The 223,737-nt window shown below is 44.2% G+C and overlaps 3 protein-coding genes across 9 annotated transcripts; 2 read left to right on the top strand and 1 right to left on the bottom strand.

Annotated features, from left to right (window-relative positions):
- Positions 1 to 17,557: 17,557 nt before the first annotated feature.
- On the top strand, positions 17,558 to 21,707 carry SRSF5 (serine and arginine rich splicing factor 5). 3 transcript variants are annotated; one of them, XM_068399436.1, is made up of 8 exons: positions 17,558 to 17,704; positions 18,284 to 18,429; positions 18,635 to 18,705; positions 18,901 to 18,996; positions 19,365 to 19,434; positions 20,731 to 20,804; positions 21,139 to 21,249; positions 21,410 to 21,707. In XM_068399436.1, the coding sequence occupies exons 2-8, from the start codon at positions 18,304 to 18,306 to the stop codon at positions 21,654 to 21,656; spliced, it is 795 nt and encodes a 264-aa protein (XP_068255537.1). In that variant the 5' UTR covers positions 17,558 to 17,704; positions 18,284 to 18,303; the 3' UTR covers positions 21,657 to 21,707. The 3 variants fall into 3 exon arrangements, with proteins under 3 accessions (XP_068255537.1, XP_068255536.1, XP_068255538.1); XM_068399435.1 differs by having other exon boundaries at positions 21,407 to 21,707; XM_068399437.1 differs by lacking the exons at positions 21,139 to 21,249; positions 21,410 to 21,707 and having other exon boundaries at positions 19,708 to 20,732.
- Positions 21,708 to 24,478: 2,771 nt separating this feature from the next.
- Positions 24,479 to 39,879, bottom strand: SLC10A1 (solute carrier family 10 member 1). Its single transcript, XM_068397362.1, is given in 6 exon segments — positions 24,479 to 24,669; positions 31,559 to 31,755; positions 32,265 to 32,443; positions 34,382 to 34,589; positions 35,319 to 35,642; positions 39,770 to 39,879. Coding segments are annotated over 6 exon segments (1,209 nt in total).
- Positions 39,880 to 73,370: 33,491 nt separating this feature from the next.
- On the top strand, positions 73,371 to 217,935 carry SMOC1 (SPARC related modular calcium binding 1). Of its 5 annotated transcripts, none has more exons than XM_068399282.1 (13): positions 73,371 to 73,560; positions 117,751 to 117,922; positions 125,536 to 125,648; positions 135,956 to 136,055; positions 138,263 to 138,310; positions 166,927 to 166,983; positions 171,831 to 171,911; positions 189,163 to 189,355; positions 190,267 to 190,349; positions 194,711 to 194,816; positions 204,541 to 204,788; positions 212,408 to 212,458; positions 214,434 to 217,935. In XM_068399282.1, the coding sequence occupies exons 1-13, from the start codon at positions 73,456 to 73,458 to the stop codon at positions 214,448 to 214,450; spliced, it is 1,374 nt and encodes a 457-aa protein (XP_068255383.1). In that variant the 5' UTR covers positions 73,371 to 73,455; the 3' UTR covers positions 214,451 to 217,935. The 5 variants fall into 5 exon arrangements, with proteins under 5 accessions (XP_068255383.1, XP_068255382.1, XP_068255381.1 ...); XM_068399281.1 differs by having other exon boundaries at positions 166,894 to 166,983; positions 214,437 to 217,935; XM_068399280.1 differs by having other exon boundaries at positions 166,894 to 166,983.
- Positions 217,936 to 223,737: the final 5,802 nt, after the last annotated feature.

Here is a 223,737-nt window from a genome sequence, read left to right as displayed (position 1 = left end):
CGGATAAAAGATAATCTGTGCAGTCAGAGTTGCTTAGGAGCAAGCAGCAGTGGTCAGTCAGCGATGGAGACAAAGGATGTGAGCTAGGAGGAGGCCACAGCAGTTGCTTGGCTCTGCCACAGCAGCAGCAGGAAACGTGCCCGCTGAATCTGTGCACCAGGAGAACAGGCAATAACGGTAAAGGAAGGGGGGCTGGCTGTGTCAGGAGACGTGGGCCAGATGAAAACCGGGGTGGGGGGGCCTCGAAGAGGGAATAAGGTTGGGTCTGGATTTGATGTAAGGAGAGAGAATGCATTTTGGGGAGCGCTTGAAGCAACTGCTGCTTGGTTTTCTTACAGTCCCTGCTTGCTGGGCTTGGAACCTGCATTGCTGTGTGGGAGTGTCGATCTGCTGGAGGGTAGGAAGGCCCTACAGAGGGATCTGGACAGGTTAGATAGATGGGCCGAGACCAACGGCATGAGGTTCAACAAGAACAAGTGCCGGGTCTTACACTTCGGCCACAACAACCCCATGCAGCACTACAGGCTGGGGGAAGAGTGGTTAGAAAGTGGCCCAGCAGAAAGAGACCTGGGGGTGCTGATCGACAGCCGGCTAAACATGAGCCAGCAGTGTGCCCAGGTGGCCAAGAGGGCCAATGGCATCCTGGCCTCTATTAGGAATAGTGTAGCCAGCCGGTCTAGGGAAGTGATCGTCCCTCTGTACTCGGCACTGGTGAGGCCGCACCTTGAATACTGTGTCCAGTTCTGGGCCCCTCACTTCAAGAAAGATGTTGAGGTGTTGGAGCGAGTCCAGAGGAGGGCGACCAAGCTGGTGAAGGGTCTGAAAGGTCTGACATATGAGGAATGGCTGAGGGAGCTGGGGTTGTTTAGCCTGGAGAAGAGGAGGCTCAGGGGTGACCTGATTGCAGTCCACAACTACCTGAAGGGAGGTTGTAGTAAAGTGAGAATCAGCCTCTTCTCCCGGGCAACTAGCGATAGGACAAGAGGACACAGCCTCAAGCTTCGCCAGGGGAGGTTCAGGTTGTACATTAGGAAGCATTTCTTCTCAGAAAGGGTCATTAGACATTGGAATGGGCTGCCCAGGGAGGTGGTGGATCACCATCTCTGGATGTGTTTAAGAAAAGACTGGACATGGCACTTAGTGCCATGGTCTAGTTGACATGGTGGTGTCAGGGCAATGGTTGGACTCGATGATCCCAGAGTTCTCTTCCAACCTGGTTGATTCTGTGATAACTATGGCACCGATAGCTGATGGCTGCTGCGGTGTCTCCATGGCTGGGGAAGGCTGGCCAGGGGGAGGCAGCCAGGGGAGGCTGGCCAGGTTGTTAACGATGGGAAAGGGGGCAGGGGAGAGAGTTTTAAAGAGATGATGTATAGCATGAGAGGACTTCAGAGAGGAAGGAGGAGTGAACATAATGGCTAATTAATCTCAGAGACTAGATAGAGAGAACAGTATATATAGGAAGAGGATGTTATTTTTAGAGGGAAGATAGCTCTGATTGCAAAATAGTAATCCAAAGCAGGTAGCAGGACAGCATAGGAGACATTGGAATGATCTTCCAAATAGGTGGGTGTAGACAGTGCAGGTCTGAGTGCAGACGTGAGGCTGGGTGCAGGCTCCGCTCTTCCCTCTTCCAGGTAGTCGTGCTGCACCGGGAGGATGGCAGGAGCAGAAAATGCAGAGGAATGGACACCGTTGTTCTGTTAGTGCTGTATACAGTCCTTTTTTATTATTATCGTTGTTTGCTTTGCTTTGAAGACCTAAGGTAACACTGTCCTTTGAGGCAACTGTACTAATGAGAATTCATTTCTTTTCACGAAACCTATTGGTAGTGTAACAGGAAGGGGAAAGAGAGGTAAATGGAAGGAGAGAGGAGATCATTTTGGCCAACTTGGTCAAAGTCAAGTCCTGAAAGATGTCATGAGATTTGTTCTATACTTGCATATATATATATATATATATATATATATATATATATATATATATATATAAAAAAAATTTTTCCCCCCCTATGTGGAGGAACAGGCAGGTTAAAGTGAAGGGAAGAGGTGACACCTGCCTTCCTCCCATTTCCATTTATTCCTTAAATTATTCCCGCACAGCAAGCTGATCTCACTGTAGTTTTGCCTCTGCAGAACTGGAGCTTGGTAGCCTGTGCCAGCCCTCCTGTAGCAGACAGTTGGCACGTGGGAGTCAGTGGCCTCCAGGAATTGCTTTTAAATCATTACTATTTTTCACTGGGCTCTGGTCTCCTGCCACAGCAGGCAGCCAGAAATGTGCCTTTCTTGTTCTTCTGCAGCTCTTATGTGTTAGATAATACGTCACCTCTGGTTTGTGCCTGCAATGAGAAAGGACTGTGGGAGCCAAGCCCGAGGGAAGCCAGCCTGAGGTGGGTGGCCTGGGAAATCCTCCGTAACAGCTGCCCTTCGGTTGAAGGGCGGAAAGGCCAGGGCACGCAGGAACACCTCCGCTTCCAGAAAAGCAGCCTCGCCACAAAGACATCGACCCCGCCACAAAGCTGCTTTGAGAAACTTGCTCAGGAAAGGGGATAGATGGGGTCCTGCCCTTACCAGGCGTCCTGCCAGCCGTCACGCTGTACTGCCCGGCACCCAAACAGGATGTTCTGTACGTGTGGGTTTTCCAGGAACACAAAGCCACAGACACACCAGCCCCATTACAACCACGGGTTTTAACTGTTTAACAGGACCAAGCGCATCTGGAGCCTTTCCTTGCCACCCCTGGCTGCTGCTGCCACACCACCACCATTGGAGAGCTTCGTGGTGGGATTGCGCTATCAAATCGTCCCTTGATTTGATGTGCTGTAGCTTTGGCCCTGCTGGAAACCTCCCCTGCGTTAACAGCTCCCTCAGCCTCTGACCTGTGTTTAGGGATGTCGCCAAATGTAGGCTTGCCCCTCCTGAAAGCAGACGGATTCCAGCAGGCTACGAGCCAACAAGCCCTGTGCTTCACAAAGCAAGAGTCTGCACACTCCTCCACCCACCAGGGCCATGTAGAGGGCCATGTACAAGTGCTGTCCCTGCAGAAGAGAGCAGGGTCTGGCCAGGACACCACCAGCCCCCATCCCTCATCGACTGCGGTACTTGGCAAAACTGCAATGGTCCCTCTCGGCACCAAGCTGGCATCCCGGGCTGTAGGGGGAGGGATGGACAAACACACACAATGGATTTTCTGATTCTCTCTGTTCCCTTTTGCAGGAGGAGGATGTTTACCAGCAAACCCCTCACCTTAACATTCAGTGGGACCTGGGCCGGGACACAGCAAAGCTAAGGAGCACTGAGGGTACCTCAGCGTAAGGTGGTTGTCCTTTGGCAGCTCTCTGTCATCTGGCCCACGCTGAGCTTGGGGTGGGTCTGTGGGACACAACTCAAGCTTTTCATGTTACATCCATGGAAAAAAAAACCCAACAGATTTTGGAGCAAGAGGGCACAGACTGGTGCCAACATGCTCGTGTTCAGGGCACAAACACCCTTGTCTTCTTGTCTGCTTTTCCAGATCCCCTTGTAGCTACTTTAGGGGGTGGTGTTTGAGACCACGCTGTGTTTAGCAGCTCTGCTTGGCAAGCGGGGTTTGTCTTCCAGGCCCATGGATCCCGAGTGAGGTCGGGCGACTCACTTCATGGGGCAGACACGCTCTCCCTGTCCCCACGTGTGCCAAACCACGGCGACCAGCAGCCCTGGTGCAGGCTCCAGCAGGGGCAGTCGGGTGCTGCCGGGCGCAGGGCTGATGCTCTGTCTGACAAGTTGTGCGTGTACTGAGACTTTGCTCCTGTGCCTGGGGCTGCCACCTCCCTGCAGTTCAGCGGCAGCTGGGGTGGGAGAAGGATGGGTTGGAGAGCTGGCCATGGCGGTGCACGACCCTCCTTATAGGTTAATGGCAGCTGGAGATGCTGTTCACAAGGCTGGGGCTGGGCTGGGCAGAGGTTCTGGCTGCAGCTGGCACACAGCTGGATTTGCTTCTGCACTGGCTGCGCCCATCAGGCAGGCCCTCCCTTAAGAAGGGCTAACGTGCTACCCATATTTAGAAAGCATATAATGTTCATCTTTAAACCCAAGTTTAAAGCCTCCTCATGTTGAGGAGACCAGGGGCCAGGTTTGGGAGTAGGAGTTTTCCTGGGGAGGAAAACCCAGGCAGCGAAGCCCTCTTGGACAAGCCTGATGGGAGCCAGAAGCGGAAGCCTGGCACCCAAGAGGTGGCAGCGCTGGGTTTCCCACCTCTGCTCCTGTCCCTGGGTGCTGCAGGGCAGCATGGGGCTCCCCGCGGGTGGGACAGGACAGCAGTCTTGCACAAATGACTTTCCTCCATCTCCATGAGCCGCCTGTGCAGGATGGCAGCAATGTCCCTGTAACCGCTGTTTCCAAGAGATTTATGATCCTGGGTTCAGCTCTGCAGACAAAGTTGTTACCATCCTACAGTCTGTGTCTCCCCTCATAAACGTAACCTGGCTCCAAATAATTTTTTCCTCTGGGAAGCTTTAGAATAGTTTATTTGTTACTAAAACTGTTCAGTGTTTCTCTTGTGCTTCTCTGGTGTGCTTTCAACAGCCTTACAAATAACTGGGAATTTATCTTCGCATCATTGTGGTGGCTGGGAAGGCCCATGCTATCCCTGTTGATAGGGAGGGGAAAATCAAAGCACAGAGAACTGAAGTAACCTTCTCCAGGTCATACCAGAGGCTGTGTTTTAGGTGGGGAAAAAAAAGCTCTTAATGACAACTTCAGCATGTCTTCTTCCAGGCCTCTGCTTTAGCTGTGAGCTCCTCTTTCTTCTGCAAGCAGTGATCCAGCCATCACCTGGAGGGATGAGGGACAGCCCCTTTACTTCGGCACAGGCTATGCCTGAAGGGAATGACTGAAATGGTAATTCAGAGATTGATTCTCCTCATCGTGGAAGCAAAATGCCAAGGGCAACACCTGCTACATAATCACTCTCCTCTTATTCTGCCTTGCGGCTAATGAGTTTGAGATGCACCAGTCAGGGCCGTGCCCTGGGGGATCAAACGGAGGCCCTGCTGTTCCCAGTGCAAGCCAGGTCAGTGGGGACTCTGGGAGAGTCATACAGGAAGCTGAGCTTTCTTCTTTGCTGCATTTTGGCAGCAAAATTAGGAATTTCAGAACAAGGTGGTAAAAATGCAACTGAATGGAGCATGGGAGGGGTCTGGATGCAGGGACACGTGGTGCTGGGATACCTCAGAGGCACTGGAATTAGGTTTTCTTGCTTACTGTTGCAGCAGGGAACAAAGTGTGTTGCTGTTTTGGTTGGTTGATCAGTTGTTGGGCTGGTTCTGGTCCCTGTGAGTGGAGGACTAGGGATTAATACCTTGTAGTTTCCCCCTGCAATTGCCAGAGACAATGATGAGACGTCTAGGGAGATTAAACGTTTCTTCCTTTGTTTCTTCCCTGTTGTGCATTTATACCAAGTCATCCTAGTCATTTTATACTGGGGATTTTTTTTTATCTGTTTTTGAGGATGCAAATTACTATTGCATCTTGACCTTTCCCACAGGAGGAAAAACCCACCACTGCAATATCTTATTGCTACTCAACCAAGCCACAGAGGCAAGGAAGGGATGTAAATGGGATGGAGGGCAAGCACTCTTTCCAGTCTCCCTCCAGCAGTGTTGGGAGTGAGACACTGCAACCCGAACAAGATCCTTTGGGATATGGGGGGCTGCCAGTTTACCTCAGTCTAACATCATGAGGATCTATTTCGTTTGAGTTCCTAATGCTGGTTTAAAACCTGTCCGGGATGGTGTCTGATTTTACCAGCACTGTCCCCTTCCTGGGTCAGATCTTGCTTGTGGCCACTTTTTACATGGCCTCATAGCTCTCCACCTTGCTAAGGTGCCACCACCAAAGAGCCTCATAGCTCAGGGGGTGGCACTGAGAGGCTCAATGTGGGTTTTCAAGGGTGGATGTCTGTTCCCACGCATTCACAAATTTTATGTATGTCCTCTGGCAACTAGATGCTGATTAGGAGTTAAAAATGAAAATGTGTTCCTCTATGCAAAGAAATTATTTTGGGAGGGAATAAAGAAAAGGTTATTTGTATTTAAGATCAAAATAACAGATGTTCTGGAAAAAAAAAAATCACAACGAATCTACTTTAACAACCAGAGTGCTGGCACGGGGATAAATCGGTGTAAACTAGCCATGACGGAAATTAGGCCAGAAATTAGGATCACCACCATGGGTTAGACACCAGGGAAGCCTTGTGGTAGCAGGGCTAGGGGAAGCTGTGAAACTGGCTGGTTTTAAGATGTCGTGTGATTACTTTATGAAATGCCAAACACTTGCCCCAGAACGGGGCCTTGCAAGTGTTATTCCGAAGCTGGACTGACTTATTAAAACAAGCCTCCATTAGCACTCCCAGATGGCTTCAATGGTGCCAGCAATAGCGATCAAGTTGAAAAGGAGCTGATAAACACAACTGCTGGGACACCTAGGCCAGAACAGACTCTCAAGATGACAACATTTGAAATAGCGGTGGCTTTGGTCTAGACCGGCCCGTGTGCCGCGGTGACTGTGAGTGGTGCTGCAGCAAGGCCACTGCCATGGGGGCACCCTGAGAAAACCATCGAACACGTGCGCTGAGAGGCTGCTCCTCTCCTCTCCATAGACTCTAACCTGGCGCTTGCACCTTCAGAGGGTCACAAGCCCATCCTAAACATGCCCACCTGGCTCTGGCCAGAAACTCCTTGGCAGAAGACCTGGTGGTAGGATGCACTATTTTGCTTTGTCAGGCAAAAAACCTGCTGATTTCTTCAGTGTGAGGGTGTCGAATTTGTTTGTGGGACCTAATGGCCATCGAGAAAACAAATCTCTTCAGCTGCTCGGGGTGATCATCTGCTCCCTGCAGATAGCTCTTTGCCAGAGCAATGTGAAGTCATCTTCTTATATGAGAGGAAACTACTTCTCCAAATACAATGCCCTTCTGGGTAATTGTTGCAGTTTCCTCTGAAGTTTTCAAAAACACAAAATATGATTTTTTTTTTTTAATTTCTAAAGCCCAAAATATTTTTCTTTTTTTTATTGGATTCTATAACCGAAAAAAGGTTATTTAAAACTTTTATGTGTCTCCTTTTTTAGTCTCATGAGGGAGCAGGGGATATTAATGCTTGAGTGGGATTCCCTCCCTCCCTGCTTCTCAAAGAAAGCTTGCCTTGTTTTGAGTGTTTTCCTTCTGCCTGTGTCCATAGGAAATACTAGGGCTATGGGGTCTGGTATTCATTATAAGCTCCCAACAGAGAAAGATCAATGAAACTTTAAATCAGCTGTGAGCCACTATGTCATTCAGCTGTTGAAGTTAAAAGCGTGTATAACAAAAACGGAGCTTAATGGCAAGGGCCTTTATTCCTTCTTTCAGAAGTATGCATGATGTTGTCTTGTTGCTGATGCTTCACAGCCACATAAGGTAGGTCTTGCCTGAATTTTTCATCTGTGTAGCTACCTGTTGACTAAAGCATGAAACCTAGATCATGAAGCACTCAGGTATTACGTAGCCATGGCTACTTTCACCTTTGCAATCAGGGGTACCTGGCAGTTTAACCACAAAGCTGCCCTTTTTTTCTTGAATGTGAAAATAATTAGGTAAAACATAAAAGCTTATTAAATTGTCTTTTCTTAAATAGGGAATGAAAGTTAAAAAGCCCTTCTTTTTTTTTTTTTTTTTTTTCTCCTTTTTTCCCCCCCGCTAGCCTGGGGAAAAAAGCAAACCCAAAATAGGACTGAATGAAACCCCAGTGCAGTTGTCAGGAATGCTCCAAGCTTCCCTGCACGCACCGTTTGGTCACTGTGTGATACACACCGAGTGCAGAGTCCAGCAGTATTTTCCCCGGGTCACTATTCTCCTCTGCCATGAAGCTGCCTGCCAGAGTCAGCGGCACAATGTCCATGTTTCCACCTCAGTCAGATGGCTGAGCTAGGATCACGGGGAGCTTTTTTCACCGGACAGGGAGTCCATTTTCCTTCCTCTCTCAGCAGCGCAGCCCAGAGCAGCAGAGGCTGACCAGGTCAGCCTTGTAACATGAAATCAGCCCTGACTGAAAAAAGCCCCCCGGGCTGCCTGGAGGTTCAGCTCTCACCAACAGATGGGAAGGAGGGGTGGGAGGCACCCAGGAGAGCAGAAACATATTCAAGCAGCGTGTTACTTATCATTTTAATCAGCAGTATTCCAGTTAAGTCTAAGATGCAGGAAAACAGAAGAAAGGTCACACGAGCAATGAAATGATCAGAGGCTGGAAGAATTTACAAGAAAAGATGAAAAGGGTTAAATAAGTGTGCATCTCAGCTGAGCAGGGATGGCTAAGGAAGGTTGGTATTACAATCCAAAGGGAACAGCCCTCAGGGAGGAAAAGGGAGTCTTTAGCCTAGTTCAAGGGCTTGTAACTCAATGTGACAGGAGGAATTTTGAAAGGCAAATACGGGTTAAAGAGAAAAAAACATTCCTTGTAATGTCATTTGTTAAACTGAAGTGATTTCCCACAGGGAGCAGCCTGTACGCTGGGGAGGGGACGTACTTTCCTGCGCTCTAGGAAAGGCAGGAGGTGGTGGCAAGGAGCTGGGGCAAGTCCTGGGTGATGGACTGGCCTGCCAGGCTCTTTGTCTTCCAGCGGCCTGTGCCTGTTGCTTATCCTACAGGCCATCTGACACTTGAATTTGACAATAGTAATAAAAGAAAACTCTTCTGCTGGTGTATATGCTGGGAATCAGGAACTGGGGATGTTGGAGTGTTGTGTAGAAGAATCAGACCGCTGTAAAAGCTGATGCAGCTTTATTTAATGCACTGTGCAGCTCAGGGGGCTGCATGAAAGATGCCTTGGCTGTTTCAGAGCTGCAGAAACGATGGCAAATGGAAAAGAGATCTGCATAATCATGTCTGTTGTTGCTGGCAGACACACAGTCAGGACACTGTGGTGGCTGAACACTTAATGCTAGAGCAATGGGCACCATATGTGCCTCTGAAGGGTCTGGGGGGAACTAAAAATAGAAAATGTGCCTATTCCTCAAAGCATTTAATCTTCCTAAAACAATTCAAAATGTGATTTAAACAGTAGGCTTTCTGGCCATTGTGTTTGTGAGCAAAGCCCAAAAAGTATCTGAACAAAGGATTTCTTTTCACCAAAAGGTACATCCTCAGCTCAGTGCTGAAAAAGTAGCAGAGTCACTGATCTGAATGCAGAGTTTGGGAAGGCGGCTGCACTGTCAACGTTTCCTTATGGGAGGTGACACCAATTCCTGTGCCAAGCGAGCAGGCGTTTTGGAGCAAGTACTGCAGAAAGAGCAAAGCTAATGCAAACAGATAATGATTCACTGGCAGGAGGCAGACACCAGCACCCCTGGCCTGTCCTCTGCAGATTCCCAACAACCCCGGGGTGCCTGACTGTGCATTTGTTTTGTAAGCTGAAGCAGGAAAGCCCTGCTCCTCTCTGGCTCTGCAAGGAGAAGCTGCACTCCAGCAGGCCCAGGGCAGTGCAGGTGCTGCTGGTGAAAGGTCTGGGAATTGAGCTGCCTTCCCCTCTGGAGCGGGCAAGTCAGGCAGAATAGCTTTGTGGTGGTCCTTGAGCTCAAACTCTGAGCCAGAGGAACTCTCCATCTCTGAGGCTGAAAGTTTAATTAAGTTCTGGCACCAGGTTAGCAGGATGGCGGATAACTAACCGAAAGCACCAGACCTGGACAGAGGTGGGTCTGGGAACCAGGCTGAGATACCAAGGCACTCCATGTGAACCTAGTGCGTGGCTAGAAACTAACTGTCAAATCTAACCATGTCAGTGAACTGCTGAGGGCGGCTGAGGCTGACAGCTCCGTGTGCTGTCTGTGCTCCCCTGGCCCCAGCTGGGTGACAACTGGCCCCTCAGAGGCCCACTGAGGTGAGTGAGAAGGGAAGGCAATGCTGGAGACATCTGTGACCTTGGGTTACGACTGCTTTGCAACCTGTCATGCACAACAGCTCGCTGCGCACTGATGTCAGGGCTCTGAGGTTGAACTTGGTACGAGCTGACCCTCAAACCCTAATATTGGCCTTTAAAGTTTACACAGAGAGTAGCACCATTCAGTCCAAGCGGGATGCTTAATGATGAAGACATGCATGTAAATCTTCTCCTGAGCCTTCCAGCCGTTGCACCGTGAGGGCTGTCTCACCTTGACCTCTATATTTGCTGGTGTAGATCACTTCTTAATGCCTGCAGATGAGAGCACTTTGTAGCACCAAACACTCGCTGTGCTGATGGAGTGCTTCTTGCAGAAAGAGCCCATGTCTGAGGACAATATAAGCCAAAATCTGCTGAATCTTATCTTTCATTTAGACAACCTTTCCAGGCTTTGTGGCTGAAAGTGAAATATTCAGAGAATGAATTGTCTTCTTGAAGGCTTGGGTGGCTACCACCATGGGCCAGGGGAAGGGTGAATTCCAGTGTTCTCCCTAATTGTACTAGCTCTGTGCTGTTACACCTGTCACATGGATCACAGGATGGTTTAAAGCTCAAGGGCCTGATGCCATGTGGTGGCATGGTGCCCAGCAGGGAAAGAGCACTTCAGAGGTAAATTCTGTGGTGTGGATATGGTAAGATGTGGATCTAGCTACTACTCCTCTGACAGCAGAGCCCTGTCGAGGGGGAAGAGTGAATGATAGTTTGGATTGAAAAAAAACCAAAATAATTGGTATTACAGTTGCTCTGAAAGCTGAGTCAGTAAAACTGAGGGAGAGAAAATAGCAAGTGGGAGAAGCTGGGAGCAGAAACCTCCAGAACCAAGAATGCCATTGAATTGACTGTAGCATCAAATCACATCTATAGAAAGACCATGTATTCCTGTATCTTTATGCAATATAAAGAGAAACTTCTGTATTGGTTTGAGTACTTTCAAAGAGTAATAATGCTTAAATATACCTTTTCAAAGTAACTATAGTGGCAAAAAAATTCCATGCATACTAGGCACAGTTGCTGTGTGGTTAAACAGTTGGTGAAAATGCAGTTTGTTTTCCAGCAAGATCTATCAGAATGTTGGAGGAACCAGGATGTCATATAGATGTCACATAGATACGTAAGCTTTGTCCTTTCTACTCTGTGTTTTTTTACCTGCATAACATGACAACTAGTTTAAACAGTCTCTTGTGTTTACAGCTTCATGACAGTTTTCCTGGATTATGCAATTATGCGGTATATTATTTTAACATTGTTTTTCTTAGTATAACAGTTGCCTAAAAATAAGAAATAAAACCACTAGTGATAGGACATGTACCATCCTCCCCAGACTGGAAAACCATGTGAAAGTTAGGCGATATAAATATGACAAGACACTTACAGCATTGATAACACTCCAGCCTTCTGCAAGGGTATGACCGCTACTTCTTAAAGATACCACAAAGCTGTTCATGAACTGTGACAGCCATACGCATGTTGGAGTAGTACTGTGCCATAAGAAAGCTGGGGTCATTGTTAAATCTTACTGACCTTTCTGTCATTAACTAGATCATTACTTGTCCCTTAAATACCATACCCTCTGTTGCCACATCCCAGAATAGGTTTTACCTGTTTCTGCAATGCCAGTGTATTCATTGAGTTATTTTCTAGATTGCGATCTACTTTAGCTCAAGCCTTTATAGATGTTACTGCTTCCTAAATGGGTATTTCTGATTTTGTACTGGTGGATTAGACTTCCAAAACATAGCGTGCCCTTGTTCTTGCAGAATTTCATCTTGTTGAATCATTCATTTGGTTTCTGAAACTCAATCTGAATTCTGTTCTTGTCTTCAGAGTGTTTGAAACTCTTCCCAGGCTGATTCATCTGCACGTTTTAACACTTCGTGCTCTAATCTGCTTAACAAATTATTAATGCAGGTGTTGAATGGTCCTGTACTAAGAAGAGATCCCCAATTCCACAAAGGAATTGTCCCCACGTTTGTCAAGGAGCTATTTTGAATGTGAAGATTGAAAAAATTGTGCTTCCAACTTCCAATGAATTTTACCTCAGCATTTACTTAAGAAAATGCACTAAAATCTTTATAACACTCAGGTTTAACACATCTCTATTTTTTTCCCTTGCCCACTAGCTTAGTTATTCCAATAAGGAATAAGCTTGTTCTTGACTGCCTGCCTTGTTGGCAGGAGCAGCTTACCAGTTTACTGAATGAAAGTGCTTATACACTGGTGATTTAATCTTTTGTTCCACTGCCTTTCTGACCTTTGAAGTTAAGCTTGCCAATCGAAAAATCACTTCACCACCAGGAAGTTAGGCGTTCGGGATGATGCTAGAGATTCCTCTGTGACGGTTCATTAGTTACTTCAGGGAGTTTCTTAAGGATTAAAAGTGCTGGCCACTTGAGAATAGGTGAACTTTCTTCATCCTGTTCTTCCCCTATTATGACTGATGTTCTTCACACCCTTTTTAAGATGAATACCAGGTCTCAATTAAGCAAAAGGTGAAGATGACATGACGTGCTCTGTGTTTGCAATCTGCCGTCTGCTGAAAACAAAAACTGTTGCCAATGTTAGTCACTGGGTCTGTGTAAACACAGAAGACGGTTTGTCAAAACAAAGACGTGGTATGATTTGAGCTGCTTGGAAATGTAATTGCAGACCATGGCCATGAGTGCAGGGGTTGCATTTGGTGGTACATCTAACATTGAGTTAAATCAGAAAGGGGCTCAGGTGACTTTCAGGAAAGGTCTGAAAGGGCCAGCCGAGAAAGGACACATGATCTTGCAGAAGCTCTCCTGTTACCCTCTTAAGGTTTATAAATAGCTTTGACCCAGCGAAGTGTTTTTGTAGCAGTCTACAGCTTGCTTTCACAGAGTTGTAAGATTTCCTCATGAGTTCACATTCAGCATCTACAACTAAACACACTGAGCTGGTGTAAAGTTGTTCTGTTGACTCAGATATTAACCCAAGGTGAAAAAAAAAATGTTTTCCACTTTGTACCTGTAAGCTTCAGGTTGGACCAGGTGCCACACATCCTTCTGCAGCTGGCATAAATTCAGCATAAAAACATAAACCTAAACTAAACTTTGTTGCATGTACTAGATAACGTAAAAAATGTGATGGTGTGTAATGCCTTGTCGGTATTAATTCTCTCTTGGGATGTGATCTGGTGTGATAATGCACTATTCTGCTGTCAGTCTGCCTTAACTGCCTCACACAGTGGCAAACTGCAGAGACATAGGCAGTGCCTGCTCAGTGTCCTGGAGAAGAGGAGGTGGTCAGTTCCTGCCTCTGCTGCTTTTTCCTGAGCCATGGCCATTAGCACAGCCCTGAATAACTCACCTGAACTAAGAGCTAAGGCCTGCAACTTCAGTGATGAGCTACAGATCCCCCGTTACCATAAGGTACCTCTGGGACTAGTTGAATACTGCTGCTGAGCTATAATTAATAGGATGTTAATTATTATGTTTGCCTAGGAAAGATGAGCGTGAGGAACTGTATCCAAGGGGTTCTAACAGGAGCCAGCTGAAACAAGGCCGGTTAGGCAGTGAGGATATGTTGGGATGGTGGAAGAGCAGCCCTCAGTCAGGCTCCCTAACTCTACTGACTGCTCAGTAACACAGCCCCGCAGCAGCACATTTCTCTCTGAATTACAGCCTAGTGAAAAAAAGGTGCTACAGTTAATATATTTCTGGGTGGTGAGAAAGGACTCTCAGCCTGATGCTAACACAGGAGAAATCTATATATTGGGATTTGAGCAATTTGAAAAGTTTAGTTTTCCTGAAAAGTGGAAAAATAGAAAAACCCAGTGACAAAGTTCTTTCTGAATGTCTGTTATTCTTTTGAGGTCAATTTCCATTTTCTTTCTCCAAATATTTTGAAGAAAAGCAACTGGTGCTCAAAGATTAAATTATTTAGTTTTTGCCATCTCCTTGAGACTTTTCCAAAGCAGCTCTTGAGCCCTTATTGCTGCTACCTTTGAGAGAGCTACACTTAGTCTAGCAGTAACAGAAATATGTTCATTCACAGAGCCTTGGAAAAAAGGACAGAGAATGCATAGTGTCCTGGTTTGGCCCAAACCAGGCCAATTAGTCTTAAAGAAACCAAGGTCACTGCTAAATTCCTCACTGCTTATGAGTGAAGAGCCGAAGGGGGCTCGCACCTGCAGGGAGGAGCAGACAGGGCAGGTGACCCAAGATTGACCAACGAGGTATTCCATCCCATACACGTCATTCTCACTTTCCTATTTATCACTAACCCACTGCCTCCTGGAGGTGGGGCCCAGGAGGGAGGGGCCCTCCTGTCTCCCACTGATTGGTACCAGCTTTGCCAATTCTCCAGTTAAAAGCCTGCAGGTGTGATGGCAGGGGGAGCTACTGCATTTTCCCCTCTGCCCGTGCTGGGGGGAGCAGCTCTGCCTGAGGAGAATTTCCAAGCTCTCGATCTTGGTTTTGTATATATTTGTATATATTTGATTATTTCTATTATTCTTATTATACTCTGTTTCATTACTATAGTTTATTAAAACTGTTTTAATTTTCCAACCCGTAAGTCTCTCTCCCTTTTCCCTTTCCCTTAGGGTGGGGGGGGAGAGGGTTAACAGAGAGCGTCTGCCACAGGTTTAATAGCTGGCCCAGCTTTAAACTGTGACACAGAGGTAAACAAGTGTACAGAAAAGGAGAAAGTAAAGAAAGTTAGAGGAGATTAACATGGAGAACCATAGTGAAAGTAGGAACAAATATATTCTCCAATAGCAGAAGAGGACGCTAGCTACATTTCTGCTTCCATTCACAGATCTGCTGCAGAACTGGGCAAGTGCTGAGTGTTTGGCTATGTGGCTTATACAGGCAGCTTCACTGTGGATCTGAGGGGCAGTAGTTTTTGCAGATGGTCTTCAGCAAGGGGAGGCAGAGTCTCTCAATAGGAGCCTCTCTTTTTTCCTCTCTCTTGCACTTCCTTTTTCCTGTTCCCTCCTCCTTCCTGGTTTAAAGCTGTCTGTAGGCTGAAACCATATAAACTTCCTGTATCCAGAGCATCCTCCAGCAAGTTATGCCAGAGGTCTACTGCCAGTTGGTGAAGAACCACCTCCTTTTGCATGTTTTGAGAACTTGGACTTCATTAGTTTCATTTGATGACATCTAATTTTTGTATTTGGAAGAGCCAGTGAAGAGTTAATACCTATTGACTGTTTTCCGCAAGCAGTACCAGATAGTAGTGGTGAGTGGCTGGGACTTCATTTCAGCTTTCATTTAGTCTTCTGCTGCCTCATGCCCTTTCTGCTTCCAAATAGTGACTGTATTTACCTAGTTACTTTGATGAATTAACTAGAGGGATTTCAGCCTGCTTGTGTGGCTTTCAGCAGCCCAGAGTTGCAAGGAAGGTAGGGGTGTGGACATTACTGGGCTAGCCAGCAGCAAGAATATTAACAAGCCCTAGTGGTCTTCAAACAGCCTCAAGCCAAAGGGAGAAATACTCCTTCCTGTGAACAAAAAACTCGGAGAAATTGGGTAGGAAACAGATGTGCCTGCTCACAACCCTCGTGTGGGAAGCCCATGTGAGTAGAAGAGTGCGTGACCTTTATGTCAGTAACACCCTTGGGTAACACAGGAACCTTTTAAAGAGTGATTGTTGTCTCCTCCATCCCCTCCTGACTTTTGCTTCTCTTCTCCCTTTGGTCTGAAAATGAGATGCAGAGAGGAGGTTATTGCCTTGCAGTAACAAAGACAATGCTTTTTAGGCTGCAGTTTCACCCTGCTAAAATGAACAGCTCTTCCTTAATGGGGTACTCCTGCCCATTCCCCTCCTCTCTGTCCAGTGCAAACCCTTGTTTCAATCCCACTGCAAGCTGGTTTTCAGAGAGTTAAGTCAGCAGAAATCTGCTTGCTGGCCTTTTCCAGGGCTAGTTTTTGCTGGTTTAGCTTTGTGAACCAGCTCACTCTGCAGTCAGAAGAGTCCTGGTGATGACAAAAACAGGACTGCCTGTTCCCACGGCACCTGTTAGAGCACCGTAACTCATTATGAAATTAGCGGTGTTAAATGTTAGATGGCACATCTGAATGTATCTTCCTTAGCAGGTAAAGGTTATGATCCCCAGGGATAATCACGTGTTGTCTTTCATTGCTCAAAGTCCTCCCTCTACTGCAGATTCTCCCACAACTGCATCACCCTTGCTTTTCTCATGGACTCTACGCTGTGCAGAATGGAAGTACTCGTCTTTGTAACCCAAGAGAAAAGCAGGCAACGCTGCCAGTTGCCCTTGCTAAACCTTTAGCTACACTGTAGCCTTTCTCATCATTACGTGCACATAGCAGAAATAACCTTCCCAGTCTGGGGTCTCTGCACACTGTTGCAGTTTGAGGAGTGCCTGTGAGGCAGTGGCATAAAGCTATGGTGTCAGTGGCATCATGTGCAGTATTGTTTCAGGGAAATTTACTCTATGTCAGTGACTAAGCATGAAAAGAGAAGTTCATCCCCATAGACCTGATTAATAACAGACCCTCGGTGTTACAAAGATGGCATTTCACAGCCCCCAAGGGGAATGGGTAGGTGGTAGGACTCAAGGCAGCGTGGGACTCCAGGTGACAAGTCAGGTAAATGATATCAAAAGGGTCATACTGCCCTCAGGTCAACCTGACATAGCTATAATTGCCGGCTAACTCTTTGTGTAAAGCCAACTGATCCAGCAGTGCACAGATCTGGCAATGACAGTCACAGAGCCGCAACCTCTGTCTGCATTAGAAAACTAGTGGGTGTATCTTCAACTTCCAGATGTCTTCTGCATTTTGAATGCCCCTTGGGATAATCTGCTGCCTTTAGTGCAGTCACCTAGAAGCCAAGCTGTGATAAATTCTGCAGTTATGTAAAACAGAAACGAAGGTCAGCTCTCTAAGTTGTCATTACACACTTGATTACAAATAAGGATGCAAACAGATCAGGTGCTCCTTACGTATTTTTTTCATCTCATTCTTTGCTCATCATGGCCAAAAGAAAAATGCCTGTTCCTGCATGACCTTGCTCGCTCCTGTGCCTGCCTGGCACACAAGCACAGGACAGTTTCTAGTCTGTTGTGTACTGTACAAATCTTGTGTTTAACCCATCACCTCAGCTTTAACGACAGCCCTATGCTACACAACTGTTAAAATCCAGGTTTGTTTGTGCTTTTACTGCCTTCTCAAGATGGCTCCCAGGTGAAGTAACACACTGTGCTTTCCATGCTCCGGACAGCATTAACGCCACTGCCGGTTTGCTTCCCGCACAGGGAGCTTTAGCCTCCCGCCACCAGTCACCGGAGGGCCTGGCAAGCGAAGGCGAGCACACCAGCGGCCATCCTCCCTCCTCCCTCCGCCCACCGAGGGGGAGTCCCGGGAAGGCCCGGTTACAGAGGGGCAGGCAGCGAGGCACGTCCGCCCCCACACTCCTCCACAGGCAGAGCTGGGCGCTGGGCCCCGGGAAGGCTGTGACCGGGACCAGCCCCGGTGCCGCCGGGCCGGGCCGGTGCCCGCGCTCCGAGGGCCAGGCCCCGCGCCCCCCTCCCCGCCCTGACCCACATTCCCTGGGGAAGGGGCGGGGCCGCCGCCCCCGCCAATCGCCGCAACGCGCCGGCGTCACGCGGGGCGGCGGTGACGCGCGGGGCCGCCTCCATTTTGCGGCGGGGCGGCGGGGTAGTCCGGAGCCGGCCGTCGCGGAGGGAGGAGTGAGCTGCCCGCCAGCCCAGCGCCTACTGCCCCGCGCGCCCGCCCAGCCTGGCCCGCACCGAGACACGCAGCCCAGGTTCGTGACCGGCCGGGGGCTCGGTGCGGCGGAGCGCGGGGGCCTCCCTGTGGAGCGCGGCGCCGCGGGCGGCGTTAGGGGAGCGGCGTCAGGGGAGCAGTGTCGGTGGCGCTGGGGGCTCCCGGCTGAGCAGCCGGCCAGCCTCTCACCGGCGGCCGGTTTTCTCGTCGCTCCGTTTTACACCAATGCCCTCCGCGGCGTGGGTGCTGTTGGCATCTCTGCGGGTGCGGCCCCGGCCGCCATTTTGTGGCGGTGTGATGGCGTTGGCTTTTCTGTTGCACGACGGGGGCGGCGCGCATGCGCTGAGGGGCGGGGCAGCGCATGGGTCGGCATGTTGTGGGCGGGGCTGCAGGCGGGAGGTCGGGTTCCCATTGGCGCAGGCGAAGGCGGGCTCCACCTGTCTCCTTCCCATTGGGTCGGAGCGGGGGCGAGACTGGGCCGCGGGCCTGCGGCGGACTGCGGCAGGGAGGGAGGGCGGGCGGGCGGCTGCGCGGGGCGGGGGGCGCTGAGTCACCGGGTGGGGCCGGGGGTGGGGGCGGTGGCGGTGACGGGCCGGGCCGGGCCCCGTGTCTCCCGCAGCGAGCTCCGCGCCCACAGCCATGAGCGGCTGCCGTGTCTTCATCGGGAGGCTGAACCCGGCCGCCAGGGAGAAGGACGTGGAGAGGTTCTTCAAGGGATACGGCCGCATCCGGGACATCGACCTGAAGAGGGGGTTTGGGTTTGTGGTGAGTGCGCCCCTCCGCAGGGGTCGGCGGGCCCGCGCCCCTGGGGGCCACTCCCATTCACGCGCGACTGATGTGCACGAAGCTCCTTGTAAAGACAATGCTATCAGCGTGCTCAGCTAAGCGTACTCTGTGGCAAATAAGCATATTTTAATTTCTTCGAGATGTAGGCTTTTACTTTTATGTTTTTGCTGTGGTGGTTCTGCAGGAATTTGAGGATCCGAGGGATGCAGATGATGCTGTCTATGAGTTGGATGGAAAAGAGCTTTGCAGTGAGAGGTGAGGTACCCTATTTTGTGAATATATAAACATGAATATCTAAAATAAGAAATAAGTCGATTTTAACTTGCATTGTGTTATCGGTACTGTTTAAACTATTTTATGGGGGTTTTTTTCCCCCTGTAACTGTGAAGGAATATGTAAGAAGAAATATGTAAAAAATATATAGTTTTCCGTTTTTTTTTTTTCCCCCAGGGTTACAATTGAGCATGCAAGAGCACGCTCTAGGGGTAGAGGCAGAGGGAGGTACTCTGACCGTTTTAGTAGCCGCCGTCCACGTAGTGACAGGAGGTATGTATAGCTTTGAACTGACATAGTTTAAAAAAGAATACTGTGGAGTCAGGAGTCATCTGATCCAAGAACTTGAGCTAGAATGCGATATCAGAAGGTATTATTTGCCTTTTTAGTCAATCGTTTGGTGTGGCAGTAGGACAGTAAGGATTACAAAACTTCTCAGATATGCTTGTCGTATTTATGTTCCGCCCCCCCCACACCCTAAAGTACTTAATGCTTGTCCTAGATTACTTAGGGTATTCCATAGTTAAGTTGTAGTAGTAATGGTGATATGCTGATAGTGGTTATTGGTGCAGCGTTTATTATTATTAACGTGGTTCTATTTTAATTACTAATAAAAGTCCCAATTATTCATTTCCAAACAGAAGTGCCCCACCTCTAAGAACAGAAAATCGCCTCATAGTAGAAAATTTGTCTTCCCGAGTCAGCTGGCAGGTTTGTTGAAACACGATTAACTATTTTGACTTCGTTTAATGGGTATGTAATGTAATTATTTTGTAAAATAATTAATTAAAAATTAAATATAAATTATTAAAAATGTTTATGTAATTAATGTAATTTAAAATAATGTAATTTAAATGTTTTGAATTAAAACTAGTTAATTTTGATTTATAATAATAATAAATGTGTATATTTGAGGATATATATTTATTTTTTTCTTGTTTTTTAAAACCATTTTAACCACATATTAAACCCTTTATTTGCCAGCCTATCTGTGTCGTTGGCCATATGACGAGGAGTGCCTGTGGGTTATCCTAATCGTTCTGTCTTGGTCACTCTTGGTTGGGCCTGGTTGACTTTCCAGTCAGCTCCTACAATGTCACTTGGCCACCTCTAGATCTGTGTTTGCCGGTCTAGACGTAATCGATGCACTCCTTAAAGTGACACATTGCAGCGATCCCAGAGCGTTAACGAGATCTGATTCCTAAGTTGAGAGCTGTTCTTCCTGTAACGCTTCCGAATAAAGAGGTCCTGGTCGAAAAGAGTTGAAAGATACGAAATTAGGTGGTCGTTGGAATCCTGATCGCAGTAAAGTGGTCCTTGGTAACATCAAGCATAGAGAATGTCTGGATCCATCAATAGTCTCCTAATAGGGAGGGCAGTGCGATTAATGGCTTCCATCGACTGGGTAGTGTTCATCAAGTGGGTGGCGAAGAGCCAGTCGGGCATATGTCATGACGGTATCTCCGGTCGCTTAATGCAGTTTGCTGCTTGGCTAGCCTAGGGAAATGTTAATAAAGGTAAAGTAAACTATATTTTTAATGGCATACGGGGCACAAAATAATTGGTGTTATGTAAATGTAATTCTGTATGCGTATTAGACTCGTAATGTAAATGGAGGCTGAAATAGTACAAAAATCTATGGGCAGTAATTCACACTCAGTCTGGTATATATACAAATGTACTTTTTTCTTGTTTTCTTTCTCTCTTTCTCTCTTATTCTCTTATTTAATCTATATAATCTTTGTAGACTAATATTTTCCTTAATGTTAAGATACTTTATTAGCATTTTGCTTAAAGCATTATGCTTTTTTCATTTATTTCGTGCCCTGGTATAGATAATTCAGTTTTGATAGAATACAAGTATGGCAATTGCCATGTTTGTAATTTATCCAACATCTTCTCTTTCAGTAGTCATAAGTTTCTTTTGTTTGTTTTTAACTTTTTATATAGATAAGTATTAAAGTATTAATTTCACTTCTTTGTGTAACGTAACTGGTCTTGTGTTAGGATCTCAAAGACTTCATGAGACAAGCTGGGGAAGTAACCTTTGCAGATGCACACAGACCTAAGTTAAATGAAGGGTAAGCCTCTAAAATCATCTCTTGAAAGGTGTAGAGTAGTATTTGTATGTGTAATATTTTGGGAGGGAGGCTGGCTACTCAGCAGCTGTTCATGGTTTGAATTAGCTACCCTTTGAAATGCAGTCTGGTGTGTGGGGAGGGGAATTCTTCAATTCATGCTTGAGTTATGACAAGGGATGACTACACTGAGCAGTGCGAGTCTTTTTTGAGTCGTTTTTCTTCTTTCTTTCTTTTTTTTTTTTTTCCCCAGAGTATGTTTTACTCTATCATCAAAAATACAACTTGTAATAGTGAGCTCTATGTTTTGATTTTTGTTTTATTTTTTTTTCTATAGGGTGGTTGAATTTGCCTCTTACAGTGATTTAAAGAATGCTATTGAAAAGCTTTCTGGTAAAGAAATTAATGGAAGGAAAATCAAACTAATTGAAGGCAGCAAAAGGCACAGGTATGGATTTCTAATCTCTTAAATAACGCTTAAATGTCTACTAAGAAAACTTTGAAGTCAGTGACGGGGCAACCAAACTGGAGATCAGTGAATTTCCTGGCTATTGTCATGGTCCATGACGTTTCATTGCTAACACTGATGCTCTCTGTTTCTTCAGTAGGTCCAGAAGCAGGTCACGGTCTCGTAGCAGAAGCTCATCCAGGTCTCGTAGTCGTTCCCGTTCCCGCAGCCGCAAGTCTTACAGCAGGTCAAGGAGTAGGAGCCGTAGCAAGTCTCGATCAGTTAGTAGATCTCCAGTGCCAGAGAAGAGCCAGAAACGTGGTTCTTCCAGTAGATCTAAATCCCCATCGTCTGTGGATCGGCAGAGGTCTAGATCGAGGTCCAGATCTGTTGATAGTGGCAACTGAACTATAAGTAACTTGCCCTGGGGGCCCTTTTATAAACCATACTTGCTAAAACTTGTGGTAAGTATGTGACTTTCTGTGGGGAAGGGTTTGGATGGGGAGGAGGGAGGGGTGGGGGAACTTTGTAGATGTGGACCATGGTGGGAAGGGTTATTGACTAATTGTATTAAATGTTTTTTGATAACCTTTTTCTTGCTCACATTTTTTTGTGAATGTCTGAAGTGTATAGTTTGTGTATATTGGCAGAGCTCTTTATAACTAAAGCAGACAAATTTTTTTGTACTCTAAAAAGAAAAATGTTATCTGAACACTGAACTCCCAGTACATTCAACTGTGAACAGCAACTCAGAACATTAGTTTAATATCTCAAATTAAACTAGTTGCTTTAGGCATCTAAGAGCTCTACATGTGCTGTACATAAAGCTTAATTTCAGAGGGTATTTTTTTGTGCTTTTGAACCATTGTTTCAGTTACAGGTCAGCAGATTAAGTGCTGGTCAGTACTGGTAATAAAACTTTATTTTAAAAGCTTTTCATTTAATACAACTTGCACTACACTAAGAAAATGCCCATTTCACTGCCCTGTGGTAATAATATTCTATAAACCACCCTAATTCTTGATACTTAAGAACTAAATAGCTCAAATAAAGTATAAAGAAACACGTCTCTGCTTCTGGTGTGTTTTTACTGATAGTGAAGTGTTTGTGACCATGCCTCATGTTGGACAGTGTTAAAATGTTTCTTAAAGATGGATTTACAGCAAAGCTATCGTTGAGTGTTTTGGGTGTGGGGGAGAACTTCCTTTTAAATACATCACGCTATGTCCTTAGATACCTTTATGTTCTGAAATAAGAACCTTGATAATAAGGAGAATCACGCTGTCATAGTTCATAGCAGAAAGTGGAATGGACAAGTCGTTTAGGTTTTAAGCACTGTTTGAGTAATAAGCATGGAATATAAAGAATGGGTGTAGTCGGCATACTTCATTAGTGTGTTTGTGCACATGTGTATGAGAGAACATTGAGAGGTGGATAAAGTGTTTTTATAGGCATTAGTCCTCATTCTGGAGGAAGAGGAGGGATTTTTGAGTTGGTGGGTCGGAGTACTGCAGCCTGCGTTTTAGTGTTCGTGCCTTACAGGGGCAGCAGCCCTCTGCAATCCCTGTGTTTCTCAAACCTTCATCCATGTTGCAAGAGAGAGATTTAGAATTTAATTTTAAAAATAACATGCTTTCTTACAAAGTGCTTTACAAAACTACTCCAGTAATCCACTGAAACCTTCAGAAAGACCTGTGGAGCCTAGGCTGGGCTTTGGATTTGGTCCTGGGAAATGCGAGGTGGTGCTGCCCAGAGCGAGGTCTGGCCTAGGGGGAGATTAGTTGTTTGGTGTCTCTGCAGGCCCTGCTCACTTCCTCTATACTGTTGCAGAGTTGTCCTAAATGTGTTCCAAGCTAAGGAATGAGAACAAGTGTGTGCGCCTTGTGCATCTGTCCATTAAGGTGGCACTGTACGGAACTGCCAGGCGCTCCTGGGAGCAGGCAGTGAGAGGCGGTCAGATTTATTACTCGTCAGCTTTGGGGAGTGGAAGGCTTCCTTCTCAGAGGTTAGTAGTTCAGATGCTGACTCACCTTAAGAGGTGTGGAAAAAGAGCGCTTTAACCTCCAGGAGTAAAGGCAGCACTGACACCTGGGTGTAAGGTTAGCTGTGTTACCTCAAGTCACTTGATCCTTCCTGCTTGCTTGAATGATGATGGGCATCTGTGTTCGAGTGGGACGTGGCTCCATCAGGAGCCGGGGTGGCTGAAGGCACCTGATGATTGGAAAGGGGTGGGATTTCAGACACTTCCCTCCCTCAGGCTAAGTATGAAGTACTACCTGCTCTGTAAAGAGCTGTTCCGAATCCTGTTTCTAAACCACGGCACTTGCCTTGCAAGCAGCGTGAATAGATCTCTGCATTTTACCTGCAGAGCTGGCTGTTGTGATGACGAACTTCTAGTTCAAAACAAACTCCCAGGCTTTGTGTTATGGAGGGTTACGTTGACTTCTGGCCAGAAATGATTCTCTGTTGATTAAGCGTAGGTTCTTGGTACGAGCCTGTTTATTCTTAGCTAAGATGGATTACTTCAGCTTACAATGCATACTTAGCATGTTGGAGATGTTAATGCCAGTATTCCCTCCTACTCGCGTTTGTGTGTCCTGAAGAGGTGGTGTATTTAGTTCAACGACTGCTACAAAGCAAGACACATCCAAGGCTCATGTATTTTCAGAGGTACAGCTGGCTGGACTCAAATGTGACATACTGAGGCAGTTTGCGTAGCCGTGTTCTGTTTTTGTGGCCTCTTCTATGTGGAGAGCAGCGGTACTGCACGTGGTACACCGCACATTGCTCGGGTGTTGGAAAACAGGAGCAACCAGCAGTCTATGGGCTGCTCAGCTGTACGCTGGGTCTTGGTGGCTCCTGCACTGAGAAGCGTTCACACTTTGTTTTGGGTCTTCGTTAGAGAAATTACATCAATCTTCAGCGATGTCTGAGAGCTGCTCCCAACGTGTGCCAGTGGGACAATTACAGGTAAGTGAAGTTAAAAAAGGGAACTGATGCAGGTAGTGATTTTCATATGGGCAAAACTGGGGGCAGTCACTTGGGACCACGGCCCTAAGCTGTCCCAAAGGTTGTCATGATGACTTGGAAGTCACTGGAAGTCTACCCCATGGGCTGGCAGGGAGAGGCTTAGTCTAGAGCAAGGTCTTTGGGAAATAACAGTGAGGGTGCAGATAGCTCTGTGGTGATCCCTTTGTCTGGCATAAAATAAGCATATAGATTAAGTGTCTTACACAGAACTGCTGGAGACCTGTAAGCCGGGTGCAGAAGGTGGAGCTCGGAGGGGCTGTGATGGCAGCTGCTGCAGGATCCATCTGTATTGTTTTCCTGGTTTCCCACTGTTTCTGCAGGGTCTTGACACTGGTTTCATTTCTTGAGCAGTAACTGTGTCCTCAGCTGCACAGATCATTTTTGCTGCATCTGAAGGAAAAAGAAAAATGTAGTGAGAATAGGCAGTTCTGAACCCAGGTTACGGAAAGATTGTGACATGGCTACAGTTGGAATTGCTGGGTGATATAAAGCAAAAAGAAGGAACTTGGAAGTCCTGTCAAAATATTTAAGCCATTTTGTTTCCAGGCATTTATGAACCAGAGCCTGGAAAGCCACCCTTTTTATAGGAGCCTTGCAAGCATCTGTATGGCCGTTTCCAGTATCAACTGCTTTGCACTGAAGGCACACCTGAGGATCCAAATTGAGTGGGTTTTTTTTCCCTCAATAACACTTCAGCTATAGCTCTAAGATGTCAAGTGTTCGCGAGAGGGCACGGAGCAAATGCATGCAGACCAATATGATCGTTAAGCAGATCTCGTCTATTTACGTATCTGAGGGTACATTTATACTATTCTATTGAGGGTACATTTATACTGTTCTATTTTTGTACACACTCTGTGTACGTGTCATTTCTATTATGATTGGTTAGTATGCTTTGTTCACACGCCTCTATATTAGTTCTGATCGGTTTATGCTAAAAAACTATATCTTGCAGGTGCAGCATTCTTTCTTATTTTTCAACTTCCCCATATCTTATTTTTCTCATAGCCAAGGCCCTTGTTTTGTATTATGATTGGCTAGTTCATTACCACCCCCTGGACATGCCTGGACATAGCTCGTTCAGTACGTGACCATTGTCCCGTGGGAACCCCACAAATCCCCCTTTTTGTTTTTGAACTAGCTATGTCCTATGTCGTCCTTTTTGTCTTTGTTTCTTACTTAAACCCGGTTCCCTGTGTCTCAGAGAATCCCAGCCTTGGTTACCCATAAATCCTGCTCTCTGTTGTTGTGCCAAAAAGGCTGTATTGACCATTCGTTGTACAGTTTTCTGCAAACATGCAAACAAACAGGGTAACACAAGTAGCATAATGCCTATTATAAACATTCCCATAAGCAGACTCTATCTACAAAACATGCAGTTTGCTTCAGAACATACTGTTATTCTCTGTTATTCTAGCTGAAAGGAAAATTACTGACAGGAAAGCTGATTCTGTGTAAAGGTAACACAGAGCAGGCCTTTTAGAGCCTACTCTTGCTAAACTGTTGCTACATCATCTGGTACCAATTTCCCCCTTTGGAAGTAGTTAGATTTATTATCTCACTACTTCCATATACTTTTCTCAATGATTGTCTTAACACAAGCCACGTACTCCTGTGCCTGTAGAGACAGAAGCATAACCTCGACCCATTAGTAATAGTTCCCCTGGTCCCAACCACTCGTTAGTACCTGGTTCCCTCTACCACACTTTGCCTTTGTTTTTCACATAGCTTGCTCCCTGTCAAACTGCCTCACAAAGTATTACAATTGGGGGTCGCTCCTTATCTCCTGCTAAAGTTAAATGGTTAAGTACATAAACAGCTTTTGCAAGTCTCTCAGAAGGTTCAGTTTCCTCTCCCCCTTTTTGTTTTTGCAGAAGCTGTTTCAATGTGCTATGAGCACGTTCCACAATCGCCTGACCCGTAGGCGAATGAGGAATCCCAGTGACATGTGTAATACCCCATAGCTGACAAAATTGACGAAAAATCTGTGAACAGTATGCTGGTCCATTATCAGTCTTAAGTTGTTGTGGAACCCCAAGACTTGCAAAGCAAGCAAGTAAATGTCGTTTGACATGACGACCTGTTTCCCCAGTTTGTGCTGTTGCCCATATTACATGTGAAAATGTGTCAACAGATACATGAACATATTTGAGCCTTCCAAATTCTGCAATGTGAGTAACATCCATTTGCCACAGTTGCAACCCCAATTCTCATGCCAATTTTCTGACAACTAGGACAAGCACTGACCAATTCGCGTGCTTGTGCCATGGTGAGGTGAAATTGTTTCGCTAGCATTTTCGCTGATTGATGAAAGAATTGATGGGATAGGCGTGCTTGTTCAAATAAATTTGGTGATATTTGCGTATAGGACACAAGTGTGTCTGCTTTATTTCCAATGCTCAAACCTTGATCAAATTGATGACTACGAAAGTGGGTGACAAAATAAGGTACCTCTCTGAGGTTTATTGCTTGATGCAACTGTAGCAAAATGGTGTAAAGTCGCATATTTCTTACTGGTCGTATAAAAGCTCTTTCAATTCGATTTACAATGCCTGCTGCATAAAGAGAGTCTGTTACAATATTTACAGGTAAGTCCTTCCATTTTACAAAAACCTGATATATCGCAAAAAGTTCAAGTGTCTGCAATGAGTCCTCGGTTTGTCCTGAGAATTTGCAATACTTCCATTGTCCATCCTCTTGCCAGGTAATAACTGCTGAGTGTGATCGCTTCCCTGCATCAGTAAAAACAGTTAGTCCAGTCACAGGTATCTCTGATCTGATAGGTTGTTCTTCCCAATCCTGTTTGTAAATAAACTGTAGCTGTTTATCTTTTCAACAATTGTCCAGTAAAGTCCTGTAAGGCCACTTGAAAAATAGTTGATTGATTTGTTAACCACTGTAGATATTCCTTTCTGATAGGTAAATAGATATAATCTGAGTCTGGTCCGGTAATGTCTGTAATTCTTTTACGCACTTTGACAAGCAATTGTGCTATTGCTTCCACTTTAGCCACAATATTCCGAGCATCACAGTGTGACAAATGAAATTGTCGTCGCAGTGCTCGATGTCCTTGATGAAAAAACTCATGTGACATACGTGCCTGCTGTTTAATGTCCGGCACCTGCACAGTCATTGCAGTAGAATTTGTGGTCAGAAACCAAAGAGTCCATTCGAGCATTGCCTTCTGCAATAAACCCAGGCAGATTAGTATGATTTCTTACATATAAAACATAAAACAATGCAGTTCGGATTTGAATTTCTTGCCACAGAGCTCGCAGCAATTCAAAAACACACTGATTACGTGTATCCTCTATAACAGATCTATCCAATTGCTTTACAATGCCAGCTACATATGCTGAATCAGTAACCAAATTAAAGGGAATGGGAAAATTCTGAAATACTTCAAATACAGCTCGTAATTCTACCACCTGAGGTGAACCCTTTTGTTGTACTACCCATAGATTCCCATTTGCCGTCAGAATACCAGACAAGGCCCGCCTTGCCTGTGTTCCCAGATCCATCCGTAAAAATGGTAATTCCATCCACAGGAGTGTCTGCGCACCACACTCCTGTGGCAATTGGAAGTTCCGCACTCAAATTTACAACGGGATGGGAGGGCAAGTGGTAACCAACCTGTCCCGAGAAATTCTCCATGGCTGTTTGCAAAGCAAAGCTATTAGCCATACACCACTCAAAATATTGAGCTGCAATAGGAACGGTTAGTGATGCAGGATCTCTGGCCACAAGCTCCCGACATCGCATCCGTCCTTTGATGATAATCTGTGCCAATAGCTCTGTAACAAATCTGATCATTCTGAATTCCATTGACCAATTATTACCTATGGAATTTGCCTATCAAACAAAGTGATAATTTGTATTTCTTGATTCAAATCAATACCATGTACAAATTTGGAATGTAGCCTGCTTTCTACTTCTGTAATCAGTTGCTGTACCTCTGCAGTAGTCTTTCGTGGTGCTGTTAAATTTGTGTCCCTTGCTAACAATTGGAATAGAGACTGCAATTGTGACGACGTAAGCCCCAAGTAGGGCCGCAGCCATAACTTGAGCCCTATGTTCCACACTTGCACTCGTTCCACAACGGCCGTTTGCCACAGGTCCAAGGCTTGGCAGCCACGCAGGTTAACCCTGCGTGGAAACACCAGTCCTGCGCTCCCTGCGGTTTGGGCTGCGAGTTGACTGCTTAGGCCTGGAACTGATTGGGAAGATTCATTTGTGTCAGCACACAGTTCCTCCCCGCGTTCTTTCTCCAGTTTCCCTGCACTCTGCAGCTGGTTGTTATCAGCTGACCTTGAGCATTATACTCAGACCTGCACAGCTTCACAAAATGCCCCAGCTTCCCACAGCAATGACACATCAAAACAGAGTTATCTCTCCCACTCAGCTTCGACTTCTTAAGGCAGTTTTTCTTAAAGTGACCTTCTTGCCCACATGTATAACAATGATGAACTACCTTAACTGCCGCCGCAAAACTTTTTGCTAAATGCTCCATCTGAAACGTGGTGGTTCCTACTTTCCCACAAGCATCCATTAGCTCGGTTAAGGTGGGGCCACGATTTGCCATCCCTGCAATAACTTTTCTGCAGTCCTCATCTGTGTTGTCCCTCGCTAACTGTAACAACTCTTCTTTTACAATTTTCCAATCTAATGGTTGCCAAATATTTCTTCCCTCAGGACCCGCACCCACAATCACCGGATACGCTTGTGGAATTATAACCCCTTCTAATAACGCATCCCGAATGATCTCTTTCCATTTCACTCCTCCCCCGTCTTCCCCTGTATACGCGGGCAGACGCTGACCCTCTCCCTCACCTCCCACATTACCAGATGGACGCAGACCTCCCCCCCCTGCCCTGATCTAAAGGTGGAGTAGGGAGTTGTAAAGGAGGTTGAGGTGGCCCTAATACTTGTCCTGAACACAGAGGGGGGTTTGGGGGAGACATAGTCACGTGTCTCGAGGCGTTGGCTGAACGGTGCTGCTGCAATTCCGTCTTTAATTCTTCCAGTCGTCTACCAAGCTCTGTCATGTCAAGTTCGTGTCCATTTCGTGATGGTAATGGTCCTTTTAATCCTTGTGACTCTGGTACTGCTGACTCCGTAAATGGCGACTTTAACGGAGGTCATTTAGCGCCGGAATGTAAACTTTGTTCCACAGACTCAGGAAACGGCGAATCCGGTAAAGGTGGATACGAAGCAGGTTTACCCTCCTTCTAGTCCTCCTGCTCAGTCTCATCCGTAGAGAGATCAATGAGAGGAGGGGGTTTTGGAGGGGGTTTCGGACAAGTCTCCTGTTCAGCGTCTGAATCAATTAGTCCAAATCGAGTTCGTGTTTTAGGGCGCACTACCGGTCCTGATGGATCTGTATCTATTTTACTCGCTCCCTGCTCCTCAACTTTTTTCGGAGCCGTCTGTACCCACGGCGATAAAGGAGCTGTCACTGGTACAGCCACCGGGGCCGTGGGAGGTTTTGGTCCTGCAAACAGTGAGGGTGTAGTAGGCGCTTGCGGTCCTAAAGCCATAAAAGCTGTATGTGTGACTTCTCTCTCCGCTTTTATTCCTTTTAACGCTTCGCTAACCAGACTTCATGTAGCAGACAATTTAAAGGCTTCCTTATCACTACTTGACACCGCATCCCAGAGAGAGTCACCAATCTTCTCCCATAAAGGCACTTCAAAGACATCATTAAAGGTTGTAAAATGTCCTTTATCTTTTGCCCAAGACAGTAACTGCTTTAACGCAGCTTCATCATATTTAATTCCTCTCACAGAGAGTATATGTTGGAGGAGTTTCACCACTGCCACTTCTGTCTTGGTCAGGGTAGACCCCATTCCTCCCCCAGCTGCCTGGGAAGCCCTACCCAGGTTTTCCTTTGCTAGCAAAACTCGGGCTTACCGCATCTGTTTCCCGGTGCAAATCGCATCCGTTTCTTTTTCTCAGTGCGAAAATCCAGTGCCGGGGCAGCCCTCTACAGCTGGCTTCCTCTCATCCCCCTTTCGGTCCGTTGTCCGCTGCTTCTCCGCAGTCTCCGGGCCGAAGAGTCCCTGTTCCGGGCGCCACTTGTCAGTGTTCGCAAGAGGGCACGGAGTAAATGCACGCAGACCAATATGATCGTTAAGCAGATCTCGTCTATTTACGTATCTGAGGGTACATTTATACTATTGTATTGAGAGTACATTTATACTATTCTATTTTTGTACACGCTCTGTGTACGTGTCATTTCTATTATGATTGGTTAGTATGCTTTGTTCACATGCCTCTATATTAGTTCTGATTGGTTTATGCTAAAAAGCTATAACTTGCAGGTGCAGCATTCTTTCTTATTTTTCAACTTCCCCATATCTTATTTTTCTCATAGCCAAGGCCCTTGTTTTGTATTATGATTGGCTAGTTCATTACCACCCCATTACCATCCCCTGGACATGCCTGGACATAGCTCGTTCAGTACGTGACCATTGTCCCATGGGAACCCCACACTAAGATACGGTGAAGTGCTCTTGTAACATCCCTGTAGCAGCTGCTCAGCTGCTTCTCTGTCCCAAGGGACTGAAGAAAGCTGGTCTGGAAGCACCAGCAGGATGATTGCTGGAGGATCTCATTTAGCAGTGCATTCTCCACCCATCTTCACAGGCACTCAGCTGGGCTTTGGCATTATGGACCTGTTGAAGTTGGAGAAGAGTCTACCTCGCATCTATACCAATACTGTATATATATGTTAATTAAGCTTGAATCTATTTATGTACTTTTCTAGCAAAAGATCCATGTTTCCTTCCTTCAGCGGCAGTACTTGACAGTTCTGTCCTTTTCCTTCTCCCCCCACTCCAAAAGTGACACCCTTCAGTGAATCTCAACAGTTCACAACGAAGCTGGAATTTGTTGCATTAAAGAAAATCTAATGCTCTCGTGTAGTTTTAGGGGGGATGTGTGTGACTGTTCTTTGCATGTGCTCAGTGCAAATCATAGCTTTCGCAGGATGCCCGTCCTAGTTTAAGCATAGGGCTCTGAAAACCTCTGAGCACTGATAATATAGATATTAATAGCTATATGAAACATTCTGCTGATGCAAGAAGTCATAATTTCTAATGTCTTCAGTTACCTATGAATTTTTGACTGTGATTTGTATTTAGTGCATTGGGTATGGTAACTGAGTTAAAGGGCAACCTGATTCTGCCCCTAGAAAGCAGCAATTCATTGATAATTTTAAGTAAGCATATGTGGTTTGGATTGGAAACTGTAAGAAACACAGGAGCAAAGCTGTACTTGCCATTTGGTTTCTTTATTCTGTCATGGATCCTGAAGACCAGGATCAGCAGAAGTCCCTTTCCAAGCTGGAACAGCAAGTAGAGCAGTGGGAAGAAGTACAGGGGGCCGATGATTTCTGGGGCGAAAGCGACCTTGAGGAGAGTCGAGCAAAGCTGTACATTCTGGCAGCCAGTTTCCATGCACACCGTCCACCTGCATCTGAGTTAAACACGTTACAGATTTATTCCACTTCTGAACAATTTAAAAAGAAGCCTGTCTACCTTGCTGTTGCAATGCTTTGAGCATTTGCCTGTGCTAAAAGCTGCTTTATCAGGAGCGATACTGGGATCCCTAGAAAGCTTTGCCCCGTGCTCCCTCTGCGATGCACAGAGACAGATCACGCTATAAACATAGACTTTGTGCTTGATGGTGTTTGAAAGCCTTGTGTCCTGCTTTGGGCTCTCCAGCTTCCTGCAGGGAAGGAATCTGCTTCTGAGGTGAAAAAAGGAGTCCAAGATGTGAAGGCAAAAAGTGAACAGAAATGTTGCAGCATGTCTGCTTGTACTCCTAGAGCCCATTTTGGGAGACTGCAGTCAGTGTTTATTTTACAAAAGTACAGCCATGTTGAAACCCATGTTCTCACCATTGGTCCATAGGCCAGAGCTGTCATACCTCTCTGTTGCCTCTGGTGGCAGAGAGTGAGGGAAGAGGGGAGTGGAGGAACATACCGGTCATTAAGCTTGAAGACTCCAGAGAGAACATAGCCCAGAAAGAATCCGATAAAAGGCATCAGGGCAGAAGATCCCAGGAGGGAAGGCGAGAAGACGACCATGATACCACTTCCCACATTGGCCACAGACAGAACAATTATTGCGGCAGATGATAGTAGAAGCACAACCATCCCTGCCTAAAATAAAAGTGGTCAAGACATGGACAAAAGAGAAATCCCCAGCAAAATTTGCCTCAGCTGTTTGAAGCAGCTGTGCTCAGTTCCCTGTCCATCACATATGTAAGTATATAGTGAGAGTGCATAAGTGTCTTTCATGGACATAAATGTTACAAGTAATCGACAAGACACCATCCTGAGGTATTACCTAGAGACACCTTAAATAACCAAGTACCTTTCTTGTCTATATGCAAAATAACTGGTGCTTGCTCCACCAGCTGTTTGTTTCTCAGGCATTGCTGTGTGTGTCTCTGTCCAGGTCCCTTTGTGGCTCTAGTCCACCCCAAGCAGGTGGGGCGGAAACCACTTTACTCACAGGTAGAGCCTGCCTACCGCTGGTGTGGAAGTTGGTGGCTGCATTTTCAGATCATCTCATTAATAGATGAAGGAGCTGGGGAATTTTGTGAGGCAGAGTACACAGCTCTCATGCCTGTCTCTCCAGTTCGGAGTCTAACTCGGATGGAGTTCCCCAGGTGTTTTTTAAAAGTAAGTCTCTACCCCTTTCCTCTTTTGTAGAGAAGATAATGGAAAGGTGGTGGTAGCAGAAAGGAACATGACCCAAGGGTCATCTGGGACGATGTAGGTCACCTTCTCATGCTAGGCTTTTAAAGCTTCTTTTGAAACAGTCCAGTCATCGCTGCCCTGTGCTGGGTAAAGGAACCTTCGAAGAGCTCTGGTCCTCCCGTCTCTGCTCTAGCCTGGCTCCCGGGTTCCCATGCTTATTAGAGGTTAGTGATTCCTAATGTCATTTTACGAGGTCTGTTATTGAGTCTTGGCACCCAGTTCTTGCTGTGCTTAGTCCCAGTTTCTCTGAGATGAAGCCTTAGTGAAAGAAAGTATGAAAAACAAGTTTACAAAGTTGTTTGCTAGAAGCTCTCCGGGTACTGCTAGTGGAGCTCTTGAGTTAGACAATGGTGTAGTTGGTTGTCCAGATTTCCCTTTTGCTGTTTAAATACCTGATGTACAAAGGAGACAGAGAGATGATTCCAGGCATAAGTGGGCACTTAGTGATCTAGTGGCTTCTGCTGAATAGGTATCTTATTGATATAAGCAGCAACTTTGTGATGTGACTTTTGCCCTGTGCTAGACCTCTGAGAACAGTGGGGGGTTTGTTTGTTTGTTTGTTTAAATCTGGGGTCTGCTTTGGTTACAGCAGTAGTTGGGGGCCATGTCTATGAGGCTCAGTGCTGTTTGTAGCAAAAGAAAATGAAGTTTGTCCTGGTTTCACTGGGGTTTGGTTTCAGTTTGTGGCCAGCCATGGTGATCAAGGCCCTTAGAAGTTAAATCCAGGGCAGCTGACCCAGGCTGGCCCACAGGTGTATTCTATAGCATTGACATCAAGCTCACTGTAAAAGAGAGGGTTTGCTGGGAAGAGGTGGGGCTTTTCATGGTTTCCTTGCCTCTACTCTCTGTTTGTTGTTGTGATTCCTGGAGCAACCTGCTAGTGATTTGTGGATGCGTATATTTTTGTCTGTTTTGTGTTGTCATTTATATTGATTTTCTGCATTTCATTAAATCTGGTTAACTTCATCCCATGAATCTCTCTCCTTTTCCCAATTTCCTTCCTCATTTGGGGAAGGGACACTGGGTGAGAGAAAAACTGCTATTGTTTAGCCCTGGGTGCGGGCTAAAAGAAGATGAGTTAAAACCAAAGCCAACAAAGGAGAGCAAGGTAGGAAGTTGCCTAAAATATGTTGTTTGTCTGGAAAAGGTGGAGGACTTCTCTTTGGGCAAATATTTTAATGATTGAAGTGGTGCAGTGGATGTCTTGAGTTCTATCCTCAACTCTTTCACTGATTTGTGGCATGCCTTAAAGAAGTTAGTATTTCTATGCCTCTATTTTTGAAAGCTTCTTTGAGGCCATTGGTTGAAAGCCAACTAGCACAGGATATTCCTTACCTTGATGATAAAGCCAGTGTACTGTGGTTTCTTCTCATTCAAGATGATGCCGATGGCATCCTAATGCATTAGGACCAGGGAGGTGATTATCCCTTTGTAAGGCACCTTGCCCTCCAAATCACCCTCATATAGTCCTCCTGAGTAAAGGTACAGAAGCAGAGGCATTAGTCCAATTGCCAGGACCGTTGAGCATGTGGTCATTACAATGCTGAGATGAAGAAAGGAGCCTTCAGTAGAAGAATGACACTTTTTTGTTTTTGTTTTTATGGAATATGCTCATTTTTCTTACTAACCTGGACACATGGTTTTAATATAAGATTTACCTCGTGCTTTCCCAACCTGTCCCTGAGGTTTCCCCATTACTATCAGGTTGTATAAGGGTGTGATACAAATAGAGAGTTGGGGAAGATGACTCAAGTTCTATACTAGCTCAGAAAGGACCCTTGTTATGGGTACAGCTCACACTTCAGAAAGTCGCAAGTGACACAGCAAGTGATGCTTGGTATTTTCCCCCTGGATCTTGTTTTATTGCTAGGGTTTGTTGGATTGTGGGATTCTGCTAGTTCCACGTTTCTCACTGATGCAGCCTCTTCAGACAGTGTGCTCAGTTTACACAACTATATGCTGCTATATGGATAGATGTAGCAGATATAAGCTATCTGTACTGCAATGTGGAGGCAAAAAAAGTGTTCCTGCACCCATCTCATTGAGAGCAGCAAGCCATAAGCTTCACAGAAAGGTATAAAATCCCTTTTTCTTGAAAAATGGGGACAAATTGGCTTGTTGAGCAATATGGGTGCTCTGAAAATATTCTAGACTTACTGCTTTAGTCTTTGTCCAGCTTCCTGGGGATTGCTAATGTTGATTAAAGTAGCTTCTGAACCAGTCATATGACTAGATTGGCCTGGGCAATGAACATGTACTCAGCTTTCCTTACCTGAGGTTCATGTCCCCTCTCAGTGCCAGACTAAAGATGTTGGAGAAGTTCCCCCCTGGGCAGCAGCCACAGATGAGGATGGCCAGGGATTCTGTAGCACCCAGCTGGAAGAGCTTGCCCAATACGAATGCTGTCAAGGGCATGATGCCGTACTGAGCCATTACAGCAACTGCCACGCCTTTGGGTTTCATGAGGTGAGTTGTGATCTTGGCTATCTCCATCGTACACCCCAGAGATACCATGATGACAAAGAGGACCACAATAAGGATCACTTTCAGGGCTTTGTCCGTGGCCTGGTGGGCAAATGCAAACGGTGGTGCTGCACTGGTCAAGGAGTTGCTCTGTGTGTGACCTGGGCTCCAAAGCTCTGGGCTCTCAAAGGCCCCCTTGGTCTTGTTCATCCTGCTGAAGAGTTTAGAGGTTGCTTCTGTAAATGGCTTGGAAGGTGAGGAAGGGATTGATTCAGAAATCCAAATAACATCCACTTAATGCAAGCAAAACATGAACTCTCAGGCCATCACTCATTATTTAGCAGCTGTTGAAACAGAAATCCACATTTTGAGCAACCAGCTGTGAACCCCGTTCCCTTCAGTAGTACATTGCGCAGTTTCTGTAGCTTCTGCTCTGGTCCCCCACCCCTTCCCGTGTCCGCTCTCACTGTGAGAACGAGGGCATAGCTGGTGAGAATGAGGGAGGCTTGTTTAAAACTGGTAAAGATTGGCACTTCATACAAGGGAAAATTAACCAAAAGAACTCTCGTTCACAAGATACTGCTGAGGCCAACGCTTAAAAACACGAGGCATCCAGAGTACTTTATTTTTAACAAGGGTTATAAAATGCTTATGCTTCTGGCCATAAATCAGTCTCTTGATAGGAGGGCTCGGAAGAAACTTCCGTCATGGACAAGTAGTTTCTCTAGCATTCATGTCTCTTTTCCTTCAAAATATTATTCACTCCTTAGCATTGAGGGAAGGTTCTGCATGGCAGGAGCCTCAACCGACCTCTGCAGTGCAAAACTGTGCTCACTGCAGCACAGCAGTGTTGCTTGCAGGACCTGAGGTGCCCTGCACCATGATCCAGTGAGGGGCGCAGGCACTGCCCAAGCTCTCCAAGCAAAGCCAAATAGGCAGCTTTTACCCATCCCAGACTGGTACCTGCCTGGTACTTTCAGTACAAGGCTGCACGGCCTGACATGCATGCAGAGCTCTGGTGTGAAGGGCTCTGTCCAGCAACGGGAGCTGGGCAGCCAGTGCTCAGGCAGGAAGAGGGACCAGAGAGGTGGCTGGCAAAGATTGTTCCTCCAGCTGCTGCAGAGGTGACCTCTGCTCATTGCCCCGCTGCTCCATGTCCTTGGCTGTACAGGTGATGTGCTTCCCTGCGTCTGCCACGCTGGGGCATGGGACATTGCCTGCCCCATCCCCAGGTGCCACAGTCCCTGATCCCTCTATGGGCTTTGCCTTTGCTAAAGGCATTTGTTGCCATCGACCCGAGTCAGCCTCTAGGTCTGGTGTGGGACTCTAGAAACATACAGAGCTGAACACATAAACTAGAGCGAAGCGAATGCTGTTACCTTATGTGCCTGTGGATTTGGCTGTAGGAGGCTTCTGTGTGGTTACCTGCTGCTCCATCCCTTCCTGGCTGAGCTTGGTGAGCGATAGCACTCTTCAGTCCTTCTGCTTCAAGAAAATCTTTCTCCCTTGGCAAAATCTTGTCCTCTGCTTGCAGAATATAAAGCCTACTTTAAAAGAACCTTTTAGAAAGGGAAGTTGTTATATGGTAGTTGTGTTATAGAACTGCAGTCTTTTTCTCTCTCTGGTACAGGACTGGGGAAAGGATTTTAACCAGGGAGGTTTGCTGCAATATGGCCAAGCTCTAATTCCTTTGCTGAAGGGCATTATAGCGCTGCAGCAATGTGTCCCTCGCTCCTATTCATCTGGGAGCTCAGCAGGCTCAGCCTGTCCAGCCCCATTGCCTGGAAACGCCGCTGGCAGCAGGCAGGAATGTCGGAGCTGTTCATCCCCACTCACTCTCGCTTTGGTTGGGAACTTTGTTTTCCAGGCTGGCAGCCAGGACGGAAAAGCACCGACAGCAGCTCTGGAGCCCAGCATGGGTATCCCCTATTGGGTGGGGAGCAGCAGTGCCTGCAGCAATGTGGGACAGAGCTCTGCCAGCAGCTCCCACTGGTGCTGCATGTCCATGGCTTCTCCTACACCTTTGTGAGCACCACACCGCCATGCCTGGGGACAAGGACCCTTCCCTGTAACTTGCAGGTGGTGCTTTGAGACCTCTCTGTCACCATGGTGGCAGAGTACTGCCCAGGTTCATCACTGGGGCCCTAGCTAAGCAAGCGGTAGGAGGTGGCCTGCAGTACTGTGCGTGTTTTGTTTTCCCTTGGGCATCTTCCAGGCACAAGTAAGGGCTGCCCAAGTAGCACGTGGGCAGGGCCCGTTGGAATTAGGAGAAAACGCAGGGGCAAAGCCCACAGCAATTCCTTCTCTCTTTCTCTTCGTCCCTTTGGGTTTTTCTCGCGCAGATCCCTAGCCTTCCTAAGACAATGCTTGTTTTCACTGTGTTTGCCTTTTAGCTGTATGCTGAATTTCGTCAGAAGATATGAGAAGGGTCAAGTCAAACAACTAAATGATTATAAAGTGTCACTGCCTCAGCAGCCCCCAGACCTTCCCCACAAGCTCAGCACAGATCAGGGTTTTAAAATGACGATGTTGCAACGCTCTCACCCTTTGTCTTTGCAGGGCTGTAGAAGAATGCTTCAGCTACCCCAATAATTAAAAAAATGCCTGCTAGTTGTTTGCTCTTAAAGCGTTCCTGCTGGTTCCCAGTAGTCAATGCAGGAAACGCCACGGGAGCCAATGGAGAGACTGGTCAAGAGAAGCAGAATAAATTAGGATCATTATTTCGCCCTGATTCATGCTGGGACATCCAGTTGTTTTACACGGGTGCTGGAGCAAGGGGTTTGCATTCAGACATGGTCGAAGAGCCACATTTCAGCTCTAAAGCCACTGCTTGCTGTGGTGGGACCCGGGAGCTGGGACCACCGAGGAGCGTGGCTGGAGGAAGGAGCAGGCTCCCGTGCCGGGAGGCAGCAGGGCCCAGGTGGTGCATGGCATGCTGCCGGTAGACCGCAATGGGCTGCTGCTGACCTGGTGGCCATGTCATCTACCTCAGCTCAGAGGAGGCTTTGGCCCCAGAGAAGCCACTTGCTAGGCAAGCAAGCCCCTAGTTTCAGCCCTGGGCAAAGCATGCCTTTTGCTTCCTTTGACCACTTTCCAGGCTCAGATCTTAAAAGGTAAATTTCTACATGTTCTTTAAATGGTCTCCTTTTTTTTCCCCTCACTGCCCAAATATCCTCCTCAAACAGCTTGCTCCCCCCGCAAAGGCCTGTGCCTGTGCCCTTGCTCGGTGTAAAGCCAAGGTTGTTTCTGAAAGGTCCTGCACAGCTCAAGCCACTTGAGGGCAGTGGTTGCATGGCCAGAGCCTGGCTCCTCTCTGAGGATAAAAGATCTCAGAAAACAACAAAGTCTCACTGTAGGTGCCATCGCTTAGATCATTTTTAAGTCTGATACTCCTCAATTCAGAGATATGGCCTAATACAAAAGGCATCACAGGATGCTTAAGAAATGTGACACATTAAAGGAGATATTTAAAAAAAAACCCACAAAACCATAAACAAGTTTGCAGAATTCCTGTTGGAGCTCGAAATGAGCTGTGTTGTGGACTTCTTTAAGAAAAAGACACCAAAGGAGTCAATGCTTCGTGCTTTCATAATGCAGCTTCATAAATTCACTGGACAAATATGAAATGGCTCATGTGCCCCTTTCACTGATGGGGAGCTGAGGGCCAGATTTCCAGTTTGCAGCTGGGATCGTCATTTCTTCTGTGTTTTTACAGAATTTAATGTAATTTTTGCTCAGCCAAGTTGTTACCCAAAGGCCACACTTCAGCAGATGCCCCTGATAAGAGCAGCAGTGACTTGATTTGTGCCGGATTTCACACTACGTTGGCCCACAATCAGAGACATGACCTTGGCATCTGGTGTCCCTGTTTTGCTCAGGTAAGGATTTCTCACTGTACGGTTTTGTGCTTGGCTAATCAATTTGCTCACTTCTGTGTGCTTTTGAGGCAATCTGCCCACCACAGACCTGCCCACATGGCAGGCAGTGTGCTAGAGTGGTTGTCAGGGGGTTGAAGAAGGAGGGCTTCTGCAGGGACAATCACTGCTTGTCGTGACTTGTTCCAGCTGTGGCTCCCTCAGGCCACAGTTTTTGTCCTATCCATGGTTTTTTTCACTTCTGTCATTATCTGAGGATGCAGCCCACTTAAATGGGATGCCCCCCAATTAAAATCTAGGTCTGGTCTGCCCTGTCATGGGGAAAGGTGCGTGTTTGGGGTGGCGGTTAGCTCTGCTTGTGTCTGAGCCCATCAGAAATGAGAACAAATTGAACGGGCTTGTCTTGAGATGCAAACTACTCACCACCTGGTGTGGAGCAGTCTGGGCACAAGCTGCCACATACCATTGGCCAGGGCAGTTGTAGCCTGACACCATGATGATGGCCACACTTCCCTCTCCTCAACTCCAAGCTGGGTACCATCCTGTTGCCATGCCAGCTCCATGTTAGGGACAGCTATCCGGTGTGTCACAGGGAAGGGGCACAACTGGAGCGGGACAGAGCGAGGAGGGGCTGGAGAGGCTCCTTCAGCTCTGCATGGTCCTGCTGGTTCCCCTCAGTGGGGCTGGAAGCCCTGCCATGGTGCTGGCAGCACATCCTGGAGGTCTCCTGCAGCTGCTGGGATGTGACGGAGATGGGTGGTGGGGTGATCCGTGGCTCCCTGCCCAGATGTGTCTGCTGTGGCATCCCAGCATGGATGGGGGCCCCATCCCAGCACCCTGCAGCAGGGCAGATGGGACCTCATGCCCCTGCCCCCCTGGTGGTGGCTGTGCCCTGTCCCCTACCGTCGGGTGTTTGCTGGGTCCTGCCCCAGCGGCGCTACTCTCTTAGCACTCCTGAGCGCAGACAGGAGTCAAAGTTGCTTTATTTATTCAAATCTCATTTAGCATCCCTCAGGCTTAAAAATCCCATGACTACCCTCTTATACAATTTTGTTTGATAGGAAAATAATTAATTTTGCAATTAAGCTGTGCCCAGAACAAATGATGTAAGAGCACTCCGTATGGGCTAAATTAGTGCCTGCTGAGACAGCGCCAGCATCTGTCTGGTTTAGCGACACTTATTTTAAACAGCCAGAGGAGGGGACAGTGCACCCTCCCGTGATTTTATTGACAGCTTCGTCTCAGCCGGAGACCTGGAGAGGACTTGGCAGTGTCAGCTACAGTCAATCAGCAGTGAAAAACAAGCTTATTCCAATGCCTCTTCTCTGTTTTAGGGAAGTCATTTTGAATTTGAGCTTGCTGGCCAGGTGGGCATTGCTTATGCCTCGAGCAGTGTGGGGAGCTCTGCAGAAAGGAAAGCCGCTCCCAAGAGCATGAGCGAGGTGCTTCAGCCCTTGAGGCCAACGTTTCGGTACGTGGCCTCTTCCTCCTAACTCCTAGAGCAAGGCTTTCCACCAGCATCATGAAGTGCCAAAGGGCCTCGGTGGCAGGGAAGGGTCCTGCCCCGTCCTTTCAGTGGTGTTACTGCCACTCCACTTCTAGAGAGGAGTGATTTTTACAGTTAGCAAGCACAGGTTGCTGTGGATGTCTGGCTGCTGTGATAGCTGCTCAGTTTCCTCTAAGGTGCCTGTACCAGCCAGTGCAACATGGTGATATGTGGAAGAGGCTCTGTTCTCCCTTGCTGGGAAGCAGTCTGCAGGTCTGGGGTAGAAACCCCCCTGCTGATGGGAGGGGGATCCTTGCATGGGTTGAGGGGAGCACTGGGGGCACCCCACACTCCTGGATACAGAGGGCTTTTGCTACCCCTGCCTGCAGGAAGGCTTTCAGTGTGGTGCCAGAGCAGGTTCATCTTGAGGGTGGATTTTTTTGGGGGGTACTCCACAGAAGGAAATCTGTTCATGTCTGTGATGCTTGTTTTCCCCCCTGGGACAAGAGATATTGTTTACTGCCTATTGTAGTCACTTGTTAATTATGTAATTAGTGGGTCTAGTTGATCTTGTCTCCTTCATTTCCTTAGGGACCAGATGTCAAAGACAGCTTCCTAAAAAATTGACAGTATAAGTTTCCTTGAAACTTTGGTAAAATGCTGTCGGCAGGCCAGCAGGACCTTCCTTACACCTGTATCCGATCCGTATAGCCTTGACTATTGTTCTTAGCTTCATGGGAGAAACAAGCCCTGTCTGCTATTCTTCTGACCTTCTTTGCAAGATGATGACTATTCAGAAAATGCTGTGTTTTCTCTGGGTCAGGTGAGAAGCCCCTTTGGCATGAGTTTGGGAGTTCTGATCTGGGCTGCAGAAGGTTCCCCAGTCCCTTGCCCAGCTTCCAGCTGTGGGTGCCGTACACCTGTGAAGGGCAATTGCACCTTGGGTTGAGGTAAGTGTGCTTCATTTGTATCAAAGCTTACATTTTTAAATAATTTCATTGGGTAGATTGCGCTCGAGTTCTAACTCCGTAGCTTTGAACTGTTCTCTTAATGACATGAACTAGCCCTCCTTCCTACGTGAGGAATATGAAGATTTAATAAAGGAGATGGCTAGGAAAGTGGGAAGTAAGAAAAACAGTGATCAGAAATAGCCAGGGATTACTGAAAGAGTCCAAGACCCTTACGCAAACCCCAGGTGAGAACCAGGAGGTCTATGAGAAGGCAGACTTATCACCCCGTGTTTCCCTTCCTGTTGCTTCCCAAGCTCCCATCTGAAGGGCAGCCAAATTGCCTTGATAACGGAGAGAAATTTCCATGTCACAGAGAAGGCATGGAAACTACTGCCAGGGTTTAATCTTAGAAATAAGCCCCCAGGTGGGTGTGTGGGAGACTTCTCCAGCAGGCACAGAGCAGCAGTGCAGCAGAGCCACTCAACTTGGTGCCTGCATGTGAGGGATCAGTGGGAGAGCTGGGGATTCCCTGACAGCATGCACACAGTGCCGGAGGAGAGCATCCCATGCTCCTCAGTGCCTTTGCAGGTGTTGGTGGGATGCCAGCAAAGCCTAGGTCCTGACACAACTCTGGAGACCATCCTTGAGCTCCTGAGACAATGCTCCAGCTAGCAACCAAGCAGCTTTAGTGGCCTGGAAACTTTAATCCTCACCTGCGAATCAATTTGAATAAACTATCTATCAACATGCTGACCCCCATATCTTCTTGTCCCTCAACTCTGTTGTGATGCCCTCAGCCACCATCATTCTCAGCATGAGGAGGAAAAAAATCTCTTTTTTTGGAAACCAAAAAGAAAAAATAATTTAAGTAAAGCAGTCCAAAACAGAGTTATGTTTAAGTGCATACCTGACCTTGTAGGACTAAGCTGACACTTTGGAGTCACAGGGCTAATAAGGAGGAAAACGGTGCTGCCACTGTGGAGCCCATGGCTTTGCCTAGTTCTTGTCTGCTCCTTCGGCATCCTTGCATCACTGACTGGTGCCTGGAAGTGACCTTGTCTCTCTTCCCTCTTACTCTTGTGGCTACTCATGGACTTTGCAGGGAAGCTGTGGGCTGTGCGTATTAGAAGGTCAGACTTCTCTCTCTCCCATAGGTGTGTTAAGAGCTTCAAGAAGAGGACATATTAGCTTACTTAGCAGCGAAGAGCTCCCTGGGAGGCAGAAATGGCTGCAGCAGCCACACTGCATTTGTTCATGAGGTTCAGGACCAAGAAAGTCATTGAGGGGATGGCTGGGGTCAGTCTAGATCTTGCTTTATCACCATCTCCTGTGTGGGAAAAGCAGCGGGGAAAGCTCCTGAAGTGATCTGAGCTTAATAAGAAATGAGCATAGCACATTCTTGCTACAGAAGAGTTTTCTTTTAAGCCTGTGTTGATTCTTAGCAGCCACAGAAAGGCTGGTGTGAAAGCACAGCTCCCGTAGCATGCTGGAGCACCCGGAGTGTGCCAGCCCGAGGGAGCTCCCCAAGCAGGCACGGGGACAGCAGGGCTTCACAAGGCAGCACTGCAGCTTGAAACCACATCCCAAGGGGTGTTTGAAGCACGGCCATCCCTGGGTCAGTCCTAGAGTTCTGACCATGTTCTCATGTGATCCACAATCAATTGGTGGAGTAATCCTAAATAAATATCTAGGTGTACAGCAGTACTTGGATATGGTCACCTGTTTGTGTACAGGGCAATCTCTGTGAGTGCTCAGTGATGTGGTTACACCACTGCTTTTTAGTTTGAATTGGAGGTGACTTTTGCTCTTTTTCCCCCACACTTATTTTGTTCCCTTTTTCTTCAACTTGCACCTGTTGTGATGGGACCCTGATTCAGCCTGAAGAAGCAGGACATGCAGCGGTTATGGGGCTTGCTTGCAGGGGAAGAGAGCTGGATGTATTTCCTTGCTTACCCCTGCTGCAGGACACAGGCAAGCAAATTTCTGCCCCCTTCCACCGCCCTGCTAAAGTCCAGTTGCCTCCTGCCTGAACTGAGCCGTTGGCCTTTCTGTGTGGTGCAGATGCGCCATGAGAAGTTCAAGAGGGCTGTTGAAAAACCTTTGCTTACTTGTTTACTTTACCCATCTGCCTTCACCTTTTGCAGCTCCTTAGGCCTGTGTGGGCTGAGCTCTGCCTAGAGCAGCACCTCCGGGTAGCTGGATCCCGGTCCAGGCACTGAACTTATTCCTTGTCCTCCTGGATGTTTTGGCAAGTTTCTGGGCTGGGGGAAACATCATGGCTTTGAGTTCCACTGATGCATTCATTAAGCACTGTTGTCCTCTGGTTATTGGCGTTCCTGTGGTCAGCCCCTGTGCTCACGCTTGTCCAAGCATCCAGGCAATGGTGAGCCAAACCCAGCAGTGCAATGCTTTTGTCTTGCTTTAATTAGAGTAGGACACAATTACTAGCAATATGTTTTTATTTCTATTTATTCATTCTGACAGCAACCAAAGGAAGCCATTATTTCTACAAGAGGATGTTTCAGCAAGTGTGGTGGTAAATAAAGCTAACAGGATCAGTGCAAAAGAGAATATCCCATTCTCTTAAAGGCAGCAATTGATAATCAGGCTGTTACATGGCAGATTCAAGAGGCATGATAATGAGTCTGCACTCAGATCAGCCTTTAACCTAGGAGGATCACCGAGCTCTTTTCAGGCTGATACATTTACCACAGTCTATCTGCCCCATAACACAGGTATCCCTGTAAAGACATATGGCAGTTCTTTCAGCATCTTTGGAGATGAAGAAAGTCAGTTGGATGGCATCCACCTGCCCCTTTTGGGCAATACTTTTCTCTATGGATCAGGCTAAAGATGGAAGGTCAGGTCTGGGTTTGACCCTGGATAATGTTTCCCAACCTTCCCTGCTCTGTGAACAGCAGCAACCCTGAGCACACAACATGGTCTTGGAAACTGTGTGCTCCTCTGGTCCCCTTATCCTGGGACAGCAGCCTCAGTTTTAACTTTTCTGCAGCCCTTGGCTGCAAGCAATATTGTTCTCGGAGGCAAAAAATGTCACTGAAGACCTGCTCTTCATGCTGGCAAATAAAGTACTTAAGCAATGTGAAGTTTATTAAAACAGCAAAATATCTTCTAAAAGTGTTTTTGTGCAACACTGGAGAAAAATGTTGAGACACTATACTGCAGGGTGTTCATTCTTGAGAGCTCCAGTATTTCCTATTCTCCTTATTTTAGCCTAAGTCTTTTGATCTTTGCTCTTTGCCCCAAAGCTGTGGGCATTAGATGAGCTTCTCAACTTTATTTTATAATAAAAATGTACAAGTTTGTAGCCCTCGGGGATTTGGAGAAAAGTTTGAAAACGGGATCATAAAGTTCAAGAAACCAGAGTGCAATTAGGAAAAGCTCAAACATTTATAATTTTCTTTAAAAATCAGAACAAAAACGCTTGTGATTTTTAAGCCATGATTCTCTGGATTATGTGGGGTTGGCAGCGCTGGAAAGGATGCTTTTCTCTGCTCAGATCATGTTTTTCTAGTGGGAATTTTATTTACCAGCTACTTTAACCGTTTTTGCCCCTCTTTCTTGGCTGGCCTCTCCTGCGGCTGAGGAGCCCTCTCCATCTCTGGGGGGTTGGGAAGGGCAGCCGGAGGCGGCTGCGGTGGCTGGGATTGCCCCAGCAGCAGACACCGGGCTGCCCTGCGTGGGTGCATCTGGCCACATGCTTCAGACCTGCTAGGCAGCAAAACCTCTCCGAGGCTTCGAAGCCTGCTGTCCTGCTGGGGAAGGACCCAGGGAGCTTACCAGGGGCAGCATCACCCCTTGTCCCCCACTGAGTTGCAGCCAGGGTGCGTGGCTCTTCCTCTGCAAACCAACAGCTTTGCTTGGAGGATTATTTCCAGCCTGCAAAACTTGCTGGAGGGGTGCAATCTCCCCTGGGGGCTCATGAAGGGAAGGGGCTCTTTCCTTCGGAGGGGCTTGTGTGCATGGTGTGGTGCCTCCTGCGAGCGGGGCCCCCAGCATGACCCTGCTCTCGGCGTGGGGCATGAAAAGGCACAGCGCCTTCCTGAAAATCCCGCCGGGATGCAGCGATAACGCTGATCTCTTCCCTCTGTTTCTCCTGCCCCGAGCCGCCCTCCCTCGGGCACTGCTCTTTTATATTTTTAGCAAGCACAGTTTATGTTTTTCAGTGCTAGCTTTGCACGTCAGCAGCCACTGCACAATGAACTCTCAGGGGCCCGTCTATTTTGCAAGCAACGGTTGTACCCTGTGACAGTGTTTTCTGCAACGTTGTCAGGAGCACCCTGGGCTCTAGCTGCTTCAAAATGGCAGCCTATTGTTCGCTGTCCCAAGCCCTGCTTGAAAGCAGGTCCCTCCTGGACCCATTTTAATAGTTCCTCTCTGTGATCTGTTTATCCCCCAGTGCTTTCAGGGGGAGGTGGGGAAGGACTTATTCCTATTTTAGAGACTGATGCAATAACATGCTGCAAGCAGCCCCTTTCTCTGCCTTCCTCACAGCTTTTTTTGGGGGTAGTCCTAGTTTAATTCAGCATGAGTCCCTTACAGAACTGGAGGGTTTGGGAGCTGGCCATGCTTGCTGCGCCAGGCTCTTTGCTGTGGGCATGCAGCTCAGCGCATCCTTTGCAGGACGATGCCTGCAATAGGGAAATTATGCTTTGGCCTGCTCAATCAAAGATCATTTTGAATTACAAAAAAATAAAACATCAGCCCTCTGCATAGAGGAGGGCAATGATGAGAAGGGCTTTGTTCTGCAGCTGTAGGATGACCATGAAGACTGGGGGAGCCATTTATCACTTTTTGTCAGAGAAGATAGTGAGACCAGTAGAAAAGTTCAGAGGCTACAGCCTGGCTGGGTAAGGCCAGGATCTCCTCCCTCGCTGGCTGGGCTCGGGGACTCTGATGACTCTCCTTAGAAATGACTTTGCTCCACCTCCTACTGGCCCCACTGTGCTCACCCATATTAACATTGTGTACCAATAATTTCCCACAAAAATAGTTTATTACAGGGAGCTTGTTTCTCCACCCCTCTATTGTAAGCACCTGTGAGTTGTGTGGCCACTATGGAACACCCTTGTCTAACCTGTACCACCTCCTGCTAAGTTTTCAGGGCTTTGAATGTTTTCACATTTTCCTAGCTGGGCTGAGCGCCCTTCCAAATCATCAGCCTGATGCCACCCATGATGATTTATGTTCCCTGAGAAATGCAATTGTAACTATTTCCATTAAGAGAGCCCTCAAAACCGTAAAAGGCTCCAAAGTTGTGAAGAATGCCCCAGCCTGGGACTGCAATGCCCCTGGCTCCCTAAAAATTGCCCATTATATTTTCCTGAATTTGGCTGCGTCCAATGCTTCAGCTAGAACGGTGTTTTTACTTCCAGCATGTGCACGTGTGCAAGGCACACTACGTGCTTACCCTGACGTGGTACCCACACTTTCAGATTCTACCAGGACTCCTTTCTCCTGCTAAGGCTTCTCTGTAGGTAAGTGCCTCTTTTGATTTGTCCTGTTCCTTCCTGTATTTGCTCACCCACTTTGAAAATAAGCTCTCCGGAGACCAGGATATTATTGGTGTTTATTTTGGTCTTGTTCAGGGTTTTGCTAGCAGAGAGGGCACAATTCTTGCGTGGTTCTTAGGACAATGGACTTTATTTCAGACACAAGCAAACCCTAGCTTGCACTTAGCATATGTGAGCTGCTGTGCAGTGCTGCATTCACCTACAGAGGTATATAAAGGGTAATGATAATGTTGCCCAGAAGGCTAACACATCAAAGGCCAAGGAGCAGTTAAAATGTATTACGAGCTGTTGGCAGTGATTGTGGGGGGTATTCATGTATTGCTGGTTTGGACAGCCTGAGTAAATGAAAACCCTCTGGATTAATTGGTACACCAAAGAGATTTGGAGGAAAATGAAGGCTGATGGAAAATGACAAACAAGGGAAAATACAGAAAGCTGGGTGTGCTGACCTGTAGTGGGGCACTGCTGACTAACTTGCAGCTCCCTTCTGTGCCCTGGGAAGCCGAGAAGAGCTGGGGGTGCCCCACCAGCAGCTCACCCGGTGCTTCGGTGGGAGCAGGCTGAGCCCCACGGGCAGCATCTGCAGCGCTGCTATTCAAGCACAGCCAAGTGGGTAGTTAGAGGTGAGACTTACCAGGTGTCTTGTGACACCTGGACACAATGGGACAAGAGTTTAATTATTTTTAATGATGTGGGGGCTGGGGGAGGGAGGGGAGGCGAGGCGAGGCCGTGTGGTGCCTGGTGTCACAGAACAGCTGAAGCTGGAAACTTCAAGATCGATTTGCACAGAGACCGCTGGCTGAATCGGGTGACGACCAACACAGGGAATATTGAATGATATGATCCCATCCTTTGTTAGGATACCCATATTCCAACTACTATTATGTGTTTTACTACTAATGCTTCAATTATACACAATTGTCATCTAACCTAAGCGCTACAGTGACAGCCATACAAACACATCATGCTGGCTCATTCACATGCTAATTGACCAGCTGGAACAGGACCACCACCTGTCAACACAGCATGGCCACACCAGGTAAGTCGTGCCCTCGCAGACCACCCGACTGGTGATTGGGGCAGGGTACCCGTGATGATAACGGTGGGCAACTTGTGCTGACCTAATCTAACCCGTCCGCGCTGGGGCTGCAAGTGCAGAGGGTCCTCATCTTCTCTCTGATCAGCAACTGGGTTCACCAATGGGTTTCCAAAATAATTTCCCCAAAGCCAGCCTGCCATGACTTGTATTTGTATTGGTGATCCCTCATATGGACATCTCATGGGTCATCCTGTCAGGTACTGCCTCAGTCCTCTTGCCACATCTCACCTAGTCATCGCTGTCTCTGGTAGATTGCTCTTTTCTACTGTTAGTCTTAACTAGACACCTCACAGTTTGGGTGGTTTCCTATGGGTAGTTTCCTATTCTGTTATGCCAGTTCCCCCGCAGCTCAACAGCTCACTTCATACCTGTACCCACCATCTTAACTCCATGCTTCCCATATTTGTCTCTTGCAGACTTGAGAAATCCTTGTCATAGGAAGAAAAGCAGATAAGGTGGTGTGCTTCTGGTCACCTGGTGATTTACAAGCTCTCTTTCTCCTCGCTTTATCTGTTCAGTGCATGGAAGAGGGGAAGGAAGAGGCTGCTCAAACTCCTGATGACCACGTGTCCTTTTCCTGGCAGCTGTGTGAGTGTGATGGGGATGGATGGTAGAACAACACAGGGAGGGGGCAAATTCCAGAGCAGCCTTTCTCTGTCCTTTCCTCAAATATACTTAGGAGAAAATGATGTGAGTAGAGTTGGCAGAAAGGTAGAGAAGAAAAGAAAGATGCTGTATGCAGCAGTGCCTGCACTGCACAAGTAGGATCACTCATGTCCTCAGAAGTTTGACTCCTGATGACCCAAGTCTGACAGGCTCCTGTCTTGTCTCCCAGCTCGTTGTCACAGATGATTTAAAGCATGACTCAGCTCTGTCTCTACCCATCCCACTGTCCTTCTGCTGGCAATCTCCCTCCTTCCATGGGTGTCACAGGAAAAGCCTTGTTTTCTGCTTGTGTGAGGCAGCATTGTAGCAGCAATCTTTTACACTTTTTTTCATGTAGTGAGGGCATCAGAATGAGCATCACCAACTTATTTCTGACATGTTCCTGAAAAATACAGCCATAAATCTGAGACTTATAGAAAGAATTTGTTTTCAGTCTTAAAGCTAAAGACAAGCATTAATTTTAAAACCTATTTTTAAAGCAAACTGCATTGTAATTTATAATATTAAACTGAAGTTTTTTAAGTGCTCTCATCCTTGATAAAAAGAGACCATTTCATTTTTGGTGACTAATGATGAAGTGTTTTCTAAAGGTGACTGAGCATAGCACAAGGAGTCCTAAATATATTTATTAGCTTATTAAACATAATGAATTGAATCTGGTTGCTAATATTAGTTATGCCTTTGCAAGTGAAAAGCACTTTTGGTTAGCTAGATAGTTTCTTATCAAAGAACAAAAACGCAACAATAAAACATTTGCAGCCTATGGAATAATCATGTGTTTTGTCAGACAACCAGAAGAACCATCACTGAAGTGCTTTCCAAGTGCCAAATTGGGTAATAAACATAATTAGGCCCCATTTGATTAGATATGTGCCCATGGTAACAGCCACACTCATGATCCACATATTATTACAGCCTTGAAATAATCTTCAAGGGGGATGATGGCAACAGAGCACATCTAAAGCCTCACTGGGGAGACTTTTGGAACTTAATCTACATGCTGATTTCCTCTGTTCCTGTGGTTATTCTTTATTTTATCTTATTATCTTTTATTTTTAAAACAATGTATGCCTTGGTTCTCAAAGGTGATATACTGCTTCCACGAAATGTCACTACACTTTATCTCTAAAAGGAAGATCTCTTAATCATCTGCATCACATTTTAAAGCTTAAAACCTTCCTATATATAGCGATGCATCCTGGCAATGGGTAAGGCTGCTGCAAGCTGTTCTTAGGAGGTGGGAACAATCATCACCTGGAAGCCAGCCCATCTTGGAACCACTCTCCTCTCGTAGCCCATGACAGCTCGGTGATGGATAAGGCCTTCTGGATGTTCTTTTAAGCTTTTGGAGGAGCCTCATGAAGAGACTGCAAGGTCTCAGCAACAAGACTGATTTTGCATCATATCCAAGCCTCTGAGAGAGCCTGCAAGTGCTGAGCTACTGCCAACCCACAGGGAATGAGTCCGGAGGGTACTGTTTGGGTAACGGTGGAACCCAAGAGAGTTTGTTTAGCCGTAGATGCAATATGAATTGTTCCTGCAGTTTATTTTTACATGCTTAGAGGGTGAATGAGTTTGGAAAAGATGGAGAGAATGAGAGAATTAGCAGGATGAATTATTAGGGGTTATTCATACAAAATGAGAGAAATATATCTCCTGGTGCAACAGTGTATGCCCAGGACTAATGAGAGTTACTGCTTTTGCAGTAATGCCTACTGGGAAATATTTAAAAGAAGATTTTCCCCCAATAAGGAAGAGACCAAGATATGGAAAAGTTCCTCCAGATGAAGGCACCATGGAAAGACTGGTCTGTAGCAGGGGAACCTAAGCAATGGGTGCTGAGAGTCTGGCAGAAGAGGAGTGGGGGAGTGGGGAGCCCCAGTCCTGGCCAGATTGGTACAGAGGGCTAAGGTAGACATGGCTAGTCTGGCCATGTCAACTATCTCACCTGTGCAAGAGAGCCATGGCATACTCACGTGCGGACACCTTACCCCTTGGCATTAAGGGACGCTGTCTGGAGTATATAGAATCATAGAATGGTTTGGGTTGGAAGGGACCTTAAAGATCATCTAGTTCCAACCCCCCTGCCATAAGCAGGGACACTTTTCCACTAGATGAGGTCGCTCCTGATGGAGAGGAAATTAACACTGAAAGACTGTTCAAAATAAATGCACAAAGATGATTTAGGATGTCTTTAGCTTTTGGAAGAAGAGGGCAATCTCAAGTGTATGGGAAACACAGAACAGCTAAAAAGCTTTGGCAGGGCTTAGGACAGGGGAAGACTTTACCCCCCCTGGTTTGGCTGTTACGTGGCAGAGAGGGGGGAGCACTTTCTCCAAGGGACTGGTGACACAGGCAGTCACGTTTGCATCCTTCAGCTGGATGGCAAGAACGCTGTAAGTCACATCCACACAAAGTCATCGAACTGTTCCTAGATGCAGTATTAGGATTATACCTACTGAGGTGAAAATAGACCTGTGGATCCACCTTGGGCATGCAGCGTTTAGGAGTGTGTCACCTTCCTCCATATTAGCGTGCTCTTAACCATGCTTGGGGGACAGGATCCATAATCCTCAGCAATATAAATTAAGATCTCTGGTCAAATTATACTAAAGTTGTGAAATTCCCACACCCCTCCCTCTTCTCTTTCAATAAGCGCTGTTTTTAGCATTGCTTCCCAAAGCAGGGGATTATTCAAACCAGTTCCTCACTATTCACATGGGCACCAAATTATGAGGTCTGAAATGGCTCAGACCAAACCCTGTGTCTGCCCTGGCTGAGAGCAGGAGGAATCTAAAGGGATCTGGGTTGTGTATGAACCCTGTGGTGATGGTAGTGATGGCTGTGCCAGCCCTAAACCACCCTTGTTTTAGGGTACCCTTGTGGGACAGCCACCACTTGTGTTTGACAGCGCACTTGTACTAGGTATGCCCAGACACTTGGGACCTCCTGCAGACAGAAGGGTGTCCTCCAGTCATGGGCTGGGAGGCCTGGCTGCTATATGGGAGGTGAAACCAGTCTGGAGAGAGGCCTGGGGGTGCCACTGAAAGGCACAGTGGTCGTACTGTGTGTGCGAGTGAGAGCACTCACACACACATGCATGTATAGGCGATATTGGTCCCTCCTGCGATAAATGGCTCTAAGTAGAGCTATGTGAAATTTTGAATTTCTGCTTCTGCTTTCCAGAACAGAACAAACTGGGGCAAAAAAATAGGAAAAAATTGTTTCCTGGAATTAAGAGAGTCATGTTCAGAAATGTCTCTGTGTTCTGTTTTGACATTTTTTGGATCAAAGTGAAGCATTTTGACATTTCTGAGGTAGGAATGTTTTGTTTCAATTTGTTGAACTGACATGAAACATTTTGTTTCAAGTCTGCTTAACATTATAGTAGGCAGCGCCTTTCCTTGGGTTTGGGTCCCATTCTCTCCTCTGGGCTGTGCTCCCCGGGAGCTCTGCCCAGCTCCCATAAAGCTTGGGCAAGGTCCACGTTGTTCTCAGTAAACGCAGCTCAGCCGCAAGCCCCACGCACAGGAAAGAAGAGAGGCCTTTTTGGGAAAGTTTGTTTCAATGCTGAACTTGACTAAAATGAAAAACTCTGGGGCAATTGAAGCAAAGCGCTCTGTTCTGGTTCACCTCCAACAAAACATAATTTCTTGTCAGCAGCATCCCTGTCTTCCCACAGGCACTTTTTGTTGCAGAAGCTTTTTTCTGATCAAAAAAGGGGGAGATCTCCCAGTGAGTGCCTGCATAGGTGTTGACAGGATCTACATCAATAAGCCCCCCAAGGGCTGCAGACTGGTCCCCTGGACTTAGCAGTGAAGCTGCCCTTTAGTGTTGGTCGAGCAGATTTCCCAACAAGCTAAAGACCCCCACTCACCTGCAGGGGGGCTGGCTGAAGCCAGGGCAGCCTCTGGCTTGGCTGTCCCCAAGGGGGGATGAGGGGGCTGCAACAGGAACAGGAGTTTCTCCTAGGATGTCGGTAGACTCTGCTCTTTTCTGGAAGTGGCTGTAGGGTCTTAGTGGGATTTCTGATGAATTTTACTTAAAAGTCAATCCAAAAGTTGCTTTGGTTCATTCTCAACAGCTCTCAATAGGACCAGGCAGATCCTACTACTTACTGTGGGGGATAATTGAACCCCCCTTCCTCCCCCTTTCCTGGGCAACAGCTTCAAAAGGTCTCCTATTTTGCTCACCAATCCAGCAATCTCATTTGCAAAACAACTGCAAGGGCCCTGCGAAAGGGACTATTTGTTAGATAGTCCCTTTTGGTAACACAAAGGAACCATAAAGGTGATGGAGCTGCAACGTGGACAGCTGCATTTCCTGGACTGTGCAGCCTGGCCTCTCCTCCCCTCGCCTTAATTTCAGACTCCAAGCCTAAGGATTATGCAGGGCTTGAGCCCAAGGAGAACAAGGTGCATTGCAACTATTCTAGCTCCAAAATTATTCCTGGCTTTGCTTTGAATCTGAACCAGGGTTAATTTCTCTCCCCTTCCCCCAGTCTGTTTCCTCTCCTCTTTCATGTACCTATTTGCATAGACTGTCATTGTAAGAATCTCCATTAAAATTGAAAGCCTCCTTCCTGCATGTCACCTCTCGCAGCCCCCTTCCGCTTGCCCTGTGTGACTTTTGGAGGGCTGGAGAGCAAAGGTCCCGCGCTAGCATCGCCTCCCTGAACCCTGCATTCCCCCTGCCTCGGTCCTGCTCCTCCGTTACTATAGGAATGTCTATCAACTTGGGAGTGCCAGAGAAAAAGAGCAGAGAATTATCTTAATTATTTAATGATTGATTAATATATGTTTATAGAGCACTTCAAAATGGTGCCTCCTTCTGTAAATTATTTATTAACTGGGCAAGCAGTATAATTTGCTGAACATCCTCCACTCTCATTGGTTTCAGTGGGAGGAAAGGGTGGAAGCAGCCTCCAGGATTTGCGGTAATTACAATATTAAGAGTACTAGTAGTTCTGCTTCAGGAAAATAATTTAAATGTGAGCCTTCCCTTCAAGTTTTTGTAGGCAGGGCTGTTCCCAACACCTGCCACTGAGGCTGCTCAAATACCTCCATTACAAAGACCTGTGTTCAGCTGGTTTTTGGCAGATTTTACCCACCTGGAAAGGAGGTCAGACTTACTTGAGGCTGGATAAGGCAATGAGGGCTGGGAGAGTGCTTGCAGCTGGTGGTGCTCTTGGAGGGGCTGCTTTCCCCAGGTACTGCTCCGTATGAAGCACAAAAGACCTATGATGCCACGGGATGGGTGTTGGTCAGGTATGTGATGTGCACAGCTCCCTAGTTTTTAAGTGGAAGCACAGAATGAATAAGGAGACTTGCAAAACAAAACAGATTTGCCTTGGATTCACATCAGTATTTGGAGCTAATAAAACCCTGCTGGTTTCAAGGATGCTCAGGCTTCTCAGTCCCTTTGAATCCCTCTGCTGTGGAGCAGTCATCCTGTAAAGATGCCTTCACATGTGGCAGCGTTGTTACTCTGTAGAGGTTCAGCACTAGAGGGGGATGTAGCATGTGCTTTCCAGCACATTTCATATGTGCATGCAACGATATTTTACAGCAGTATTTATGAGGAGCCTGTTTTCTTAATTGCTGACATGAAAATTTTTCTCTTGCAGGGGCAATTTCTTGCATAGGATAAAAATCAGAGGCTGCTATTTTCCAAGCCTTAAAAGACACTGCTTGTGGCCGATGAATTTTGTTACGTTTAATGTGTGTCTTGGATACTGGGGCCTCAGAACTTAAGGCAGTTCTCAGGTCTTTTTTTTTTTGTCTGACGTGAGCAAACAGCAAATAGAGGCTGCTCTTTAGTTTGGCCGTAGCTCTAGTCCAGGCTGCTGGCTGGAAGGGTCTGAGCTTTGCCCTTCTTGCTGTGAGGACACTTCGTGTGCTGTGCTGGAGGGCTGCAGCCCGATTGTGGTAGTAAGTCTTGAATTAAGGCATATAGTCAAATCCACCCGACTCAGAGAGCTGCACATTTCTGTTCTGAGCAAAAGTGGCTCTTTGACTTCACAGACATCCCAGTAATAAAAAACGGTTGTCCACTTCACGCCCAAGAAGAATTCTTTGCAAAAAAAATGCTGCTGCCTGGTGGAGGTTTTGCAAAAGCTGGTCAAATTCCTACCCTCTTCTCTTTTTTTTTCCTCCTCTCTGGTGAGCCCTTCTCATTCCATGTTTTACTCTACAGTGCAGGAGCATGTCAGTGTGGGGAGGTGACTTGCTAGCCTGTTAGCCCAGGGAATTTCTCCTGGTATATTTGGGTCTGGTATCCTGGGAGAAGAGCAGTTTGGCTGGTGGATGCCACATGTATGTGTAAACACAGCTGTGCAGGCAAAGCACTCCTGTGCTGTGGCAGAAGGTGGGAATGCCACTTGCTGAAGAAAACCTGTATTCAGGCCAGTGGGTATAGACTCTCACAGATCCAAATTTTGCCTTTTTGCTCTGTCCATGGGAGACCTTCGTGCGCAGCCCCGTGCCCTCCCCTCCTCCTCGTACCCTGGACATCACACGGGGCTGCGGTTCCCACCTCGCGCTGAGGGCAACATCGGCTAGCCAGAAAAGATGTCCCCATTCACATTTCCACATACAAACTTTTATTCCCCTACTTTTAGTGCCTGTAATTACCTCTTCACTCCAGTGCCAGCAATCTTCCATCAGGCATCGTTATTAATGGAGAGAAAAGAGAAGGGGAGGGAGGAAGGGAGGGAGAGAGAGAGCCACAAAACTTAATTTAATCGCAGCACCCCATGCTCAATTTAACAGACACAACAGCTCAGAATGGGGTCCCTGTGCAACAGGAGGGCAGGCAGTGGAGCGTCCCTGGAAAGAATTAATTGTGGATGACAATGTGTAAACAGTGCAGATGAATAGGGCACGCAGGTGTGAGGCACCGGGGCCATCCCGGGGCCTTTTTCACACGAATTTCAGCTCCTTCACTGCTGACCTGCTCCTGAAAACGTGATTAGTGTCGGCGTTGGGAAACCATTCAGGGTGTCAGAATTTGGCACATATTAACTAGCCCTGGGGGAGAAGGGAGGGAACACATGGGGGCTATGAAAGGAGGAAGTCTGGCGGACAAGGGGATTGTTAAAGGGCCAGAAAATCCCCATTGCTCTGAGGTGCCCTCGCTGCTTGGAGGAAGATGGAAGGGAGCCGAAGTAGAATAGAAGTCCGAGGCATCTTAGCCCTAACCCAGCTACGCGGAAAACGAGGCTTTGCATCATGGAATATTTTTCTCTGGGTGTCCACCATAAGTATTGATGGTGTTTATATTACTGTTTTTTTCTTGGCTGTGGCTTTCACGGTTCTAGACACCTCAGCTCGAGAGATAAACAGTCAAAACGAACAAGAAAATTAATGACACAGCAGCACTGAGAACAGGAAATATCTCCTGGGTAATATATGGATGTTATTCAGTGTGCAAATATCCCCCTTCATCAATATGTACTCTATATGTAAGGTATACATACAGACAGGGGGTTGTATAATGGACACAATTTACCAAGCTTGAGGCTAGACGCTCTAAAATTATGTTCCCCATGCCAGCCTGGCCCTCTGCATCTAAACATAGGATTTAATTGCAGAGAGCAGATGAGGTTACTGATCTTTTTTCCCACTCGGGAGAATGATGCGAGGGGAAAGACAGAACTTGCAGACTAATCATGGATATTAGTGCCTTTGCTGGACTCTGTTATGCTCTTTGTCCCTTGCTGGGAACCCTTTCCCTGCCTGTCTTGTGGCTTGGGCAGCATGGCGTGGGTGCTGTGCAGATGCCTGCTGAGATTCCCAGCTTTGCACTCCCTAGACCACTGCAGCCCAAAGGCTTGGGCCCCATGTAATAAAATAATAGAAGTTATTCTAACTGCAAACACACCTGTGGATGTGAAGAAGAGGCTGGATTCTTGCTTGTCTGGTGAATAAAAAGGGTATTGCCACCAGTACTAGTTTGGCAGCGCAGACAGCTGTGTGGGAAGCAGGGTGGACCAGCCCCTTGCTAGGCTGTCGGCTTGGGGAGATGAAGCAGGTGGTGAGGAGGGAGCATGAAATGTCAGCCCAGAAACCATGAACGCCAGTATACCCAGTAGAAATCTCATCTCAAATTCAGAACTGAACTTAGTTAATCGCTTTTGGAAAATCAGCTACTTATTTTGCTAAGTAACCTACACATAGGCGAGTCTAGTTAAGCATCCTTTTGTGAAAAGTCAGGTGGTGGCGGCTGTCACTGCCTTCAAGTGGTGTTGTAGGGCTGAGGTCACACAGGGAAATAACTGCGCTTGGGCAGTGGAAGTTTTGCCTTTGTTTCTGACTGTGAAAATTGTATATGATTTCTCTGGTAAATCACAGCAATGGCTATGTGGGAAAGGTACTCCATAAGTGCTAATATGACCTGGCAACACTTGTGTGTGAAGCTAAATTGCTGGCAGAAGAGTAAAGTTTGTTTGCTGTTAAGCCCAGTGATATCTAGATTTGTGAGAAGCAAGAAATAATGCCACAGGCTTTATCTATTGTACATCTGGGGTACTCCAATCCTGCAGCTCTTGAGATGGGACCTTCCTTGCCTAACAAATTTCCCAAAAGTTGGATACCCAGCTGAAGCCATTCATCTCGATTCAATCTGGGCCCAGGAGGACTCCAGAGGGTGCATCACCTCACTTATCTTACATGTCCTCAGCAAGGACAAATAGTAGTTGTTGCATTGCAACTTGTTTGACAGACTGCTCTTTCCAAAAATTATGATCAGTGCTATTATTATTTCTTGCCCTGGTCTGCCCTTCACCAATTGTTCCTGCCTCCCCCCACCAAGATATCTGCCCTCTTGGAGTACATCTACCCTTGGGAAAGCTGATGCCAAAAGGACTTTCTTCCTATGAACTGTGCACGGTGGTTCTTTTAAAAATCATCAGAAATAACGTAATTCTCTAATATCTGTTCTCGCCAAGGTGAATGTGATGTTTTACAGAAGAGTGAGTCAGCCTTGCTGCCCCAGACAAGATACTGGCTTTCTGCAGTATTCAGGAAAGGGTGTTGCATTTGCTGCAACAGTGCTGTTTCCCAGCATCTGAGTTCCATGCAGCAGTGCCTGTGCTTGGGCAATTGCTGCTCCTGCTTTTAAAGCACACCCGCCTCCCCATTGTTTTTTGTAATCTGCCCCCACTCCATTTGCATGGAGTCATTATTTCAACAGGAATTTGCTCATCTTTCCAATTTTGCTTTTCATTGAAGGAGAGTAACATGCTAGACATCTCAGTGGCTAGACAGCTGGTAATTGACCCACGGGAAGGGAGAGGACTGTAGGAGCAAAGGAGAGCAGCTCCTTCCACAGACACCTGACCAGACCTAGGGACTATTGCAAGCAATGAAGGACTGTCTCCAGGTGGGCTTTTTGTATCCTGCACTCTGAGCTAACTGGACTTTAACTGGTATACCAACAAAGACTGGTTTCTCAGAAAGGCTGTAACACTTCATCAGCTAGAGGACCCAGCAAATGTCCTTCATTTGTGCCTACAGCTGGATCACTGGATCTTCACTTACACTATATTTAAGGTTCTACCATCTGGTTCTACCATGGTTCTACCATGCCCCTGCTGCAACTCCCTGTGGGAAGTTTTCCTTGGGGCCACCCCATCATGACAGTGCTGAAGCCCTAAGGCACTCTGATTCAGAGCTGCCTGGATAGCAGGACTGTGCTGGTTTGTTCCTGGACTTTGGTCCTAGCTGAAGGACCTAGTGCTATGCCACCAGCATCAGCTCTGTTTGCCAGCTGAGGACTGAGCTAAAATGCTGATTTTTCACAACTTCCTAAATTTTTTTGTGCAAGGTCTTTCTTTACAGTCACTAGCTGCCATATCAGCAAGGAAGGCTATGTTGAGTTGCTTTAGTTCAAGAGTGGAGGAGGTGGGGCACTAGGAAGGTCAATAGTTTGCAGGCAGTGAAAATGGGACAGCTGAATAAAGTGAGTACGTGGTTCCCCAGTCAGTTGTGTTAAACTTAGGACCATAGGTTTACCTCAAATTTTTACAGAATACTCACACCACTCTAAACTGATATTGCATACGAAATATGCTCCTGCAGTGACAAATCCCCCTTTCTTGCAGGGTCTCCAAAAAGTGCAGACGTTCTCAGGCTTGCTGAGAAACAAATTGGAGTAACTTATTTTCCTTCTAGCAAGGCTGGAGGTAAAGCTGCCTTCAGCAGAGGTTACAGCAGAGGGCAATGAAGCAGGAGCTCTGGAGTGACAGAGAGCAGTCTGCCCTACGACAGAAAAGCTGAAACTCTGGGTGCTGAGGGCTACTGGCTTCCCTACATGAGGTCCAAGCTAGGACAAAGTCTGGACCTGCCAGGGGCAGGAGACGTGGGAACATGGAGGAAAGGCCATGAGGGGAAATACACTGCTCAGTATTCAGGCCAAGGAGAGATGTGTCACAGCTTAGTCTCCAGGGTGTCATTAATCACTGTAGCTTAGCTGGTCTGTTCGCAAGTTGTGGTGGTCTGTCTACAGCACAGAAATGTAGTGGTATGGCAAAAACCAATACAGAAAAATTATGAAAAGCAGTCTCTGCTGGTTTATAGGTGATCTGAGGGACGGTGAATGAAATGTCGAGCTTAAAGTCAAAAGGTATTTCTTTTAAGCTGGAGATGGGTTAACTAATTCCAGTAAAACATGACTGTATCAAACCTTCAGCCAAGGCTCAGATTAAGTAAATTCTGAGTAACTTGCTTTTCCTGACACGTTTTTGAAGTCTGCGTTTATAGCTTCTGCTGGGAGTGCTTGCAGAACTGCTAAGTATCACTTCAGAGGCAGGCTCGTCGCGTGTTTCATATTTCCCAATCAGTGTCTGCACTAAGGCAGAGGAGAGGCAATATTGATTTCTCAGTGCAAATTGTTCTCCTGGAAGACACTTTTCTTGGGTGTAGACCATGAGTTTGAAGGTAGACAAGGGACTTTCTTTAGTCCCAACTGAACTGAAAACCAAAAAACTATAAAACTCCTGAAGCGTATCTGTTACAAAGTGGTGGGCAGGTGCTAATGACGTCCGATCTGGAATAGGCAGCAACATGGTAATGCTGCGATGCTCAATCTGTCCATCCAGATGTTTACTTGCAAGCAAGTGAAAGCACCACCCTTGTACTGCTAGCCCCTGTCCTCTGCCTGGAGTGGAAGGAAACAGGTTTGACTCTTCTGGCATGTCCAGAACAAGGGGTTTGGTTTATTGTGTGGCTCCAGCTGCCATGATCAAGCATAGAGCTGCTTGAAAAGTACCTCCAGACACCCTCAGCCACATGAATTGCATATCTTATTATCCATCTCTGTGTTTCTTGACCCCTCTTTTTGCCACTCTTGCATCTCCCTTTCTTTGCTTCAATCTCAATCCAAAGAGACAACCTGCACCTAACTACTTTTTCCTCTAAAACTAAAACTAGTTTTGCTATATCCATGCCTGAATTTGGTACTGCTGATACAGCTAGCCAGGTTATCTCAGCCTTACGTGCTGTTACCAATATGCTTACCAGGCACGCTGGCCTGTCAAGGTCCTATTTCCCAGAATGTCCCCAGCGCTCCTCTCCAGCTGTCTGTGTGACTCGGCTGTTTCTCACACACGTTGCCCTTAACCACCTGAGGGATCCAGCCAGCTCTCACAGCACTGTCTGTAGCTTTTGCCAGCTTCTCACAATATTCCCTCTCACATCCAGCTTTCCACTTGTCACATCCACTCTCACGTCCATTAGCTTACACTCCCTTTCCAGGTAGCTCAACCTCAGGCCAGGGCCCAGCTGACACTGGTGACTGCAATGCTATCACCATCCCTTCAGGCTGCAGCATTATTATTTGCTTGTAAATGATCTATATGAAGACTACTGATACTTTTATTTGACAATGTAAATGTAAGTCTTCACTGAAAAGTCTTGCCTTTTTGAGGATATATGATAAGAAAGCCAAGGCAAATGTCACCTCTGAGCAGTTGCACGTTCAGCTTTCCAGCTAATGCCAAAACCCATGGCTGTTTAATAACAAAGCAGACTCAAAGAAGGTGGTCGTGAAATGTTTGTGGATGTCCTTGCATGTTCCTTGGCAAGTCTATGGTATCACCTCTAGTACCCTGAGGGCGGTGAAATGATTCAGCTTGGTTGTTTCTTTCACACCTTCGAGAACGTGTGAGGTGTCATTTTAGATCTGCTAAGCAATGCTGGATATCTGCCCAAACCAAAACACTGGACGTGGGAACAGCTGAATTCCTTATGAGAGAGACTTGGGAGAGAGGAGGTGAAAGCAGCCAATGGCAAAAGGTGAAAACATTCATGAGATGCTCCCTGTGTCTCTGCCCTTCCCCTGGCACTCCAATTTTGCTTCTCTGCTGAGCCCTCATGGAACCGGTTCGTCCTGGCCAGCCCCGGGCAGGGGGATGTCTTCTCCACTCAGGGGTGCCGGGTGGGATGAAGTCACCTGGAGACTTCAGGGATGAAGTCACCTGGAGCAAGTGCTGCTTGCTCCCAAGAGGACCACACTGCTGCTGGGGGATGGAGCTCTGCTGGGGGTACAGGCCTGCCCCAGGTGCTGCCGTGGTTCAGCTGCCGCTGCCACTCCGCTCTTGCCCTCCTGCCATCCACCTGCTCAGCTCCAGCTCCCGCCGGCAACAGCAGCCCTCTGCCTGATGCTGCTGAGCTCTTTGTGTCCTGGAGGCTGGCACACCCGGGAAAGGTCCTTTACCAGACTGGCCCTTGTGGATCTTGGGCATTAACACCACAAAAATATTGTAATAAGATGAAGAGCTTGTTGTGAAGCCACAGGTGTGACAAGTGAGTAGGTACCAACACCTGAGGGGAAGTGGTCTAGTCCAGGCTACTGTTTTCTACCATGAGAACTAAGTGAGACTATCCTAGCTGTGAGTGCCCACTGGATTTTCATCCAACCGTAGGCTACAAACGGATTGCAACAGTGTCACTGGTTAATCTTCATCTTGCAGACTAAACTTCTGCTGGTTTAGGCCTACAGAATATGGGCTCTCTGGGCACAAACTCTCTGTGTGTCCTCCGTTTGCATGGCAAGATCTTGGCCTGTGATTATTTCACCAATGTGTTGAGCTGCTGTGTATCCTAAGTAAGAATAATACACTTTATATCATCTACTTATATAAAGCCAGATAAATGGTTTTTCTTTTTTTTTCTGGAGAAGCAGATTATGCTTAGAGAAAGAGGGAGACATGGAAATATCTGAAAACAGCTACTAAGAAATACACAGAAACCTCTGTTTAACCACACCAAAGAACCCCATTCTCTCCATATTTTGGGCACCTTTTTTTTTTCTTTTGCATATATGAAAGGTGAAGTATTTGGCTAGTTCCCAACCGAGATTGCACACCCAGGATTTCACCCAGCTTCTCTGCTCCAGTAGTGCACACAGCTTTATCTGCTTTGACAACAAAGGCACTGGTGGGGTGTGCAGCCTTGGCTGGTACTAATGCTTGGCCTCAAAAATTTGAGTTGTTACTTGTTGGTGGCCACACTCTGGGATGTCTGCAGAAAGTTTGGCTGAAAATGTTTTCTGAAAAATGTGCAAGGATCAGTCCTCTGACAGTATATACATACATGCTATTCTCTTCTGCTATACCAACTAGCTTAGCTTACTGAAGAATCAACTTTTTCTTTGCTGCATGGTGCTTGACAATGTATCTCCATCTTTGGGTCATGTTCAGGAGACATTACTACTGCAGACAATTAAAGATGACATTTTACAGTGGGCCTGCTGGCTTACACAGGTATTCAAGGACCAGACCAAGAGACCAGTGCCAGCATCTGACTTGGCCGGTACTGCCAAGACTGAGATAGGCCCACAGGTACCCCTACCAGTGATGCCCTATCTGTATTTTGGAGGCCAGAAGGGAGTTCTGGGCTGATTCAGCCATCACAAGGTCACCTTACCATTGGTAAAAAGGGATGTGCTGCACATGTAAGCAGGGAATGGCTGTCTCTTGCTGCTCACAGTGGAGGGCAGCGAGGAACTGCTATCCTGGGGAGCTGGCGCGTGGACAAACTCTTTCTGTAGCTCAAAGGCGCAGAGAGGCCTGTGGCACTAATACGATGCCTGACCAAAAGCTCATTTAGCAAATGGAGAGCACTCAGAAAGCTTTGTTCCAGGCCTGGAGCAAAAAGTCTCATGCTTTGGGGAGGACCTGCCTGGCCCAGAGGCAATAGAGGCTCTTCACAGGAGCGGGGCAGGTCCTGTGCTGCCAGTCAGTCCCTGTATCCACATAGCTGGTGTCACCATCACCTACTTGCACTTTCTCCAACAACTGGCTAAGTGGAAGGGAGACGTCTTTGGCTCTCCTGGAGTAGCATGGGAGTGCATTCCTCCTGCAACCCAGGAGCATTTCTGCGCACCTTCACGGACCGTATGGGTCAGGAAGAGGCTGTGTAACAGGAGATCTGTAAGTCCTGAGGAGACCATAGATATACCCCCTGGACGTCTTCTCTTTAAGGCAAGTTGCACATGCTGTGTGGACTCTTGTTTTCTCAGCAAGGGTGGGAGCAGCCTTTGGCAGAGCTGTCATATGCACAGGGCTCTGGCATCCACCTTCAGTGCAGTTAAGGCAGGTCTGTGTATTTGGGAGGTGTTTCCACACACACACAGGAGGGGTGCTTGTACACAAATATATATATATATATATATATATATCTCTTTCTTATGTGGCTGTGTTTCTTTGAACTGATCCAGTATCCCACTGAAGTGAATGGGAGGTGGGTAAAGTACAAGCCTACTCATGGGAGTACCAATTTGCATGAGCACGTCCTTGTTTTTGAAGCAGACTACTGTTCTCAGCAGACTGCAGCCTTTTCCCTATCTCCTTTTGTATTTTTCAGTATGAAAATGCTGCATATGATTTGCCTCTCTGAAGCCTTCCCTTGTAATGCAAGAAACGCATCTCTGTCAGTGCTGTATACAGCCACAGCACCTGAGGAAGCAAATGACAAGCAGTGGGGACTGATGGTGCTCAGCACTCTGCTGGGAACCCTTCTGGATCAGCCCCACAAGCTGCAGTCTCTCTTCCTGCTCTCTGCTTCATCCCCAGTGTGTATTACACTTGCCCCAGCTTTGCAGAGATAATTTGCACTCTCCTAGTTCATTAGCTGCTACCCCCTCCTGTCTGTGGGCAAAAAAAAGCCCTTACTGTTCAAAAGAACACATGCAGCAATCATTAATGCTGACCCTAATTGTGCCAATTCAAACCACTCAATAGCTCTAATTAAAACCTCTCTTGTGCAGGGCACTGAACAGTAACAAAACTGTCACCCTGAACAATCAAATCATGGAGCTAAGAAATTTTTTTTTCCACTCTTGTGTTCAAATGTTGTTGCTGCTGTCGGAAGGGTCATCTGAAGTGATTAAGTATGGGGCTTTTGTAGGCTGCAAAGAGTGTGTGTGTGGGGGGATATCTAAACCTAACCAAGATCTTTTGGTCACAGTTTGAAATCAGAAGACCCCAACTCTTTTCCAGGTCTCCTTTCATCCCCTTCACCCACCCCCATGCAGCAAGCAACACCTGCAAAGTAGACAGGCTCTTGGTTATGAGACACATGGACACCACAAGTCAACTTAAACATCTGCAAAGGAGGGGGTGAGGGGGAAACCCAGGCGTTCCTATCCCTACAACCTTGTTTCTCAGGGTCCCTGACTACACTTTCCTGTGCGCCATAAATAACTCTGCAATTACATTAATTGGTTGCATATTTGTTGACACAGGGGTGGACAAGGGTAGGTTATGGTGGGAGGATTTTTGCTTTCAGTGCAATTTTATACTTCTTTCTTCAGATGTCCCTTAATCCCCAGTCTCCCCTCCCCCATTATTTAGAATTCGCATGTCTTCCAGAATAACTTTATAAACCTGTGGGTGGGAGGGGGGGGGGAGAAAGCGTGTTAAAATTAATTTGATGGCACTCATGCACACACATCTGTTCTGCTGTGTTTCCCTAGCAGAGCCTATCAATCATAAGAAAAAGGTTGATATGTATCACAGTGGGATATTTCAAAAAGCTGGTTGCAGGCACTTGTGTGCTGGGAGGTTTCTTTCTGCACCGAGTTTCTGACAGGGGTCAGAAGAAGGAAGCAGTATGAACGTACACCTATATTTTTTTTGTACATTTACCATTTTGCTATGAAGGTAGTGAAATTAACAGAGCAATAGCATTAACTACTGAAATTCCAGTCTCGGTATCTTTTGCTCTGTTTATTGTCGAACGTATTCTGAAGCCCAAATCTGGGATCAAATGTAAGAGCCTAAAAATGCTGCAAGCACTTTTGTATCTGTGGTTCTAGTTTAGATCATTACAGATGCTAGCTATGATATGTGGCTCTGGGTTCAAACTACCATCTCAGAGTATTTAGTATGGGGTACTTAAGTGAGTCTTTCCTTCCAGTGTCTCCTTAGCTTGCTTTCTTTTGCTAGCAGTAATCAGAGTTGCAGTAAGAAAGTTCATGGCGTGTTGTGCTTCATCTTTCCTCCTTTCATCTCTGCTGAGCTGCTGTCCCAGCTGAGGACTAGGGAGTAGGATGATACCCGTAGAGCCCTGGCAGTCTGCCTCTTCAAACACCCTGTGCGCTTTCTGTTAGAAACCACCTTCGTTGTTTCTTGTTCTGAGTGCTGGTCTGTGCCGTGTACCGTTACAGCATTGCCTTGTCTCAGCAGTGAAGCTGTTTCATTTAGCGATGGGTAAAGTAGCCCACATTTAGAGTACAGCTTGACTCAGCCTTTAAGTATTTAGCCTTGGTTAGCGACTAAGCACAAAATCTTGATGTATAAACATATAAACACACGTTCTTGATGTATAGAAGCAACGGGACAAAACTTAAGAATGTTTTTAAAACACTTTGAGGTGAACAGTCTCTTTTTGTGCAAAATCATAGCAAAGTCAGCCATCTGAGCAGATACGTTCAGGATAACATAGATTTTCACCCATTTTCCTTGGACCTCGCGAATCCCAGCCTAGGGGTCAGCAGAAGGGCCCCAGTCTTTTCTAAAAGTGGGGGTGCTGCACCATGATGTGTGACGGTGCTGACCTGCTTCTGCCTTCGTGTCACCACCAAGCAGTATCACAACACTCTAGTTTTCGGTGGTAACGTGCTCTTACAATGTGATGAAGAGGAACAGGCAACGCTACTATATGGCATTCAAACGAGTGCTTTTCAGAGCAAGGTCCCTTCAGCAGCAGCACTGGAGAGAAGAAACCAGAGCCTTTGAATGTTTTGCTGTCTGTCGGGGGCTGTGGGAGATAGCACAACATCCATGTGAGGCTCTTATACTTCTTGACACTTGCTCAAGAGGGGGAAATAAGGCACAGAGAGGTTTTTTGACTGGCTCCAGGTCCTTTTAGCAAGCCAACAGCCAAGCTGAGAACAAAGCCTGGGACCCCATATCATCTCTAGCCTCTGGAAAGCACCACCTCCTTTTCTGAGCTGCTTCTTGCCTGTCTTCATATGAGCAGCTCTGTGTCTCTGTTGATCTGTGAGCTGAGAGTAGGGGCTTTCTGTAAAATATGCTCTAGTGTAGATTCCCATCGCTTTCTGCATGGATCTCCCACAGTCTCCATCTGCTCTTCCATCCTCATTCCTTGCCCCCATTTTCTAGGCAGCAATGCTGGAGCCTATCCTCTTGACTAAGCTGTTGCACTTTAATTTTCAACAGGCCCCTATTGCTCTTGCACCTTGTGTGTGGTCTTTGAACGTTATGTGGCTCGGCAGCTGGGAATAGTGAGTGGGTGGGCAATTTAAAACAGAAAAGACTCTGTATCAGCACAGGGCTGAGGTTTGAACTCTGCTCAGCTTTGGATACGTGTAGCTGGTTCTCAGGGCTGTGATTTAAGTGCAGTTTTGCTGGTGTCAGTGTGAAGCCTCAATCAGTGCTAAGAAACTGATAGGGAAGAAAAGACAAACTTTGCCTGATAACAAGTGTTACTCTAGGCTCTGAAGAAAAATTGCAGGATCAAGGCATCTTAGAATTTGTATCCCGCTGTTTTGTCACCATTTTGCCTCCCTGACTCGGAAGACAAAGAGTGTCTAATATGATGCCAGGGCTTCTTTGCTGGAGTATGTTTCTGAGCTGCTTTCATGCCATTTAGGATACAATTCTGATTCTGAGTTTCCTGAGGATAAGGACTGCTGATGGAGGGAGGCAGATGAGAGGGATGCCAACCTGTGACACAAAATACTTTATTCCATTCATCTGAGCATCTCTCTGAGACAAGGTAAATGTGCTCAAGCAACAAAAAATAATCCCAATGCCATGACTTGTTGAGCTCACAGGGCCTGATCCTCAGCTGCTTCTTCCTCCTTTTTGCTGTTGTCTGTGCTGGTGAAGGGTCACATGGAGGGGAGGTCAGGCAAAAGACCCTGCCTTCCATGTGCCCTGGCATGATCCCCCCAACATGCACTCTGTATGGGCAGAGAGTGCTCATGTACGGGAGATTCAACACCTGCTCTCACTTGCATGTGCAGCCCAGAGTACCCAGTCCTCAAAATTTCAGCGCGGAGGTATTCCTTTCCCCATCCACTTTGCATCTATCCCACCCAGGTAGACAGGATGAACAGAAAGAATCCTTGCCTTGATAAGATTGATAAATGAGGTTGGAACAGAGCTCCTCTCTTCTGGAGTCCATATGGAGTCCAACCCGACTTCAATCTCATAGCTGACTCAAAAAAAAAATTGGCAAGTCCCTAAGTACTTTTAAAGATTCTAAAGGTTAAAGATATGGTCGATTGGCATTCTTTTTAGAGCCTGGAGTGATATTATATTTACTTCACAAAATTAAAAAAAGCACACAATGAACATTAGAAATCTGTTAGATAGATTTTTGGAAGAGTAATTTAATTTTCCAGTGCCACGTAAATGTCCATCATTCACCACCACTGCACTGGGCCTCATACCGATTCTCAACATTATACCCTAGAATCTACAAAACATAAGTAAGAGTAAAAAAAGGCAAAAAAGGAGAATATCCTTGCTTTCAAGGAGCTGGCAGGTTATGGACTAACGTCAGCCAGGTCATTGTAGAGGTTCCATCCTTAAATATAGGTATGTGCTTCAGCACCATGAAAAAACATATTGAAGCTCAAATGGGCTTTACTGTCTCTCTACTACATCTTGCACTTCACTGCATTCTTTTAAAGTTTTGTTTTCGTAATAACACTGGTGTATGGCCAACAGCCTCTTCCTATGGTGGAATAACATAAGGGCATGAAGGTATGTCTGGGTAGTAGGATCAGATGGATGGGCACTAGTGAGAGGTGAGGGTTTGGCAGTGATGGGGAACTAACCAGAACTACTAGCAACTCTTTGGAAACGAAAGAAGTGCAACCAGGACCCACACAATTTAATATACTTTCTAGAGAAAAGCTCTGCACAGAATTTCTATATGAAGTACAACTTCTATATGAAGTGGCAGACTCTAGATGGATTTAATGGAAAAAGACTTGCAATCCTGTCATATTTTTAACAAAGCTTTTTGTTCAAGTATAAATGAACATTCTGCAAAGAGCTTCCAGGATGAAAAGCCCAATAGGACATTTACTATTACTAACCGGGTTTCTGTTTCATTCAGGCATATATATAATTAGCTTTCATAAGAAGCTGAGACTCCTTTTTGTTGACATAATCCTGCAAGTACACCCCAAGACATGCTAATAGCTATGTGTCTCTACATCTTAACAAGTGTGAATACTTTGCCCACAGCAGCAACTGTGCTGACAGTGGGAGGACACTGTAAAATTGCTGTATGCTGTGATGTGAATCCTTTCAAACCCAATCACTTTTGATTTCCAGCCTCATAATCCCTATGAGTCAAATTTATTCCTCCCCACTACCGCTGTATTTAACCTGTGTCTTGGAAGCTGGGGATGTTGTATTCTACCTCGTTTTAGGGTGACTGCACAGACTCTCTCTTCCTGTGGCTGCTGTTCCAACCTGCATAGGGTCATGAGTGTGCTCAACTGTGGCTTTTCAGTCTTTATTCTGGGCTGCCTTGAACTCGCCTTTGGATGGAGATTTGGGGGTGTTAGCACAGTAGAAAAGGCTCTTCCACTGCTGCAGGTTCTCAGCAATTAAGGCCTGGCAGCAACGGATAATTCTCAGATTATAATTATCCAAATGATTCAATAGGCACAATGTCCAAAAAAAGAGCTCGAAATTCTGCATCGTTACAACCTACAACAACCAATCTCACAGCAAATCTCCCATATTCTTCTTTACTCCTTTTGGGACAAAAAGTGAACTAAATCTAGACTAGCTGCAGGAACAATTATAGCATCCACTGACTTAATAAAGAACCACTAACGTTAATTTGGTCCCTAAAAGCAATTAGCTCATATTTGGAGGCAGCAGATTATTCTTTATTGAAAGTGTGAGCAATCATTTCTGCTAAACATGTGCAAGAGGGGATACATTCCCTGATGGAAGCTGTGGCAGACAGATCCCATGATGGTTCTGTTGCGGGTGCCAATACTGTTCAAAAGAGGACAACAATCTTCTGAAACATGTCTGAGGACAAGACAAGTAGATGCAGAGGCAAATAATCAAAGCAGTCAAACAGTTCTCCCTGAACAGTTGTCAAGACCACCAATATATACGTCCTGTGCCATGGGTTTGCGGTGGTGCACATGATATGCATGCACCATAGCAACAAGATATTAATCATCAACACATACAGGCACATGTTGGGGTAAGTCTTCAGAGGTGCAAGTTGTAGGCTGTATCTGGTACACAACAAGCCCCAACGGTACCTGTTTCAGTGCTACCTCCAGCAGCATTGCATAGTTGAATTCATTACGGCTGGGCTTACATCTTCCTCGTAAGGATCCGAACGTTGGGCCTGGCGTATGAATGCCTGGACACGAAGAACAACAACTGTTCTAGTTCCGTGCCCCTCTCTCTTTGTAGTTTTCAGTTAAACACCCTGGGCAAGTTCTTTGCTGGTGAGACACCACTGACTGAAATGGCACTGTGCCAGTGCAGCGTTTGGCACTGCATCCTGAGAGTGATGGCAGAGTTTTGTGCAAGAGCTCAAGCGAGAAGCTTAGGTGCCTAATTCCTCTTACATTTGGACACTAGCCTTCTCTAAGCTCACCAGCATCTCTGCAATGCCACTGATGCCCAAGGCAGGCACTTCCCGCTTGCCAGCAACCTGGAGAGAATTAACAGACAATTTAGTGGCACAAAACTTTCTGTTTCAGCAGTTTGTTTTATTTACCTAGATTTTTCTTTGAAGATGACACACCCACAAAGTGCACCAATACCAGCCGGAGTACCAGGCCCAGTATGCCGAAGTTAGGCTCGCGTTTTCAATGGTGAAGGTGACTCACCACTGGAACAAAGACATGTATTCTCTCACTTGCTGGTGTCTTTAAACTGGGACTGGATGTCCTCTATCCACCTGGATGGTGCTTTGCTAAGTTTTTTGGGCTCAGAACAGCTCAGTGAAATTTAATGATTGTGATACATAGGCCACACTATGGAGTCTCTTCTGGTTTGGTTATTGCACTAAGGCAGTTACTATCTGCAAAGGAAATATATGTCCCTACAGAGAAACACCTGGCCATTGGAATATTGTCAAGGCTGGCAGTACATGCTGCGAGCTTTGACCTTAAAGGGGTCAAAGTGCTCAGTTACTGGGAATTTCTGACCCTCTCTGGAACTTTTACTTGGTGTTAAGATGCTGCTGGTGTCAGGGCCTCATAGGCATTGGAAGGTAGGCTTCCAGTGTAGCTGGTATTCTCTGTTAGGGAATAGGAAAACAATCATTTTTTCATGGTGGTGATGAGCATTTATATAGCAGATAGATCCTGGTATCCATGGATTTGTCTATGGAAAATACACCACAGACAGACACTCATTTTTAAAGTGCAAGTGATAAAGAACACATGAAGGCATCACAGAAAGTAGGTCAGATGCAAAAAAACTCCCTATGAAATTGGAGAGGGGAATGTAGGCAAGTGGGATATTGTTATCTAGACTGGAATTTAATCAAGACCTAACTATGAGGTGATGTGGTACTTCAGTGGTGGGATCACCGCCTCAACAAAACTGTACTAGATTCCGCCTGTCTTTTCACAGATGTCAGGTGTGCACTGGTATAACTTGTCCAGCCTCAACAGAACTGATCCTGATGTACACAAGGACACTTATATTCAGATTTCCCAGCTCTCCCCCTCCTCTTCCCCTCAAGGTCTCTCTGCTCATGTCATGTGGAATGGCAGAAGTTCAGGTGCAGATCAGAGAGACTTTGAAATGGAACATCAGAGGATACCGCAGGCCATATTGAAGAAGAGCTGGCAAAGCTTAGGACCAGGATAGCAGAGTGGTGAGGGTTAGGACTAAGATGCATTGGTAGGCTTGTATGGGGTGCTGGGTTTGGAGCTACATAGAGACCTGCAAGCCAAGAATAATGAATACTGGCAGAGCTCCGCATGAGTAACAAACGGCTTATCCTGCCGAGGCTAATGACAAAATGTTACATACTGGCATTTTTTAAATAAATACTTTTTTATTTTTTTAGGAAAAGAAAGATTAAAGCAACCGCTATAGCTAAACACCCTGCTTTGCTCTGATGAGATGCCAGAATTATATGACTTCTACTGTGTAACAAGGTTCTTTGTGTGGGCGTAGCAGCCCCTCCCCATACCTAGCGGACACACTCTAGGGAATTTTTACAAGTGTGAGTATTGCCTCTTGTAAGGTCACTGAGTAAAGAACGTTAAATGTATTGTATGAAGAAATTGCATATCTTGTTTCCATAAGAGCACCACAAAACATTCCCACGAAAAGGTTATCATCACCATTATATGCACAGCAATGCCCTCCCATGCATATTATTTTGCAAATTGTTAGGCCTCTGCCCTGCCATGCCCACAATCAAATTCATGCTTGTAATTTAAAAAGGAAGGACTTGATGTAAATGCAAGTCAGTCCAGCTTACAAGATACCTCTGTCACTCAGTCAGCAGGTAGAGGCTTGGCATTGCTCTCTGTCTCCATTGGTTGGGGTATATAGCTTACTGCCATGACGCCGCCACAGTACTGCTTTCTGTTTAGCTCCTAAGCTGACACACGCGCCTGCAGAGACTGGTAGATGCATCTGCATTTTTTCCTGTGCTCCTGCTCCTGCTCCACAGCTGCACCCACTTGCCTGTTATGTGACCCAACACTCATTTTCTACCCAAGTTTCCCATTATTGATTGCCTGGTTATGCTTGTACACACTGGGACTCACATGCAGCTTGTAAGTGCTTGTTTTCTCAAGAGATCTCAAACTTGATCTGGGGATAGTAGGGCTTGTTGGCTCAAGAGATATCAAACTCGACCTTGAGATGGCTTTCTGGGCGCAAGGTATGTACTACCAAAGCCCCCAAGCATATCGACTCCACCACAAGGTCCCTAGCCTTGCTCGGCAATGTAGAGCAATGGGCCACAGGGCTACCTTTGCAGTTGGGAAAGGAGGGGAAGACCTTCGGAGGGGGTACTCTCTGTGGCTGTGGGTCAGCCATGCTTTGAGCCCTGGCATGGAGGTGACAAGAGGATGTACATTCCCTGAGACATGAACCTGTTTCTGAAGCAGCCTTGGCCCAACAGTGCTGAACCAAAGGAAAATCCTATATGGACCGTGCGGTAATTTCCTACGCCAAATTTACTTGCTCGTTGGCCCGACCCGACTGCACGGCTCAGCTGTCACTGCCACCGCCAGGGTCAGCCGCCGCCGCGGGGCTGGGGCCGGGGACGCCCGGCAGGGTGGAGGGGGCGAGCGGTGCAGCCCGGCCGCCCCGCGGAGAGTGCCGGCCGCGCCGGCTGGTCGTCTCCCGCAGCCCCGCCGGGACTGCCTGGCACCCGCGCACCCCGGCAGCCGCTGGGGCGCGGCGGCCGCTCCAGGTGCCGCCGGCCCGGGCAAGGTGCCCGCCCCTCGACCCTCGCCGGGCCGCCGGCAGCACCGCGCCACCCGGGGCCAACCTGCACCGCCCGCCTCACGCCTGGCAGCGGCGGCGGGGCGGGGCGGAGGGCCCTGCCGCCTCGCCATTGGCTGCGGCTCGCGGCGGCCGCGCTGCGATAGGTGTGTGCCGCAGTCAGTGGCGCCCGGCCCCGCCCCGCCGCGGCTTTATAACGGGCATCCCCATGGCCGAGGCGGGTAACCTGCCGCGGCGGGAGGGGGCAGAGCAGGCCCGGGGCACCGCGCGTACCGCCCGCCGCCGGACACGCCGCCGCCGGGCTGAGGGGCGGCCACCCGGGAGAGCTGCCTCCGGTGGCCGCAGAGCCCCGCCGTCCCGCCGCTGCCCCGCAGCCGCCGGCCCCCCGAGGGACGATGGTGACGCGGGCCTGGCGCAGCGCGGGGGTTCGCCCGTTCCTGCTGGCGCTGCTGCTGGTGCATCTGCCTCAGGGTCGCGGCCACCGAGCCACGGGGCCCCGGGTAAGTGACTCGCCGCCCCGGCGGCGGGGCTGTCCCTCTCCCGCCCGCCCCGCCGCGGCAGGTTGCCCCGCCGCCCCCGCGCCCTGTCAGCGCCGCAGGTGAAGCCCCGGCGCTGGCTGCGGGAGCCCCGGCCGCCTCCGGGCCGCGGCGGGCGCGCAGGGGCTCCCGGCCCGGCTCCCCGCGGGCTCAGACCCTCGCAAGGGCCTCCCCGCTCGTTAAAAGCCGGGTACCGGCTGAATGCGCGAAGTGTGTACATCGGTATTCACTTTTTGGTATTTATTGCAGAAAAAAAAAGGGAGGGGGGCAGGTTGGCAGGCTGTATTTTTTATATTGCTCGTCTTGCATTTAATGTAGCCCCTGTTCCCAGCACACAGTTTTAGGACTTTTCTTTTTTTATGTTCCCAAGTAGGGATTAAATGAATCCCTGCAATAAAGCTAGATGCCTTCAGCCCAGGCTTCTCCCGGTAGGAGTCTAGCTCTGTTTTTTTAATCTGACAATGTTTGACTCTTACTGGGGCTGTTAATTTAATTTACCAAACTTACATGGCTCTGGGGGAGAACCCAACATCTTTTCTAAATATGGTCCTCCCAGTGAGCTAATGTTACCACTGCAGCACCACTATGGAGTAGCATGAGAGCTTTCCATTATAAAGCTGCAAAACAGTAGCTGTTCTTCAGCCAATGCTGCAATAGAAGCACAGCTCTGGGTAAGTGGAAAAACTTGATCTCTGCAGGCATATTGGATGCATTGACTGTGTGCATTCTTGACCCATCAGTCTGAAATGCTATGAAATGTAGTACATAATTAACTTACACCGTGGTCAGGCAAGACCAGGAGTCTTTGGAATCCCTACTCAGCCAAAGTATAACAATAAGGGACTTTAGTGCAATGTTCTATTTTTTTAATAGAAGTGCTCTTTGACCATGATGGCTATTAAATGCTTCTCAGAGCTGTGGAAAGTGTACTGGCTGCACTGGTGTCCTTGTGTTCAGCTGTGCTGTGTAGCCTCTTTTACGGCCAGATGTGTAACAGGAACTGTTAGAACATGGCAGATAGAACTAGTGTGTGCCATAAATTATTGGAGACCTGTTTTGAAGGATGGGGAAACATAGGGGTGCTTATGCATATATCTGTATTACTTCATATTGAGCATAAACATAATAATTGGAGTGGTGCCAAATAGAGAGGAGCTTTGAGGTGATAAGTAAGAGTCTGGCTGCATGACTAGAGCCCTTTGTTGGCACTGGTATCTAAATGTTTTAATGAAGAGCAATTGAAACAAAGAACAAAAAAGATCCCGATGGCAGTGCATAATTGCACAATGGGTCTTTCTATCAGTTTCCATATATGACATTTTTATATACTGTACTTTATGAGACAGTTTAATTGCTCCCTGTGCTGTGTCGTCTTTGGAGTGGGAGCTACTTCAGGAGCGTGGAAAACCAAATGCAAAGGACTACTGATTTACTTTTCCCTTGAAGGAAGGGAACTGACTTTGCTTTTCTCCCTTCATGACTGGGGGAGAATATCAGCTGTGAGCACCAATGTCTACAGTTCTGTAGAAAGATGTGCCTTAAAGTTTTAACTTATGAGCTCTTAAATGGAAGGCTATGAACTTTCAGGATGTTTGACTCAGGAAGCCTGTCTTCTCACCCCTCTAAGTGTCATGCTTAAGTGCATGTGAAGGTGGGGAGTTTGGTTTACTCATTTGTAACCATGTTGATTGATATGATAAGCCCCTGAGCTTCATCTCTTCTAGTGATTAGATGCTGCCACTAAAGTTGTCATTAGTATAAAGGTGCCATAGTTTAGATTCCAATGTACACAAGAAAATTCTTTATTATTTATTTTTTAATGATAATTACCAAGTTACACCAGTGTTTCTCATGCTGACTTGTGATCAAGAGCGTATTGACAGGAAGAGCGTATTCCTTTCAGGAACCCTCCCTGGGTGGGGGGGTCAGTGTTGCAGTTCTGAGTGTTCAATTGCTAGGCATGACACCCTTTCACACTTTTTTTTTTTGTATGGTAAGCACTAGAACCACAATGTTTGCAAGCTGAAGTGCTTTTAAAGGTGAACAGCAGTTTTCAGTCCTACTCAATGAGTTTAAATGAGCAGCAATAATGCTTTAAGTTCTTGATCTTTCTCCTTGCATTTCCCTCTTACTATACTGCAGTGTTGCTACTAAGCTAGGCAACCAGCACTGTCACTGAATACATAGGCAGAGGAGTATGGCTTGCTGCTGTTTGCAGAAAATGATGAAAAACTAAGGGTGTTGAAGAGAAATAGGTATATCTACATCTCTTGTGCCAATAAGGGATCAAACTTTTGGATGATGTGAGCTAGCTCAAGATAATTACTCGAATACCAAGGTAAACTGCAGGTGCAGCTAGTATCTACTGGCCTGCTGAGGTACTTCTGTCTCTCAAAAGATGTTGTACAAAGCCTGATGTTTCCCGGTGTAGTAAAACTATGAGCAGTGACATGAATCCGTTAGACTTGGGAACTGTCAATGACCTACAGGAAACATCTGGCTTTTGTACATATGCTGTAGCCCACTGACAGTTAATAACAACTGTCCCAGGTGAAGCCCGATAGTAAGTCTAGTATCTTGGGTGTCCTAGAAATAACTTGGAAGCCCAAGGCTGTTGTGTGACTTGTTTCCTCACTTGACAGACTCTAGAAAAGCTTCTGCTGTGTTACATGATTGCTTGATCATTTTGACTCTTGTAGGTCTAAAGAGCACTGTGGTAGCCATCAACTGACTGTACTTGGAAAATGTCTGTCTGAAGGATGTTGCCTTCTGGAAAAAGATGATTGGGCTTTACTTTCTATTCATATTCTCTTCCTGTGTGTCTCTTTCTCTCTGCTGGCATGAGATCTGGAGTTGTGTGACAAGCCAAGCCTTGCTGTATCCCTTCCTTGACCCCGAAGTGATAGATGGGGAGCTTGACTGGGCTGGCTCTTGGATCTCCCACAGTGTGGTACATTTGAGCAGTACTCTTTCATAGCAGATTAAATAGATTGTGCTACTAAGCTCTGTTTTCCCCCATCTGAACAATAAATTGTGACTTTTGTCTTTCTTATTCAAAAAGGTAGCTCTATGTAGGCCCTCTGCTTTTTGTGTATAATGCCTGACCATTATGAACTTGCTCCATTTATGGCAGAGAGCTGTTGGTGGCAGTAATGACAAATACTAGCACAGGAAGATGGTTAGTGCTTGTAGAAAGAGCAGAACATGACTGCAGCAGTCAAAAGCTGTCCTGGGAACAGGCCTGGATTTCTGGAAGACTGGGGATCTGTACCCCCCAGTGACTGCAGGGGGCTAATAAGTGGAGGGCAGGACAGTCACTATAACTTTCTTCCTAGTTTCGTGCATGGAAACATGCTATATCCCTCCTTGAAGGGCACGCTCGTTGGACATAGGGGAGGGCCTTCCAGTTCAGTGCTGTTGTAAAGGAAAGGTAGTAGATAGTAAAACTATGAAGATACCCACATGTTCCAGTGCGTAAACTCGAGTGCCACAGAGCAATGGGAATTCTCTGCTGCAGCTGGCTACTAGTGAGAACCCCAAATAAGAACCTTGACAAAAAGTGCTGAAAAGGCTCCTGCAGCTTTGCCATTCCCTCTGGAGGAGCAAGCAGCATCACAGCTTGTGCCAAGGAGCCTGTGTTCTGCTGTGCGTTTTCACTGCAGCCATGCTGGGAGGGTTCCACAAAGCAGGTATCTTTACACGTGCTCTACTAAAATTAGGGAGACTGTTGTCTTCATGGTGGGAAGAAATTAGAAAAGGACATATAATTAAAACATAAAGCAAAGGGCTCTATATGAAGATCTAGAACAGAAGAGTGAGACTTAGGGTAGGTTTTCAATGACTGAATTTTGTTTCTTGGTTTGAGCTTAATCATCAGCTTTCTGCATTGCAAAGGTCTACACTGATAAGTAACAACTGAAGCACTTTAATGTTTTGGATTTCCTTGCTGTTGGAGAGACTCATTTTAATGAAGGGATAAGTACCCAGAGGCCAGTCTTTAGAAAAGCATCCCCTGACAGGGCAGATTTGTTACTCTATGGCAAATAGCTTTTGGTTACAGATATTCTGTTTTGGTTGGGTGAGAGATGTTCTTGCCTAAGTGGAATCTCTGATTGTATATAGACCTATACTAATTATTTCTTCCTCTCCTTGTTCTTATTTAGACCTTTAATGTTAGACAGCTGAATTCCTTGATGTGTACAGAAGAAACTGATCTAACTTGCTTTTTATACATTGTGCAGCTGTGTTGAGGAACAGGATTAATTCTTGTGTGGAGAAGTGTTAAAACATTATGTTCCAATACATTAGTATTGGAGCAGCAGGTCCCGCTCTAAACAGGAAAACACTGTAGGATCTGACTTGCTCTGTGTAGTCTTAGAGTTTGTTTTAACTGCTTGAGCTTCTGAGTTGGCTATGAAACTACCTCACTCATGTTAATGACCTCTGCTGCTAATGAAAGATTTCTGGCCACCAAAAGATTTGATACGGAAAAAGAAACTGCTCATGTATTTCTGCTGGTGGTGGCAGCAAGCTCTGTAGCTGGTGGAACACCTACTATGATAACCTCTTGGACTAGTTTTTAAGTTTCTAGCACTAGTCATGTGCTAGGGTAATCTTCACTGCCATCAGTGCAAAGCAGATGCTGTCTTGGCTTCTTTCATTTCCAGATGGCCTGAAGCAATTGGTAAGATGACTGTAAACCTCATTTCAGTGGTATAGTAGCTCTGAAATATTAATACTGCTGTTTAAATATCTTAGATGTTCTTATCCTGCCATCTCAAACTAATTGCGACATTACTATGTCAAAAAAACCCCAAATAAACAAAAACCCATTTGTCTCCTACTTGGCTGCTGAATCTCCAGTTCTTCTGGGGCTGGCACATCTGACGGTGCAGTTAAGTGTTACACAATAAACTTTATGCTAAACATTAAAAGCTAAACATGGAGGCAATACAGGTGAAACTGAAGCTAATCCCTGAAGGCTGCTGTGCTGCCTTTTGCAGTTCGTCTCCTGTGTGATAGCATGATGGCTTTCTGTCAGAGCCCCCCAGCAGCTGTCACAAGGTCTCTGGTGCTGATGCAATGTCCAGGGATGTTGTGGCACAGCAGACCTTGAGCCAAGCTTGGTGTGCAGCGGTGGTAGTGTACTGCTTTGTCCTCAAGTGAAGTTCTGGCAAAGAAGCAAATGTTATAACTTGCGACTCGAACTATGAATCCTACTTTTTTTATTGTGTTACAAGCTTTTTTGTTGTGTTACTGTCATTGTATTGGTAGGACTGTAAGCTTCCTATGCTTGCTTGTGAGAAGCTCTTCCATTTGTGAAGTTCTTACCCCAACACTGAAGGCTGCCGTTGCTGTGGGTGAGGTCAGTGTGAGATGTTTGCTTACACAGAGAAACTACCAAGATGTGATGAGTGTGGTACATAACTGTCTGCTTCTTCTGACTGTCTCACATGAGCAGTTAAGGCTTGTGTTCAGCAGCTTACATGTGAGCCCTGTGAAGCCTTCTGTGTGTGGTGGCTTGACTGCCTGTAAGTACGAGGAGGGAGTATTCTGGCACCGAAATCCTTCTGGTGATGACTGAGAATGCAAGTCTGCCCTCTTTTTTTGGGAGGCTTTGTAGCTATAGGAGAGTAACGGCAGGAAAGTGTAGCTAGTCACACTGGAGTGTAATGCTTGCACTTGGGGCAGTGAAAACAACCACCTACCATACAAAGGAGCTCTTTGTATGTGACCTCACGTAAGCTATCAGCAGCTCTTCAGCCTGAGAGCAGTCAGCCCCCTCAGGATGAGCCTTTACCTTGAAATTAGGCTCATGGCACCTGTCCTGGATGCTTTTTCTCCTTATCACAGTAGCTTCCTGATGCAACTTGGACTCCTGTGGGATGCTGCAGTAACACTGTAGATAGTGTTAGCGGTATTCATGAGTATTAGAGAAGAATCATCTGCTTGTTTGGTGAGGAAAACATTGCCTTGTATAGCAGGCCTGCCCACTCGCAAATACTGTTCCTTATGAAATTGAAGAGGCAAATATGGCTGTTATGCTCCTCTACAAGAATTGCTCTGAGGGAAGCCTGTGCTGTCTGAGTAAAAGGCCTACATGCTGGAAGCACAGTCCTTACAGTGTGAGGAGCAGTGATGGAGCACAGAGGCTTTGGCTTATGAAGGGGTTTGTCCTAGTCTGCGTGACCCATCCACGGTAGCCTTAAAACTGGCCTGGACCTGACTGGATGATGCAAGGTACAAGTGGCAGCCAGGTATGACAGCGTTGGTGGAAGGCTGTCCTGTCAGATGTTTCTCATGCTGGCTTCTCTGGGGCAGTTGTGCTTCTGTCCTCAGAGCAGTGGCCTAGAAGTCCCCCCATAAGCCTCCAACTGCCTGCACTGTCAAACTCTTTCCCAGTGGTCTCCCAGCTGTAGCCTGCCTGGGAGGACATGCCTGCATGTTGGGTTTGTGCATTTTTGCCTCCCACTGGCTTGTGGCTGAGCCAGCTGCTTTTGAGGGCCCACTGACACGTGTTCTCATTTGGAGTGGCACATAGCTATGCAGTGGGGAAGTGAGTGGTAGGTGTGAAATGAGAGCAAACTTGGACCTTGAGGGGAAGCACCTGTGCCTAGGATGGGAATAATAATGCTAGTTACTATAGGAACAGAGGCTGCATCATAAAAGGCTGGCTCAGGGTTTTGTCAAACAGAGTCTGGCAGCAAAGCTTACACAAGCAACCCACCAGTGCTGCTGGCAGACTCTTCCATGCAGGTGGAGGAAGCCATACAGAAACTGGTGGGTGTAGGCAGATAACTTGCTTTGCCATGAGCACCCAGACTCCTCTCCTGGCCTGGAGCTGGAGTTCTTAAGGAGTAACTGCTTCCTCTGGATGAAGAACACTGGTAAGTGCCACAGAGTACCACACTGCTCAGTACTTGAGTGCAGACTGTTCTGTAAACTGGGTTGCCTTGCCCCAAACACCTTGACTTGGACTGGGTAAGGGGAAAGAAGCAGACTGTCTGCATGCAGCATTCTTTCTGTGCAGGACATAGACTGAATCTACTGAGTCTGGCTCAGTAGGCTACATGGCAGCCCTTGTCAGTCTGAAGTTAAATTTGATCCACTGTTGGAAGAGCATTGGCCTAATATAAGTCTTCCCTATTCTGAGTCCTATGGCAAAGTCAAAGAGTGTAATTTCACCCTTTTCAGAGTGGAAGCAGCCTGCTGTTCTGTGCCACTGAGACATTTGATTAAAGCTGGGGTTGAGGAGGTGGTAAAGGTGAGGGCTTTTTCATGTGAGCTTCTGATAGAAAGAATAATAGGAATTGGAAGGGAAGGTGTGTAGGAATAAGGAAGATAGGGAAGTAGGACAGATGAAATAACTTGCTTTTCTGAAGTTTTTCTTGGCCACTGGTCCAGTTAATGATAGTTGGAATCATATCCAGAGGGAAGTGCTGATCCTCAAATAGGGAGGAGAGGTTCCAAACACTTAGTGGGCAGATCCTGTTTCAGAGTTTCTTTTGGCTACCAGTCCTCTGTTACTGTTAGCTGGGTCACAGACTAGAAGGAATGTGGAAAATGTTGTCCATCCCTATTCTTTTCCCTATTCCATGACTGAGATCAGTCACTTAAATTGCATAGGGAAGCCATACTCTGTGTTCTGATAAGAAGTCCACAAGCTTAGCTGCTATACTTAAGCACTGTTCCATGCATCACAACAAGCCTGTTCTATGTTCTTGTGGAGTTCCAGAATACTGGATTAAGAACTTCTTCTTTGCTTATACAGAGCACCTGAAATATGAGATCATCTGATCTTTCAGTTGTAATTCTAATACTTTAGGGTTTGACACTCCAGCAAATTAAACCAATCCAATACAATACAGTCTTAATGTAAAGGTAATTATGTTCTACAGCCACCAAGAAACTGAGTGGACTCATGGCTGTTCCGTGGGCTGCAGAAACAGCAGTATGGCTGCCTCTGATATAGAGGGGGAGTGAACCAGGAATCCAATAGATAAGGAAGCATCCTCAGGTGAAAACACCTGGTAAAGGTAGTGGTATCCTTTAATGTACAAGAGATACATGACTAGGAAAGATGTCTAGATGTACACTATCTCTAGATCTTGCTTCTGTGTGTATCAGACACACTAGTCAGAAACAGGATGATAATCTTTTGTTGCAGCATAGAATCCCTTGAGTAGCATGAAGATTAAAGAGCCTGCTCTAGCTGGTACATCAAACCATTTCCCTTCCCATTTCTTTGAAGCGGATTTACATGCAGTCTACACTTAGGCTTAAACAAATGCTTGGTGCAAGTTAAGAAGTAAAAAGCCAGAAGCTCTTGGATGTAATTTCCAAGTGGAGGATATTAAGTGAGTTGGAGTTTGTGGATACTGGCCAGATAAAGGGATTTCTGTCTGAGCCAAGTAGCTCCTTCTGTTTTGGTCTAGTTACCATACAGAATGGTCGTAACTCTTGTAGGCTTCTGCCTGGAGTTTTGCATTTGGCTTATTCCTCTGCTCTTAAAAGTGAACAGGCAAGTGTTGCAAAAGTAGATAAGCTGTGTGCAAAAGTAGCTTTTAAAAATGTGTATGTATCTGAAACACTAGGGGATAATCTGCTCCAAACTTGTAAGGGAAAGGTGAGTTTTAATGTGTACATTTCTCAGTCTTAGTGGAAGCAAAATATTACTAAGGTAGAAGTCCATAACAGACCGATATGTACAAAATGAACAGGGCTGTTCATGCAATGAACACTGCTTTTTTGCTACACAATTCTAGAGATTAACTTCACTTGTTTCCCTTTCTGTGTCTTAATCTAAAAATCTGTAAATCTAGAAGAATTTGCCCCACCCTTTAACTTAAAAACAATACCAATAATACATCCAAGGCTTTGGACTTCTGTCAGGTGAGGGATCTGCTTTAAGGCAGCAATGCAGCACTGCTGCCATACCTTCCTGCTGTTGTAGTAAACTGTAGCCAATTGGATTCTCAGTGCTGCTGCTGTTGGTGTTGTATGCCATCGGTTAGGTGCAATGCATCTGAAATTTCCTGAAAATCATGCTAGATGCAGAAATCTGTCCTGGTAGAGCTTTAACTTATCCTGTCTCATGGCAACTGCTTTCAGAAGCTATCTTAAGTGCACTGCACATGTGTACAAGTCCACAGCTTTACTTCTTAACTGTAAGAGAATGGTACTTCTGGCTGCTGTACCTAAAGGCCTCAGGTTATTCTAGAGGTGTTGTTCTGCAGCTTTATAGGTAAAATCTGAAGTGGTGGCAAAGTGCCTACTGCTTATATGAATAGGTAATACCTAATGGTGGAAGAAGGTATTTCAGTGGTGGCTGTGCTACCTAACAAGTGGCTCACCCTTTCCATAAGGGGGTAAACATTGAAGGAATTTGCTATGAATTTTTAACAGGGTTGCTACCAGCGTTCCTCTGTCTTTGTCAGTGTCTATGGGCCATCTTTCCTTCTTTACTATTACACAGGTACAGACAGTATTTTTAGGAGCAGGAATCTTAACCTTAGGTGCAATTTTGAAAGTCAAAGGTGTCCTCTATAGACTTTAGCTTGTTAGGTGCTCTGTAGAGCCAGTGATGTTCTGCTGCATTGAGGCAGGATGTTCTCTCAGTGGCAGTAACTGGTCTTGCACTCACTTTACTCTTCCTAGTTTAAGCTTGAATTGTAGAAGGAATAGTAGCTTCAATTTTTACAGACATCTACAAAGTGGACATAAACATACTTTGCTGGTGATAGTGTATTAAAGATGGTTAAATCCATTGTCTGGAAGTATGGGGAAGTGTGTTAGCCCAAATTTATTTTTTTGGATGCTTATCTTCAGGTACTTCCAGGGATCTGAGCATTTTCTTCACAGTGAACTCAAAGTGCTTTAGGCTCCAACTTGACGGTGGTTTGCTTTTCAAATTAAGGACTCTTACATTGAGGCAGGCCAGTTGGCTACAAAGCAGTCTGGATGTTACTGGCTGTACCTATTGAAGACTTAAGTTTTCCAGGCTGCTCAGGCTGCTAGGTTTTGTCCTCTCCTCAGTTCCCCTGAAGTAGCAAGTGTGTGGTCAGGAAAAAAACTGTGTTCTGCTGGACTTGAGCTGTCACCTAAGCTGCTACCCTTCTTAAAACTTGCAGAGGTCCTAAAATCTGACTGCAGGAACTCTCCTGAACTTCACAGCTCATCTATCAGTTAGGCACACCGTGAAGATCAGGATTACATTTAAAGTGGCTGATGGAGCTTTAAATAACTAGTCAAGCTAAACTTTTGCCATGTTGTCACTAGTATAGGTGCCTCTTGAAGGTGAATAGGGTGGGAGTGGGAAGCAATCAGTGTGAAACTAGGGCTGCTCTTGCTTGTCTTTGTCCTCAGTTGTCAATGAGACTATCTAAATTTCAGGATTTTTATTGTGAAGGATAGATACCTAAAGGAGTGCCAGACTAGCTGGATTTGGAACAGAAAGAAGTTGAGCTTTTCTTTACCACAAAAGTGCTTCTTTACCTGAAGCACTTTGGCAGCAGTATTGAAACTGAAGCTAGCTGTTGCTTATCAACATACTGCAGTGTATGGTTTGTAGACTTCTGCTCTGGATGTAAAAGCACCCATCGGACAAAGCACCTTAACTAATATGCTCTACTTTGTAAAACGTGTTGGTGTATAAACAGCTATAATATGTAGCTATGTCAGCTCTTATCCTGGGAGAGTGAAGCTATCCTGGTTCATGTGTGTGGTTCTTGCATGAAAGTAATTAATAAAAAAAAATCAGTCCCAACTTCCAAACTGAGTTTTGCCTGTAGATTTAACTTCAGGAAAACTCAATGTTTTCTAGAACACTAGGGGTTTTTGGTGCTGAAATTCAAACTGAGTGGGAAGAAAAACTCTGCCACACTTGAATGAATTTGAGCATTCCTAAAACCTGTTCTTCATCTCTGGAATTGACCCAGTTGTATGACAAGTGCATTTTGAGCCCAAAGATTTGACTCTGAGCTAGCTTGAATAGCTGGTGAGTGTCAGAAGTAAACTAAGTTTTTTCAAAGTTTCCTGTTGGAACTCAGACTTTACCTAAAAGGCTCCAAGATTTGCTTCTAGTTCTGCTGGCATGAAGACAAACTAAAAACAAATCTTCACAGAATCACAGAATCACAGAATGTTAGGGATTGGAAGGGACCTCGAAAGATCATCTAGTCCAATCCCCCTGCCGGAGCAGGATTACCTAGACCATATCACACAGGAACGCGTCCAGGCGGGTTTTGAATGTCTCCAGAGAAGGAGACTCCACAACCTCTCTGGGCAGCCTGTTCCAGTGTTCGGTCACCCTCACAGTAAAGAAGTTTTTCCTCATATTTATATGGAACCTCCTGTGTTCCAGCTTGCACCCATTGCCCCTTGTCCTGTCAAGGGATGTCAGTGAGAAGAGCCTGGCTCCATCCTCATGACACTTGCCCTTTACATATTTATAAACATTAATGAGGTCACCCCTCAGTCTCCTCTTCTCCAAGCTAAAGAGACCCAGCTCCCTCAGCCTCTCCTCATAAGGGAGATGTTCCACTCCCTTAATCATCTTCGTGGCTCTGCGCTGGACTCTCTCTAGCAGTTCCCTGTCCTTCTTGAACTGAGGGGCCCAGAACTGGACACAATATTCCAGATGCGGCCTCACCAGGGCAGAGTAGAGGGGGAGGAGAACCTCTCTTGACCTGCTAACCACACCCCTTCTAATCCACCCCAGGATGCCATTGGCCTTCTTGGCCACAAGGGCACACTGCTGGCTCATGGTCATCCTGCTGTCCACTAGGACCCCCAGGTCCCTTTCCCCTACGCTGGTCTCCAACAGGTCTGTCCCCAACTTGTACTGGTACATGGGGTTGTTCTTGCCCAGATGCAGGACTCTACACTTGCCCTTGTTATATTTCATTAAATTTCTCCCCGCCCAACTCTCCAGCCTGTCCAGGTCTCTCTGAATGGCTGCGCAGCCTTCCGTTGTGTCAGCCACTCCTCCCAGTTTGGTGTCATCAGCGAACTTGCTGACAGTGCACTCTATTCCCTCATCCAAGTCATTAACGAATATATTGAATAGTACTGGTCCCAGTACCAACCCTTGAGGGACTCCGCTAGACACAGGCCTCCAACTGGACTCTGTCCCATTGACCACCACTCTCTGGCTTCTTTCCTTCAGCCAGTTCACAATCCACCTCACTACCCGATCATCCAGACCACACTTCCTCAGTTTAGCTGTGAGGATGCTGTGGGAGACCGTGTCAAACGCTTTACTGAAATCGATATAGACCGCATCCACAGCTTTACCATCATCTATCCACTGGGTTACGTCCTCATAAAAGGCTATCAAGTTGGTTAAGCATGACTTCCCCTTGGTGAAGCCATGCTGAGTGCCCCTAATGATCCCCCTATCCTTGATGTGCCTAGAGACAGCACCAAGGACAAGTTGTTCCATCACCTTTCCGGGGATGGAGGTGAGGCTGACCGGTCTATAGTTACCTGGGTCTTCCTTCTTGCCCTTTTTGAAGACTGGAGTGACATTCGCTTTCCTCCAGTCCTCAGGCACCTCTCCCGTTGCCCACGACTTAGCAAAGATGATGGAGAGTGGCCTAGCAGTGACTTCCACCAGCTCCCTCAGCACCTGCGGGTGCATCCCATCAGGGCCCATGGATTTATGGGTGTCCAGATTGCTTAATTGGTCCCTGACCCAGCCCTCATCTACCAAGACAGATTCCTTCTCTATCCTGACTTCTTCTGGGGCCTCAGGGTTCCGGGGCTCCTCAGGACAGCCTCCAGCAGTATAGACAGAGGCAAAGAAGGCATTCAGTAACTCCGCCTTCTTTTTATCCTCTGTCTCCAGGGCCCCCACCTCATTCATCAGTGGGCCTACATTGCCTCTAGTGTTGGCTTTACCTGCAATGTATTTGAAGAAGCCCTTTCTGTTGTCCTTGACCTCTCTTGCAAGGTTTAATTCCAAGGAGGCCTTAGCTTTCCTAGTTGCCTCCCTACATCCTCTGACAACAGACTTATATTCCTCCCAAGTGGCCAGCCCCTCCTTCCATGATCTGTACACCCTCTTCTTCCACTTGAGTTTGCCCAGCAGTTCCCTGTTTAACCATGCAGGTCTCCTGGTACCCTTCCTTGACTTCCTACCTGCTGGGATGCTCTGATCTTGAGCTTGGAAGAAGCAGTCCTTGAATGCTAACCAACTATCTTGGGCCCCCTTACCTTCTAGTACCCTGTCCCATGGGATTTCCCCTAGCAATTGCTTGAAAAGGCCAAAGTTGGCCCTCCTGAAGTCCAGGGTTGCAATTCTGCTAGCTATTCTGTCTAAATCTTCTACAATTGCTTCACATAAGCAAGGGACTTCTTCCCTAGGAGTCCCAGAATAGATGGGAAGAGTTTGGTAGGACAATCCCATGCAATTTGCGAAGAGAAAGATTTGATTTTTAGTTGAAACTTTAAAAACCACAAGCAACACTTGTGCTGTTGAGTGAATGACAGTCTCAAATAGAAAGTCTAACTTCAGCTGTCACAGGATTTTCTCTGTAGCAAAGAATATTGAGTTCCAAAGGCATATCTCTTTTTCCCTATGTTAAAAAGATAGGTATCTTATCACAGTAACTGTTCTTCCTGTTAAACTTGATACCTTCTCAGGTGTCCCATGCAACTCTTACCTCATTATTGCTTTTCTTAAGAAAATGTCCACATCTGACCTTAAGTGGGGAGCCTCCACTATAACTACTTCCAAGTTAACCTGCCCACTGATAGTGTCACCTTGAGAAGAGCTATAGATGAAAAGCTGCTGAGTAGCTTTTTCTTTTTGTCCAGACTCTTGTCAAACTCTGCTCCACACCCTCCAAGATGTGTACTCTCTGTGTGTGCCTCTGTTCAGACAGGGCAAGGAGAGTGGGAGAACAGTTATGAACTTGGGAGCTCTTGCTGAACCCTGCCTGAAGCCTTCTTCCTGGCAAAGGTGAGTCCAACTTCAGGAATTCATGCTTTTCTTTGGAAATCACTGGGCAAGTAAATCAAGTTAAACTGCACATGACATGCTTTCCTTTAGTTTGTTCAGCTTTAATAAAATCTTCTCAGGTGTAGATATGTAACCAGCCTTTCAGTGCAGTGATTAAGTGCAGCATGTCAGAGCAAAAGCTGAAGATGACTTCCACCTCTCTTTCTTTGTCTTCACTTTGCATGAAACCATGGAGAATACAAGCACTTATATTCAGGAAGTGCCAGAAGGCTGATGATAGACATGATGAGGTCACCTCAGATTAAGACGACAAAATAGGGTGTTATCTTTGGCTTAACTCTGGTTAGTATTTATTAGAAAGCAAACCTAGGGATTGCCACAAACAACCTAAGCCAAGCATGTCGACTCTTTGCTGTATGGGAGACTAATGTTCATGCATATCCATGCATTTCCTAAGGCAACCAATTAGGATCAAGTGAGAAGATATAATCTTGTTAAATCTCATGCCAGTGTTCAGATGGGTAGAACCACACATCTAAAATTGCCTTAGTGGGACTTGCTAGTGGCTTTTGTTTCACTAGCAGATGCTGATGTAAAAACAGAAGACTCTCTTGGCATCTGTTTTGTTGTGAAGTGATTGACACCAGTGCTAGGCATTGTTTACATAAAGCATCTGAATGAAGTCACTGTGGGATTCAACAAGATACTAACTGAAGACAGCATTTATAAATGCTGACACTGATAAAGCTTGCTTAGTTAATGCCCTGTACTAAATTGCAATCAGGATTTGATGGCTCTGAATAGAGAAAACATCTTAAAATAGGCAAGGGACAGGGTTTGAGGAAGAATTTCTTTCCTAAAGAATAGGGAGTACTTTCTTCTTCATTCCCCAGCTCTGTCCCTATTTTTGCTGATAAAGCAGTTGCTTGGCTGCAGTATCAACTCTTTAACTGAAACTCCTGTCAAGCTGCTCTCTGGCTTCTTATTCATCTTGAGCACTTGGCTTGGAGCTCCAGATCCCTTAAGTGAAGGGAAAGCACCAGGAAGTTTCCCCTTACTTTAGGGAGAGATGTGCCTCTGTCTTAGGTATTTTCTGGGAAGGAAGTTGATGGTACCCAGTGTTATCTTGTTCTCAGTTGATGATGGTTAGAATGTACAGCTGGCTCTTGAGAATCTTTCTAGATGTATCATAGGGCAACATCTATGTTAAATCTAGTGCTGTATGCAGAGGCTGCTCAGCTTGAACAATTTTAGTTGGATGTACTACTTTCAGACAGTGAGCTTGACTTTGTAGGAAGCTTCCCTTTAAGTGTGATTTCCCCTTTGGGGGAAGTCTTTGTGGAAATTGAGTAAGATTATGAAGTCATCCTACTTTAAAACTCAAGGGGCAGTGATTCAACAAACACTACAAGCTACTAAAGAGGCAACTGTGGAGGGCTGAATGAATAACTGGCAAATGTCTGTCTTAGTTGAAGCTTGGAATCCACTCCAGTAATTGCAATATAAACTCTTAGGCTAGAAAAGAAGAACAAAAGGCAGATGTTCTTTATCAGTCCGAAAGGTCAACAGTTCTCCTGGAAAGATGGGAGAGCTTAGAACCTCTGACTTGGTGTCAGTCAATGTGACAAGATTAAACAGAACTATAATTAATCACTTGCATTCATTTAATTTCCCATTACTTTCCTTGGTTGATTTGTTTGCTGGTTTATTCATTTATACCAAGGAAAGCTTCCTTTCTAGATTTCAAACTATCACTGTATTTCTTAGGTCTCACTTATGCTAAAGTCACCTCTAACAACAAGCAAGATGGCCCTAAGATATCCACGGGACCAAATGGCATGGGTGGTTCTTAGCTGAAGTGTGAGGATGGTGCCTAGAATTTGCACACTGGAAAGGTTTCTGCTTTTCTCCTTGCTGGTGTGCTTGGTTGACCTTGCCGAGCTGCCAGACCCCTCCTCACTTCCTCCAGCATGGATCTTTCCCATGGGCTGCAATCTTTCAGAAAAAAATTTGCTCCATCATGGGCTCCCTGTGGGCTGCAGCTTTCTTCAGGAAACGTCCGACTGCTCTGGCATGGCATCCTTTCCATGGGCTGCAGGGCAATACCTGCTTTGCCATGGTCTCTTCTATGGGCTGCAGAGGAATCTCTGCTTTGGCATCTAGGGCACCTCCTTCTCTGACCTCGTTTGTACTGTGGCTTCTCACACTTCCCCCCTCTGCCATGTGACATTTTGTCTTTTTAAGTATGTTTTCAGAGGCACCGCCAGCTTGGCTGATGGGCTCACCTTTGGTCTGCAGTGGGTATGTTGTGGAACCAGCTGTGTCCAGCACGGGGTGGCCCCTGACTTCTCACAGAGGCCACCTCTGCACCATGCTGCTATGAAAACCTTGCTGTGTAAACCCAACACAGCTGGTCAGACCAGGTTCTACACTGTTGGTGTACAGGCTGAAGAAGGAATGCTGCCTTAGCCTGGAAAGCCTCCAGCAGAGTCAGCAATGGATGTGCCTGTGCTTCTGGAATTACAACCAACATGGAGTTCCCATGTCAGTCAAACTGATTGTGCCCTGAAGTCAACTGCTTCAATCCTTCTCAAGGCAGTATGGATGTCTTACAGAGGTTGTATATGGTTTTGCTGTGAAAGGTGCCAGTACACCTAAACAAACTCAGAAGATGTAGTCTAACATATAGTCTACTCTCAGTGTGTTTCTTTCTTTAAGATGTAGCCTCAAACTGACTGAGTACTTTCAGGTTCTGTTTCCATATGAATGTAGATTTCAGTATTGATTGTGCTACTCTGTTTTTTCCATATGAGTGTCTCTGCTTCCAGAGTACTGCAGTTCTGTACTGATTGTGAACAGCTGCTTTGCAGGCATGTGTGTGACTTATGAGAAGTGAGTGACTTCATAGTAAGGGAGGGGAAAGCCTGATCACCTTACTTGAGTTCTTAGGGACTCTAGCTTCTACATGCTATTGATGTTTCAGATCATGGGGTACTGATGCAAGTTCTCTAGCAGTAAGTTTGTTGGGTGATGGGTGCTAAATCCTACAGGAATTCAAGCACCTAGATACTATTAATTTCTGTAAGCTCTGGCTCCTTGAAGAGCCTCTAAAAAATCTTGGCATGGCACTGCAGGGCTATCACAGCCAAATCTAAGGATTAGCTTTTCATCTTCCCCTTTTGGAAGGGTAAGGGAGCACACAGTTAATGATGAGAAGTGCTATTACTGGTCCTGGGAGTGAATAATTCTGAAAGAGTAGTGCCAGATATTGTAACTCCTGACAAACTTCAACCTGGGAAACTTATAGGAGTGTCTAACATCTGGATCTGGTGTTCTGCATCCTTGGGTGTGGACAAGCTCCCATGTTTTGATTCCCTGATGGAAGTATGTTTGGCCCTTATCAGCAAAAAGTCAAGCTAGAGTTACTTCAGTGCTATCCAGTGATGCATAGGCTCATGATAAACCTTTACATGAATTTTAATTTGTAAGTGATTTTCTTCTCTTAGAGTTCAAGTTGCAGGTGCTGAAACTTGACATGTAACAGTGCTAGTGCTTTATGCTTGGTAGTGGAAAGGAATATGAAATTCTTGAACAGAATGCAGCTTCAGAGAAAAGCTACTGCCCAAATACTTAGGCTGTCTACTTAAATATCCTGTATGTCAAAGACCAAAACTTTACTTTTCAAGTTGTTTTTTTTTTTACTGTTGCTTTGAGGCTAAAACCTTTCTCTGATAGTTGTCTTTAAATTCTGTCTTTTGCTGGACAGCAAGAAGTTAGTAATTGTGGTCACAGTCTTGAAACAGGATAGAAATAAATATTTTTAATTTTCCAGAATCTGCCAACTTCTCTAATATTTTAATCTGAGGGTTTAGGCCTTTACCAAATTGTTTCCCAAAGCCTCACGAAGGCTGTGCCACTCAGTAATTCACAAGCACTTATTGACCTTGCACTTTAAAGCAGTAATAAAACTGTACTTCCTTTCTTGCATTGCTTGCTGCCTTTTGGCAGGATTTTGTGGAAAGTACAAGCTTTAAGTAAAATAAAGCAATTTATGTAAAAAAAAAAAAAAAAAGGTCTATCCTGGCTGTAGAAGCACCACTGCTTGAGTTAAGATTGTTGGCAGTTAAGGGCAACAGACAACAAGTTTAGTTGGGTACTCCTGAGCTGTAACAGCTGGCTGTTCCCAGTCTGTTTTTCAACCCATAAACAATCATTTATGCTGCATCCACACTGTTGGTTTGTGTCTCCAAGCTAATGTCTTGAGTGTTTTCTGATCCCCTGCTATGTGTTGAACTTGTTGCTGGGGCCTACTGTGAGCTACAGCCAGACAACTCACTCCTGTGGCAGGACAGACACTTAAATTTTGCCTTCCAGCTGTATGGCTGGAGCTGGGTTTAGTCACTTGCCTTGGTGGTCAAGTTTGGATGAAGGACAGCTACTGAAGGCAGTCTAGACAGCTCTAGCCTCCTGGTTAATGCACTGACATATCTTGGAAGTTGAGCATCTTTTAGACTACAGGAGCTCTACTGATACTGCAGTTCCTGATAGCTAGCCTGTGTGGCTGTAGGGATGGGCCATGCTGAAAATGTGCTCTTTCTATTCCTACTGACTTAGCACTTCTGGTTATCAGGCAATTAAGACACTTGGAAGTGCTTCAGCTGTGTCTTTCATGCAACATACAAGTGAATTGAGCAAGGTTAACTTTTGAAATAGCTTCTAAAAGCACAGTAATTAAAAAAATCCATGGCTGCTTGCAACTTATCTTTTGGAGACTGCACACTCAACTTATATTGACAGTAGGTGCATCTCTCCTGTTTCAGAAGCCCAGCTTCTTACCTGCTCTCAAAGACTGGTTAATTAACTCTTCCCATCACCCACAGATGGACTGCTTGCACATCAATGGATTGGAGATGTTGGTTCAGTAATAGTACCTGGTATTTAGTCTTAAGCAAGAGGCAATAGAGTGACTTATGAACACTGGGTTAGGCACACATGGGCAGTAAATCCCAGAGTTGTACTTAAGAGCTCCAGGCAAAGTCTGGAACTGCTAGTTATGAACTTTAATGCTGTCCCATTATATAACCCCTGTGAAAAAAGGAGTTACAGCTCTGAGTCTCTGCTACAAGTTAAACTCTAAAGATGAAACACTGCTCTCCTTTCCTGTAGAGTACACCTGGGAGCTATGGTAACTTACAGTTATGCTTCCTACTCTGTTCAGAGTAAGAGTATCTTATATTTTTTTTTGGGTGCTGCTCATAATGAGAGTTCTTCATGCTGTGTCCTTAAAAGCAGAGCTTATGTGTACTCACCATGACTTGTGATAGCTGAGAATAGGAGCAAATGTTAACGTCTACTAAAAAAGTACAGTAAACCCCTGCTCCACCCAGATTTGTGCTAAGAGCTGCAGTGTTCTGGTATGATGTTTCAGCCAAGTGTAAGAGCAGTCTTGCTTGCATGAGGTGTAACTTTACTTCCAAGGAACTGTAAGATAAACTCTATTTCTTCAACTTTTTAAAGATACAGTAGACTAAGGCTCTGCATAAAGCTTGTTGAATAGGGAGGATTTATCTCCCCTGCCTTGAATAGGGTGTATGTCTCAAAGCAGTAGTGGATTATTTCTCTGCTAATGTGAAATAAGGCAGACTGGTTCTGAGGACTACCTTCAGCTGAAGGCAAATCATTGTTTTTAACATAGGAACACTTTGCTGGTGTCCTGTGCTGGCAGAGCTTTCTACCTGCACTACACCTAGTGTAGGTCTAACTGAACACCATAATTGTCCAGTATTGCTTTAAACATCCATATTGGCTATCTACAAGAACTTATCTGCTAAAAGAAAACTATACATCTCTCCAGCAGAGACCTGGGGTAACTTGTATGTCCCAACCTTAACATTATAGTTTTATCCTGCCACTTGTCTGGAAGCTTTCCCTGCATACCTGGTATAGTGGTGGTGCGTAGATCCAAATTGTTTACATGTACTTTTGAACTCTGCAGGGATGCCTGCCTTTGCCAGCAACTGTAGAAGACATGCCCATGAACTTGTAAGAGCATTGCCTGGACTTTGAGGAGCTGGATGGAAAATTTGGAGATGCTCTAAACTCGCGTACTTTATCATGATGTACTCCCACTTACTGAACTGCACAAGGGCAAGATGCAACCCCTGAAATAATGTGATTGTATCACACTGGTTATGACACTGCTGTGTGATGCCCTGGGCAAGCTGTTTTCAAACTGGATGTGGAGCAGCACTTGAGGGGATGATATGGCTACTGAGAACCTGGAGGAGTTATCTGCAGTGCACTAGAAACTGAATTTTTGAGAGGTTTCGGTGGATGGGTTTGGTCCTATGTATACCCTGAAAGGTCTTTATCTGAATAGGGGAAGGAAACTGAGCCCTCCCATATGGGTGCGATGTGCCCTAGCTAGGCTAAATCTAATTCACTATTAATTTGGGCTTTTAACATCTACATTCTCTTTGCTATTAAGTCTCATAGCCAAGCTGTGCAAGGTTCTTGACAGCTGCTTTTTATTCTCCATTGTCAAATATTTAAGTACTTGAAATAGAACAGAGAGGTGATTCAGCTGAGTGCAGCACTTCTCTGCTCATCTGTTGCTTGTTAAATCTGAATGCAGGATTGTCAGTTGCCTTCAGTTCTCCTTGTTTAGATTTGCAGCATGTGAAAGTGAAAATCTGTCATGGGTGTATGTAAACACAGTATGTTAAAGCATTAGTTCTGCAACTGTGGACAAGGCACTTGATGGGAATGAGGAAAGTAGGTCTGGAACATGTAGCAATGTTGAACTTAGCCTAGAAGGAAAGAAGACAGTATTGCTGTCTGCAGATGGGGCAGAGAATGCTCAGAAATCCTTTCTGCCTTCCAAATCACCAAAAGAATTGGAATGAGATGGCAAAAATTTGACCAGTGTACATAGTGGTGTGTCAGGGTGGGAAGATACAGGTTGATGTGATTTGTGGCTTGATGAGGTGAATTTGCTGATGTAAGCTAAAGGCTCAAATCTTTTATTAAGGCAGTCGTGATAACCACGGGATGTCTTTCATGTAGTTCTAGGCATGAGCATCCGAGTGGTGATGTGATCCCTGTGAGCAGAGGACCTTGAGAAAGACAGTATCAAAGTCACTGAGTTCCCTCTAAAGCATAGGGCAAGGCCCATTTCTCACACTGGATCCAATTTTCAGAGTAAATTTCAATGCCCTCTAGTGGCTCTAATTGCCCAAGGAATGGCTGGCTTGGGATCTAGAATGCCAGCCTCGAGTATTCTGCTGAGCAGGAAGAGGTACCTGGAGGTGTGCATTCTGGGAACACTGCTATGGTGTAACTGTATGAGGAGGAACAATGGAAAACACACAGGAAATACTTCCCAACATCAATTATTTAAATACTATGGAATGCCAGGCATTCCAGAAGGGAGATCTGGGGGTACTTTTGCCTTTTTTAGGCTGGGAATAAACCTTCTCTGAAGAGCTCACTGCAGGAGAGTTTCAGCATTCCCTTCTGTAAGAGCCTGGGTTTTAAGAAGCAGATCAGATACTCTGACACTAAAATGGGAAGCTAGCCAAGACAGACTTTCAGAATTGTACAGTGCAGAACTGCATCAGCAGTGGGAGGTAAAACCTGTTTTATCTACAGTGCAAGTGCCATGGAAGACTGCACGGGCTTGGGGACTCAGAACAGTTGGAGGTCTGTATGGGCAAATCAGCTACAGGTGTGAGCTCCTAATGGTTAGGTTAATCTACTAAAGTAACTGCTTAGGTTTGAATGCTGTTGCCTGTGTGCTCTGTAACACTGTTTCTTGTTCTTTTGAGGAGTAAAACCTGGGATGTTCAGTGTTTGTGGGGCTATAGAAGGTAAAAAGGTGTTTGGTGGTATAATTGGCCGTTTGCACTTGCTTACGACCAAGAAGGAAAACTGGAATATGCCTTAAGGAGTTTTCAAGATCAAAACTGCTTGCAAGACTCTTGCCTTTAAATCTGATCTTTAAATTTACTGTGGTTTCTAATAATGTAGTAGTTCAACTTTCATTCAGTATGTTGGTGAAAGTTAATTAGATGTTTTAATTCCACTTGAATAGTCTGCCTGACCAACAATGTAATTAATTGGCCATTTGTGCCATTTGGAGGTGTATGCATTGGTGTGCAGCATACTGATAAGGTGTCTCAAAGATGGCTTTCTTGCATGCTTAGTATAAAGTGCTTTGAACTGGAAATTGAGCAATTACCTCTGGAATCAACTAATAAAAGCAATGGAAATTGTAGTTAGTAGATTGTATTGAATGAACAAAGATTGGGTGATGCATCTGGCTTTTGCAGATTTAGTCTAATCTGAGTGTGCCTGTGGATTAGAGAATCTCTGTTCTGGTAATTTGCTCATGTTGTATTTTGAGTTAGAGAACTCCTAAATAGCTTCACCATGGTAAAAAAGTGAGCCTAAAATGCAGTAAGACTTGTCTTTTCTCTTTAGATTGTGTTCTTTGAAGTGGTGCTCCCCCAGTGTGTTAAGGCTTTGTCCCAAGAATTGTAGGATTTAATTTCACTAGGCTTAGGATCTTGAGGAACTCTTCAATGAAGTAAATCACAGGCTTGGTAATAACTTTGTTTTAAGGGTACCTTGTCCCATACTAATACAGTGGATGTATAGCTGCCAAAATACTTGCCTGATCCTTCTTTTTTCAATTCAGTTGTTTGTTTACTTCAGTAGGAAGAGAATAGAGCTTCTGAACAAACTCAGTGCGATATCTCTTTCCCCTATTGCCTACTGCAGCTTCGTATTTCCTAGTTCTAAAGTTACCTTGCCATGTAGTACTTCTGCACAGACATGGCTAGATGTCTGAGGGGTTAAGCAGATGCTGACTGCTGCTTCACTGGGTACAATATGGACTTGTTCAAATAAGAAATAGGTAAAGAGAGAAACTTGTCAGGCTTCTGCTCAAGTCTGGAAACAGAATCATTATTTAGCAGGTAAGGAAATCCTTTAAGGCTCTCAATCACTGTTTCAGCAGATCTGTACTCCAATGATTAAGCACTGAATTGGATTCTTCAGCTTCTGGTTTTATCATGGATACTACACTTGATTATAGTTGTATTGCTGAGTTTATCCAGTCAATTCTGTTTGATACTGAACTTGGTGGATGTTCCTGTACTGGATAGGAAGGAGCAATACTGAGATGGCAAAACAGTTGCTAAAGCTGGCATGCAACTTCTGTAGCCTCTTTGAGCAGCTGGCTTGGGTGCAGCTGCCAAAGCCTATAGCTGTTGATCTCCCACAAAGGCACATACCTTACATCTGATATTTTTAACTCTGAGCTTGTCAGAAGCTGAGTGGGTTTCTCTGTGAAAGGGAATGATGTTAACAGCAGTCCTACTTGATCTTCTCATCATATCATAAGTATACTAAGCTGGATTGTCAGCAGTATGTATATTCTGCCACAGACTTGCAGGGTGGGAACAATCCAAAGGAATTGCGCTGGAAGTTTTCAGGAAGAATCTACACAAGCTGTGAGTCATCATGAGAATTAAATGCCACATCGGACTGGCTACTTTTTCTGGCTCCTTTCTTGTCTGCCCCTTGTAAATTAAGAATTTGAAGGGTGTCTCTTCCTTTTTGCATGTGCTGCCCCATTGCATGTTTTGGGGTACCTTACCCTTTTCCTGTTCCTAGTTAGGTAGGTGAGTGACTATTTTACACAGAAGCTGCCATATGTTTCTAGATTTGCAGCTGAGAGGAAGTACCAGCACTGGAATAGAAGACAAACTCATCCTTCACTGCCTCTCCAATGCTTTCTATCCCACAGGCCAGTTAGATAATGGGAGGGGACAGTGCCTGGACCTCCTGTGCTGTGCTAACCTCTGAGGGTACAGGGTACTCCTTTGAGATCCTAAATGATACTTGGCTCTGCTGTAGTTGGGTTGGTGCCATGTTTACACTTAGCTTGCCCCAAAGGTGAGGAAAGGGAAGGGAGGAATGTCAAGTATCTCCAACTTGCCACAGGATGTGATTAGGTAACTTTAGAGGATTTTCAAGGCTTTCAAACAACAAGTAAACATGCCAAATGTGATGGAAAGCTCCAGAGTCTTATATGGACGATCTAAGACTCTCTGTCAAACTTGGAGCATCAGGTTAGTGTTGAATTTCTACTCCATTTTGACCCCTTTCCTTTGAGGGGGAAGGTACCAGCTGTTGTGGGAGGGGGAGCAGGCCTTTGCAAGCTAATGAAGGAATAACTTGCCCTTTTGCTATTGAGGGTTAGTATCTTATGGCTTTGGGTAAGTTACTAATAATGTTATAACTTAGTTTTATAAGATAAACTATGGCATGTTACTCTTAGAGCTGCAGGGGTCTGAGTCTCAAATTCCACTTAACTCTTGGACTTAAATTAGTATATACATAACTTCTCTGAAAGCTCAAAGCAGTCTATAAGTCCACAGTAAGCACGCCATGTCTTCACTCAGCTGCACTGGCTGTAGCTTTTGTACCACCTTTTGTGTATTTCTACCTAACCTTTCCCTTGCCAGGTGAAAAATCTCAGACAGTGCATAGTGGTATTCTGTCTTGTACCTCAAGTGTAATATTCATGCAGTGATATAAAAGAGCAGCAGTAGGTTCTTGCTTAACTCTTTTCTGTTGAAGGGTGTTCACTGCACTGGTTAGGTTAAAGCAGTAGCACCACTTCATTCACTCCTGTCCAATGTTATTCATGCATCTTCTGTGTTAGGTAGCCAAGCTGCATCAGCAAGTGCTTCCATGTAGTTCAAATGCTGCATGTAAGTGAAGCCTGTGCTTCCTTCACAGCTGTAATTGCTCAGAGGAAAGAGCTCTGAGGCAAAAGGAGCTAACTGCATACTGCATCTCACCACAGTGATGCATTATTGTACTTTTCTCTTGGATATGCTTTGAGTAACTATGAACATGATGGGAGGCTGGGGGAGAAGAGCTTTCCAGGCATTAAATGCCAGGAGCATGGTGGTAGCTTGTGCTCTCTTTTATCTTTTCTACTGGCTTGTTTTGTGAACTTGAGTGAGTTACCATCTCTAAAGCTTTTCGCCTAGAGTGGGATAATGCCTGCCTTACAGGTGTGTGGCGGAGCCTTTTTCCTAGTAAATATGCTGTAGTCCACAGATAAAAGAAGTCTTAGAAGTGCAAAACCTCTCAAGCTGCACAGCACGCTTATAATGTATCCCCATTAAACAGCTGTTTGGCAATATCTAATGCAATTTCCAGTTAACGAGGGATGTTTTCAGGCCTTGCCAAGAGAACAGGTGATGTTTTAAACCTATATTTTTAATAAATCTTCTTTATTTTGTAAGAGGCAGCCAAGTATGTATCCTGTTGCATTTTATGGGATCCTGGCCATTTTTAAACAGGACCCAAATTACTCTTGTTCACTCATTGCACAGCACCTAAGAGAATCCCTGCCTGAAAGCTCAAATGAGCGGAGAATGTCTAGGATGCTTTTGTGTCTGTATCTGTTCAGGAACAGCAGAGAAGAAACTATTCCAATATCATTCTTGCAATCCGGTAAAACCTGGAATAAGATACACTAGAGGGTCTGATATGTTCTTACTTAAATTTAAGAGCAGGAATGTGCTCAATAGGAAAAACTCTTCCACCAAACAGTTTTCTTTGCCACTCATGTGGCAACTGCTTATCTCATGCTTTCTAATAAATCTGGAAAAGGGGGAGGAGGGGTAGAGGGATTTCAGGCAAATTTCATTTAGGATAAAAGTAATTCAGGGAGCAAATATGGATTTTTGGACTGGGCAGGCTGGAAACAACATGGCAGGGGGTTGAAGGCCAGTGTCTGGGAGAGAACTGGGGGAGTAGTATCTAGTGAAGCCATTGGCAATTAGGAAATGGAGAAGGGCTCAAGGGTGAGCAGAATGAGGAGGGGAGCATAACTGGTGCTAAGGCATATTGATTATCTGCAGGCAGTCCCAGCCTGGTGCCCTGAGGCTGGTTTGCAGCCTCTGAAATAGCAATGCCCTGGGATGGAAGTGTGGATGTGTCCCTCCCATTTTCTTCTGGGGTACTGGAGCTGTTATTGGGAACACTGTTTCTGTTGCATCAGTATACAGCAATGCTCTTTCAGTCAGAGGTGCTTATTACTCGAGGGACAGACTAATAAGGTAGAACTTGCCCTTCCCCTCAACACTATGCTCCTGTACCCGAGAGCCCTAGTGCAGAGGGTAGTCGTGCTGAGTGGCAAGAGATTACTCGGCTGTCGTGGGGGCTGGATGCCATCTGTAGTCTACCAGCTGAAGAGTCCTGACAAGTTATCTAAGAATGCCTGAGATGGCAGTAGTCTCTCACTGTTTTCTGTAATCCTCAGTTATTTTGGGCTGCTTATTTATAGGCATTAAGTGTCTGAAACAGAGTATGTGCTAATTGCTGTATTGGTTTGCTGCAGAAGCATATGCTTGCCATGTGAGCATTCTTATTGAGGAGGAGGGAGGTAAGAGGTACAAGAGTGATACTATCTGTGAGCTGCCTTGGTGCTAGATGTGCTGTCCTCACTGCTTCTAAAACATCTCAGAAGGAAAAAGGCTTGTTCTTGGCATTGTTTCCTCTTTATTGTGAAGTGCAAGGATCTAAATCTTACAGAAGATCGTGGACAAGAGACTTGGGCTGAAAGATGTGAGCAGATAGAGATCATTCGTGATAAACCATATTTGGGTTGGCTAGAGATGAGAGCAATTAAAACAACCTTTGTGATGGGTACTGTTTTGAAAACCTCATACAGTCTTAGGAAAGATCTTCAGAGTTAAATATTCTGTGACTTTTGTACTGGGCTTTCATTTGACCCTGTCGTTTGCTGTTCTGCCTGCTGTCCTTTAAAGCTCTGTCAGTATCTTTCATGATGCTCAGTTTGTTTTTGCCGCAAGTTTTCTTTGCAGTTATGATGCTTTGTCCTAAAATGCTGAGTTAAAGCTCCTTGCTGATGCTTAGCCTCTGAGGCTAGAATACCAAGCTGGTGCTGTGTATTATCACCATGTAAAACACTTCCTAAGACAGTCAAAAGCTACAGGATTTCTCTGGTGTATTACCAATATCACTTCTTTAAGACTAAGTAACTTTCTCAGGCAACATTGCTGTGCTCTTCTTGACAAGGAGAACTTAAGCTTGGTAAACAGAAGAGGTCAGTGAACTTGAGAACCCCAGTTCCCTGTAGTTAGGACATAGATATTCTTCCAGCACTTGAACCTGGTGCAGACGGTTCAGCATGTGGGGAGGAGGTCTAGAGGCCAGTGAACAGTTCTGCTAATGACAACTGTAGGAGAAAGTCTTCCCACAAGCAAGCTGTTGGGAAAACCTCAAACTGATTCACTTAAGTTTTCTTGGTGCTGTGTAATTTCTTATAGGGATTACTTTCCATGCAACTGCCTACTATTTTCTGACTGCTCATTTAGTTTTTTAATATCTGACTCTACAAAAAGAGAAAGTAACTTCTGTATTTGGATAAACATTATCTTTGTGTACATGGACATTGTTTAAGGGTAATACAAATACAGGGCTCACTAGTTAGAAAATCTGTGAAGAAAGTTATTGTAGGACCTCATAATCAATTGCTTGTTAGGTGTCTTGAAACTGACATTTAGTGATACTTCTGCAATGCAAATATGGTATATATCTGTGTTGGGACAGATTGCTTGTGACTTTTGCATCCTGTGTTCCAATTAGTGAAACTAAACTGTATGAATGGGAAAAGCAGTGTGTTCAGGATTGGGGTACTACTGCTTCCGGTGGACTGGTTCTGATCAAAGAGGTGGGGGAATCTCTTATTCTTGGTGCTTATGGGGAGAAGGATGACTGGTATAGGCTGCCTGAAAGCAGCAAACTTTATCAGAAAATACAGTTATGTTGGGGGAATGATAATAAGTAGAAAATGGAGTGAGATGCTCAGGGACAGGGAGACAAATAAAAGTCAAGTGTCATTAGTGCATGGACCTGTGATTTGGGAAGACTAAGCTCTCCAACTTTTTCCTGCTCTTTAGCAATTCATTCAGTAACAGGTTTTTAAGGATGCATACTTACATTTTGGCACTTCTGAAGAAACTTCTTCCCATACTCAAGGATGTATGCAGGTCCTGCTTCAAGGCTTTCTTACGTAAGTTACCACATAGAAGTAGTCCATTTGTTGATTGCAGACCTGGGGTTCATCTGATTCAGAGGACTTTAGGTGACTCCATTTTAAGAACAGTACCCAGCTGAAGATCTCTGCTCAGAGGCAGTCCTCATACTCTGTAACAGAATCCACTTCTGGGTATGAACATGGAGAATGATGAAATAAGCAAGGGATATAAATCTGCATATTGGAGCCAAATACAGCTGTCAACCTCTTTGTGTGCAAACTTCAGAGCTCACCTCCCTTAAACCTTGCTCACAGGTGTTCAAAATCTGGCTCTGGTTTTACCTATTGAAACTTTACTTCCCTTTTACCTGGGGATTAACGATGACTGAATTACCCTGCAAACTTTTCTAAGAAGGTTGTATTGGGCTCTGCTTAGAAATGAGGAAATTCCAGTGGTGGGGGGGAGAGGGAAGAAGGAAGCTTCTTGGCAGAGACTTCACAGTGGGAATTGCAATGAATCCTAGTCTTGCGTGAGCCTTAACATACCTGTGCTCTTAGCAGGCTCTGGGTGCCCAGGGAGAAGGTGGCTGAATCCAGAGATGGATTCCCTGCAGGACAACTTAGTATTGTTTTCAGATGGTTTGTATTTTCTTAGGGATAATTTGAGTTTGCATTTTTTTCTTGCTCTTTTACACTCTGCTTTTATTTTAGGTAACACTAATGCTTTCTTGGCACTGTCTTAGTACCCAAGTGTAACAGTAATGTGGTGTTTCTAAGATCTTTGCAAGAAACTGAGCTACTGCTTCACTGCCCCATGGCCAACACCTATGTGATATCCAGGCGCTTGTTAGCAATAGGAAACTAGGCTACTCTTATCTTGTTCTGATACTGAAAAGTAACAGGAATGAAGTCTGCTTTCAAGATTTAAAATTTGTCATTTGGCTTGATGGAACAAAAACAGGGCAACATTGAACCAACTTATTTCTTTGTAGTCTGGAGTCAAAAGTCCTGTGAAAACAAAGGAATATGCTGGTACTTGAGGACTGGGGATTGAAATAGTATCCAATGATAGAGCTGGATTACTGAGTATGATTAGGGTTTTTGAGGGACTGGTTAATAACTTCCTCTTTCTACTTGAATTCTAAAGGAGAAGTTGGCTAATAAAATTATATGGGTTTGTAACTGGTACTGGGAAGAGAGAAAAGGTCTAGGAAGCTGCATGAGTTGAGAATGGCAGGGGAGGAGCTGGAACAGTGATGAGGGATGGGAATGAACCAGTAGCCTGGCATGTGAATAAACCTGGGAAGAAGATGCCTGGTGCATGAGCTGGTAACAATATTTGTATATGTAAGATGTTAATATAATTGCTAAAGGAAAAAAGTCTTTCAAAGTCAATTATAAGAGTGGTCTTTCTGTGTGCAAGAGCTGGCAAACTTCATCTGGGAGGAGCAGAGATGACTTGTCTTGGCTTTAATGTTTTCTCGAAGGTTTTAGTATTTTTCCAAGTAGGTACTGGAAGGGAGCTGATTAAATGTGTAGGACCTCTCTGAATCTTAAGAGGGTTGGAATTGAAAAGGAGTCAAAGACAAAGAGTGAGCAAGTAAGAGTGAGAAACTGTGAGTGTCTGGTTCCAAGGAGACTTGACTGGAGAAGCGTGTGGAGCAGACAGTTATGGCAAGAGTCAGACAAAATCAGGATTGACAAGGATAAGTAAGCTGATTCAGACAGAATTAGACTGGATTCTTTACTGGTGGCCACATCTCTAATTTTCAACAGTCTATGAAATCTTACAGCTAGACCAGGTACACAGCTATTTCTCATGCACCTTCAAAACCAGTTTTAATGTGACTGTCAGCCCAATTTCTCAAATCAAAACAGATATTTCCTCTTGGGTTGCAGTTGACCTAAACTGACTTAGTATCTGCCTGGAGTCCTATCAAACAACATAAATTTTTTTTTCTAACTTTTCCCTTCCTATTTGTAAGGCTGAATTTCCCTGGATTTCTTAAACTTCTGATTTCCCCCTCCAATTATCTCATGCCTCCTGGTGTGGACCAAAAAGCTTGATGATACGTGATTCAGTATGACAAGTTTGGATTTTTTTTTTTTAGGTGAAACTAGGACAACTTAATGTTTGCTAAGACAGCTAGTGCCTGGGATAACTTTTCAGCTTGAAGAGGTTGCTGAGCTCAGGGTGGGGAGAGGAGAAGGGTCTTTTACTCCAGAACTGGCTCTTTCTCAACTAGAAGCCCACTGAGAGCTAGTTGCCCTGGATGCTGCTGCCACTAGTCTTGCTAGTATTTAGATAGCACTGAGCTGCTTTTTGGGGGGTGGATGCCAACCACCACAGTCTAGGCCTTCATTGTATCTACCTATTTTTAAACAAACCTCAACTGGGGTCAGCAGCACTTCATAGCTGTAGAGACTAGAGCTCTCCTGAGGCTTACATTTGAGCAGGGTGAGGAGTGTAATTTGCTAGTGTCTTGTCTGGATGAGGAGAAATGCCTGCTGTAATTCCTACATGGGTGGCTGCAGGTGGATGAGAAGTGATTACTGATACTTCATCTCCCTTGTTCCCTGCCAATGCATTAGCTTGCCTGCCGTCCCGTCAAGTAGTGTAGTATCACATGAGCAGTAAGCAGCCTACCCTTCAGTTGTGCTGTTCAGTGATAAAGCACGTCCTGCTTCTTCTGATCCTTCCTACCGGTGCCACTTCTTCCTAGTCTCATCTTCTTGGCCTTAGTCCAGGCTGTGGGAAAGGTGGGCAGTATTCTCCAATGAGAAGAGGAACCTTGATCATTTGGGTCAGAAAAGCAAATTCCTTCAGATGAGATCAAGCCCAGCAGTCTCTTAGGCTATAGAAGGTATGAATAAAGAAAAACTGCTTAACCCTGTGCAGAAGCTCACTGTAGTCTTCCAGATGTGGTGATGGTGATGAGTACCACTTACTTGTCACAGTCTGAAGTAGTCACAAAAAACTGTATGTGGAAGCTGGTATCACAGCCTGCTTTAAGTCTGTCAACTAAAGATGTCAGTTTGGTCTTTGTCCACTGTGAGAAGTCTGACCAGTGAGCCTGAGTATGTGTTTGTACTGAGGCCAGGTCTTAGACCAGATGGAAAGAGATCCAGAAAATCTGAGGAATCCAGATAAAGCCACAGCTGTTTTGCCACAGCTTTCTTAATAACATGCCCTGAAAAGGAAGGTGAGACTGCAATAATCTTGCCAATTATCTGTGTCAAAGATTTATTGTGCAAAGGTCTCATATTTGCTTATATTAAGACTGATATCCTGCTCCCTTTAGGGAAGCAGACAGCAAAAATAGACCAATATGTATGCTAGATTTTTTTTTTAGCTTCCACTAGAGAGACACATACGAATTGAAGCACAAAGTTAGCCGAGCATTTCCAGAACCACAGTGAGTACAACTGGAGGAAAGTTAACCTGGGGAGTGCTGTATGAATTTGGGCTAGAGGTGGCTGCTTGTATGGAAAGCTGTCAGTCCTGGACCGAATGGCTCATGTATGAAGATACCCCACTGGCTTGGATGGCTTTTAATGACAAGGGTCTTGGTGACAATGAAAGTTAACTTCACTTGTGTTTAAGGTGAAATACTGTAGAACTAGAAATACTCTAAAACTTCCCCCAAAATTAAGGAAAGCATGTCTGCATGTAGCAACAAGGAATCAGCATGAGTATTCTGCAGCTCCTCACTGAAAGTGTGAAAAATAGTTCAGTGTAGCTGGAATCACCCTTTCTGCAAGTTGAAAGCAAACACGCTAAAATAAACAGTTCTGTAGTACAAAGTGTGAAAAAGCTGTCAACCTGAGAGAGTGAACAGCCTGTATGAAGATTAGTCACTAACATCTTTTTGCTTGGGTGTGGGGATTAAGTATATGTATAACATGGTGGGGTGCGGAGGAAGGGAAGCGCTTTGATGGGAAAGGAATTTTCTGTCTTGCTGGGGAAACTCATACTGACAACCTGGGGCAGCATCAAGATACCTGTAAATGTTTCTTCTTTTGAAGACACCCCGTCCTTGCTTCCTCTTCTGCATATTAAAAACTGCAGGCCTCATAGAGGCAACCCTGACAACTTAGTGATGTTCCCCCTCACTACAAGACAGACATTGAGGTGCTGGAGCGAGTCCAAAGAAGAGCAACAAAGCTGGTGAAGGGTCTAGAGCACAAGTCTTATGAGGAGTGGTTGAGGGAACTGGGGTTGTTTAGTCTGGAGAAAAGGAGACTGAGGGGAGACCTTATTGCTCTCTACAACTACCTGAAAGGAGGTTGTAGCGAGGGGGGTGTTGGTCTCTTTTCCCAAGTAACAAGCGATAGGATGAGAGGAAACGGCCTTAGGTTGCACCGGGGGAGGTTTAGATTGGATATTGGGAAAAATTTCTTCACTGAGAGGGTTGTCAAGCATTGGAACAGGCTGCCCAGGGAAGTGGTTGTTGCCACCATCACTGGAGGTATTTAAAAGAAATGTAGATGTGGCACTTAGGGATGGTGGTTTAGTGGTGGACTTGGCAGTGTTAGTTTTACAGTTGGACTCAATGATCTTAAAGGTCTTTTCCAAACTAAATGATCCTGATTCTGTTCTATAATTCCTTGTAGATCTCAGCAGGAGGGGTTCTGCTAGGAACATCATACAAACGACGTCTGTCACTTCAGTATGGAAAATACTCCTGACCTGTGTAAACAGATTTTCTTGCTAAAACAGATTTTTGTGCTAGTTCAATAGTAATATTGTTGGTAGTTCAGCAGTAGTGATAAAATGCAACATCTCACTCCCAAGCTATTGGAAGGCACGTGAACTCTGCTTGAATAGGCTAGAAAACCTTGCACACTAACAAATTGCTAGTTTGAAGTGGTGTTGCCTAGTTTGACTGAGCAATAAATGGCAGTGCTGTAGTGATGCTTGACCTGGGCTTTTGTGGGTTTTTTTTTCCTTTCAAGTTCAGCAATCAGCAGCTAGGTTACTGCTGCAGCTTTGAAGAAAGACACAAGTAACTACTGTAAAGGAATCCTATCTGCAGAAATTGGAAAATGTATTTACTCTTCAGTGTATACAGTAACACTTTTCTGAATGCTGCCTGTGGCTGGCAGCAGACGATGGCATTAAATGTAACTGTGGTGTAGCTAACAGGGATTCTTCATTCTTGCATTGCACGAGCATTTTATCTTAGAACTCTCTGTAGCTTTTCCAACTCCTGAAGCAACTAGTACATGCATCTTGTATGTTATGGAAAGGTTTTAATCATATATTTAGATGGTCAGATTAAGTGACATTTTTTGAGGTGGAAGCAGGGAGCAAAGAGTTAGTTTCATACCAGCAGAAGTGAAGTTCATATCCTGAGCCTTCTGTGCACAGCAAGTTCTTGCATTTGTGATCCAGAAAGACTTCAGTAATGAGGAAAGCTTCTTGCTGCTGCCTGTGCTGTCACAGAAAGCTTTGACTGCCTGACAGTCTGAGGAAGCATTGTCCAGCACTTAATTCATACAAAGGGTGAAACTCTGCGGGTGGTTACCCCTACAAAACTAAGGGAAGCATTTGGTTTAAATGTAAGTAGAAAGATGAGAATTATTGTAAACACTGTAAAATACAATGCAAACAGAACTGCAGAACAAAGTAATGAAACGATTACTCTTTTCCTTAGGGAGTTAGGAGGAAAAGTTTATTTTTTCTGACTTTTGATAGTTTCAGTTCTGTTTCGTACATCCTTTCCTGATTCTTTCCCTCTTGCTCTAAATTCCTGGCTGGCATATTTTTTTTCTTGGTTAGCAGGACTATTTTTTTTGGTTCTGAATTTAAACCTTGCCTTAGACTTAATGTGTCTGTTTGGGTCACTGTAGAATCCACCAAGGTGGGTTTGGCATTTGAAGTAGTGAGTGTTAGGAAGGCAAGCCTGGGATCCTTATGATGACAAAAACACCATACTGGAGGGCTGTTCTGAAGAGTCTCTGCCCTGCTAAAGCAAGAGTTAAGATTTCTAAATGGTGTCTTTCAATGTTATCATTTGGCTTGTATAAAGTTGAGTCTCTGAAACTACCTGTCTGCAGATCAGACATATACCATCTTAATGTCAAATACCTGCATGTATTGGTAGGTGAACTTCGCTACTGTAGTGTTTTATAGGGGGAGCGAAGCCTTCCTTATAGCTATTAACTGAACAGTGAATACTTCTGCTAATGAGAATGTGTCTTTGTTGCCACTTAATCCATAGGCTAAAAGTCCAGGGATAACGCAACCTCTATGATATCAGGAAAAACCCGTTTCTTTTTAAGAGCACTGGAAGAATGTTAGCCATAAATGTGAGAAAGCTGCTGCTTTCACAATATTGGCAACATGGGCTACTCTGTATTTAATATGGGGACATGGTATTATGTATGAACAAGGTGAAATTCCTGTCTCTCTTTCTTCAGTTTCACTGTCTTTGATACTTGAGAGGAGTAATAGAGTAAATAAGGGCAAGCTCTTTTATTACTCTGTATAGCTGATGGGGCCAGAACCCTATTCTGAACATCTCTCTGGAGATGGCAAGGTAAGCCTATAGAAGGAGACATGTCAAGATAGCTATGTCCCCAGACAGAAGTAGTAATAGTTCTTCAAAAGCTTTGACACTGAAGTGTTGATGATAGTACATGTAAAGTCAAATGAAATGGGGAGAAGCACCTGATGCAGCCATCTCTCCCTGAGAGTTATCTTTGGTAATCATTGTCTTTGGATCATGTAGGGGTAAGAATATAGTTAAGAAAAGCAAACCCTTTAGTGTTCACAGTACCTCCTTTCTTAATATTCCTCCTGTGCGATGGAATTTCAGTCTTGGCATTCAGTTAGTATACCTCTACTGATGGGCAGCCAGCCCTTGCTGGGTTTTGAACTAATGAGCTCAGCTATTTCTAATATCTGCTTCTTGGTTCTGCTGTTGGCAGCAGTAACAACCATAATGAAGGCTGGATGCCAGCTTCAGTTTGAATGCCTCTTTCAGCATTTCAGAAAAATTGATTTAAGAAGGATGAACTTGTAGAGCTGTGGAGTTTTAATGGGTGGCATTTTCCATCCTGGAAGATCTACAAGAACAAAACATTTGTGGTCTAAGCAGTGCCTTTGTACAGTTGTATTTCCATTGGAGCTCAACTCTGAAGATATGGCTGCCAAACTGTGTTTGTAAACTATATTTAATCATCATGTCTCCTCATGTGATGATCTCCTGGCAGAGTATAGCAGTTCCAGAGATGGTAGTCCTCTTCATACATCTGCCTTGTTTACAATAATAATGTCCATACATATGGCTGTGACTGGAGTGAGACACTGGTGTAAACTAGACATGGGGAAAGAGTATCTGGCTTGATGTAAGCTCAGTTGTATCTGTTTTGCTGTGTGTAAAGTGATGTGCCTTATGTGCATGCTAAAGGGAATTGATGGCACTCACCTAGGATGCTGTTTAGGGGGTTTCAGAGCCATCTTTGGCAAGACTTGATGTCCACTTTTTGCAGTGGTGAGTCTCTGGCATGTACAGAAGGTTTTCTCTTATTGGGGAGAGTGAGAGATGGGAGGAGAAAATGTGTTTATCTTCTTGCCAGTTTGGGATGTTTAGAAAGCTTATCCACTGACTTGGAGGCTCTACTTAAAGTAAGTGCCCTGCTCTTCAGTAATAACTCTGTGGAAGGAAAGGGCGAAGTACTTTGAGTTCTTGAGAGAAAGACAGCATGAGAAGGTGCTTAAGAGAAGAGGATCTGGATCAGGTGATGAAGCCAAATTTTAAGGGCTTTGGTTTTAAAGGGAAGCCCTTTATAGCTATTAGGCTACTGATGGAAACTCAATAGAGAATTTGTACTTCATCAAATAGATTATTCATTTAGGAATGCTTTAGCAAAACTTGGTTGTAACCAGCCATGCTTGCAGTTAATGTGTATCTCCACATTACATAGCAAAGACTTGTAAGAGAAGCTTATTTGATACCAAGACTCTTCTGCCCTTTGAAACAAGGAAGAAGTGTTAACGCTGTTCATTACAGTGCAGTGAAAGGTATTACTGTAATGTTAGCAAACTTGCATTAGTAGAAATCTTGAGACAAATTCAAGGGAAGGGTCTTGCACTGTTGTTCTTGAGCAGCGATAGGCCCCAGTGGAATTATTAGGAAGGAACTAAATATAGGTGGAGGGGAAGATTACTGTGGATCACACTGCTGGATCTAATTAGGTAAACTTCCATCTTCTAACACTTCAAGAGCTCAGAACTGATGGCCATTCTGTTTGCAGTTCTCCAAGCTCTTCTAAATGGGGAAGTAGCTTTCACAGGCTGGCTGCGTAGACAGTCCTACTAGATATAGTACAAGGGGGAAAATAGGCTCAGGAAAGTATTATTTCATAGCCACTTTCTGTATGTGGCTAAACTTGCCATGTGAGTGCACAGAACTCTACAAATCCTGGAACTGACTTTTAGTGGCTTATACAGTGGAGGGTAAGAAAGCATGTACTTCAGTCTCCTCAATGATTCAAGAGAATCGGGGCCAAGAGGGTTTGCTCCAGATAATGAAGAACGTATGCAATGGTTTAAAGCATTCAGCATGATGTTATTTATGTAAGGATAGGGTTCACTCTTCCCAGAAATCTTGCTTGAGATACTGTCTGTTTTTAAAGTATGCACTTGACATTGCTTCAACCCTTCTGCTTTCTTGAGAGCTTCTGAGGAAAACATACGCCATTACAATGGAATAGCAGACTTCTCACCTTCTAGTGACAGCACAAAGTTGTGATCCTGCTACATTTGCTAGGGGAGAAAAACAGCCTCAACTATCATTATGACAAACTAAAGTAGGGGGTATGGTTACTCAAAGGAGACTAGCTTGGCATAAGTTACACAGAAGGATGTTTTGAGTTTGTTTTTGAGTTATGCTGAATAAGCAGAGGAATCCCTAAACCAAAAAGACCGGCTCATGTTATTAAACAATACTATTTACTAAAGAGAAGATTCCACCTTTTATGTCAATGGAAGTTTTGCTGTCATTTTCTTTGGGATAAGAAGTTCATTGCCTGACTATGTAAACATCTGGATTTTCTATCTGGTTCAATATGTATAGTAGCAAAGCTAAAGAGAAGAAGTAGTCCAAGTTAAGCATGCCTTCTCTTGTCAATGTGTTTGACAAATTAAATTTAATCTCAAGTTTGTTCTAGGCTTGCATGTCATTTTGGCTGCAAGAATAATCTGAGTAGGAGAGTGAGCTTTGACAGAAGCTGAAGTAATGTTATTTCAAAGGAATTAAATCAGTCTCTACCTTAATATTGCCAAACTTACTAGAAGGTTTAGAAGTCATGTGTTAGAAATGTGAGACTTGAGCTAAAATTTCTATTTTGTGTTTTAGAGTTTTGGTTTCCTCCTTTTCAGATGATCGGTATACTGACCTGTGGTACAACTTTGGAGGTGCTTAAACTTGGTACTTATAAAATCGAAGTAACTTATTTATAATGGTGATACAGGCATGTGGATAAAAATTCTGTGGAAGAAAGGATTATTTTAAAATCTGAAATAAACTTATTGTCCTTGATGTCTCTGGTATTTTCCTTCCCACAGGTCAACTGTAGTTAAGCACTTGCATAAACTTGCACCTCAAAGGCAAAAAAGATACAATTTTAAAAGTTCACTCCTGACTGCAATGGCATTTTCTGTTAAAAACAAAACCACAACAACAAAAAAAGCCCGTAGAGCTTCTCTGGGATGAAGTTAGATTCTAAGGGTTTCTCCTGAACCGTTTGTCATAGATGGGCCTTTCAAATATGCAGTTAGGCAACTCCTTTGGATCTAGTACCTCATCTTCTAAAAGCAGAGCACAGCTGCTGCATCATGTTTGGGGATCAGTTTGTGAAGAAAACGAAAGTAGTATTTCTTAGCTAGAAGTCAGCCAGCAGATGAAGCACAATACTTAAACATTCTCCTTTATTGTAGTGGCTTACACAAAACAAAGATTGAGAGAGGATGGTGGGGAAATGACTAGAAAATGAGGTTTCTAGCCTGTAAGGGCAGAAAACTGTCTTGAATTCAACTCATACAAATGCATGTAGAGTTTGCCTGCTTTGTGGTGTGATCCCATATGTTTGCCCAGCCTTCACCATCTTCAAGCACAGGCTCTGTGCTTTGAACCCATTCTTGTTTGCACAGCTGGGGGCCTGGGGTTGAAACATAAGTGGTGCTTTAACTTAGGCTAGAATCTTCACTTTGCAGATGGGATGACTCGAGGAATAAAAGTATTACAATATCCTTCTCATAAGTCCCTCCTATCCGAGGAAAGTGCTGTGCCCTTCTAAAATTTGTTGGGAAAGCCTTAGGTCTCAGTATAAAATTGTAGGATGCTAGAAAACACCCTCACAAGGACTGGAACTTGTTAAGATGCAGGACCTTGAGAAACTTTGGTTTAAAAACATATTCTTAAACCAAAGTAACCCAGATGTGAGTGAAATACAAACTTGTGAGCATTTCCAAAAGGGGATATTAAAATGAATCAATCTCTTCCTACCCCTACCCCCAAACACATAACAGACTTCCCAGGAAGCTTGCTTGGAAGCCTTTTTTCACTAATAGGTTCTGAGGCTGCATGGGTGCTTTCAGGACAGAGGCTGGACACCTTGGTCAGCTGTTGGAGTTGTGGTGGTTCTGGCTGGTTGATATCTTTCTGCACATGGAAGACTGCAAGCCCTGACAGTCCCATCTCTGCTAGAGTTTCTAAGGCCTTCAGATTTTCACTTTGTATTTCTAGAAGCCAAGCATTTTGGGTCTCTGGCTTAGAGCAGGATCTTTGACACCTTTGAGGCCTGCTAGGCTTCTGGTTCCATGGCAGGAGACTTGGCTGAAGTCCTAAATCCATGTTTGAAGCTGAAGTCCTTGTCCCCTGTAGGCAACCTGCCATGGGGCTGAGAGTCTAGCCATGATTAAAACTGGGACTTGGCTCCAGCTCTGCCTCCAGTATGGCTAGTTGCACCACTTTGGAGCCTGAAACCAAGACACAAATCTGTGAGGTTAAAACTAGGAAATGTGAAATGATGCTTTCCAACAGCAACAAAAATGTCCAGAAGTTTATAGTCTCCTTTAAGGTACAAAAAGATATAATTTTCCTGGGGAATTCTCCCTGGGAAGGACTCACTCATTTTTACTTAAGACAGGCCAGTCCGAGTGCTTAGACGAATGGGTGAGTGATCTGTGCTGTATGAACATACCTAGATTGATGATCGATCACTTTTTCCAAAGATGTATTCTAAGGGTCTTCAAACTTGAAGTCTGCCAAAACAGGAGTAGTTGTTGCGTGTGCTGTTTTCTTGCTCTCTCTACTCCCCAGTTTTGTTAGGGAGCAGCCTGCAGTTCTAATTGGAGGCTAAGCTGCTGAACAGCGGGGGGGCATCTCTGTTTTGAACTGTAATGGACTCTTGTACATTTTTTTCTAATAGACTTCCACCTTCTCAGGCTCATGTCACTTGTGTCCTTGCTCCCTCTTTTCCCTGAAGGCCTTGCTAAGCACGTTACTCTGGTACTGCAATGCCTTGGCCATTTCTTGTTACCCCCATCACAAAGGGCTGTGCTGTTCTGTTTGTGCTTATAATGTACCCAGATGGTGAATAGAATGAGTGACCACCAAGCTCATTTTCACTTGTGGGGTCAGACCTTTCTCTGCTAAATAACACAAGTGTTCCCAGCTGCTGTGCAGCTGCAGGGAGTCTGCTTTCCTTCACAGGCATTAAAAAGCCTTTAATCAGTGTTTGTTGTTTGTCAGCAGTGGTGTTGAGGTGTGGAGAAAAAGAACAGATATGCTTTGTTGGCAAAGTTAACTTCATTCTGACCTCTTATCTTTCCTTTTTCTTTTCAAGTCTGAAGAAGCAGAAAGTAGTTTGGGAAGTGGTTTCTGCAAGCACCTGTGTAAATGTATTTGCTAAAGGAGGAGGTTTATGTCCTTATACAGATACAGCATTTGACATAAAAAGATGCTCTGAGAGCTGCATTGAATTGGAAGCTCTTTAGGGCAAGGACTCAAACTGACTGGTGTAGGAGCTGTGCAGGCTCCCTTAATTTAAGTGAATGCTATGAAAATACAAATACTGTTGTTTCGTACTAGTGTTACTTATCGTTATTTTAGTATTGAGTCTACATTTAAAGGATACCATTTGCAACCTGGTCCATTTTAACATTTCCCTGGAAAACAGATTATTCCTGCTAGTTTTTGTGTGATTTATATGGGGGTTTGTGGGTTTTTTTAGTTCTGCTTTTAACAGTTTTTCTCTCATGGAGGAAAACAGAGGAGAGAAAAGGACTGATAAGCCAGTGACACCATCCCCAGTCCCATTTGTTTTGGATGCTGAAGCAAATGGGAACACGGGTATCAAAAAGAAGCTTTGAGAAATCTCAGAGCTAAGATCATTATTTCCCTCTTCTTTCTAGATGGCTTGGAAACCTGCTGGTGCTGCACATGTTTTTGCAGGGTTACTTTTTCCCAGATCTGTTCATATTGTGTGTTTGTGGGTACAGCACCAAGCATAGCTCTGTGAGTGTTGATTCAGTTGTTTGCAAAGCCTCTTTGTGCAGGCATCCTGAGGCTTTGATTTGAGCTTCAGGGGTCATAATAGGACATTGGGTGTTAAAGGCAGAATATCTTGCTATGCTTCCTCTGGTTTGAAGGGGCAGAGAGTCAGGCTGCTGCCTCAGCTGTGTCTGGGCAGGGTGGGTAGCCAGGTGTCAGGGTGCCCTGTGCATGTTGCTCCAGCCCTCTGCCTGGTGCAGCAGTATTTCCTGCAGTGACCAAAGTGCTCTCTTGGAGCACGGCTGTGCTCCTTGGAAAAGCAGTGCCTGCTTGCTTGAAGTGGGAATAAAGAACTGGGAACGAGTAACTTATGAGTTGTAGTCCTAGCTGTTAAAATGACAGATTCAAGCGCTCTTCCCAGGGGCAGACACATATTTCAGCATTCATCTAGTGTTTTTCTTCAAGTGACTGAGGCTTCTTACAAACGAGGGCAGTTGTCATGCTCTCGGGCAAAATATTAGAAAGAAAACTCTCTGTGCCTGGGCAGGAGGGGATGGATGCTCAAAACAGTATGTTAGATGTCTCTGGATGGTCTGTGTTGATCACTTCTGTAGCACGAACACTTACCATCTAGAAACGGGACAAAGAAACACCATTTTACTATCTGAAAGCTGGCAGAGCTGCTGAGCAAAGACAAGGACTCTGAGCTACAGTGGAGCAGGTGCCCTACTCTAAGGCGGAGTTTTTGAAGACCTTCAGTAGTATCTCCAGGAGATCTAGCCTTTCTGGCAGTGCTGTCTGATCACATAAGAAGAACCCCAATCAGATAGGCATGATCCTGGATCCTTCTGGAAATTAAGGCAGACTTTTACAATTATAATCTAGCTGAACAAAACAAGCACCATCTTGTGCAACTACGTAAACCATAAACTTTTTTGGCAAGGCAGGTGTGGTATCTTCAGTGTCTGGAAAGCACCTAACATGCTGTGTGGGCTCCCTGCTGTAATCCAAATTACAAATGCTAAAAAGGCTTTGATTTTTTTTTTTTTTTTATAACATGGTTCTTGGCTTAATTTGGGTAGGGAAGAACTTCACAGACTGCATTGGAGTGCTCTGCATGTTTCCTCAGGCCCTCATAATTAATCAATGCTGAGCTGTTCCTCCCCATCACTCTGTGAGGAGGCACTGGAGGAAGGCTGCTCCGTAGCCTTAGATTTAGCTCATTTGTCAGCCCTGAGAAGGACTTTCTATTCTTCAGAGATGCCCTTTCTGGAAAGAGGGGCATTCCTGGCCTGCAAGGCCTGTCTTTACTAAGTATTTTGGTACAGGCTGCAGAAGGCTTAGGTGAGTTTTCATGATACAAGCTGAGTTTTCAATAAGTTTGTAACATGGTTGATGCTGGCAACCAGTATTCTAGCTTTTTTGGTGCACCTCTGGGTAACTCTGATCTGTGAAACTCAGCTTCTGACACAAAGAATTTGCAAAATGTTTCATGCCAGTAGCTCAAGTCCTCAAAGTTGTGATAAATGGCAGATGCATGTGTTTCTTCTAAACCAGAATGTCTTCTGTGTTTTACTGAATATTTAATTGCTGTATGTGCATCATACTGTGCTATCAGGCAGCTCTGCTTTTAAAGTCTGTTTACACAGACAGCTGAAAAGCGTTGTGAGTCTTTCAGGGTCTCTGACGTCATGCGCTGGGAGGAAGCTTCAGTACCTTCAGTCTGCTGCTTTTTGCTGTATGTTTACATTCGTTGGTGATCTTTGCACCTCTGGGGCTACAGAAAGACATTATTGTAGCCAGAGCAATTCCAAGATAACTTGTGATAGTCCAACCCCTGACAAGAACTGGGCAAAAATCTGGTCCAGCTTTACAGTGTTTTTATAGTCTAGTCCAGGTCTCTATAAACCATTTAAAATTGCCTTCAGGTTTAAATTTTCCAATTTCCCATTTGGAACAGGTGTTGCCAGGTTATAGAAAGTGTTGCAGAGAAGGAACAAACACATTTTAAAAACTCTTTGCTGTTACAAATTTTGGCAAGTCTCTGACAGATGAGATTTTTTTTAAAAAGTTTGCCCCACCCAAGTTAAAACAAGTGCAGACCTTGCTTACTTTTCCCAGCAGTCATGTTTAAATAGGGTTTTTAGTAATGCATGAGTCTTCAAAAGATCCAGCAGTACAGAGCTAATATGTTTTTATATGAAAATATGCAACTTCTCAATTGTTTTTCATCTCATTTGATCAGGGAGAGAAAGGGGGTGAAGAATTTTTTTTAAATGTCAAAAAACAAATTTCAGAGATGCATGTTCTTGGAGTGGGTAAAAACCAGCCCAAGCTAGGCTTCAGGCAATGTTTTTTCAACAGCTTTAACCTCAAAGCATAGAGCAGACAGCTTTGTAGGCAACTGTAACACCAAGGTGATTATGGCAATGACTCACACTTCCCTGTAAGGCTTCCAGCTATCAACACACTTGGAGAGCCGTGGCTTTGTGCATGCAGGCAGGGTGTCAGTCAGTGCTGAAACTCTTCCAATGGTTATGGAAAGAGGACTGGCAGTCGGGGTCCTTAGGAAGACAGTATGAACTTGTGAAAGAAACCTGGCTGTCCCTATAGGCAGCTCAGAGTACAGCTGAAGGTACAACAGTAAGCTACTGCCAGATGTTGGGATTTGCAGGGAGCAGGTGGACAGAAAATGGGAACCCATTCATGTGCATTGTGGGTTTCCCCATCTCCAAAAGATAAGGCAGAAGCCAAGCTGTCTTCAGAGAAGGGAAACAGCAATGATTGTGGTAAGGAGGAAGTCTTCTGGGCAAGGAATTGGGAGACTGGGGTTCTTTGCGTTGAGAGACTGACAAGAAAGGAGTGCCATGTTTATAGAAAACAGGCTGCATCCAAACTGAATGCTTGGGAAGAGAAGGTATTCAGAAAGATGACAAATTCAAACTTCTGAAAGGAAATAGCTTTTCACATAGTGTGCAATTAGATTGTGGGATGCATGGAATGCAATTGCCAGCTGGGCAGGATGTCGTTGGGAAGGAACAAAATGCGTCTTTGGGACTGTGCAGGTATGCTGTTGCAGGTGGTATCCACAGACGGCATAATTATGCTTTAAAAAACAACTAACTGGTGATATAAAGCTGGCCACATCCCTTGTTCAACTACCAAGGCCTATCTTGATAGGTTATTTGGATTCCTTCATCCTCAGCGATGTTTCTTGTACCTCTGACTAAAATGGTGTAGTACAAGATGCTGTTTGTGGCAGGGTGCTGGGCAAGCTGGGCTGTTGTGACTCAGTATTGCCCTTCCCGTGTGGGTTGTGTTTGGCTTTGCACATCTTGTGTTTTCAGAAGTGAGGCAGAGTGAGTAATGTTTCCGTTCTATTAAAGAAAATGGAATGGCAAAGACCCTTAATTTTTTTTAAAGATGTACGTGTTTCATTTATGTTCTCTTCAGGCAAAGTCAGCTTTGGTAGGCAGCTTAAACAGCATTATAGACCATATTGCGATTGTCATAAAAACAAAATACACCATGCTCTGTTTTGGGAAACCAAACAAAATCAGTATTTTTTTTTTCCCCTCCCTCCTTTTTTTCACTTCCTTCAGTTTTTAATAAGCGACCGTGACAGAGACCCTCAGTGTAACCTGCATTGCTCCAGGTCCCAGTCCAAACCCCTCTGTGCCTCTGATGGCAGAACGTACGAGTCCATGTGCGACTACCAGCGAGCCAAATGCCGGGAGTCAAGTCTCAGCGTGACACATCGTGGCCGGTGCAAAGGTAGGTGGATTTCAAATGCCTTTGAGGGGAGGAATGGGAGTCCTACCTCATAAGAAACAGGATTCTTAGACCCTTGAGTTTAGTACCGTGCTCCGTGAGTAATCTGATTGAAATTGTGCATTTGTGTGAGCATGGGTATCTGAGTCTGGGTTTAGGTGACAGGAGTAAGAACTGACCAAATTATCAATGAAAGAAGGCAAAGGAGCCAGAGACATCACTGAAAAATGCGTCTGCAGAGCAGAAGGAGCTGGCCCCATGGAAATGCAAAATCAGATCCTGGAAGAAGAGATCTTTCTTGCTACTTGCGCTGGTGAGGAATTCAGATACCTTTGAGTGATAGGGATGTGGAGTGCAGAAGAATGTGTGGTGCACATTGGGTGTCTAGTCCCTTTTCAGACATACACAGCCTTTCTGTGCTGAGCTAATTAAGAAGACAAATGCGTGCAAGGCTTTACATGGCCTCTTTTTTGCCTGTTTGCTGTTACACATCTACTTAAAAGTGAGAATATTGTTTCTCTCTCAATTCAGCTCTTCAGCATAGTCTACAGATGAAATTGCAACTTTTTTTATGGGATATTGATGTCTTGCCACACAAATGGTTTGCTTCTGCAGTGAAGTGAAAAATCAAGTTGAGTACATTTTCTGAGAGCACAATTGACTCAGAGGGCAGATGGCACAGATGTTTTTAGCAATTGGTTAAAGTGACAGGAGAAACTCATTAAAATCCCTGTGGAAGGATAAATAGGCATATTATGGCATGTTTAAGCCTGACTTTTGTTTATGAAGGCTTTTTTACTATTATAAAATGTATCTTTGTCAGAATTACTTGTTCTAAAATGGAAATACCTTTTCAATATATTGACAAGCTTTATGGTTCAGGTGAATTATGAGCATGACCTCAAATATTGCTCTCTTTTAAACAGTTTCTCATTGGAAAAAAGCTTACTTGTATGTTTGGGGTTTTTTTTTTTTAATATCTCACTGCTGCTGGGTTGCTTTATGGCAGCTTCTCTTCCGTAGCATAGAAAAAGGCCTCTGAATCATGCTGCGTTCTGAGTACTGGAAACCCAGAAGCTTTCTTCTCAAGGTCCAAGAAGTGGTTGGACTGTTCTTGCAAGCGATGTGTTTTTGAGTATCACAATGAGAAGAAATAGAGTGGGAGTCCTGCTTTTCCTTTCATCACATGAGCAGAGTGGCTTAGATAAGCAACTCCATGGCTGATATTGGCACATAAACTGGCACTGTTCAGTCACTTAAAACATGAGATCTGAAATGTGGTACATCCATATGCAGAAGTGTCTGTTTCTGGAAGTGGAGAAAATGTTGATTGCCAAACTACACAACCTACTGTATATTGTGATTGCAAAGAGTCCCAAAGAAGTAACTAAAGACTTTTTTGTCTTAAGCACAGGTAAAGTATACGTTCCTTTGTTCTCTCAGACACAACTGAAATGTTTAGCTGAAACTGCTCGTGTTCTCTTTTCCTTTTTCTCCTTACCGTGTGGTGCTATATGGTGCCTAATAACCTGGGAGTGTTTGATAACTGCAAGTCTTGCTTTTAACCCACTAACACTCCCATGAATCTCTGTGAAGTAGGAATATTCTTTTAACTATCGCATTCAAATTTAACCTTGCTGGTAATTTCTGTGTGTGCTGCTATTGAAAGGTATTTTGTTTTTCTAGTCGCGTTAGGAATATGACCTCTAGTTGTGCATAAAGATCACTGTTCTTGGCAAATACAGACAGTAGCAAGACAGGTGTGCCCAACTACAGGTGGTTGGCCAGGTCTGTATCTTGTACTCCCCCAAAGCAAGGTATCACCAGTAGTGTTCGAGCACCTTCTGCTGCTGCAGTAAGGCACCAGGTTTACCCTGAACAGCCTTCATGCAGAGATGCTCTACAGGGGAACTCCCATAGAACTGGAAGGTATCCCATGGGCCATTGAGCTCAGTCACGTGCAATTGTGATAAATACTGTATCCAAGAACTTATCCTTATGAAATGAGCAATTTTAACTTGTTCTTCCTTCTCTGAGGAGGGGGGGAACCCAGGTAACTAAAGTAAGGAAAAGAGGAAGTATATCGTGGACAGCAGAGCAAGGCATCATTCTGCACCCCAAATTACCATAGGTTTCCTATTTCATATGCTGATAACTTGAATTGTGCTTGTGCCAAGGCAAGCAGAATGGTTTCCATAGTGAAAACAGAACCTTTTTGATTCAGCTTGGCTCTCTGCTCTCTCTCAAGAAGCTAAGGACCTTTAAAGATGAAATCTTGCTAGCCCTTTGGGAACTATAACTCTTATTCAGCTCTTGCTCCTTGCTAGCTTCCTCACGTGCTTTTCAATGAAATTCCTTCAGTGCTAAATTATCTGAACTCCCTCCGAACCCTCACTCACATCACAAAGGGTTAAAAGTCAGGAGCAGCTTAAAATGATCAAACTACAACATCCATGACAAATGGAGCCTCGTTGAGATTCCAGAGAATAGTTCCAGATGGCATAGCTGTGCATAAAATACACAGCCAAGCACTCCTACCTGGATCTTTTGTCAGCGGGCATCTTAAGATCTGATGTCAAGTAAGAGTTCTGCCTCAAAACTTTGCAGGGATGAAGGACAAATACTTGTTAAACGAGTCTTGGCAAGCTGTCAAGACTGTGCAGTGATTGTTAGGGTATATTGGATATCTGTGGCTTAAAAACACATTTAAGTTCTATGTTAACGGATTGGTTTCTAGGAACTTGTTTGATCTATTTACTTAAAAAAAAAAAAAGAGGTGGGAGTGTTTTAAAAATTTCCCTTTAGATTGATAATGGTTGGTTTTGAAAGTCTGTTGTTACAGAGTTTGTTCTTAAATCACAAGTCACTATGTAGAATTAACCTATCTGTAAGTTACTGGTGGGAATTCTAAGAGGAGACTTCAGCCCATCTCCTGGGACACCTGGATGAACACAGCTTTAGGCTAATGTGCTGGAAAGGAAGGTCTCCTGACTAGTGATGGATTGTTTGAAGGTAATCTTTCTTCTCTACCTACAGTTCTTGTTGGCAGAAGATGGTATTTTGAAATCACTTTTTTCAGTCCACTTGCTGGATCCATGTGTTTTGTCTTTGAACTTTCTTATTCCTAGTTAGAGGGAGAATAAAGTGGGTCCCCCTTTGGCAGCAGTTAGTCAATAAGATCTGAAATGACACTTTCAATCACTTCACAAATTTAGGCATGTTTTTAGGTGTGCTCCAAATAAGTTAGGGAACTCTGGAGTGCAAGTGGTGTGTGGGTATCAAAGGAGAGGTAAAGCATGTCGGCATGAAAAGAAAGAAGTTGGAGATTCCAGATGTAGAACTTGTCAGAAACTGGAAAACAACAGGGAGAGTGGAGAATGATTGACAGCCTGTGGGACAGATGGGCATGTTTTTGTAGTTTGCTCAGGTTCTGGTTTTGCCTGTTTTACACAAAGACACAGATCGTTGGCTGTAGTAAATGAATATGAAGCTGCTGACTTCAGTGTAGCTGGACTGCTTCATGCCTGGTGGGGACCTGGCCTGTATGTGAGGCAGCTACCTAATGGAACTAGAAATAGTTCAAAAGCTGCTTGAATCAATTTTTGCCCTTTGAGCTTTTGACAAAAACAAAGTAGAATTAAAATTAAATAGCTAGATTTTTGTGGTTACATCGTATAGATTTGCTGCTAGTGTTACATGGATGCCTGGAGATGTTTTACTTTGTATTATTAGGATAGTTTGGGTCTTTATATCATGATGTTGTGTGGTGTCAAACTACCTCTGCCCGCTGAAGAGAGGATGCTGGAATTCTTGGGGCCTGTTCAGGAGTCCACTGTCTATATTACGAGGGACACGGTGGTCTCATTTGAATAAACTGTTCATGGATAAGATCAACCATGGTAGCTAGCCAACTTCATTGCAAAATCCAAAATTATGTGCACCTGCGTTCTGCAGATTAGGCCACAGATGTCAAAAACATCAGCTGTAGTTCACAATCTTCTAGTTCCCAGCTACCAACTTGAGAATTAATTTTCTTTAAAAGGCAGCTTTCTGAGCTGTAGTAAATCTGTCCTAAGTTTGAAGATATTTAAAGTCAAATTATTAAACAGCTCTGCTTTTAAAAAAAAGTCATCCTGTTTTGGTTTTTCACCTTATGTAAGGGAGAGGATAAAGTCCTATTTAGCCTGTCTGGACCATGAAACTGGAATGCGTTAATGCCATTCTGTTTTATAAGCTTGGTTTTTGATACTTCAGAGAACATTTTTAAGAAGAGGGAAGAAAAAGTGCTGAAACACTCAAGTAAACGATCAAAATGGGTATATGAATCTACATCATAACATCAGGCTTTAGTAAAATTTGTAACGCATCTTATTTGGGTAAGCTATTTGGCAGCTACTTTTTAACACTTGGCACTTATGTAATATTTTACATTTTCTAATTAACAAAGCAAAAATAGCAAGGTGAAGTCATCCCACTGAAATTACATGTTGATGCAAACATTATAAAAATACCAGCCTGTGGAGTGAGGAAGAGAAGGATTGACAGTCTTTTTAAAAACAAACTGGTAAATGTTGATGTTAAAGGCACTGTTTTTACTGGAACTGAAATGTGAAACGACAGACAAAAAAGATAGCGGTATGCACACACCTCTGCAGCCAGCATGGTACAGAGGTGGTTGGTTCAAGTCAAGGCTGTAAAAGGACTGGCATAACCATTGGAAATCAATGAGGGAGGAATGGAGAAGTAATCAGGGCTGAGTGTTCATGAACAGGATAAAAATTGTCTGTCTTCTCTGCACTTCAGCAGCAATTTGTGAAGAGACATCACTTGAGCCAAGGGTTGAATTGTGAAAGAGAATGCTGCAACATCAATGAGCTCTTAAATGCTGTGGTGTAGCAGTGGTGTGCTACAGTGTCGTCTACTGGGTGGTAGTAAAGAGTCTGATCTATAAAGGCTGGTTAAAATTGCCAGGAGGAGCATAGTCAACTTAGCAGTAACATGTTAATATTATCTTCTCCTTATAGTAAGAGCTTGATTGTGTGCATGTTTGTCTGCTCATTGGACAAAACATCTGAGTTAGTCTTCCTTCTGCATGGGCTCCTAATGTATTTGTACTACAGGGGATATCATGAAATGTTTGTTCCTACCAGCTATGTGGTGAAGTATCCAGTTTCAGTCATGTAGTTGTGAGTGCACCAGCACTGAAGTAGATGCTATGTGAAAATGCTTTACGCTTCTGTTTTGTGTTCAGGAGAGGAACCATATATGCTTGTCTGCAGTCCTGTATCCTCAGATGGAAGGACTTGAAAACCCACTTTCATTTGTGAATCTGTGCTTTGATTGTCACCTGAGAAATTCTTAACTCTCTTACTTTTTTCTTTCTTTATATGTGCAGATTTGCATAAATCTATGCTGATATTTTTGCTACTTAGTTGTCTCCTGTGAAGCAGAACTTAAAGATGTTTTTAGTCAGACAGCTAGCTATAAAACAGAAGGTGCAGCCACACCATCTGGTTTTGTAATAATGTCCTATGTCATGCCAAGCAAGGTTAGACTCTTAAGCTTGAACAGGAGATCTGCAGGTGATAGTTAGGTGTTCAGTTAACAGCATTGCCAGTGCTTCCTTTTCATCTGAAAGAACGAGCGTGTGTTGGAAGGGTCAGTACTGTTGGCAGGACCGTCCTGCAGTGGAGGTGTGCACACAAGGTCTGATCATCTGGTCACTTTGGCAAGTAGGAGGAAGAAAAGGACATTCCAGCTTAGAGGTTATATCATGGCTACTTAGAAAAAAAAAATACTGCTTCTCTAAATTCAGTGTAAATTTTATTCAAGAAAGTCTCTTCATTCTGTGATTAACAAGCTTGCTTTTTATACAAGCTCATACTAGGTGCACCTTAGATCAAAGCTCCGTGTGCTAAGGGTGTTGTGCAAACACCACACAAACAAATTGCAGTCTAAAGATGAGTGACATAGGATCAGAAGGGACACAAGGTTATAGGGAGGTGAGGTGACCGACTTGTAGTCACTCAGTGGGTCGATGGCAGAGCTGATACAGGCACTCTTGCTTTGTAACCCAGTGCCTAAGCTACAGGCATCTGTGCTGAATACTATTGCTATGAATAATGACTTTTTCCAAAGAGAAGGGTTTGATTTCCATAATTTCAGAATACTTCTGAAATCCTTCTTGGGGGGAGTAATGTGATATGTTTAAAATGAAACTGTGTTGGCAAACTGGAAACTTAGTCTCTTGAGTCATCAGTTGTGTAAATAAAGTAGTGTGCTTGAAAGCTTTGGTCTGTCTCTTTATCAACACTATTTACGGCATTGTCATTGGTTTCTGCATCTAGGCAGGCTTAGATGGAAATAGCCTCTATTGCCATGCAATGTGAATTCAGTTGATCTGAGAACCCAGACTGGCTTTCTAATTCAGTGCTGGTATTAGTGATTCTGTTGTTGAAGTTCATGTGATCTGTGAAGCAGAATATGGGATCTTCAGGGATCCAGTGAAATTTTTTTGTTAACCACTGTGATTTCTGTACCTGGTAGAATGGGGATTCAACCTTGATCACACTCTATGGTGCTGCTGAAAGATTCTGATCAGATTTTGCCGCTTCTGCACTGAAAAATCTTTGTCAGTGGATTCATGGGAAAAGAAAGAAGGTGCTGGTCCCTGTGTCAGAGTCACATGGGAACAGATGTTTGCTGTTTTTCTTCTCTTTCTAGACTGAACAGCAGTACTGTTAGACATCATGTTTTTAAATGTAAACACTGAGTCAATCTGTATCTCTGCAGGGCAAAACTCTCCTCTTTGACCCATCAGTCATCAACGTTAGGCTTATCTGGGTCTACACGCTGTAACACTGAGCTAGACCTGGAAGGGGTGAAGGTCATGCTACGTGCTGCCATCATCTGAAATAAGTGCAGAGCTGACATCTTAACCCCTTCAAGTTCTGCTTGCAGAGCAATGTTTTTTCTTGGCAGCAAAGTGAGTAACTCATATGAGAAAGTATAATGCACACCTGTCTGTAAGCACAGGGACTAGAGGTAGAAGCTGGGTTTCAGAAAAGCACAGGTAATAGCATATCTACCTTATCTGAACCACACAAAGGTGGAAGTTTGGATGGGTGGCTGGTTATTTTGGCATCTTACTGGGAGAGTTGCTCAGAGAAGCAGCTTTGCTGGGACCATCCCTTCTTCCACATTGCTCACTTCTGGGCCTGAATTACTTGGCTTGTGCTCAGCCATCCAGTTTCAGGCTGTTAATAATAACACAAACACAACTTCCTCTGGGAAGGCCTTTTACTGTATGGACATTGTACTCCAGCACTTGTTGGAAGAAGGTTCCAGAGCCCTTGGATGACCATAAAAACTATTGCCTAGGAAATTAGGCAGATCTTCATTAACTGGCTTGTAGTTTGATTGTCTAGGTTCGTATTTGTCTTTGGGATCATGAGTGCTAGCTCCATAGCTGCCTCGTTAACGTTCAGGTAATGGTCCTTGATGCCTTATATTTGTTTGGGTTTTTTTTCGCCCCGCAGCTGCGTGGTGCATCTGGTAGTTTTTGAAGAGGCCAATGGTGTTTGCGATATAAGTGGGTTTTGCTTTTCTTTTTGTAGATGCTGGCCAAAGCAAGTGTCGATTAGAGAGAGCTCAAGCACTGGAACAGGCAAAGAAGCCCCAGGAAGCAGTCTTCATCCCAGAATGCAATGAGGATGGATCATTCACGCAGGTAAAACTTCTACTGGCTTCCTACAGCCAGGCTCCCAGTGGCTGCAGGAGATTGACTGTTAAGGCATGAGCCAAGTGATGATAGCAGCATTGGGTGCACACTCTGACTCAGCTACTCAGGTGAAAGTGTTGAAAGCTGGGGACTTGTTTAACCAACTGGAAGCTTTGGCTCATTCACCATACCTTAAGAGACATGTACATATGTAATGGCATTTACCTCCAATGTAGCACAGAAACAAATGGCATCAACCTCCAGCACAGCACAGAAACAAAAACAAGTTGCAGGGGAGGTCAGTTTTTCCCTGAAGATGAGCTGCAGAGAGAGGGTGGACCAACCTGCTGCTGTTACCTGTGCTTCATCTATCCCAGCAAAAAAGAGTGTCTATTGAGCCTCTTCCCTCTGCGCTTGTTAGTGACAGACTCCTGTTTCCTCTTCTATGCCCTGTTGTGGTTTGGGGTCTGGCAGAAAGGTGATGAGATTGCTTTGTTTGGGTTTTTGATTCTTCACTGTTCACTTGCTGGAACTAAATGTTGTGCTGGGATTGCAGACTGTTTCATAATGCTGCTTCTCTCAGGCAGGGGTAGCAGAGGAGGCTTATAGTTTGTTGGCCTTTAATGTCTGTGAAAAATGAATAGTCAGTCCTGGTTCCTGAGTATCCTTCAGAAATATTTGGACTGGGAGAGGTCCTACAGACTTCCAGAGAAGTTGAAGTAGTTATGGCAAAAAGAAAGCCCTCATGAAGGAGATCTTGAGAGGAAGAGTAGTTTGCCGAGGCAGAGTAGAAATGAAGAGTGATACTTGGTTCTGTTACCACGAGTATATTGAGTAGTGTTCCAGTGCAAACTGAACTGGGTGTTAAAAACGGCTCATGTGCAGCTCCCTAACAGATAGGAGGGGTATGCTGTCTGCTCAGTTTGGCATGCATCTGAAAAGCCAAAATCCTGCAGGATCACCTCTACTTTATGAACTTAGGTAAATCGTGCAACCTTTTTTGCCTTAGCTTCCCTGTATCTAGCACTGCTCTAGAGATCTTGTGCCTCAGAGAAATTTTAGTATTCATTAGTTATTGTTTTCAGAGTCTTTCGAAGGTAAAAAAAATCCAAAATATAATCAATATTGGCTTCAAAAAGATGAGAAAGACAAAAAGCTTTGGGGTTGGTTCAAACACTTTGTGATGCCTGGGGGAAGAGGAGAGGAAAGATTTTTTTTTTTGTGATAACCCACCAAAAATTCCCCCCCTCCCCCCCCTCAGCCTTACCCTCCCATTATCTGGTGTGTGGGAGTGTTTTTATTTTGTTTTTGCTTTTTAATGGTGAAGTGGGAAAAGTTTTATCCATCCTGCCAACTTTGCATACTTCTTTGGAGCAGCATCGTATTTGTGTACAGTGTGGACCATCTTAGGAACGTGGGGGTAAGAGAGAAGGTGGCTGCAGTTACTTCCAGTCTAACTACACTCTCAGTTGTTGAAATTTGATTTTGTGTAGAGCTGCTCAGGTTGTGTTGGCACTGGAGGGGAATACTTATAAAACTCAGCACAGTGGGCCAACTAAAATGTTCCATGCTAAACTTTATAGTTCAAAAAAAGGAAGAAGAAAAGCTGACTTTCCAATGTCTCTGTCAGTTGTCCATCAGCCTCTTGGAGAGTAAAGTAGGGAGTGCAGGTGCAGGTGAAATTTTTATCCTAATAAGCTGGACTGAGCGTGCAGTTGATAAAGCTTTGTTTCAGACAGGTTTATTTGGAAGGCTGGTACCAGTGTCTGGATTGCAGAGCAGTTGCTGGGCCTCTTTTCTGCACATTCCCTGGCCAGTGTGTGTTGCCAGTGGAGGGGCAGCATGAACCTACGTACAAAAATTGTGTGTTTTCAGCTGGCAGCCAAGTGATATTTCACATTCTTTTGTTTTACCTGGCATGACGAAGGAAGTCTGTGATCCCTTTGTAGTTGGAATTAACCAAAATTCATGTAATTCCTTGCATAGTAAAAATACCCCACGTTCCACATACCTAAGGAACCAGCTTCCTCATTTATAGTGCAGCATTTAAGGTCATTGTCCCTGTGTAAGGTGTGAATGAAAAACAATGTCTGAGGAAGCTAGCTGGTTTCAGCCTGCATTTGAGACAAATATTTCCTCTAGTTTCTTGTCCAAATTAATTAAACTTTGATTTTAAAAGGATGTATAAAAATTATAATTTTGGTGAACAGTCTAAACAGTTTTTGCTTCCAGCAACTCATGAATAGATCTTATCTGGTGGAGGTGGTTTGGATACTGCATCTCTTATGCAGAGAATTGGCACCCCCAGGTCCTGCTCTGCAGGGAAGCTGTGTAGGCCAGTTCTTAAAGTCCTTGAGGCCTTGCTGAAGTCAGCTCTGAACTGTTATTAGTTCATTCTGGTTCAGTACCCAAAGAGTTGCTCCATCCAAACTCCAAAACCTCAGTTGCGAAGTCCAGAACAGAACAGCATCTCTCAATGAAGTTTCTAGGAGAAATACTCACCACGCTCTTCAACCTTGAATCCCCATCCCAACAAGAATCTAAGCAGATACATATGCTTGGGAGTATACCCTGTATGTAGAGTTGGCTAGGGAAATTTTTTCCACAACTTCCCCTTCTGTGTAACTGATATTGGAGGAATATTGTGGGTAGAAGAAAACTTCTGATCAGAGGGGAAACAAAGATGCATGCATATATTTAGAATATCAAACATCTTAATTGTTATAGCAGTCATTCAAGATGTGGATGACTTGCTTTCAGGTCTTGAGCTGAGCCTTTTTTTTGTGGATGCATACACAGTAGGTGTTTGGGCCCACATCATCATCCTTGCCATCTGACTTCAAAAGATCTGGGTTTTTGTGTAATTAATTGTTGGAAATTCTTGAAAAGTTTTGCAGGAATGGAAAACACGAACAGCGCAGGTTTGGGAGCTGCATTTGGTACTGGTAACTGTATGTTCACAGGACCTGCTTGGTCTTAACCATATTGAACTGTTGCTTTTGTGGTTTATCATCATCCTCTTGATTAGAAACTAAATTGCAGTCACTACAGGTGAACACTGAAAGCATCACTAAGTGAGGTTGTTCCTCTGAAAGCAGATCAAGTCTGCCCTTTCCAGCTCCTGGTATTGCATGCAGTACAAAACTGTGTGAATTTGGGGCCGTATCCACTGCAAATTGAAGGGACTGTAGGGTGCTGAAGAGAACGTAGCTACTCTGCTGTTCTGTGACCGGCAGCATGTGCTGCCTGGGGCAGCGGCTGCAAAGGGGAGACCATGCTTGCCTTATCTCCTCCTGCTTCCCTGTAGGGTAACTGGCTCTGAGACCCAACAGTTAGATGTGGTAACAAGGGTGAAAGGGAGGAGGGCCTGAAGGCAAAGACCTTGGTCTGGCTTGTGTTTAAACCTGTGTTAGAGAGATATCCTGTGTATCTTAAAACACTTGTATAATCTGTCTTTTTTCATTGTCTGTAAAATCTAGACCGAAAAGAAGTGTTGCCAGCGATTCTGTTGCTTGGATGGCTGGTTTTCTTAGGCATGGCTAGTTATAATGGGTTTTGTGTACTGCATGAAGAGGAGCAGGCACCTGTCAATTCACTGGTTTTCATAACTGCTTCTATGCACCATGTCTGCTGCTTCCCTTATTCTGGGAGTTTGTGTATTGCAAAGATCTTCTCAAATCCCTTTTTAGCACTGCTTACACGTCTAAAAATGTGACATGGATTTGCAGCATGGAAGAGGTGGTGGCATTGCAGGTGTGATGGGATGACTGTAAATGGAAGAAGACTGATGAATTGCTCTGGAATTGCTATTTCTTTATATTTCAGTCTGTGTGGGGAATATTACTTCCTATAACAAAAGCTCTCTGCACTTAGTCCACAGGAATATAAGCACACAGATAAAATTTGAGTTATTGACAACATAAGAATGTTTGTTTGATATGAGTAATTTGATTAACTGTATAACTGAGGTCATGTACTGTTGTGTAGAATTGGACATGACTAAAACCAGTTTCTGTTCCCAAGACTTGCTCTCCCCTTTTTGCTGTTATGCTGTATTTTGCATAAATGCCATTCCCTTTCCATGCTGCACTTAACCTGCTGTGATCTGTTCTTCATAAACAACAGGCTCTGTTGGGTAATCTGCACATTTTCTTTTGCTGCCTAGTGCCATTGGGCTTGTTGCCATGGACTGAGAGAGACTTGCATTCTTCATAGTTTTCCCCCAAGCAGTTTTTTTAGAAAAGATTGAGGTTTTAGACGGGATCAATTTCAGACAGATTAATATGAACATGAATAATATTAACCCTGCTTTGGGGGTGTAGTTTTGTGGGGCTTTTTGTGGTGTGTCTTGCTATTTGCTGCAACCTTCCACTGTCTAGCTGTGGTTTCTTTTCCTTGCAAGTCTGCATACAAGTGGCTGACAGCAAGTCTCCTTGGAGAGTTTATTTGACTTCAGGGCTCTCACAACTGCAGCTGCTGGTGCAGTTATGATGCAGCTCTGAGATTTCTCTTAAAGTGAGTGCATCAGTCAAACCTGTTGCCTTGCGATGGGACAAGTGACTGGGTTGACTTTATCAGAGCAGTTTTCTGTTATCAGATAGCTTCCAGAGCACTCCCACATCTGGTAATACAAGTCTGTTTGGAAAGAGTGATCTATATTATGGTCCATAGCAATAGTTTCATTCTGTGTTATGCTAATGCATGTGCAAAGTACTGCATTCTCCTAAGTCCCACAAACAGACCCCTTTCTGAAGAACTGGGGAGCCCTCTCTTTCAGCCTTCAGTGCAACCTCATGATCAGAGTCTGTTCCTCTGCATTGGCTAGTGTAGCATGATGCTGGGCAGAATTACAAACTCATTCTTTAATGCAGCATGGTGCTGCAGGACACTGTGTAGACATGTCCCACATTCCCTGGATGCTGTCTATTATTCCATTATTCTGCACTCATACTCTAGCAATACTAAGCTCTCAAGGACTTAACCTCTCCTTTCAGAAGGAAAGAACACAGTCTGTCTTGCTAGATTAATGAAACTCTTTCTTCATAAAGAATCTGGGCTTTAATTAGTAGATGGCTATGGCTTTTTTTATTAAAAGACATCCCTTCTATAAAAGACTGTAGCTAGAGCTCTCTGTGAATACTGCTCTGCAGATTTGTTTGCTACTTACGCACTTGCTTTCTTCCTGCAGCTCTCATTGTGTTTCTAATTTGTATATTGAGCTAAAGATAACCCATGGGTGGGTAAGGAGGTAGCAATTTTGGTTATATACGGCATTTCTGCAAAGAAGTACCAGTCAAGAAAGCAAAGGAATAGATTCTTAAAGCAGGAGTGGACATCCTTAAGGAAAGTGACAATATAAGGTCATTCTTAACTTTAAGGGGTTGTGTTCTGTGTCAGAAGCAAAGAGCCTCTCTTAGGGATCTCTCTCCTGAGCTATAAATGGTATCTGTGCCAGAGTGTGTATTGGGAATGACCTTCACCATGGCTAAGATTCTTTTGCCACAAATCACTTCTGTCCCTGGTTATATGAATAATGGAATTCCTGTGGAGCAAGCATTTCTTGAATGGTGCATAGACTTGAGGGAGATGGCTGCTGCATAAAGCCCTGGTGGGAATATTTGTCTGCACAACATCATTTGGGAAGAATTAAATGTGAGCAGGGAACAGAAAAAGTGACAAGAATGATTTAAGGGCTTGCAGTCCCAAAGAAGCTCAAACTTAAGATGCAGACTGGTTCATAGCTCTCTCAAATTGTCTGGAAAGGCAAGGCAGGCTTCTGACAATAGTCAGCTGACAATTTAGCACAAAGTATGACAAGATCCAGGGTCTAAGCAGTATAGGAAGACATTTAAACCAGAACAGACACATCACTGCTTAGAGTTAGGATAAATAGCCATCAGGCCAGTGTGCTGATTGTGTGCCACTAATCAGAGGGTTCAGAGGACTTTCTAGATGAGCCTCAATGTCTCAAACAAAGGAAAAGCTTGATTAAATAATTGCTGTGTGACACTGCGGCTTCTGCTCTCTGTGTCAGACCAAATGAACTACTGGCTTGGAACAACTTATTTACTGTTTTTGTAGTGTTTACAATTAGCACCTGGGTGCAGCCAGGGTTTGGAGCCTTGCCTTGTGCTGTGAGTGTGGGCAGTAGCTCTGCCGCCTGCCCTCACCCTCAGCAGTGCCATTCAAAAACTGGATGTGTTTTTTCTTCTCTCATAGAAGTATTGCTTTGAATGCAGAAGGGATGTTTTTCTTCCCTTCTCCTCTCTGCCCTCCATTGTGGAAGGAGCCAGGAAATGCTTGTCTGTTCTGCAATGGGATAGGAATCATTACCAAACTTTTCATCTGAACAGCAGTGAAAGGCTAGTCTGAGTGTTACTGTTCCTGTGCTCAGCCCAGTGCTTGTCTAAGGCGCTTTCCAGCCACTTACAGCAAATTTCTGCTTTCTATGACTCCGTAGAGACTGGTTTTAACCATCACAGAATTACTGCTTTGCCCCTGTTCTCTCCTTCATACATGTGCATGCAATTTCTCTACCGTTTCCAGTTTATCTTTGGAAGCAACTCTTTGATCCTCCTTTGTCAAGTGGCTGTAAAGGGATGCTGCTGCTTGCTTGTTGAGAAGCTTTGGACAGCTTGGGAATCTGATTCTGGCATTGCCAGTGAGATACTGAAGAAACCCAACCAGCAGCTTCTTATTCCCCTCAGGAAATTAAGAGGCAGACTCGTCTGCTAGTGACTGCACTTTTAATGTTTTCATATTGTAATGAACTTGATAAGGGCAGGTGTTTATTCATGTGGCCAATGGCTAGTGTGTTAGCTGCTCTTTGATTTCACACATTGTAGTGGCAGGGGGGAATAGAGGAGCTGCTGCTACGCTCTTAATTTGGGCAGTGGCGGCAGAGCAATTTTTGTTGGGTTTGTCCCTTATGCTTTTCATCCTTCAGCAGAGATGGCATCTCACTCACCCCTCCGCAAAATAGGAACAGTGTCCAGAACAATCGGGGATTCAGGTGCTTGCAGGGCTTTAAACTGCAGTTTGATTTTTGAAAGTGTAGCTGTTAATGGGGAATCTGTTGGAAGACCTCAAATGATTTGCAGCTTTTATTTCTCTGATTCCATGTTATATAACTTAAAATGTTCAGCTGTTGGACAGGTGTTTGTTGATTTGAGATGTCAAATTCTGTCATGTGTCTTTCCAGCAGTAATGAGTGTTAGGTAGCTGTGGCTTGGTTAGCAATCAAGTTTATTTTGTATATAAAATGATAATGTGTTTTCTCTGACACGATGATTAGCTTTAGAAGACTGAGAACCGAAAAAAGTCAAACACTTTTTCTAATATGTATTTTTTTAGAGCCCAAATTAACTCAATAACTGAAGAATAGATTTGTGCAGTAAACAGGTGTCAGTTTTACACTCTTATTCTTCTGATTATAACAGTATTTAAAAATCTTGCTACTGTGGGAGTAGGATTAGAATGATGTTGGATGTCAGGTAGGATATTTAAATGGGATTTAGAAACAAAAACTCAAGCGTAAGATAATTGGAACCTCATTGGAAAAATTTAAAGTAAACCCCCAAATTTTCAAGATTCCTTACTATAGGTGCTCTGGAATAGTTGACACTTTACAGAGTTTGTTTACACACAGTCTTTAGAAATGGTACTGGATCAGCTATTGCCTTTACATTTTTTTCAATGCCATATCAGTGCTATGTAACTGACAAAAAGTATACCAGGTTTTTTCCCCTGCCTTTAAGCTGCAAACTCTAGACTGTAGGCCACTGTTGTTATGACACCTAAATATGCTGAGATCTGGTCAGATATCAAGGTGAAAGGTAGCATTTCTCAACATGAAGACATTCAGGAAAGCCAACTGCCATATTTTTGAGGTTTCTGAAGTGTCTGTTCTTCATGGGTGGTTGTCTGGCCTTTAGGATGAGGGCTGAGACTTCATTGCTGCTACTATCTGTAGTAGGGTAATCCATTGGTGCTGCAGTAGAACGTGGTGGTTGTGAAAGTGCTGCCAATCTGAGATTTATTTCTTTTTCTTTTTTTTTTTTAATGGAGGCAAGGAGAAGAAAGGGTCATGCAATACCAGTCCAAGGAAGATCAGCATTATTAGTTTAGTTATTTATAAAATTACTTTGCTTTTATGAATGTAACGTGCTTGGCTTGCATAAATGAGTGTATGTGACTGTTAGCTCTCCATTGAGATGAGTTGCATAACATGCTCTTAGTTAATGAACCTATCCTAAATTTATATCAATACATTTTTTGGACTCCTCTGCCAGGTACTTTGTTATTGTCTGAAGGTTTGGCTAAAGGACTATCAAGTCACTCACACTTGAATTTTTTAAATGCTGGGTATGCTGGATTTTTTCTGTAGTGTAACATGGAATAGCCTTGCCATACAAATTCAAGACCCTGTCCTGGAATTTGTCATCTTCTCTGGGTAGGATTTTTACAATTAATGCTCAGATGTAAAGGCAACTTCTTATGCTGTTGGGAATGCAGTAATGTGTGGGTGGGCAGCAAAGATAAATGCTAAACAGAGAAACCCAAGCAGTTCCATCACACTTGTTTTGAATATGCAATTGATTAGACTGAGCAATGAGAAATATGTTGCAACTTGATTATTGCTAATTATATTCATAGTGCTTTTGAGTGATTTACAATCAATTTTACGATATATTGAGAGAATAAAAATGAAAGTGTGCAGATAGCAGTGACAGTGACTTTAGTAACATGAGTACGTGAGATTATTGTTGATTTTGACTGCTAAAAGTGAATTTGCTTGAGGCAAAATGATTGATTTGCACTTTAGTAAAACCCAAGATAAACACGTGGTACTGTGTTATAATTGCTCTTAGATCATGTTTTATGTGATACTCAAAGCCTTTTAAAAAAAAAACTGTTGTTAAGTCTCTGAACAAACTCTGCTACCTTAGGGAATTAGAGCCAGCTGTCAGCAAGGGGGAATGCATGGTTTAGCTCTGAAGGATCCCTAATGAAGGGAACAGCACAAAAACACCCCATCACTCATCTCTTCTGTGTGGAGAAGACTGGAATGTGAAATTGGCTTCAATGAACTTCTTTGGAAAAAGAAAGAATGGACAGAATTCAACTTACAAGTTAAATAAAATGGCAGTTTCTGAAGTGATCTCATTTCATGGCTTTTTTTTTTTCAGAAATGTATTGAGGGAGCCATCTCTAGCTTATAGTAATGTAGGCATTTCTATACAGTTTCAAGATGCTGGAAGTACTGATGTGCACACTCAGCTGCAACTGAAAGTGTGTTTGCTAGAAAGGATTTTGGAACCTGTTAGTATTTACACAGATGCCTATGATGATAATTTACTTTTGTCTCAAGGGAAGTCAAAGGCATCCTGAATTTCATCCAAATGCTGACCACTCTGTGAAAGCTGAGGCAAAGGCTGTAATGAGATTTTTTTTTTAAGTTGGATGAAACTATAGTGCTACTGAACTAATATCTGCATAGATGTTACTAAGACCAGTCTGCTAGATCGGGAATTACATATTCTCACTTTAGAGGTCTACATCTGAACTAGCCATTCTGGTGTCCTTCTGTAGTGAAGGAAGGAACTGGGCAACTCTAGATGCTCAGTTTGGAAGTAGAAGCTTTAAAGTTAAGCAAGATGAATCTTATGCTGTGTACCTTTTGGCTCATTAGAGCCTTCATCAAATGTTCTTAAGTCCTTGTCAATACATGAAGAGCAAGCATGTTGGATCTTGCTCCTACTGCCTAGGTTGACGTAGTAACACGAGAGAGCTTAAATCTATCTGGAGAAGGTTTGTTAACATAACAAGTCAGTGTTGCATTTTTTCCAGCCATGTTTACTGAACAAAATGCTCTTGAAACACCCACAGGTGCTGTTCTCAAGCAGCAGCTGTGGAATTGGGCCAGTGTGGCCTTTCCCCATCCCAGCTGGGATGCAGTGGGACAACTATTTAATGGTAAATATTAAATGGGATTTAGCAGAGGGTGGAATGTGCTGAGACACAACTGCTGCATCCCCAAACTGAAGCATTCTCAGCTGACTACTTGTAACTTTTTTTGCCTCCTGAATTGCAGGTAAAGGAGCTGCAGTAGGAGAAATAACCTTTCTTTGGGGAGGGAGGTGAGGGGCGAAAGAAAATGTAACGTTATCAGATATTCTTCTCTGTGACCTTCTCACTCTGAAGCATGTGTTTGTGTTGCAGCTGGGTTGGGACTTCCACTAAGATGCTGGATTATAATAAAAGTGGTGGGTGATAGAGTGAGAAATGAAATGCCTGCTCTTTGTTTTATTAAACAGGTGCAGTGCCATACCTACACTGGATACTGCTGGTGTGTGACACCTGATGGCAAGCCTATTAGCGGCTCTTCTGTACAGAACAAAACTCCTGTATGTTCAGGTACTGTGGGAGTGGCTTCAACAAATACTAATTTGATAACTGAAAGGGGCTGGGGAGAATGTGTCCTGTTGAGAGTGCTTAATCTTTTCAGGTGATTTGGCCAGTTTACCTGATTTAACCTGCAGTTGTGCTTGTAGCTCCCTGTGTGCTTGCTGGCATTTGGAAGCTGCAAGGAAGCTTGGACTGTGGCATGTCCACCCTGCAGTTAGGATGCAGGCACTCCTGCAAGGTTCACTGAGAAAAAACACTAAGGTAACAGCCTGTGGTAGCCAAGGCAAGAGTCACAGTGTTGCTGTGTACATCAAAACCAGAGATTCCTGTAACAGATGGGATAACTATTTTCCATGAGCTGTATTTTAAAGAAGTTGTTCTTGGGCTGTATTGGGTGGGCCATGGAGTCATTCTACCTGCAGAGTGACTTCAGTTAAAAGTTTGATAAGGTGGTTCTGTGAGAAACTGGTAGTTGTTGACTACTAGCCCCCAAATCTGGGGCCCTGCTGTTGTAAGGGATTTGAGTCTTCTGATCATGTTACTCAGTTCCAGGATCCTCATGTTTGTCATGGGGCTGGACAGCACCTAGGCTTGCACCACAGCTCACAAGAGGAAGGTCTAGAGCCAGGTGGTTACTCGGATTAAGTGACATGCTTCTGGGCTCTCAGCCTGACACTGCTCTGTCACCCTATGGTTTATTGGGCCCAAATCCATCATTTTCTGTACTTAAAACAGAGTGATGTTGTTTGTTTTCACTCCCCACCATTCAATATAGCAGCCCACAGCTCAAATGGAATGAGGTTGGGCTCTAGATTTTTGTATGGCCCTGCAGTGCTTGCCCTTCAGATGCGAGCATGACAGCAGTCGAACTTGGGTTTTTTTAATCCTTCTCACTTTATTTGGTGTCCTCTTGGCTGTAGGGGTGTTTTGTGCTAAAAAAGCAAATAGGGACTTGCATGAGGGTTTGAGTTGAGTGGGAGAACTGAGAACAGTGAGTCAATGTAGCTTGAGGGGCTGCTTGGTGTTTCACAGATACATGGAAGGAAAATAAGATTAATATCCTGGTTTTGTGAGGTGAAATGCTACAGTAATTTGGCTTAAACTTTAGAATACAACTTTCTTCCACCATTCCCAGTATATGGTTTTGGTAGGGCATGTTTTAGAGTTTTGCTGATCTGTTCATTTAGTCTTGAGCTGTTCATAAAATTGTCACCAGGAAAGTAAAGTCATGGTGTATTGTAGGACACACAGATGTTAGGCCTATGATGACTAATATTGGGTATGTGCTCCCTACTTGTAATTCAGCAGTAGATCTGTGATGAACTGATCTGCAAGTGCCTGGGCAATAGAGTTTACGTTTAGAGTTTGTCTTGACCAGACTCTTGGGCCTGTCAGAGCTGCCTCCTTTGGAGCTGGGTTTTGTTTCCTGAAGGACCAGTAGTCACTGGAACTGTTTAGTAATGGTGCATGGAAGAATCTGTTTCCTGGGAATAAAGCTATTCCAAAAAAAAAAAAAAGCTTGTAATAGATTTTTATACACTTTGGTAATGGATTTGTTCAAAAAGCTTTTAATATCAGTTCAAGTTTTAGTGGAAAACTGTGATGAAACACTAAAGCAAACTGCAGAAACAAGTGTAGAATCATATATATTACGTGAAGATCTAAGTTATATTAAATAACCCAAGATATGTTCTATTCAAGTACCTGCTGTATCTTATTCAGTGTCCCTTTTCAAACAGCTGGGGATGTTCAGGGGATGGTTGAAATCCATTTTCTGAAAATTGTTCCACTTCATCCGTTTCCTTTAGAATACTGCCCCTTGCATCCTCTGCACGCTCTTCCCATGTGTGTTTGATTTGTTCTTTCTGACGTTTGCAAATGAAAGAAGTGACTCTTTTTGATCTTTCCTTCTTGCCCTTGGATTTATTCCAGTTTTTTTACTATCACGCTCAGAGCTCTTCCAAATCACTGAATCCAGATACTAAAGATTTCTTGTTTACTCTCATCCTGATTGAACATCTTAATGCATAAAACCTCCTTATGCTATCCCAGTTGGTTGAAGCCACAGGCTCCCTGAATCCTAAACTGAGCTGTTGGCAAGTAAAACACTTTGTGAGTTGAGATATTGACTGTATTAATGTGACATTACATGTTCTGTGTGATCATTCAGCATCTAAATAAATATCTTTTTTTTCTTTCTTTTTCATCCCCTTTAGGTTCTGTAACTGATAAACCATCAAGCCAGGGCAATTCGGGAAGGAAAGGTGAGTGGAGTCCTGTGCTTCAGCAACTTGTTTTGTAATAGCAGCTGCCCAGCCAAGTCCCTTGAGACAGCTCAGAACATGGGTTTTTAGCGGGCTTGGTGTGTGGAAGGCTTATGTGCCTTTAGACCTCCCCCTTCAGTAGAAGGAATAAGATGACAGTCTGTTCGTGCACCACCCTGTGGAGTAGAAAATGGTGCGCTCTGCTCTGTGCTCGTCAGCTGAGATGTAGTACATGAAAGTAGAGCTTCCCAAAGGGGCAGCTGGCACGGAATAACCTTTGCTTGTTCACCTTGAAGTTAACTACTGAGCATTTCGTAGTAAAATCCCTAGAGATTAGGAAGACTATCAATATGACTAGTACACTGGGAGTCAGGAGTGCCAGTGTCATGGTTGTGGCTTTATATGCATTGAAAGGTGGGGTTTTTAACAGAGCATTAAACCCTCTGGCCAGCTGGAGCAGAGCTGGATTAAACCCTAGCTGTGCTTGGAAACCTCACTCTTCTATGCATTAGGTATTGGTCCTCCTTCTTTACACTCCTTTCTTCAGTCCTTGGCCTTCCTGAACAAGGCACTAGATGTGTCATTGTTCTGTGTGTGTTTGTAGCCCTTCTCTGTGTCCTGTGATTTGCATTCATTGAAATAGTCTTGGGAGGGTGACCACTGAAGTATACCTTGAGCAGTCAAGTTTGTTGTTAGGCCTTCTCCACACCCTGATTTTCAGCCCTTCTCCCTTCTACCCCCTATTCAGAGTCAACTTTTGAGTTTCTCTCCTTAGTACAGAAAAATGGTGCTGAATGCATCCTCACTGCTGCTGGTGAGGATGAAGGCTGTTTCCTGGGAGAAATTCCTGGTTTGATATCTGAAGCAGGATTTTTACTGCCAAGTCTCTAAACCAATTATTCCTGACCCTTCAAAACACAGGAAAATACCTACCTTGATGCCAATACTTTAATTTGAAGAACATCTTCCATGCTGGGACTGTCAATCCAGTCCTGAAAACACTTAACAGGAATTATAGATTGCTGTGTTCAGAGCAGTGATGCATTTTGAGCATATCTGTTCTCTAGTCTATTGGTTGTGTATAGTAGCTTAGGAAAATGTAGGGAGAAGAAAGGTGCAAGGAAAACTACTTAAGACTGAATGCTTAAGCCTGCTTCTTATTTTAGATAAGTACATGTCTCTGTAAACCTGTAATTACTTGTTAATGTATAATTGGCACCTGAACACATTGTTATCATTCTGTTAATGCAATCATTGCTAGTCTAGCCTGAAGTATAAGCAAATCAAGTAGCTCTTGAAATCTGCATTATTTTTGAGGGGGGCTTGTTTGTAGGCTTCCTGCCTGAGTATGCTTGATCTGTTCTTCTAGAATTTGAAGCAGCTGACATTGGATTTCATAAGAAACAGGAGCAAAAGGGGAAAACATCTGAACTTGTTTTTCCCACTTCACTCCCTTTATTAACTCAGAGGTTGGAACATGTGGAAAAAAACCCTGTAAATGGAATGAATTAATCTAAAATTTGTAATATAAATTGATTCTCTTTGGTGCTGCCTGTAGCACCCTGTTTCAAGAATGGTACACCTGGTTACGTGGCTACAGAAACATCTTATGCAGTAGCTGTCAAGAAAAGGAAAATGTTTCCCTTTGGGCCAGCATGCTTCAAGGAATCATGTAAACTTTCTCTCCTCTCCAATTCTGAATCTGTTCATATCTGTTGGAAGCCCCTGCACAAGCCACTCTAGCCTTTCTTCATCATGTTGGAAAAATGCTTGTGAGCAATTATTAAATAAGCCTTCTAAAGTCAAGGAGGCTTTTAGAAGCTGAAATAATTTGATTTAAAATTTGATGGACTTAGCATTACTTTTTCAGCTAGTAATGAATGCCTAATCTAAAAATGAATTTGGCTTACTTATCAGTGTTTTTGCTTGACTTAAGTTACCTTGATTCAAAATTCCAGTATCAGGTCCTGTTGTACAGAAGTTGAAACCAAGAACAGCCTGGCTTCCTTGAAGCAAGGTGGTCGCTGGAGGTTTGACTTCTCTGAAGACTGGTGGCTAGCCAGTGTGCATATAACCATCCATTCTATCTGAGTGTTTAGACTCTTTCTGCAAAGATTGCCCTTTGCAAGAAGACAAAAAGGGCAGGATGAGGAGGGGGTCCAGCAGGAACTGGGTCAGTGATCACCTTTCTGTTGTAGAGGCACATCTTGGAAACTTCTGACATCACTTTGGGTGACTGCCATCTGACTCGGGAGCTTTTGGACTTCTCCTGCTGCACAGCAGACTCCTCTTTCCATCCCTGGATGAGGGTCTCTGTGTCAAAGAGCATTATCTGGCACAGAGTGGGTGCTTTCAGGAGGAAAAGGAATAGCTAAGACTCTCAAAAGTGATTGCTTTTGTTCCATTTCTACAGGAATGTAAAATATGGAGCTAATAAACTTTGTGTGATGCTGGTGCCTTTCAAGTCTTCAGGGCAAAACAGTTTTTTGGATGGAGGCTGCTTTGCATTAGAAACATAGTGCAGATGGGTAAGCTTAAGCTGTTGGGTAATAAATGAAGACTTTACTAGCATATTAGCTCTCCTTTAGAGGAGACAAATTAATGTTGGAAGGAGAAAAAGGCTAGTTATCAATAATAATACTCTTTCTCTGAATGTTTTGGCCTCTTCTCCATCCTGTTTAGGCCTAATTTCTGAGAGTCAATAGGTATGGTGGGATCACCAGAAGATGTGAGGTAACATGAAGTTCCACTCGCAGGCTCTTTCACTACTGATCAAAAGAAAATGAAATGGCTTTATGGTCACGTAGCTTGGTATGTAGTTCCAGAAGTGGCTCTGTGGAGCTTTCTGCAAAGAACAGGCAAGAGTGCTGGCAAGAAATTCTTTTTATTTTTAAATACCATACTCTGGTTGCCCATGTTTACATTGCTGCTGTTGCTGTATGATGCAATGCCAGTTACTCATACAATTTGCCCTGTAAGGTAATTGAAATCAAATTAAATTGGCACCAAACTTAAAACTTTAAAATAGGACGTGTTGTGTCTGAGAAGCGCTCTGTTGCTGGAAGGCAGAGCAGACCTGGGGAGACGGAGGCATGTTCGTATGAGGTGGAATGGAAACCCAAGTTCTCCAGGACATGCTTGGTGTGTGGACTTTTCAGCTCAGACACTTACCACTGTTCTTTCTATGCTGAATTCATCCTGCAAGTTTCCAGGACCTTTGTCAGGGAATGCAGTTCTTCTTGGGTGGGATTAGGATATCCAGAACCTGTCGATTTCTGTTGCTGTCTGTTCCTTATTCTGGCTTGTTCCTTGTACAATCCTTTCTCTTAAGGAGCTTCTTGTACTAATTTACTCCAGTTGCTGCTTAGTTTGAAAGGCCTGAGAGACTTGGAAGATGCATGCTGTCCCCTAGAGGGCTGGATCTCCCCCCTCTCTTCCACTGGGAGGTTGTTAATGTTTTAAGAAGCAGTGAAAGGCATCCTTGGAGCCAACATGACTGGATTTCTTCCTGCCTAAAGAATGCAGAATGTTCCTTTCCAGCCAAAGGGAAATTGTGTCACACATTTGAAACAAAACAAGCAAACACAAAACAAAACAAAACTTTATTTTCTTTATGTGAGGAATGCTGGGGCTCTAGGATCTCAAAGCTACAGATTTGGCATATTGCAGCCATGAGTAGTGTCTTTCGCAGTCACCAAGCAGGTTTTAAAAACTAGGCTGATCAGGAGAGAGAGAGGGATGTAAAAAGAAACCATGTCATTGCTTATCTCCGTGAAGTCACTTAGTCTTCCTTCTTAAAACTGGAAACTGAGTAAATTAGAAGTGGAGAGATTGGAAATGAGTGAAGAGGGGAAAAAAAAAAAACTAAGTTGGGATACTGGTTCATTAGTGGTTGTTGACTGTTCTGAACACTGTGTAAGAGGTGTTGATACCACTTTTAAATCAACTGAATGAAGGAAATTGGAAAGGAAGCTTGGTTCTATAATTTAGGATTAAAAGATAGTGCAAGTATAGGGTAAATATGGGCTGGATAAACTGTCAGTGTTAGTCATGAAGTCTTGAGTGGTATGAACTCCCTTTTTCTTTCATGAAGTCTCTTGTAGTGCATAAAGTTTCAGGCCTGTTCTGACTTGCTTTGTTTCCCTATTGCAAAAGCTGGCAATAGCATCTGCAATTCCCTGAACCTGGGGCAGGCACAGTGATGTGGGTGAAATGTACGATCTCATGGCCCCACAGAAGGCAAAGCCTGGGTTGAGCTCGTTTTACACTTACTTGCATGTAAACGTGACTCTTGTATGGAGTTGTGAAAAGCTTTGCACAGTGAGTTTGCAACCTACAAGAAAGCACTGAACCAATTTGAAGAACCTAAGATGAACAACTTAAAATTCCTGTCAATTAAACATCTAGAATTGGGTTCCTTTTTGTGGGTTTAACTGTGAGAAATGGGCTTAAAGGAAGGCTTTGTTGCAGGGAAATTCTCTGCTGCAATTGTGGGCAAGTTGGCCCATCCTGTGGCTCTCTTCCTGCTGGTTTCCAAGAGTCTTACCTCTAGAAAATGTTAATGGCCTAGTTGTGCAGCCAGTAGACTGAGCAATTTGAATCAGTAATGAGCCATTAGTCTGAGTCAGTAATTAGACTGAGCAGTAAAGGGTGAACGCTCTCCTCAGGCAAACCCAAGTGGAGGATGGCTTGTGCTGATGTAAATAAATGGAACCATTTGTACATGGAGACCTGGAAGCTTTGTCTGCTTTGTCTGCTTTGTCTGCTGGTGGTAAGAAGTCAGGTGCAACTGGCACTAACTCAGCTGCTGTCTGCTCGCAGGGAAGGGAGCACGCTGCCTCCACAGTGGTTAGTACGTCTCAGAACAAACTCATGCAATTTGCCCTGTAAGGTAATTGAAATCAAATTAAATTGGCACCAAACTTAAAACTTTAAAATAGGACGTGTTGTGTCTGAGAAGCGCTCTGTTGCTGGAAGGCAGAACAGACCTGGGGAGATGGAGGCATGTTCGTATGAGGTGGAATGGAAACCCAAGTTCTCCAGGACATGCTTGGTGTGTGGACTTTTCAGCTTAGACATTTACCACTGTCAAGATTCTTGACAGAATCATCAAGTTGAAATGTGAACAAAACCTGAGACTGGGACTTTGGTCTTTACCTTCTCCAGTTCTTTCTGGATTCAACCAGGTACTGATCAAATCTGAAACAGAGCTGTGCTACTACACAAACCAAGCTTCAAGTGCCCAATTATTCCTGCCTCTTCAACCTTATAAATACTGGGAAAATGCTCTGTGATATCTTTAGCAGCTTGTGGAGGATACAGGAAAGATAGAGAAATATTGTATGGCCTTCATCAGTGTTAAAGAAAATTGGCAGAGTCCAGGTCTCTAGGTTTGCTGGTTTTATTAACAACTCAGAGTTGGACCACCACCGTAGTGAATGGTACCTGACTCAAATTCACTATCGGTTTATATAGAAACTAATAATCAATTACATCATAAACATTTCATAAGCTTCTGTTAATAATCCACTAACTATTTCAATTCCTCTTTCTTCCTTCATCAAGAGTCCACAAAAGTCCATTCTTTTCCATTGTTTAGCTGATCTTTATGTTCTGGTTCCGCTCCGACTCCGGTTGACACCCCGTCCTCGATGTCCTTGCTGTGATCGGCGTCCTTAATGTTCTTGCCGTGATCAGCGTCCCGTCCTGATCCAGGTTGATCAGAGTCCAGTTCCCACCGCCAGTGTCTCCTAAACATTCAACCTTAAAAACAACTGAAGTTATGTTTAAAACCTTATCTATACTAATTTTTATTTCTAAGTGTCCTATATTTCTTTTAAGGTAAAGAAAAGGTTAACCATACATCCCCTTTACTAAAATCATCAGAAGGTAATACTTCTAGGCCTACTCCTGCTTAGCTACTCATTAAGCTTTGATTGATGATTTGTTCAGTCCTAGGTCAGGATTACACAAGGAGCTTTGAGAACAATATTCATGGATTGTGAAAGCCCACCTGTGTTTATTCAGATAGGCTTATATTAATTATTCTATTCTTCATTCTATTTCACCCTTATTGATCCTTGTCTGCCTAACTCATAAGAACTATCTATAACAATTCCCTCCTTTTGTTTTTTATTGCATCCCTGCAATTATTTGTATCTCCATGATGATTCTATTTTTGAAGCAAAGGAAGAAAAACATCTCACACAGCACTGTCCCAACACTAGTACAATCACAAGGACAATAATTATAAGCGAGGCAATTACAATCAGCTTCTTTATCCATAAGGCCAAGTCTGGGAACCAAGATGTGAGCCAAGAGAGTGTTTCAGTAAATTCCCATGAGGTGTCGTCCCTTTCTACCTTTTGCATCACAGAACTCACTTCACAAATTTTGTGCACATCTGTGAGCAGTTCTCCAGATATGTCTGTGTACGTACAGCAACTGATACTTAAAACTGTACACACTCCTCCTCGTGAGGTTAATGTCACATCTAGAGTCATTCTGGTTTGAATTGTAATTTTTAGAGAGTTTTGTAATTTCTTTTTGCAATGTCAGAAATCCACGCATTGAGGCATTGGCTAATTTTTCTATCATCTCCCCAGTTATATTTGTTATCGTTTTTTCCAAATTGATAAATAATTCCTCTGGGCTCAATCTTTGGATAGCTAGATGTAAAAATGAGTTCCCCAGTCTTTGTCTTAATTGCTATAACAAAGCCTGCAGATCGCCAAGAACAATTATTATAAAGCACACTAGAGGCATTGGTATTGGAATCTTGGTAACGAATAGCAAATCTTACACAAGGTGAAACAGCAACATTTACAGATGGAAAAAAAAGAACAAACTAAAATATTTCATCTTTCCTCGGGTTCCTTGCAGACATGAGAATGACGGATCCAGGTTTCTTTCCCTGCAACTTTGACAGCATAAAAAAGAAGTTAAAAGTACAACATAGGGTCCTTCCCATTTTGGTTCAAATCTATTTTTCCTCTTAAAGTTTTTTATCAATACTTTGTTTCCTGGTTGAATATTATGTACTTGTATCTCAGGAGGTCCACCTCGATACCAATAGGCATGCTTTTGCATTTCAAAGAAAGAATTTTGTAAGTATAGTATATATTGTGTCACTCATTCATCTCCATCCAATAAACTTTTTTTTTTTTTCTGGCAAATAAGTGCCTGGAACAGCCAAAACTCGCCCAAACAATATTTCTGCTGGTGATAACCCAACACGTTGTCTGGGTGTGTTCCGAATGTCCCATAGAACCAAATTCAAAGCCTCAGGTCATTTCAATCCTATTGTTTTACACGCTTTAACAATCTTTTCCTTTATGGTCCTGTTCATTCTCTCTACCTGTCCAGAGGATTCAGGGTGATAGGGTGTATGTAAGTTCCCTGTGACTCCTAAAGCATTATAAACTTGGAACAGAATCGCTGCTGAAAAATGAGCTCCTCTATCCGAATCAATTACTTTAGGAACTCCATATCGGGGTATTAACTCTTTCAACAGCGCTTTCACTACAGTTTTTGAATCATTCTTTCTTGCTGGGAAGGCTTCTACCCCTCCTGATAATTGATCTACAATCACTAACAAGTATGAATACCCCATTGCCTTTGGCATTTCAGCATAATCACTTTGTAATCCTTGAAAAGGAAACACCGTGGGCGGTCTTTTACCTTGAGGTGGCTGAATCCTAGTGGTAGCATACTGTCGGCAAAGTTTACAGCTTTCAGTAATCCTTTTCACTGCGGAGTAGACTCCGGGTGCAGCCCACAGCCGTTGAATTCTTTGTGCAAGTCCCTCAGGTCCCCCATGGCATTCTTCATGAAACCACCGAACAACAGGTAGTAAATACCTTTTCGGGAGTAGGGGCTTGTTGCCAGTGTCCATTGTCCATCCCGTTGTTCCGCTCCAAGTCGTCTCCAAAATTTCATTTCTTCCTCTGGAAGAGCCTCATACATCTCCTCTGCACTTGGAAGTCTGTCAGGTTTTTCTGCTGCACACAGAACTGCCATAATAAGATGAATTTGTTTGGCTGCAGCTTTCGCAGCCTGATCAGCCAAGCGATTTCCTCGCGACAGTGCATCTTGGTGGTTTGTGTGAGCTTTTATATAACTGTATAGCTTCTAAAAGTTCACGTACCTCCTTCCCGGGTGCAATGGTTTTTCCAGCTGAAGTCAAAAATCCTCTTTCTTTCCACAGGGTACCCGTAGCATGACAAACTCCAAAAGCATATTTAGAGTCTGTGTAAATGTTAGCTTTTAACCCTCTTGTCAACCTTGCAGCCTCAGTAAGCGCTATGATTTCCGTGCCTTGTGCCCTCTCAGCACTAGGAAGAGGGTTAGCTTTTAACACAGTTTTTTCTGTTGTTACTGCAAAGCCAGTATACCTTTTTCCTTCTTCGTAAAAAGACGAGCCGTCTGTCAAAAGGTTGATGTCTGGGTCACTCAGGGGTTGGTCTTGAAGATCATTGTGTGGTTTACTGGATACTGCTAATACCTGGGTACAGTCAGGTTGATCTTTTTCCCCTTCAGTCGGCAAAGATATTGAAGTGGCTGGATTCAAAGTATTGCACCCCCGAAGTGTGATGTTGTCAGCCAAAAGCAAAACCAGTTCATATCTATGTGCCCGTTGCGGTGAAAGTGATTTTTCTGCATATTGTTTCAATAATATTTCAACTTCATGGGGTACGCATACAATTAGGGGATGTCCCAGCACTATTGATCTACATTTTTTTCTACCATTTCTGCTGCCGCAGCTACTGATTTTATACAAAATGGTGTTCCTTGTGTAACTGGATCTAATTGAGCAGAAAAATATGTTACTGGTCTTTCATGTGGTCCTAAAGTTTGGACTAAAATTCCTCTAGCATTTCCCTTTTGCTCATCACAATATAATTTGAAAGGTTTTCTATAATCTGGTAAACCTGAAGCTGGTGCTTGCATTAAGGCACCTTTCAGAGTTGTAAAAGCTTTTTGCCTCTCCGGACCCCATTTGATGGACTGCAATTTTGATGGAGATGCTCGGTGACCTTTTACAACCAATTTATTACACAAATACCGAGTGTCTGTAACACAATCCTTCCTTGAACGACATACTAACAATAATTCATCTACATATTGTATCAATTCAGACTTATATGGAAAAAACAGATCAGCCAAATTCCCTTTCAAAATTTGGGAGAATATAGTTGGTGAACTTGTAAATCCCTGGGGTAACTGAGTCCAGGTTAATTGTTTCCCTTGCCAAGTGAAGGCAAATATGTGCTGGCTTTCCTCAGCCACAGGTATGCTAAAGAAAGCTCCAGTCAAATCCAATACAGTGTAAAATTTTCCCCAAATAGGTATTTGAGTAACAATCAAATTTGGATCAGGTACTACTGGATGGGGAACAATGACAAATATAAATCTATATTCTGGATCCCCATCTTTGTAACTTTGACATTCTTTTAAAATCCCCTTTTCCAAAAATGATTTTATTTGTTTTCCAATACTTGGGATAGCTTCTGCCACAATTGGGTATTGCCTAATAGACGGGGGAGTCCCTCCTTTTGTTTTAATCACTACAGGTTCTGCAGATTTTAACAGTCCAATATCATCTCCGGAGAGACTCCATAATTTTTAAGGTACATTCTTTAACTCTTTTGGGATTTTAAGCTCACCTTCTTGAATTTCTATAGTTTGCATTCCCATTATGATCAGTCAAATTCCTTAGGGAGTTAAATATATGCATGTTTTCAATTCCTGTAATAAATCTCTCCCAAATAGTGAAATAGGAGAAGTTGGCGAAATAACAAATCAACCTCATATCAAACGATCATCAAAAACAATAGGAAGGGGAAGAGAAAGCGGCAACTTCTCTTCACCCAAAATTCCAGTAACCTTTACAAATTCATCAGATAACTGTGACACATGAAAATTTAACAATGATAAAGTTGCACCAGTATCTATTAAGAACTTAACAGGAATGTCATTTACCTTAGCTGTGATAAGTCCCTCGTTATCTACCTTAATCCCAGAATCCCAATCCATAAATTTCTCAGCGAGAATGTGGACGTCCCGGTCTTTCCGCTCCGTCTCTCCCACCGTTGTTGGATGATGGTATCAGAGGACAATACCGAACAGTATGCCCTAAATTATGATAGTAAAAGCATTCAAGATCATTAGTTCGAGAGGGAACGAATCTTTGTCTTCCTCGGTCCCCCTCCTCACGACCTCCACGGCCTCGTGAAAAACCTCTTCCCCTGCCGTGTTGGTAATTCTGAGTAGTTGCGGTGCCGAAAGGTTGATCTCTCTCTCTCTCTCTCTCTCTCTCTCTCTCTCCTTTCTCTCTTTTCTTTGATCTTGTTTCTTTTGCTCTTCACTTCTCCTATCATATACAAAGGTGGCAATACTAAGAATCTTTGTAAGGCTTTCGCCTTGACACCCTGGCATATGTTTCTTGAAATATTTATTAATATCAGGTGCAGATTGATCCACAAATACACTGATTGCAAGGGGTTCCTGAAAATTGTCCCTTGTCATTCCTCCATATTTCAGGAGGGTAGCTTTTAACCGAGTCCAGTAATCACTGGGATGTTCATCAGGTTTTTGTCTACATTCCATTACCTTTGTCCAATTAGTAATTTTTTTTTTTCGCCAGCTTGCCGAACAGCCTCCACCAGTTGCTGTAAGGCATCTCGTTGGAGTCTGGCACCATCCTCAGTGGCCAAATTCCTCATGAGGGTCTTTACATCATTCCAATTTGGAGAATAATCAGTAAAATTGCCAGATAGCATCTCAGCACATTTTTCAGCATCCTCTCTGATGCGTGGCATTTTGATTGCCAGTTTACTAAATCTCCTTATTTCCAAGGTTCATGTCTCACAACAGGTTGGACTGGTGGAACCTCTGGCGGAGCTCCAGGTCCAGCTCTAGGGTTTGGGATGTATTCCAACCTTATGGGATACATGCCAAATCCCTTGACAATTAAAGGATTCGATTTCTCCAGCACGGGCGCTGAAGGAATGGAAGGTTTCACTTGTTTAGGCTCTTTTTTTTTTTTTTGCCTTTCTTTGCATTTGCCCTATAGTACCAAATATACCAAAAATCAAGATCTTGACTCCCTTCATCCTCAAGGATTACCCTTAAAAATCTCAATTTATGCGCATCAAAGGTCCCTTTAAAGGGTCAGATGTCTCTAGGTCCTCCACCTCGGACCCTAGTTAAAAATGGCCATTCTTCTTGACACAGCAAATAAATCTCTTTTTCCCACATGTCCCGGTCAACGGGATTCTATTCCAATATTCCAACACCTCAGCAAGGGGCGTCCCCCTTTCAATGCTGGGTCCAATTCCCATTTTACCTTTTCCTTAATTTCCCGGGTTACCTTTGCTTCAAAAAATTCCTCAGCAATTTTAAACACACAGGCTCCTAGTGTCTGAGTATACCCGCTCCCAAGACCACCAGGTGAATTCACCCTTGTTGCCGGCAATTAGGCGTTGGAGACGGGAATGCTCAGAGAATCGGAGCAGTGTCCTAGAGTCCCATCTGGGGTGCCAAATTCTGTTAAAGAAAATTGGCAGAGTCCGGGTCTCTAGGTTTGCTGGTTTTATTAACAACTCAGAGTTGGACCACCACCGCAGTGAATGGTACCTGACTCAAATTCACTATCGGTTTATATAGAAACTAATAATCAATTACATCATAAACATTTCATAAGCTTCTGTTAATAATCCACTAACTATTTCAATTCCTCTTTCTTCCTTCATCAAGAGTCCACAAAAGTCCATTCTTTTCCATTGTTTAGCTGATCTTTATGTTCTGGTTCCGCTCCGACTCCGGTTGACACCCCGTCCTCGATGTCCTTGCTGTGATCGGCGTCCTTAATGTTCTTGCCGTGATCAGCGTCCCGTCCTGATCCAGGTTGATCAGAGTCCAGTTCCCACCGCCAGTGTCTCCTAAACATTCAACCTTAAAAACAACTGAAGTTATGTTTAAAACCTTATCTATACTAATTTTTATTTCTAAGTGTCCTATATTTCTTTTAAGGTAAAGAAAAGGTTAACCATACATCCCCTTTACTAAAATCATCAGAAGGTAATACTTCTAGGCCTACTCCTGCTTAGCTACTCATTAAGCTTTGATTGATGATTTGTTCAGTCCTAGGTCAGGATTACACAAGGAGCTTTGAGAACAATATTCATGGATTGTGAAAGCCCACCTGTGTTTATTCAGATAGGCTTATATTAATTATTCTATTCTTCATTCTATTTCACCCTTATTGATCCTTGTCTGCCTAACTCATAAGAACTATCTATAACAATCAGTAAGGTGAAAGAAATACAAGTTTACTGGGGCAGTATGAAGTCAAGTGATGGTTCTAGCTGGTGGACACCACCTTAGGATTAATTTCTTGCAGAACAGTAGCAGGTACTAAGTCTGCAGTGCTACCCAAACATTCTTCTGGATAGCTTATGTTATGTATTTATTTTTAAATAAATAATTTTCTAGTTTGTAAGTCTGGATGAAGGAGAATTTTCATGCAAAAATTGCTTTCTGAACTGTTTAACTTTGTCATGTAATATTCCTAGACCAGGACTGACATGTTTCTGTCAGATCTTTTCTGGGTAAAATATACATGCGTACACAAAGTGTGCACATACAATTTGATGCTTTTGGACAGAGCTGTGTGTGTAGTGTAGCTATGTGGAAAGTTAGACTGTGCTATGCATACATAGTAAGTCTGCTTCCTGAAAGCAGCAGATTTGCTGTGCATGTGCTACGTGAATGCTCCAAGTCCTCTGGATGTGCAAAAGCTTGATTTGTCCTGCCACGCACTGATGGTGACAGTTTCTCAGTCTACCCTGATAAAATTTAACAGGGGGCAGGCCATCATCTCTGGGAGAAACATGAAGGTGTGCTGCTTTTCATGAAACTGGGATAAAAACTCAGGTGACTGAGAAGTAACTGGGAGAGATTCGTGCAACAAAAACACTGTCCTGCAAAGGCCTGAGTGGGCTGTGAGTAAAAAAAATTCTGTAGACAGAATTTGTAGCACATAAGATTTTGGTTAGCTCATATTTATATTTCCAAGCAAACTTAGCAATGGAATTGAAGCTTGCTTCTCTATTATAAAAATAATACTTTAATCAGTAGGTTTAATCTGTCCGGTTCCTATGGCTATCCCTATACTGCACATAATGTACAAAATTGTTTATTAAATTCCAGTTAAATGTAATTGTAGAAAGTAAGTGAATTTCACAGGTATGACAGATTGTAGTTTGCCAATATTACAGATTTTATAGAATAGATAGACCCCAGCTTTTAACTGGGGATTTTGAACAATTTTTGTGAGAACAGAGGAATGTAACCTTACAATACTGTGTATACTGGATCACTTTTCTAGAGTACAGCAGTTTTCTAAGAAACACTTAGATATATCTCATAAATCAAACAGGTTTTTGAAATATTAAGGTCTAGAAGAAAAATTCAATCTCAAATTTGCTACGTAAACAGTAGAATTAAAAAATATCGTTTTGGGTCCCCACATCATTGACTTGTCTGAAATTGTTTAGTTTTCATCAAGACATGTTTTTGTGGGCCTCAGAACATATGTATCAAATTTGAGGCTGAAGAAAGTTTCATTGGCAAGTTTAAGCAGAAGGCAAATTCTGTTTTAAAGTATATTTTGTTTGATATAATGCAAGAATTCTGCTTTCATCTATAAAGCAACAGTTCTAATCGGTAGGTTAGTCTATATAATATGACTTAATAAAATTGTAGTTTACAAGTGTTATTATAGCAATCTACAGACTACTCATGTCTGTAATGTCTTAAGGACAGCTGTAAAGGTTTTTAAATGATTAAGTCATAGTATTGAGCAGCCTGGTGAGTATCTAATAAGCAGACTAACAATTGATTAAGCAACATCTGTTAAGGTATTATTAACTGTTTATGTGCTATACACAGATTTCTGGTGTCTGACCAATTACAGCTTGCAGAGAAATGGAATAGTTCTGAGGTATGTGGGTTGTTTTTGTCATTTAAATACTTTGTAGCTATGTGGCCTCAACACCTTTTCTTTTTAAAAGAGTTGTTAACAAAATTCTTCCCATGCTCTTTTAGTGTCTGGATCAGCATGCCAAGATGTTATACTATTACGCTATGTATTTTTCTAGATCCTTTAAACAGCATCATTATAACTTTGAAATTAATAGTCCCAGACTTCCTGTCTTCTGTAGCTGTTTCTTAAAAAGTAAACCTGAGGAAAAATTGGAGAAATTACTGGGTTTGCAGATAAGTGAAGCTAGAAGTTGTTTTCTTGTACCAGCCTAACATGACCCTATTTTGTTTTGAGTATTCTCATCCTGCAGAAGAATCTAGACATCTGAACGTTAGTCTTGTTTTCTTTCAACTCAATGTAATGCACCAGGAAATGTATTTTGTCGTGGGTGCAGGGGTTCAGTTGAGTGACTGGAAGTACTTTCCTTTCAACTCCTTTACCCCATGAACTCTGTCAAGGTTTCTTTATAAGAGAGATGAACTATGAAATTGTGATGGGAAAGCTTGAATGCATGCAGAGCGTATGTGCTTGTAAATAAGTTAGGGGGAAGCTGGAGAGGCAACCACTACGTTTGTTCAAGTTCCTGAGATGGCACCTATGGGAATTAAAGCTGCTTTAGACAGATCTAGCTGGAATAAGAGCTTCCCTCCATGCGCTCATTTGGGCTTTTGTTTTATGTTGACATCAAGGGAGATGTATTGCAAAATGCTTTGATAAAGGCTAGGGATGGGAGAATTCTTCCTGACAGACTGAATTTCTCTGGGCTGTGTCCATGTCTTTTATTACATGTCACTGTGCTCAGCTTGGTGCTCAGACTCTGGTGGGACCTTTAGGTGCTGCCGCAAAGCAATTCTCAAGTGTAAGGACTTGACAGGTTTCATCTTGACTGTTAAGCTGCTCATAAATATGCCTTTTAATGATAATGGTTCTTAAGATTAGTTGTCTTGGACTTGTTTTGAATAGTCAATCTGTAGATGTCTGTCAGTCCGTAACTTTGATGAATGACCCTCCTCTTAAAATAAAAATATTTTAATTTTGAGAATGTGGTATCACTTGTACCCTGTGTACATTTTTGAGACGTGCTTTGTCCTGTACATGCAGATTTCCTTCTGAAGCATGTTAGATCCTTTGGAGGTCCTTCCAGCATTACTGTTACCCTGCCTATCTGCCTCCCTCCATTCTTCTCCATTCCTTCCCTCATATAGAAAAACTGTTCCTTCAGTTTCATAATCAAATACAAAAACTCCTTTAGACTAAATTCAGATCTTGGGGTGAACTAGTTGGGGCAATATAGTTAGAGAGCAGAGTTGTGCTTACTCACTAAAGCTCTGAACCTCTACTCTTAATGATGCTGGGGGGGAAAAAACCTGCAGAAACAAACGGTGAAAAAAGTATACCTAGGTTTTTTCCCTTTTCTCTCATTTGCGCACACGCAATACAGACGTAGCAGCGAGGTATCCATTCTCTTTGCCTGCAAGGAAATGAAAAGGCGTATTGTAAGCCCAAGACTAGTCTGGTTGTCAGCCAGGAATTAGTCCTCTAAATGAGAAGGGGAGAGGGGCTGGTGAGAGAAGAGGCTGGGCAGGCAGAAGGGGGAGCTGAAGGGGAAAGTACACTTTGAGATAGGTTCAATGCACATGGCTAGAGATGGAAGGGGTCTTGTTCTTCCTCAGCACGCAGGTGTTGGGAGAAAGGAAGGGAGCTTGTGTTCTTATACACAGGCATGTGTCTAGGGGAGCAGGGTCAAAAATTTAGACTATTTACTTAATCCCTTGGAACGGCTTTTTTCTCTTCTGTTTTCTTTTTGTGTTCAACAGACTGCTTTACAGGGGACACGTGTGGTAATTAACACATGCAGCTGTAGGGCTTCAGCCATATGTCTGAATTTCAAATGGCCATTGATCTGGGAAACGTGCTGCCGTCTCCACCCCCCACTTATAGTCTGTATTCCTTGAAGATGTGGGGGAATTTATAGAGTCTTTACCTTGAAGAGACCAGAGCTGGAAGGAGAGTAGTGAAAGGGGAATGTGTGTGATATTGGGGAGAGAAGGAAGAGAGACTGTGAGCTTCCAATCACACCCTTCATGCCCCTTGCCCAAGGCCACCATATATTTCAGGTAGCTTCTGAAACATTCCCAAAGCTAGGGATCTGAGCATTACTCATATGAAGCCTGCATAACAATCATTAATTTTTTTCCTTGTTCAGCAAAGCAGTCTAAGATCAGAATCACGATGTCCTTGCAAGCTTTTCAGATGTGCTCTGCTTTCCATAGCTGCAGGTATCTGGCCTCTTACACAGCCTAAAAGTGGCAAGGTGGAGTTGATTGTGGACTGTGAGCAGCCTTTTGAGAGAGGTAGTCAAGGAAGTGTATGTGTTGAGGGGGCGGGGACAAGGACAGAGAATATTTCACATCGAAGCAGAGGCTTCTGAAAGAAGACATGATAATATCACAGAATCACAGAATGTTAGGGATTGGAAGGGACCTCAAAAGATCATCTAGTCCAATCCCCCTGCCGGAGCAGGATTGCCTAGACCATATCACACAGGAACGCGTCCAGGCGGGTTTTGAATGTCTCCAGAGAAGGAGACTCCACAACCTCTCTGGGCAGCCTGTTCCAGTGTCGGTTACCCTCACTGTAAAGAAGTTTTTCCTCATATTTATGTGGAACCTCCTGTGTTCCAGCTTGCACCCATTGCCCCTTGTCCTGTCAAGGGATGTCAGTGAGAAGAGCCTGGCTCCATCCTCATGACACTTGCCCTTTACATATTTATAAACATTAATGAGGTCACCCCTCAGTCTCCTCTTCTCTAAGCTAAAGAGACCCAGCTCCCTCAGCCTCTCCTCATAAGGGAGAAGTTCCACTCCCTTAATCATCTTTGTGGCTCTGCGCTGGACTCTCTCTAGCAGTTCCCTGTCCTTCTTGAACTGAGGGGCCCAGAACTGGACACAATATTCCAGATGCAGCCTCACCAGGGCAGAGTAGAGGGGGAGGAGAACCTCTCTCGACCTGCTAACCACGCCCCTTCTAATCCACCCCAGGATGCCATTGGCCTTCTTGGCCACAAGGGCACATTGCTGGCTCATGGTCATCCTGCTGTCCACTAGGACCCCCAGGTCCCTTTCCCCTACGCTGGTCTCCAACAGGTCTGTCCCCAACTTGTACTGGTACATGGGGTTGTTCTTGCCCAGATGCAGGACTCTACACTTGCCCTTGTTATATTTCATTAAATTTCTCCCCGCCCAACTCTCCAGCCTGTCCAGGTCGCTCTGAATGGCTGTGCAGCCTTCCGCTGTGTCAGCCACTCCTCCCAGTTTGGTGTCATCAGCGAACCTGCTGACAGTGCACTCTATTCCCTCATCGAAGTCATTAATGAATATATTGAATAGAACTGGTCCCAGTACCAAACCTTGAGGGACTCCGCTAGACACAGGCCTCCAACTGGCCTCTGTCCCATTGACCACCACTCTCTGGCTTCTTTCCTTCAGCCAGTTCACAATCCACCTCACTACCCAATCATCCAGACCACACTTCCTCAGTTTAGCTGCGAGGATGCTGTGGGAGACCGTGTCAAACGCTTTACTGAAATCAAGATAGACCACATCCACAGCTTTACCATCATCTATCCACTGGGTTATGTCCTCATAAAAGGCTATCAGGTTGGTTAAGCATGACTTAAGAATGACTTTTCCTGGAGGAAAGCGAATGTCACTCCAGTCTTCAAAAAGGGCAAGAAGGAGGACCTGGGTAACTATAGACCAGTCAGCCTCACCTCTATCCCTGGAAAGGTGATGGAACAACTTGTCCTTGGTGCTGTCTCTAGGCACATCAAGGATAGAGGGGGATCATTAGGGGCAGTCAACATGGTTTCACCAAGGGGAAGTCATGCTTAACCAACTTGATAGCCTTTATGAGGACATAATATTGTAGGTAGAAACAAAGCAGAGAGGCTAAACTAAACAATCCTTTGGTGGTTGTTGCTTTTGCCAGTTGTGATCAGGCAGCCGTTGACAGTGCTATAGAGCTTTCTGCAAACTTCTCTCCAAGTTTGTGGCAATGTCAAGTGCTAAAAATCTTACAATGAGATATAGTGTCTTAAGTGAAATATTTCTTTGTGTGGAAACTTTTTTGCTCCCTGTTTTATTTCAAACGTTACTCAAGGCAGTGAGCCAAATGGAAGATGGTTCAAAATTAAGATACTGTGGTTTAAAATCCTGCAGTATCTATCATACTTCTAGTGCTTCCAAGTAGGAAGCTATAAAAAAAAGTAAGCCTCTCTTCCTCTGCTTCCCCTCCTTCACTCTATTTTTAAACTTTCTCAATGCTGGCTATCGCTGATTCCTCGATCTCATCACTCACTCCACAGTGTAAGTAACACTGATATTTTGGAGGTGTTTCTGCCCTGGAAAAAAACCCCCAACGAACATTCCTAATGGCGTGTACTCCAACTCTTGCTGAAGGGGGACTGTGATTCACCCAGCCCTTATAATATTGCTGCTCTGTTTTCCTGTGTTCTGCCTGTCCTCTCCACTTTCCCTGGGAGGCTTAGTGCCAGGACTGTCTGGAGCAGCCATGTACTGTACTGACTCTTCTGACTCACCTCCCTTTTTTTTCCCTTTGTTACTATGGACAGTGCTCCTGCTTGGGACAAGATGGCCTAACATCCCTTCTATGGATTGACATGACCCTTTCCAAATAATTTGATTGTAGCCTATATTGATATGCACTTGGGATACAACTTTTCTTACACAGATGCAGGGCCTAATTATTTTCTATTCACTGTTTATTACAACTGTTTTATTTCATTTCAATTGTTTATCTCCCTGGAGAATAAGGTTATTCCTGTTCTTCCTCCCCTCTTCATTACCTTGATCCTTTTCTCTAGAGAAAAAGTGCTGGATTTACAGCCATATAATTGCTAGGTTGCATTTACCACAGCAAGGCTTTTCTATGCCAGTTGACCTGTGAAGGTGTCTGCTGGTCAAAATGAGCCTTGGAAGACTCAGTTTTGAAACTGAGTGTCATCCCCGCAGCCTACTGCCATTGTCCATTAGGAGATACGTCATGATTCTTCAGCAAGAATCAGGTAGTCATGATTTTTGGTAACAAGTAGTTTTTGATGCTATGTGTTATGACCAGTCCCAAAAGCCATCCAGTCCCCTTGGTTCTTTTAGCTATCCCTTCATTTCTTCTTGGATGTGTGTATCAGTAGGGGGATGACATTAGACTTTTGAAGGACAGCTAAGTATGCAGCTGAATGAAAAATATTCCTTACTTCCGTAGGGATCCTCTTTCTGCAGCCTGTATGAGTACTTTAGGTTTGAAGGTATTATGATAGCCTTTCCATGTTGTTGTCGTAGCTGAGCTTTTTACCACACTGAAATTGCTGCTGGTACGTAAGGAAAATAACCGTGCTCAGTGGTGGTCACAGGTTCTCATCTTTAGCAGTGCAGAACATATTGCTAGAAGCTGTGAAGCATGAGTCTGCTACAACAGGTAGGCTGTGATCCTGTCTGAAAATTTACCAGATGACTGAAGCAGAGCCTGGAAATTGAGCTGGGCCTCTGAGCTTTGCTTCACTTCTCATTCCTCAAGAAGTACTCGAACTAGCATTTTTTAACCATGTTCGCGTGGTTGGTGAGGATGTGCTCGCAGCTTGTGTGCTGCAAAATGCTATGTTCTGAAATTATCTGCTGTGAAATAAACAGGTTTACCTGTAAATATGTGGCATTTACATGTAGCGTTTCTTGGCAATCTGTACAGTGGGGCCAATAGACTCGAGGCCAAAGAGGGATTTTAGTGTTGTCCCTGCTGCTGCTTAGCTGATTTCATGAGGTCTATGAAAATACAAAGGAGGATGAATTCTGACACTGTGGGATTGGGAATATGTTCATTTTTCAATATAAAAGTATTGCATAGTTTATACAGTCATTAAGAACTGTATTATTTGATTATTATCTCAGCAGGGTGGCAAGAACAGCAGCAGGATAGAAAAGATGCAGCAATACCAGGGAAATACTGCCTTCTTCCAAAGAATTATGACACTTTGCCTATGAGGGAAGGGAGGAGCTCGACTCAAAGGGAGAAATGGTCAAATCTGATACAGTGGAAATGGTAGATTAACAAAATTATATATGACTTGCATTTTAGCAGCTCCCTCAAGAGCCTTTGAATGGATGATAAGCAAGTTCATTTAAGTTTTTTTTCCCTGTTTTCCCCCTTCCCCTGGCAATTTGAGCCAGGGGAGTGAATTGAAGGTTTTGACTTAAATCAAGACAATTAAAACCATTGCAAAGCTGGTTGCCATTCTCTTTGGGGCAGGGACGTAACTGAAGGAGTTAAGGCTTGGTTCTGTAGGCCAGGGCTGATGACAGCAGGGTATATTTCTGTGTTGTATGACACCACAAGATTTCTGTTTAGCTTCACAAATGAAACTGCTGCGGGGAGTATTGGGGGAGGGTGGGAATAACAAGTCTTTGAAGGTGGTGAGGGGACAATGCCTTCACAGCTTGAGAGTGATTCCATATTGATCAAAATAAAGCTTTTTGTGCAATTCTAAACTACCCTGACCTTTATTACCTGCTTCTGCTTTTTAGCAGATAAGGTTCAAATCTGGCCTTGAGCATTTATTTTCCCATTACTTCCAAATCTTTGAAGAGACCTGTTTTGCCTTTTGGGTAGGAATTTGACTGTGGAGTCTGAAAATTGTAAAACTGCATAAGGTGAACCTATGCACAATGACAGGTCTTCTCCATCCAGGCCTCCTTGCATTTGACCTTAGGAATACTCTATTAACCAAACTGAAACCTGATCATCTGCTTCTCTGCCCATCACTTATGGACAAATTGCTTTGATAGAAAAGAAGATCTCTGTGTTGGACTTTGGCCCAAAATTGAACTGAAAATTCTAGTTAAGTGTGAAGCAGCAGGATTGTGTGCAGGTTCCTTGTTCTGAATTACTTCTGTGTTCAGGCTACATGGGAGATACTGCTGCTTCTTGTCCAAAACTCCAAGCCTGCAAAATTGGTTGACTGTGGTTTACTGTTCACAATTTGGAGAGAAACTGGCTGAAAACCAAGAAATCTTATTTCACAGGTTTCAAGGTTTCAAACCCCTCGTTTGTTACTTGCTAGAACAAAAGAGAGATCACATAAACTTGTGGCTCCCTGCTGTCCTCCCAAATTAGTTGATAGCACTATAGTTGGGATCTTAGCTTGAGAAAGGGGAGAGCAAAGGGTGGGTCTCAAGTTTGAATTAGGTGAGTGCTCTAAATGCTGGCTTTAATTATTTTAAGGTTCTTGCTTTGTCTTCTGCTTGGAAGCATGCCCATATACCTGAGGAGAAATAGTATTTGGAATGCTACATTTTTATGAGCAGGTTAAAACAACAACTTTTCACAAGTACCGAAGCAAACTTACATCACTAGAAAGTTCACAACCAGCTCAGCTTAATTCTCTGAGCCTTCATGGCTGCTGCTTGTGCCTAGAATAACATGCATGTCTCTGTGTTGGCACCAAAATCCATAAGAGTTTTGCTATCAAAGTGGTAAAGCATAATGGCTTAGTTTTCAGCTGCACTGTCCTCCATACAGCAGTACTAGGAAGATTTTTTTTTTTTTTTTTTCTCCCCAGAAAGGTTTGCATAACTTACAGAAGTAAGTCAGGTATTTAAGTGGTAATTACCATAGGGCTTGGTTCAACCTGAAAAGTTCAAATCTGAATTTGGATCTGAACTTTCTTGGAGGCAAGGGGTGTGTTTGGACATTGTGTTGGTTTGACATTTTATAGTGCAATCTCTGAAATGCAGGTCCAGAGGTGGACTGTATCTTCCTAAGTATAAGACATTCAGGGCCACTTGTTTTCTTTAAACTGACTCCTGTTAAATGATACATAATTGAAATAATATAAAATTGTATCTCATTTTGGGGAAGGTGTCTACAGCATTGTGTCTGAAGGATAATATCTTGCTGTGCCTTTATTTTTCAAAGGAGCTGTTTGAAAGCTGCAAAGAATGAGAAGTTAGAGGGCAGGTTTGTTTTGGCTAATTACTGTAGAAGTACCTTGAGAACTTAAGCAGTAAATAAGGACTTTGGATTTTAGAGAGATCCTATCTGAATCTTGGGAGTCAACAGTTTTAAAGCCACTGAATCCCAGAGACTAGATCATTGCTATTAATACAGAGTGCTACTTCAGACCCCTTTTGACACGTTTGCTTTTGAAGGACCAGGCCCAGGAAGAGGGAGCTCTTTGTTTGTGGTCAGAATAAACTCATTGTACACCCAGACAATTAACTCTTCAATCGACTTGCCAGCCTCTGTAAAGCACTCCAGTCCCCTCTCTGTCTGTCTATCTCCAGTTCTATTCAGGCACTTAAGCACACCAATGTTTTTTGTTTATTATTCTGAAAAAGTCCTTCGCAAGAATAGTCGGAGCAGATCAACATTATCCTCCCAGCATTTATCTCCGCTTGGCAGTGAATGTGTCAATCAGGAATCAAAAAGCCAAACAGAGGAGGCTTTGAATTGTGTCACAGGGGTCAGAGTTACTTCCAGCTGTCTGTGCGTGGGATAGGCTTTCTCGCAGAGTGAAGAAAGAATTGTGCTGCCATACAAATGCACTGACTACATTGGACCACAAAGTCCTTGGGGCTTGAGTGGCTTTTTTCATGTTGATGCACCTGCAAGGGAGATGTGAGGAGGAAGCGGGGGGAACTAATGCCTTCCAGAAGGCGCAGGGGAAGGCTCCTCGTCCTATCTGGGTGATGCCTGGAATGCAGTGTTGAAGTAAACACTGCCTGCGTCTGTACGACATACAGAATAGTTGATGTAGGAAGAGAAAAATCACTGCAGTGACAGTGCAAGTCAACCTTTGCAGTTAAGAACTCCTTAAGTCACACTGAGCCCTTTCACGTTCAGTACTTAGGCACATTTTCACCTTTTTAAGCAAAACTTTTCCATATTTTGGTCCGTGTCCAAGTGTTTGTGGGTTGTTATATCCAAAGGGAGCACATGATTGCTGTTTCTTAAAATGAAGGTAATAAAGAGTGAGAACCTGCTTTTGCTGATTTGGTTTAAAAAGTTGGGTTTTTTTCTTAACAGCTGTGCGATCTCCATGCATAGAAGTGATCTTGAAGGTCTTTTCCAACCTAAATGATTCGATGGAAAGGAGTGTGAAAACCTGGCAGGGAAGTCTGTCTGCACTGGTGCATTTCCATTTCAACTGCTTTGGCAAGAAAATATCTTGATTTGGCTGGATAGTAAGAATTTCACATTTTTCTGGCATGATTGCTAACTTTCTGCATTTATATTGGCAATATATGTCTCTGCATAGAAGTTGCATAGACTATTAAATTAATTATGACTTGCTGAAACTGTTTCACTTGATGTAAGGAAAGATTGTGATTAAGGCAACAATCTGCTCTACCCCTACGATACTGGAAGGGACATGTATTTTTGTGTAAGACCCCATGCAGTGCAAACACAGGTTTTGTTGTCTTTTTTTAAATTCTTAAAATAATACCCCCAAGCCTGGGGGTAATACATAGAAATGTCAAAGTTGTGAAATTGCGTCTTCAAGATTCAGGAACTGCACAGATACAGGGAGCTTGAGTTGACCTGGCAGGTCTTTGTTGCATCTGACTAGAGTTACTAAAGCTACAGAAAGGTGTATGTATGACTTAAGACCCTCAGAAGTGCTCAAGCCTAGGAAAGCTTTTCTCCCTGTTGGTTTGACAGACTCTCTAAAGGTGGGCTTTGCTACATCGAGCAGGACATGCTAAGGATTCATTCATTGTCCTGGCTATCTGTGCTCTAAGTTGCCTATTTAGCTTCAGCTAAATAGTAATGGCTCACCCAAACCTGATGATGTTAAGTGAAGGAACCACTTAGAATCATAGAATCATGACCACTTGACACTGGAAGAGGGATGCCTCCTCCCAAGGCAAAGCTATGCACTTAAAATTGTCATCTTATTCTATCAGGCTGATTCAGAGTCTGGGAACCGTTCATGTTTTAAGCTGTAGACTTACAAAAAAGATCAGATTTTGTACAAGGCCTGGGTGGTTGACCCCATAAACACTAGCACTCTTCAGAATGGTAGAAATGCTTCCAGAGTGTCTCATGGATTCCAGTGAGAACACAGAAGTGATGTACCAAAGGTTGAGGTTGCGTAGGAAGAGTATAGATCTTGGTCTGTTAATGTGGTAGTGCAAGTATACAGATGACTCTTGCATTGGGTATATTTTCCTGGGTAGGAGATGTGATATGGGAGGTTAATTCTATCACCTAACTTTTCCCCTTTCTCCAGCTTCCATTAGGTGGCTTGAGGCAAGAACAGTGATTCACAGCAGCAGGTAGTTACTTCACATTTTTCCATAGTAATTTATGCTTTTTATATGTCAGGGAGTTTACTTTTCTCCTGACATAACTCGAGTTGCTCATGGCCTCAGTGCCTGTTGTTCAGAGTAAAAAAAAAATCACGTTAACAGTCATCTTTCACATAAAGTGAATCTCCTTGTCCTTCAATCCCAGTGTACACTGCAGTCATTCGAGATGTGGATGCTTGCTAGATATTCTGCAAGGATAAGGCTAAGGGAGGGGAGTCCTAGTGGGAGCATAAAGAGTTCTTGCCCACCACTAGCAGTAGACCTGGACACTCAAGTAATTGTCCTTGTTCTGAGTTATTGTCAGACTAATGCAGCAAAAACTGTTCTTAGGCTTATGAGCCTCTGACAATAGTAGTGCAAGTGGGCTTCTGGCTTATAGCCATGGTATCTTAATGTGAAAACGGCTTAGGGAGAGTTATTTGGACCTGCCTGTTTCTCTCTTACCAGTTATAAGATAAAAATACCATTTTTAAGTTGACACCAATTGAGCCAGAAAAATCAGTTCAACTTTTGCAAGCATACCCTAGGAAAAGGAGGCTTACGGGAAAGGAGTTTTATGGCTTTGAAATGATGTCCCATCAGGAGGTATTCTGTTGAGTGATGCTGCCTGTATTCAGTCATTGTCTTGGAGAAAGTAAGTGGGTATTCATGCTCGGTTGTAAAACATGGAAGAGAAGCATGCTGATGCACTCTTCAGCAAGGCTCTGAGAATATTCTGCAACCAAGGGAAATTATCTTTGATGGTTCTGAAGTACGTAAGTTCTTGATCTGGAAGCATTGCCATCTAGAGGAATTAGGAAGCACTTACTTGACCTCTTTGATCTCTCTGTTTGTGACATGCTCTGCATGAGGAACTATTGCAGTTACACGCCTTTTTTGAAAGTAGGGAATTTAATAGCTTTTTGAAGAAAGGAATAGGTTGTACCTGATGAACGTACTTCCTTACCTTTGGCTCCAAAGTAACAGTATCCTGTACATCTCGTCTAAACCGTAGGAGACACCAGGTCTCTGAAATAGCTTGTTTTTTCTGTTCTATGTTAAAATGCTTCTTTAAGGAACACAAAATGTTTGTTCAAAAATTTTCAGGTATGTAAAATAGAACTTATTCCTTGTTTACCAGGAACAAACAGTGGAACACATGTTCAGTGTGATGAACAGTGTATTGAGTGAGAGGAAAAATCAAATGAGATGAGACAAGTATTAGGGTTGCTCTTCTATCCAAACAGAACAGCAGTGAAACTTTTTGCCATAAGCTAATTTGAAACACTGAGACATCCGGAGAATCCTCCAGTTTAAGAAATAGATTTGGTAGTTTCAGAGTAAGAGGCTGGCAGCTGGGAAGTGAGCATGGTGTTTTTAATAAAGTGCGATTTTTGTCTTTTATGTGACTATTTCATGAGCTTGAAAAAAATAATCAGAAATATCCCTGGCTTTTGATTTTTGAAATATGGTGAATGTAATTACAGGGCTCTTGTCTATTGCATTTTTTTCTTGTATGTGTGATGAAAGAGCTGTACTTGCTCGAACAACAGGGGAGTAATTATACTTCCCTCTATTTGCAAAACCCTTAATATCATACTGGGTGCTGCTGCAATGTGGACTTAGTGACAATTCGTCCGTAGTAACCCAGTGAGGAAATGATGTGTAGTTCACAGCCATTTTATTGAGATTATCTTAAACAAACCTCTCAATTCAAAGCTTAAGTTGGTATTTTTGACTATTATTTGCTGCATTTATTCTGTCACTATTTAATACTTTCCAGTAGCTTAATGGCTAACTTTATACAAAAGCTGCTACAAAATTATCTTTTTTTTAAAGAAGAATGTGTTTCCCAAATTGTAATTGCTACTGTTTCTGTTCTTCACACACACACGAGCCTAAAACAAACCCACTGAACCTGAAGCATCCTGAGCTGCCAAAGTTCACGTAATGATTTGGATAAAGTACTGTGGCTCGGATCCACTTCTAATTTTTCTCCATTGTTGGCTTCTGGGTTGCTGCTTTAAATCTGAAAAGCAGTTCTGTAATTACTCAGTGCAGAAGCATTCATGAGAACAATAGGAATAAACTTATTATACTGCTAATTTTTTTTTATGCCAGGTCTCTTCCTATTTTATATAACTTCAGAATTATGCACCTTTCCAGTTGTTCTATGAGTATCTTTTGCAGTTTTGGGTTGGTTTCTCAATCTGTAAAGCCAATCATGCTGATTACATACTGCTTACTGCTTCATTACGGTGTGAAGTGTCATCCTAAATAAATAACAAGCCATAGCTGTGGTTTCTGGTATCTTGCAGAAGCAGAGAAGCCTATTCTGATAATAAAAGTGAAGATCAACTATTTACTTTTATCCAAAGATTTCTTTAAAGGGCAAAATCTTTCTTCTTGTAAATTAAGCAAAATTGGGGGATTTTCCCAAGAAATCAGTTACTCAAACTTATAAAGAAAAATACTGCTTATCCATGTTACTGGTAATAGCCAGTAACAGGAGAATTCAGAACAAGACTTGACTGAGGAGTGGTAAGTATTTTTTCTTTCCGATGTTTTTTTGCTATGCTTGCAGTTAAGCATAGAACTCAATACAATGATGAAGAGGGAAAATGACAACAGGGTCTCTCTTTCTCATTTCTGTCAACCTCCTTTACTTCAGTGGATCTATGAGGTTGAAATGGAATTACCAGCACATTTTTGCTTTCTGTGAATTAGACTGCTTTCCGCGGAAATGCATAAAATTAATGATCTGTGGAAAAGGTGTTCAGGCTTTTGCTCACTTTATAAAACTGCAAATACAGGTATGGGTGGAAAAATAGTCTACAAGCTTCTTTTTTCCATCTCTGCCCTTCCTTTCCCCTTCCAATGGTCTCTTACTTTTGTAATTGGAACTAATATAAGGGAAGGCTGAGGGCAGTTATTGCTACCTCTAGGAGGGGCTGTCCCATGCACCTTTCCTCCAAATGTTGCCTGCCCTGTGCATCTGATAGTCATGGAAGTGGTGGTAAGCCTGTGTTTTCTGGCATGGACTCCTCTCTCCAACTGACTTTTGCTGTGTAACTTCACGTTTTAGGTTACTGCCCACTTTGCTGATGCCTAGTGTCATCTTTGCCCATAACATATGCAAAAAAATAGTTGTTACAACTTGTAAGATTTAAAAGTCATCATATTCCAAAAAGGAAAAAAAAAAAAGGCAATTCTAGGCTAATCTCATCTTAGTTTACATCCCAACAATATTCTATTTTCTAATCTTGCAGTGTAACAGAAGATTTTCCTCTAGTTTGTTCCAGCTTAGCTTGCCCACAGTCAAAAGTTCTACCTCACTTAATACTATGCCACTGTTCTAGTGCTGTGTAAAGATGCTCCAAGCTGAGGCTTGAAATCCAGATCCCTCTGAGTGCTGAGGAAATTAGACTCAGCCTGAATCCAAGCTGGACCTGTAGATATGATGGATAAGCCAGACAGAGTGTAAATGGAGCACTTTTCCCTGTGGTTCATCTCTAAATATTGAAATTTATATTTCCTGAGGAATCTTTTTTGGTTGAAACTTTTAATTCTGAAAGATTTGGGGTCAGAAGGCATGGAGCACTCTTGCACATGAAAAACCTAATATAAGAGAAGTTCTTTTTCCACGATTTTGCAATTAGAAAATATTGCCACAGCGTTGCAATTAGAGAACACCTTGATGCAGACATTGAAAGAAAAAAGATTTGCTATTGACCATCCCTTTCTAACAGCCCTGCAGTGAATGCTGTGCCAGGTTCTGCACAGGTAAGTTTCAGAAGAAGAGTTTTTCTTTTGAACAAAAAGAATAAGGAGAAAGACATAGTGGGACAGCAATCTCTAGACCTCTGCTGTCTCAGGAAATGACCTGTGTGGGATATAGAGCCCTGAAACTAGAAAGGCGATTGCCTGGTCAGTGCAACAAGGGGAGACTACCAGGTGATGCACACCAATGGTTTGGGGAGGGAGGGGGGGAAGCTTCTTTTAAGTCTAAGGATAGTGCTTGTTGCATGCTTGCTATGTAAAATGTCATTGCTGTTAGTGTAAATTGGTTTTGTTCTGTCTGTCTTCTCTCTCTTCTGGACTTGGCCGGGCCATGTACAAATCCCAATCATTCAACAGTGCTGGAGAGTAGATAGTATTTACCTCAATAATGGTAGTTTCTTTTCGATTTTTTTTAACACTCAATTCAGATGACGGTTCGAAGCCAACGCCTACCATGGAAACCCAGCCTATTTTCGATGGAGAAGGTAAGAGCATCTCTTAAAATAACAATAAAAAAAAAATCTACTTCCCTCTCCTTTTTCCCTAGGATTTATGGCTCAAATGCTTTCTTTATCCTGCAAAGCAGAAAAGCCTGTGAGTCTCATAAGTTATCCAAATTTCACAGTGCCCTTGGGACCTCAGGCATTTTCCCTAATCCTTTTTCATCCTCCCCTCTTCCCTGGAATCCAACAATAACACCAGTTGACCAGATTCCTGGGATAACCTTGGGGGAAAAGGTGTCATGGCAAAAAAAAATGTACATCAAGTCAGAAATGGCAATTTCCTTTAGTCTGTCCTTACACCCTCACTCTCTCCCCACTTATGATACCAGTGCTGGGAGTTTCATAACCTCGGCAATGCGTTACAGCTTCACGAAAGGGAGTGTAGTGCTAAACCACAGCTTGTGAATGTTGACTTGGAAAAAAAATTGCTGGGAGGTTTCTTTATTTAGCAATTACTTTCATTGTTGCACATCCATTTAAGCAAATGAAGTCAGTGTCGTGGACCCACTTAATTCACGGCCCACCAAGGCAGTTTCCTTCTCAAATGGGCTAATCTTGTGATTGCATTATTTTGGAGAGGGAATATCAGACCTTAGTCCACTGGAAGCCTTGAAATGAGGATAAAATGGCTGTCATCACAAAGGGTTCAAGCCTTTTACCCATACAGACATAAATACCGGTTTGGATAGTGGTCCTTGGGTAGTGAATGGGCCTATTAGCAGCTGCTTGTATCTTGCATGTTGCTTAGAAGTAGTACATGTTTTCCACAGATTTAAACCCACAACCATTATAGTCAAGCTGTGGGCAGAAGTCCAAACCACTCTGTGACCCACCTGAAACTGTCAACCATAAGGCAGTGAGGGAAAGCCTGTGCGTTTTCATACTGAACTGCTGTACTTGCCACTTCTTTTTAAACTGAATCAAAGGCAGGAATGGAGGCAACTGAGCAAGAGTAGGTGGTGCTGTTGATACCTCCTGCCTTCTTGTAAAAACAGGTGATGGGGTGGGGAGTTTTTGTTGCTAAAATATGCTTATTTGATGGCAAGATGCTGTAGTCCTGTCACTTCCACTTACTGATTGTAGGTTTTAAGAATCTTCTTGTGAGCTTTAAGAAACAAAGCAAAGTCCTCAGAGCAAAAAGCATTCTCAAATAAACAAAGGAGACTTAAGCCATGCTGACTATCTCTTGTTTATATCAAAAGAAAGTTTCTCCTGGCAGCAAGCTGATGTTGTATTAAATTGCTGTTTGTAATCACAAACTTCTGGCCTTTAAGTTTTCCCATGAGAGAGTGCCCATAGATATTCAAAGGAAAGAATGCACTAGTAAAATGCAGGAGTGAGCTGATCTGGTTGATACAGCCTGTTCAGAAGCTTCTTCTAGGAGAGACTCAACATTTTGGTCATTCAAATAGAACTGGGCAAAGTTATTGAGAAATGGTGTAGTGAACAGACCGTTTCTGGTCCTTCTGGTGACAGGCAGAGTCTGAAAAAAATTTTATCCTATCTTCTATGAAAAACATTTTCAATCAAAAACCTTCATGTTGATTTGTAGGTGAAATTAAGTCTGATAAATGGACTTGGACCGCATGATGAAAGATTGCCTCTCACAAATCTTGCAATGTATTATGCAAGACCGTATCTCCTAGACTTCTAGAGAGAATGACTAATGCAATGGCTTCCTGTTGTATTAGCAGTGTCCCTTATGACCTGGGAGAAGAGAATATGACAGGCAGGTTAATCAAGCTGTGCATCAATGAATAACGTCTGCTAAGTTTGTCACTGTATTTTTGTTATCTTTGTTAGTAAAATAGAACTAACTAGATTTCAGTGGTGGTTGTAGCAATACACACGAGAAAATCCATTCTGGGTCTGACCAAAAGTCTGTGTAATCCACTACCTTTGAGCATACTGTCTCCAACAGTGGATTAAAGTGGGTACATCAGGAAGAGTGTAAGAAGCGTTTAGCCCGGAGAAGAGAAGACTTAAAGGTGACCTAATAGCAGCCTTCCAATACCTACAGGGAGGTTTATCAAGATGGAGCCAGACTCTTCACAGTGATACATGATGAGAGGCAACAGTCATAAATTGAAACAAAATGTATGGACTGGATGTAAAGAAAAACTTAGTCACCATGAGGACAATGAGACAGCGGAACAGATTGCCCAGAGAGGTGATATTCTGTCCTTCCTTTCCAAGCCAGTTGGATAAAGCTGTGAGCAACCTGGTCTGTTCTTATAAGCTGACCCTGTCTGGAGCACAAGGGTGAACTAGACACCTCAGGATGTCATCCTGAGCAATCCCTTGGTTCTAACTGAGCAAACATGTCATGATACTTCACTAGAATACTCTCCCAGTGTCTTGGGTAGGTCTTGTACTTGGTGTCTGACACAAATGTCAGATGACAGAAAAGGCAAAACAGTTATCCATTTGCCTCTCAGGTCTGGACTCTTCATAGTTGTTCAAACGAGTTGAAATCCAAATCACATTAAATTTCAGTGGTTTTGAGATCTGCTGAACTCCTGAAAACCTGTGTATTCAAAGTCAGGCAACCAGGGTGGAGCTGATAGCAACATGAATGGGCAATAAAAATGTGGAATTTCATTTCATGCTTTGTTTTTGGGTGCCTACCTTCAATGCACAAGGAGCTGACTTCTTTCAAAGGGCATTAAATACACTCAGCTGCCCCTGAAATGTGTGATATCTCTTGCACCTCAGAGTCTCCAAGATGAAGGTTCACCTTTCTCGGGTTTTCACCTACATCAGAGGATAATGAAAATTCACATTTCAGGCATAATAAGTTCCCCTCCCACTCCCTACCATCCTCCCTGAGGGCATAACAGAGAAGTGCCAGAGATAATGTAGATCAGATAACTTAAACTCTCCTGTCCAAGGTTTGAATCATAAAGCAGCCATCTCTTTAAAAATTATTTCACTTCATTACAATGCAGATCTCAACGATGTTTATAGTGAATCTCCTCTTAGGACAAGATTCTCCTCTGCAGAAGAGTATTTTATTAATGGTCCTTGCTATAGTTTTAAATTAAAAAAAGTTTTATTCCCTCCTGCACTTCTAGGCTCCGTTTTCTTTGCATCCACCCTCTATTTAGTTTCAATGTGCAATTTGTATTTGTTTCCTAAAGAATAACTTCCTTAAACATCTCTTTTTGGTAAATTTCACCTCTTAACTCAGTGGAAAACTGCTCTTTCCACAGATCTGTTGTTCAGAGGAGTCTATGTTGCTTACTTGATTTCCAAAAAATGTCCAGCATAACTGGATTGAAAATACATTTTTATGGTGGATCCCAAAGGATTAATTTCCTTTTCTTTTCCTTTCTCCTCTTTTCCCACAATTCCTTTTCCTGCACCTTTCAACCTCATTTAAAGATATGCACCATTGTGTCTCTAAAGGCCCTGACCCATTCTTCGGCATCTATTGACTTTGGTTGTCCCTCCTTTTTCAGATGGAGACATATCCAGTCCATACAGTGCAGAGTCAGAGCTAAATTTCATCCCAGATTTAGGAGTTTGGATCTAGCACTTTGGTTTATGGACTTTTTCTACTTCTGTGCTTCTCCCCTTCCTACCTCTCACCCAGTGTTTAATTTGATGTAGTTCTCCCCCCAAAAGGCCCAAAGTATATAGGTATATGTATTTATTGGAGTATACCATGACTGAGTGATGATAAAACAGTGTAGTGAAACCTGCAGATAAGGCAATCTTTGTTAAGCAAGCTTTTATTACTGCTGGAATATTAGTGTTCATCATGTATTTCCATATGAAAAAATGCTCTGAACATGATTACGATAATGCCTACAATCGATGTAGCTGAAAACATTTAGGAAGGAAAAATCCCCTTTCATTTTTCCTTCGTGCTCTTATAGTGTATAATAATTTGCTCTTGTAGTCAGCCAGCTTCTCCCTTGCTGAGCAGATCCATGTAAATGTCAACAAGGGACCAGGAAAACTCTTGTAAAAGCTTTTTAGAGGAACTTAAGATAAACTCCAGGATCTAGTATTTAAGGCATGCTCTTGTGGAAACTGAAAATTTTTTGGAAAATATCAGTTCTGAAAATGTCACTTAGGAGCTCTAGCCCATGGTATCGAGTACTGCTTTGCTCAGTTCTAATCAAATGCTGATGTTGTGTCATTTCTGTGGCTTAGGGCAGGTTCTGCTGTGTTTTGAAGTTGATTGTAACACCTCAGAGGAGGTACTCTAAGCACTTTTTTCCACAAATTTATGTTTGGATGTCTTGGTTGTAGTGCATCAGACACGCTTTTCTAACCAGAACTTGTTTCTTTAACTGACTTCCTTTCAAGTCTTTCCAGAAATATCTTCATTTTGCTGCCTACTTATTTCAGATTTTGTTGTTGCTTGCTTTAGAGAACTGACTGTGGTCAGCTCTTCTTGGGCTGTTAAAGCAATATTAAAGTCTGCATTGACTTTTTTTAGTCTGGATTTCATGCATACTTTAGTGGAAACCAATATATACTATAGCACACAACATAACCTTTGAGATCTCTTAAGTCTTGAGGAGAAAGGCTTTAGACTTGAGAATTTAGGAAGTGGGGAGTAGTGGGAGGGAAAAAATGTTTTGCCAGCAGAGAGCTGTTCTCTGGAATGGGAAGATAATAAGATAACCTTGTGGAAGATTTACAATTACTCATTCATACGAGGTGGAAGACCTCACCAGGGGATGAGCCGATCTCTACAAAGGTGATGGATCAGTTAAGGCATGATTGTAGCAAATATCTTGTCCTTATGAGTAACAACCATGTGTATTCACTAGTTGCTGTAGTTTCTTTAAGGCATTTATTTTTTTCTCTTTCAGAAATCACAGCACCCACCCTTTGGATTAAGCACTTGGTCATCAAAGATTCCAAACTGAACAGCTCCAGTATAAGGAATTCAGGTAATGTTCCATCCAAAAAAAAAAAGTGTTATTTTTTTTAACTAGGCTGCAGTGCCTCACCATCTGTTCTTGTTTCTTTCGTTCTTTGTTGTACTATCCTGCTGCTTTTCAGTGTTGCAGGACTTGAAGTGCAGACTATAAAATAATTTCAGATAGCATCCTTTTTTTGTGTCCAGAAGGCCACAGTCAGTGTGTGATGAGGGATGTTTCTGTTTCCCCAAACCATAACTGGGGAACCTCTAATTAATTAATCTGTTAATTCATCCCAGCCAGCTGTCATCTTTGTTCTGTTTGCTGTTCAGCAGTCTCTCATGGATGTACAAACTGATGCATTTGGCTCTGAGATCTGGGCTGTGGTTTTGGTCTAAGCAGTTGAGAAAATACAGAGGGGCTTATTTTCTAGCAAATTCAAGATTCTTCTCTGCAGGGGATATTTTTTGATAGAGAAATGATTGGATTATTTCACAACTGAAAGTAGGTTACTTATGTCTGGTCCTAAGAAATGTTGGTATTATTTTTGTGGGTAATAGAGTGGATGAGGGAAGACCAAGCATAAAAAATAGCAAAGAAAAGACTACGAACATGAGTAGGAAAAGGGGTGGCAGGAAGATGTGAAGTTATGAGGTAAAACTTGAGATTGGAGATGAGGGTGAAACTGTGTGGAGACACTGAAATCACAAGAAAATTGAAGAATCTGAAGAGGAAAGTTAGGGATTCTCAGTAAGAATGGTTTCTATCTGATATATTTTAACTGAAATGTGAGAAAGGAAGAAGGTAAAGGGAATATCAAAAGAAAATTGCCTTAAGAAGCTATGGGTTTACTTTAAGGTTTAAATAGAAGCTGCTACTATTGCATATATTTATGAAACAATATGTGCCTAGAACAGCTGTTGGGAATAACTCCAGTCCCCAGAACAGATAAATGGTGATAGTGTGAAGTACCTTATCACCTGTTATTTCTGGATTAGCCAGAGAGCATTCAGGGCACTCAGCAGTTCCCTTAACTTTTCTGTGCCACTTCCGAACTGCAGGGTGAAATCAGTGCTAGGTTAGGTGAAATTCTATTGCTGCAGAGCAGAGGAGAACTCTTAGCAGGAGCACATCCATCATTGCTCAGACCCCAGTTTTAGCAACAGTCTGCTGTGCCTTACCTCCTGACTGTTTTTGTAGCAGGGTGGTCTGTGTAGGAACTGCTGGTGGGAATCATCCAGAAGCTTCAGATGATGTAGGAGTATCAACATTCTTCTTTAAGGATGTCTTTGATGGGAGAGCAAATGCAGCTTGTGTTTTGTGAGCTGCTGGGACAACCAGCAGCTCACAGTGCAATTGAAGGTGACATTTAATATTAAAATCCTATGTAATGGGTCCTACCTGTCTTGGAGACCAACTCTTCTTCTAATGCAGCAAACCTGGTAGCTGCAGTGGAAATAAGAGTTCCTAGATCTGGGTTCTAGGATGCTGCAAAGGGACTTGGAAGCAGGAGGGTCTTGTACTTGGGAGCCTGTCTCCCACCCTTTCTTGGCCCGACAGAGCCAAAGTAGGCTGGATTTCACACCATAAAGGCAATCGGTTTGTTCAAGTGTTTCCTCAGGAAGCTGCCTGATGTAAACCGGAGTTATGTTCATGGAAGTGTTCCTTTTGTGAGTTTACTTTTGTCTGCTTTTTTTTCAATTGGTTCTGATGTAATTTCTGTTATTCAAACAAGATTATTGTGGGTGCATGCTACAAATTGAAAATAAATGATCTTCTGGAAAACTCAAGAGTTCCATAAGAGGTGGTTTCTACAACAAGCTAAAAGGGGATGTGTGGTTCATCTGACTCAGCCTTACTGATTGCCCTAACAGACACTCATTTGCTGTAGGATCTCGTTAGGAGCCTAGGTTGTCAATTTTTAGCCCCAAATTTCCACATCAGGCCATACAAATACACAGCCATCTCCGTTTCTTACACTGAATTACTGATATCAAGAAATGCTGCCTCATCAAAATAGGGCTATGGTTTAGCTGCTATTAGGTGTGGGCTACTTTAGTGTGTTTCTTTCAACGAGTGAAGCCTAGTCCTCTTGGTACCTTTTGTTCCTTTCATCCCTTGTCTTACATGTTAAAAGGCAATGTAGGGTAGGTGGGATAGAACAACAAAGAGCTGGGGAGGATAATTATCATTTAGAATCAGGTTCTTCAAATGTCTTCAAGTCTGTCTTCGCTGAGGATGATGAAACAGCTGTCATGAGATGGGCATGCAAAATTAGGGGATGTTTTTAATTGCTTTTGGCCATTGTCAGCTTGAAATATTAATGCCCAGCACATTTCTGATTTTTCATTTGTTTTTAAAGAGTTAAGGTGAGTTTTACTAGTGCAAGATTTGATTTTTGGTTTTGGTATTCACTCAGCTATATTATATCTCTGAGCTGGCACTTACTATCTTGAAGCAGATACAGCCTGGTATCCTCTTGCAGCAATTTAATAGCATCACTGAAGTTAGAAGTGAGAAAAGACCTACTAGGACATCTAATCTGCTGCCTTAGGGCTAGGAATGCTTGTACTGTATGAAGAGTAGCATTTTCTAGTGTAGCATAAATGCCTTAGGCCATAAAGATTTCACTTCTTCCCACAGGAAGCTGCTCTGCTGTCTGAACTCAGTCTCAGGATTTTTCTTTTTGTAATGTCCAGCTTAATGCTGCTTTTATTTCTGTTTTTTCATTAGTCTTGAGTTCTTGAAAGCCTGCCCTATTCCTTGGAGTTTGTGTACTGAAACACTTAACCCTGATCTCTCTTCTCCCTGTGGTGGTTATACAGCCCTGTCCTTTGCAGTGAAGAGAAGTCCAGTAGATACTACTGTCAGAGGACCTGTGCCGTGGTCTGATCAGCACTGACATTGGACATATTGGAAAGCTAACGCCATCACTGTATCAACCATGAGGAGAATTTAAGAATTGCTATGTGAAGACAGATAGGCTCTGTAATTTGCTGTCATTCTCTCTGGTCAGCGTTAGGCTGCAGGGTGAACCAACCACCAGGTAGCTGAGCATTGCAGAGCTGGTGACACCCTGTGTTGCATACGCAGCCTGTATCTCATAAGAGCTGCATTAGAAATCTGAGTGTTCCACCATCCATTCAGTGTGGACAAACAGAAGAGGTTCTCCTGAAACAGTCCTCTCTTTGGGAGCATTTACGTTTTGCTTGGCATGTGTAAATACTAATTAAGCTAGGGATAAGGAAAAGCAGAATGATTCTAGCCTGGTGATTAGAGCACTTGACTGAGAATCTATATGTCTCCAGGCATTTTGCCAGTGATTTTTTCTATGCTAAGTGAAACAGCATTGCTAAGAGGGATTGCTAGTGCTGTTACCCCAGCCTGCCTTAAAGAATGAAATGACAGCTAGATCTCTTTCTCAGTAGGGTGTGATACAGGTTCAAATCTTCTTGGCCAGAGACAGGAACCAAAATATGAATGTGCTCTAACATCTGGACTGTTGAGTAGCAGAAAAGTTATTGTTTTTCTACACTTACAAATTAAGTCTCCTGCCTTTATGAATCCTGAAAGCCCAAAAGTCAGTTTTTCTTTTTGGGGCAACTGAAAGGTCTAGATCAACACAATTTTTTTTTTTTTTTTTTTTTTCCTGTGGCAAGATGACAAAAACATTTTTTGCTGTTTGTTTTGAATTGATTTTCATATTCCCCAAACATGCACAACTGCGTGTGCACACACATGGATACCCCAAACTAAGCCTATTATGTAGCATTGCCCTCTGTGATTTGTCACTTATTTTTAACACTGTCAGAGCAGGAGGAGATAGAGGTGGGACCTTTGCAATGTCCATTCTGTAATCAGCATGGGTGAGAACTCTCTTTTCATTCTACTTTTACTGTTTCAGCCTCCTACTTTCCTATCTCTTCCCCTCAACGTATTCCAGCCTGCAACAGCCCAAACGATTATTCTTTTACAGTTCTTAATCTAGGGAGACACTTGGTTTTGTATCATGCTTCCAAGAAAATAAATCTAGTGGCTGTCTGTTTGGGAGCACCCCAGCTCCACTGAGGAATCCATGGTTGTTCTTCATTTCCAGATCTGGGTTATCTCCAAATCTGTTTGTGCTACTTAGTGATTTGGTTTTAGTTAGCAAGAGATTCCAGCCTGTATCCAGCTTACCCTGACAACCTTTAAGAAAACCACAGAGTGATGTAATGAGCTCATGCATGGAAAAATAAACAGCTCTAGAGAAACCAGCAGTAGCAGCCTCAAGTAAATATTCTGCAATCACTGGGGTTTTGAACATGACGTTATTTGAAAGGAAGAATGAGTAATATATTAATGTTAGCAGCTGAAGACAGGTTTGTGTGTGCCTAGTTAAAAAAAAAAAAAGGAAAGAAAAAACCCATAGCTGTTTATTTCAAAGTCTTGCTTGTTGAATGGGGGCCAACTCCATGTGGCCTATTCTGTTCAGCTCTGGCACCCAAGCAACATTCAGGCATCTCATGTGAGAGCTTTCCAGTGATAGAGCTCTCTGCTGTCAGGAGCTCTTAGTGGACAGAGCATAACTGTAAATGAGCTTTGAAAACAAGAATGGTGGTATTTACATTTCCTTTTGTTAATTGAATTCACTTGGAGCCCAAACTTTAGGGCTTCTCAAAGGGAGAAACAGCTTGAAAGCTGCATGTCTGTATATACGTTTGCAAGAAGCAGAAGCACACGCTGCCATCCACCCCAAAGGGAGTCTGTGTACTCTTGAGTGCAGTTTGTCTCCGGAGATCTGCACAGTGAGGTGGGATGTGATTATATCAAATGTACTACCAGTACCTGGGTTCTCTGTTTTTTCTGTGTTCCTTCCTTAAGTTCTTTCCCACTTGCAGAAAAAAAAAGGCAAGAACCCACCTGGTACCCCAAAATAGCTCCCTCTTTCTAGGACTCATCTAGGAAGTGATAGCATTTTGCTGCATGCCTTTCTTAAGGATCAGGGATAGTGATTGCTCTTAGGGGGAATGTACTCACAGTATGTTGCCTTAGCCATATGGAGTCTTTCTAGGATCCCATACATTAACAAGGAGTCGGCTTTTAAGCCACCTATATTGAGAAATCTGTGGCTGGTTAGTGTTAGTCAGGACACCAAGTAGAGGAGGTGAGTGGAAGCAAAATTTGATCTCACTTTAGCAGGAAAGCAGGTTGAGAAAGGGAGGTAGCTAGGCACAATTGTGCTTTGCTGACATCTGAGTAAGATGTTGCATTGGAATTGGTGCCTGGGAATCACATCCTAATGCTGACTGCAGTCCCCCTTGATGAACATTTTGGTGCTTCCATCTCCTCTGGGCATAACACTTGGGAGTAGTGGCTTTTGAACTTCCCCATAGCTGAAGAGGAAAAAAGAAGTGTCAGTGATGATGTCAAGAACAAGAGTTCATGGGAGGGAACCAATGAGTCGGAAAACTTTTGCCTTTTCTACTGTCCTCTATTGATGTGTCCTCCTTGGCTCTTGTCCTGATTCTTGAGTCAGTGCCTCCCAACACAGTGCTCCTCTGACTTGTCAAAACTATTGGTCTGAAATCTGTCACTTTAGTGTCCCACCTGCCAGAACTATTTATCTTCAGACCTTTGTATTAGTCCTCCCACCCCCTTCGTTTTGTGAGGGTTTGTTTTTAATTCATTTTAATTTAGGTTCTGGCTTGATAGCAAATGAAGCAATCTCAGGAGAAGCTCCTGTTGAGTATGATATGAAAACTTACTGATTCCATTACATTTTCACAGCAAATCTCTATGTTCTTCTCTGCTGAGTTCCTGCTTCCTTGCAAGCCAAAATGTGATGTTTCTCCCTTACTTTCTGTCCCTCCTTTCTCTCTGACTCCACCTGTGGTTCAACCAACCCTTCCTGTCTTGACTGCTGCTTGGGAGGCCTCTGTCTCTTCCTCCGTCCTGGAAGTTCTGAGAAGGTACGATATATGTGATGCCCAAGTGTGACTCTCCCACGGTCTCAGTGTGACAGGTGTGGTGAAGAAGGAGGTATGTAGGGGAGAGCAGAAGCAGGGAGAATGGAAGAATCTAGGACCAGGACCCTTCCCAGACAGCCAGCAAACAAAGTCATAAATAACATGCCACTGGGGACCAGTTAATCTGCTCTATGAAAAGGTGCAAAGTATACAAGTGGGAAAAATAACATTGTATAATAATCGGCTTGCAACCATAGGTGTTAAACCATATGCAGCTAGGCAAATAAATGAAGCTCCCCCTGAGTGCTGTGTGATAAATCATTCCCAAAGAATTCAGTTACTCTCCCCTCCCTATCCCCCAAAGAAAGAAAACAAATTACTCTAGACATGGAGTCATAACTGCTACTCTACAGCTGCCAGTTAAGGTGAGTGGACGGGGAGCAGTAGGAGAGGGGCAAAGATATAAGAAGCTGGGATAGAAGGGAAAAAACCCAAATGCTGCATCTAAAACCACTGAGGATTTGGAGGAGAAAGGAAAGAAAATAAGGTCCAGCACCAGACATTAGCTGGACATACAGGGACAAACAGAGAGTGGAGAGGTCATCTTTATGGAGTCTGTTTTGCTTTTTAGCAGAAGCTGGTTCATATTGGAGGGGTTGCATTGATTTGCTGAAGTAATTCCTTAGCAGCAAAGCATTCCTTGCTGTATGTTCAGCACAGGCTGGTATGTGGATCTGCACTTCAGACATCCATTTGAACACATGTTGATGCCTGCAGATAGACTACGTCTATTGACTCACCTTCCTGCCTCTCTTGAAATGTTCCTGTCAACTTGACAAGAAAGATTATAGCATTTCTAAGATGCCCCAAATGTGGAGGAGGTGTTTTAAAGTGACGGCTTGACCTGCACTCCTGGATTCCCTCTGGAAAAGGTTTAGACCTAGGCTTCTCCTGAAACCAAAATCTCTGGTGGCGCTTGCAAGTAATTTGCAAGGAGACAACTGAAGAAAAAAAGGGTTCAGTGGTACACAGATCAGTGTATCCCTAAGAGTGTCTGCTGCCCCCAGCATTGTCCAAGGAGGCTGTGGATATCACCTAGTAGAGCATAAGGCTTTAAGGGAGCGGAGCTGCATTCCAGAACTTCTGGTAAACCCTACCCCTCCCGTGAACGCTTCCTTCTTGTGGTGCCAGGTTTAGGGTGAAGAGGTTCTCCACTTCGGTGGGTCTTGGAGATGGAGTGAGTAGATGATAAGAAGGGAAGTCTGTGAGGACCTACAGGAATATCAGTAGGGCTTGTGGAGCAGCAGCATGGGACCTTTGAGGAAAATGTTATAGAACCTCCCCTGGCACAACTTGAGGCTGTTTCCTCTTGTCCTATCACTTGTTACTTGGGAAAAGAGACCAACACGCGCCTCACTACAACCTCTTTGTATGTCAATTGCATTTTCTTTACTTTCAAACTGATGTCAACAGACCTGTGAGCTGTAAGAGTCCTGTGTATATTTTGGGGGGGGGGGGGGGGGGGGGGGGAGAGTGGGGGGGGGGCATGTGTAAAAGCTGCTGTCCTTGTGTTCACTTTCTCTTCATGGTTATCTCATTTGCATTTTTCCGGACCACTAAAATAAAGTGGTCAATGGGAACCAGTGAGTATGTTTTGTGGTACAGTTCAGGGGTGGCTCAGCTGCATGCTTTTCAGGCTGTTGAAATGGTGTGTAAGTAGCTGGAAAGACCTGTTGGTAGAAGGTCCCAAGGTTTGACTCTGAAGAGTCAAGAAAGAAGACTGGGCAGAGAACTCACCTTCAGAGCCAGGCAAAGAGATGGGAGTATGTTTAAAAAGCAAGGCAGCATTCAGTGTCCTAGAACACGTGAGGGACGAAGATGTGTTAAACTGTCTGCCCTCACTCTGAGTGAATGGAATGGCATTTCTATGGTTTCATCAGTTATAATGCAGGGAAGTCTCTGATCCTGCTGGTGTCATCACTCTCCCACCTCATCTTAGGCTCATTGAACAGGCTCCAATAGCACAAAGCTGCAGATTCTCTCTGGAGCTGGGACCCCCAGAATGCATGGGGTCCCACAGCTGGAGGGACTGTTGCTTGTGTAAGGCTGCAATTCAGAGAAATCCTACTGGGAAAAACACTAACCTCAGCTGTAGTATCACTCTAGTCCTTCCCTTGCCTTTCAACCCAGAGCATGGAAGAGGGGGACCTCCATCTCATGATGCTGATGAAGTGGGAGCAGTTTCTCTGTACCGTGGCTGATGTCTGAATCCCATATGTTACATTGTTGAACTTCCAAAGCCTGAACATTTTCCAAGAGACAGCTGGCTCAAGCTAAATGTCCAAGAGTAAGTGCTAGCACTCCTGTCAGAGGCAATTCCCTATGCCTCCTCATAAAGTGCTAAATACTACAGGAAAAAGCTGATCTGTTATTACATGAAAAGACTCATCATGCTCTAAACTTGTCTGTCTTCCCTCCTTTTACTCACCAGCAGTAGCATAACAAAAGAACATTACTGTAGTTAGGAAGACCAGTCTGAAATACTTTTTACCTGCCTGTGACAGTTTTTAAAAGCTTTATATTTGGTGTCCTATAATTATGCACTTACAATACTGTAAAAATAGTGTGCTTGTATACTCCAGCCAGCAGAGGTAGGCAAGTTCTCCAACAATTGCTGTGCTAGTTGTTCCAAGTACTAGTGGAGTGTGGAAGTGAAAATAGTTTCCCAATAATGTTAAGGCTCCACTGGAAACACCTATGGCTTCTCATTTTATTGAAAAGCATTCCTCAGTGTAGAAACAGTGCAGTGAGAAAGGATTATAGGGAAAATGAATGAATGTGTTCAAAGACAGGTGGCTTCTCTCAAAGCTAGGTATGCCACAAGCTAACAGTGCTTAGAAACTATGTGAAATGGAAAAGGAGTTAGGGAAGAAAAAACACAGACTCTGGATATCTTCCTCTCAAAATCGTAAGGGTGGTGTCTAAGGTGGAAAGCTTTTCTACTGCTAAGGAACTGTCCTGATGTAAAAAACCAAAGAGGGCTGCCTGGTGCTAAATTTTCTCTGTTCAGACTGTGGAAATTGTTGTTGTTGTGAAGGTACTGCACAGCTACAGCTGTCGTACAGAATGTGGAAGCCAGGTGCGTTAGGAAGATCAGACCTCAAAATCTGGAAACTTAAACCAGATCAAATATCTTCAAGATTTTAGGCTGTGTTTGCAAAGAGGTTGCCTCAGGATCTAGGATCTGCTGAAGCTTCTCATTCTGTGTGAGGAGAGTGGAAAAGACCTGAAGAGGTCACAGAGTTTTTTTTCCTCCCAATTTTAACTGAGGGTCATATCCAGTTAACAGCAGCTTTGACGTGTGTAACCTGTTCCTAATGCAGCGACAGGGATCCCACCGCCTGTTCTAATGAGTGAACAGTTAATCACCAGGGCTTTTTTATATCAAACTTAAATCTCCTTTCTCCAAGGAAGCTGACTGCTACTTGAACTACCTATGGGGAAGAAAAAAAATGATCTATGACCATCTTTTTTCATATAACAGCTTTTATGTCTCGGAAGACTGAATGTCATCCCTAGACTAAACAAATGGAATTCTTTCAGCCTTTTCCCATAAATCAAGTTTCCTAGGCCTCTGCCTGTTCCCTTTGCTCTCTCCTGCACTCTTGCCAAATGGTCCACCTATTCCTCAAAGTGCAGTGCCCAGAGATCAACACAGGGCTGATTTAAAGGCTCACCAGTCCTTAGTGCCTGTTTCTTATGTGAGGCCCCTGTCACTACATCCCACAGCAAGATTTACCTGTTTTGATTTGTTGTTGTTGTTTGCAACGTCATGAAGTTGCAGACTTTTTTGTGGTCTACCTAAGCTCCTGACTATTTTTTTCCAAGTCTTGCTGTCTCGCCAGTAATTTCTTCTCCATGCACTGGATTTCTCCTTCGTGGTTGTTACGGTTTGTACTTGTAAGTTGTGATCACACTGATTTAAAACCATTTATCAAGATGACTTTGAATTCTTCCCTGAATTTCAGTCTGTAAATTGGATGCTATGTTCCACTAGCCAAATTGGTCATTTAATTTGATACAAGTCGCATGGTCACTTTCAATACTGAAGACTGTTTCACAGAGAACTTTTGAGACCTCTTCTCTTGGAGCCTGTTTTTCTTATCCTACGGTGTTGGGCAACTATCTCATAGTAATTGTATGTAGTCTACGTTTTCCTCGTTTGCTTATGAGTGACACAATTTATAATATACTCTAATGAATCAGAATTTAATCAGAGCTCTGTCTAATGCAATGTGTATGAACATGCAAATATGTGCAATTTTTTTGCCAGGATGATGTACTGTAGTCATAAAAAAACCCCATTGTCCTCTTTCTGCCATCCTTCAGCTAGTCTGGCTACAGCTCTAGGAGCGCTAGGACTGTGTGAGTGATTGCTTGACAGATGGGGTGGTAGAAAGAGGCCAAGCCCTGCCTGAAAGACAGTTGAGTTAGAATTGCAGGGACGGGTAGCTTTCAACTGGCAGGTTTCAAGATGCACACACATGGAGCTTTATTCCTGTGTGGTTTGGAAACCCTGTGAAGCAGACTCCTTCCCTAGCTGGGCAGCACCCAATGCCCACAGGTTCTGCAAAGTGAGCGCAAGCTGTGTATCAAAAAGTCCCTCAGCAAATTCACTGTAATCCCTGGGACAGTGCTGCCTTCAGCTCTTCCTCCTTATTTCAAGCTAGAGGATAGATATTGAATAGGCCTCTCATCACGTAACACTGTCCAGAGTGCAGTGCAGCTTTATTGCTTTAAGCAGAAGGAAAATGACAGGGGAAGGATGTGTTCCTTGATAGCTGAAATTTAAGGAGCCACTTGGAACAATGCATTTTTTTAAAATTATAAGCCACCTGTTAAACCTTTGCATTGTACTTGTTCAGCACTGGAACATGTAGTAACCTCTGCTTCCTCTGTAGCCTATGCCTTGAGAAATGAAATTGAGTACCAAGGTAAAGCAAGGACTGCTCAACTGGTACAGTGTGGGAGCACTTGCAAGGTTTGTTTTTCTCTTTACCTTTACATTAGCCAGAATACCCTGGAAGGGCCACAGTCCCAGACAGAACAGGGTGGAGCCGGTAGCAGTGTGATGACTAACAGAGGTGCAGAGAGATTTATGCTATCCCCATGAGCCATTTGTTCAGCTGTTATTGTGTTCCTAGTAAACACAGAAGGGGTTGTTTCTCTCCCTCCACCCACAGCCCTGCTCCGGGGACAGGCAGCTAGTGCCTATTCATCGCTTTGCTTTTCTACTCCTGCCAGCCCTTGTGCATGTGCATACCCAAGGCTTTTCAAATTCTCTTTGCCCTGCAAGGTGGAAGGGATGCAGATTTGGGCTGCTGATATAACCTGTGCCGAACTTTGGGGGCTGCACTTTCTGCCCACAGCTTTGGTGAGCTCCATACTGGGATGGGGCACCTGTTCCCCTGGAGCAGGCCTGGGTCCTGTTCGCATTAGAGCTCCCTTATGCAACGTAAAAGCACCTTTAAGCTGGTGTACATGCTGTGATAAAATAACCAGTTCAAGACTCCTCTGCTAGAGCAGTGTAAAGAGAGGCTAAATAAAAATGAGAAGTCAACCCTGTTTGAATTAAGCTCCCCTGGGAGACAGGCAAACACTTTCTCTCACTGAGAGGAAAACTGAGGCACAAAGACACTTAGTCCTCAATTTTGGGTTGGCACAGGATGTCAATAGGAACTTGGCACTAGGTACCCATACTGCTGCCTTTCGTTCTGTGCTGCACTAGTTCCTCACAGAGGGGAAAGCTGGGAGTTGAACAAAAAAAAATTGGGACAGGCATGTGTTTGATTTTTTTGAAATGGTATTTTGAAGTCAGGTCCCTGTTGCAGCACTAACAATGGGGATTGGTCAAAAATCCTTCAGTAGAAGACCTTTTCCTCCCCTTCTGATGAATGCTTGTTCATTAAAACGGAAGCTTTTTTGTGGGAACTCCATGGGAAAAGTTTCCCTAGTCCAGACAGAATTTCTAGTCAAAAGAAATGAGAGAGGGAAAGAGAAGGAAATATGCCCTGCCTGGCATAGCCTGTAGCTCTGGGGTTAAGCTATTTATATAGGTTCATTGGGGCTGGGCAGAAGCACAGAGGGAGGTCTCTCTTTTGCCTGGTTTGGAAGAAGGACTCCTGTCTCTCAGGAGTGTAGGGATCTCTCCAAAGTGGTTGGTTTTGGTGTCACAGTCTGTATCTTCTTTTAATAAGAAAAAAATTTGGGTGCAGAAGAGCAATATTCAAAAAATAATCCGCTGTGGCTGGATGGCAGATCTTCCTTGTGTCCCACCCTGATCATCCACAGCATCCTCGCAGCCATGGTGACTGATGCTTAGTCCTTTGGCTCTGATAGCAAGAAGAATTGTTCTGTGTCCAGAGAGCAGCTGGGGGAGGCTGCCTTGTCTCCAGAACAGCACGCTGGCTGCATCTAGCCCTGCAAGCTGAGCATGAGAACTGTTAAGCACAAGCCTTTGGTTAGATGCTGCTAGACACCCTCTTTTCTCAGCTTTGTAAGGTAAACAAACACCCCATTTCTTTAATAACCCTCTAGTTCATTAGACAGTCAGATGAGTCCCTTACCTCATCCATCATTTTTATTTTTATTGTGCAGGCACTAGATGTATGTTTGAATGTGTGTGCTTAAGGGACCAGGAATGAGAGACCTTTTTATGCATCTGACCATGTATTTCTCAGAAGGCCATTACTAGGGGAAAATTGTTGCATAAATAATGTACAACTGCAGATGTCCAAGCCCTGTTTTCCTGCAATAGCTCATGGCTTCAGAGACACCAATTTTAAAAATGTTTTAAGGAGTGTTAGAAGCAGTCAAGAGTAAGAAGGAACAAACAGCATTTTAGAGCTGGGCAGTTAAGGTAAAGTGGATATTTCTGCCAGTGATTCTCTCCTTTGTGTGTGCATGCATTCCCCGTCTTTTTTTTTTTTTTTTTGCTGTCATTGAATTTGTTGTAATCTATATTTGCTGTCTTCCGAAGGTTTCGCTCCCCAGCAACAGCAAGTTGGCAAGTGTTACTCAGCTTCTTTGCTGATGCTTGTCTTAAGTCAAAGCAGAGATGGCAGAAAATGGGAATGTGACAGTGCCTTTTTAAAAAAAAAAAGAGGATGTAATATTGTTGTTGGTCCTGGGAAGGCTGTTTGTGTCCCACTGACTTGCTGTCTTAAATGTTCTTCTCTCTCGAAGTGTTTAATATAGGGAAAGAAGGAAAACCTTTTTTCTTTATCTTTCTGTGCCTGCAACCCCCATTAACTTAAACGGGGAATAGGCTTTTAAGTACCCTGCATGTATAGTAAATATATGCTTCTTTCTAAGATGACAGCTTAATTTCATAGCTGGCTTTAAACCTTCTAGCTTGGCCATAGGCTTTCACTGTCCTCCATAAACCTGGCCTTGGCAACAACAGCAAAGTTTCCAGTAAGCAGTCTGAGTGGAACAGGCTGACTTCAGTGTCCTGGAGCTGGGATAGCATTTGATGGTCCCTTCATTACCCGCGAGACCGTCTTTCAGGGTGACAGTGTATGCAGTTCATGCCAAGTCCCATACCAGGGAAGCTGATGGTATGGATTTCCCAGCTGATTTTGCTGGCTGTTGAAATACACCCCAACTGTTAATATTCATGTTTATTTTTTAAGGGAATTAAGTGCTTTTAGAGTGGTAGCCTGGAAAAAAGAGCCTCTCCAGGGGCTAGTGCTAGTTAATACTTTCTTCTGCTTAGTAGACAGATGTCACTGAAGGAACTTTCCACAAGGCTATTGTCAGAGCCTCTGTTTAGTGTCAATGTGTTTGCTCTTCTGACCCCCTCTAGCTCAGGGAAAGTATGGTGTATCCAGAAAGTGTTCAGAGAAAGAACTGGGTCAGCTGGGATTCTTCGGCATGTAAAGGAGATGAAGCAGAAATCTGTAAAGCAGTGAGAGGGAGACCGGAAACTGTTCACTGTTTCATCCTCCAGAAGAGCTAGGGTCAGCAAACAAAACTAGTTGGAGCCAGGTTTAGATCAAACCAAAGGACGTACTGTGTTCCGCATGCAACATGTAGTCAAACCACAGAACTAGCTGCAGGATGTCATAGTCAATGAAAGTTTATGAGAGGAGACATGGCAAACTGGTGGAAAGGAAAAAAACCTATTGCTACTCACTAAATACAAACTCCGTGTCTGTCTCTGCAAGTTTCTGATCCACAACTGATTGAGACATGAAATACATGGGGGAAAGAGGTATATGATTGTCCTGTTCCTCTGTTTTCCTCTAAGCTTCTGCTTTTGGCCATGGCTGGAGGTGAAACAGACAAGTTGGGCCTTTGGTTTGCCCCAGTACATCTGTTTTATGTGCTTCAGGATGTAATGGAATAGATGAGACTTTCATAGTGGTTACGTCTAGATGTGTGCTACAAATGAGAAAAATCTGATCTCCATGCTATTTCAGTTGTACTGCTATCATTGCTAATGACAGGCCAATGAATACTGGTATGACGACGGTGGATTTTGCATCATTACATCTATTTGATGTCAACTGAACAAAACCTCTAAGATTTGTTTCACTCAGCCTTTAAACACCCTGGAAACAGGAGTGACTACCAATTAGTTCTCTATTCTAGTAGTAAATGCTGTGAATATTTAATTCCCACAAATTTCTGTTAATATGTGCAAGGAATTTTTTGCCATTTTTTTATGGCATAGCATAAACATATGTGCAAGTATATGCATTTATTCTGTGTAATTTGCATACCTAACTGCAAACATATGTAAAATAAGATACTAACTCATTAAACGCATTTATTCTTTCTTCTTTTTTCTTGGTTTCAATAAGTGGCATATTTTTTTGTTCTGACATGCAAAAAAAAAACACTTTATTTTTTTCAGAGTAATTTTTAGTGCTAATTTTGCAAGATTCAAAGGACTTGGGAAATCTTGGTTTGACTTTGTGCACTCAGGAAGCTTTGAGGATTTAGATAGAAAAATTCCTGGAATATAGTTCTCTTCATCAGAAGTTTTTGTTCTTTTGCTTGTTATATAAAATGATGGTAGGGAATTCTGCCCCTGTTTTTGCTTCCCCAAGCTGCATGAATGATGCTCCTCACCTGAGGGCCAAGGTGTGAATTGCTGTCAGCAGACCGCGGGTAAGTGGGGGGCCCCTCCTGATGTAAGTGGTTTGTTAAGGAGCCTGCAGGCTTCTCGCTCAATGACTTCTCTGTCCACGTGCAGCTTGGGAACAGTCATGGGGCCTTTTTTTCAGATGAGAAATCTGTCAGCAAAGTTAAGTCAGCTTAAATATCAGCTGAGGCTTGAGCTCCCTTTCAGTTTTTGTTGACTTTATCCCCTCCTGCTCCTTCCCGATCAAGTTTCTCTCTACTTGAGCCAGACTTGCCGACACTTTAAAGTTTTTATTCTGTGTTTCGCTTGTGTGAATTTGTGTGTGGCAAAGTTCAGGTGCCCTTCACATTCTCAGCCTTGACAGTGATCTGAAATGCTGAGGAGAGGGAGACCATTCTGAATCTCTGAAACTGTTTAGCTGCTACAGTTCAATTAGAAACTTTAGTAAAAGTGCTTCTGGTACCCAAAGTGTGCTGTACTCAAGTGATGCTGTGCAGACCTGCTGGAGTGTTTGTGTTGTACCTGCTGCTACTAAGCTGAGGAATTCCAGTTGTGAATCAGCACCCCATCTGTTCCCCAAATACAGAACAAAAATCACTCTCTGCACCAGAATTTATCACGAAAATATAAAATGTAACTGATGGGGTACAGACAGGCAGGCAAAATACACGGAACAGTGAGCATGTGTTAGTTGTGTGCTAAGCCTGTCTGGGGGGCAGGATGCTGAGGTCATGCCATGTCTGCTGGCTGGCCGTGCAAACATCTGCAGGTTTGGGATGAATCTGCGGTGTCATTGCCTGTCAGTGTTGAAGCACTTTATATATTGAAAGCTTGAGGGGATTCTTGGTTGTGGCGAGGAGTTTTAGAAGTTGTGGCTCATCTATAAAAAGAAAAGAAAAAACACAGTAAACTGCAAGGGAGAGGAAAGCTAGGGAAGGAGAGAACAACTATTCCTGCTTCTGGTTTTTGTCACTCTCCTAAAGATAAAAGTTAAGAGTTATATTGTTGTCTTTTTTTACCCTAGACTTAGATATGTTTTAAATCCTGTGATCAGCTGCCTTGACTGCTTTCTGTCCTACGTGCACGCTTTTTTTCTCTCTGTGGTACCTTCAGTGGTTTCCAAAGTTGAAATAATTTTCCTACTCCTCAAAGGGCCTGAATGTTTGAAGACCTGTAATTGAGAACTATTGGCTGTTGAGCCAAATAGGTCTTAATGTCCCATGGGTACTCTGTGCAGCTCTTCCCCCTTTAATGGCTGGTCCATATAAGAAGCAGCAGCCTGGCACCTCTCCATGCATCTGTCACTCCTCTGCAGGTGGTGGTCAAAGAGGCAGCATTAGGGCCAAAGGTGCCAGGTTGGCTGCAGAAGCCACTTCTGGGCTTCTTTCTCTTCTTTGGTGTGTGCCATCTGTGTACTCTGTTCTCTGGTTGATGATGTCTTTGGAAGTAACCTCTTCTGTGTAATATAAGCTATTAAGGGACAGGGTCCTACCTACCCCTTGGTAGGAAGCAATGTTGCGTGCCCTCTGTTTTCCAGGTGAGGACAATGGTGGAGTGTGCTAGAGAGGTGAAGGCAGTGTGGGTAGAATGGGATATCCCATTCTGTTCCCTGCCAAGGTGTGTGCAGGTGCTTTCTGTACTGGATAAGGCAGTGTTAAAACATAACCTTCTGCTCCTCTTGGGATCATGTTGGAGAGATGCTATTGAGAGGGAAGATGTTTTGCAGTCTGGAGAAAGAGACAATGGGGCAGGGCAGGGTGTTTGCCTCCTTTGTTTAGTTGGAAAATACCAGTCACAATTGAGGATCTCTCAGTATGCAAAAACATCATCTGGGAAAGGCTTACCCTGTGGCTGAAGTAATAGTGACTTATTGTTATCTGATAGCTCTGTTCCAAAACACACGTGAATGGGAACAGTTTTTCCTGCTGTTCATGGCTTGCTGGGCACTTGGCAGTCATTATCTATAATCCATAATCTTGTGTCACAGCTAAATGTAGCAGGAAGCTCTAGACCCAGAAGTCCCTGAGTCCCTCGGGATGTAGAAATACTGGTGTTTGCTGAGAAGGAAACAGGCACAAAGGTCTACTGATGTGAAGGATACCGATATCCTGCTGAGCTGAGGAAGGTGATCTTGATTTGACTTTTTTCCTCCATCCCCTCCAACCTCTCTCCCGTCTTCCAGAGAAAGTTCACTCCTGCGACCAGGAAAGGCAGAGTGCCCTGGAGGAGGCCAGGCAGAACCCCCGCGAGGGTATCGTCATCCCTGAGTGTGCTCCTGGAGGGCTCTACAAACCAGTGCAATGCCACCAGTCAACTGGGTACTGCTGGTGTGTCCTGGTGGACACGGGACGGCCCCTGCCTGGTACTTCCACTCGGTAAGAGCTATAGGCCTGGTGAGATGCCTGCCTGGAGAAGATGAGATATAAAAAAATTCTGTTGCTATATCAGATAAGTTCCTACTTTTAGAGCAGTAAACTCTGTGCTACCTTCCTTAGAGCTAGCAATGCTGTATGTGATGTTCCCTGTTGAATGTTACAATGCAGCTCCCTCTCTGTTGGAGCTGGTGCATAGTAACTACTGTCTTTACTTTCCTCTGTGTTAAGTATTCATGCAAAGCAGCCTTTTTTTCTCTGGCTTGCAGCTTTTGGGTGGTAGCAGGAACCAGGGCTTTGCTCAAGAGTACAAATCAGGGGCATGAGCAGTGAAAAGACAAGTGGCTTTGTTACATTATCCTCTGCTTTATGCTTCCATGCTGCAGCCACGTGGATCCTGACCAGTACAGATTTAGAAGACTGATTGGTTGTGTATTGATAGATTGTAAGCCAGTGACATATTTTTCCTTGAGTTACTCTGTATCTTGAAACTACCTGGGGAATCTTTTCTCACTTGAGGTTTGGAAACAAATTGTGGGTCTGGCAAATTACAGTAACAGGCCAGTAGGAGTTGGGACCTAAACTCTGCTGGATACAGTGATTCTGCAGAGCACAGACAGCTTTGGAAAAAAAAGCTCAGCCTGTGCCCACAAGAGTTGGAAGAGGGCCTTCTGCTGTTTGTGGGTTTAGGTTGGTAGCTGCTACTGGACTTCAGAGTATGCTTTTCCTTCTGTCTCCACTCCTGCTGCTGTTGCTGACTGTTGTCCATAAGCAGACAGATGCTTGAGAATAATATTTCTTCTGCAGGTTTATTGGTTTCCCCTGCAGTAAGCAGATAAGACACAACCCCTTAGCAACCATCTGATGACACTAAAGCTGTATCACATAGTTTAGCATCTGCTGTTCTTTTTCAGCTATGAGACCCCAGTGTGTGAAAGCGATGCCAGATCGAAGAGCACAGAGATTGATGATCCATTCAAGGACAGAGAACTTCCAGGTCAGAGAGGAACAAGATCCTGTCTCTGCCTTCTTCCCTTGTCTCACCTTGGGGCACTGAAGAGGCCAAGAATATTGTCGAGGAGACAGGGGATTTCCCTCACTGTGCATATTTTACCATGGGTTTTATTCTGTGGTTTTTTGGATCACCTCCAGTTTCAGCAGTGAACTGGAAAAGGCTGGGAGTGTCCTGGGGGCTGGATTATTGCCTGTCTGCCCTTTGAATACATGTCTGGGATCAGAATTTTCAGGAAAGAAACCTGGATGCCTGGAGGGTCCCCTAGGGGAAGCACGGGCTCAGCATTGAAAGTTCTTCTTCAAAGCCTGGCCAGGACAGGATCCGTTCCATTTAGCAGGATCTTTCAGCAGCTTGGTGCCCCCTGAGCAATGAAAGATGACACAGCTGACAATTGTCAGTGGACCAACTGGCTCCTTGACGCTGCATGGACCAGGCAGGGCAGTGTTCCTGGTGCATTAAAGTCCCTTAACTAATGCTGGCTCCTCACTTAGCTGGACTTTATCCCGCATTTGCTGCCTGGTACCTGCTTTATCACAGAATCACAGAATGTTAGGGATTGGAAGGGACCTCGAAAGATCATCTAGTCCAATCCCCCTGCCGGAGCAGGATTGCCTAGACCATATCACACAGGAACGCGTCCAGGCGGGTTTTGAATGTCTCCAGAGAAGGAGACTCCACAACCTTTCTGGGCGGCTTGTTCCAGTGTCGGTCACCCTCACTGTAAAGAAGTTTTTCCTCATATTTATGTGGAACCTCCTGTGTTCCAGCTTGCACCCATTGCCCCTTGTCCTGTCAAGGGATGTCAGTGAGAAGAGCCTGGCTCCATCCTCATGACACTTGCCCTTTACATATTTATAAACATTAATGAGGTCACCCCTCAGTCTCCTCTTCTCTAAGCTAAAGAGACCCAGCTCCCTCAGCCTCTCCTCATAAGGGAGATGTTCCACCCCCTTAATCATCTTTGTGGCTCTGCGCTGGACTCTCTCTAGCAGTTCCCTGTCCTTCTTGAACTGAGGGGCCCAGAACTGGACACAATATTCCAGATGCGGCCTCACCAGGGCAGAGTAGAGGGGGAGGAGAACCTCTCTTGACCTGCTAACCACACCCCTTCTAATACACTCCAGGAGGCCCTCTTGGCCTTCTTGGCCACAAGGGCACACTGCTGGCTCATGGTCATCCTGCTGTCCACTAGGACCCCCAGGTCCCTTTCCCCTACGCTGGTCTCCAACAGGTCTGTCCCCAACTTGTACTCATACATGGGCTTGTTCCCATTGCTGCTTGTTTTATATTCTACTTTTCCCTCTTAACAGAATGACAAGCCATAATTTACTGTTTGCCTACCTTGTTTCTTCTAGAAAGATGTGCTGGGCATAGGTGTCTGTGCAGCTTTTAAAAATGCTATCCTACCTGCTTGTGCTCTGGTTTTTCCTTCCTGCTGCCTTTCTAAGGAGCAGAATGAGGGGCCCTCACTGACAGGTCAGCCATTGCTCCCCTGGGTGGGGGCTGACTGCTTGAAAACAGAAGCTACAGTGGGTTCCTCTCCACCATGAGGGAGTGGTAGAGACCAAGGACTCTGCAGAAAGAGCTGGTAGCTCTGGATCCACTTTATTTTCTCCTGGCCCTTTCTAGGGCTAGCATAAAGTGAGTTGTCCCTGAGCAGGTTAGCAAAGGAAGTGAGATTTGTTCCAGATTTGCCTTCTGTGTCTCCTAATCCTCCTCCTGCTGGCTCCTGACCTCAGGCCCCATAGCTTTCTGCTTAGCAGCTCTGCACTCAGCAGGGCCCTCTTCTATGCAGGTCCTCATTTTCACAAGTCATGTAGAAATTTCCTATCTGCCTCCTTCTCACATTTGAATGAAATTGGCCAACTGTTTCAAGTATTACTTTGGGGGATAGGGAGAGGGAAGCCAGCTAAATGATTGCATTAAGGCTCATTTCCTTAGGAAATCACGCTAAAATAGAATAACCTTACTTCCTTTCTTCCCCATCCCCTTCTCCCTTGCTTTACTGCCTCTCCCTGCACTTCCCCCCTGCCCCTCCAGAACTCCTCTGTGAAAATCCTTCACTCTTGGGCTTTTTCTTTGAGACTCTCTGATCTCTCAGGAAGACAGAATGATTTAGTTTCCCTTCTCCTTCCCCTTCTGCGCTGCAACTGGACAAAGGGACGGGAACTGCTTGACGCAGAAGAGGACACGTGATGCTCTGTAGCTTAGTGGTCTGGTCCCAGCATCAGACTTCAGGAGAGTTCCTTTCTCAGCCCAAGCCACTTTCCTGTGGCTGAGTAAACTTTCAGCTTGGTGCTTGGCTGCATTGGCTGGTATGACCCTTCCTGTTGCTGAAAATACCCTTGTCTATGGAGATGCTAGGAGATGGAGGATCTGATCCTGGTTTGTCTGCCTGAGAGATGCTGTGCTGCATGATGTTTTGATGCAGACTTGAAGTTTGTTTGATTAGCTGCTCTTGTATGCAGAAATTCACTGGTGAGCCAGAACTGCAGGGGGTGAGAGAGGATGTTTCTTTTTACTTTTTTCCGCTCTCATTTCTTAGCAGAACTGAAGTTTAAGAGAAAACACTGCTTTAATTTGAGACTGATCATTCCATTTGCACTAATTCTGTAAGGGGGAACCCACGCCTTATTCCTCTTCTAGAGATTTGCCCATGCTTCATACTCTTAGTGCTGCAGGCACTGTGCTCCTTGGCCTGTGTGAAGAGACCCTGCAGAGGCCAAGGTGGGGGAGACTTAAGTCCAGATCCTTGCACACCTACACATACCCTCTTCACAAACTGTGTCATGGCTGTGGCGAGAGGAAAGAAAGAAAGAAGGAAAGTGTTGCTTGCACATAGCAAATGGCAAGCTGCTAATTCCTGCAGAAGGTGAGATGCTGAGGCCCTAGGGAGATGACTTCTAGCAAGTGGTTTTTCAACCTTCTCATTACTGCAACAAAAAACTCCTTTAAGTGAGTAGTCTACTCTGGCTGCTACAGCAGCTTACCCATTACAATGCTGACATTTTCTGGACCATGTGCCAAACGAGTGCTGAGGGGTGTGCGTCTGTGTAATGCACGTAATATGGAGACAGGCAAGGGACTGCTGGTTAGCTATTGCAGAGAACAGAGCCTGTAATACTGCAAGGGAGGGAGTTTTGTCAGATCAATTTGCAAGCTGCTTTCAGCTGTCAAGGGATTACAGTAAGTTTCTGGTGCTCTGTTTGGGGTACATGTGCTTCTCCGCTTGTCTGAGAAAAGCAGAAAGTGTTGACACTGTTATATGGTGCTGGAGGAGGCTGTTTTCTGATGTCTGCTGCCTTAATCAGCTGACTAATTGGTAGTGCATGGTGGTTTGGGGAAAGAGAAGAGGTGAGCAACGTGGTGATGGCTTCTCTGCCACATCAAGAGAAGACAATAGGATGGGGGATGGTGGTATTTGGACAACAGTTTTGGAGGTGGTGGGTTGAAGTTAAGTATACTCATTCCTTGGTAGGCTAGAGCAATTGTTACAGTATTAAAGTGCTAGTGAATGAAGCATGCTTTTTCTCCTTTAAGAAGCAAGGAAATGGCATAGATTGCCTCATAAAGGTGAGGAGTTGGAGAATTTCATCTCAGCTGTGTCATAACAGGCTGCTGCTGTTAAGGATAGGAGGCTCTGTCAGTCTGTGGTTATGATGGTGGGGAACTAGATGGCCTCAGCACTAAGTAATGGAAATGGTTACCAAGCTTGTCTTCAGCCTGCTTTGTCCTGATTAAGCCAGCAGTGACTGGGGGCGATTACCACGTGTTGACTTAGACTGACGTATTTCCCATGCAGTGTGATCATGCAAAGAACTGAATTATTGTGGTAGCTGCTGGCAGGCAACGCTCTCTGTGCCTGAAGAGGGGAGTGCAAGCAGCAGTCCTCGCTTTGGCCCGTGCTTTGGGAAGCTTTAAGCTGTCAGTTAGGACCCGAGAACAGCCGTGTTTGCAGAGGAAGATGACCCAGGAGGTAATGAGTTGTTTTGTAAACTTCTCTGCAAGTGTCACCATGGGAACTCCCGTCTGCCAGGCGCTTCCAGCACATCCCTGTGGTTATGCTGGTAGAGAACTGCGAGAGGCCATAAAGCTAACCACATGGTCTTCCTGCCAGATATTGTTGGTGACCCTGTGTGCGCCTGGACAAAAGCTGCAGGACAAATTGCCATGCAAAGAAACCCACTGAGGGTTTCTTTCTGATTCTTCTGCCTTTCCTTTGGGACTGTGATGATAGCTGACATGTTACTAACAAAGGAGGTTCTGGCTTGACCCTTGCTGAACTGGGGTAGGAGACCAATCCTCTGTGTTCTTGCATTAAACCTCCTCTTTTCTTTCTGCAGGCTGCCCAGAAGGGAAGAAAGTTGAATTTATTACCAGCTTACTTGATGCTCTGACTACGGACATGGTACAGGCTATTAACTCAGCAGCACCTACTGGGGGTGGGAGGTGAGTCCAGAAAGCACTCAGCTGGATGCCACCAAGGTGGCTGCAGAGCTCTGTGTGCCCCTGAGGTGGGGGCAGGAGAGAAAGGTGTTGCTCTTCGCTGATTTGAGTTCCTCTGGGTTGCTGGGAGAGGAGATGAGGCTGCATCTTAAGACGCTGCTCTGTCCTGTTACCCTCGCCCTGCCTGCCTTCTCCTGCTCCTTCTCTCTGGCAGCTGCTCCACCATAAAGGTTAGCACAACCCATTTGAAGTGTGAAATGAGAGCTCAGTGGGAGGAAGTGGCTTGTTCTTTTGTCCCCTGGTGCATGAAAAGACCTAATAAAATGCAAATGGATTGAAGGAGACCCTGTGGCCTAGTGGCTACCACAGGGAGTGAGGAATTCGAACCGAATGCTTGGCAGTACCAGTACTGCGGTTTTGCTGTGGGGCCGGAGCCAGCCTGCTGATGAGGAGAGGAGCTGTTTTTCATGGGCCTCCCCTCTGCCCCGCTGCCTGCTCATCCCTCTTGGAAGGACCAGCAGGTCACGCCTGTTGCGAGAGATGGGCAGGAGTCTGCGTTTCTGGGGAACTGGAGAAAAGCTGAGGTCTTGTCTCCCCCTTCTGCTTGATAACTGCAAATCCCCTTAGCACAGTGGCTGCAATGCTGTGGCAGGACAGGGTATTGAGAATGGACTGTGACGGATTTAAAAGAAGTGCTGTATTGCCTCGGCTAGGCAAGGCTTCTATGGTTCTGGATTCCCCTGACTATAAAAGGAGTCAGTGCTAGTTTAGCACACAGGGATGCCACAATGACTAATGTGCTCATTTTCATAGGGGTGTAAAGATGAAGGAGGTGCCTCTGTGCCTGTGTTACTTCTGTGGGTATTGCTCCAACCTATTGAGAGTAATGTTGATCCCCTGCTTTCTTCTTTCAAAATGTAGAAGGAAGCAGTGCCATCTTTAACTACTCAAGACAAAAAATTCCTGGGTGGCACATCTGTGCCTCTGGTTTCAGTATGGATTGCTTGTGAACCCATATGGTTTTAACTTTGCATTTGGACCTTACAAATCAGGCCAGTGGCTGAGTGCCTGCATGCTGAATAATCTGTAACCCATCGAATTAGCAGTATATGCCTAGCATGTCTGTATTCATATAAACAGGATGAAAAATGCCCCAAGGACGGGAAATATGTCGGTCTCTCCGAAGCCATAAGCATTCCAATGTCAATTCTGTCTCATTTGCATGGCTCAAAAGCAGTGGGTAAGGGTGGCGGGAAGCCCTGGAGAGTATTTGATATTTATTTGGCATCTTTGGCACTGGGACTGAAACCCAGCCAATGTAATCATCACTCTTAAAATAAAGCTTACTATAAACCAATATTGTAGAGACCAGAGATGTATGCCTCCCCTGCACTTCTATAAACCAGCAGGCTTGCTTCGTAATGTTCCCTCAGCTTTATGTATTTCTCAGCTTTCAATAGAGGCCTTTCTGGTAGAATTTTTCACTGCGCAGCTCTTCACACAGTCGTCGTGTTGATTTATTTTCAGCTCCAGTGTCGGCAGCCCAGTTGCAAGGGGAAAAAGAAATCTTTTAGCAGGCTGTCCTTTGTAAGGCAAAAGACTGCTACCACCCAAATACTCTGCCTGCCCACAGCCACGATTAAATTCAGGAAACTGCTCTGGCATAAACTTCCATGTGCATCAGCTAGGCTAAGTGCATACCCCAAAGAACATGTGTCAAGCTTTTCCATCCCACCATGCCATGATGGGACCATTTATTTTGAAAAAAAAAAAAGCATTTCAAGGAATTTTTGTTACTTATATAAAAAATCGATTAGTACAGCTTTCATTTCATAAGAGTTTCCAGAGTTGGGACACTGTCTCTGTGCAATGAGTCCTGCTTTCCAAGTTTCCCAAGGGGAGGAATGTCCTGAGTCCTCTCTTCAGGAATATCTGAAATTGTCTGTGTGACCTGACCTGACTTGACTTTGGCACTGGAAATGAAAGCTCTTTTCCTAGATGAAGGGATATTTTACCTATAGAGTTATGATAATCATAGGACTAATTAATTTCTAGCCTTAACAACTAACAAAATACTGGATTTATGACAGTGCTTATCCTGTATCTCCCTGGCCCAGGTTTGCAGAGAAGGTCATGTTGAAAAGAAAAGCTAGAGATCTGACTGTCTGGTTTTTCTCAATGTCAGTTTTAATGTCTTAATGTCAGTTTTCTTATTGGTGAGGCAAGCTTCACTTACTGCAGGCTCTTCTCCATCTTTGCCATAATGATGGCAGAACAGGTTCTGTATTTGAACACACGCTGGTTCCCTCTGTAGCCTCCCTCTTTCTGTTCCTTTACAGCATTCAGCATTTCATCTTCCTGGGCCCTTTTTAGAGTTTGAACAAATGCAGCCAATGATCTAAGGTAAATTTTTAACATATTACCAGCAAAGCTTGTGCCTGTTGCAGAGGATAGGCCAGACAAACAGCAAGCTGTACCCCCATGTCAGTTGGCCCCATATATTGTCCTATGTATTTTAATCAGAGAAGCAGCAAGTGGGAGTTTTAGGGAAGGAGGGGAGTATTTGTGTCTCTCTGTGACCGCAGAGAGATGTTACTGGTATACAATATTCATCCTTAGTATCAACATTATAATATGGGACCAAACACAGAGAAGAGCTTTTCCAAAGTGTCAAGGGCTGAAAAAGCCTAACAGTGAGAGTCCTAAGGAGCTCAGCCTTCCTTAGGGTATTAAAAGAAAGGAAAAAAAGGTTGAAAGATGATTTCATATAATCTGAGTATCTCCATAGAGACAAAAGCTCTGTAGGCTCTTTAGTGTAGCAGGGAAGAACATGATTAGCTTAATATAAACAGACTTGTGATCAAAATTTCTTTAAAGCAAGGGCAATTCTAAGGCAGAATGAAGTTGTGAGGGAGGTGACAGATTCCCTCTCTCTAAGGCTTTAGTCTTAGGCATGATGCCTTTCAGAAAGACTTGCTTTAGTCAGCCACGAGTTATGGTCCTAAGAGTAATTTAATTCACATTGCGTGAGTATGATATACAGGAAGTCAGATTAGATGACCCTGCAGCCTTTAGTCTGAATCTGGATATGTGGAGTGAAAACTTCTTGCATTTGCTGAGTGCCTTCAACTTCAAGACTTTACCTATTTATGCTGCAAAGCTATCTGTGATCTAATCCATATTAGATTTTTTTGGGGCGGAGCGAGGAGCATGGGGAGAAATGATAGAGCTCTGCATTTAAAATACTACGTTGAGCTGTGCTAAACTGCTCACTTTATACTTGGCACACACGAAAACAATCTAGTAGCAGCAAAGTGAGGCTGTACAACTTGGATTGCTGCAGGCCATGTAAGTAAAACCTGATAAGACTTTTTTTTTTTGGGCATGCTTAAAACAACCTTGTAATCCCTTATAGGTTTTGTCTCGTTTAAGCAAGTTCAAAGGTATTGACTTTAATTGAGTTACTCTTGCTTTACAATAATGTAAATGAGATGAGAACTTCCCTTCCTCGTGGCCCTGGTTTATATTACAGCAAAATAGCCAAGTAGACTTCATTTAGACTTTTGAAACAGAAAATCTCTGGTAAAATTAATTCTTAATTTTAAGTTTATGTAATAACTCCAAGGCACATCTTGTTACTGTATGTTTTCAAAGTAATTAAGGGAGTGCTTCTAGGAAATTGGTTTATTAACCAGTGTTTGGTATCCTTTTTGAAAAGACGCATAGTTGAAATTGTTCACATATAAATCCTATATAATAGGAGCAGCACTTTTTAAAATTTAAGCTTCGCTTTAGTGCATTTTAGTCTATTTTCTAATTCAGACATACTCATATTATGAAGGGCCTAAAATAAAATAGACCAAAGGGGATCCCAGCCTGGGTTTCCCTGATCAGAGGAACTCTCTTTGGTCCCTGCCAATTCAGAAATGAATTTTAGTTGCCGAAATATGTGCACTGTGGCTTGCTACATTATCAGCAAAAATATTAATGTCCTGTGGAATTTTAGATTAAAAGGGCAGCTTACAATAGCTGCCCTTATCATGTAACACAGCAGCTGGGTCCCTTCATTTTAAGTTGCCAATTATTCCCCATGTAATAGCCCTAAAGAGTACTTCAGAAAATTGCCCCCGAGGTTCCCTTTCATGCTGTAGTTGAGCAGTTTGAAGCAGGCAAGCACAGCTCAGCACATCTCCAGGGTGTTCTGAAGCTGAGCCATGTTTTAATAAAGATTGACACTTTTCAGACAGTGCAAGGAAGTTAATGCCCAACTCCTATTGCATTTCAATTGAAGTTGGATACCAACTTCTCTTTGTGCTCCTATGGAAATTCTAGCCTAATTAAAGATATGGCAGAGTTCATGTAAGAGGAGGATCTTTGAACAGTCAATGAGGAGTGAAGGGAGAAGATTTTTAAACCTTCTAAATTATTTATCCTACAATCTCCAGAAAAGTTGTGTTCAGATTAGTGTTTCATACACAACTTAGCTGGAGGAGAGGAAGAAACTGGGCCTGTAATAGGAAGATAACTTAAGTTTTAACTGTAGAGGAATTATGCATTCCCCATAATGAGTTCAGACTGTGTAGTACCCTTTTGTTTAGTCTGAACACAGCTTAGTTTTTTGTTGGCTTCTTGATTCTCTGGCTACAGGAAAGGGAGAATAATAAAACAAATACATGATCCTTTTGCAATTCCATTAGAGTAATCCTCTTTGATTCAAGCCATGCTCCACTGTTACAGCTTTTAACTTTAGAACAGACAACCGCAAAGAACAACAAAAGGAGAGTAAGAAGTAGAAGCAGAGCAAGAGCAATTCTGAATTTTACCTCAGTTTTTTAAACTCTTACTGCTTTCCATCACTCCCCCAGGCACCTTGGTGGACATCATGAATGCTGTAATGGGCATTGACTGCAGGGTCAATGCTTTGCTCTCATCCATGCTTTGTTCAGTGCCAGCACCAAGCAAGGTATACATCCTTGTAAAAAAATTTTCAGGTCATAGAAACTTACAACTTTAACTCCTGTAGACATCCCAACTGCAAATGTACCTTGTGTGTTAGGAGAGGAAGCTGGACTAACTTTTTTTTCTACTCTGTTGCTTCTGCTAGCAGTTTCTTGTCCATCAGTGTTCTTTCATCCTGAAATAGCACCCTCTGGTTTATAGTCTGTTTGAAGTCCAGTTAGGTGATGTTAGGCTGGTCTTACTCCCTTTCCCTCCTTCTGCCTCAGCTGCTATTGTTGCTACATAAAGTTTGTATTACAAAATAATAGGTTTTCTAAAGGTCTTCAAACAGGTGACCATCTGCTGGGTACTTCAGAGGTTGCAACCTGCAACCTTGCTTTCTGTCAAAGCAGTATTTTGTATTAGGATTTTCTGACACTGCAACAGTACTGTGAGTCTGTGCAGCGGGACTGCAAGTGTGCAGGGAGCAAAGGATCAGCTTTGGTAGGAATGGACTACAGTTTACTCAGTAAAATTTAGTGGGACATGTTACACTTTGACAGCACAGTTCTGTGGAGGATAATGTGATCGCACACTGTAGACGGTTCTGTATGTGAGTAATGTCTGACATTTGCTGCTCTTGTATACCCTCTAAACCTCCCCTTCTTCCCTGCTCATTCCCATTGAGTTAACTCCTCCTTTCTTGCAAGGGGCCTCAAGGGCTGGAAAGCATTACAGGCTGCATGCAAAGTGCATGTTCAAGCTCTCTATTTGATGTTTTGGCATATTCTTCTCTCTCTGCTCCAGAATTCGGTGCAGCTGCAAAAGTACGTGTCCATGTTTTTTCATAGCCTCTTTGTTTTCTGCCTGTACCCCAGTTACACCAGATGATATGATGGTGTTCTATGGAAGTGTGTCTCGACTGGAAAATAGTATTGTTAAAAGTAATAGTACCTTAACCCATGTATCTCCAAGCATAAGCCACCTAAGAAATAAGTGTTCTCCTATGAGGGAGCTGATAGCACATTATACAGGAGGAGGAGCAAAAGCCTACTTAGAGAGGACTATATACTTGATGCCAACAAATCAGTAAGAAAGCTGGTTCCCTGTCCTAGGCTGTTAATGATAGACCACGCTTCTCTTCATTGTTGGATTGTGGGTGGGCTTGTGCTGCATAATGAAGCTAAACTTGCTGGCTTATGTACGGGAGCGATCCAGCGCAATAGCAGCTTAGATTTGGAAAATGAGCTTGCACAGAGCTATTTGCTTCCCCAGCACTCATTCTTTAGGACTGATTGTTTTGCCATAGAGTCCTAAAGAGGAACTATTAGGAAGAAAAGTAAGTACAGCTGTAATGTAGTCAACACGAGAAGACTAAGAAAGCTTGTCTGCATTTTGGTACTCATAGAATCATAGAATGGTTCGGGTTGGAAGGGACCTTAAAGATCATCTAGTTCCAACCCCACTGCCGTGGGCAGGGACGCTGTTTGACTAGACCAGGTTGCTCAAAGCCCTGTCCAGTCTGGCCTAATATCTGTCTTTATAAAGTCTTACAAAGCTGCTACAGCGCTGGAGTGAGAGACTGGAATTCGGTGAATTTTTGTGTGACTGGTGTTAGAGCAAGAGATGTTTTGCTGAGAGCTGAGAATGTACAGGGCAGCTTTGTTCTCTCTTAGTTTTTCTGGTTCCTTTAAGGTCTGAATGAGTAGAGAGGCAGCCCAACAAATGAAGTTTGCATCTGAGGGCTGATTTATTTCTCTTGCAAAAGCAATGGAGAGGTAATAGAGGGAAATTCCCCTGGAATACTCCTGCAAAGTCTATGCTTGCAGTACAATTAGAGCTCCCAGGTTAATTTCAGCTGACCTGGCAGATACAGTGGTTGTCACGGCACATCATCAAAGCTAGGTGGCTTAACGGTGCTGTGAAGTTGCATCAATTCATGTTTCATGGATGGTGCATAAATGTCTTGCATGGGAAGCCGTCAAAGTCATGACAGTTAGATATGGTGTTGTAACCTCAGCCTTCTTTAGTGTATCATGTAGTTTCATGAGCCAGGGAGATGTGGCTGCACTGAGATGATGTGGATCCTTCCTGTGCTAGGATTCTGGATGATCATCAGAAAGGGCAGGCAACCAACTCAGGAACTGCAGTCCTGCTAAGCCAGCCAACAGGAAGTAGTAAAAACTCAGAAATGGCTATATCTTCCTTCCTCCTACAATCACAGCAGTTAAACTAATTCCCTTTAGCTTCATTAGCATGTTGCAGTTTTCAGCATGAGCTCTCAGCATGCTCGTAATGGCAAAGATTGATGTACTATCACCTCATGACTCAAGTATTTGTATTAACCTGTGGATTTCCCTGATTTTCTCTATGGAAGTGCTGAAGAGAGCTATATTGCCTCTCTTGGTAACTCATAAGAGCTTCTCCTTGGTGTGCCTCTGAAAAAGAGGCACATTTAAGTCCTGCTTCTGAGCATCTCTTCAGCAGGTAGAGAGAGGTTTGTGTTCCTGTCTGTTGTCTTTCTGCTGTTGGTTCTAAGATACTCTGCTATTTTCTTCATTTCTGCCTCTCCAGTTGTGGGCCTTCAGGAAACAAAGGGCAGGCCAAAATGTGGACGAGGGGAATCTCGCATGCAAAAGCTCAGGTATTATTGCTCTGTCTCAGCAAAAGCAGAATATTGTCCCTTGCAATACAGAACTTCCCTGTGGCTGTTGGAAACGTGCTAGTCTTCAAATGCGAGTCAGCTCATTTCCAAAAGGGAGACAGGCCAATGGCTGTGTTCATAAATGTCATAAAAACAAGCCACAGGATGTGTTTTTATTCTCTCCTGTCATCCTGGTCTTCACATACAGTTTCAAGGCTCTGAAAAATCCAGGCACTCCCTTAGCTTCCTGGGGAGATTTTTGCAATTTCTGCTTGTCCATAGGTGGCTCCAGGGGTTTGCCTTGTATTTTGGCTCCCAAAACTAAGCCAGACTTATTCCCAACCTCTTCTTCTTCCCCCCTCTTCTTCTTCCCCTACAGTGTTTATCCCACTGTGCATTGACCAGATGCTGTGCCTGAACGCCAGGCTGCTTCTCAGCTAAGAATTAAATGAAGGAGGAGATAAGTTTCAAGTAAAACTTTGGGGAAAATGTTGTGCAGTTTATTTGCTCTCCCTACTGTGTGTGTTTACTTGTCGCGAGGATCCAGATGTCTCTGGATAGGGGCTACCTTTCTAAATTGTATCTTCATTTGTAAAAGCTATCAGAGAAGGTTAATGGGGATCTCTGTTTGCCACCTAAGCTCCAGTGCTTGCTTTCTGCATGTTGCAGACTCCGCTTCACTAGTGATTTAAATTACCATGGTGGTAGTGTGGGGTTTTTAGTTTTCAGGCTCTGTAGCTGCATTTTAGAGGCAAAACTGGTCATACCAGAAGGTTAAAAGAATTTTCTCCTTTCTAGTTCCCAACAAAGAAATTTTCAGTGACCATTTAAATATATATCCTACCAGTTTCTGAAACAAGGTTGGTGACAGTCTTAAAGTGCATTTTCTAAGGTACCTGGGTTCATATTTCCCCATCAGCTAGAATACCCCAAACTCACACCAGAATCTGGCTGCCTGCAGCATGCAACTGTCCCTCTCGCCTTCCTGGGGAAGGAATTTAGGCAGCAGCTGGAGATGTCTCCTGGAATAAGTCAGAGCAACCAGTGCCAGTGTACCATGTCTGACTACCTATCCACTAATTTCCATATGCTGAAATGCTGTATTCTTGGGAGGAAAAAGCCTCAAGTCTCAGCCTCATTTCAGCTTTCTCTGTTGGCATGCTCATCACATGGAGAAAAGGTGGACTAGCTTAGTACAATTTTTAAAGAATTCTTCTTTCTAGTTCTTGGTATCACTGAGGAATAACCCCTTTCCCACTGCTGGTGCAGAGCACCAGACACCAGTTAAATGGTATGACGTAACAGTGCCTGTTCAGTGATGGCTTGACGTTGAATGGCAGCATTCTCTATTCGTGCATCTTCAGCTGTTGCTTTTCCTTCTCTTCTTCTCCTCCTCTCTGACATTGTTTGTAGTTGTCCACAGAAAAGAAAATGTGAGCCAAAGAATGTCAAACGTGTAATATCACAATGAGTAAGAAATGCAGCAAACTGAAGTTGCCAGTTCCGTAGTATTGCTTTTAATGGATTTGTGGTGCTTGTCTGCTGTGGAATTCTTGTGTATAAATCAACCATGTGAAAAGCATTAAATATGATGAAAATACAGCACAGGAGTTCAGATCGTATAAATAGATACAGCAAGAATGTTGCATCTTGCCAAGGACATTTTCAAATAACGAATGTGTCTTGCATTAAATGAATTTGTTCCCTTTCTGAAGTCTAGATGTTGCTATCACAGAAACTACCATGACAGCTGACACTCACAGCTCTCCTGCTGGTAACTTGGATGGGAGCCCAAGGGTCGAAAGGAGCATGGGGATTGCCTCTTGCCCTCTAAAGGGGATCCTTCTGGGACTAGGCAGAGTTTCAGCAACTGGTGTGAGGAGAACCAGAGCTGCTGAGGGTATCAGTCTCCAGAAATATCTTGGCACCACTTCGTTAATGCTGAAGGACATTTTTAGAAAAAGTTCATCTCTCTCAAAAGAGCCCAGCTAAAAGGAGGAGATTGTAAGACCTGTGTATTTTGCCTGCTTTAAATATGGCATATTGCGTGTCTGACTCGGCAAGCAGCTCTGGCTCCTCAGCATGTGCTTGACAGCGTTGGTGAGAGCACCTACTTGTCGGGGGCCTGTGCTTCCTCTGTTTCAGGTTCTCTGAGCCAGACCCCAACCACACTCTGGAGGAGCGAGTGGTACACTGGTACTTCAGCCAGCTGGACAACAACAGCAGCAATGACATCAACAAGCGGGAGCTGAAGCCTTTCAAGCGTTATGTAAAGAAGAAAGCCAAGCCCAAGAAATGTGCCCGACGTTTCACTGACTACTGTGACCTCAACAAGGACAAGTCGATCTCACTTCAGGAGCTGAAAGGGTGCTTGGGAGTCAGCAAGGAGGGAGGTGAGTGTCTTTCCTTCCTCATTGCATGAAAATGGGTTACAGTAAACTCAGGAATTGGTTTTCTCCTGGGTGATTCAAAAGTGCTGCAGTTTGTGTGCGAAGATGAGTGGGATTAATACCCTGCCATGCAAATGTAGTTCGTTATTTGTGTTATGGCTCTGTCTTATATCTCTTATCACAGACCTTTGTGCTGAGCAGTGTACAGAAACAGGGCAAAAAAGATGAGCCTTGCCCAGAACCCTGCTTGTACTGTAGAAGTCCTTGGAAACTGTAGTTCAGACCAGGTCCCTTCTGAGTAATACACTGCTAACAATATTCTGTTGTCTCAACCATGTAGGCTGGATGATGTATGAGCCAACACAGACCTAGTCCTTCTCCAGAGAACCTGTTGACTAACAGAAATAATATTTATTTTCATTGCTAAATCCAGCATGCAGGAAAGTGGATGATGCAGAGAGAACAACTCGGAAAGAAAGCTCAGGGCTGTACTGTTGCCCTTTTTCAGAGTTAAATTGCACTTTAAGATTGGGGTAGAAATAGGGTGTATGAATAACGTATTTTCCTTTCTATTTAGTGCCTGAGCAACTAACCCACCCTCCTTCCTTTTCTTCCTCTTTCATCTTCACCTCATCTTCTGTTGGGACCTGGACCAAACTGATATTTTTAGAAATGTTATGAATTGAAACTGCTTGACCCAAATTCAATAATTATCAGTCATTCTTGACTGTGGGTAGACTTGCTTGGCAGGAGAAGGCAAATGGAGATTCCAGGGGACTAATTTCCTGTGCAGGTGTTTTGGCTGTGCGGACAGCTCTTGTTATAACCGTTGTGCCAGTTGGGAAGGGTGGGTAGCTTTCTTTCACCAGGCTTAACCTTTCCTTAGTTCTTTCCTCAGGATTAGCATGAGTGGGAAGGGAGTCGGTGCATTTAGGTGTTGGGAAGTTGCCTTTTCTAGATGATTTGCAAACATCTTAGTTATCATAATAAGCCTGTTGCATTACTTGTCAGCTGTGAGAAGCATTCAGCTTCCCTAGCTCAGTGGAAGTTTTTTTCTTAGTCATCAGTACCTTACTGAGGAATGACATACCAAAATAGCAACCCTGTTCCTTAATTTTATTACCTTCCCAATAAGATGAATATGCCAAATGAGTTTTATTGCTATTTGGCCTGGAATAAGACTCTCTGGAATCTGCTGCCCTAGCCAACTGACTGTTCAAAATTCAGTTTGTGGAAGGGGAAAAAAGAAAAAGGAGAGAAGGAAGAAAATGTGAATCTTTGAACCTGTGTGAAGGGAGAGAAAGCAGCGAGACATTGTTGTGAGTGCCTGATGGCCCAACTATTTGCTGAGAACACAGCCGTGACCTTTCATGGTTTCTTCCGTTGTATGAGGACAGGATTGTGTGCAAAAAGGGGCTCTGACCTTGTTTTATTATACAGCTCCACATACCTACTAAAGGCCTGATAGGCCTTGAGGATCAAAGATAAATGGCTAAGTTATGTGGAAGGAGGACCGAGGGTGGCTAAAGGATGGTGCGGGCTAAAAAGCAGTAGAGAGGGCAGTGCAGGGAGCAGGTACTAACATGTAGGAAAGAACTGAGGAAGAGTACTCTAGAGGTATAGTAAGCAAGTTTGTGCTGGATCTTTTTTAAGAAGTCATGAATTTGTGAGGTGGTAGATGACATATTTGCCCTGCTTTCTATTCACAAGAACTTAGATAAATTAAGAAAAAAACAGTAGCTTACCCCTTCTCCAACTTTCCCTTATCCTGATCTGTTTCTTTCTCTGCACCATGGCCTCCAAACATCTGCTGGGTCTGAGGTCACTGTGGGTCCAGGCCAAGAGGTAGCTGGGAATCTTTTTGATGACGTACTTTCAGTTGTAAACTGCCAGTCAGATGAAACCAAAACTTGTCATGGAAATGTTTCTGTTTCAACAAAAGCTTTGTTGGAAAGGTTTTTCTAGTCTGGATTGGTTGAGGAAGGGTTGGAGGAAGGCAAGGAAAGTCGTCATTTCCCCTTGATATACTTCATTACAAATGAACTTGCCACAGATGTTCCAAATCGTGGTTAGGTATCCAGCAGCATAAGGACTAAAATGAAGTGGGTCATCATTCCAGGTGAGTGTGCGTCCTGCTAGGCAAACTGAACACTTGTAATGATTTTGAAAATAAAACTTAATACAAATTTTGTAGGGTTTCAGATGCAGAGGAAAACTAATGTAAGGCTTCTGCATTTTTGTCAGTGTTTTGGTTTTGTTTTTTTTTTTTTGTGGCCAGTTTCATCCAAACATGGAAATAGTGTTGCTTGAAGGACACACAGGGCATAGATAAATCAGCACTGTTATATGCCTCTTGAGCACTAGATAGTGTAAATAAATATGATTTATGTGGGAGGATTCAGCTGGGATATTCATAAGGACAAACCTGAATCTGAGTTCTTTCCAGCTTAGGATCAAATCTGAGATGCGTAGTTCTGTCTGTCTTCCCCTCCTCAGCAGGTTCTTGATGCCTGTGGTAACCTACTATGTGGGTGCTGCCAGCCAGTGGTTCTTCAGTGAGGAAAACAGCTATCCAGTCTGCCAGCAACCCTTCTGCTTTTCCATCCTTATGATGACTCAGAAAGTTGCTGGAAAGCCTGCTAGGTCTGGTGGCCACTTTGCACAGCTCTTGCCCCTCTGCTTAACCCAGATGTGTTTCTATCAGGGGCGACTCAGATGGAAAAATGCCATGCCATTTCTGGGTCTCAGAATGGAGTAGCCACAAAGAGCCAGCCTTTGAGGGCTTGCAGAAGCCTGCAAATGGTTTCTTAAACTGGGGCAGAACAGGCAGAGAGGGCTTTTAGCTCAGAGTACGGCAGAAACAGTCTTTGCCATCATTTGATCTAGGATTGTCTGTTTGAGGAATTGTGGAAGGAAAACAGACTGATTTACAGCCTGTTAAAAGTTAGCATTCATCAGTGCAGTCTGCACAGCCTGAGTTAAGGGGGGAACCATCTGTGATCAACGAACAAATTTAGCTCTGTGCATTAGTCAAAAGGTAGGGTCCTTGAGAGGAGATAGACATGCACAGTAAAGTTTTGCTGGAAAGTTACTGGACCCAAGATTAATTGGAGTCTGGTGATCTCAGAGAGGAGGACTGTAGATCTGAGCAAGTCTTACACAAGTTGTGCTGGCTGCAAAATGCTGGAGTTGAGTTTTACCTCTATATTCTTCCAAATTCAGAAGACAAAGTCAGCATTTTGTGTATACCCAAAGAGGAGCTAAGGGATTAAGCAACGAAATGTCCCTCTGCCAGCTGATGGGAAGTTTCCTTCTGCCAGTTCAGATCCCATGATCGCTTTGCTATCCAAGAGCTTGTCAGATGGTAGGTGTTGGGTGTGCTTCACAGGCCATGAAGACTTCTGGGGTGGAACCCAGCCACTGTCTGTGCCAATAGCCAGCTACCAAGAGCACAGTCCAGAAACAGGACCAAAATGTCTTAATTAAAAAGGGGGGTGAGGGGAGGATGTGTGTGTAATTAAATGGTCTGTCACTTTCTACGGGAGCTGAGCAAATACTATAGAAAGAAGGAAAAATAATCATAGAATCATAGAATAGTTTGGGTTGGAAGGGACCTTTAAAGCTCATCTAGTCCATCCCCCTGCAATGAGCAGGGACATCTTCAACTAGATCAGGTTGCTCAGAGCCCTGTCCAGCCTGACCTTGAATGTTTCCAGGGATGGGGCATCTACCACCTCTTTGGGCAACCTGTTCCAGTGTTTCACCACCCTCATTGTAAAAAATTTCTTCCTTATATCTATTCTGAATCTACCCTCTGCTAGTTTAAAACCATTACCCCTTGTCCTGTCACAACAGGCCTTACTAAAAAGTCTGTCCCCATCTTTCTTATAAGCCCCCTTTAGGTATTGAAAGGCCACAACAGGGTCTCCCCAGAGCCTTTTCATCTCCAGGCTAAACAACCCCAACTCTCTCAGCCTGTCCTTATAGCAGCGGTGTTCCATCCCTCTGATAATTTCTGTGGCCCTCCTCTGGACCTGCTCCAACAGGTCCATGTCTTTCCTGTGCTGAGGACTCCAGAGCTGGATGCAGTACTTGAGGTGGGGTCTCACAAGAGCAGAGTAGAGGGTCAGAATCACCTCCCTGAACATGCTGGCCACGCTTCTCTCTTTTGATGCAGCCCAGGATGTGGTTGGCCTTCTGGGCTGCAAGCGCACATTGCCGGCTCACGTTGAGCTTCTTATCAACCATCGCCCCCAAGTCCTTCTCCTCAGGGCTGCTCTCAATCCGTTCTCCACCCAACCTGTACTTGTGCTTGGGATTGCCCCAACCCACGTACAGGACCTTGCAGTTGTCCTTGTTGAACTTCATGCGGTTTGCATGGGCCCACCTCTCAAGCTTGTCAAAGCCCCTCTGGATGGCGTCCCTTCCCTCAAGCATGTCAACCGCACCACACAGCTTGGTGTCATTGGCAAACTTGCTGAGGGCGCGCTGAATCCCACTGTCCATGTCGCCGACAAAGATGTTAAACAGTGCCAGTCCCAATACCGACCCCTGAGGAATGCCATTTGTCACTGCAGCCATTGACTGCAACTCTTTGAGTGTGACCATCCAGCCAATTCCTTATCCACTGAGTGGTCCATCCATCAAGTCCTCGTCTCTCCAATTTAGGGACAAGGATGTCATGTGGGACAGCATCAAAGGCTTTGCACAAGTCCAGGTAGATGACATCAGTCACTCTTATCCACCAACGCTGTAACCCCATTGTAGAAGGCCACCAAATTTGTCAGGCATGGTTTGCCCTTAATGAAGCCATGTTGTCTGTTACCAACATCCTCCTTATTTTCCATGTGCCTTAGCATAGTTTCCAGGAGGATCTGCTCTGTGATCTTACTAGGCACAAAGGTGAGACTGACTGGTCTATAGTTCCCCGTGTCTTCCTTTTTTCCTTTCTTGAAAATGGGAGTTATGTTTTCCCTTTTCCAGTCAGTGGGGACTTCACCAGACTGCCACGACTTCTCAAAAATGATGGATTAGCAACTTCATCCGCCAGTTCCCTCAGGAACCACAGATGCACCTCATCAGGTCCCATGGACTTGTGCCCCTTACGGTTCCTTAGATGGTCTCGAACCTGATCTTCTACAGCGGGCAGTTCTTTATTCACCCAGTCCCTGCCTTTGCCTTCTGTGGCTTGGGCAGTGTGGCACTTGCTGGTGAAGACTGAGGCAAAAACCCCACTGAATACCTCAGTCTTCTCCATGTCCTTGGTAACCAGGTCTCCTGTTTCCTTCCAGAGAGGGCAGATCCACAGAAGTGACTGATTCTCTGTGTGCTTGGGAGGCTTCTGGGAATGAGGGTGTCCTATATCACTGCCTCTGGATTGATGATGGTAGAAAGCTGACAACAATCTGAGAGACTATGAGAAAGCTGTAACCAGATAATGACTGAGTTAATAAAAGGAGATTCAGAGTACATCTAATTACAATTAGATTAGAATGTAAACAAGCTCCACTGGTCCAGTGCCTGATTTTTTTTGCCTTGTTCAGATATCCCCCTTTGGAGCTCAGTAGAGGTGCTGTAGTTTGTTGCTTTTAATCTTCAGGAAAGTTACTGGTGGTTGGTATGAATCAGGATATCAGTATTGTGTTGAGGACACAAGATGGGGCTCGTGGTAGCATGTTCCCACTCATCAAAGGTGAGAGCTTTGCTCACTAAGTCCAAGGAATCATTTCTACCTATAAAAAGCTGCCAGAGTTTCCTTGGGGCTTTTCCTTTTGAAAGGCACCTGGCCTAATCTAGTGTGGCTAGAATTGTTACCCCAAATAGCGTACTTGTGAGGCTGAGCAAATACTCTGCATTCTGGAACACTGTGGATGATAAGATGTTACCCTATAGTACCCAAGGGCTTCCCAGGTGTGTGTAACCCGCTGTCACTATCTGCCACATTCCTTCCTCTCTTTCATGTCAACTTCGTGCTCGGTGCAGTGTTGTTTTGGCGGGGTTTCGTCTTCTGTAGGTATCTGCGGCTGGCCTGTGCTTCTGCTGAAGACGGCCGGCGGAAGGCGATACTCTGCCTCTGGGAGTGAGAGGTGGTGAGCTTCAGGGTCGTTTCCCAGCCGGATGTGCAGGGCCGGTCCCAGGGAAGCACGGAGGCTGGCGAGGTGTGCCCTGCCCAGCCTGGCGCACCCCGGCTCGCCTGGAGCTCCCGCCGTGCTCTCGGCCGCGCACCGTTCTCTCGGCTGCGCGGGGAGCACAGCGTGGGCTTCAGATGCCGTCTGGCTTCCCCAGGCAGCCGGGGCCGGGCTGTGCGCGGCCCAGCAGCGCCCTCCGGGGCCCGGCCCCGGGAGCCGCCCGGCCTCCGCGGCTCGTAAAGGCTCTGGGTTTTTATTTAGACTCCTAATCAGCTCTGGGGGAATCTGCCTCTTGGCAACGGAGCTCTGCTTTTTATACACGGGCGCAGAAATGAGTGAACAACAACGATGCCTCTGATCTCGCCAGGGCAGATGGCCGATACGACGCCGGCATTCAGGGGCCTTGAAGTAACTTACCGTGTTTATACAGTTTCTCTTAATAACAATCTCTAAAGCCAATGGGTTGTGCTTTGCAACCCATTTCCAACTTGGCCACCGCCACCTTTCCTTCCCCCTCTCCTTCCCAGTGGTTCCGCTTCTGCCCTGCAGCCCAGGCTCCCGTTCCCCCGGGCTTCCCCAGTCTCAGCCCAGCTCTCGGAGCTTCTGCTCATCTTGCTCTTGCACAGAGCTAAGTTTGCTTTAGCTGCAAGTGTGCAAAGTACTTCATGTGCAAAGCAAGCTGTGCCATCCAGTCAGATGCACGCACAAATCAAAGATAAGTCTTCAGCTGGGCCGTAGTGGAGGATGGCAAGAGGCTTACTGCTTTTGGCTGGGAGCAGGAGTTCCCGTTTCCAGCTAACCCCTCATCTGAAATCAGACCAAGCAGGTAGCAGGAAAAGTAACATGCTTTCGAGAGCTCCTGTAATCCCTGAGCTGTCTGTACCCAGCGCATGGTAGGAACAAATAGGTTTGTTGTGGAGGTGGGAGCCCTTGTCATGAGCTCCATCTAGTGTAGGGTGCGTGTGCGTGTATCTTACGATGCAGGCACAGCTCTGCTGTCTGTCCCTGCCCTTCTGCCAGGTATGAGTTCAGGCAGCTGTTTGATTGTTTGGTCCAACCTAAAGATTTAGTAAACTTGGGCTATCTGTATTGCCTACATCTTCACTTTTCTGGCTGCCCCCAGTCTACATGACATTATTTTGCTTGCTGTTAGCAGAAACTGTTTTGGGAAACTTCATGGCACCACTTACATCCTTCCTTTCTTCTTCTTTCTTCTTCCATGGTTTAGTTTAACCTTGTAATTGTTGCTTCTTACCCACACCATGGGGTGTGGATTTCATAACGTTCAGATACTACAACACCAAGAATTTAAAATCTCTCATCTCAAGCATATTAGTTTGACTCTGCATGTGGATCTTAGAGTGCTGGCAGGACTTGCTGTGTGCACACTCAGAGGAGCTCCTTTGAACCTGCCCTCTGGCAGCAGGCAGTGGGGAGGCTCCTTTGTCATGCCACAGCATTTATTGCCTTTAACATGGTTCTTGGATTTTACAGGTAGCCTGAGCAGTTTCCCCAATGGAAAAAGACAAGGCCTTAACCCTTTCAGTGAGTATCTTGTCAAAATGTTTCCTTTATTTTTCTGTGATAACCATGTGTCCCAAAATTCATTCTCCCCTGCTCTCCTGTATTCACAAATACCAATATAGAAACAGCTGGAAACCAAAGTGTTCATGAGAGGTGTGAATATAATAGCATGCAGCGCCACTGCATCATCTCAAAGTCCAGCACTGTGTCTTTGGCTGGGGCAGACAGTACATTGCTAAGGAATTAGGATAGGATACGGCAGCTATGGGAAGAACACTCCTCTACCCTATTCTCCCTGCTTCTAGCAAGTAATGATATAAGTGATTTGTTGCATTTACATTACATTACTATGTGGATGGATTCCCATGAAGATTCTTCTCTGTCCAGTGAAGGTCTGCTCTCTGTATTTTGTGGCAGTGAATTGCACCCTTTCATCAGGCACGAAGAACAACTTCTATATGTTTTGCTTTCAGACCTGCTGCCTCATGGTTTCACTTGGGTGCTTCTCATTTTGGATTGTGAGAAACAGTGAGCAGTTCTCCCCTGCCTATCTTTCTCCTGCACTTGTTGTTCTATAGCCCTCCAACATATGTCTGGTTAGACTCCTTTCCATGTTGAAAAGACCTAGGCTATGTATTTGCTTAATGACAAAAGTCTTCCCCTATCTCTTGCTACCCTCCTTACCTTTCTGGGTGCCTTATCTGGTCCTGATGAGATGGGCTGAACAGAGAACTTAAGATAAAGATCAGCTAAGCCTTATACATTGATGTAGTGATGTTTCCTGGTGTGTCCTCAGTTCTGAGCATGTATTTGATTTTTGTCTGCTGCTGAAAGCTGAGCAGAGGCATTCAAAAATTGTGTACTGTGGCTTCAACCTCTTTCCTAGTCACTCAGAGTGACATCCCAATGCATGCACTGCATTGCATGTGTAGACGTTGAAGTCAATCCACTGTTTTTGAGAGGTAGTCATTGAGCACTGTGAGGGCCTTTTGCAGAGCTGTGCAGTCAGTTTCAAGTTTGACTATCCAGAATAATCTTGCGTTTTACAATATTCACACCCCACGGCAGGGCATGTTGATGAGCACCGATCCCAGTGAGGCCTGTCTGGTAACCTTTCTCCTTTCTGAAAACCAAATCCATACTTCTGCCTTCTCTTCACTGTGTTTCACCTGTAATTAATCCACAGAGCTCTCGCTCTGATCCCTAAGAACTTTGATTCTTTAAGAATCTTTGATGAGAGGCTTAACAAAAGCTTTCTGAAGAAACGAGCATGGGGTTGTGTGCATCTATCTGAAATGCCAAGGAGCACCCTTGCACCATCCACTGGGACACCAATAGCTCAGCAGGTCCTGGGACCCCCAGCTCCAAGTACGCTGTATCCCTGCTGCAGCTTCAGTAGCTTGGTAGGCTTCAGAGTGCCTGGTGTAGGCAGGTTGCTAAGAACCATTGAGCAGGGAGACAGCTGCACTGTGCTGTTGCAGAGGTGGGGAGAGGTGGCTTGCCCTCGCCCTGCATGCCTGCTTCCTTCGAGGCCTGCTTGCCTGCTAGGGGAGCAGGCAGCTGGCTGCTGCTCACGGGGGAGATGGTGGCAGGGCAGCCTGGCAGCAGCGGGCTTCTGCATCAGCCGTGGCAGGCAGAAGAGCAGGGGGAGAGATGTCAGACCAGTTGTTTGCCCAAACTGCATGCACATTTCCAAGGAGGCGGAGGGAGAGGAAAGTGGTGGTTTATGTTTAAAAATACGTCAGTCCCTAGGGCTCTGTGTGACTCATTCAAACGCTTTTTTTTCAGCAAGGCTGTCTCATTAGCCCCTGGTTGTTTTCAGCCTCACAGGTTACTCTGGGATCTCAGCCTTCCAGGGCCATGGCTGCAGCAGAGGCTGTACTGTGTCTTTGTCAGTCAGGTGCCCTTTTGGTTTTAATTTGCCTTTTCTCCTAACTTTCCCTGCTTCTGTTTTGCTTTTTGTTTTTTTTCCTCCTTGCCCACCTGCCCCTTTCAGTAGGTCGCCTGGTGTAGCAGCAGAAGACAGGAAGGGAAGGCAGGAACCGACCCAAAGGAAAGAAAGATTCAGCGACAGACGGACAGACACCTTGCTGCTTGTGAGCAAGCATGCAGCATCAGCAACACCCAACGTAGCAGAAGTGGCACCCAGAACATTTGCACTTTTTAATAATTGTTTTGGGTTTTTTTTAATTGCTTTTCAATGCCATTATCTAATACTTTAGAGAGTGGGGGGAAGCAGGATCATGACTTTTTAAAATTGGAACAGCTACTGATGACGTAAAATTGAGTTCACTGGGACTCAAAGAAAGAGAATTTTATATACTGTATATAAATATATGTGTAAATTGTACAGTTGTCTTGTACAGGGGTTGGAGTCACTGTTCTGTTCCTCCCTTTGCTTTTGAAGGCTGTTAGGGTTAGAAGGACACTTTGTGCATGGGGATGTTAAGGTTTGCAACTGAATTATGGTTTGGTGGCAGAAATTAATGCATTACTGTAATCCATTAAATGCAAAGGAGCAAGTATATCAGCATGACTTGTGCTTGCAGATGTGCACACAGTGCCCCAGACACCAAATGCTTCTTGGGAGCTGCTGAACCCCCTTCTTTTCTTACTCTAAAGCCATGTGCAACTCATGGGCAAGTAGGCTTCTGAGAGAGCACAGGTTTTACCTAAGTATTGGTGCACTGCAAAGCTGCTAAAAGTCGGGATAGGAAAGGGTTGTATTAAGGACATACAAAAGTAGTTTCCGCTCCTGTTGCAAGTTGGGCAGAAATGAATTGCAAATGCATTACTGTTCAGGCTCAGAAGACATGCTTAGCAAAGATGTGCCATGCCTCGGGAATCTAACGCTGTAGGAAGGTTGTGGGAGCCGTAGGCCTAGTAGAGTCAGCAGAGTGAAGTCTTGCATCTTCCTCTCTGACAAAGTGTTTATCTGTGTGTTGTACAGCAATAAAAATATTGAGAAGCCTGCTAAAAGCAGTGTCAGCCTGCCTGTTGCTTTGCTGAAGAGCAAAGAGCGTATTTGTCAGTGCAGAAAGACACAATCATGCTGCTGGTCCCCAAGAGTCTGGTTTATTTATGTTTCAGCATTACAGCTTGGGCCATGCTCACTGGTGAAGCTCTGTCTGCAAAAACTAGTCTTGTCTTTGGTGGTTGTGAATCTCAAGCTCCTCTCCTGCGCAGTGGTGTGCCAGCCTAGCTTAGAGTATCCTCTTCACCCGATTCGCCATTATCAGTACCTTCCGTGCTGTCACACTCCAGTGGCACATTACAGTAACAGTGAAGGCTTGGATTGAGGAGCTGAGTCTTTTGGAGGCCACAGGGGCTGTTTCAACTACCAGCTGGTTTTTCAGAGTTGTTTCTTACTTAATCTCACATACAATTGTAAAGTCAGTGGTAGGGCAGGGACACCCATACCAGCAATCCTAGGTTTGGGCAGAGTGTGGTGGTACACACAGTGTTTTGCTTTGTGCATTTCCAACCACTAGCAGTACTTGCCCATTCTTAGGAAACGTGCTGACAAGCCTCCCACTTCAGACCTGGTGATCCTTGTGCCACTTGTCCCTGGACCAAGAACCTGTAGTCGGAGATGTTGACATGCCATGCTAATATGAGATCACACCAACAATTGCTTATACTAGCATTGCATAACTGTAGAGACTGGGCTTGTCCCTTGAGGCTTTGTTGCTCTTGTAACAGATGTTGCAACACAGCATCTTCACTCTGTGGCATGTCATCCTGATGACAGCATGAGATAAACACATTGCAGCAGGAGTATACTGATGCAGTTAGCACCTTGTTGACAAAATGAAAAGTTTAAATAAAGAAAACAGACCACAAAATCTTTCTATAAATAACTTTAAGAGTAGTAATAACTCTTCCTCTGGGAAGTAGATTGGAGCTAATTAAAGCATTTGGCAAGGTTGAAAACACCCCTGGTAATCTCTGAAGTATACATCACACCACCATAATATAAATAAGTCATCTCTGTAGCAAGAGCAGATCCTGCTGCTGGATCTTCATGGTTTCTCACATACAATGTATGTGCTTTCTTGGCCTGCAAGCTCCATCTTCTTGATTGCATCTTCTCTTTTTAAATACCCAGGGCACATCATTGTGAAATGATTTGGTTTAGTGTATAGTTAGAAATGTCCCTGTCATTACTCCTATTGTAGGAGTAAAGAATGAATCCAACTGTATAAAAAAGCCCTCTCCTTTTTTAATATGCTAGTTTTAGGAATTAAAAGCTCTGGCTGCTGGGTTAGTGGGGTTTTTTTGTTTTGTTTTGGCGTTTGTTTTTTTTTTATGTATAGTTGCATCCAGCAAAAGCAGCCAATTGGATGCCTATAGGAGTTGTGTCAGCCAGCCACTGGGCAATGCCCCACAAGATTGCGAGGGGAATGCAGAGCTGCTGAAAGTCACTGCATCTTTTCTTCTGGAAAAGTCAGTAAACCAGCCAGTCAATGCTCCTGCCTGTCACATAATCTTTCTGCAGACCTCCTTTTTTCTCATCCTTGTGTCCTTCCCCTCCAAAAGGCCTGCATTCACATGTAGTTTGCAATTAAAATTGTGTCAGTTCTTCAAGGAAGCCAAACAAGGGGTGGCTGTAGATGTTAGCTTTGGTATTAGTGGGAGTTCATGTTGCTATGATGGAGCTGACTTTATGGATGGATTGCGGTCCAAGCATTATATTGCCTCCCCCTTACTTTCACGGGAAAAGTCCAAGTCCCAGCATCCTGGCTTGCAGGATTTGCACAGGCCCCTAAGCAGCTTCTGGCAACACTTGTACATTGACATGCAAGACCCAGCCAGCATGACTGTGTAACGTCTGGACAGGGGTTGGGTTGCTTATTCTGGGTTTGTGTGTTGGAAGATCATGCAGATGGTACTGGTCTTGATTCATACACCCCATTCTATGAGTTGTCCAAACAGTCTGTACTCATCAGAAGAAAGCAGTGCCTCAGTTCCCCTCTTCCCTTGTTGCTTTTACTGCCAGATAACTGGCCAGTCCACCTGGCTGCCAGGCCAAATACGTGCTTACCTGGTGGTGGTAAGCATGTTCTGGTCTGCCTTGCATCAGTAGCATCCTACTGAAGCTGGGGCTTGGAGAGTGTCAGCATTGTGCCTGGAAGCAGACCCTGGGCATGTCTTGCCTCATCCTTCAAGTCCTCCTTGGCCTCTCCAGCTCTGCTTTGAATGACAGCTGAAAACAGATGGGACAGAGAAGAGAACCAGGGCTCCACAGTGCCAAGTCATCTGCGCTTCCTGCCAGAAGCAAAAATCTTTTCCTTTTTTGCTGATCCTCCAAGGATGTAGTGTGTTGGAGGGAACTGCATTATGGTGGGATTCATCTGTGTGAAGGCATCGCTTTCCATGGCCTGAGTTTATATGGAACTTACCCTGCCCCAGCACATTTCTGCCTATGGCATGGTTTGTTAGACTGAAAGGCATCTGTTTGATTTGGTTTTGTAATAAAATAGATAACTTTCACTCCAGTGTCTTGTGGTGGTTTCTTGTTGAATCTTGATTTACAGAACTGCTCTTTTCTACATAGTGTTCTGCTACCTACGCAGTGCCAGAGGAGAGAGAAGGGGACTTTCCTGCTCCCAGAGTCATGTGTCAGTCTTTGGTCGGGATCTGAGGTCCTTGGATGCTTCTCTCCTGTGTATTAGCCTCCAGGTTTAATTGACACATGCCCCAGAGTGCTTCTTTGCGGTTTGATGATAGCTGCCTGAATGTGCCCAGGCTGCTTCAAAATGCTGTGAAGCTTCAGCAGGAGAGTAGAGGTGACCTCTGAAGATTGGACCCCCAGCCAAGTGGGATCTCATAGCACAGTCTCCCTAAACCAGGGACAGAAGGCAGGCACTGCACCTCACACCTCCTCATCCCCTTTCACCTGGGAGCCTTCATACTTTACTTTTGCAGGTCAGGCTTCACTATGTAAGAGCCTGAAATACTTCCTTCTAGGTGTTGTCCAAAACCTTTTAATCCTCTGAGATGACAAGTAACAAGCTATGCTGGGAAGCTGCTGCTGTCGTAAAACATGCTTTTTCCTAGGCTATAGGGGGGTGGTATTCATCAGAGGATGCAGCACCAGGTCTGTGGCAGACGAGGTGTCCTGGTTTGGCCTAAAACACACCAATCTTCCTTTCAGTGATTTTTACTTTCAGCTAAGTCTCTTCTAAGTAACTGCACTTTCTGAAACTAACTGCATGTTTTGTAGACAGCGTCTGCTTCTAGGGCTGATAACGCTCGAAGTTTGTAGTTATCACTGAGGCACCAGTAGGGGTGTTGTGCAGAAAGGCTCTTGCTGTACTTACTCCTAGAGAAACCAAGGTCACTGCTAAATTCCTCACTGCTTATGAGTGAAGAGCCGCAGGAGGGTCGCACCTCCAGGGAGCAGCAGGCAGGAGAGGTGACCCAAAATTGACCAACGAGGTGTTCCATCCCATACACGTCATCGTCAGTATAAAGTGGGGGAATCACGAGGGTCTTGCCGCTTCTTCTCCCTTCTCGCCTCTTCTGCTATGGCCGGTGTCCGAAGAGGACTCTGTCCGTTTTCCTGCTGCCCCCCATCCCGATCCGTGCATCCCTGAATCCAGTTCCCGTCCGTCGCTGGGCCCAGCCTGGGCCTTCCCGGAGCCTGCCCTGCAGTGCCGGTGGTGATGTGACCAACATCGGGGGAGCTCGATCTTGGTTTTGTATATATTTGATTATTTCTATTATTATTATTATACTCTTTTTCATTATTAGAGTTTATTAAAACTTCTAATTTTCCAACCCGTAAATCTCTCTCCCTTTTCCCTTTCCCTTCCCCTTCTGGGGCAGGGGGGAGGAGGGTTAATAGAGAGCGTCTACCACCAGTTTAATAGCCAGCCCAGATTTAAACTGTGACAGGAGGCCATCCATCGTTCCCATCAAGCAGATATGACCAGTTTTCTCATGTCTATGTCATTTCCCTTGGTCGCATGTAAATCTCTTGCAATTAATAAGGAGCCAACTCATTCACTGCACATCGAATGGGAGGCAATTACAGTCCCAAAGGGAGGTTTTCCTGTTTGCATAGTAGTCACAGGCTGGATTGTTTGTAGGTCAGCAGAGGGGGGGTGCTAAGACTGTTGTCTTTAGATGGAAGTTGAATGATGAAAGTACTGCAAACTTTAAGGAGCATATGCAAGAGTAAACTGGCAAACTGAGCTTATTTCCTTGCATTACCAAGGTAACGTGTTTTGGAGCTAAGGGACAAGCAGTAGTTGTCATCTCTGGAGTCCTGAAGTCTTAATTAAAAATAGGAAAAGAATATTTTAAAAAAAGCAATTCTTTGTCCATGCTTCCTCTTTCTGGGGTCAACATAAGGTACTCTGAGAGGCCTTCACCCTTCCCTGGCGGTGCAGTCATTCGGTAAGCAAGTCAAAAGAACTACAAAGAGCTTGCTTCTGCCTCTGCTTCCAAGTGATACTGCCAGAAGACTTTTCCTCCTCCCCTGCCTCTTTCCCCCTTATCTTTGGCATAACTAACAAAATCCACATGCAGAATGCTGACCTTCTGACTTCTCAGCAGCCAGCCCTTGCAAGCCATTTCAGGCAAAATAACTTGGCAACCCTCCAAAAGCTGATATTAAATTGGACAGTGGGATCTGCAGAAGTGGCTCTCCTTAGTTTGGAAAACACCTTGAAAACCCTTGAATAGGGTTAAAAAAACACCACCTCAGGAACCACAAGTATAACAGCAAGTACTTTGCGTGGAGTGTTTGCCAGAAAACCCAAGGCTGGCTGCTTTGGGAAGCAATGATGCTTTCTGCCATCCTGTATCTGAGGGCCTGCTTACTGATTTCAATGGTTTTTTTTATTTCAAAGGTGCCTTGCCTGTGCGCACCAGGAGGTGTCTAGCTTTTGTTCAGAAAACACCACCAGCTCTGTGTTACGTGTTGTAGCACAAACCTATATCTTCACCTCCCACAAAAGCACAAATGACTGTTTATTCCACATTATGTTTTCTCTCAGCACATTGGGACTGAGCTGAGGGTCTTCTGGCTCTCAGCCCAGGCAGAGGAGCTGTGGCCTTACTGCATGCTAAGGCAGTCAGCATCCCCTTGAGGACAACACACTGACAGGGGGGTGGCTCTCTGCTCCCTGCCTGAGGTACACCTGCACTGTGCTGCAGGCAGAAGGGTGCACATTGGGTGATAAAGGAGGCAGAAGTTTGTGGCTTCTAGAGGTTGAGTTTTCCACACCTTGACTCATCTCTGCTGCCAGCAGGAATAGCAGACCCAGCTCTCCTGCATGCAATTAACTAGGTGGCCCTCATTTGGAGGTCAGAGTAGCTCCTCAGTACAGGATCTGTGAATCTGGAGTGCAAATGAATTAATAGAATCAAAGAATAGTTTCGGTTGGAAGGGACCTTTAAAGGTCATCTAGTCCAACCCCCCTGCCATAGCAGGGACATCTTCAACTAGATCAGATTGCTCAGAGCCCCATCTAGCCTGACCTTGAATGTTTTCAGGGATGGGGGCATCTACCACCTCTTTGGGCAACCTGCTCCAGTGTTTCACCACACTCATCGTAAAAAATTTCTTCCTTATATCTGGTCTAAATCTACCCTCTGCTAGTTTAAAACTGTTACCCCTTGTCCTGTTGCAACAGACCTTACTAAAAAGTCTGTCCCCATCTTTCTCATAAGCCCCCTTTAAGTATTGAAAGGTCACAATAAGGTCTCCCCAGAGCCTTCTCTCTTCTGCAGGCTGAACAACCCCAACTCTCTCAGCCTTTCCTCATAGGAGAGGTGTTCCATCCCTCTGATCATTTCTGTGGCCCTCCTCTGGACCTGCTCCAACAGGTCCATGGCTTTCCTGTGCTGAGGACTCCAGAGCTGGATGCAGTACGCCAGGTGGGGTCTCACAAGAGCAGAGTAGAGGGTCAGAATCACCTCCCTTGACCTGCTGGCCATGCTGCTTTTGATGCAGCCCAGGATACAGTTGGCTTTCTGTGCTGTGAGCACATATTGCCAGCTCATGTCCAGCTTTTCATCCACCAGTACCCCCACATCCTTCTCAGCACGGCTGCTCTCAATCCCTTCATCCCCAAGCCTGTATTGATAGCAGGGGTTGCCCCAACCCAGGTGCAGGACCTTGCACTTAGCCTTGTTGAACCTCGTGAGGTTCACATGGGCCGACTTCTCAAGCTTGTCCAGGACCCTCTGGATGGCATCCCATCCCTCAGGCATGTCAACTGCACCACTCAGCTTGGTATTGTCTGCAAAGTTGTTGAGGGTATACTTGATCTCACTGTCTATGTCATTGATGAAGATATTAAACAGTACTGGTCCCAATACGGACCCCTGAGGGACACCACTCGTCTGGACATTGAGCCATTGACCACTACCCTCTGGACTGCGACTACCAACTCACCCTACTAAAACAGGCAAGTTTAGTTCCCGTACAAAACAGATCCTTAATTCATTGTTTTTGATATGTGAATGAAGGGCTCAGAACTGTGCGTGACCTTCGTTCTCAGTTTGGTGAAATGAGTTCTTCTGTAGCATCTCAGTGCTGTGCTTCAAGCAATTAAAACTGCAGAGTTTGTCCATTATACAGGACAGCTCTGGCTTTGCATAGCACAAAGTACCATTGCTATCTCCCTCAGTCATGGTTTTGTCTGGGACCACTCAAGTAATCCCTGCTGACTTTACCATGTCAGAAAAGAGTTGACGCAGCATTTGGCTGAAGAGACGGAGCTATTTCTGAAGTGACTTGGCTGTTCTTGCTATGAGCTGGCAGGTTGTAACAGGCAAAGCTTTATGAAGGTGGCTGAAGTTGGATCTGTTCATCTGCAGCCCAACGTGAATGTGAATTTTTCATCTCTTGAGTCGTTATGTTCAAGTGTTCAGATGTTCAGATGTTTGCTGCAAGCTTTTTCTCCTCAAAATGCAGTTGAATACCAGACCTTAGTAAAATGAGTTAATCTAAAGTAGTTAAACTCCAAAAAATAAAATATCAAATATCAATGAATTCAGAAAACTGGTGGGCAGGCTCTGTGAAGAGGTACCCTAAAGGATAAAAGAGATCTGAGAACTGATAAAAAAGCTGGGGTCAAAGTCACACTATGAAAGGAAGTAGACACCAATAAAGGGGATCAAGAGCTCTTCAACGCCCTGAAGCTTGAAAAGGAAAAGTACGAAATGTGGGATTGGTGTTGGAATATTGTAGACTACATGTGAGATTCCAAGGAACTTAAGGATGGCATGGCAGCATCACCTAACTAAAGATGAAGAAAAACCTAGGGAATCATAGAACTGGTGTCCTAATCTCTCTCTGTGAAAGCTTAGAAGAGTGAGCTACTGACCAGTTATTATCTAATCCCCTAGACAGATTTATGAATCTGTAAAAAAAATGGCTGGAATGGATTTGTTGATGTTTTGCTGAGGAAAAATCGTATCAAACTAATTTGATTCCATTCTTTGACAGGATAACTGGCCTCATGGCTAGGGGGGTCAGCACTAGATGTGATATGTCTTGACTTTGGTAAGGCTTCTGGCACTGTCCCAGAAGACATTCTTGTGAGCGAGCTGAGGAAACCTATTTAGACTCACAATACATTGAGTTCAGTGTCAAAGTCAGAAAGCTTTCTGGGGAAATCTTTCCAGTGGCTGTCCAGGGTCCAGGTCTATTGAGGATCTTCAGCAGCAGCTTTAGGAAATTGCTTAACTATCAAATTTCCTGGTGATACCCAACCGGGAGGGGCTGTGAGTACCTATGAAGGGTAAGACCAGAATGCTTGATAAATTGCAGAAATAGTCCAAGTCAACAGGATGAGTTTCAGCAGAGAAGCATGTGATCACCTGCCATTAGGCAGCCGGCGTGAATGAGGAAACACAAAAGGAGACCCAGCAGGCAGCAATCCAGCAGAAACGACTGCTCAGAAACTGGAAGAGGAGGAAGTGGAGAACCTGAAGGGCTTTATCACATATAAAATGCTCTTACAACAAGGATAGAAATCAGTTGTTTTCCACACCTTTGTGAATAAAACAAGAAGGAAAAAAAATAGCAGGGCCAAAAAATGCACACATTTGGGTTTTCTGTTATTTTTCTACCCAAGATGCTACTGAAGAAGAGAGGCAATCAAATCTCTTTTGATAGCTTTTTTAAGAGCTTGTTGGACAACCATAGTGTTGACAGAGGCATGGAGGTGCTCTGTACAGTATGCCTTAGTGCCAAGGAGGTGCCCAGGGGACCTTCTGAGAGCACTGTTGGAGCTTCTGTGTTGAGATTGTTGAGATTTTTTTTTCCCTACATCTTTTCC

This window comes from Nyctibius grandis, chromosome 4, assembly GCF_013368605.1.
Source record: "Nyctibius grandis isolate bNycGra1 chromosome 4, bNycGra1.pri, whole genome shotgun sequence".
Lineage (NCBI taxonomy): Eukaryota > Metazoa > Chordata > Aves > Nyctibiiformes > Nyctibiidae > Nyctibius > Nyctibius grandis.
This window is presented reverse-complemented; position numbering and strand designations above follow the sequence as displayed.

Bases quoted from the DNA above. Each gene is read 5' to 3' on its own strand.
- SRSF5 (XM_068399435.1), top strand. From the start codon at position 18,304: ATGAGCGGCTGCCGTGTCTTCATCGGGAGGCTGAACCCGGCCGCCAGG. The intron at 19,435-20,730 runs GTTTGTTGAAAC...GTCTTGTGTTAG, and splicing joins CTTCCCGAGTCAGCTGGCAG to GATCTCAAAGACTTCATGAG. The intron at 21,250-21,406 runs GTATGGATTTCT...CTGTTTCTTCAG, and splicing joins GAAGGCAGCAAAAGGCACAG to TAGGTCCAGAAGCAGGTCAC.
- SMOC1 (XM_068399280.1), top strand. From the start codon at position 73,456: ATGGTGACGCGGGCCTGGCGCAGCGCGGGGGTTCGCCCGTTCCTGCTG. The intron at 136,056-138,262 runs GTACTGTGGGAG...CATCCCCTTTAG, and splicing joins CAAAACTCCTGTATGTTCAG to GTTCTGTAACTGATAAACCA. The intron at 194,817-204,540 runs GTGAGTCCAGAA...CCTCTGTTTCAG, and splicing joins GCACCTACTGGGGGTGGGAG to GTTCTCTGAGCCAGACCCCA.